General features: G+C 53.3%; 49 protein-coding genes and 3 non-coding genes across 52 annotated transcripts; 33 read left to right on the top strand and 19 right to left on the bottom strand.

Annotated features, from left to right (window-relative positions):
* Positions 1-2,845: 2,845 nt before the first annotated feature.
* N0V96_005397 (uncharacterized protein) lies at positions 2,846-4,056 on the top strand (the record flags this gene model as incomplete). The annotated part of the gene is made up of 3 exons (XM_053197550.1): positions 2,846-2,888; positions 3,030-3,841; positions 3,919-4,056. The coding sequence occupies 3 exons, from the start codon at positions 2,846-2,848 to the stop codon at positions 4,054-4,056; spliced, it is 993 nt and encodes a 330-aa protein (XP_053045090.1).
* Positions 4,057-5,196: 1,140 nt separating this feature from the next.
* POT1 (3-ketoacyl-CoA thiolase with broad chain length specificity) lies at positions 5,197-6,647 on the top strand (the record flags this gene model as incomplete). The annotated part of the gene is made up of 4 exons (XM_053197551.1): positions 5,197-5,203; positions 5,272-5,351; positions 5,420-5,781; positions 5,849-6,647. 4 exons carry the CDS (start codon positions 5,197-5,199, stop codon positions 6,645-6,647), a joined length of 1,248 nt encoding a protein of 415 aa, XP_053045091.1.
* A 1,056-nt stretch (positions 6,648-7,703) lies between these two features.
* N0V96_005395 lies at positions 7,704-7,777 on the top strand. Its single transcript has one exon. It is a non-coding gene; the product is annotated as a tRNA-Val (tRNA).
* Positions 7,778-8,411: 634 nt separating this feature from the next.
* N0V96_005394 lies at positions 8,412-8,499 on the bottom strand. Its single transcript has one exon. It is a non-coding gene; the product is annotated as a tRNA-Tyr (tRNA).
* Positions 8,500-11,657: 3,158 nt separating this feature from the next.
* PAB1 (Protein phosphatase PP2A regulatory subunit B) lies at positions 11,658-14,023 on the bottom strand (the record flags this gene model as incomplete). Its single annotated transcript, XM_065757392.1, has 3 exons — positions 11,658-11,778; positions 11,830-12,032; positions 12,098-14,023. The coding sequence occupies 3 exons, from the start codon at positions 14,021-14,023 to the stop codon at positions 11,658-11,660; spliced, it is 2,250 nt and encodes a 749-aa protein (XP_065614161.1).
* A 2,508-nt stretch (positions 14,024-16,531) lies between these two features.
* On the top strand, positions 16,532-18,169 carry HUL5_2 (ubiquitin-protein ligase (E3); the record flags this gene model as incomplete). Its single annotated transcript, XM_065757391.1, has 1 exon — positions 16,532-18,169. The coding sequence occupies one exon, from the start codon at positions 16,532-16,534 to the stop codon at positions 18,167-18,169; it is 1,638 nt and encodes a 545-aa protein (XP_065614160.1).
* A 56-nt stretch (positions 18,170-18,225) lies between these two features.
* HUL5_1 (ubiquitin-protein ligase (E3)) lies at positions 18,226-20,153 on the top strand (the record flags this gene model as incomplete). Its single annotated transcript, XM_065757390.1, has 2 exons — positions 18,226-18,230; positions 18,368-20,153. 2 exons carry the CDS (start codon positions 18,226-18,228, stop codon positions 20,151-20,153), a joined length of 1,791 nt encoding a protein of 596 aa, XP_065614159.1.
* Positions 20,154-20,515: 362 nt separating this feature from the next.
* On the bottom strand, positions 20,516-22,341 carry N0V96_005390 (uncharacterized protein; the record flags this gene model as incomplete). The annotated part of the gene is made up of 4 exons (XM_053189419.2): positions 20,516-20,603; positions 20,732-21,057; positions 21,142-21,664; positions 21,743-22,341. The coding sequence occupies 4 exons, from the start codon at positions 22,339-22,341 to the stop codon at positions 20,516-20,518; spliced, it is 1,536 nt and encodes a 511-aa protein (XP_053053407.2).
* Positions 22,342-25,406: 3,065 nt separating this feature from the next.
* Positions 25,407-27,762, top strand: N0V96_005389 (uncharacterized protein; the record flags this gene model as incomplete). Its single annotated transcript, XM_053189418.2, has 3 exons — positions 25,407-25,415; positions 25,540-26,656; positions 26,708-27,762. 3 exons carry the CDS (start codon positions 25,407-25,409, stop codon positions 27,760-27,762), a joined length of 2,181 nt encoding a protein of 726 aa, XP_053053406.2.
* A 972-nt stretch (positions 27,763-28,734) lies between these two features.
* On the top strand, positions 28,735-30,941 carry N0V96_005388 (uncharacterized protein; the record flags this gene model as incomplete). Its single annotated transcript, XM_065757389.1, has 4 exons — positions 28,735-28,907; positions 28,966-29,054; positions 29,142-30,717; positions 30,842-30,941. The coding sequence occupies 4 exons, from the start codon at positions 28,735-28,737 to the stop codon at positions 30,939-30,941; spliced, it is 1,938 nt and encodes a 645-aa protein (XP_065614158.1).
* Positions 30,942-36,618: 5,677 nt separating this feature from the next.
* Positions 36,619-37,553, top strand: tbp1 (TATA-binding protein (TBP); the record flags this gene model as incomplete). The annotated part of the gene is made up of 4 exons (XM_053189416.1): positions 36,619-36,869; positions 36,929-37,016; positions 37,072-37,486; positions 37,537-37,553. The coding sequence occupies 4 exons, from the start codon at positions 36,619-36,621 to the stop codon at positions 37,551-37,553; spliced, it is 771 nt and encodes a 256-aa protein (XP_053053404.1).
* Positions 37,554-38,500: 947 nt separating this feature from the next.
* Positions 38,501-39,977, bottom strand: N0V96_005386 (uncharacterized protein; the record flags this gene model as incomplete). The annotated part of the gene is made up of 2 exons (XM_065757388.1): positions 38,501-39,172; positions 39,231-39,977. 2 exons carry the CDS (start codon positions 39,975-39,977, stop codon positions 38,501-38,503), a joined length of 1,419 nt encoding a protein of 472 aa, XP_065614157.1.
* Positions 39,978-41,119: 1,142 nt separating this feature from the next.
* On the top strand, positions 41,120-41,218 carry N0V96_005385. The gene has a single exon. It is a non-coding gene; the product is annotated as a tRNA-Pro (tRNA).
* A 570-nt stretch (positions 41,219-41,788) lies between these two features.
* Positions 41,789-42,921, top strand: N0V96_005384 (uncharacterized protein; the record flags this gene model as incomplete). Its single annotated transcript, XM_053189414.2, has 6 exons — positions 41,789-41,791; positions 41,861-41,917; positions 42,086-42,101; positions 42,363-42,488; positions 42,566-42,778; positions 42,887-42,921. The coding sequence occupies 6 exons, from the start codon at positions 41,789-41,791 to the stop codon at positions 42,919-42,921; spliced, it is 450 nt and encodes a 149-aa protein (XP_053053402.2).
* A 4,117-nt stretch (positions 42,922-47,038) lies between these two features.
* N0V96_005383 (uncharacterized protein) lies at positions 47,039-49,561 on the top strand (the record flags this gene model as incomplete). The annotated part of the gene is made up of 1 exon (XM_065757387.1): positions 47,039-49,561. The coding sequence occupies one exon, from the start codon at positions 47,039-47,041 to the stop codon at positions 49,559-49,561; it is 2,523 nt and encodes an 840-aa protein (XP_065614156.1).
* Positions 49,562-53,381: 3,820 nt separating this feature from the next.
* On the top strand, positions 53,382-54,394 carry N0V96_005382 (uncharacterized protein; the record flags this gene model as incomplete). The annotated part of the gene is made up of 3 exons (XM_065757386.1): positions 53,382-53,413; positions 53,726-54,115; positions 54,166-54,394. 3 exons carry the CDS (start codon positions 53,382-53,384, stop codon positions 54,392-54,394), a joined length of 651 nt encoding a protein of 216 aa, XP_065614155.1.
* Positions 54,395-56,372: 1,978 nt separating this feature from the next.
* N0V96_005381 (uncharacterized protein) lies at positions 56,373-57,632 on the top strand (the record flags this gene model as incomplete). The annotated part of the gene is made up of 1 exon (XM_053189411.2): positions 56,373-57,632. One exon carries the CDS (start codon positions 56,373-56,375, stop codon positions 57,630-57,632), a length of 1,260 nt encoding a protein of 419 aa, XP_053053399.2.
* Positions 57,633-59,601: 1,969 nt separating this feature from the next.
* Positions 59,602-60,426, top strand: EFM7 (Protein N-terminal and lysine N-methyltransferase efm7; the record flags this gene model as incomplete). The annotated part of the gene is made up of 1 exon (XM_065757385.1): positions 59,602-60,426. The coding sequence occupies one exon, from the start codon at positions 59,602-59,604 to the stop codon at positions 60,424-60,426; it is 825 nt and encodes a 274-aa protein (XP_065614154.1).
* An 8,436-nt stretch (positions 60,427-68,862) lies between these two features.
* On the top strand, positions 68,863-72,102 carry N0V96_005379 (uncharacterized protein; the record flags this gene model as incomplete). The annotated part of the gene is made up of 5 exons (XM_053189408.2): positions 68,863-68,987; positions 69,126-69,221; positions 69,507-70,643; positions 70,698-71,644; positions 71,702-72,102. The coding sequence occupies 5 exons, from the start codon at positions 68,863-68,865 to the stop codon at positions 72,100-72,102; spliced, it is 2,706 nt and encodes a 901-aa protein (XP_053053396.2).
* Positions 72,103-74,652: 2,550 nt separating this feature from the next.
* N0V96_005378 (uncharacterized protein) lies at positions 74,653-75,166 on the bottom strand (the record flags this gene model as incomplete). Its single annotated transcript, XM_053189407.1, has 3 exons — positions 74,653-74,749; positions 74,884-74,956; positions 75,049-75,166. The coding sequence occupies 3 exons, from the start codon at positions 75,164-75,166 to the stop codon at positions 74,653-74,655; spliced, it is 288 nt and encodes a 95-aa protein (XP_053053395.1).
* A 2,076-nt stretch (positions 75,167-77,242) lies between these two features.
* Positions 77,243-78,991, bottom strand: N0V96_005377 (uncharacterized protein; the record flags this gene model as incomplete). The annotated part of the gene is made up of 4 exons (XM_053189406.2): positions 77,243-77,493; positions 77,553-77,896; positions 77,968-78,200; positions 78,947-78,991. 4 exons carry the CDS (start codon positions 78,989-78,991, stop codon positions 77,243-77,245), a joined length of 873 nt encoding a protein of 290 aa, XP_053053394.2.
* A 773-nt stretch (positions 78,992-79,764) lies between these two features.
* N0V96_005376 (uncharacterized protein) lies at positions 79,765-81,369 on the top strand (the record flags this gene model as incomplete). The annotated part of the gene is made up of 5 exons (XM_053189405.1): positions 79,765-80,284; positions 80,339-80,508; positions 80,587-80,886; positions 80,981-81,121; positions 81,184-81,369. The coding sequence occupies 5 exons, from the start codon at positions 79,765-79,767 to the stop codon at positions 81,367-81,369; spliced, it is 1,317 nt and encodes a 438-aa protein (XP_053053393.1).
* Positions 81,370-82,210: 841 nt separating this feature from the next.
* N0V96_005375 (uncharacterized protein) lies at positions 82,211-82,429 on the top strand (the record flags this gene model as incomplete). Its single annotated transcript, XM_065757384.1, has 2 exons — positions 82,211-82,296; positions 82,345-82,429. 2 exons carry the CDS (start codon positions 82,211-82,213, stop codon positions 82,427-82,429), a joined length of 171 nt encoding a protein of 56 aa, XP_065614153.1.
* A 1,666-nt stretch (positions 82,430-84,095) lies between these two features.
* Positions 84,096-85,492, top strand: N0V96_005374 (uncharacterized protein; the record flags this gene model as incomplete). The annotated part of the gene is made up of 5 exons (XM_065757383.1): positions 84,096-84,422; positions 84,469-84,939; positions 84,995-85,151; positions 85,207-85,307; positions 85,385-85,492. The coding sequence occupies 5 exons, from the start codon at positions 84,096-84,098 to the stop codon at positions 85,490-85,492; spliced, it is 1,164 nt and encodes a 387-aa protein (XP_065614152.1).
* A 1,102-nt stretch (positions 85,493-86,594) lies between these two features.
* Positions 86,595-88,065, top strand: N0V96_005373 (uncharacterized protein; the record flags this gene model as incomplete). The annotated part of the gene is made up of 3 exons (XM_053189402.1): positions 86,595-87,072; positions 87,128-87,471; positions 87,538-88,065. The coding sequence occupies 3 exons, from the start codon at positions 86,595-86,597 to the stop codon at positions 88,063-88,065; spliced, it is 1,350 nt and encodes a 449-aa protein (XP_053053390.1).
* Positions 88,066-98,932: 10,867 nt separating this feature from the next.
* N0V96_005372 (uncharacterized protein) lies at positions 98,933-100,595 on the bottom strand (the record flags this gene model as incomplete). The annotated part of the gene is made up of 6 exons (XM_053198243.2): positions 98,933-99,172; positions 99,224-99,409; positions 99,462-99,675; positions 99,724-99,890; positions 99,943-100,328; positions 100,382-100,595. The coding sequence occupies 6 exons, from the start codon at positions 100,593-100,595 to the stop codon at positions 98,933-98,935; spliced, it is 1,407 nt and encodes a 468-aa protein (XP_053044291.2).
* Positions 100,596-101,375: 780 nt separating this feature from the next.
* On the top strand, positions 101,376-101,948 carry ALTA12 (ribosomal protein P1; the record flags this gene model as incomplete). Its single annotated transcript, XM_053198242.1, has 4 exons — positions 101,376-101,444; positions 101,549-101,626; positions 101,699-101,834; positions 101,902-101,948. The coding sequence occupies 4 exons, from the start codon at positions 101,376-101,378 to the stop codon at positions 101,946-101,948; spliced, it is 330 nt and encodes a 109-aa protein (XP_053044290.1).
* Positions 101,949-102,927: 979 nt separating this feature from the next.
* N0V96_005370 (uncharacterized protein) lies at positions 102,928-104,069 on the bottom strand (the record flags this gene model as incomplete). The annotated part of the gene is made up of 3 exons (XM_053198241.2): positions 102,928-103,570; positions 103,681-103,903; positions 103,985-104,069. 3 exons carry the CDS (start codon positions 104,067-104,069, stop codon positions 102,928-102,930), a joined length of 951 nt encoding a protein of 316 aa, XP_053044289.1.
* A 1,284-nt stretch (positions 104,070-105,353) lies between these two features.
* On the top strand, positions 105,354-106,550 carry SCS2 (phosphatidylinositol-binding protein scs2; the record flags this gene model as incomplete). Its single annotated transcript, XM_053198240.1, has 7 exons — positions 105,354-105,393; positions 105,453-105,523; positions 105,586-105,608; positions 105,663-105,721; positions 105,774-105,889; positions 105,957-106,097; positions 106,152-106,550. The coding sequence occupies 7 exons, from the start codon at positions 105,354-105,356 to the stop codon at positions 106,548-106,550; spliced, it is 849 nt and encodes a 282-aa protein (XP_053044288.1).
* A 1,363-nt stretch (positions 106,551-107,913) lies between these two features.
* On the bottom strand, positions 107,914-109,272 carry DES1 (sphingolipid delta-4 desaturase; the record flags this gene model as incomplete). The annotated part of the gene is made up of 3 exons (XM_053198239.2): positions 107,914-108,588; positions 108,666-108,944; positions 109,078-109,272. 3 exons carry the CDS (start codon positions 109,270-109,272, stop codon positions 107,914-107,916), a joined length of 1,149 nt encoding a protein of 382 aa, XP_053044287.1.
* Positions 109,273-111,107: 1,835 nt separating this feature from the next.
* On the top strand, positions 111,108-111,452 carry N0V96_005367 (uncharacterized protein; the record flags this gene model as incomplete). Its single annotated transcript, XM_053198238.1, has 1 exon — positions 111,108-111,452. One exon carries the CDS (start codon positions 111,108-111,110, stop codon positions 111,450-111,452), a length of 345 nt encoding a protein of 114 aa, XP_053044286.1.
* Positions 111,453-113,858: 2,406 nt separating this feature from the next.
* On the top strand, positions 113,859-115,304 carry N0V96_005366 (uncharacterized protein; the record flags this gene model as incomplete). Its single annotated transcript, XM_053198237.2, has 2 exons — positions 113,859-114,380; positions 114,516-115,304. The coding sequence occupies 2 exons, from the start codon at positions 113,859-113,861 to the stop codon at positions 115,302-115,304; spliced, it is 1,311 nt and encodes a 436-aa protein (XP_053044285.1).
* Positions 115,305-116,016: 712 nt separating this feature from the next.
* N0V96_005365 (uncharacterized protein) lies at positions 116,017-117,280 on the top strand (the record flags this gene model as incomplete). Its single annotated transcript, XM_053198236.1, has 2 exons — positions 116,017-116,653; positions 116,781-117,280. The coding sequence occupies 2 exons, from the start codon at positions 116,017-116,019 to the stop codon at positions 117,278-117,280; spliced, it is 1,137 nt and encodes a 378-aa protein (XP_053044284.1).
* A 103-nt stretch (positions 117,281-117,383) lies between these two features.
* Positions 117,384-118,506, bottom strand: N0V96_005364 (uncharacterized protein; the record flags this gene model as incomplete). Its single annotated transcript, XM_053198235.1, has 2 exons — positions 117,384-117,759; positions 118,301-118,506. The coding sequence occupies 2 exons, from the start codon at positions 118,504-118,506 to the stop codon at positions 117,384-117,386; spliced, it is 582 nt and encodes a 193-aa protein (XP_053044283.1).
* A 325-nt stretch (positions 118,507-118,831) lies between these two features.
* On the bottom strand, positions 118,832-120,079 carry FOL3 (folylpolyglutamate synthase; the record flags this gene model as incomplete). Its single annotated transcript, XM_053198234.1, has 1 exon — positions 118,832-120,079. The coding sequence occupies one exon, from the start codon at positions 120,077-120,079 to the stop codon at positions 118,832-118,834; it is 1,248 nt and encodes a 415-aa protein (XP_053044282.1).
* Positions 120,080-121,298: 1,219 nt separating this feature from the next.
* N0V96_005362 (uncharacterized protein) lies at positions 121,299-123,171 on the top strand (the record flags this gene model as incomplete). Its single annotated transcript, XM_053198233.1, has 3 exons — positions 121,299-121,309; positions 121,651-122,212; positions 122,269-123,171. 3 exons carry the CDS (start codon positions 121,299-121,301, stop codon positions 123,169-123,171), a joined length of 1,476 nt encoding a protein of 491 aa, XP_053044281.1.
* A 3,204-nt stretch (positions 123,172-126,375) lies between these two features.
* CDC15 (Protein kinase of the Mitotic Exit Network) lies at positions 126,376-131,244 on the top strand (the record flags this gene model as incomplete). The annotated part of the gene is made up of 10 exons (XM_065757382.1): positions 126,376-126,549; positions 126,663-126,797; positions 126,864-126,893; positions 126,952-127,016; positions 127,073-127,514; positions 127,574-127,946; positions 128,009-129,006; positions 129,057-129,200; positions 129,255-129,744; positions 129,794-131,244. The coding sequence occupies 10 exons, from the start codon at positions 126,376-126,378 to the stop codon at positions 131,242-131,244; spliced, it is 4,302 nt and encodes a 1,433-aa protein (XP_065614151.1).
* A 656-nt stretch (positions 131,245-131,900) lies between these two features.
* Positions 131,901-132,696, bottom strand: N0V96_005360 (uncharacterized protein; the record flags this gene model as incomplete). Its single annotated transcript, XM_053198231.2, has 2 exons — positions 131,901-132,152; positions 132,559-132,696. 2 exons carry the CDS (start codon positions 132,694-132,696, stop codon positions 131,901-131,903), a joined length of 390 nt encoding a protein of 129 aa, XP_053044279.2.
* Positions 132,697-133,567: 871 nt separating this feature from the next.
* On the bottom strand, positions 133,568-136,494 carry N0V96_005359 (uncharacterized protein; the record flags this gene model as incomplete). The annotated part of the gene is made up of 3 exons (XM_065757381.1): positions 133,568-134,599; positions 134,652-134,921; positions 134,971-136,494. 3 exons carry the CDS (start codon positions 136,492-136,494, stop codon positions 133,568-133,570), a joined length of 2,826 nt encoding a protein of 941 aa, XP_065614150.1.
* A 1,008-nt stretch (positions 136,495-137,502) lies between these two features.
* N0V96_005358 (uncharacterized protein) lies at positions 137,503-139,715 on the bottom strand (the record flags this gene model as incomplete). Its single annotated transcript, XM_053198229.2, has 2 exons — positions 137,503-139,571; positions 139,628-139,715. The coding sequence occupies 2 exons, from the start codon at positions 139,713-139,715 to the stop codon at positions 137,503-137,505; spliced, it is 2,157 nt and encodes a 718-aa protein (XP_053044277.1).
* A 5,571-nt stretch (positions 139,716-145,286) lies between these two features.
* Positions 145,287-146,799, top strand: N0V96_005357 (uncharacterized protein; the record flags this gene model as incomplete). The annotated part of the gene is made up of 8 exons (XM_065757380.1): positions 145,287-145,338; positions 145,944-145,963; positions 146,022-146,056; positions 146,111-146,124; positions 146,183-146,197; positions 146,252-146,385; positions 146,442-146,592; positions 146,651-146,799. The coding sequence occupies 8 exons, from the start codon at positions 145,287-145,289 to the stop codon at positions 146,797-146,799; spliced, it is 570 nt and encodes a 189-aa protein (XP_065614149.1).
* Positions 146,800-148,545: 1,746 nt separating this feature from the next.
* N0V96_005356 (uncharacterized protein) lies at positions 148,546-150,367 on the bottom strand (the record flags this gene model as incomplete). Its single annotated transcript, XM_065757379.1, has 4 exons — positions 148,546-148,882; positions 148,950-149,058; positions 149,125-149,401; positions 149,549-150,367. 4 exons carry the CDS (start codon positions 150,365-150,367, stop codon positions 148,546-148,548), a joined length of 1,542 nt encoding a protein of 513 aa, XP_065614148.1.
* A 4,935-nt stretch (positions 150,368-155,302) lies between these two features.
* Positions 155,303-157,197, top strand: N0V96_005355 (uncharacterized protein; the record flags this gene model as incomplete). Its single annotated transcript, XM_053198226.2, has 3 exons — positions 155,303-155,455; positions 155,661-156,246; positions 156,299-157,197. The coding sequence occupies 3 exons, from the start codon at positions 155,303-155,305 to the stop codon at positions 157,195-157,197; spliced, it is 1,638 nt and encodes a 545-aa protein (XP_053044274.2).
* Positions 157,198-159,166: 1,969 nt separating this feature from the next.
* Positions 159,167-165,490, top strand: ATG2 (autophagy- protein 2; the record flags this gene model as incomplete). Its single annotated transcript, XM_065757378.1, has 3 exons — positions 159,167-159,340; positions 159,426-165,413; positions 165,473-165,490. 3 exons carry the CDS (start codon positions 159,167-159,169, stop codon positions 165,488-165,490), a joined length of 6,180 nt encoding a protein of 2,059 aa, XP_065614147.1.
* Positions 165,491-168,665: 3,175 nt separating this feature from the next.
* Positions 168,666-169,894, top strand: N0V96_005353 (uncharacterized protein; the record flags this gene model as incomplete). The annotated part of the gene is made up of 2 exons (XM_053198224.2): positions 168,666-168,702; positions 168,900-169,894. 2 exons carry the CDS (start codon positions 168,666-168,668, stop codon positions 169,892-169,894), a joined length of 1,032 nt encoding a protein of 343 aa, XP_053044272.2.
* Positions 169,895-170,420: 526 nt separating this feature from the next.
* N0V96_005352 (uncharacterized protein) lies at positions 170,421-173,555 on the bottom strand (the record flags this gene model as incomplete). The annotated part of the gene is made up of 1 exon (XM_053198223.1): positions 170,421-173,555. The coding sequence occupies one exon, from the start codon at positions 173,553-173,555 to the stop codon at positions 170,421-170,423; it is 3,135 nt and encodes a 1,044-aa protein (XP_053044271.1).
* A 930-nt stretch (positions 173,556-174,485) lies between these two features.
* On the bottom strand, positions 174,486-175,513 carry N0V96_005351 (uncharacterized protein; the record flags this gene model as incomplete). Its single annotated transcript, XM_065757377.1, has 2 exons — positions 174,486-175,134; positions 175,506-175,513. The coding sequence occupies 2 exons, from the start codon at positions 175,511-175,513 to the stop codon at positions 174,486-174,488; spliced, it is 657 nt and encodes a 218-aa protein (XP_065614146.1).
* Positions 175,514-176,676: 1,163 nt separating this feature from the next.
* On the bottom strand, positions 176,677-178,654 carry N0V96_005350 (uncharacterized protein; the record flags this gene model as incomplete). Its single annotated transcript, XM_053198221.1, has 2 exons — positions 176,677-178,502; positions 178,558-178,654. 2 exons carry the CDS (start codon positions 178,652-178,654, stop codon positions 176,677-176,679), a joined length of 1,923 nt encoding a protein of 640 aa, XP_053044269.1.
* Positions 178,655-181,008: 2,354 nt separating this feature from the next.
* N0V96_005349 (uncharacterized protein) lies at positions 181,009-181,585 on the top strand (the record flags this gene model as incomplete). Its single annotated transcript, XM_053198220.1, has 2 exons — positions 181,009-181,281; positions 181,358-181,585. 2 exons carry the CDS (start codon positions 181,009-181,011, stop codon positions 181,583-181,585), a joined length of 501 nt encoding a protein of 166 aa, XP_053044268.1.
* A 5,237-nt stretch (positions 181,586-186,822) lies between these two features.
* On the top strand, positions 186,823-188,131 carry N0V96_005348 (uncharacterized protein; the record flags this gene model as incomplete). Its single annotated transcript, XM_053198219.2, has 2 exons — positions 186,823-187,178; positions 187,234-188,131. 2 exons carry the CDS (start codon positions 186,823-186,825, stop codon positions 188,129-188,131), a joined length of 1,254 nt encoding a protein of 417 aa, XP_053044267.2.
* Positions 188,132-193,311: 5,180 nt separating this feature from the next.
* On the bottom strand, positions 193,312-194,821 carry N0V96_005347 (uncharacterized protein; the record flags this gene model as incomplete). Its single annotated transcript, XM_053198218.2, has 2 exons — positions 193,312-194,530; positions 194,604-194,821. The coding sequence occupies 2 exons, from the start codon at positions 194,819-194,821 to the stop codon at positions 193,312-193,314; spliced, it is 1,437 nt and encodes a 478-aa protein (XP_053044266.1).
* An 803-nt stretch (positions 194,822-195,624) lies between these two features.
* Positions 195,625-196,437, top strand: N0V96_005346 (uncharacterized protein; the record flags this gene model as incomplete). The annotated part of the gene is made up of 2 exons (XM_053198217.1): positions 195,625-195,760; positions 195,818-196,437. 2 exons carry the CDS (start codon positions 195,625-195,627, stop codon positions 196,435-196,437), a joined length of 756 nt encoding a protein of 251 aa, XP_053044265.1.
* Positions 196,438-204,819: the final 8,382 nt, after the last annotated feature.

The raw sequence follows: 204,819 nt of genomic DNA, 5'->3' as shown, positions 1-204,819 counted from the left end.
GTCAGCACTGCAGCAGCAATCCGCCAGCCCCATCCAACACTGGTTATAGACTACGTTTGGTCCCGCCAACCTGGGTGTTTGTGGCAACCCGCAAAGGAGCATGATGCCAGTATGCTCGCCGTATCTGGCAGAAGCTGTGGTACAGTGTACGGAGTATCCGTAAACGCCGCCGCTTCACAGGAGAAATTCTCGAAGACTTCTTCCACTCTTCTCCACTGATTCGATCACCCCCGGACGAACCGGGGTTACTGCGATATTTCTTTTTTTTTTTCTTCCAAACGGCTCTTCCTACCCGCCGCCCGCAGACGTTCACCACCTGCGTGCAGCATTGCGACCCAAGTAAACCTGTACTCGCATAGCATGGGGCTGGTCTTTCCAATGACACCGAGACGCGGAAATAGATGGCTCTGCGAGTCTCGGTGGAGTCCGCATACCCGAGCCTCCCCGACTTGTTTGCCAACTTCATCTCCAGTCCAGATACCGATTACCAACCGATGGCCGAGGCTGGTGGCATGTTGCTGCCAAACGAAATCCTCATAGATGGCGCAACGCGGTCGATGGCCCAAACTAGCTGCATCGGTCAATCTATCGGGGGCATACGGTTACGTCCTCATCCTTCGCCGCCGCCCTGCGAGGCGCCGCCAACGCAGCAACGGCAGCTAAACCGTTTTGTATGCAGGAAGCCGGCGTCAAATGTACATCTCCCGCCCATGTCTCACCAAAAGTTCGAATAGAGACATACGGAAGGATGCCACATTGTTTCACAGCAAAGTTGCTGCGCAAAAAGCAGGCTTCCTCTTGATCGAGCTACGTGTCGATGCCTTGAAGGACATTTTCCTTGGTCAAGTTTGCCACATCATCTATCGGGCGGTAGTCTGGCAGACGGCTGTCTCCATCGGACCTCATTTAAGTCCACGTGGATCGTCTCTTTGCTACTACATAGATGTCATCGCCCGCCAGGATGGCCGCATGAAAGCAAGGCCTCGTCAGTGATCGCCCTCGCATGGCTAGGGAGCACGGGAGCAAGAAAGGGGTCTTTCTCTGAGTCTCGAATCGTTCGAATCCGGTACCTGCACGTCAAAAGTTTGAATACGGCATAGTCATCTAGCGTATTGGATCTGGCGACTCGGATCAACGGTATTGTTCAGGGGATAAATTAAGCTTGGGCCATTGGTGAACACAAAAGGCCATGGCTATCTCGAACTATTGGTCCTCAAGATGCATGAAGAAGGCGTCGAACAGTCAGGCCACGAACGGAATCCGAGCCCAGACGTAGCAATGCTCATCGAGGTCTATATTGACATTCTTAGGCACACATCAGGCGGACGAGAACGAGCGTTGATGGCGACTCCGGTAGCGTGATAATACATACTACACCGGCCCTGCGAATAGAGAAGACGACATGCAGCGGGAAAGGGCAAATGAGCAGTCCTGGCAACGGAGGTGATAAGGTATCACACACGAACAATCTTGTGCTGCTAGATAACACCGGCAGCATGGCTCGCCGCCATCTGCTTGGTGGATCACAAGCGAGACGTCTCTATGTAGGTTTCTACGTAGTCATGAGGCCATGTGGGATCAAGCTCAGTAGCCCTTGGCAGTGTTTGTCATCCAGAAAGTTTGAGGTGGGCTTAATAGTTTCGCCGACAAACGGATGGCAACCCGAGACTGTCGTGTCGAAAATCTCCGGTTCCGCTGTAGGAGACCTTCCGTGTGTAAAGGACATGCCGGAGTCCGTATGGTCTATCTCGAGGGTTGCACTTGAGCTTTTACTCAGGGCAAGCTGTGTTGTCAAACCCATCATCAGCCATCGACGTCCTATTCTGCATCATGCACTCCACGTCAGACACTGTTCCTGTGATTGAATCAAGTTGCGGACGGCGACTATCATATGCCTAATGACGTCCCTCGAGGTTGGTTTCGCATCACGTAGTCTGGACGCTGTGACACCAACGCCTCAAAGAGCCGCCAGATGAGAGAGAAATGGGGCGCTGTCGATATCGGGCACGAACATCCAATCGTCTTTGGATGGTGTGCTTGCTGACCAACGGGCAGTCAGGTATCGAGATACCCCGGAGTCCAGTATGCGGCCCTCGGAAGCCCTGATTATCGACCGATGAGATCCAATATGATTGGAAGCGCAGCGTCACAGATGATACGCCATGGGGGGTTCACGGAAGGCTGAATCCAGAGAAACTGAGAGGTGGATGCGCCGTGCTGCGCGTCTGTTTACTGGGCTGGCCTGCGAAGAGTTGCTGTGCGACCCTCCTTGATGATTCAGTATGTCAAGGACGGAAATACAGTGTGCTTGCTGCGTTCTTTGTCAGAATATGAAGAAAGTGAGTGAAGTCAGACTGGCCGGTGTCAGGGATGAAGCCTTCTGGTTACGGAAATAGTCCCGTGGACGGCGGAAAGACGGCGTCTGGCCATGTGAGAGAGGAACGGCACGAATGGGGTCGGCCGTGTTTCCCCATGTTCGCTCTAATCGAAAAAAGGCCTGGCACCTGGAAACGCGGGGGAGAAGATTGGTGGAGGCCGAGTTACCTCGGTACGTCCCCACTGTCCCAAGGTACCGATCGGGGGGCTGAGCAGCCGTCGTCCTTTGACCGGCCAGACCGAGTCAGCCAAACTGCCGTCAGAATCACCACTCTGTCCCTTTTTATTATCACGTCTGCATTCTACACCATCTAGACTAGAAGCTTTAGAAGTTTGTTGTCTCCTTTTTTCTGTTACCTCGTTCTTGTTGTCGCCCTCGTTACTCAACCTGTCTATTCACGTAACACAACAGTTTGGATCGAAATCGAATCGAATCGAATAGAGAAAGAAAACGTCCCGATTGCCCAACATGCCTTTCGACACTGAGCTGACCCGACGGTTGGGTATCAAAGGTACGTCAGAGCAGGGCTTGCGAGAAGACGCACGACATATCACATCCGCAGGCGTCACTATGGCGCGCATCCTAAACCCTTTGCCGGGTAAAGTACCAGAGAGGACAACTCATCGCTGACACGCTCTCGTCCGCCTCGCAGTACCCATCGTCCAAGGCGGCATGCAGCACGTCGGCACAGCCGACCTCGCCTCGGCCGTCTCCAACGCCGGCGCGCTGGGTATCATCACCGCCCTCATCTTCCCGACCCCCGAGGAGCTGCGCAAGGAGATCCAGCGCTGCAAGACGCTGACAAAGTACCCCTTTGCCGTCAACATCACCCTTCTACCGGCCCTAGTACCCCCAGACTACGCCGCCTACGCTCAGGTCGTCATCGACGAGGGCATCAAGATCGTCGAGACGGCCGGCAACTCGCCGGGTCCCGTCATCAAGCAGCTCAAGGCCGCGGGCGTCACGATCCTGCACAAGTGCACCACGATCCGCCACGCGCAGAGCGCCGTCAAGCTCGGCGTCGATTTCCTCAGTATCGACGGCTTCGAGTGCGCGGGCCACGTCGGCGAGTCGGACATTACCAACTTTATCCTCCTCTCGCGGGCGCGGCAGTCGCTGAAAGTGCCGTTCATCGCGAGCGGCGGGTTCGCGGACGGGGAGGGGCTGGCGGCGGCGCTGTGCCTGGGCGCGGTGGGCGTCAACATGGGCACGCGGTTCATGTGCACGCTGGAGGCGCCGATCCACCACAAGATCAAGGAGGAGATTGTGAAAGCGCAGGAGACGGACACGGCGCTGCTGCTGCGGCGGTGGAGGAACACGACGCGGCTGTACAAGAACAAGGTCACGGAGGAGGCGATCAAGATTGAGGAGCAGAGCACGTCGGGCGAGTTTTCCGAGATTGCGCCGCTCGTGAGCGGCAAGAGGGGCAAGGAGGTTTTTGTCACGGGTGATCCGGACTATGGCGTGAGTATATTCCTTTACTTCTACTCTCACGACATTTCACAAGGTTTGAGTATCGAGCTGACGGTTTTCTGCTTCAGGTTTGGACGGCCGGACAAGTTATTGGGTTGATTCACGATATCCCGTCGGTCAAGGACTTGGTTCCTAGAATAGAGAAGGAGGCCGAGGCGGCGCTAAAGGCGAGGCTGGCGTTGATTAAGCCGGCGGCCAAGTTGTAGAAGGAGAGAGACTATACAGACGTTCAGTCGGAAGAGAGAGAGAGACATCTACAGATATGTAGAACAATGACCTTGTATTATGATGATCCTACAAAGCCACGATATATCTTTTCCCCAGCTGTTTGTCCCTTCACTGAACGAGTAGGCACATACGTAGGTTGAATCGAGGCTGGGATTCCCATGTGGATGAAACCATCATCCTATTGGTTTGAGCTTGAGATTTTTGGGATTGACTCGCGGTGCATCTTCACATGGGAAAAAAGAAGGTTGCTACTCGAGCCAAGCCAAGCCAGCACGTGTTCCACCTCGACGGACAAAGCACCAAAGGGTGGCTTTCAAGCTCACCAGCCTCGCATCTAGGTATCATAAGCCGCCATAGGTCCCGTGACGCCCTAAGAAAGCTAAGATGGAGAATGCGAGAGAAGAATGGAAGGAGGACGGGACGGTGATCACCTGGGCCGCCGCAAAGTGCTTGTGACGCAAGCTATTGGCGGCTGTCCCACCGCAGTCGTGCCAATCCCCCCGCAAAAGTTGGTCCTGGCAGCAGTATGTAGCACCAAGAAAAAAAAGTACGGGGGGAGGCGGGAGAACGTGGGGACCAAGGTTGCTGTCGCAGCGCACCAACAGCCAGAAACAGCACCTGCTACCGCTTCGGTGGGGAAGAAGCGAGCATGTGAAAATGGCTGCTAGGTGAGAAACGGATACCTTTCCGCGCCTTCTCCAGAGAAAAAGGGTGGGGTTCGGGCCCCGGAGTTTCGCAACCAATGCGGTGTGATCGCTGGAATTTGGATGCCTCGGCCGGTTTTTTTTGGTTGCTGGACCTACTGCTGCTGCTGCTACAGAAAGGTGCAGCGCTGAATGACCCCCAGCTGACATCAGCCAGCTCTTTCAAGGTGTACGGAGTACCAAGTACCCTGCTGCTCCTTTGTCAGAGACCCGTTTTTGAGAACATCCGAGGCTCATTGTCCCATCTGAGATCCGAACCAGACGTATAGCTTGTCCGTCACAGTTCCCCCTACACACTTCTGTATTGATATACTTGTTCCACCTACATTTCCTCTTTTCAATCTCATCTGTTCATCTGTCTGACCCATCTATATACCCTCCCATTTCTATTTTCGAAGCTTCATATCTATCACAATGGGTGGTAAGTAGCAAGCAACACTCCGCGCGTGACCACTTCGCCTCTTTTACTAACCACGCCGCTCAAAAAAGCCCTCGAGAGATTGACTCAGCTTGGCGGCCAGTTCTCCGCTGGCGGCAAGGACAAGATCCTCCAGAAGAACGCTGACGATGTAAGCTCCCGACCGCTCTCCGTCCAGACTATCACAGAACATGCTCGTCTAATCGTATTCCCCTGCAGGTCGTCGTCACCGCAGCCCTCCGAACTCCCTTCACCAAGGGTGGCAAGGGTGGCTTCAAGGACACCCAGGCCGCCGACCTGATGGCAGGCACCCTCAAGGCCCTCCTCGACCGCTCCAAGATCGACCCCGCCCTCGTCGAGGATATCGCCGTCGGCACCGTCCTGGCCCCCGGCGGCGGCGCCACCGAGATGCGTGCTGCTGCCCTCGTCGCCGGCTTCCCCCAGACCACTGCCGTGCGCACTCTCAACCGCCAGTGCTCCTCTGGTCTGCAGGCCTCCGTGGACATTATCAACGCGATCAAGACCGGCATGATTGAGGTCGGTATCGGCGCCGGCGTCGAGAGCATGTCAACGCAATACGGGTATGTCGCCCTCCTTCACCCCCACGTTTCCATACTATCAGTAAACTGACACCTTTATCTCACACAGCCCAGCCGCCGTCTCCGAGTTCTCTGAGCTCCTCGAAAACACCCCCGAGGCCGCAAATTGCAAGGTCCCCATGGGTGTTCTCTCCGAGAACATGGCCCAGGACCTCGGTATCCCCCGCACCAAGCAGGACGCCTTCGCCGCCTCCTCGTACGCCAAGGCCACCAAGGCCCAGGCCGAGGGTCTCTTTGACCAGGAAATCACCCCGCTCAAGGTCAAGTGGGAGGACCCCAAGTCGGGCGAGACCAAGGAGATCACCGTCGCAAAGGACGACGGCATCCGCGCCGGCGTCACCGCCGAGTCCCTGGGCAAGATCAAGCCCGCCTTTGCAAAGGACGGCGGCATCCACGCCGGTAACGCCTCCCAGGTCTCTGACGGCGCCGCCGCCGTGCTCTTTATGAAGCGCTCGACCGCCGAGCGCCTCGGCCAGCCCATCCTCGGCAAGTTCGTCTCCGCCGCCATCGTCGGCCTGCCGCCGCTGCTCATGGGTCAGGGCCCCGCCAAGGCTATCCCCGTCGCTAACGCCAAGGCCGGCATCGCGACCGAGGACGTCGACATTTACGAGATCAACGAGGCGTTCGCGTCGCAGTGCCTATGGAGCGCCGAGCAGCTCGGCATCCCGTTCGAGAAGGTCAACCCCAAGGGCGGCGCCATCGCTTTCGGTCACCCGCTGGGCTGCACTGGCGCTAGGCAGATCTCGACGCTGCTGTACGAGCTCAAGCGGACGGGTAAGAAGATTGGCAACACGTCCATGTGTATCGGTACCGGTATGGGCATGAGCGCCGTCTGGGTTGCCGAGTAAATGGGTGACGACGGACGGGTTCTTAAAGATTGATGATGAAACTTGTATTTTAGTTAGAGCATTTTTGGGCCTGGTTGTATATCAACAGAATGGTTCTGGATTTTAGGCGTATGAAATACGATTGATCTATGAATGTCCTCCCAATCTTCCACTCCTACCTTTCCTCCTTCCTTCCATACACACGTGAACATGTCTTCTTCACGACTAGAGCCATGCTCCCGCACGTAATGAAAACAAAAAGAGCCTGTCAGACGTCCATCGATGCCCACCCCTCCCGCGCGCCCAAGGGCAAGACCGCGAACAGGGGACGAGATCATCACCGTTCTCTATACAGACAAAAGCAAAAGCCTGTCCGCCCTCCTTTACGGAGGGTTCGAGAACAACCAAGAGTTATCACTCTAGGGTATCGAGGATATCAATCATCAACCAGGGTGGGATCTGTAGCTCCTTTAGGGAACCAAGAGTAGGTCGAATACTATAGAAATGATTCTCTGAAGTATTGTCGACATGAAGAAAAAAGAAGAAGAAAGACTATCAAAGTTGGGAAGGGAGGACGGTGTTTTATAGACTTGGGGATTGCTGGGATAGGTGGGGCTGTAGGGTGAAGAGTCTTTCTTGATGGGACGTGCCCGTGATGGATGAATTCGAATTTTTCTTTGGGTGGGGGACGGTATGTTTATTCAACGGAGGTTATGGATAATCGTATGAGAGGTGTCCATACCGAGAGATTGGGGTTTGTTCATATTTCCAGAATCCTGCCGGCCTGGGCAGATTTTGAGGATGTAAATGGTGAAGGGTCTTGGTTGCGGCTGGAGGCTGTACTGGACATGCTCCATTTCTGAGAGCTTGAATGGCCAAACGAAAGACGACCTTACTTGAACATTTCGGTTTCTTGCCTCTTACGTGCCAAGTAAAGGCAGACATGCTGCTTAGAACAACCACAACTGTCTCTACCTCTTGTACGTGGACGTCAACTCCAGAGACGGCTGGTCTCAAGCGCAGACCGCTGGAGAACACATCTTGACCTGCTTCACGCTTGCTTACAGTATCCAATCAGGTTTCGTGGTGTAGTTGGTTATCACGTCAGTCTAACACACTGAAGGTCTCCGGTTCAAGTCCGGGCGAAATCAATTCTTTTGCTTTTGGTTCAGATTCTGAATCATCATACCCTCCGCGAAGGTGTGGGCACTTTCTTGATGTCTTTTTTCTAATCAGCATGCGTCGTTCCATGGATGACGAAGCTTGCGCTCACTTGCTAGTGATAAGAAGTTTGCCGTAGCAGGGCTGCCGCTCATTGGTCATATCGAGACCTCCAACCCTGCTTGTCCATATGATTCAAGTTACCGTGGATTTGGATCACATCTTTTTTGTCCTTTTCGTCGGAGTAGACTTCCGGTACACTTGCGATGAAACCCAAACTTACAATCAACTGGGAAAGACCAAATTTCATCGTGTTGTATATAGGATCTGGGTGTCTACATGGTGTCTACAGTTGGTTCTTTCCTCTGGATCACTCAATATCGCTCTTATGTCCCACGACTTCTCGCATGCTTGCAGCTGACTGACTCTGAAGCTTACCTGCTTGGATGCCCAGTGAGGAGGATAGATAAAGGGGCGTGCCTATACACAACTCCAACTCACCATCTCCCCTCACCAGGAACATAAGATTTTCTTTCGCCAAAACTCTCCATCTCAACAGCAATGCAGATTCTATTCCACAATCACTAAAAGCGACAAAAAGCAGAAACAGCCAAAAGATATGGTTCTCCCCTTCCAGAATCGAACTAGAGACCTTTCGATGACAATGTAACCATTACAGTCGAACGTGATGAACCAACTACACCAAGGGGAGATAATCGAGGACTGGGTCCTCGCTCGGTGGGTTGGAGGAGCGGAGCGAGGAAGCTGGTCAAGTGGCTTAGGGCTGGGCCGGGCTGACTGGCTAGTTCCAGGCGTGAGGTGCAGATGCGGGCCCCGCACTTGACCTGCATCATCCGTCGTGTCGACCGCTTTCACAGGCTAAGCCATGATGACATATTGGATGGTTGCTGATGAATTTCGTTTCAATAGATGGCCAATTGAAAGCATTTAATTTTTAACCTGTCGTTTCTACGAGTCTGAGAGGCAATTGGTTGCTTGTCAATTTGTAGTGCGCTTTGTGTGACACTTGAACTTAAGTGCCATAAATGTAGCATGTATAGAGGTCTCACACTAAGCTTGTTCAAATGGGCAACACTTGATCAACTTCTTATTTTAGAATTTGGTCAACAAGAACAAGGAAGAATTCTCTTACCGAGGGGTTTTCTGCACATGCCGTAGATGTTTTCAGCCTCGCCACGATCCGCCGATCGTTCTGGACTCGTCTGGTAGTGCAAACCCGACCTAGGAAAGCTTTGCCCAAGTAAGACAATCAACTCAATGTAGGCGTGGGAAACGCAATGAAGCTTTCCATGAGCACGGTAGCTACGATCACTGTCCTTCGAAATCATAAGCTTGACGGGATCTCACGGTTGTTCCGGAGATGGAAGCTTGTGATGAAAAGTCATAGCAAATGTGATCTGCTTCAACTCATGTACAACTTTCTGGAAATCAACGAGTGATCGCTTTTAGTATCCAAGTAAGCCACCTCTAGTATCTGCGCACTGTTTGGTGATGCATAGCACATGCACACTCTTCTTGCCGTGTCTCTGCTTCAGGTTCTGCCACCGGCAAGTCGATCTACGAGGCTTAGAGAGCTGGAATGGCCAACACCATCCGGAGTAGTTGGATCGTAGCGTTATCGCTACAGATGGTCGCCTGGCCTTACGTTGCAGCTGCCGGTGGGCCTATATGTGACCGAGATATTTCATCTCGTCCATGACGTGAGTGAAGCTGGGACACGGCTCTGGTATCCCGAGTGATTCCTTCCGGTTCTCTTTCCTAAATTGAATTACGAATATCCCCCGTGTACCTTCTGATATGGCTCTGAGGACATTCTGGGGAGGTACAACAGCAAGAAGCGGATTATAACTGGAATGTATACGGACAATTTGTTATTCACCGCCGGGATATTTTCTCAACGTCAAGGAGGGTACCCAAGTCCGACAACATCGACATGCAAATCCAGATGGCCTTTGCCAATTTCATCAAACTAATCAGACGAAAACCCAACCATTGACTGCACCCCTTCTTCTTATAAAGGAGGTCCTGTCCCAGCAACACGTCAATGACAGTCAATTTTGACTCTCTGAAACAACACGGCTCCAAGATCGATGCGAGGCTGCTACCCTCTCAACAAGTTCTTCGTGTATTATCCATATCGCAAGATGCCCATGTCACATCTTCGTCAGGGGTACGACCGCTTCTCCAAAACCCCCATCGTAGCTTTGTTTTGACAGTGACTAAGCTCGCGTGTTGTTTGATCAAATACTTGGATCGAGGAGCTGTCTATTTACAAGGTGAAGGGGAGAAAACCTGGCTGCGTCCTCGGTATGGGTTTGAGAGCGCGTTTTACTCTAGCTAGCCGGCATGTTATGGCGGTGAGAACATCTTAGAGAGAGAGATAATTTGGTCCCGAAAATTAGGCCAAGTCGGTTGCGAGTTATAACTTGAGGCCGATTCATAGGGGGGGACGTTTGAAGTCTACAGCTGGACTACCTCGCCGTTTATATTTTGGTCTCGCAAGAGGGCACTGGGATATGTCACGGAGAGTTACAAGAGATTTACAGAGAGAACACTCAAACCCTGCCCACATAGCAGGAAACAACTCCCATGCTTGCTAATCACTCTCCGCATATCTTTGAGAATGAGCCACTCACTGGCTGCTGTCAACTTCAAGCTGGCATTAAAAACTGGCAACTATCACCATCAGCAGCTCCTTACGTGACACACTACACTGCAGGCCTGACCAGGCAAACCAATTCCAGTAACCAACCTTGACAGTATACCACAAGAGCCCTCGCACTGCAGCAGTACAAAAGTCTTGAAAGAAGGGCATGTCAACAGCCTATTCTTGAGCTCAACATTGACATGGAGGTTGAGCCCTGGGGTGTCTTACGTCTCGTCATGTCAAGGCGCAAAATCAAGCCCACTGACGGTCCACCTCGAGGTTCCCTGACATTTTTTATCGCAATCTTTGCACTGCACTTTACCATTCACCGTTATCAATATAGGATGGCTTGCGTCCACACTGACAACGCATGACCTTCTCATAGTTGATGGGAAATAGAGTCTGCATTTCTAAACCGTACTTTCCCAGACGAGACCTGGCATAATCAAGTTAGCACTGCCTCAAGTTTTGATACTCGTACTGAATCCGCCAGAGTGAAGTGAACGCCTTCTTATTACCAAAGATCGTCTTTATGGGCAACTGTACGTCATCCTGATCCAAATAGACGGAATTAGTAGAGCAACATCCAGTCATGCACACAATCACATGTTCACAGCAAAGGAACGCCAGGTATTTATGAACTTTCTATTAGGAGATACTTTCCTACCTCCTCAAAACCACCATCTGCCTGTTTGCCTGAAGAAACGAGTACCGTTCTGTGTGGGGTATTGGTGCCATCGCAAGCGAGCGAAGCCAGGCAGCTCGTGCGACTCAAACATACAACCGTAAAACGCCTTCCTGGAGAACCATACTGGGTGGCAAATGACGCATCCCACCAAGCCTTCCTGGCAGATCAAGAGAACAGGAGCCACCCAAAGGAGGGATGAGCCGCCAATCTCTCTGCCTACGAAGGCAGTAGAGAAATCTATCCATACATGCAGGCCCCGAGAGGATTTGACGACAGGTCTCAGAAAGAGCTGCCGTCATAGCAAAGCATGTCGTGGAGATCCCTCTGGCGTAAAAAAATGCAGTCGATTATGCCGCCTCATTCCAAATAACTTTTCCCAATCCGTGTTGAGCAATGACCTCATGAGCGTTGTCGTTGAATGCTCACTGGTCGTAGAAAGGATGCCCGATAACAAGGGGTATGATGACATAAGGAAATCATGCTCATGACGTTGCGTGAATGTGGAGGAGATGGCTTAGGCCTTAGTCTCCTCGGTCTTCTTCTCGCCCTCCTCGCCACCCTGGGCCTTGATGTACTCCTCGTAGACGCCGAGGGCCTCGTCGACCTTGGCTTTGAGAGCAGACTCCTCCTCGATGCTGTGGAATGTTAGTGAGAGACCATTGTACGTATGGGTTGTTTCAACTTACAGGTTAACAAGCTCAGCGTTGTCCATCTCGAGAAGCATACCGGTGATCTTTCCGGCAAGCTCAGGCTGGATAGCCTGGATCTTGGGGAAGATGACCTCACCGAGGATCTGCTTCTGCTGGCCGGGGTTACCGCCAGCGGCAGCGAGCTGCTGCTGGATGAGGCTGCCGCTGTTGAGCTCCTGGGTAGGGGCTCCACGACCACCCTGGGGGAAGGGAGCGTTGCGGGGGGCGTTGGGGTTGGCACCACGGCCGGCGCCGGGCTGGTTACCACCCTGGCGAGCGTTGGGGGGAAGCCGGGCATGCCGGGGCCGCCGGGGATGGGCATTCCCTGGGGAACGGGACCACGGCCGCCCTGGGGACCGCCGCGACCACCGCCCATGGTAGCCTGCTGCACCTGCTGGATGGCAGCCATGAATTGCGGGTTACCAGGCTGAGGGTAGGCACCTCCGGGAGGGAAGGAGCCAGGCATGCCGTAGACAGGGGGCATCTGCTGGGGAACGCCGCGTCCGCCCTGCTGGGGGTATCCTCCGGGGAACTGGCCCGGACGGCCACCCTGAACAGGAGGCATAGCCATGCCGCCCTGGGGGAAGGGCATGCCGCGACCACCCTGGGGGAAGACGGGCTGCTGGCCCGCGGCGTAGAAGACGGGGGGCTGCATGTACTGCTGGGGCATACCGGCAGCGGCGGCGGCTTGCTGCATGCGGAGTTGGTTGCGAGCCTGGATGCTAGCCTCAAGCTGACTCTTGCGAACATCCTTGCGCTGAGCAAGAGCGACGTACAAAGGCTTGCCGTTGACCATGCGCTGGTTCATCTCGGCAACTGCCTTGGTGGCGTCGTCGGGGTTGCTGAAGCAGACGAAGCCGAAGCCCTTGGACTTACCATGGGGCTTCTTGTCCGACTTCTTCTCGGTCTTCTTCTCGCCGTCCTCCTTCTCCTCGGTCTTCTCGGCCTCTTCCTTCTCCTCGGCCTTGACCTCCTCCTTCTTGTTCTCCTTGTCCGTCTCCTCGGAGGAACCCTCCTCCTCCTCGTTGCCAGAGTCGGTGGCGTTGTCGCGCATCACCTTGGCAGAAGTAATGGGGCCAAAGTCGGCGAACAGCTGGCGAAGCTTCTCGTCGTCAACCTCGTCGTCGAGGTTCTTGATGTACAGGTTGACACCCTGGTACTTGTTGGCCTTCTCCATGCGAGCAGCCTCGTAAGACTTGCGGAGCTCCTCCTCGCGCTCGTGCTTCTTCTGCGCTCTGCCGACGTACAGATCCTGTCCCTTGAAGTCCTTACCGTTAAGGTCATCGACAGCCTTGGAAGCAGCCTCATGAGTAGTGAAATTGACGAAGCCAAAGCCGCGGCTCTTGCCTTCCTGGTCGCGGGCAAGCGAGGAAGAGGTGACGTCGCCGAAAGCGGCAAAGAGGTCGCGGAACTCGTCGTCGGTGACCTCGGTGGCGATGTTCTTGACGTAGATGTTGGTGAAATTGGCCTTCATCTCCTCGAACTTGCTCTGCCGGTCTTTCTTGGGAATGTGGTGGCCGACGTAAACCTTCTTCTCGTTCAGAAGCATGCCGTTAACGTGCTTGATGGCCTGAGAAGCAGCCTCGTCGGTCTCGTAGTGAACGAAACCGTAGCCCTTGGAGTTGCCGTTCTCATCCTGGGCAACCTTGCAGCTCAAAATGTTACCGAAAGCAGCAAAGGTGTCGTGGAGAGCCTTGTTGTCGATGGCGACATCGAGGTTCTTGATGAAGACGTTGCCCTGGCCAGTCTTACGCAGAGCAGGGTCACGCTGGGACCACATGATGCGGCAGGGACGGCCCTTGATGAGGGTGTAGTTGAGCTCCTCGAGAGCCTTCTCGCCATCGGAGGTAGTGTTGTAGTTCACGTAGGCGTAGCCGAGAGAGCGGCGGGTAACCGCATCACGGCAGACACGAATGGAAGCGACAGAACCAATCTGAGAGAAGAGCTCGAAAAGCATGGCCTCGGTAACAGAGGGATCGAGCTCGCCAACGTAGAGGGAGGCGGAGGCCTGGGGGTGAGGCGCAGCGGAGCTGGGGGTAGGACCCGCGGTGTCGGCATTGTCGCCCTGAGCGGCAGACTCAACGTTGGTGTTGATGGCGGGGGCAGCCTTGGAGTCAGAGCCGTTGAGGGAAGCGTTGCCCAGGTCGTTGGCGAGCTGGTCGACAGCGCCGTTGTTGGTAGCGGAGGCCATTGTATCGGTAGTAGAATTGACTAGGGGAAAAGATACTACAACACCAAGTGGACGTTAGAGGCAGGTTGAGATGACGGAGGAATGAGCCGCGACTTGGAAGGCGGGGTAGGAATTTGCGAGCCGCACACTTTGGTGGAAGTCGACGATGAGGTGGGAGAAGAGGGGATATGAGGGGAGAAAGCACATACCAAGTCAAGAAATCTGACGATCGGTCGTTGGACGAGACCGAGACGATGTGGTCGGAGGGGATAAGAGTAGAAGAGGAGAAGGCGAGCCTTGTATCGTCGAATGAGGTTATGGCGATGTGTGACGTTTGACCGACACACACGAGGGGCACTTGTTGCGAGATTGACAGGCAGGTGCGGAGGTAAAAGCAAGAAATAAGAGGCTCGGTGAACGATTCCTCTAGAATTTTCTTGCGATTGAGGAGGGGAATTCCGTTATGGAAGTTGGGAGTTTTTGATGGGGGATTTTCAAGTTTTTTTTTGAAGTTTTTTCTGATGGAAAAAGTGAGCGAGACAGAGAACAAGTACGAAGACGTACTCCTTGCCAGACCCTCTTTAGATGTGAAGGGGGTTGTTGATAGGGTTTGGTGTGGTTGGTAACGGAGAAAAGAAGAAGAGAGGAGAGAGATTTTTTTAATGAATGTGGCTTTCGCGGGATGATTTTTTTTTTACTGGATCTGCCTACCTGCAGTGGAGGGTGGTGCCTTCCCACCACTCGATTTTGGCACTCCTGCTCCTCATGCTGTGTCCCTCCTCGCCTTCCAGATTTTGTCGAGGGGAGGGGCAGCCCGCGCCAGGAGCAGGGCATGTGCCAGCAAAGTGGGGTACAAGTGGCTCAAGTCCTCGTCATGCGGTCACTATCGCAAATGGCAGCAACTCAACACTGATATCAGATAGGGACATCAGGCCAGCTTCGACACAAGTACGAGCGTTGAGGTAGCTGGTTTAGTGGAGAATCGTCAGAAATTTATGCGACCATTTCCGATTCAACGGCGAACCCTGTGACGAAAATACAAACAAAAAAAGAAGATTGCCGATTTGGAGGTGTCTGGAGCACCTTTTTGGTAGAAACAAATAGGTTCAGGCATACTAAGGAGTAATGCGACATGCTGCCTTGACTGACAGCCAGTCACGGCAGACGAAACCGATGAGAATGCCATACCTGGCTGGCTCTCTCTCTTTCTGCGGTGTGCGACAAGACAATGACAGGGACATTGCTCATTTCCAAAAAAGTAAGGGCGATTTCACACCAAGAGCCTTGGCTAGAAACGCGGTACCTAAATGCGCTTGTCTGTGCCACAAATGCCCACGAAGAAAGCCGGCACTTCCATCAAATCCTTAGCTGCCGCTTTAGACACGAATCTGAGGGCCCGAAACTGAAGCACCATAATAACGTAGAAGCTCAAGACATGCGAGACTGCTTGAGGCACTCAGCCCCTCGCCTTCAGCCTGGAATGGAACTCCCAACATGCGGGCGCCGGGTTTCTTCTGCATATCTGTACCCGTATAACCCAGAGTCTGTTAACCGCGGCCCATCTCCTCCCGGCTAATGTTTGGTGTCCTATCAAGAGAACAGATGATTATCAGAGCCCAGATGATTGCTCGTGCAACGAGTTTGTTGTTTGATATCGAGGTATTCATGTGTGTAAAGTCCGTTGTATTCATGTTGATTTGACAAAAATCTACTACCATATTGCGCAGTTTTCCCTAAGAAAGGAACACCTTGGATGCTTTTCAAACGACTCTTCAGCCTTTCTACATCAGGGTACCTTCCTCATACGGGATCACCTGGGCTGGCATCCTCACCGACATTTGCGCGAGTAAAGAGACGGCAATCCGAGTCAGCCGTGTCTTGAAAGCACAGCACAATCAATATAGACTTCCAGCTTCTGCGACGGCCGTATGTTGATGTTACTGAGTTTAACACCTGTCTTGTCTTTTGTTGTGACCATCCATCGTCGGGTCCATCCATCTTTAAAGATGTCATCAGAAATGTCCACCATCATTATGGTCAACTAGCAGCAATTAGGTCAACGTCGGTTTGTGTGTTCCTCCCCGGATGGCAGGGTGCAAGGGGGCGGCGCTTGGACTCAATCGCCCCCATTCTCTTATCCAAGGTAAGGTACGTACCTGACCTTGCTGTCCCCGGGCTCCAGAGCCCACCAGGCCAGAAAGCTCGTGCCTGCTCGCGTCACATCGGAACCTTCCACAACTTGACGCTGGGACCAGCTCCAGCTTACCTCACCAGGCCAGGCACCACCTCGAGAGACTAGACCCCACCACGGCCGGTGCCCAAGCCTGTGAATCCCCCTCCAGTGACAGTTCGATTACATACACCCCGTCCGAACGTGCTGAAGCTTCTGGAAGTCAACCGCGCTCGCGACTTGCTCACCGTCCACCCTCGCAGCTACTTGCACCTTGTTGGTTCTGCGAATCTCTTCCTGACATGGTACGACCTTACCATTTTCACTTCTTTCATTAGGCATCGTTTCTCCGAGGAAACATGTTTCCCACCTTCACGGGCAACTCCCGACGCCCCCGGAATGTGAACCTCAGTGGCCAGAACCTCAATCCCTTTGCCGCAACATCATGGACGCCTGCCGCAGGCTCAGGAGCCTCCAAGACTGTTTCCAACGCCCAAGCCGAACGCGCACAGAGACAGCAGGACCGAGACAGGTTGAAAGCCTCCGAAAAAATCCAGAAAACATGGAGGGGCCATAGGGTTAGGAGGCGGCTTCGAGACTCTCGCCGGGGCGCCTTTGATGCTCTGTACTCGAGTACCTCGGACCTTAGTGCACAGCAGAGACTAGAGACGGCGTTGCCACTGCTGTTGACAACCTTCCAGACCCGACCCGACGATGTTAAACGCTTGGTGCTCTTTGCGAGAGAACTCAACACGACCAACCTCGAGTGCCTTGCCCCTGGCCACCTTCCTGCACCTAGGCTGGCACGTCTTGTTCGGATACTTGTGGATGCTCTAGGCGAACAAACAAAGAAATCGTGGGTGTCTCTCTCTGGGAAACACTCGATATCAACTAACGCTCCCTCTAGCAGTCAAAGCGACGAGATCCGACTCTTTCTTAGCCTCCTAACACACGTCATAAGCGTTGCCCCCGATGCGCTTTCGAAATCATTTCAACAGTACTACACAGCCCTGGCAGAGATATGTGGAGTTTCAGAGATGGATGCGGCGGCTTTAGAGTCGAGCTCGAAAGCTCTCCTCGTGCCGCTCCAAGCTGCATCCGTTGACGAGTACCTGGTGGCCGCTTACGAGGCATTTGCGCTGTTCTTCTTGACTCGTCATGATCTATATCTTGTCGAGGAGCACTCGAGAGTCATTTCTGAAAACCTCGAATCCGATCGACTTGCCTCAGCCATCAAAAGAATCTATAGTGACGGACTGATACGCGGGGTTGAACGGGAAGCTCAACTTTGGCTTCTTGCACATTTCGTTGGCTTATACCAAAGGGCCGGACCCAAGAGCCAGGGGCTTAAGCACCTAGACGCATTACATATACAACTTTCGAGCTTGTCCACAGAAATCAGCTTGCGGCTATCTGTTCGAGCAGCCGATCCGGCCTCGATGAATGTGGATTCTAGCAACCCGGATGAGTCGTTGATTCGCCCTCTGCCTGCATACATCACCAATCAGCTCACATCTCTGGTCAACCGAGATGGAATTTCAGCGCTTTTGGCCGAGCTCACTACGTTAGTCAACCCCTTTCCTACCCTCGGAAAGTCGCTTACATTACCCAGTAATTTTGGCTCTCAATCCTCAAGTCACGAGTTCCGAAGCGCAAGCTTGCTATCCGGGTACATTCTCACTCTTCTCCGTTGTTTCCCAAGTCAGGGCGATGATATCCGTATGCGCCTATTCCTAGGAGATGTGAGCACGAGCTTGGGAAGTTTGCCGACAATCCAATTTCTTTGGCAGGCTATGAGCCAGACCACCATTTACAAGCAGATTTTGCAAAATTCGGCATCGGTACAAGTTCTGCTACGAGACTGCTTGTCAAAGTCGTCAAAGTCAAGTGACTCGCATGAGCAAGAATGGAGACTAGTCCTTCTCTTCCTCGAGCTTTACATTTTTATTCTACGATTGAGCGACGACGAAGATTTCTTCAGTGGTATCTTCCCCTGATATAATGCAAACCGAGGGACCAACGTCTCGTCTGCGAGCATGCGGACTTTCTCTCAATGAGGTGAAGAACTTAACCATTGTGCTCAAGCACCTAGCTTTCACGCTACATTACAACGCCGCGGACATTATACAAGGCATCCAACATTCCGAGCCGATCTCGATGACGCAGCTTGAGTCGTATTTTGGAAGCGGCAGTAGTACCGCTAAAACTTCGAAGGAGGTCCGAAGCCAAGACTCAAGAGCCAACGCGGCTGACACTAGACTTGACCTTGGTAGCCTGCGTAGTATTGTGACCACGGCATTGCGACTTCTATACGAACGAGATTCTCGACGGCCATTTTTGCCCCGAGACCACTGGCTCATGACATCGAAGTTTGATATGGAGGGTTTCGTCAGTGCTGTTGTCGCTGAACAAGAACGACAGAACGAAGTCTCCGACTCTAGTGACGACGAAGACGGCGAGGTTGACGAAGATGCGAACATGGGTGGGCTGCATAGCGGCATTATTCACACCGTGGCTGGACAGCGAGTATCACGACATGCACAAATTGAGAAGCTTCGGGCTCAACAACGCAAAGCACAGAGGGATCGTCTGCTCGCCGTGATCGGGCCAAAGCTGGAGATTCTGAGACATATGCCATTTGTGATTCCATTCGATACCCGTGTCCAGATTTTCCGCCAATTTGTCTACCTTGACAAGCACAAGCGAAGGGAGGGTATGGATGCTGATCAGTGGAGAATGACGATGCTTCACAATCCTCTGCGCTCCCCTGGACGCAGTCCAGCTGGGCGACATCATGGCAAGATCAGGAGAGGCCAAGTGTTCAAGGATGCCTTTGAGCAATTCTATGAGCTTGGCGAAGGCCTCAAAGAACCCATACAGATCCAATTTGTCGACCAATTCGATACGGTCGAAGCTGGCATCGATGGTGGGGGAGTTACGAAAGAATTCCTCACAAGCGTCACGACAGAAGCGTTCGGGCCAAGGGATGGCATTTCGCTTTTCGCGGCCAACAGCAAGGGGCTCTTATACCCCAATCCGACTGCGATGGACGAGCTCAAGCAGATATTGAAGCGAGGTGGAGTTCCAGAGCGCACGGCCGAATGGCAAGACCAAGTCCAGAGTCTACTCCGCCAGTTCGAGTTCCTTGGCCGGATCGTAGGCAAGTGCATGTACGAAGGGATTCTGGTCGACATTGCGTTTGCTGGCTTCTTTCTCTTGAAATGGATCTCGGGCCAGACTGGAGAGAATAGCTACAGGGGCAATGTGAACGACCTCAGGGACCTCGATGAGGAGCTGTACCAGGGCATGTTGCGCCTCAAGAACCACAACGGGAATGTTGCGGATTGGGCATTGGACTTCACGCTTAATGATCAGGTGTCTTTGCCAGGGGAACCTGTTCGCACTGTCACGCGGAATCTGATCCCAAATGGTGAGAATGTTACCGTTACCAACGATAACCGCCTCCTCTACATTTCCTACGTTGCCCGTCACCGCCTCGTCGCCCAACCTGCACAGCAGACGGCCGCGTTCCTTCGAGGTCTTCGTTCGATCATTGCGCCTGCATGGCTTTCGATGTTCAACCAAAACGAGTTGCAACGCCTGGTAGGCGGCGACAGCTCTGAAATCGACATTGAAGATCTGCGTCAGAACACGGTCTACTCAGGCTTGTACGAGATCGGAGACGACGGACTGGAGCACCCCACGGTGCAGCTGTTCTGGAAAGTCATGGCCAATTTCTCCGACCGGGAGCGGCGAGACGTGCTCAAATACGTTACGAGTACGCCACGAGCACCATTGTTAGGTTTCTCCCAGCTGAGCCCGCGGTTCAGTATCAGGGATGGAGGAGAGGATCAGGAAAGACTGCCCAGTACCAGCACGTGTGTCAACCTACTGAAGCTGCCGCGCTATAAGAATCAGGAGACTCTCAGACAGAAGCTGCTTTATGCGGTCTCTTCGGGAGCTGGCTTCGATCTCAGCTGAGCCAGCGGTAGTCCCAAGAGAGTGACTGGGCGGGCATTCATGACGTTATGACGTGAAGATAGAGCAGATCACTAGTGTTCAAATGCAAATGTATTATTTCCATACTCTGTGAAAAGATCTGTAGCTCTGTAACTAATGCGAATATACGCTTTCGTGGCGTAGAGTCTTAGTCTATGGATGACGGTGGATGTGATGTCAACCCTGAATGGGCACTTTCTTTGTATTTACTATACTAGCTAGAATATGTTTGTGTATCTGGTGGCCTTGTATGTAGGGGCAACTTGCCAACGGTCGTTCCCCCAAACGACATGTATGGTACACGATTGGTACCATATAACACTTGTAGCAGCATTTCGACCGCTTTACTGATAACTCCTCTCAAGCAGATGCGGCTTTCTCTCTCTCAGATCCAGCATCATCTGTCCAAAGAGACCATTGGCCCACGCGAACCTGCAAATACCCGTTAGCAAAAAGCCAGTTCAATATCGATATCAGGGAGCAGCGCAAACACAGCGTTCGCCACGGCTTTTGCAGGAAAAAAAGAAAAAGAAAAAAACCAAAAAGAACAAGCAACATACCAAGATCGAGTCCACTTGGAAGCGTCGTGACTATTCACAGACTCGTGAATGAGGCCGAGACGATCAGTGGAAGCGACGAGCTGGCGCAGACCGCCGGCAATCTCGTCGTCGTCGTCCGAGGTCATGAGCTGGGCGATGAGGGCCATGGGCCAGGCGTTGCCGGGGCCGATGTGCGGGCCGCCGGTGGCGTTGAGGACGGGACCGCGCATCTGGTAGGGGTTCGAGGTGGAGAGGACGAAGCGGCGGGTGTTTTGGTAGATTGGGTCCGAGGCGGAGAGGTAGCCGTAGTGCGGGGCGGAGAGGAGGGAGGGGATGTTGGCGTCGTCCTGGGTGTGTGTGTGTTAGGTGACTGCAAAGAAAGGAGGTTTTGGGAGTGTAAGTGAGGTTGTGAAGAAAGGAGAGGGACTAACCATTATGTTGTGGCTACCAAAGCCGTCGACTTCGTACGAGTAAATTTCGCCAAACTTCGGGTGCGTCGTCTTCCCGTGCGCCTCGATGCCCTCGCGGGCGACCTTTGCCGACTCCCTCATGCGCTCGGCGAGGCCGGCGTCGATGCCGTCCATGATCTCGGCGCACGAGTTGAGGTACCGCGCGAACATCATGTTGGCCGGGACGAAGAGCTGGTAGATGCAGCTGTCGTCGCTGGGACGGAAGAAGCTGCGGACCATCCCCGTGCCGGCCTGGGTCGGGGCGCCGTTGCCGCTGTTGGAGAGGGTCTCGGAGGCGGAGACGGCGCGGCGCTCAAAGAGGGCCGGGGAGGGGTTCAGGGTGCCGTCTGCGGCGTAGGTTCCCGTGCGGAGGGCGTCTGTGGTGTTGAGGAGGACGGCGACGGCTTTTGACCAGTTGAAGCGGGCGAAGAAGTCCTTGTCGGCCGTGGCGGCGTGGTAGTCGTGGGAGAGCTGGAGGAAGGCGGCGAGGGAGTCTAGCTCGTATCTTGATGTGCCGTGTTAGTTGGACAGGGTTTCGAGGGTCTGGGGGGACGGGACGGGACTGAGGGGGCTATTCACGTACTTGCACTCGAAGAAGGAGTAGGTCGGGTACTGTGGGTAGATGTGGTCTGACGCGCCGCCGGCTTCGTTGTCTGCGGGGGCTATTTGGGATTCCGCTGGCGGTTGGAAGGCGTTGCAGTGAGGTGCGAAGCGGACGTAGCGAGCTTGGAGGTTGATTGCGCCGCGGTATAGAGCCGCGAGGGAACCCGCCGAGGAGTTGCGTGTAAGTAGAGAGCGGTAGCTCTGCAGCTGGTTACTGCTGTCCCGGAGCCATTCCGCGTTGATGTCACCGGTGATGATGAAGCTGAGTTCCTCGTCTGCGTTGTCTTCGGCAACACCGGCCCAAGCGACGGTAGTGTCAAGAGTGTTCGGGAACGTGTTCTCGAAGAGACGATAGAGGTCGGGATCTTTCACGAGAGTCTTCATCTCGGTGATGGTCTTCTCGACCTCGGGATAACTGGCCGTGCGGCATTCTGGCGGGGGGCGCTGGTAGGCGAGCTTATGGACGCCTTCTGAGAAGGGTTCGTGAAGCGTTGCCGCGTAGTCGGTGAAGTGAGGACAGTTGGGTTTGAGATTAGCTGCTGCCAGGCCGGCGAAGGCGAGGCCGTATAAGAGGGCCATGATGACTATGGAAAGGTGTTTTCCCAACAAGGTTGCGGTCACGACCGCCGGACGTCGCGATGCCAGGCCCTCGGCGGACAGGGCATCATTATAAAAAGAGCCGGAGAGGGGTTGGTCAAGTGCCTGTCCGGGTCCTCATGTTCCTCTGATCCAAGGATGAACTACAGTTCGCGTGACCTTGGATGATGAGCGGGGGAAGTGATCAAGATGCGGGGGAGGAAACGTTGTATATGGAGACTAATAAGAGAACGTTGTCGTATTGCAGGAGGGAATGATGTCGTTTTGCTTGTTAGTGTGCCCACCGCAAGTCCGCCAGTACTTCAAAGTGGGGGATGAGAATGGGAAAAAGACCAGGGCGAAGAAGATATTCCGGGTGAGGTGGGTAGGTTGAAGAAAAACAACGCTCAAGTCTGTGGAAAAGAGTCCACGGGCTCCCGCGACGTTTTAGCATCGGGAAGCCCAGACTGTCGACGAAGCTCAGGCCATGAGTTGTGTTTTGAATGTGCCGACGAGCTTCAAAAAGGAAGCGGGAATAGATAGGTATGGTCCGTATATGCTGGCTCTCAAACGCTGATGGGACCCTGACGCTTCTTGACAGACAAGGGTTGTCCCCGACTCAAGCTTCCAGAATAGCCGGTGGGAGAAGGCAAGAATGAATCGAGGCAGTTGGAGCCAGGATGGCAAGATGGAGGAGCAGGGTTCTCCGCCTTCATGCAGCTGTTGGATCTCCAGCTAAGAGACGGTAACGTTAGCCCAGCGGCAGCCACTCGGCGCTGTGCATGGTGGTGGTGGTGGTGAGCAGGCGGGTATCCTCCGATGAAGGAAGACGCAGTATGCATTGAATGAGATGGATGGGTGGAGGAGGGCGATCCACTGCGCTGTCGCGACCGGATTGCTCGAACAAAAGTTGCTGCGAGAACATGTTCCAGAAGCTTTCTGTGGATGTTTCTTGGGTTGCAGTGTTGAGCTACAATCAGAATGTGCTTCTGGAGGAACACTGCGCGCGGAGAGAGTCCGCTTGGACTTTCCATTGGAAACCAGAGCCAAGTCGGGATGATCTATGCTCGGCTTCTGAGGTAGTCGCAGGATATGTGACGAGGCCAGCAAACGAGAGACTTTGCGCGATAACGGACCTGACCGCTACAAAAAATCGGACTACGTCTTGGACCACGGAGCGTCAGTGTGAGAATGGAGAGAGAGTAGAAGAAGATGATAATCAAAAGAAACGGTGCGTTGTGGAAGGGGCCAACTCAGAGCACGTGGCTCTTTGTCTTGGAGACGAGAGACTTGACGGAAGTATTTCTGGCGGTGCTTCTGTGAGAAATGGCTTGTGAACGGCTGACTCGGAGACTCGGCACAAACTGCACTAACATTTAACCTTATTTGTGACGACCGGGTTGGTAATTCAAGCAGCTCAAAGCATGGTTACTGCAATGCGGCTACCATCACTGATCAGGCTCTGCAGCTGTGCTACCTTGGCCCATAAGCCCGTCAGACCTACTTGATTTGGCGTCGCTTCATCCTGCAGACACGACATGGTACGCTATTCAGGCCAGATCTCGACACCTCCGTGGCCTGTGATTCCCCCCTCAGCCCTAGCCAAATTGGGAGTTTGGAGCAGAGATTCCGCCGTTCAAATGGGTGCCAAGCTTGTTTCCCCAGGCAATAGGTATCGCTATCTCGGAAAAGGGCCGGCCAGCTGCAGATGATCCATTATGTCAATTGGTGGCCCTGCTATTCTACTGCGTATGGCGTCGACATGGTTACCGTTTCGGGCTGGTGGCTACAGAGCGAGACACTTCAGGAGGCGCAGAGACATGGAGTAATACGGTATTCGTAGGGGAAGGGAAAAATAGAACCCTTGTTTGTCCCCATCCAGCCCATCCCGTCGGGGCGAATTGCCATACTGTGGTAGACTAAGGTACAGTACAACTTGGAGGGCTTCTTAAACAAGGACTGCCTGCCCACATCTCTCTCAACATGTCTCCTGTTACCCCTTCCGCGGCATGTGCCTTGAAGCTTCGAACTTAACCGTTCGAATCTCATCATTATCGTTCGCACTTGCTGCATGAATCCGCTTTGAACCAAAGGGACGGAGCGAGAGCACGAGCTGCCGAGACTTGCCTGACTTCTGACTTCAGCTGAAGTTGAAGTTGTTGTTCATTTCATCGGTCGTCACTTTCCGAACCGAAGTTGCACGCACACCAAGGAATGCCATCCATCCCTACCAAGCTCCAGCAAGCTATCCGGACCTACGTCAGGCCAGACACACTCAACTACCCCCTTAGTCTACCTCGGGGAATCGTCTCCACTTAGTATACAGCTCTGACTTCTCCATCGTCAACAATCATCTTCCACCACTTTCATCAACAAATTACAACTCTTTCGGTACGGAATGATCCGGGCAGTCCTCAAAGACATCCACTAACATATCGCCAGGCTTTTGTCAGGATCGCATCCGTATGACCGCGCAAGCAGATCAATCACTTCGGCGAGCTAGTCTTCGTCCAGCCCTGGAGGCATTCTAATGGGCAGAAGTTCTGTTGAACCATTTTAACTCTTGATTTGAGGGTATCTGGTGTCTGCTGGTCATACCCGAACGGCGACCTTTGACCACAGTCCAGGATGACCCTCCTCGTCCCAGCCATCGGTCTATCCCGACCAGTTCGGCTGGCGGTATTCGCTGCTGTCGTCATCTGTCTGGTCTTCTGGTGGCCTCTCTCAGGGACTCGCGGCTTCATCAACCTAATCAATACCAAGTCGGATTTCAGAGCACAACGAGCCATACTGAGATATGTCAATCCATTAATCGGAACCACCAACGGAGGTCAGTCAGGTTACCTAATGTACTTTTGTATACATCTGACGAAACCTCACAGGCCATGTGTTTCCTGGCGCATCATTACCATACGGTAAGTGATACAGTATCTTTAGTAACGACGCATGCCTTTCTCTGACATTTTCATTAGGGATGGCCAAAGCCTGTGCAGACACGGACTCCAGAGCCGAGAATGCGGCTGGCTGGGTATCTGACAACTCCAAAATTACTGGCTTCTCTCATTTACATGATTCTGGTAAGTCATCACAACTTCTGTTCATCTGATCATAATGCTGATGAATACGAACAGGAACCGGTGGTGTAAGAATCCCTCCTCTCATCGGTCCAAGTCTATGCTGTGTTACTTACGTTTCAAATAGTCACCTTCTCTGGGCAATTTCCCTCTGTTTCCTCATCCGGGATGCCCCAATGATGATTATATGGCCTGCAACTTCACAACGGAATCACGAAGCCTCTGGCGCGTAAATGACTCTGTTGTGGCCCGTCCAGGCTACTTTTCTGTCAATATTTCCAACACTATTGGCGCCGAGATGACAGCTGGGGAGCGGACAACTCTCTTCCGCTTCAACTTCTCACCAAATGATACCGTATCTTACGAAAACGTAGCGGACCTCAATACAGTTGAAGTTGTGAGCAGTCCATTGATTCTCATTGACCTCACGGACATTGCCCAGAGCAGATCGAGCGGAGGCATTCAAGTGTACGAGTCTGGCCGCGTCGTTGGCGACGGCACCTTCAGACCCTCTTTCGGTCAGGGAAGCTACAGGGCATTCTTCTGCGCCGATTTCCAGGGCGCTCCTATTCGGAAATCCGGCGTTTTCGAGGGGGACAACCCGCGCGTGACAGAGAAATATCTAGCCGAGTTCACGCGTGGCATACATAACCCTACTGGTGCCGCTGGCGCATGGCTGCAATTTGAGCGTCCCACGACCAACCAGATCCTTGCTAGAGTCGGCCTGTCCTTCATCTCTGTCAACAAAGCTTGCGAGAATGCCGAGAGAGATATCCCCAAATTCGACTTTGACGGTACTGTGCGTGCTGCGGAATCGACTTGGGCCGACAAGCTCTCAACGGTGGATGTCAGCACGGAAGGCGTCAGTGAAGACATGAAGACCGTATTCTGGTCGGGTCTGTATCGGAGCCTGCTGTCACCGCAGAACTACACTGGCGAAAACCCGTTATGGGAGTCGTCCGAACCGTACTTTGACTCGTTCTACTGCATCTGGGACTCATTCCGAGCGCAGCATCCACTCTTGACCATCATCGACCCAGAAGCTCAAACGCAGATGGTACGAACATTGCTAGATATCTTCAGATTTGTTGGAAAGCTTCCAGACTGCAGAATGTCTTTCTGCAAGGGGTTTAGCCAAGGAGGTTCGAATGCGGATATCGTGATCGCAGATGCATACTTGAAGAACATGACCAACGGGGTCGACTGGAAGACCGCATACGAGGCCGTGGTCTCTGATGCCGAAGGTATGTGATTGGGATTCATATGGCGAAAAGTTTCTAACATGAGTTCTGTAGTGGCACCGCAGCACTATGGCGTCGAAGGCCGCGGCAATCTGCAAAGCTGGTTTGGCTTGGGATACATCGCACAGGATCATATGGACAAAGTATCGACCGGTCCACACAGCAGGTCTATTTCTCGGACCGTCGAGTACGCCTACGACGACTTTTGCATCGCAGAGATGGCCCAGGGACTCGGCCACCAGGAAGATTTTGAGAAGTACATGCAACGCAGTGCAAACTGGCAGAACCTCTGGAATCCGACCCAAGAGGACATTATCCAAGACAGGGACAAAAAGGAGGTCGAGAGAACGAAGTACGCAGGATTCCTGATGCCAAAGTTGATGAACGGCTCGTTTACGTACCAGAACACGCGTGTTTGTTCGCCCAACACAGAACAGCATCTCTGCTACTTCGACACTGCCCAGGCGACATACGAGGGCTCACCCTGGCTGTACTCGTTCTTCGCACCGCAGGATATGGCAACTTTGATCAAACTGATGGGAGGTCGGGATGCGTTTGTCGACAGGCTCGAATACTACCACAGCGGCAACATTGTCTACATGGGCAACGAACAGGCGTTCCTTACCGTGTTCCAGTTCCATTATGCGGGTAGACCCGGCCTCAGCTCCCGCACCACACGGAGCTACATTCCTTCGCAGTTTAATGCCACGATCAACGGCATCCCTGGCAATGACGACTGTGCAATGGGTGCTTTCAGCGCGCTTGCCATGATGGGGTTCTTCCCCGTCGCGGGGCAGGACGTATACCTCGTCATCCCGCCATTCTTCCCCGAGGTGCGGCTTAAGAGCCGGGGTCCTAAGCCCGTTGTTATCCGAAAGGTCGCAAAGGATGACAAAGAACTTGCCGAGGGTATCTACATTCAGAGAGCCACTCTAAACGGGAAACCGTACACGAAGAATTGGATAAACCACGAGTTCTTCTACCACGGCGGTGTGTTGGAGCTGACCGTCGGTACGAAGGAGAGTGACTGGGGCACCAGAGAGGAAGATGTGCCTCCCAGCTATACAGCGACACCAAAGACAATAGCGCCAACTCGAACCCAAGGTTGAAAAGGTAGCGCCTGAAGGTGTATAAACAGAACAACAGCGTCAATAGCGTCATGTAAAGCATGACATGACAATCCCAAGTAATTATATAGATTTATACAGGAATTGAATGCACCCACAAATGTCTTGTCTTCAACTTCTCAGTTGTTAGTGTAAAACATTATCTGTTCGGCCAAAATGAAGGCTACGCCGACGGCATCAGCTCCCCCCTGCAGCCGAAACGACATCGGAGGGACCCAGTTCACATTTGAAATTTGGAGGCGGTGATTGGATAGCTGTAGCTCGGCGCCCCAGACGTTAAACTCTTTGCAGCGTCCGACGGTTACTTGACTTGCCTGAGAGTCACTCGGCTTCTCCCGGCCATTGATACGCAGGTACCTTTCAGCTGTAAAAAGAGCATCCAAGGATACCGAGGGTCTACCTGATGATTGAGCGACAGATGGCTGTGTCGTACAGGTACTGACCGAGTCCAAACACCACCGACGGGTTTCTCTCGGCTATCACCACCCACAGGAAACCACAGGGCCCGAGCTGGTGGGCGGCAAGTTACAAGCATTTTGACCACCCCTCGCATTACGTATTAGAGACGGGGGGGAAGGAAACGAAGCTCGTCAAGACTTCCCCAGTGTGCCGTCTACTGTAATTGAAAAGGATCCGCCGCCGTTTTTTTTTCTTGTTTCTCCAGGCTCCGCTGCTAGACTTTAAACCGCACGACTGCCCAATTGACGAACCACAAGGTGACTTGATCTAGTGAGAGAAATACCAATTGCGCCCGCGTCACTAGCTTTCCCTCGGCTTCCCTCTCTCTCAAAGCGCACCAGGGAACGAACGGAGCGAAACCTACGCCCTAGCCGACTCGGACGTTCCTTGCGGTAGTCTGGTTCACTGGAAAGGGGGACGAACTCCCTATCCCATCTTACGACACGACCAAGTACAGCATACAAATACGCTCACGCACATATTCCCGTAGCCAAGATGAATACCTCGGCATCACCTCTCGCGAGAAGTCTTCAGCGCAGCACGCGGAACCTCTCAAAGGTGTCGCCTCCGGGCTACACGTCTCGCTCAAGCAGGACTCGCCACCACCTCGACCAGCAGCTCAACAACCACTTCAAGAAGCACGACTGGCAGGATACCTTCGAGACGGGGTTCTGCCGGCGTCACGATCTTCAGGCCTCTTGGCGCGCGCACTTTCACGACGAGTAGGACACGACGAAGCAACGAGGACGACGAATTCGACCCGGCAACGATTGAGCGTGAATCAGATGAGGTCGATGTTGTCATTGTAGGCGGTGGTAAGGAATCAGTCTACCCCCACGCCCTCGTGCTATGTATCTTGTGTCTAGATCCTCATTGAGCTGACAATGCCCTCAATGCTCCAGGCCCCGCCGGTCTGAGCGCCGCGATCCGACTCAAGCAGCTCGCCAACGAAGCCGGCAACGAAGACTTCCGCGTCCTCCTCCTCGAAAAAGCCGGCGAGATGGGCGCCCACATCCTCTCGGGCGCCGTCATCCAGCCCACGGCCATTGACGAGCTCATCCCGGACTGGCTGTCCGAGGACAACCCGGACCGCTTCGAGTACGCCACCCCCGCCGGCGGCGACCGCATGCGTTTCCTCACAAAGTCGGCCGCGATCCCCTTACCTACCCCGCCGCAGATGCACAACGACGGGAACTACATTGTTTCGCTGAATCAGTTCACAAAGTGGCTGGGCGACCGCGCTGAGGAGCTTGGCGTCGAGGTGTACCCTGGGTTCGCCGCCTCCGAGGTGCTCTACAACGAGGTCGACGGCAGCGTTAAGGGCGTCGCGACGAATGACCTCGGCATCGGCCGCGATGGGAAGCCAAAGGACGCGTTTGAGCGCGGCATGGAGTTCCACGCGCGTTGCACGCTCTTCGCCGAGGGGTGCCACGGCAGTCTGAGCAAGCAGGTCATTAAGAAATTCGACCTGCGCCGCGACAGCCAGCACCAGACGTACGCGCTAGGTATCAAGGAGGTTTGGGAAGTGCAGCCGGAAAAGTTCCAAAAGGGGTCCATCACACACTCGATGGGCTACCCGCTGTCCAAGGACTTGTACGGCGGCGGCTGGATGTACCACTTTGGGGACAACCTGGTCAGCATCGGCCTCGTCGTCGCGCTCGACTACGAGAACCCCTGGGTCTCGCCCTACGGCGAGTTCCAGAAGATGAAGCACCACCCCATGTACAAGGAGGTCCTCGAGGGCGGCAAGTGCCTTACGTACGGTGCACGCGCGTTGATTGAGGGCGGGTTCCAGTCGATTCCCAAGTGTGCGTTCCCCGGTGGCGCGCTAATTGGCGACTCGGCTGGCTTTGTGAACCTGCCCAAGATCAAGGGCACGCACAATGCCATGAAGTCGGGCATGCTCGCTGCTGAGGCCGCCTTTAACGCGCTCTCTTCGTCTTCAAGCAGCAGCGCGGCAGCGCAGGAGGGAGAGGGAGAGGAGGCCGAGGAGAAACCGCGCGATACCGTCTTCTTATACGACTACGAAGACAAGCTCCGCGAATCCTCCATCTGGAAAGAACTCAAAGAAGTCCGCAACTTCCGCCCCTCATTCCACACCCCGCTCGGTCTGTACGGCGGCATCGCCTACTCCGGCCTCGAGGCGTACGTCCTGAAAGGTCGCGTCCCCTGGACGCTGAAGCACAAGACGCCGGACCACGCGGCGACGGGCAGCGCGGACAAGTTCCCCAAGATTGAATACGCGAAGCCGGACGGCAAGATCTCGTTTGACATCCTCACGAGCGTCAGCCGCACGGGCACGAACCACGAGGAGGACCAGCCGGTACACCTGCAGGTGAAGGACTGGGAGAAGCACACGCGGGAGACGTGGCCCAAGTTCAAGGGCGTCGAGAACCGATTCTGTCCGGCGGGCGTGTATGAGTATGTTGAGGACGAGACCAAGGAGCTTGGGGTGCGGTTCCAGATTAACGCGCAAAAGTGAGTTTCTCCCCCTTTTCCCTGCCCTACTTACATTCAACCCATCTTTGCCGGCTTTCGCGGTATAGCGAAGCTGGGGTTTGGACAGTGAGAGGACATTTTTTACTGACTTTGATACCTACAGCTGCATCCACTGCAAGACATGCGACATCAAGGCGCCGAACCAGGATATCAACTGGCAGGTCCCGCAGGGCGGCGAGGGTCCCAAGTACTACATGTCATGAGATGACTTTTATGTATCCATCAGCATCATGGCTAGGAGTATCTACCACCGGATAGAAAAGGCATTTTCTTTCTCTCATCTAACCTAGATAAAAGCCGTCGTATCTTTTTTTTATTTTATTAATCAGATCGACCAAGAACCATAGCAGGGATATATCTTATACGGTAGTACCCGAGACGGAGGGAGGCACGAGAGTTGGAAGCAACATATGCAAGGGGTGCTGAGAGTACAGGCTTTGAACGCATAGAGGACCCCCCCTGATTCCCCGAATACAATGCTGGTATCAATGGAAGTTTTGTGTTACCGGGATAGGGAGTAGGTTGTATCTGTAGTCGGAATATCCGGTCAAAAATGAGTAAAACGCAGACCATCATGACGAAGAAAATCTCGAGGTTTGCCATGTGATTGCGCAAAGATCATCTAACAGTGCAAACCAGCAGCAGCAGCAGCAGCAGCAATTGACTACGCAGTACAGATACCTTATCGGTCCGCATCGGCAAAGAAGCATGCAACGATACCCTTACTTTAGTAAGGTCAGTTTGTATGAATGACGACACGCGATTGTTCCCGTCTAGGCTGGCAAGCTGGCCCCGACTTGGAGGGTGTGTGTGTGTGTGTGTGTGTGTGTCCAGTCTGTGCCCAGTGTGTGGCATATCAGACGAATGCCCAACACGTCCTTGCCTGCATTGACGGAGAGAAGTTCTGGAAAGACCAGGGGCGCGAAAGGCAAGGGGTCCCGACTGTCGCGACGTCGTTGGCGTTCGGGTCGTGATTGACGGTGGAGGGTATGGATGGATAAGATACAATCATTCATACAGTGTACGTGAGAAGCGGAAAGGTGGAGGGAGGGGCCTCTGCTGAATCAAGTCGACACACTCACTCATACCGCGAGAAAGAGTCCCTGCAGGAAAAAATAGCATTCTCCCTCGTGCCAAAAGTTGCGACTGCGCGGAGTGGCACCCGATCGGAGGTAGACCCCGACTCGGGCGGAATGCGGAAATGGGGGAGGGTGGAGGGGGGGAAGGGAACGACATCGGAGACAACCAAGGGTGCGATGCGAACTTGCGAGACACTTGTGGTTCATGAACTCCATGCGTTGGGCGAGGCTGGAACGGGGGGAGCCCACGACTTTTCTAGTGTACGGGACACATTGCAACAATGTAAAGAATGCGGGCTCAGTGCCCGTCTCAGTGGCTGGAGTGCAGCCTTTCAAGTTGGACAAGCGTGATTTTGCATTTTTATTTTGATCTTGGTCTGATGGCGTGCTTTGCGTGCCAGTTGATTGAGTCGTGTAGCTCTTTGGGTTTTGTTTGGTTTCTTACGTTTAGTTGGGAACTCTAGGTCAGTTGCTGTCGCTGCCGCTGCCCAAAGCGAGGAGAATTGGTAGTGCGACGGGCAGCCAAACCTTGAGCGTCGCGATGGAGGCAGAAATGGGATACGAAGTAGGTGCGGATAGTGATACAGCGTGACAGAGTCTCAGGGAGTGGTGGTGCCAAGTCGAGGGTGAGGGTGAGCCACCTTCAGGTTCCCACGAGGCTGTCGGACTTATGAGTTTGATGTTTGAAGTTGCATGAGTCGCAGCGCAGATGGAGCTTTGGCAGGGCCCGCAAGGCCGAGATGCGGCCTTAAAACCGTATAGAAAAGCAAGCACCTGGCAAGCAGCGCCAGCAAGCAGCAGCAGCAGCTGTAAGCACGAGGTCGGGGTCGGGGTATGAAAGAGAAAAAGGAAAAAACTTGGCCTGAGGTTTGGGGCAATGGGGCTCACACATGCATGAGTCGCGAGGGCAAAGCCGAAGATGTGGACAAAGTACCTCGACTTGGGAATGGATCCAGAGGTACTTCTGCGTGCACGGGCCATTGCCCCAGTCCCACGAAAGACCTGGTACCCGATACCTTGTTGTAAGATTGCAATGAAATTTGCATCTGTAATATTGCTGCAAGCGCCATTTCTCTGCATCCATGGCGAAGCAACGCCCAGCCATGCTTGGGCTAGAGCGACATCAAGCGGACAGAAAAGGTCGACTTGAGCTCAAGAGGTGCGAGCTGTTGGTGAGCGCACTTACACAATGTTCAAGTCCTTTTGAGAAGGGGGAGGGGGGGGGGCAAGCCGCAAAAGGGGCTTTCGTTCTTCTCTGGTGGATGTCGACAGAGTTTTTCATCGGGCGAAAGTTCGGGTTCCAAAGAGATAGAGTCCCCCAGTGATGGGCCGCGGCGTGGCAAGGCTCCCGTACCCAGTACCTTTACGCGCCAGTCTTGTTGCGGGGGCCTGGGGGCCTGGCCTGGTGGGAGTGGGAGGCGAGCGAGCGACAAACACGCGCCATTGATCAGACTGGCAAACCCAGCCCTTTTTCTCAATGCTTTTCCCCCTTCTCCCGTCTCCCTCCTTGCCAATGGCTGGCCACTGGCCGATTGGAGCCGATCTGAAGTCAATGACTCACACGTCGCAAGCCGTCTGTTTGCTGCCACGGCCCATAAATTCCTGCCAACAGACCGCGAATGCCCGAAAGCAGTGCAGGCGCCATGAAAAATAGCTGCCGTTTTCGCGTTCCTGCCTGGTGCTCATGACGGCCCCTTTTGTTCCTTGTTGTTCGGTCCCCGCGTTTGTGTCGTGTCCTCGCGTCCGGGCGACATGCCGACAACGTGGTCTGGTGACCCTTCTGACAGGTTTGACGGCGAGGCCGTTCGCTCCTGTTGCTGTTCTTGCCGCTGCCGCCGCTTTGCACTGACAGAGCTCGTGTCGGAGGTGATCGTCAGTGAGGCCATCAAAGTAGGGGGCAGGCTCAGCGTTTCAGAGCGCTAGCGTGTGGTTGGAGACTGAGAGAAAAGGGTTGGAAGAGGGAAGAAAAAACCCCTTGGGTTGCTGGGACGAGAAGACTGGAAAAAAATCATAAAAAGGGGAGGGAGGGGGCAGGTCAGAAAGGAGTGAGGTTGGAAGGGGGGGCCCAGTCGGTGTCAATCCAGACCAACACCCCCCAGTGGTTGGACTCTGGATTCCTGGAGTCGTGGTGGGTGTGCTGCAGCTGCCAAAGAGACTGACTGACGCGGCGCTGAGGAGCCTGTTGGAGCCTGCCTGGCTTATGTTGCTGGGCTTGCCTGGGACAGATCGGTATCCATACGGAGTACTCTGACCATGGCTAGGCGCGAGACAGACGGGCCTGGCACTGGCAGACTGGGACGAAGGAGGAAGAAGCGAGCGGAATGGCGGAATGGGTCGGCAGGTCGTGGGTTATGGGTAGCGTTTGTGGTAGCGGCACCCGTACGAGGTAGCGCCGCCAGTGGGATTTTGCATTTGGTTGGCGTCCAGATGGTCTTGACACGGCCCACGGCCTATTACCCGGCTGGATTTTTGGAGGGTTTTGGGCTGAGCTGTCGCGGGATGCAGTGCGGTATCCGTAGTCCATACTGCGCGGTATAGGCCAACGAAGACGCGCCATTCGTTCCGATTCCTCTGTTTGAGTGCATGGCTTGAGCGAATGAGATCGTCGTCATGCTCCTGTCAGATGTGGTTGGTTTCGCCGTCAAGTCAGTATTGTAGTTGTTGTTGCTGCTGAGTGCTGACCCGTCGCGTTGCGAGGCCGTGGCTAGTAGTGATGAAAAGAGTGTCGCATTCTGACAAGTGTGTGAAGGCCGTGTTCGTGGTAGGGGAAGCGGAAGGTCAAGGTCGCAATTTGTCCACAGGTCCGAAATGAAAGCGAGCAAGAAAAAAGAGCTTGCGATCGTAGTGGATGATCACGCCGGGTTGCGTTGACGGAAGAACGAGGGAGGACCGACTGGAAAAAAGTGTGGCCATCAGGGATGGGCCAGGAAGGTAAGCGAGTCGAGTTACAGCTGGCAGGGGGGGCATCGACGGAAAAAAAAAAAGAAAGGGAGAAATAAAAAATAGAAGCGCAAGAAAGCAGGCTCCGTCCGGGCAACAAAGTACAGAAAAAAAGAGGAGGGCAGATGATGATGACATAGGATCCATCAAGGAGGACATCCCAGCCTCTATGGTGAAGAGAAGTCCAAAAACTGGCCAGTGGCAGGTTGGCAGCTGTGAGAAGGGGCAAGTGAGAGGCAAAGCAACGCAAGGAGAGGCAAGATTCAATCCAAGAAAAAAGACTGGAAGGCGTGAAAGGGTAAGTAAGCACTGGCCAGAATGCATTGTCGCAGAAAATAAGAAGAGCGACTTTGGGTGAAAATCAATGGATTTCACAATGCAAAGTAGAGAGACCTGGGACGCGGTGTTGCGATACTTCAGGGGCTGGGGTGGTCACAGCAGGGGTACATGGGGACAGGAAGGAGATAAAATGAAGATTTTCCAAGGTGCTGATTGGGTGCATGCCCTTAGCGTGGCCGCTAAGCACAAGCAATGTCAAGCAGGACCAACCGCCACGGCGCACTGGCTGCCTGGGGCCCCTGGGTTGTGTGGCAGGGGGGTGTCGTTGGGGCGACTGCTCAGGTAGGCCATGGCCAAAATTATAAAGAGGCAGGCCTCCCTCCAACCCGCTTGTTTCGAAATTCTTGCGCGGAAGCTCCGATCGACGGCCTTGCGTAGTCACCCACTCACCTCGGCCTTTCTAATTTTCCTTCTCCACCCCCACTCAATCCATCCCCAATCCTCCAATCACGACTCAGAGATACGATTTTCCATCGTCCTTGTCGTCATCGTCATCGCAACATCACAAGTCCGATATCCACGATAGACACATCTGCTGTCATCAACCTACATACTCTACTTCCTCGCGATCCTTCTGGACAACAAAGCTCGCTGCCGCGACTCCTGTTTCCACATCACGGAAGTCGACTTTTACTCTCTCTTCCTCTCCCTATTAACCAACCGACGAATCCGTCAACCCTCAGAAACCCCCAGGCGGAATACCTTCTTAATTGAAAGTGTCCCCCGGATCTCGTACTCTGAGACGAGAAAAGAACTGGAATACGTTCCTTTCGAGACACATCTTCGTCAAACTTCCCGCGCGAACCCCTTCCGACGACACATTAGGTCGAGAACGAGTCCGTTGCACTCTGTAGACATCGCACGCACCGTCGCCGAATAGAGACACCGTGCTTTGAACCGTGACGAGGTATCCAGAGACGTCGAGTTGATTGCTGGTATCTGGGTCATTCGCGACATCACCGAAGCGACGCCTACGAAACCCACGACCCTCTCGTCGACCTACCTCATTTGATCCATTTGCATCCCGTCCCCGCCGCTGTCAAAAGCTCGGCACTGATCGCAAAAAAGTCGCATCGCAAGATACTCGCGCATACCTACCTACTGTCCAGCAGACACTGTAGGGGAGACATTCATTTGTTCATCTCCAACAACTGGTATGCCCTCCTTCCTCTTCTTTCCTGTTCTGTCATGGTCGGCGTACCTTCCTCCATTTGCCTACGCATCTCTGTAGTGCTTTCCCATCAGAGCGGTGGGGCTGGCCGGTGCTTGTGATTGGCCCCCAACCTCTGAACATAAATAATCCTGCATCCTCTACGTTTCCAACACATCCCATCAACACAATATCGCCACGTCTAACACATCTTCACATTAATACAATATCACTTCACGATCGCAATTACTTGAAGCAGCGCTTCGTACTCTTTCATCACTACTACCATCGCTTTGAGACACGAGACTAATTCGCAAGACCTCAGATCTGCTCATATCCTCGGTTTCAGGCCATCATCCATAAATCGCAATCATGGAGGCGATTCAAACTCATCCCACGAGTGCGGCGCAGGCCAAGGCTTTCACCGCGCCTGGCTCCCTCTCGTTCCCCGGCGGCGCCCACGAGCTTCCTCCTCAGGCGAACGGCGATAAGGCGGCCGTCAATGGACAAATCCCTGTGCCCAACGGCCAGCAGCCTGCAAATGGTACCGGGGTGACACCCGCGACACCTGCTGCGACGCCGGCCGCGGCACAGGGTGGCAGTGGCTTGACTCCTACGTTGCAGTATGTATATCATGAGTGATCTCTTTTCTGCTCAATGAGGCTTATCTCGCCTACTCAAGGAACATCGTTGCCACGGTAAACTTGGATTGCCGCCTGGACCTCAAGACGATTGCCCTGCATGCGAGAAACGCAGAGTACAACCCCAAGGTGAGATAATATCTTTTTGACTCAATGTACATATCTGCTAACTCTGAAATCTTAGCGTTTCGCTGCCGTCATCATGCGTATTCGTGAGCCCAAGACCACTGCCCTGATCTTCGCTTCTGGCAAGATGGTCGTCACCGGTGCCAAGTCTGAGGATGATTCGAAGCTTGCGTCCCGCAAGTACGCCCGTATCATCCAGAAGCTTGGCTTCAATGCCAAGTTCACGGACTTCAAGATCCAGAACATTGTCGGCTCTTGCGATATCAAGTTCCCCATTCGCTTGGAGGGTCTCGCTTCGCGCCATCACAACTTCAGCTCTTACGAGCCTGAACTGTTCCCCGGTCTCATCTACCGCATGATTAAGCCCAAGATTGTGCTTCTTATCTTCGTCAGCGGCAAGATCGTCCTCACCGGTGCCAAGGTGCGAGAGGAGATCTACCAGGCATTCGAGATGATCTATCCCGTGCTTCAGGGTGAGTTCCTCCCCGCTCCCTCCGGTTTTCATCCACTAACCCTTCTCCAGATTTCCGCAAGGTCTAAACAGACCCTTGAACACAAGGATAGGTCATCGACCCAGTCGATGTACTACCACCACCATACACAAAACCACCGACTTTGTACGACTAGACAACTTTTTTTTCACGATACCACGAACTCTTTTCCGCACACAACCCCAAAAAAAAAATCGAGCGTCCGTCACCTGGCAATATGGCCGTGACACAAGTCACTGACGCCCGTTCTGCTCACTTCACATTTTTCCGCTGCATTGCATTGGCGTTGGTACAGGAGGTAACCTGGGCCGGAAATTTCCGGTCAGGTGGTTGATTCAAATGAAAAGAATAAGATTTCTCATTCCGCGGCACTACATAGACTGCTCGTGGCACCGTCGACGGCAGATGCGCAGGTCGACCTTGCCGTTCTTTAATGGACTCGACTTAGATGCATTGGGGTCTCAGACCGGATGGGGGATGAATAACGGGGATGGGACGTCTTGAAGTTGCCTCCTGGACAGTAGGTCGGGAGGGACTGCTGGTGGAAGGGGGAAACCGGTTTTGCAATGAACGTTGCCTAGTCTTAGGTGACTTCACCGATCACTCACGTCTTACTCTACGTTCAGTCTGCGAGTTTGATTGAGTTGATAAGTCGGCATTATCTTTGAGTACAATGCCAATACCCGGTTTCTATTATTCTTGACGCCCAAATCATATCAGCGAACAGTGACCTACGTAGGTATTGGCTGCGTATCTAGCATATTTATCAACATGATATATGTGATAGCAGACCAAGGACATTTGCCCATTTTTGGTTGCACTGATTTCACAACTACTCCCACGCATATCTCATCCTCTGTGATTCTCGATACTATTCCATGACTATACATTTTCAACAGCTCTATCTCTACGGTTGCTACATGGTATCTACCTACATTCAGCATGTACCTACATCGATATGAATGAACCCGGTTCGATGTGATGTTTCGCGCGTCACTACAACTTGGCTTGCTCCTGCTTCAGCAAAAGACCAGGGATACCCCCTCGGCTCCCGTCCTCCGTCATGATGTGCTCGTACAGGTCCGTCACGTCCGCCTTGCTCTTGACCTCCCTCCACCGCCACTTTTCGGTAAACACCTCGTCGCCGCGGCCCTCGAGGACGTTTACGATTTCGCGACCGAGCACAGGTAAAAACTTGAAGCCGTGGCCGCTGCCGCCGGTGGCGACGAAGAGGTTGCGGGCGGTGGGGTGGTGGCAGACGAGAAAGTCGCCCGTCTGGGTGTCGGTGTACCAGCACAGGCGGGTGTGGACAAAGGGGCGGTCGTGGATGGCGGGGATGGGGACGATGGTGCGGACTGCTTTGCGGAGGGCGGCGACGCCTTCGGCAGGGAACCTGAGGTTCGGGTCTGTGAGGTGGGTTGCGGGGAGGGAGACTGTTGACTTTGTCGAGGACGGTGTTAAGGGCGACGGGTGGGGGATGGCGGTCGGGTTGAGGTAGCCGAAGGCGTGGCGGGCCACTTTGAGTTGCAGTCCCGAGGGGGGAATCATGAAGAGGCCGGTGCTGAAGTTGAGGGTGACGGGCATCTTGCGGAGGACCTCGAGCTCGGATGGGGTGATGTCGATGTAGCCTACGGCCTGGCCCGTGGCGATGGCCCTGGCCGGAGAGGTCTACGAGGGCGCCGGTCCAGGCGCCGGCTGCGACGACGACGAGGTCGGCGGAGAGGACGGAGCCGTCCTGGAGGGTTGTGCCTGTGACGGTCGACTTATCGGGTGTGTAGTTGAGGCGGGTCGCGACGCCCGAGACGAAGGTGACGCGGTTGAGGGCCACGACTTTGCGCGCGAGGTAGGACATTGCGGCGCCGGCGTCGGCCCAGCCCGCGAGCGGGTTGATGTAGCCCCATGTACCTGGGGCCTCGGGGGTGCCGAGGTAGTCCTTGATGGCTGTAGGGGTGGGCAACTCCTTAATGATCTTGTCGCCGTCCTTGCCCGCCAGGGAGACGACGTTGTTGTAGCTTTCGCGGACGTATTCGAGCGAGGTCTTCTTGGCCTTTTGCTTGGCGTCGGCGTTGGTCTTTGCTGCTGACGCGGAGGAGGAGGTGGAAAAGTAAGAGGTCGAGGCGGTGGCGACGGGGTCAGCGACGAGGCAGAGGCCGGACTGGCTGTAGCGGCCCTCCGCGCCGAGGTCAGAAGGGTGGGAGGTCTTGCGCCATTCGGTCTGGGCCTCGGCGGCGAGGGTCGCGTAGGCCGGGTCGGCGTAGTCTGCGCGGATGATGCGGGAGGAGTCGACGGAGGCGGCGTCCTCGCTGGGGCCGGGGATCGGAGAGCGATCGAGGACTGTGATCTTTGTGGAGGCGTAGCGTGGGCGCTGGGCGAGCTCGTAGGCTGTGGTCAGGCCAAAGACACCGGAGCCGATGATGAGGATCGAGGAGGGTGCTGGCTCTGTCGCCGCTGCCGCCGCCGAGTCGGAGGGCATCTTTGGGGTCTCGTCTGGTGTTGATGTCTGTGGAGGGGCTATGTCGTGGAGGGAGTTTCGTATGCTATCGGGGCGGGTACCCGGCGCGGGAGCGGGAGGCAGGGAGATCACACGGAGTAGAGGTACTTTTGGAAACTTTCGAAGCCAAAGGGGCAGGAGAGAAACATTACCTTAAGAAATGCGACGGACAGGATAGGACGAAGAAATAATAGTGCGGGTCGATCTCTGGGAGTGGGAATTGGCGGTGCGGAAAGCTCACCGCACGCGGCCACACGTACGAGGAAAGGGCGTTATCGGAGGTCAAATTTTTTTTTTTTCCCTTTCCTCTGCTGGGGAGTCTGGGCTAGGATATCGAATGGGTGGGAGGTCGGTAGCGTCTCCCGACTCCCGGGGGTAAGGTAGGTCTCGCGTCGACTTGCTCGCTGGAAATGGCGTTGGCGGGGTCATTTCATCGGTGTATCGTAAGTTTTTCCTCACCCCCGGACGAGGGACAGACCTGGTAGTTTGTTGGAGTGCGGGCTTGCTTGGCGGGGGCGCCGACCGGTGTCTTTTTCTCCCATTTTCTGCCTTCCCCTGCGACCAAGAGTGGGATGGGGGAAGTCTGGAGGGGTCATCATGTAAGGTCAATGCCGTTGGTGGGGGGTTCCGCCAGTTGGGAATAGTCGGGATCGGTAAGGTTGGTTTGCAGGTCGGCCGACACTTGCATGAAGGGAAGGGTTTGGCGGTGGGTTAGGTGTTGCGGCAGTACGAGACGGACGTGGTCGCGTTGTTTTTCAACCTGGCTAAGGCTTGGCTTTTCCGATGTAGGCGACAGGTGTGTGGATGTGTTGGTTTTCTTTCTTCTCAAGAGGAGAACGATAATTGACGATAGCTGTGCTGCAGACCGTTGGTTGTCTTGGGCTTCACTCGGCGATGAGCGATGGTTGATGAAAGATAATCGACGTCATCCTTGCTGGCAATGTAATGGCGGGAAATGAAATCAGTGTGCTGGGCTTGTCGGGTTGAGCTCAAATAGCCGCCACTGTCCCCCGACTAAGATTGGAAAACTGCTTCGTTTCTCGTCTGTTGCACTCCCGATTCCAGGCTGGCGCGCCCGCGGTGTTAGGCTCGCTCGGGCAGGAAATTTTCATCTACCAATATCAGGCCCAATGGTCTAGAGGTATGATTCGCCCTTCGGGTTTTAAAACCCTTCAGCATAGCTTGAATGGGCGAGGCCCCGCGTTCGAATCGCGGTTGGGCCCCTGATAATATTTTTTGCCTTTTTTGCTATCCACACGATAATGATTTGATCTATGACGGACGTTCTGACGTAAAAGGCGTCGATACATTGCGAGGCTGAAGGAGAGGGAAGTAACAAACCAAGGAGATAGGAAAGCAAGTAGCAGAAACCAGGCACTCGAAGCCTGGAGCTGGACCGTGTCAAACAGAGGTACCATGTTCCACTATTGGTTGCCATGCATCGCCTGAGCACGCACAGCAAACACGACAGCAGGTCCAGTCAGATATCACATCACCACAAGGCTGACTTAATCATGACCGTTGGGCTTCTAAACAAGGAAACGTCGATGCAACCTGGACCATGGCCAGCCCAGCCCACCTCACTTGCTGCATAGTACGGCTCTTTGTACAAGACCGTATGAATCCTGTTGCTCTTCCCACCGCCCACACCGTGCGGGGTTCGTGGTCGCATCCCCGCTTTCAGCTGTCCCGCGCCGTCTTCCCTGTCTCAAACCACCTCTCATTCACCCAAATCTTTCTTCACAAACAAAATCCCGTCACCCAAAAAAAGACAACCACATATTAAAAAAAAGATGGTGAGATTCGGATCGCCAGTCTTGTATGAGAGACTATCAAAAGAGCTGCAGCTAACATATATTTGATAGGCTGCACAGTTGACTCAAGAGCAAAGGGCGCAATACAAGGAGGTGTTTGACCTCTTCGTAAGTTCACATTCACCCCTCCGAGCTCTCTCCGTCACTTGGGCGGCCTCAATGCCCCTCACTCCCCCTTTCCATCAGGCTGGCAGCGCATTGTGTAGAGCTTGCGCAATAAACTCCCTAAAACCTCAAATCAATCATCTTTACTGACGACTTGTTCGCGCGGAATAGGACAAGGATGGGACAGGTTAGTTTTATAGTCTCCCATGGACCCTTTATTTTTTTTGGTTTGCTTCGCCTCTTTCTATCGGCAAACTGGGGGGGGTCATTGAAACTCGACTTGAACCCTCTTTGGCAGGATGAGCGCGGGAAGAGGGGAGCTGGCTTAGACCCCTTTTATTTCCATCTCATCTTGCTCTTTTCATTTTACACCCTTCTTGTTTTATATGCGATACCTCTATTAATTTTGTTCCCATCCCATCAACGGAAATTGACATTGGCCCTGCAGGTGACATCACCGCCCAGGAGCTTGGCGAGGTGATGAGGTCCCTGGGCCTCAACCCCAGCGACACCGAGTTGAACGACATGGTCAACGAGGTCGACGCCGACAACAACGGCACCATTGACTTCAACGGTGAGTTCGAATCACTTCCGCCCTCCACAAAACCCCCCTTTCCCTCTGGGACATATGCTGACGGACTTTCTCTCCAGAGTTCCTTAACTTGATGGCGCAAAAGGTGCAGGTCGGCGATGCCGAGGAGGAGCTCAAGAATGCTTTCAAGGTGTTTGACCGCGACGGCAGCGGCACCATCTCGGCCGAGGAGCTGCGCCACGTGCTCACCTCGCTCGGTGAGAACATGACTGCGGCCGAGATTGATGAGATGATTCAAATGGCCGACAAGGATGGCGATGGATCAATTGACTGTGAGATAACCCTCATTTCATTTCCTCCTCTATCCCTCAGCTCCAACCTAGCTAGCATAGCTGTATTGAGGGAAGTGGTTGATGTATACTGACTTTCCATTTCCATAGACGACGAGTTTGCCTCGATCATGATGAGAGAGTAAAAGAAAAGGAAAGAAAAAGGGGGGGTTGTGGATTTCTTGGCGATGATATCCATCGTTCAGTATTTTGTTTCTTTGGGTTTCTGGTCCGCTTATGTGGGTAGAGCGAAATCTGCCTAGTTTCTCTTTGGGCCTATGGGTTGGTCTCAACATCTCGATACTCTCATGATGTGGGATCTTGGAATGATCGACAACAAAAACAGCTCGTGTCCCCTTTTTTTGGTTTTCGTGATCGATCTCCCTTCAGGTGTGGCACGTCAATGTTCTTGACGCTGAGCGCAGAAAGGCTATTTCATATGATTAAGGTGAGGAAGTACTAATGTCGCATCGTAATGTTACATGTATTCGAGGTTGTTGAATACCGACATCGCTCGACTGGCTTGTACTTCTCAGGCTACCACGGCGCATCATGGCATACCCCCGTCCTAGGCTCACTTGTCGAAGTTCAATAGGGGTTGCTTAGCAGCTAGATCTCACAGCGGTACGAAAACAATCTGCGGTGATTATGATTTATGAATTCATTTGTTTATCCGACTTGCAGGACGGATAACAGTACGCATCTCGATCAAGGATTCCTCGACTCTCCAGCAGTGATGCACCGACACCCTATCACTTCATTTCAAACCAGCTCGGTTCCAAGAAGCGTTTTCTTCGTAAACCAACAGCTGGGCCCCTTAAGCCACATCTTAGTACAAAAGCCCCCAAGTTACAAGGGCATCTTGCTTTTACCCAGCATATTCCGAACTGACCCTGGCCTCGGTATCGCATCCTATTGATCAGCACCTTTCCTCCGATTGTTCCACAGAACCTTGAGAATGGGATTGTTCTATAACCATGTGTTTATTCTCAGTGAGTGACAGAAGACCAAAGTGCGGGTGTGCTGGATATCCTGAGGATAGGTAGGCGTATTGATCACCGAATTCGGTCCCCAATGTCAAGGAGGAATGATTGCCGGTCAAGTCCCCCGAGTAAGACGGAGATTGCTTCCCTTGATGATGAAGGCTTCGTATGAGCAGATAAGATGTAATTCTCTCAACAAGGTTGACCATGAGCGCAAGAAGCTATGCGTTCTCATTGCGTTCTTCGTGTTTCAATGCGTTTTTCGACACCTGTGACAGGGGACAAGCCGGGTGTCCTCGAGCTCAATACATCAATTCTGATGGACTCTGAATACATGCACCGTGTCAGTTCTTGGACTTTCATACCACAATGTCCGGCCAAATCGTAGGAGAGCTGAAGCGAAGCACCGGCACGTCGTTTCCGCGTGTGTTGAGTGACCTAGCACGCCACAGGTACTGTCAGAGAATAATAATTGGCATTTCTGTCTGATACTGCCGCCGCAGAAGCAGAAATGAAAGTCGTATGGGGTGGCGGTAGTCGAATAGGAGGCTGGAGCAGAGGTTGTCCGAGGGAGATGGTCAACTTGAACGCCAATCTTGAGTCCAAGAAGACTGCTGATGTAGTAGAAGCTGAGTCTTATCTTGAAGACGGATGTCGATGTCGGCACCGAGACTGAACATGAGGAGCCACAGATGAAGCCGGTCTCAGTATCTGATGTAGAAACAGCTGTTGGAGGTGTCAGTGGAGGGTTTCTGCGGGTAGTTGAAGCCAAAGCCAGAACTAGAACTTACCACAGCAACCAGGATTGAAAGTTCCCGCCAATATTCTTCTCTTCTTTTTCCGAGGCTTCCACAGGCTTTGGAGCAGCCAGGCATGTCCGCAGTTTGGCAGTCAGGCCAGCCCGCAGGGAGTATAAAGGCCGGTCTTCTGTCCTCGTTTGAACTTTAGAGAGGCAGTATTGCCGGAGGATAAAGTTTGGCGGTCTGCTCGGTATTGCCAGAGGATAGCCATCAGTCTGTCGATATGGTTTCGTCTACCCAGCCGGCCAGGCTTGCAACTAGAGTATGGCTCAGTCGCTCATCGCTCTCTCTCTCTCTCTCTCTATCGCTCCAGCTTATTCATTCTGTATCCTCGGGAAATACAAGAGGGTTATGACGCTCATGAGAGCGTTATTGCCGGAGGATAAAGAGGTATTATAAGAGTACTGTTAAATATAAGAGGGGGGGTTAAGAATTAACGAAAGTAAGGGAAAAGGACCCTCTCAACCTGCTGGCGCAGGAAAATAAAACATGATAAAAACCACACCCAAAGGGCAAAAAAAGAAAACACCAGGGAGGGCGGCTGGTCCAGGAGTTGTCGGTATACGACGAGGGATACGAAGGGGGGGAGGAAGGCGAGGACAGGCCGAAGCCACTGGCGGAGGGTGTCGCGGAGGGAACGGGGGCGATGGACGTGGATGATGAGGACGGGAGCCCCAACCCTGGTACTGGAAGAGGGAGGCTGGGCGGGAGAGAAGACGGAGGGATGGTCTGTTGAAGGGGTGGAGGTTGGCCGGTTGTGGGCAGAGCCCACAGACGTATCGATTGTGAGTCTTGGTCGTGTCATCTATACAGTGTTAGCATAAATTCATTGTGCTGTAGAAGAAGAAATAGACAAAGTTGTTATTGAAGCTGTCTGCAATCATTGCCTTACCTTGGTTGTTCTGACGTGGTTGGGGAGAGAGAAGAGTTCATGAAATCACAACAAGCAGAAAACTCCGAATACACCAAGGCCTCATGTCCGAGGCGTGAGCCTTCCTTCTATGAAGTTTTGAGCGTAATTTCCTCTGTAGGGCTTCTTTCAAAAAGAATACAGGAACGATGTTATCGACTGGACTATCATTTATTGTTTGTAGACTGCTACCTGCCTCCCGAACGTTCATCTATGACCGAAACCATTCAAGAACGAGGGAGTATGGCCCTATAGAGCTAGCACTTATGCCGGCAACTACCCATGTTACGCTCAGGCTACCATTGTGGCTCGGCTTTGATTGGAATCACCACATCTTGATGTTTTGGTTGATCCCAAAAGGAAGCCGCGTGTGGTGGTTCGGTTCTCCATGACCAGACGGCTTGATCTTGATGAATCAAGAACCCCATATCCATCCCGTTTATATCTTTCACTTCCACGACAAGTTTAGCCCTCCATTTAGGGTCAGGGGAATCGTCTTGGAATCCAATCTGGCCCTCCCAATTTCCCCAAGGATTCTTGTTGCGCTCTTTTTCCCATCTTGAGTATTCACTCCAATGAGTGACCAAGATGCGATATTGGAGGCGCCAGAAGTCGAAGATGCTGTAAATGAATTGAAGAAACCAATTGTCGAAGAAGATGGTTCGTTGAACAAAGCTTTCCCGCCACTGCATGAATTCATCAATGGTGTCTACCCGCGGTTGGAGATATTCCCTGCTTGGAGGTGTCGGTCCGCGTTGAGAAGCTGTGTGGTACATTAATCTCATCCAGTCGGTGCGTGCTATGAGCTCGAATGGACGGGTGGGACCTCCATGTCCTTCTTCCTGGACGTGCTGGGAAAGAACGTCGTTCGAGTTGGCTGCGTTCATGTTGTTGAGATGTATGGCAGGGTCCATCTTGGAATTGCAAGGGTGTGATGTATTGACTCTTGATCGGATGCGGTGCTGCCGCAGATATAGAGAAAGATGTGACAGGGGAGGGCTAGTCGTATCGGTTAGTATCTCTGTCGTCGAAAGGGGTTCGGGGCAGGCATTATTACGAGAGTACTGGGATGGAGAAGGTGATGTGGTGACATGTCAAAAGTCAGGTTCTGTCGCAGGTGCATCCTTCTTTATATTCAAGAGAACACCGCAACTCCATAAGCTACTGCCTAGATTACATGGCGCCCCATGGTGTGTCATCCGCAGGGGTTCTTCGTGGCTTGAAGCATCCGCTGAAGATGCGAACTTAATATCACATCGCATCGTATCAGCAAGTAGACCGCAGGGTGAAGTACACAAAAGGTGCGAAGTCAGGAAAGTGTGGCTCAATATGGGTCAAGCCACAGCAGAAAGTGGCAGTGAACAGGGCAGTGCGAGGATTCCATGTGCCTCCTTCCAACACGGTGCACACCGCGACAGGTCCACGGACACACTTACAGAGCGCTCCGCCGAACTTCTACAACTTCACGAATACCGCCAAGTGCGATCTTCGACTACGCGCCTCCCGAACCCGGAAGATTCCCAACGACGCTGACTATGCGACAAGAAGCTTCACAGCTATACCGGTAGCGATGTCATCGGCAAAAGACCTCGTCGAATTTCCCGACGTGGAGGCGAAGCTCCAGAAACCACCCAAGCAATCCGCATTCGAGAAACAGAGAGCCGAAGCCGAAGCTAAAAAGGCCCGCGAGGCTGCCGAGACCGCCGCGGTATACCAGGACTTTGTCAAGAGTTTTGACCACGATGATGACGACGACCCGAGAACCGGCCGGTTTGGCTCGATGCCTTCACAAAGACCCCAGCCCAAGGTCCCTGGATTTGGCGGCGCTCCGTTGGGCGCATCTGCACCATCTAGGCGACACTTTGGCGCATCCAATCCCAAGAGCGGCCCAGGTAGTCTAGGTCCTACACCGAGCTTCAAGAGCGGTCCGGGAAGCTTGGGACCTCCGCCTGGCTCGCTTGGAAGGAAGAGGGGTTTCGACGCATACCGGCAGGAGAGGGACAGAGGTGGCAGGCTCGAGTTCGAAGAAAGGGAGGAACCGAGTTCGGTTGCCAAGGTCTTCCACAACAGTGACGATGAGGACGAAGCCAAGTCAGACTCGAGAGCCGAGGAAGTCGTTGTGGCTAGACCCACGTTACGTCTTTCTCAGCTGCCGCCTGGAACATCGCCTGCCTTCATCAAGTCACTGATCCCGACAAGCCTTAATGTCGAACACGTGAAGATTTTACCGCCTATGGGACCTTCGGGCACGGAGAAGAAATGCGCCGTGGCCATTGTCACACTATCGCCAGATACGCCGGCAACAGAACTGGATGCAGTCGTGAGCTCGCTACAAAATCGCTACCTGGGTTACGGCTGTTACTTGTCGTTGCACCGGCATCTGTCCTCAACAGTAGCAACCGCGGCAACATCGACTCTGGGTGGCACATCTGCCGGATCCCAGCCTTTTGGTGCCAAGCCTGTATCACAGCCGACGGCACCCGGTAATGCGACAACACAGCATGCCTTCCATCGAGGCTTTGCGCCGCCAACCTCGTATGGCCCAAATATCGGTGGATCAATTAATCGGAGCAGTATTCTTCACGTGCCTGTCAAGCCTCCAAATGATGTAAAGATGGTACACCTCATCAATAGGACCATCGAGTCGGTTCTAGAGCACGGCGTGGAGTTTGAGGCTTTGCTCATGAGCCGCCCCGAGGTTCAACGGGAGGAGAAATGGGCTTGGATTTGGGACGCTCGCAGCGAAGGAGGTATCTGGTACCGATGGCGATTATGGGAGATCGTCACAGGAGCGTCTGCTCGGAGCAACAAGGGAAGGTATCTACCGCTTTTCGACGGCAGCCATGCCTGGAAAGCCCCAGAGAAAGGTCTGCCGTTCGAATTCGTCACAGAACTAGATGAGTTCGTATCCGACTCGGAGTATAACTCCTCAGACGACGAGGACTTTGACGGGGAGAACCGCGAGAACCAGGCTCAGGGGCCTGAGGCAGAGGCTACCTTCCTGAACCCCCTCGACAAAGCAAAGCTTACCCATCTCTTATCACGTTTGCCTACAACTTTATCCAAGATTCGGAAAGGAGATGTCGCCCGAGTGACAGCGTTCGCACTTACGCACGCAAGCCGGGGTGCCAAAGAGGTCGTCGACATGATCGTCTCGAACGTCGAGAAGCCCTTTGCACTAACGGCGGCCAACCCAGAGTTTCAGTCGAATGGCAAAGAGAAGGGAAGACAAAGGGACGATTCAGAACCGCCTGAAGCTGAGCCAGAAGAGAAAGCCGAGAAGGAAGGCCCTGACACCAGCGGCGCAAGCCTCGTGGGCCTATACGTTGTCAGCGACGTGCTATCCGCCTCCTCTAGTAGCGGTATCCAGCGTGCTTGGCGGTATCGACAAATCTTCGAAGGAGCACTCAAAGAGCGCAACATCTTTGAAGGTCTGGGGCTGATGGCCGAGAAGCTAAACTGGGGCCGACTGCGGGCTGAGAAGTGGAAACGAAGCGTTGGTCTAGTACTGAGCCTCTGGGAAGGCTGGTGTGTCTTTCCGACGGAGAGTCAGGAGCTGTTTGCCAAAACGTTTGAAAACCCGCCTTCTTCAAAGACACAAGAGCAGATGGAAGATGACGCAGCCAAGAAGGGTAGATGGAAGGTGGTTGAGAAGACCTCGATGCCGGTCGCTGATGTTGCCACAACGGGTAACCTTGATCAGAGAGCGCCACAGCCAACAGCTGACAAGGAGGAGGAGGAGGATGTCGAAGGCGAACCAATGGACGAGGAAGATGTTGCCGGTGAACCCATGGAAGAGGACGATGTCATGGGCGAACCAATGAGCGAGGAGGATGTGGAGGGTGAGCCCATGGTGGATGATGATGTCGAGGGGGAGCCGATGGAAGAGGACGCAACCGAAACGGCAAAGGATCAGTCACCGTCAGACGAGGCCAGCAGCAAGGTAGAAGGAGCGGCAGAGACCGCGAAGACTGACGGCGCCCCCACTGTCGGACGTTTGCAATTATCAACCCAGCCGAAGGGACAGCCCCGGAAAAGGATGAGAGCAGTGGACATGTTTGCTGACTCTGGAGATTCGGATGAGGGAAACTAAGCGCGCGTGGCGGACGCAGGCGCTGGTCCTTGAAAGAAGCCAAGACGACACCAGGGGCGAGACGGCGGGCTTGGACGATTGATAAAAACTGCTCACCCTATGAAGATCCAGGGTTTATCTGAAGAATAGTATTGTAAACGCATGTGTCTTGACTGGGCCGTGAGCGGGACGGGGTATATGTGGGAGGGGGATATGGCAGCCGTCCTGCAGAAGGACGACGGGGCGGCCGTCCAAGTTTGGGCTGCCCGATGCCGCTTAGAGAGAGCGCGGCATGGCAATGCATAAAGGGTGATGGGCAGACAAGTCCATACGGATGGATATATGAAAGGGACGAGATATGACGGCATAAGTGAAGCGTCGGTTGGCGGGTTCACCTTGGCGTGGAGGAGACGGCAGTGATCATTGACACTACAGAAGATATCTATGAGAGCCGGCTATGTATTATAGGTATGTATCTTTTTCTTGCCCTGAGCAAAGATATCTAGCCCTGCGCAGAGGTTGCGGCGGCGGAGAATGAAGAGAGAAGCCGTCTTAGTGCCAACAACACAAGCACAACATGTTACATCACAAGTGTCCACCTTGGGGTACCTTTTTTCGGAGCGCTACTTCTGCACAGCCATGGATACGCATTCTTCGTGTGAAGCGGTTTCTTGTTGGGTAGGCTCGTAGAAAAAGAGAGAGAGAGGGGTGGTGCTCGTTCGACGACCGTCTCGTTGTGAATTTTTGGTGGTGCTGCCCGGACCCGGCCAATCAAAACTTGCTCACTTCCCTTGCCTCTCGAGCCTCTGACGGTGGAGTATGTAGTCGGTGTTTTTTTCTTACTTGCTCGCTCCCACCCTCCTTACGGTGACTACGGTCTCTCTCGCGTTTTCGTTCACAAGTTTTTTTTTTTTTGGTCCCCGCGCTCGAATTTCCTGATCTAGAGCGCCTGGCCGTGGGGATACGCATTCTTTTATGGGTGCCTTCGGAATGCTCTGAGCTTTTGGGAAATCCGTGGCGCGATATCCGTGCGGGTTTGTCTTTGGGGTGTGTGTGTGTGTGTGTGTGGACGACTAACACGGGAGGATAGCGGACTACCTCAATGAACCGTGAAACCCCGTGACAGGACATTGAATCGGATCAAGTCGTACAAAGTATCGATGTCCAAAGTACTTTACATAGTAGGCAATAGAAGTTCCGACATTTGATAGGTGACCTGATTCCCGGCCTGGAGGGGAGCCCGAGTCTGGGCAGACCGCGGACTCGGCACCGACTCGCGGGAGTGTGAGGAGGAGCCCAGTCAGACGGTCAGCCGTAATGTGTGAGTAAGGGTGAATGTGAGCGTGAGCGCGCGTGTGGTCGCACAGGATCTCAGAGTCTGGACCCTTGATTGTTGTACCTTATAGTTCCCATGATGATGGAGCTTTCGGTCGATATGAGGATACGACGACATGTCAAGATGCAAGAATGGCATGAAGAAGAAATGTGGCCGAGAATGCCTGGACTGCGTACCGTCACACTTCTCATGTACTGTGTAGAAGAGAGAGACTAGGTACGGAGAGTAAAGGGAAACGGGGAACTCGGTACTAAACGGCGATCCAGAGTTAGCTTCTTATCGAGTTGGGCAGCGTATCCCGGTAGAAGAAGAGAGAGAGAGAGAGCACGCGGCTTTATTCTCATAGCCGGGAGCTTTTGTCTTGCTAGTCAGCCACATCTCTCTCACGTCTTTCTTTCTTCTCCCTTTTTCCGATGCGATGCGACATGTCTTATGCTGGTAGGCATTATATCTAGCAGCTTTACTGTGAGGGAGATGGACGCTCGGGGCGCTTCTGCGGCGAACGCCATGTCAACGTGGGAAGCGCGCCGCCTCCAGCCGGTAGATTACGGGCTTGAGGTAAAGTCCCAACCGCGCGCCCCGGCTTACCATTCTAAGCAGACGCAGAAATCACTGGGTTGGCCCTGCTATTGTATTGAATAACGTGCCTTAGAGTTGGTTAGAAAGTTTGCCGTTAAAAAAAAAAAAAAAAAACAAACTTGCTCCGAACAGAGTGAGGAAGAGAGATGGATAGTCAGGACCATCGACCTACAGTCATCTCATGTTCAATTCTGAGGAGGTATTGAAGTAGGCAGTGAAATACCATGGGCATGACTGGGCTCCGGTTGTAAGACGAGGTTGAGGTGGCATAGCCGGAAAGGGTATCTGTGTATGTACCTGTCCAGCGGTTCTAGTGTACGGACAGACATGGCATGCCGTCTGTGATAAGAGCTGCAGACAGGACTACTCTTCCCGCCTGGGCTTTCATTACATGTACTGATGTAAGCATGCTCTTCACGACCTACGCGTAGGCACTGAGCATTCAGTTCTAGGTATCTGTGCCCTCAATGAATGGTCTTTGTAATCCATGTGTCGAGTATCCGAGCAAGGCAGAATGTGAACCAGGCGGCGGCGGAAGGCGAGCGAGGCATGTAATAAACCCCCGCACGTGGGGCTGTTTCGATGCGCTACCGGGATGCCGTCCCTCACCTGGCTCGCTCACCCCCCTCCCGCCCGCCGCGTCCCCATCCACTGCCCACGCCCACCGCCGCCGTCCACTGCTCGTGCTTCTCTTGGGCGTCCCCTCTTGCCGCTGCGGGCTGCTGGCTGGGGGCTCGGAACTGGAACTCACCTTCACAGGTAGGACATCGAGCATAGGGGCCGCTAGTGCTGGTCAGGGACCCAAGGCTACCCGAGAGGAGGCAAGTGCCTACCTACCTGTATGAGGTGGTTCAATGGTTGTGACTCTTGCTGAATTCGGATCGGGGGAAGGAGTGAGTAAGTAAGAGAGAGAGAGAGAGGAAAGAAGGGACCTGCCTTGACTGCTCTTCAAGTACCTGCCTAAAGGTACCTTAACTCGACTCAAGCAGGTGCTGCTGGTGTTGTTCCTTCCTCAGTCAACAGGGGACTATCCGTACAGGCCAGACCCCGTCTCCCCCCGACGCCGACGTCCTTTCTCACCTCAAACGGTCCACTGGGCTGTTTCCTGTTCCCATGGACCGTCGCTGTTTCTGCCCTCGCTGCTAACCCGCCTTTGTGACTTTGTCTTCCCTGACCACCACCTCATCCCTCCACCTCGCACTACACTACGGATACCTAACCTTGGGTGCCAGGACAGCTAAGGTAAAAGGTAGCAACGATTCCACTGCTTTGCCGACCCGGTGCTTCTCTCAGAGTCCAGTCTGCTTTTTGCTTTCCATTTCATTCAATACCCAGAAACCTGCCCTTCCTTACCAACCCCCCCGGGCCCCCTTTGCGCGCAGCTTTAAACCTCTTCACGCTCGAAACGCCGCTCGTTTCTCTCGCCAATCCCCAGCCCTTTCAATCCCGCATTCCTCACTTCGACATCGTTACCGAATTGCTTTGCGCTGGAAGCCCCGACGACTCATCTTACCGCCGGCGCCCCCTCAACCATCACATGGCCTTTCTGGCCCGCTGAGCCGATTTCACCCAACGTTGCCGAATACACAGCTTGCTTGCCTGAGTCGCAAACAAGCCCACCAGAGAGACCGACCAGCAGCGACCGCGAACCATACGAACGACCAGAACCCAAACTCGACGAACGCCGCCGCCGCACCTTGAGAGCTGGCTCCCGCCTTCATGTTCCACGCCGCCGCTCACTCCCACCGTCCGAGGTCTATTGGAGCCGAAGCCTGAGCGAGCGACATTCATCGCAGCTTTTACTTTTTGCAATTACCCTTTTTCGACAAGCCTGTAGACTCTACCGCAACTTGAAAGATTGCCAAAACTTCTTCCCGCTCTCACGTATCACAGCAACCTTGAGAGCCCACCCCACCACAGCCCACCATGCCGCTCATCAACGGCCAGAAGATGGCTTGGTAAGTCGCAACGTCCTATTCCTTCCGGCCTTGTCCTCCCTCATTTCGCTTTTTCCTCGTCGTGTTTACCTTCGCTGTACCACGACCACGACTTGCGATTTCTCTGTGCATCGATGGAATCCCGCATCCCGCTTTCCGCTTGACCCTGAGCTGACCATTTCACCCTCCACCCTCCAGCGAGCCATGCATCCGTGGTCATCGCTCCACCAAATGCACCCATGCGAATGAACGCTTGATGGTCCCCGTTCGAAAGCCCGGCAGACCTTTGAGCACATGTCCTCACCCGCCCTCCCGCGGATGCGGCTGTGGTAGTGTGACGGCCGCCATCCCGAGAAAGCAGAAATGTGGCTGCGGCTCCAGCAACGCCGGAACCCCCGCAGAATCACCCAGTGTCGTCAAGGCGGAATCGCCGGCGAGCGATGTCCCACCAATGTCCCCGACAAAGGCATCCGCCGCCTCCTTTCGCATACAAAAATCAGCCCCCAAGGCGGCTAGTCGCAAGCAGTCGTTCGACCCCGTGAATCTCGAGAGGATGGATGCCACCAATATCAACATATTGCCGCCATACGACATGGCCCAAGCGAATCACATGCCACACGCCAATGGTGGCATGCCAAGCATGCCCACACCGAGAAATGGGATGGAGTACGGCGGTATGACTATGATGGGCGGTGTTAACGGCGGTTTCCACCAACCCATCATGTATCCAATGTTCCCACAACAGATGCCTGCGCCCATGTTTCCTCCGGGAGCCGCTATGTCGATATCTCAGCCAAATACCGTATCATCAACCGTCAACACCTCACAGACTACGACAACGCCCACTCCGATGACGGCGTCGAATGGGGGATCTTGCTGCTCAGGAAAGACAAATGGGACGCCGAAGCCTGCCCCTCCGCCATCGCTGACGAGCACCAGCACGGGTGGCTCATGTTGCTCAGGGCCGAGCAAAGCCGAGGGGAGCTCTACACAGCCTTCTAGTGTCAGCTCGAGCCCCAAGACGCAACCAAAGCCTAAGAAGGGCGGTTGTTGCTCTAGCAAAGCGCCTGCGATAGACACAAACGTACATCATATGTCGAATGGTCATATGTCGCCATCGAGCGCCATAGCCATGTCGCCTTTCCAGACACCTACCGCCATGCCCCAGGGAATGTTCAACTCATACTTCCAACCAACAATTTTCACATACCCGCCTCAATACGGATCTTGGATGTCACCGCTACAGCCTGCACAGTGGAAGCAGCAGATGGAGGCGCAGCAGTATGGTCAACCAATCCCGCAGCCGGCCGCGTACGGCATGCCGAACTCGCTTTTTACCCCAGATGGTACAACCCCGATGATGCCCGAATCAACATCACACATGTGTAGCTGTGGCGACGGCTGCCAGTGTGTGGGCTGCGCGGCTCACCCTTACAACGATGCGACGCAAGACTACGTGCGATCTGCATACACCAGTATGCTGGACGACTCTTATGGAATGACGAATGGTACGAACGGCACAAACGGCACGAATGGGCACTCGGAGACGGCAACGACCAACGGGACTGGCGCCCGCGGAATGGATGTACACACGAATGGCGAAAACGGCGGTTCTCCTGCTGGGCCGCAAACACCTTCCGATGGAGCCTCAGTGTTGAGTGAAGAGCAGGCTCTATCCGCGAATGACTTCTTCTTCGTGACATACCCGTTTAACGGTGACGGGTGCGCTGGCGAGACGTCGTCATGTCCATGCGGCGACGATTGTCAGTGCCTCGGCTGCTCGATACACAATAATTCACCCATCCCCGAGTCAGGATGAGGGGTGTTCGGGTGTGTCGAGCTGGGGTCCGCAAAGGATTAGGTTTTGCGGGATGTTTTACCCTCGACAATGGATACGAAGGAGTCATTTGGAAGGTCGGCATTGTCCAGCCGTTTTCGACTTGCATATGCGGTGTTTGGAGCGATACCCTTTACTGGCCGCATCATAGTACTGATAGAATAAGTACTCGTTCATAGAACGTTTGACGATCCGGTGATTAAAATCGAAACAGAAACTATTCAACCCTTCCCTTGAGTACCTTGCACAGTACAGCCAAGGATGAGCTGGGAAATATCTACCTTAGGCTGAGACAGCTGGAAATCAACGGCTACGGTTGATAAAGCCCGGACTCAATGCCGTAATTCTAACATTATTTTCGGAGTTGTCGTAGGCAGGAGAGGGGAAAGTCGGCACGGCGTGTGCAGCCTTCCGGCGCCGAAGTTGGGGTTCCCACTGCTCCGGTCCCCAGGGCAGCCACGCCGCGGGACCAGGGGAGTCTCCAACTTTTTTTTCTGACCGTCAGGAGGCACGGACGTTTGGCTTCTCGTACAACAACATCGCCGCAAACGACCAACCTTTCACCTACCTTACCCTACATTGATATCCAGCGCAATCACAACCTCTCATCTCTCGTGTGGTTCGAACCACACGCGTGCAATACCTGCCATTGCAAAATTCCCCTTGGACAACCAGCCTCACTCGGCATCCTCCGAATATTGCCACCCCCCTTCCTTTGGGTGCGCAGGCCAATTCGGCTGATCGGCTTCACCGTCGCGGCAGATTCTCGACGCCTGAAACTGTGGTCAAACAAAGAGACGGCCACGATTCGACGTTGAACCAGAGATCCTTACCCCACACACCCATCACTTTCTCAACTTCTGCTCTTGGAGAGGAGTCGCCATCCTTGTCGAAAGATATCTGACGTGCGACTTTGCTTGACACATTTTTGGGAACCAACCCCAAGAGAGTGAGAAGAAAAGCTTGTTTTCCGAGGGTTTTCCCGAGAAGGACGTGTCGCAATCAGGCAAGGAGGGGTCTTTTGTGTGTTTTAACGAGGGTGCCTTATCGTGGATCTTTTCATCCTAATCTCATCCCAACTTGGCGCATCCTTGCTCGGAAGCGTAGACTCACTCGTTTGAACGTCCATTCGTTTTCTGAACTATGGTCGGAGACGAGGATCGCTCGGGCGAGCGCAGGGGTGAGGAGCGAAGATACGGACGAACCCGCTCCCGGTCGAGGTCGAGGTCGCCGAGGCGGCACCGGGATGAAGTGAGGCGGAGGTCGCCCGTCGGCGAGGGCGGTTCGCGTCGGGAGCGGAGGGCGAGATCTACCCGCGGAGACGGTGGGGGCGGCCGCGACCGCGACGACCCGGAAGATCGGGATTCGAGACACAGACATCGACGTCATCACCATCATCGTCGGCACCGTGATGGTCCTCGTAACGCCGCCGCCGGCAGCACTGCTTCGAAAGAGAAGAAGGCTGCGGTGCTGTCGTTACCGTACGAGGCGCGTCAGCTGGGCAAGTCGGAGATTGAGGTTTTTCGGCCGCTGTTGGCGTATTACCTCGACCTGCAGAAGCAAAAGGACATTCGAGAGATGGACGAGAGGGAGGTGAGGGGCCGGTGGAAGAGTTTCGTGGGGAAATGGAACCGCGGGGAGCTGTCGCAGGGGTGGTATGATCCCGAGATGTTCGTCTCTGCCAAGGAGAGGGCTCTTGAGGTTGGGATTGATGGGCTTCCTTCGCGGGGTCCTGATGGTAGGGGGCATGAGGAGGTGGTTGAGAGGAGTGAGGAGAGAGAGTACGACAGGGAGAGGACTGATGATGAGGATGATGAAGATCGCAAAGACGAGGATGACAACGACGACGACGACGACGACGACGATGATCTCGGACCGAGGTTACCGCCCACCTCGCGAGGCACTGGCCAGCGTTCTGGGCCCGGGATCCCCAACATGGCGGACCTCTCCCTGCAGCGCGAGACCCTCGCCGAGGAAGCGGCGCGCGACCGCTCGGCGCTGGCGTCGGACCTCCGGCTGGCGCGCAAGGAGGACAGGAAGCTTCAACGGGAGAGGCTGGACGACGTGGCGCCCCGCGCGGAGGCCGGCACGCGGGAGAGGCAGCTCGAGAAGAGGGCGGCCGTCAACGAGAAGATGAAGGAGTTTCGCGAAAAGGGGTTAGGTGGGGATGCTGGGGTGGCGGAGGTGGGCGAGCAGGAGCTCATGGGGGGCGGGGATAGTTTTGCCGAGTTGAAGGCGATGAAGGCGAGGGAGGAGAGGAAGAAGACGGAGAGGGAGGTTAGGAGGGAGGAGATTGCGCGGGCGAGGGCTGCTGAGCGGGAGGAGAGGGTTCGGGAGTATCGGGAGCGGGAGGAGGGGGTAATGAAGGGGTTGAGGGAGCTGGCGAAGCAGAGGTTTGGGTGAGGTGCCTGGGAAATGTGAGTGTAAAGGGGGAGGATGTTATCATTCCCTGGATCTCAGTCCTGGGTAGATCATTGAGGTAGTATATGAAACCGTTCGTGTGTAGTTATCAGGACGAACGCGCCCAATCGTTGTTCTTCGTGATAGTTTTTGGGAGGTGGCTCCGCGGTCATGGTCGGGTTGGGCTTCAGGTGAGAGGCGATGATTTACCAGAGGGGATAGTAGGTGAAGACGAGCCGGTATGCATAAGGTCGCTGGCCAGTCATGCTCGTCTCGCTCGTTTGAACAATGTGTAACGAACACGTGCGGGTCACTAGGCTACAATAAATAGAGAGAGAGAGAGAGACGATGTCTCCAGGGCTATATCTGTTAGCTTGCTACGTTCGCCTCGCTTGTTTAAGTGGTACATGATTAATACGTGCGAGTTGCTGGGTCGTGGACGGGAGTTGTTTTAGTATAGTAAATGTGAATCCCTTGAGAGTATGTGATGTTCGTGATAGGGAATCAAGTCTTTAGTATGCCCGTGCTCGACTTCCTTGACGTAAATATAGAAGTTTTTAGGCCCGAAAATCTTGGACAAATGTATGTCCTTTACATTAATACGAGTCTTTTGGACGGATGTAGTGTTTTTCAAAGGAAGGCGGACCTGCTTAGTGTCGTGGTCCGTCCGAAATCCAAGGCATGTGTACATGCTGGATCGCACACACCTAAAACAGGTGCAATTGACTGAGACATAGCCAGTGAATAATAGATTGCTGAAATTGTAAAGAGTATAAATTACAAGTAAAAAGTCTTGCTTATAGCGTTTATGCGCCTCCGCCTATTTCTCTAACAGGAAGACCGTTTATATTAGGATATCTATATTGGAAAGATCAGACTCCTCTGATTAAGACATGGCCTGTGATTTGTTAGGATTATCTAGGCTCCTTTTATCAAACTAGTAGGTATAAAGGCCAAGCCTCAAAGGCCTTTGGTGCCAAGAGAGCCAGCAGAGATGCTTCATCGGAGAGCTCATGCCCCGGCCCATTGCCTCTGCCCGAGAGTCTCTAGATACCGCTGGAGTGAACCATTTTATAAGACAGCAAGACGGGCTCATGTTAGAGGAAGGAGCAGGAGCTCTTCGTCTGAACCCCCCGCCCTCCAGACCGAACCTTCTTAAGTCCACGCATCTGACAAGACTGCCCGATTCCATGAACGCCAGAAGAGTGTGCCAAAGCGTTTGAGCGGCTTGTGTCCTTTCGTGGCTGATAGGTTCGTTGCTTACTAGGTTGGAGAGTGGTATAGTTCATAGAGGATTTTTCTCGGACAAACTGATATCAGTGAAAAGGGTGGTGGCGTATCAAAATCTGAAGGCGCAATTCAAAAGATTCGACCATGTCCTCGTGAGACTCATCTGTCGATATCAGAGAAGCAAAGATCTGACAGCCTATACTCTCGGAATGCTCTACCTACCGAGTGTCCTCCGACTCTGCAATTCAGACGATCTCCTACCTCACTCAGAGTACTCCAGGTAGACTTGGGAGATAAAGTGCCAGCGCCTACTTCACACTGTGTTTGTGTCCACCAATATTGTATCCCTTTGGTGAGAAACCGATGACAGTCTCACACTGTACCCACTTCTACTTCGTCGCAAGAAAAGAAGGAAAAAAAAAAATAGACGTCAAAAATTGCGACTCGTTTGCGATTGACCCCTCTACACCCCGCATTCATCCAAGTAAGTTGATCTCACCTACACTTTTGCCCGACCCTAACTGACGCTCTAGCTAGACTCAGCAAGTGAAAGTATTCTCAAACAGAGAGGCTCATCACATTTCACAGCGAGATAACTTAGCCAACTCATCTCAGGGCATCTCACTCAGATTTGCCCCTCTTCACCCAGGGTATCATAATCCAACCCCTCAGTCGCTGCTCTGGGTATACACCCACCACCAACAACACACTTCGCAAACAACAATACAACACACTCATCACAATGAGCCCAGTAAGCGACGTCGCCGACGGCGACACGGGCGACCTCTTCGCCGACCCGGAGGACTACTACCCGCCCACCCCGCCACCCACCTCCCAAACCCACACCCTCGCCTCGGGCCGCGTCCTGACCCTCCACCTCGTCGGCTACTCGCCCACCGAAGCGCACCACCTCTGGAACGGAAGCCGCGTCGTCTCGGACTACTTTGAGGCGGACCCGTCGCGCGTAAAGGGCAAGACGGTGCTGGAGCTCGGCGCGGGAGCTGGGTTGCCGAGTTTGACGGCCGGTATCTTGGGCGCGAAGCGCGTCGTCGTTTCGGATTTCCCGGACGCGGATATCGTCATGACGATGCAGAAGAACGTGGACGAGGCGGGGGATCTGGAGGGGGTTGTGGTGCCCAAGGGGTATGTTTGGGGCGCGGACGTGAAGCCTTTGTTGGCGGAGATTGCTTCTTCTTCTTCTTCTTCTTCAGCCGAGGGGGAAGAGAAGAAGGAAGAAAAGAAGTTTGACGTGCTGGTGTTGGCGGATCTGCTGTTCCGGCACTCTGAGCACGGGAAGCTTGCCGACACGATCTGGGAGGCGCTGGCGAGGAAAGAAGGCAGCGTGGCGTATGTGTTCTTCACGTCGTACCGGCCGTGGCTGAGGCACAAGGATCTGGCCTTTTTCGATGTCGTGAGGGAGAGGGGATTGCTTGTCGAGCAGGTGTTTGAGAAGAAGATGGAGAAGCCGCTGTTTGATGGGGACCCGGGCGATTTGGAGATTCAGAAGACGGTGAGCGGGTTTGAGGTGCGGTGGCCAAAGGAGCTGCTGGAGGAGAGTAAGGCGTGAGGGGTGTTGGAGATGTTGAAGGCGTTGGATGAGGGACGGGGACTGTTTGACGGATTGCGACACGGGGTCTCTGAGCCATGGGCAAGTGGTTTCCTACGAGGAATGAGCATGAAGGAAGAAATGGGTAGGCATATCTGGACTGGGATAAACAAAAAAGAATGGGATACAATCGAAAAGGACACCAAAGAGATTCTCTACTGGGGATGAGATCATAAAGAAGACATCCAAATGAACCTTTGAAAGAAAGAGAAAAAAAAAAGAAAGGAATGGGAGGGGGAATACTGACCCTATAATCCACGCCCCTGCCCAGATTCGAACAGCGCGCCCCTCAGGCCAGCACGGCTTCATTGGAGTATTTGTTTTATCTTCTCTGCGTCAGAGTGTAAACCACCTGGCCAATCCGGATGAGTGCTGGTGACGGGAATGAAGTTGATGGGATATGAGTAGCCTCTTAAGGAAGGCGGGAAGGAGGCAGGTGGTAGGTGGGAAGGTACGGGTAGGGCTGCAAGTCTTTACAGGGAAAGCATCTTCCACCTGCCTCCTTCCTACTTTCCTCGTAGACTGCAGCTGGGAGGAGACCTTGATAAGCATGGCTTCATGAGCCACTTTAAGGTACCTTAGTAAGGTGTTGCGGAGACCTGCTGTCATTGTGGGTGAAATCGATGCTATCAAAGGCTTGGATCTGGAAAAAGGGGTTCTCCCTCGTCCAGTGTCTCTGAGCTGGCCATCTCGAGCTTTGAGACTATGAGGCAACCAAATAACTTCGCGGAGCGTTGAATCTCATATGATTTAACTTGGTTCAAGCTGATCCATTTATGGATATTGTTCTTGCTAGCTTCGGTGGCCTGGATATGGCCTCGAGAGGTTTACACATGCCGCTAGCTTGTCAGGGGCATAACACCAATACTCGATTTTTCCAGCACCTATTTCCTTTCATCTCGGCAGGATGCGTCGCAAAAAATCACCAGGCACATGTCTATGACAGATCAGTTCCACATATAATCTACATGGCCTGATTCAACAAGGCAGCTATTCTTGTATTAGTACCAAGATCGACACAAGTTGCGGCTCAAGTCACACACACACCTTCATGCCACTTTCTACCGACTAGGTTCAGCCATTGTAGAACTCTGGCCCCTTGATGACCGGTAATTGAGGTGCTAGTAGCGAGCCGGGGACTAAGACTGCCAGCCAGTCATGAAGAGGCTACGAAAGACTACTTGACGAGCCAGAACTTGCAAAGGTACGTTGGCATATATTTAGACGACGTCGGCCATGCTTTCGGTCGACTCGCGCATACTGTTTTTCGAGTTCGAGATAGTCTTTGTGGACACTTGATGGATAAATAAACGCCCTATAGACTTCCAGCTCCGTGTTGATACTCATCTGAGTTATAAGGTCCTCTTGGATTCTATCGCCACAGAGGACCACTACCCCAATAGAACCGTGAAGGTGTTTCTCAGATGATAAGGAATACCGCTGACCGCAACTGATCCGGAGCTGGTGCTGACTGGGGTATATCTACTGCTCCCTGGGGCTCAACGATGCCTACTGCGCCTGGCTACTGTGAATTACATCAGAGTACTCCCCATCGCCGACGATAAGCTGCAAGGCTATTTGGCTAAAGGGAAACACGCAAGGCCTAGGTAGGTTTCCAATACGAGACACGATTCTGATATATAATATAAATCATGAGGAATGTTCTCTGTTGCCTCTAACCTTCTCTTCAAAACTGCAAAGAAAACGCATGAGAGGCCCTTGGCCTTTGGCATACGATGACGATCTGGGCTTGAAGTCTATACCGAGAGAGGCCTATGGGCCACTAAGTCTTATATCCGCTGTTGGAACCAATGAAGGGTGCCTGATAATCTCTCGCGGTTTATCTTCACGGGGTAAAATGATAGGGTCGAAAGGTCACTACGGCGCTGATACTTCGACGAAGAGTGACAGGATTCACGTCAGACTTCACATTGATCCAACCAAGTAGCAAGATAGCTCATGGACCCCCTAACTTCATGAACCATGAAGACTGCAGAGCCTACACTCGCTACCCGCTATCACTACTATGGTCGTCGTCGCGGGTATCTCTCCAGAGAATCAGCACGAACTTGGGCTATGCCGTGAGCATTGATAACGTGCCACACATCGTTGAACCACCACTGCAGACTAATCTAAGCACCAGCCTTGGCGTTGGAGAAGGCCATGTCACGACGGAACGCCCGCCGATTATCGGGATCTCGAACAGTCATCATGGAGGGGTCCATCCAGCACGCAAAGCTTCGCTGATGGGACCAGTTGTGAGGGTTGCGTCTTCCGGCACTTGCGGGCAGGTCGGGTGTGTTTAAACATTTCGGGAGTCCAAGCGAACGGGTCAGCCAAGACGAACCATGGTCTCAGGGAGCCCCGAGCTTGAACCTTTGATCACTGCGCTCTGCCATTTGGACAGCTCGATGTTCATATCCGTAATTGTTGCGAGAGATTCAGATACATGATGTGACCTCTGGAGTTTTGCCTGCCCTAAGCTTCTTTCGAGCGAGCCTATTCAGACGTCGGCTTTTGTTCCGTGTCCGCGAGTCTGTGGTCCGCTGTCCCGCGCGTCGAATCCCAATATCGATTTGGTTAGCCATGTAGCTTCCCGGATTAGAACGGGAAGACCTTGAGATAGGCTGTAGGTGGCAGGGGAGTGCTCATGCAAGACCCTAGCAGAGTTCTTGCTGGAAAACCTTGATCCTCCGGCAAGTTGGATAGCAGCTTCAGGCGCGATAGAGTCCCAAGGAGGCCAAAGGGGGTGCTCCCGGCCGGAGTGGACACGAATTCGGAATGGGGGGGACGCAAGAAGGAGATGGAGCTTAGCTGATTTTGACACATTGGCGCCGAGGTTCCTCCTCCCCCGCCGGACGTTGAGGAACCTTTGGTTGGGGGTCGTGGATGCCGGGGGATTGCAGAGCGATGTGGGGTGGGCGAGGAGAAGCAGGGCAGGGGACGTCGAGGAGGAGAGTTTCGAGTACGGATACGGGATTACTATGCGTTATACTCGGTACAGATCATGGATATAATAGCCTTGGTAGGTACGTATTTGCATGAAGCACGAAGGTTGAAGACAAAATCTTTGTCCAGTCCAGTCCGCCGATCTGGAGATGGAGGGTCGTTCTCGTCGAAGCTGTGGTCGCTGAGGGTAAACGGGGGAGCGATGGGAAACATTGAACTGGGGAAGGACAATCCGGCTACTGTGGTGTGGGGCGGTTGACGAGAACATGGAGGCAGGAGCATGGGGCATACGCAGTAGAGAGCACAGACCTTGTCACCAGCGCTTACCCCACACTTTGCACCTTCCAGGGCAGGTTTGACGGGGAAGGCAGGCACCTCAGACTCAGATCACAGCAGGTGCGTTCGCTGCACTTGCCCGCTGCAACAGCTTCCATGAATTGGTACCAAATGTATCCTTAACCTACTAAGGCAAGAAACCTGGAAGTCAAGAGACTCTCAAGTGTACTCCGTACCTTACGGTATCAAGGTGCCTGAGGTGACTCCTACCTGTCGTGCCTGCCTCTCCTCCGCATTGAGGTGGATGCGCCCCCCATTTGGAATTGGAGCTTGGTTCTCATCCTGAGCGAGCACTCGCCCAGTCCCACCTCCTCCCACACCACCCTCTCCCCTCTCCCGCCATTTCACCACACTACAAAACTGGAACCCTCCACCGACCTCCCTTTGCCTACTGCAAGCTGCAGCCGTCGGGAAATTTCTCTACTGCAAGGTAGCTTGGAGATGGGATGTCACGTTCATGAAAGGGTCTCCAATACGAATGGGTCCCCGAAAATTCGACGCAATTTCCCGCCAGCCAGAAGGCCGCCTTCGAAATCGAGAGAAAGAGACCCGGTCGAAGAAAAGAGAGGAGGGGGTGGCTCAAGCCTGGTCAAGTGAGCCAGCGGAGTATCGGCCGGATGCTTGCCGGGCGTACCTCAAAAAAGAGAAACAATATTTCACGAGAACGACGAGAAGCACGAGGAAACTGACGGATATACCCTTCCACTGCCCAAGGGCCAGAATGGTCTGACAGGGTTCAGCATGATGGATCGACTGAGCACACACTCACTGATGGGCGGAAGCACAGCCAGACATGCCTGCCACAGGTATGTCTTGTCGTTCTTGGGGTATTCATCAGAGGCAATGTATCTTTTCCCTGTCCCGTTCTTGTCTCCCCTTTCTAACCTTTGGTGCTATTGCGTTGCAGTTGCACCGAGACACCCGACTGCGACTCTTGTGCCCGCTTCTCTCGTCGCTACCTACCTAGTCTCAACGGGCAGATGAGCCTACGTGGTACGGTATTAGACCACCAAGTCACACACCATGTAACAGTCCTGTGGCTGATTTGTTATTATATGAACCTATTTTTGCCTCTACAGTTTATGGAGGTTGTTCGGGAGATTTTGCGTTTTTACTAATCCCCCCTCTCCTCCGGCAAGCTCCCGTCCTTTCCAGTGCGCGTCTCGGACTCCACATTTGGAGATATGGAGCTGGGTGGCTTTTGCTGGGAGGTGAGGGTATGTAGCTGCCCAAACCCCAAGGTCTATCGTGCAGGGATGGTGGCCGTCGCCCTGGAGTCCCAGCTTCAGATTCAGATTCCTTTCAAGCTCATGACACACAGCAACCGGGGTTGGGGGTTGGGTTGAGCTAGGCCACAGGAACGCACCGGCCCAGAAGCAGCAAACCGAGTTTTGCCCCGTCTCGCCTCGCCCGATTCTACAACAGCGGGAATGTAAAGCTGATCAGGGCCGAGAGCGCGGGGGGGTTTCGAAATGGACAAGATCGATCATCTCTTCTCACTACCCTGGCACTCCTGGCACGCAGCACGCCTGACTTCTGCACGTATACTGCGAATACTTGGCCTTGGATAGACGGCGTCGTGTGGTTCCCTCAAAAAGAGGACGAATGAGTGGTTCATTGGCAATGTGGCCGTCTCGTCTAGGGCTCCCTGTCACGATTGGCCGCTATTGCGGAGCTACCATTGGCGCATCTTGAGACCAGCAGTCTCCCCGGTGTGTGTTCCGACGCCTAATGGAGAAGTACCCATGATCCCCTCCCGGCGTCAGTGCAGCAAAAGGCAGGGCAGTTTGCACAGACACGTTGACACAGAGAAAGGCACGGCTGAATTGTGTGCTAATTAGCTTACATAGTAGGCTAGATACTCAGATGCAGAGGTATACCGATGAGGGGGCGCAGAGAAGACAAGAGCCAATCAGTTGGTGAAGGTCTGGAATGAAGAGAAACAGCCGTAGTGGCCCAACATCAACAACGATAACAGGCAGATTAGAGTAGAAGCTTGTTGAGATGAGACGAGATTCCGACATTTGTTTTTTGCTTTGGTTTGCGTCTTGGGATCTCGCCCTCGCCAATGGATGGATCCGCGGTGCAGATGCAGATATAACACACACGACAGCAGATGACGGAAGTGCCTTAAAGTTATCCGTAACTGCTTGACTGGATTGCTTGACTGGATCATCGGCCTCCAAAGGCCCTTGCCGACGAGGGATGATTTCATGGCCGAGCTCCCATTGGCACTGGCTGTGAAGCTCCCCGCCCTGCTTCCCCCACCACATGCAACCATCTTTTAGGGTGGTTGAACAGGGCAGTCCTTGGTTGAAGCTTGGCCCAGCCGCTACTTGCCTGGGTCATCCGAGGAAGGTCTCTAGTTGGGTGAGTTCTGCGCAAAAAGATACTTCACACATGCCAACCTCAAAGTCCCTTTTCGCAATCGAGCCTACGGATACCTGACTGCGGATGCTCAAGGCCACCCAGAGTGAGGTGAATCTCAGAGTCTCAATGCTGCTGCTGCTGCTCCAAATCATCCCGTCGCCCAAGAATCCCGCGACTCCTCCCAATTCTCGATCTAACCAGGCAGAACATCATACTCGAAGACAGGTACCTTGCCAATCTTGTTTCTTCCTTCTATTCCTTTCCCCATCTACTTGCTACTGATGCAAGGCCTCTTTGCCGGCTCCGGGATTCAGAGCTAGGGATATCCGAACGGAGGTACCTTTGGAGATTGGAGAGATTGGGAAGGGCAGGCGGGGTTTGGCTGAGGTAAGCTACGTTGTCATTGGCCGGGGAGGGTGGAATACCTGGGAACTAAGGTAAGGTAAGGTAGTCGCAGGTACGTAGATAGATACTTGGGTACGTAATAGCCTAGGTACTGTAAGAGCAACGGGAAAGAGCGAGTGACAGACGCTACGAGTGCGGCAGCGGTAGTGGCAGTGGCAGTAAGGAACCTAGCAGCAGCAGCAGCAGCAGCACGAAGCAGGAGCAAGTCACCTACGTACCTACCTTACCTTGGTGCTTCTCCAATGCGGAGAGAGAGGAGACAACCCCAGACCCCAGATTCTTGCCTGGATTTCCCCCATTCAACGGAAGCCAATTCTTTCTCTCCTCATCGCTCTCTCCACCTTTTCCCACCCATTACCACCACCCGGCCACCACCTCACCACCACCACCTCACCTCACCTTACCTTACCTCACTCACGGGTAACCTCACATCACACCTCTCACACAATACACTTCACTTCCATCACTCGCCAGGCACCTCACTCACACTCGCACACGCATACGCATACGGACACACACGCGCGCACACTCTCAGACTCAGACTCATACTCAGCTTCACACTTTGGACACGCGGGCGCACTACACTCCCTCCCTGCTTCTACACATTACCACCGCGGCTTTCTGCCTCCTCATCGCATCACGTTTCTCAATTGCTCCTCCTCCGCTTTCTTCACAGCCTACCACCTACCTACCTTACCCGCCTCCTCCTCACGCAAAGGGCCGCCATCATCAAACTACGTTACCAGCTCCATCTCCAAATCGTCTCCCCCATTGGCACGCGCCGGTCCTATACACACACACGACATATCAAGCATTAATGTTGCATGCGAAAGCATCCCTTCTCCGTCAATCCTCCGCGGCACTCCGTTAGATCAGACCTTTCTCGCTACCACCTCAAGCTGAACAGCCGACATACCAGCTCTCCTACCGACCGGCTCTCACGCGACATCTTTCGACCGCCAAAATTTCCCCTCTCGATACACGTAGTATCTCCATCTATACATCAGACTCGCCGCCTCGAGTACCGGTACCACAAAGCTTTGTAGTAACGCCGATCGTATCCTTTTTACCTACCTTATCCAAACACCCAGCATTATCTGCTTGTCGCACACGCGCCGCAGACAGCCGACATCTCCGTGTTTCCCCTCTTCAGCATCCCAGCCTAAGCTTCTCAACTTCCAAGCTACCTTGCCTAGCTTACCGAGACAGCTCTAGCCTCTCTTTTCCGCGCTCTTCTCTCTGCCCACGTTAACGTCAACGTCTGCTTCCTCTCTGTCTCATCGGCTACTGAGAAAGGTACGCCGCGGCTCCCCAGCGTTTCCCTTTGTTTCGCTGCTGCTGCTGCTGCTGCTGGCCTCCGCTCCGCCTGTTTGACTTCTGCCGGGCTTCGCTAAGACTCCCGTCTGGTTCGCCCTACTCTACTACTCGCGGCTCTCCTCATCCTCCTCCTCCTCTTTCTCTCTGCTGCTCCTCTTCTCTCCTCTCCCGAGAGTCTCCTCATCTCCATCAATTCCCCGCCTTTTGCTCTCCCACCCCCTCCCTGCCAATTCACTTGGACCTCGCTGCCATTTTATCCAAGGTTGTTATTGTTTGAGCCGAGTAACTACACCTTGGTTGTTCGCGTTCAATCTTCGCATGCATGCTTGTTTGTGTCCTCGCCCCAACGCACAAACATCCATACACATTGCCGCAACCTCCCACCACACACACACATTTCCTTCATACTCGAACTTGCTCTGCCTGTATCCTTTGTATCACTCGTGGTGCCGTGACACCAGTACTTCCCTTCTTCCCCAAATCTTCTCCTCCTCGCGCCCAATTTTCCTCGCAACTTGCCCACCCTACCTACTACCACTGCGGCCGGGACATCCCACTCCGAATCCCAACTCCTCACTTCCTTCACGCGTCTCCTGCATGCTTTGCGGTACCGGTTGATTCGAGTTGCAAACGCCGGCCGCCACCGCCCGTAGACGCTTACGCCTACCAGGAGGCATCGGAGACTCGCTCACGCCAGGCTTGCATGGAAAGAGACGAAAACGGGGGGTTAGCAGAGGACCGTTACCAAAACAATTCTCTGGTGCTGCTCTTCGCGAGAGTCTGAAAGCTGTCCCTACAACAATCATCTTCATATCGATACGATACACACAGCGCACCCCGCAAAGTATCTCTTCCAAGCCCAACTCTGCTTGCTCCGCCTACCTTCCCTCCTCCATTTCCCCCACTTTCTTGTGCTGTGTGACCTCGGTGGTCCTCGAGCTATCCTATTATCTAGCCGAGCACACAGTACCCTCTATTTCCCCCTTTGCCTGCTGCTTCTTTGGGTAGCGTTTGCACAAAATGATGCCACTCCAGTCCATAGAGGGGCAGCCTCACGGAGGCTCTGGCGTAGCTGGGGAAAATGGTGAGGCCCGGCAGCAAAAACCCAAGACATTGCCGTGCAAGTATTGCAGCAAGCGCTTCAGGTAAGTCGGCTCCCCCTCCTCCTTGCTCCTCGGTGCAAGGCCCCCAAACTCCCCTCTCGACGATTGATTGCCCTACCTTACCTTGGTTTTGGCTTTCTCGCTGTACCTTCCGCTAGCTTACATTGCTTTGCATTCTAGGCGTGTGGAGCATGTCCAAAGACACGAAAGGACACACACCAAAGAGAAGCCCTTTGCCTGCGGCTGGGCTCGCTGTGGGAAAACGTTCGGACGACGGTGAGTTCTATCAACCTTGCCCCTGGCCATTCGTCATTTCACCCATCCTGCGGCCTGCCCGAGTACACTTACCTCACCACATCGACACCATATGCTGTCACCTTCCGCACACACCACACCACCCAGCTTTACTTGACTTTGCTTTGATTTATCCCCAAGACCTTCCCCCCCGTCCCAAGGCCCCGACTTTCGACTCCACCTCTTCCCTGTTCTTGATGCTCAACCGCAACACGGCCTACTTCCCCTCCCAACTCTGACGAAGAAATATGCTTATATGGACATCAGTGACCTCCTTGTCCGCCATGAGAAGCTCGTTCACCTCAACGAGGGCAGCAAGGAGAATAATCGGCCAAGAAAGACTTCATCCAGCACACATAATCCGCCATCTTCCTCCGACAGCCATGTCGAACACGAAATGTTGGGCGTCCAGCGCCCACCTCAGCCCCAGTATCACCAGGAGTCAATAACGGCCGTGGCATCCACCATGGCCCCAGATCCTCGCATGCCAGGCCCGGCACGTACCGCTGCCTGCAACCTCGATCTACTTTCTGATGCGGCACTGGCCAGCGAAGTGAACCCCATGCAGCAACCTATGATGGCCGAGATGGGACGTCCGCCTTCTGATCATACGAGGATCAAGTCCTATGATGAGTCGATGGGGTATCCCGAACGGCCACGAGAGGACCAGAACATGCTGGCGCCGGGATACGTTCCCCAGCCCCAAGCAGCACCTTACGATGACTATCATATTTTCCTCGACGACTTTGCGCCTTCTTCGCACTACTTGCCACCTCCGTTCGAGTCTGATCAGCAAATGGGGGGACTATGGCCCCGTGGCGACATGCATCACCGTGGCCCGTCCAAGCCTTCATCGCAGTTTCCGTCACGGTTCCCTTCGGTCCAGCCGGATGGTCGGGAGGGTATGGAAGGTGGTCCCAGGAGCCACGAAGAGTCAATGAGAGCACCCCTTCGTATCTCCGCCGTCGACCACACGGTCATCAAGAACCGACTGGAGGAGTTCTCGTCGGTCATTCCAAACGACTTTGTATTTCCGTCTAGACATACACTCACTCGATTCCTCGAGGGGTATATCAGCGGTTTCCACGAGTATCTCCCGTTCCTGCATATTCCCACATTAACACCCGCCGAGATGGCACCGGAACTTCTTCTGGCTATCTTGGCTGTTGGTGCACAGTACCGATTCGAGAGCCACCGGGGTCACGCGCTGTGGTATGCTGCCAAGGCTGTTGCGCTCGAGCAGATTCGAAGACGGCATAGCCATGAGGTTCATGCCCTTCTACCGACACCTGCTGCGTACAGTCCACACTCGACTCGGCCTTCTCCCAGCTCTGGCTTTAGGCACACCTTTGCCTCGGCACAGCAGGATCGCCCGATGACACAAGACACTCATCGCGAGCCTTTGTAAGTGTACCTCTCATTTTACTCTGCTTGTCGGCTCTGACGTTTTACCCACAGCTCGCCAAATACACCGCAAGCTCGACTTGAGACCACACAGGCTGTCCTGCTGCTCTTCGCAGTCGGGCTTTGGGGAGCGAAGGCAATCTTGCATGAAGCTCTGTCCCTTCAGAGCCACCTTGCTATGCTCGTTCGCGAAGAGGGGTTGATAGCCGAGTCCAGCCCGGCCGTTGCACCGGATTGGGAGACTTGGATTCGACTTGAGGGAGCTACGCGCACGAAGCTAATAGCTTATTGCTTCTTCAACCTGTGCAGTATTGCATACAACATGCCACCCCTTATCCTCACTTCGGAGCTTGGGCTATTCTTGCCCTACCCGTCCAGGCTGTGGAGGGCTGAATCGGCATGGCAGTGGCAGGAAGACAGACAAAACTATCCTTCTGTCGAAATCACCGTCCACGACGCCTTCTCCAGAGTTCTGACGACTTCGCCCCAGGGCTTGCCTCCGCACATGTCGTCCCTCGGAAACTATGTCCTCATCCACGCATTGCTCCAGCACATTTACCTGCTAAAGCAAACTTCGTTTGCACTCAGCTCGCCGTTTGGACCACAGAGGGGATTGAAGCCGGAGGATGTGGAAGAGGTCACTGCTGCACTGAGGATATGGCAGGTGAGCTTCGAACACCGACACCAATTGAGGGCGGCCGATGCGGGGCATGTGGGCAACAGCGACTCGTTCCCGGGTGGCCCGGTAGCGTTCAACTCTACCGCCCTCCTACGCTTGGCATATATCCGTCTATATACCGAGATTCCGCCCAGCCGATCCCTCGAGACCAGGGATCACATGCTGGTTGCTTCGTCGCTGAGCAATATGCCCCTCCTTGTCCGTACGTTGAGGCTGCATAGAGCCGTGTTCCAGGCCATCCACGCTTTGTCCATGTTGGTCAAGGCCGGCGTCAACTACGTTGCGAGGACTAAGAGCCTCGAATGGAGCATCCAACATTCCTGTAAGTACCTGTGTTCCTTAAACACCGCTTGTTCTAGCTAACCCCATTTCTTTGTAGTATGCAACTTCGAATGTGCCATTCTCTTATCCAAATGGCTCCTTACCCTCGCATCGATCGGACCGAATGATCCCCCTGCGACCCCCGAAGAAAAGAATCTCCTACAATCGGTGAGGAGAATGCTGGACGAGACGGAATTCGCTGTGCCCATTGATCCATCTCTGGGCGGGCCTACCGCCGGTCAACCTGCCAACAACGAAGTTTCTGCGAACGACAGCACAAGGTTGAGACAGCTAGCTGCAGCGGTTATCAGGCTCTGGGCAGAGACATTCAAGGGCTCGCACATTTTCGACATGGTCAGGGTGATGGGATCAAGCCTGGATGGGTATGCTGATTTGGTCGAGAAGCCCCGCGACAGAACACCCCTGGGTCGCATTGCCCATGACCCAAATCTCGGCTGAAGTGGACAGAGCCCAGATAGCAGAGGGCTTGATTCTTTGTTGAGGTCGTTGCACTGCATGACTTGTACGGTGGTCGACGAGCTAGCGGCATCATTGAGGATTGATGTCGGTCGACCTTTTAACGCCAAGACATGATTTCTCCCGATGCGGTTGTTTGCAGGGCATGGAGTTCCCTGTTGCGTGCGTGTTTCTCCGCGTTCGAAGACCGCAACAAGGCGGCGTAGTCGCTAGTCCAGATCTTTTTGGGGTGAGGAGAAATTCCAAAAGGCCAAATGCGCTGAATTGAGCTGCAGAAGTGGACGAATCGAGCAGTGGGCAGCGTGGCATTAGTCTGCCCTCACACGTTGGAGAGGGGAGAGCGTGCGCGACGACCCCTGGTCGTGATTTCGGGCCGTCGAACCGACGGCGGAGTACTGACAGACAGGGACCGGCCAGATTACGCAGGACAGAGAGGACGGGGGGCGAGAGAAAAAAAACTTTAGCTTGGCGTTCTAATGTTACGTGCCTTGACGCAGTAAGGAAGGTGCCGGAGAATTGGTTGCACTGCGTTTTTTCTTCTTTTTTTACGTTTTGCCTGTACATTGTTTGGTGAGCTAGTCGGCTCGTCGGATGGTTGGCGCGGCTCGGCCGATTTGATGGAGCTATTTCCATGTTGCTTTGTCGTAATTCAGTCTGGCTTGATCTTAAGGGTTATGAAGTAAGGACGAGAGATGTGGTTCCTGTCGGGATTGTGAGGCGTTGATAGGTTTGCTGGATGAATAATGAAATGTTCATATCTGACATTGCGTTTGATTGCTTGGTGATTGATCCCTTGTGATGGCTATACTTGGCTACCTTGTAAGCCGGTTGTCTACATGGACGATTCCGGGTTTGCATCACAAATGTTCTTTCTACCTTTGGGAGCATGTGTAGAGTGTATTGTCGCTACCGATATGAAGCTTTTACAACCTTTTTTTCTTTTCGTATGCCATTGACTTCTTCTGCCATCGACTTCTTCTGCCACGGGAGCTTTACGCGATGGGGTATTGCTTAGCCATATCAAAGCTTCTATGAACTCAATACAATTAGTAAAACACCCGAGAGCGAGCCGAGCCTTTTAACACCGCTATATCGTTTCTTTTGGATTTAATAATTTTTTTCTTGAACTTGAAGAATTGCCGTCTTTTTGAGATTTATAACAACCTTTGTTTTTATTTTTGTTCTAATCTTGTTAAAGGGAATTTGCCATTAAGGTCCCCTATGAGAACTTTTCTTTCACGCCGGATTCAAAGATGGAATGAGGGGCTTGTATGAGTCTTGATTTGGATTGTATACCTATACGTAAGGTATGGAGAGAGAGACGGAAGGAGAAAAGAGTTAAGATGGAATCGATGTAGTCTCTCATTGTCCGAGTCCGTCCTCGGTAGACTTTTGGCTGACTTGTGATAGTATAAAATCGAGGTCGTTTGCCAGTCCATTATATTAGTCTGACTACTCGTTAAAAGAAATTATTAATAAAGAGAATTTTTATAAAGTTCACTAAGTAAACCAAAGGTCCATTACGAGAGAAGAATAAAAAATAAGATATATACGCAGTAGTCCGTTAGCTATAAATCTAATGTAACTATAAGCCTATAGCCTTGGAGTCTTTGTACGTGAAGAGTCACTCCACTTTCTCAATGACTTTGTTCGTGTCCTCGTAAAAAGACGTTACTATTTTAGTAACTACAGACTAACCTTAAACTCCTTGGACTCTTCTACTTAGTTCCAAACTAATAGTATATCGTATAGGTTTCCTTGAAGATATTCTAGTCGCTTCTTAGCATAACCGCTTGTTTATGAATGTACCTTTGACTGCAAATTAATAACTTTATTTGATATTATAGACGATTAGATAGCACCCGGTTGTTCAAGCCATATGTAAATAAAGTATATAAACATAGTTATAAACTCACCCCTGTTTATAACCTCAAATTCTCTAAAAACAAATCACTCTTTTTTCAAGCTCTGCTTACTCTTACTGATTTAAATGAAGAAGAAAGAGATTGCTGTGATTGCTACGCCTAGAGGTAAATGTCACTCGTACAAGTCTCTCCTTCCTCCTTCTCTTGAAGTAGAGAAGAGGGGGCGTTGCTCCTCTCGAAGGAAAAAGTATGCTAACTTTCGCATCTCGTGGGATAGTCACCAGAGAGGGCTCCGTTAAACTTGCTAACGGCGTGGTGGCGTGTAGCACGTATGGGCCAACAGATTCTGAATGTTATAGGAAACTCAAGGAGCCATTAGAAAAGGCGAAGGGACAGTGGGGACTCAAAGAGTCTATTTTCTAAATAAAGGCATAATAGGTGCTAAGGTAATAAATCTCAAGCTGATTCGACATCGAGTTCTGCCCGCTTCTTTCCGGAAACCAAGAAAGCCTCAAACCTCTAAGCCAAGATCACTTGGAAGCCCCTATTTCCCTCGCGTCACTGTTGGCCATCACAGAGAGCACCGAAAGCAATACAATGTCACCATCATGTTTCGTGGAGTGCTCCGTAGAAAGTACCCAACTTCCAAGCATGAAGGTCGATTTCTCTAGCAGCGGACGGAGCTGAGGTTGTCGTTGAAGTTGGAGGGGACGGTGTTCTGGAGGCCTCTGGTGGTCCAGGAGGCGCCACCGCAGCTGCCGTCACTAGCAGGTTGAACAAGATGTGTCAGAGGAGATATTCTCGATGATGTTGATTGATGTAGAGAGAGAGAGAAGAAAGGCTGTTCCATTTCTTCCGTTTTTGGAAGAATAGAATGAATGGGATAGTAGTAACTCACGTGTAGAAGGTGCAGGTGGCGCTGCCAGTGTCAACGGAGCTGACGACATCGTTCATGCTTCCGGGGAAGTTGGCTAGGATGGATTATTAGCTTTTGAAGACTGGAAAAGAAAAAGAAGCCTGGAGGTTGAGGAGGCCTGAGGATTTGCGAGTATGAGAAACGTACTGCAGCTGCCGACGTCCATGGTGACGCAGTTGCCGAGGGTCTGGTCCTTGCAGATGCGGATGGTAGCGGCGTTGGTGAGGCCGAGGAGGGCGATGGCCATGACGGTGAAGGACTTCATTTTGAGATTGGGGGGTTGGGACTGGTAAGTCGGGAAGATTGTGAAGAATGTTTAGGGTTGAGGATTGTTGTGTTGATGTGAGAAGTTGATGCTGATGGAAGGGAAGTGGAGGAATATGTGGGAGGAGATGGAGGGTTTTATAGTTGAATCTGTGTTGTTCTTCCTCTCCTGATGTCCAGACTGTGATGCATTGCAGGACTGGGATCTCGACCAAAGCACTCAACTTCGTTGCCTCGGATGTCATCAAGACCTGAATACGTCGCAGGACCAAGGCCTCGAACCAAAGTGCTCAATTTCTTTGTGTCTCTCTGTGTCATCCTTTCACTCCTCCTCTCCTGAAGTCAAGACATGAATACATCGTGGTACAAGGATCTCGACCGAAGTACCCAAATTCGTTGTCTCTGGATGTCAAGACACGAGTACATCGTGGGAATTAGGATCTACGTCAAAAGTACCCAGCTTTGTATCTCTGTTCATCAATATCCTCCTATTTCGGCTCGCCACCTTGATTTTTTGTTACCTGAACAGCCCATATCCTCGTAATTCTAAACACCAAAGGTCTTTTTCGATCCCTCTTAGCAGGCGATTGAGGATCATCAGACAGTAAGCATGGTAGCCTTGACTAATGAACTTCTATACAGCCAATTACGATACCCAGAGCCTTGGATGTTGCCTTCCGGGTGATCCTATTGCAACATCGGAAAGGACTCAGTGTGCCACGGCTAGGGCAGTCCTATATCGCCAAGGATGATACCTAGAGGCTAGGATGTTGGGATGGTTCTCTTGCATCAAAAAGGACTTAGGAAAGCCTTGGATATTGCCTTCCGGATGATCCTATTGCAAAATCGGAAAGGACTCGAGGCAGCCGCGGTTGGAATACTCCTATAGCATTAATTATGGCACCTAGGGCCGTGGGTATAGAGATTATCGTCTTGCAAGATAAAAAGGAACTTAGGGGAGCCTTGGCGGGGACACTCCTATACCACCAATGAGGAAGCCCAAAGACCTGAAGTCTCGCCTCCTAGACGATTCTCTTACCAACTTGGGAGAGACTATCGTGAGACCCGGTTCACAGCCCTGAGCCAAATGTCAGCGTGGGTCCGTCGGCTGCATTCTGAGTAGCAATATGGCACTGTCTAGATACATGAAATATCATCGTGAGATGTACGGGACTTTGGTTGAAGGACCCATTAATCCACTGACTTCATCTTGCTGGAAGCGTCGGAACCGCTGAGATCGATGCTCTTTTAGGAAGACAACTCTATAAACCATGTCGATTCGACCCATTGGGAAGGTTGAGAACACGGGACTCGGCTGCTCCTCTATGGGGCGGTGTGAGACTTCTGTCAGCAGAGTACTGCGGCTCCTTCACTTCTCTATACTCTTTAAGATTAAGCTCTACTGCGGCTAGAGTCCTTCGCTTTCCAATGATGAGCGGAGACTTTCCGGCGACTTTGAGCGGCTAGGATGATGAAGAGGCTAGGATATTCAAACGGCATGGCCCTGCGGGTGCGGCTGGCGGCCGCTCCCTGCGATATCCACAAAGCCGCATCTGGCGGGGCAGTCGGACTTTTTTGGTGGATTTTGGGACTTTGGAATCGGATCGACATTTAACTCTACTTCAGTCTGCAGCTGGGCGGCCCGGGCCCTATGCCGGTCTAGACTAGTCGGCTTACTTGTCTCATTTACTATTTCCTCGAGTTTTGTGTGAGAGGTCCAGTCTGTAGGGATCGGCAGACTAAGCTTCCGGGCTCCCGTCGGGTTAGGCAGCGGCTTAGGGCAGCGTGTCTGGCTGTGATTGAGCAACGTAGTTTCACTTCTTGAATTGGATCTTTTCGTCACAATGAATGCAGTCACCATCAATTAAGAGTCAACTCTCGCACAGGAGGACCAGTAGCGGCAGAGATGTTGAGAATTACGGGGGCTGAGATCAAGACATGTGTCTTCATCTTAGAGAGGCTATGCTAAACAAGAAGATCACATCGTGTAGAGGGGATTGGACGACAGAGACGAAGCGCTAGCGACGCTGACAGAAAAGCATTCAACCTAAGCACTAATCCTGAGACGAAACAAATCCTATCTCCCAGTCCAGGCCTGGGCAAGAAGCTCTTCGATGCCCACGGGGTGGATATCTGGGTACTTTGCGTTCAGACGATTACCTTCGGGCACAAGGATTCGGCCCTCGACGCTCATCAATCCGAAAAGAGCGATCATCGCCTCCGTCTCTTCCATTGACGCCGGTCCTGCGCCGTAGCCTGCCGACCAGACGGTTGCCTGGCCGCTCCTCAATTTCTCTTCTCCGTCATAGACGACGTCAAACTTGTCTCCTGGCAAGAAAATAGACATTGTTAGTGTTACGGCCTCAAAGTTGCAAAACCGTACGTACCCGTGAGTTTCTCCGCGATTCCCAGAATCTCATTGAACGTAGTGTCTGAGCCGCTGATGATGCTGACTTCGGGCCAGTCGGCGTCGTCGAGCATGCGGACGACGAAGCGGGCCACGTCCACCGAGTAGGTCAGGGTCATGGGCTCGTTGCCTGTTCCGGGGATCGCGGCGCGGCGGTTCGCAACGTCGACGACCCAGGTGTGAGGGGTGAGGTTGCTCGGGGTGTGCGGCATGCCAAAGTAGTCCATGAACCACCCGTTGATGACACAGGTGTACATCAGGTCAGTCTTTTTCAGAGCAGCGACTGCGTCCAGCCAGGCACCGAACATCGCCGCGTTCGTGTCGCTGGTTAGGTGTCAGTAATTCCACAGCACCTAAGAGGGGAAGGCGTCTCGGGGTGAAAGGAACCTGCATACTCTGGAGACAACCAAACTCCGAACTCGCTGGGTACGAATCGATGGGTCGACTTGGCCTTGTCGGCCGCGGCGATGAGGTTGAGCTGCGACTGAGCGGCCTCTGGGCCCCCGAAACCAATCGTGGAGATGACCGTTTCGACCTTGTGCTCCTCGAGCAGCAGAGACAGCGCCTCGATGTTGCCGTAGTTAGCAAGCACAATCTTTGCGCCACCTGAGGCGGATGTGGCAGGAGCCTAGATGGCTTGGTTAGAAGGGGTTCAAGCGTGTGTGCATGTGGCTGCGGCTGTGGGTGGCATTTACCTTGCGACTAAGCAGGATCACCTCGTGCTTCTTGCTGAGCTGTAATTGTTCAACGATAGTCTTACCGACACCGCCCGTGCCTCCGGCGACTGCGACTACAACCGTGGAGGTGATTGAAGAGTTGTGGAAATTGGGTTGTGTGTTGCTGCTGTTGAATGATGGATAACAGCTGGGTTCCTCAGTACGAGGCCAGATCCAACACGTTTGTACTTATAGTCGATCGTGAAGCGGCTTCTTGTCTCAAAACATAAAGCAATCTTGGAGTTTTGGAGGCCTTCTGAGAAACCCGCCCCTTGTGGATTTTCCAAGAATGCATTGACTTGAAGTTGAGGGGTAGCGGATCTCAAATCAGGACACGTGTAGCAAGTATTCGGCGAGTTGAAGACGTTTGTCTCTATCAAAAGATTGAGCCCCGGAAGAAGCCGTCGTGTAGTGCAGAGAGTGCCATTTTCAAAATCGCGGCAGACTTCAATGTTGCGGACTTCTGGCGCAGTGACCTGTTCAGCTGGCGGAGTTTTGCCCCGAGAGTGACTCGTGCGTATGATGTTTATAATGTTGTCGGAATTCGGGCCCCGCGGCCTCCCCATCGATAGACTTCCTATCTTTCAATAACTCGCCATGGTCTAGTACCGTGTGCTGCCAAGCCTTGTTTGGGACATCATCCTCCGCGCAGTGTCACGAACATGCTCTGCTGAATTTTGTTGTGCGAGCCGCTTAGCATCATTTTACTTCGCTCGAGCAAGCAGAATCGGTGATTATTGTTCCCATTGAAAAACCGGACGACTGCGTAGACGACGGCGGTTTTAATGCATTCCTGCCACAAGCTCGATATACCAGAGGGTATCAATCAGGGTATGCAGAAATGATGAGCCAAGTCACTTCTAATGGGGGCGATATTTCGTTTTACATCACGACATCTCACTCGTAAGGTTTGAGAATGAGATGGAGATATACTTTTGTCATGCGAACTTCATGCGAGTCCGTTGTGAGACAAGCCTGAAAGTGTCGTGGTTTCGTTAGTGTGACGTTTGGAGTTTGCGCTTAAACTCCGTTTAGTAAGTCAGCGAAAGATTTCACGGTCAAGAGGAGTGCTCTCAATGGGTACAGGTGTCAGCGGACATTGAAATTTGGTGTGGGCGCTACCGGACCTTTCGAAGAACAGGAAGTCGGTCGGTCCTTTGATTCTATCCGGACGGCAGACGTCGACGTCCGGTCCCGCCTCCGCGGGATGCGCGCGGCGCTGATAGATGATGAGCACACGTGAAAGGTCATGTGATGGCGCGTTTGGCCTGCGTCTCAATCCCGGCGCGTCCGTCGCCATCCCCCCGCGGTCGCCCACTCGATGACGCACGACACCTTTCTGGCTTTTGATACCAAATTCTTGAATTAGCACCCAATCATTTTACATGCACACCGCGACTAGCTGCAGACCGACCCGACCTTGAAAGACATCGATTGACTCTTTGGGATACAACCGAGGCAAAGTAATTCGAAATCATGCCCGCCCGTAAGCGCGCTGCGTCGCCGGCCGCTGAGGATGAGCCCCGCCGGCGGTCTCGGCGAGTGTCAAGCACTCCGAAGAAGAGCATGTATTTTGAGGGTGACGACGACGATGATGACTTTGATGGAGATGCGAAGGTTGAGAGTGAGAGTGATGAGGTGCAGAGCGAAGGTGATGGTGAAGAGGAGGAGCAACCAAAGAAACGTGGACGTGGACGGCCAAAGGGTTCAGTCGCTAAACCTAAAGCTAAGCCACAGCCCGCGCCAAGCAAGTCAAAGGCAGTGAAGAGGCAAAAGATTGAGAGGGTTGAGGATGAGTATCAGGATGACCAACCTGAAGATGATGAAGACGAAGAAGAGGAAGATGAGGAAGACTACGAGAGTAGGGTCACTGTCATTCCGCATGAGAAACTTCGGGGTCTCGATGGGCAGGACTACTCCGACGACACTGTTCATAAGAATACTATGCTGTTCTTGAAGGACCTCAGAGCTCACAACCAGAGATCTTGGCTGAAGAGTAGGCTTCACGAGGAAACCCTCTTGGTATTCTACGGATACTGATCTATCCCAGGCCACGACGGCGAGTATAGGCGCTCCCTAAAGGACTGGAACACCTTTGTCGAAACCATCACGCCAAAGATCACCGAAGTGGACTTCACCATCCCAGAATTACCGGCCAAGGATCTCGTCTTTCGCATCCACCGCGACATTCGCTTCAGCAAGGATCCAACTCCTTACAAGGTACCTGCCATTCTTCATCGCTTTCAGGCTGCTGGAACCTCTGTGGGATAGCTATACTAACGACCTCAAAACGCACAGGCTCACTTCTCTGCGGCATGGTCTAGAACGGGTAAGAAGGGTCCTTACGCCTGTTACTACATCCACCTTCAGCCAGGCTCTTGCTTCGTGGGCGGTGGGCTGTGGTGTCCCGAGGCATCGCACTTGCAGAAGCTGAGAGAGAGCATCGATGAGCGGCCGCGTCGGTGGCGCAGGGTCTTGAATGATGAAAGGTTCAAGAAGACTTTCTTGCCAAAGTCGTCGCAGAAGGGGGGTGAGGAAGCGGCGTTGAAGGGGTTTGCCGAGACGAATAAGGGCAATGCGCTGAAGACTAAGCCCAAGGTACGTCTCCGTCGAATCTTTGGTCCTGCAATTCGTGAGGGGCGAGGGGAAGATCACGGTCATTGTGGAACGGTACTAAAACACGCTTTCGTAGGGTTACTTGGTCGATCACCGTGATATCGAGTTGTTGAAGTTGCGCAACTTCACAATTAGCAAGAAGGTCGATGACAAGGTATTTACCGAGGACGATGCCCAAGAGCAGATTTGTGAGATCATTGCCGCGATGCACCCATTCGTAAGTTGTTTTCTACCGGCTACCTGGCGTTTTGATGATGAGCAGGCTGACACACGATGTAGATTACCTTCTTGAACAGCATTGTCATGCCGGACTTCAATGCAGACGACGACGATGATGACAGTGACGAAGATGAAGAGGGCGAGAACGGCGACGCGAATGACAATGCTGAAGAAAATGGGGACGCAGAGGAGATAGGGGATGAAGATGAGCAGGGAGGCAAAGACTGGAGCACACACAAATTTTGAGACTTGGTTGAGACGGAACGCTCTCTTTTCCGTCTCAATTCATTGACCTGGAAAATATGGCCCCTGTTCAAGCTGGCGCGGAGCTACTGATTGGAATCTACGACAGCTCAACGGAAGCGAGTCCCAGTTGGTTGATAAGCGATGATGACATTTCTTGTTGATAGTTTAGCATGTGCGAACGTGCTTGTAGGATATGCAACTGGCCCAATGCACTCTGGTGTGGTCTGCGCTGGCGCAGACTACCACAACAAGGGTTGCACTGATTGTGACCTCCCTTGTTCGCCCTAGAGTTCTCTCCTTCAGCCTTTGATCGTGAGATCTACTCGAATACCCAGCCCGAGTCGGCAGCTTCGTCCCTCCTTCGCAAACAAAAGGAGACGACATTCCTTTATTGCTTGAGATGCAATCATTCATTGAAACACCTGATGAAAGGATATATTCTCGGGATCTGTCGCTGGTATGTATTGAGGAGCCGATTATGGTTGTTTGACACACAGCTCTCGAGGTTTCAAGTCCTCAGCGTTCCAATTTAACAGCATCTCTGAGCATATATTGAGTCTTTCAGACCATGTAGGGAGCATGATAAGCCATCGTCTTGGATCTAGAAAGTTGTAAAGACTTGATCAAGCTTCTGGTTCCTGAACACATTGCTTCAGAGAGTCCTCGTCCCATACCACTTAACCCGAGGGATCGAAGCCACCAGACAGAACCTACTCGTTCTCATCGATAACATCGATAGCTTCATCGCACATCGTTAACTTCATCGAGCCATTTTCTGACCCGCCACTCCAGAGCTCTGATTCAACCCCATTCACCAACTTTCCTCAAACCTTTCATCATCATGACTATCCGTGTTATCAACGCTTTTGTCGAATTTTGCAAGTGGGCTACTGCAAAGCGGCCAGACGGCTCCGACCGCCGGTACAAGTATGGCGATTGCCACAACACAAGATGCCACTGGTCCATGGACTACAGCAAGGATAAATGCCACTGCTTCGACCCTGTTGAGAAGGCCCCGAAGAAGGTCGCTGAGGATGCTGTTAAGAATGCAGAGAAGTAGACAGTAAGTTTGAAAGACGGGTACTACTGAATCAAATGATTGTTTTCCCTATATGTGGCTATCAAAATTGCGTTGATACGGTCTAGAACTCAAGAATCTGAGACTGTGAAGTCATGCACGAACGATAATAGATGCCGAATCTCGATAGCTGATTCCAGGTATGCCATGAGATGAATGAGACTGAACGAACTCAGGAATACCGTCTAACTAAATGCCATTTAGCTCGGGCAGGGATGCCTCTGAAGTGCATTTGCAAGCTGCCCTTGTTGGTAAGTTGAGTTATGCCTGGAGTCGGGGCTTAAACCCATTGAACAATGATCAAAGTCACAGTCAAGTTCTGGAACAGCTTTGAGAAGCCGGAGGGAACAGTTGAGAGCTCTCACAAAGAACGGAAATCGCGTGAACTGCATCTTTTTTCCAATCATTTGACGTCCACGAGATTCATAGCATATTTGGGGAACACGGGATCACATGACATGTTGTTTCGGCCAGTCAATGCGATTGGCCAAGCCGGATCGCGGCGCCGAGCAGTGCCGGTGGTCTTCAGGGGAGTGATGACTCCACAGGGTTGAAGCTGGTTGGCCGAGGACAAGTGGCTCGTGCTTCCAGCGTTTGTGCGAGCTTTGTTTCGTCAGATGTCCTGACGGGACATCACAAAGCTCACTGTCCAGAGAGGTCCAGCCAGCAGTAGGCAAGGTACCTTGAACTCGGGTCATCTTCTCCAACCATGTGCCTTGCCGGACCCGAAACTCTGATGGGCAAGACTCCAGAAGTCGAGTGAAAACTTTTTCAATTGTCTGAGTGATTTTGTTTTCCCTCCTTTATTTACCAGCATGCTGCAGAGTACCTGTGTTCAAGTCCAGTTTTCAGGGTCGGTTCCACGGGCTCTTGAGTGAAACTACGTCAGCGGGGCCCAGCGCACCTGGGCAGGCTCACGCGCACCCGAAGAGTACGTACCGGAGACACCCCGCGGAGCTAAGCTTGGAGGGCGCCCTCCCTGCCCCACCAAGACTGCCTCGTCCGTCCCTCATTCACCTCAGGTCACTTCATGCACATTCCATCCCGAACCCGACCCGGAGCCCGATCTTGACGACGGACTACATATCTCTATCATTCGCATCGTTTCCGGGAATCTGAATAGCCTCACCAGCGACGACCAACTAGCTCCGTGCTCCCGCACCTGACACCCTTATCTTTGAATCCTCAGGCGGACCACCCTCCGTTAGCTAGCGGCGACCTCAGCTCTGACCCCTCCTCCTCCGGCCAGTCACCTGGGTTGAGCCGCACCACCACAGCTACATACCAGTCCTTGCTTGCTTAAGGACTGCCGCACTTTGAATTAAAGACACCTCACTGCATTGCACGCCGGGCATCATGTTCTCTCAGGTACGCGCCCCCCCTCATCTTTTAACTGTCTGCAACATCGGGTGGTTATGGCCGCGCGGGGGCTTTCGGTGAGGCTAGATGGATCGATAGTGGATGCTCAAGAGCTACGTCTTCTTGTGATGATGCCTACTCAACACCCTCCGAAAGCTTCATGTAGCCTCAAAAGAGCTAGGTTACCTGTAGAGTACACGGGGACTGATACCGAGGACAGAAGAAACCATATTCCGCCGTCACAGTGAGCGTTGAGACGCTGACCGCCGAGACATATGATGAAGATGACATGAGTGGCATCCCAGACCTTGTAGAAGTCATCAAGCTGCAAGCTTCGGGCCCCGCAGAGGCTGCCCGCGCCATTCGCAAGAAGCTCAAGTACGGCAACGTCCATCGCCAGCTCCGAGCTTTGACCATCCTGGACGGCTTGATCCAAAATGCCGGCCCACGTTTCCAACGAGCTTTCGCCGACGAGCCTCTGTTGGAACGACTGAGGGTCTGCGGAACCTCCGATCTCTCTGATCCCGACGTCAGAAAGAAGTGTACCGAGTTGTTCCGCAGCTGGGCTCAGTACAAGAGCACGCCAGGCTTGGAGCGTATTGCGAAACTGCACCAGGTACGGCCGACGTTCTTACTCGTCGATGCCAACTAATTGCTTTTAGGAACTACCCAAGCGCAAGGTTGCTGTGACCCAGGAGCGATCCAAAGCTGTGCGGGAGACTGAGAATCCCTTCGGGGAGGAGGAAGAGGACAAGCCTCCTTCGCCCACCACCCGTGCCGGCGAGTCATCCAGGCCTCAACAAACGCCGTATCTGCCTTACGGTAACACGTCCAATGTCACCAACTCTTTCAGTCATTCCAAATCCTCTTCCCATTCCGGCGGCTCCTTCTTCGGATCGTCCAAGGATAAGAAGAAGAAGGACAAGGACAAGAAGAGCAAGCGCAAGCCCTTCAACCTGGAACTGGAAAAGGACGCAATGAAGAGCGCGATTGCTGAGAGCTCCATCGCCACAACCAACCTGACCAACCACCTGCAGAGCATCAACCGCGAGAGAGAACGGATCTCTGATAACGCACAAGCTGTCCAGCAATTCGAAAGCTGCAAACAGCTTAGACGAAAGATCCTTCGTTATGTAAGTCACGTTCGCACCTCACCGTCTGATGCTTTTCTCTGACTAGTTGCCACAGATCCACCACATTGAATCCGAAGAGTGGCTCGGCAGTCTCCTTCGCGCCAACGACGAGCTTGTTACGGCGCTCATGACTTTTGAGCAGCTCGACCGCTCGATCGACGCCGACAGTGACTCCGACGATGAACTTGCCGAGCAAGCTCACATGTATCGAAGTAAGCATCCTTGTAACCCAATCACTCCTTAGAAGCTTTGCTAATACATTGACAGTGGTGACGGAAAAGGCCAAGCAATCCATGTCCCCACCTCCCCCCGATGTTTCTGGTCTGAGCATCGGCAACACGCCGTCCCCCGTCCGCCTGCTCCACCCCGTCCGGTCCCGATGGCGAGGCGTTCCCCGCCCGCACCGGCTCCTGCTCCGGCGAAGCCCCCGAGACCTCCTGTCCAGAAGGTTGTTGAGCCTGACTCGGAGGAGGAGGAAGACGACGACGACCCGTTTGCCGACAAGAACGCCCTGGAGACGCCCGCGACCGAAAGAGCGGAGCCGAGATGGTGATACCTAACCGCCATAACTATTACCCATCATACTTTTCCATCTTCTTTGTACTTTCCCCCATCTCATTCAAGGATATCCTGTCATGTTGAGGGATTGAATAAGTGGTCGAGAGATCGCTTCAGGTGCAAGTTGAAAACCTCAAGCCATCTAGCAAAGCCCCGTGTCTAGACATTTTCATGGATGAATGATTCAAGAGCATACATGATATCTACTATTTCGGTGCTATTAATATTGCTCGCCACTATAGAGTACAGAATGTCCCCCTTTCCGAACTTCCGAAATCGGTCACCGACTTCCCCCCGTTGGTCCCGTCTCGGCCTCACCTCCCCTTTGGGAACAGCGCCCGGGCCCCCAACGTCCCCGCCGAGCGCCATTCCGGGAGCTATCGCCCGACGTGCCCCCGCCGGAGATGCTACGATCCCGCCATCCCCTCGGCGGCATGTGTTCAATATTTGAATCCTGTCAAAGCTCCCTCTCGTGGAGGAACTCTCTTCAATGTCCAATGGGATCCTTCCTCGCGGGGCACGGGTTTCCTCTCACAAGCTCCGCCGAAGCTCTTGCTACTACATCCCGTGGATAAGACGCAAAACAAAGTTGTGACCCCGCGGTTCGATGTGACCTAAAATCAGGGCCCCGACGTTGCACCGCGGTGGGATTTATTGAGTCCGTTTCGATTATCGATAAGCTCGAGCTACATTTTGTTAACGTCTTCCGTGACTCGCGCAACGGCATGTGGAGCGGAGGGCCCGATGGTAACGCGTGCGGATGGTGCATCGAAAGTGAGATGTGACATGGAATAAGATGAGAAGGTTCCCTTTTCGGTAGGCACTGTGAGAAGAATTCCCGTGAGGCCATCGCGACTCGCGAGGGATGGTCCTGCATGTCATTTACAAGGATGGCGGAGAGAATACTGACAGTGATTCTAATCCCGCACGCTCAACCCGCCATCGCCGAGCCGGGGGCAGCAAGAATGACCGTCAGACCTCCTCCGTCTAAGATGCCTATATGAGCGAGTTTTCCTCCCCCGGTGACATGATCTTGTCTCTCAGCCTCCAGCAAGCGTAGGTCACTCATTCACTCCTTCCCCCAAAAGTCCGCTAAGATGCTCGCCCTCCTCGCCCTCACCGTGGCCATGGTCACCGGCGCCCACGCCGCCGCCAACACAACCACCACGCTCACACCCGTCCTGCGGCCCGAGTGCAATAAGACAGACCCGGCCAACCTCGTCCCGTCCAACGACATCACCCTCAACTACGGCGCCGCCGACGATGTGAGCCTCGTCAGCGTCGTCCTGGCCATGAAGTATCCCTCGGTCGTCCTCGAGGAGGTCGCGGCCATTGCGGGCGTCGAGTGCGCCGAGGACGCGAGCATCACCGTCACCTTCAACGCGACGGCCGCCTTTGAACAGACGTCTCAGCAGTGGCAGGCGCTCGACGACTTTGTCATGGTCACGAATCACCTGGGTAACTGCGATGCCGAGAACGAGCGCGGCTTCTTCTTGGTTGATACCGTTACCTGGGACGCCGAGACTCTTCAGGTTGTTGCGAATGCTCACAAGAGCGACGTTGCCAACACGGCTAGTAAGTCTATGCCTCGTAACCTTACAGAAAGATAGGTTCTAACCATCTTGACCAGCCTCAACGGAGATCTCCTTCTCCAACGTCCCCGTCCAGAACCCCGCCAGCAAGCGTGATATCAAGTGGGACGACGGCGGCGTGCACATCACGAACACGCTCGCCCTCCCCGCCGACACGAACCTCTTCACCTACGACCCGTACCTCTCCGTCACCGCTGACGAGGCCTCCCTGACGTCCAACATGACCTTCTCCGGCACGCTAAAGTACAGCATCATCCCCCTCAAGGTCGAGCAGCTTGCCCTCGACATCGACACCACCTTTGACGCGGTCCTCGGCCTCACCGTCGACGTGAAGGCGCCGTACTCTGGTAACTTTACCTACGACCCCGAAGACCTGGGCTACGTAAGTCATCACTTCTAAAACTTTCCGCGTTACGCCTTTTGTTTCCAACTAACATCCGAATCCAAGAACTTCGTCGACATCCCTGGCATCATCAAACTCGGCCCCGCAATCGGCTTCGCCATCGGCGTCGAACTCGAAGCCGACGCGAAAGCATCCATCACCACGGACCTAGGCCTCTCCTTCCCCGACGCAAAACTCCACCTCGACCTCGTCGACGCCGCCGCCTCCTCCGCCACGGGCTGGGACCCCGTCTGGACCGCCCGCGCCAACATTTCCGAAAAGGCCGCCGTCGGCGTGACCCCGTACGTCGACCTGGGCGTCGAGCTCGTGTTTGAGATCCTCGGCGGCGCCATCGATCTCAGCTCGGGGGTGACGTCGCGCTCCAAGCTGGTGAATGACTTTGTGCTGTCTGCGAGCCAGGGGGTGAATGGAACTGGTATTAGTGTTGGTCAGGATAATACCGGGTGCAAGGAGGGGCTTTCGGTGAAGAGTGATTTCTTTTTTAGTGTTGTTGGGTTTGCGACGCAGTGGTGGTCGCAGGAGCTTTATAGTGTTGAGGTGCCTGTTGCGGATGAGTGTTATACTTGGTTGTGAGCTGCGGTTCAATGAAGTTTGATGGTGCCGCTGCCAAGGTTGTCGGGATCTGAATGATCAATATAGTGATGTGATGAATATTCTGAAAATCCCCATGGCGTCGTTATATGACAAACGAAATCGACAAGTCTTCAAGTGTCAAGCTAGAACGGCCCCCTCGTGCTCCTGGAAAGGTCAAGTTGGCTTGTCTAGGGTGCCACGGCCGAGTACTGATGATGGTAGATCTGAAGTAGTGTTTGGACCTTGTCTGCTGCCGGTTGTTTCATCTGAAGAAGAAAGGAACCATCTTTCTGACGGGTGTTCTTTGTTCGAGTTAAGTTCAACCCTGTCGATTACCTCGAAAAGAGAGGAGATATGCCTAGCAACACTAGAGGCGAGTTCCAATTCCTGTAGCTCTATATCCAAGCAGATTGAGAAACTTCCCTTGGCTATGCCTTGAAAGAAACAGGTCACTTGTGCTAATATCTACAGCCCACGACTAGACATAGTCTATCAATTCGGCCATATGGCGCTTAGTAGGAAACTCAAATCAGTCGTCCTTTCGACGTAGCCAATTGAGCTTGTGATAAAAAGGCTTACGAACGGTCAGGTAGGAACTGGTATTCTTCATGTTCCAGCACCCAGGCGTCCCTGTTGGGATAAGGCTTTAAGAGGAGGCCCTTAGAAACAAAGACATATACCTCCTTCTAGAGATATGTAGTACTTTTCTCGGTTTCGCTTTGCTCAAACACAATTAAAGGGCTCTAATATATCAATGGCGTGATGAAAAGCCGTATTCAGACATCCCCGGAACATGTACAAAGCTACGATACCAATAGTTTCTTCCTCAAGGGGGTGAATCATACGCAAGTCTGTCAGCGATGTATTTGAGGAATGATCGCTTGCAAGACAGCCTGGTGGACGAACAGGTCCGTGAGGAGATCCCCCTAGTCATTCTGTGAACTTTCCATACCGGGGCTCTCTCTATCGGACCAAAAGCTTACATTAGCACTCACCTGCCATGGTGAAGAAGTCAAGCCTTCATTGGGATTATTATACATTTTATCATTTTCACATATAATATGAAGCCGTGACTTGTTCCCGCTCAGTCACTAATCTACCTCTCATCACAATGGAGTTGCTCGCCATAACACATTCCGGATGGCCTCCTGAGCCACCTCGGCCCGCCATTCCCCTTGGCTTTCGGGAGGTAGCCGAGGCATCAAGAAAGGATGAGAATGCAGGTTGGGTGAGGGGTATGAGTATGGCAGCGGCACATTATGGCCCAAACTATCGTCCCTCTTCAGCCAATACTCAATATGACGAAGGCCAAAGTTGTGAATAATTCTTTTTCCTGGGATCGAGATCAGAGTACATGGGACTCGATTCTGAGGTAGCTTCCGCTTCTTAGGATCTACCACCCAGTCAAAGTCTCTCACTCGGTGTAGCAAAGGCAGCGGAGGATTTCAGCTTGCGACAAGATCACATACCACGGGACCACTTTCGAAACTGTGCCTAGTGAGGCATCATCAAGATGGAACCTCTCCAAGTCCGTTTTTTTGAAAATCTGACAGACCTATGTCTCGATATTCGTCCCGACAACCCGCTCCAAGTAGAGCACGGCACCGCTCGATATCCATGCGAGCTACTTTGCCTCTTCTTAGCAACACCATAGCCCTTGTCTCCGGATAGGTGGTGCGGCATATCGTCATGAGATCACAAAAAGCACTCTCAAGATACGTACCGTGTATTATATAGCCCAACGGAGCAATTCTTCCACACTTCGTGGCCTTTTTAAGCGGACTCAGTGGCGTGTATAACGTTTCATGGGTGCATACGTACATCTCCTGCATGCACTGTTGATCCATGCACCTTGTTTTGAGTGTGAATACATGTAGCTTTCGCGAAAGCTGCTCATCGCTGGCGTTCTTACCGCTATTCATGGCGGAAGGCATAGAATATTGGTGACTTACACGGTGAATGCGACCATCTTGCCTTACGCTCTGCTACCTAGACACCACGACAAGCTGGGCCCCAGCATGGAGAAAGCTACCTCGACGAGACTACATAACCTAGTCAACTCCGGATACAAGGCCTGAAGTGATTCCCCCATTCTGCTTCAGCAACGCGGCGGTGAGGAAGGCCGCGTTTATCCGCCGCGTTTAGCCTAAAACACGCGAGCTCCCGTTCTGGCATCTACCGGCGAAGAAATGCTGCACGCGACCCCCTTGCCAATGTGGTCTTTCTGATCTACTGGGGGTTGATTCGAGACAACATCTACTTCAGAGCTATTCCCCATGTTAAGGAACCGAATCCCTGGGAAACATGGGGTTAGCCGAAATACCATCACTTCAGCCATGATGGATGGCACCGCCACTCGGAGTTGCTACGCCATAGTTGCGGTACTATTCCTCTAACACGATATGATGTTCTCTGGGGTAGAAGAAAGGTTTCCGGATACTCCGTACAATGGCAATGGCCATGCCAGCGCAACGCGCTTAAGGAATCTGGGGTGCATGACCCCTTGCCACATAGTATCAGCTCTACCAACAAACTCAGGTGGCTTCAGTGATTACTTGGTGTGTTTGACACGATTCAAATTGAGGACGTCGTCTCTCCGGATTCCATAACTGTGTTCTTGCTTAGAACCTAAGTCGCGAATACCCCGTTCTAGTGCAAATTCAGGTATTAACCAGTCAAAGATAGCAATGGGGAAGTTTTCTCTTTCCCTCAAAGAACCGTAGAGGCACTTGGCCCGAAGCCCCGGGCCCGAAATTGCTGAGAGAAAGTCACCTGGCACACAAATTCTCACCGATTTACAACACCCCTGGCACTTCGGTCAGCCATAAGCGATGCTCAACGGAAGGATTTCCCAACAGAGTCACATCCCGCTCTCTTCAACCTTGGCTAAGCAGTCTGACCTGCCAAAATACCGGGCCGAATAACGGCTGAACAGAGTCGCGCATCCTCCATCCTCAAACAAGCCGTTACGCGTGGCTGTCTTGATCCGTGAAGGAGCGCCTTGTGACTGCTGATCAAAAGCCAGAATCCGCAGTTCGTAATAAACGGAAACTAGGAAGGACTTGAACGGCCTGTTGAACAGTGCCCGAGACCCCACGTCGGCCGTACGGCCCCTCTCTCGCTGAAATATCATCCCGGTTTCCTCTCTGTCATTCACGGACAATCCAGCTCGTGCCCGGCAGCACAAGGCCGGGGGCGGGGGAGAACCAACTGACCTCTCGCGTCACAAACATCCCGTGCGACGGTACCCAGGAATAGACAAGATCTGACCCAATCGTGTTACGCCTTGCATTCATCCTCAATTCCTTTTCCTCAATCCTTTCCCTCGTTCGTCTCACCTCTCTCCCCACGGTACGTGCCTGAGCCCGCCCCCCGCGCAGTGCGAAGGTGAGCCGAGGATCGTGTCACCCTCCGTCCCGTACCTCAGCCCAAGGTCTGCATACAATATTGAAGCACGATTACCACACATGAAAACACCATGGGTCCTGCTGAACGACCCCGTCCGAGGCTGTCCTTCGTGACACCGCGCCTCCTAGCTTCGGCTCGGGTTGCGGCCTCCGCTGGCTGCGAGATTTGTCGGGCCGCGCGATCGCTAAGCCCAGCTCGTGGCATTGGTCTACAACCTGCTGTACTCTGATGCAAGGAGGCACCAGTCTCGTATATGGTTGACTCTTCGATGACATGCCTCGAATCCCTTATGGCTTGATCCGACGACCCCGTGATCCCGGGGATGGGCTATCTGACAGCACACCACGAGCCTTTCTTTTGGAACGCGCATGTCTTCTGAAACCCTTTTTACTATTCTGTGATGGAAAGAAGACGCGAAGTATGACGTAGGAGGCCGGTTTCTGGAACCAGCCGGCAAGACAACGAACTCGACTTCATCGCACAAACTTTTGCACATGACCTTCACAACACATTCTTGCGCACCCTCAACATGCCTTTCGATGTTCTTTTAAAACTCTGAGAATAGGTACAGGATACTGTCTAATGCTTATGCCGGTCAAGATGCCTCACCGTGATACGCATTCCGAGTTCGTGTCCGTCGTAAATGTGCTCCTTGTGCTTCTAAATGGTCGTTCGAGGCTGAAGAGATCGTCTTTGTAAACTCGTGTTGGAAATTTGTTCCCCTGATGGATCGGAAACGGAACAATAGTATTCATGCCATGTTTCCCGGAGCTACACAAAGACAGCGGGCTCATTTGAAGCCGAACGGCTGCCTGCATCTACCGCTCAGGTGCAAGGTCCAGGCTCATGTTGGTTTGAATCATCTTGGCATATCATTCAGCAGCAGATGCACAACGGGGACACGCCCAAGATTGAGGAGTTCGTCGTTGATTCAGATGAGTATCGCCATAGGTTCTTTACCATCCGATCTTGAATCTGCGCCAGCTTATGCTTCATTGAAGGCAAGTAAGCAAAACCTGAGAATATCGGATTATGCTAATACTTAGTACCTTGCGGGCACTTTCGATCGAAGTCCCCTTGTGGGATGTTGGAATAGTTCCACGAGGATTGAGTAATGAATTGGGGCCAACTTATATCGAAATTTGTATTAAGATCATTAAATCACCTAGGGATCGAGTACGATGACCATCGTTGGAGGGCTGCCCTGCGATTTGATGTAGCAGTATAAACCAAGCTTCCACCTAAGCGGAAGCCAGAAAGCTAGACTGAACAGAGAGTCCCAAGCTACATCAGCCTGGTAAGCTGTGAACTTCTTCAACTATCTCTATCTGCTTAGCAAAGGAACACACCTATGTGATACTATTCTGGTTCTTTGTTAGTAGGCGGAGAGTTTAACGGCAGCCTGTTTCCTGCCTCCTTGTCGCTCCGTATTTCGTCGAATACCTGCCTTGACGAGCATCTGCTGGTCTAGAGGACTTACGTCCATCAGCAGGATGGTCTGCATGTAGTTTGTAATGCCTGTTCGACGTGTCCTTCATACCACCTTATCCATGGAGCGTAGGGCTCGGTGTAGAGAGGTAGTATCCGTAAGCTACCCGACATTGCAGTTCTTCAAGGAGGACGCTGGTGAGGGCGAACGTGGGAACGATCTCTTTGCATCTTCAGGTATTGGATGCTTCCCGCAATGCACACGCGGACACCACGGCTCCCTCCGGATCCTTCTGTCAAGAAAATTAACTACGCCGCCAGCTTACTTTATTCTCATCCTCACCGATGTTGCAGACAGATTTCCCCACAAACTCACCGAGAGTGATGTCGTCAGCCCACGTCTGACCACCAGTCTCTCTCTTTCAAAACTTAGTTGTCAGCATCTTTCAAGTTTCCCCAGCCAGACTCCCCGGATAAGGACGCAGAATATGTAATATCACGCCACATAAATGTCGCTTGAGTATCTCGGCCCGCAATCTATCGGCGTCAGCAAGATCCACGCCACTCCCGCTCGCCACGGAAGATCCTACCGCAAGATACGCAAAAGATAGAAAAGCTAAAGGCCCGAACCTGCCGCGTGGGGGATAGAGTTGAGGTCATGAAAGACATCTCCAACGGCCGTAGGTATTACACCCTGGGCACGACACCAATCATCTCGTGTGCTCGCACTTGCGTCGACGAAGCAAAGCCGGAAGCCTCATAAAAGAAGTGTTGATAGTCGCTTAGTCTGTCCGAAATAGGACCCCATTCAGTAATTGCGCTGCACATTTGCGCACCTGACAATCAGAACCGAGGTCCCGTTGCTCAGCCGCGGCGTCAAACGGCAACACATCAATCATACCCAATCTGACAAGAAGTCATCGTTTTTTGGAGGGAAGACTTCAATGTCACGCTATGCTGACGGTCATTTCCCCCATCACCCACGGCCGCGGCCCGTCCCCAGCCCTACTAACCCCCCCAAATCTCTCCGTAAGCCCGCGATTTCCGCCGACAACGGGGGTAGCATGAGTCCAACATGAAGGCTCCTGGAGATTGACTGAGACCACCGAGGGGGGCTTGGTGACTCAGCTGAGGCCTTCCCTCCCGTTGCCGCCGAGGATGCGTGGGGGCTGACTTCAATGTTGCTGCTGTCTCGGCCTGGCTGGCGCGCCGCCGCAGACCTGCAGCGAACATCCCGAGGCACATGAAGCTGTTCAGAATGACAATGGTGAGCTTCTTCGCATAGAGTACTGACACGTAAGGCGAAGCAGGGAGTGACTTGCTGATCTAAAGTGCGACTCGTGATGATACCCTCATGGTCAAGCCCCAAGCGAAGATGGCGGTAAGTCGCTAAGTCATACTTCCATCCGATGCAGTTCCTGCAGTAGGCGGCGACCCGGCGGTCTAAGATTCTTCACCGCATCTCCGGTCCCTGACTCTCTCCCGCAATGAGAGAGCGCGGCGCGGGGCATATGGCCGGAGAGATACACATGACTGCCCTCCGCCTCAGCGCTTGTCTCTCTCTGTCTCTATTTCTCACTCTACGACAAGTGAAGGGTCCAGGCACTATACCCGCGTCAGCAGAGTCAAAAGCACGGAGAGAAGAAAAAGTCATTAGCTTAGGTAGCTAGAGACGACGGTAGTGCCACACGCGATCCGTTTCCCCCGCCTTTCGAGGGGAATCGACCCTTTGCCGGCAACCGTTGGAAGAGGAAAGAAGGGGCGCTAAACGCCGAAAGCAGGCACATCTGATCTGATGGTGTGAGAATAAAGATTTGGCATATACGTTTTTGCCTTCTTGCAATAATTTGGCCGACCTTCCCAATAAGGTCTTCGTTTCCTTGGCCACTCCACGATGGCGCAGGTCAGCAGCACCTGGACGGACAATGTGGATGGCCAGAGGCGGCAAAGAAGTATCGTTGTTGTGTAAACATCATTTTCACCGAGGTTTCATTCTCTGACTGCGCCGTTTGCAATCAGTACATGCAATTTGCTTTTAATCTTGTACCGCGTGATTCGACGTTCCAGTCATTCTCGACCGAACAGAGTCGCAAAGAAGAAATGGGCAGGAATAACAAACGATGCACCTAAAGCACCCAAAACAGAAAGTACGTGTAGACGGAAATAGTTTCTAAAAGTTGTCCCTGGAGTCTTTCCGTTACCAAACGTGAATTGTAACCTCGCGCTGTCAAACAAGCACACGTGAGGGAGACAGGGGACGCGGGGGTGTATGTGTGTCCTCGCGGCAGCGCTTCAGACCAAGGGGACAAGCGCCGGCCCCCCGAGGACGGGAACTCAGCAGAGATATTTCGGGCTATGCGCAAGGGGACACAACCATTGAACCATACTCGGGGTGAGCAAGAGACCATTGAGTCGCAGCAATGCGATGCTGAAGCCTAGAGCTGCAGCACAATGACGGCGATCGAGAGGCTCAGCAGGGCAATGTCCAGTGACAGTAAGCAGATACATGCGTGCTGACTCTGCCTTATCGATGCCACCCACCCTCTCTCATGCATCCATCCATCCAGCCCTTTTCATTGTATTTGGGTGGAGACAGCATCACCAGAGGGTGAATAAACCTTGGGGACGTAACCTGTTCTGTTGGAACGAAAAGGAAGACAGCAAAATCTGGGGTTGCAACCGTCGACCCCAGGTTACAGGGAATCTTTTCCGAACGCAAACGGATTTGTTCCCGCAACTCTTGGAGTCATGGGAACAAACAACGGATGAATTGTTGCAACTAGCCTCCGAGACAAGGAAAATCAGAATAAACTGGATTATTCACCAAATCTGGGACCAAGAAAAAATAATCACAAGAATATTGAATAAAATATTCAAGGTTAGTAAGTAGGTATCTTTTCTTCGTATTTCCTAGGTGACGGTCTCATCTCCAACTTCTGGACCACGATCCGTTTTGATACCCACCTTGATGTTTCTCGGATTCAAGGATCACGGTTCTTGGTTCACCGTATCTTACCAGTTGTCAATGCCTTGTAGTAGAAGTATCAAAAATCCACACTCCTGGCCTTGATGGTCACATTTCCACTCTTGTCGCTACTGGAACCTGGCCGGATGACCAAATGAGGAAGCCGACGAAGCTGCGAGAAAGATTGGACTGCCGGGCATAAGCCGAACCGACGACGACGCCACCATCTCCATTCAATGTTCCGCATGAGGCGATATTCCGGGGAAACTTCGTGGAGGTCGCACGTACGGTATTTGCAAGCCTCGCAGAATGCGGAGAGAGAAGGAGGGGGCTTGGCAAAAGCTCCAAAGCATCTACGACTGTTGTGGACCTAACTCGGTATTCTGTCCGCCGAGCGTGTGCCAGCTAGGTAGCTAGTTCGGGAATCGGCTTCAGATTCGCCATCTCTGACCAGAAGCAGAGTCAAAAAGGAGTTTGGCCGCGTGAGAAGTGTGAGAAACAAGAAATGTGAAAATGTTCATCCGGGGGGGTCACTGAAGGGTGGGACGTATGGTAAACGTGAGCGTAAAAGCTAACGAGATCAGATGAGAAGAAGAACCGGAGCGCGGTGGACTAGGACAGACCCTGAATCGTGCTCAGGTTGTGGTGTGCACCACTGCACCCTGATTTTTTCAAAAATCTCCTCTTACGGCAAGGTGATTGTAATAGTACGTAAGAACTAGGTGGCCAAAAAGTTGGTTCTTCCTGGGATGGTGATGGTAACCAAAATCAGGGTCTTCACATTTGCGTTTCAATGGTGAAAGTTGGCAAAACCGTCTCATGCGACGGTTCCAGTTCCTTGGTTCGGAAGTGGGATGATGTGCAAGAAGGTGTTGAGTCGTATCAGAAACGGAACGCAAGAGAATTCGCTAAAGAAGACGTCAATTGGAGAATTGGCGAATCGAGGATTTCCTTGGTCTGTGAATGGTTACAACGCGAATGCGACCTCGTCCGTTACAACTTTACGGAGGGTGTTCCGAAGCGCTTCTCATGATATGCCCGCCATCCACCAACCCCTCCCTCCGCGACTCCAAGAAACGGGGTCTGATACTCCGCCCTCCGTGTCACGATGCAGCCTGGCGGACGCCATCTGGCATCTTGTCTTTTTGCTGGGCCAGGTGGGCTTTACACTAGTAGCCTAACCCCTCTCGTCGGATTTCTTGGATGCAGAGTTCTTGCAGAGCATCGTGACTTTGCCGGGAGAATCACCACCCCCCTCAACTCCTCTGTGGCGGGCAAATGTTCCAGTCGTGGGCCAAGGTGTATGCGACAGAGAGTCCCAACGATGTGGATAGGCTACACTATACAAAATGGAACTCGGTGCGACTGCGGTGTTGATGGCTAACGGAGCGGGCCCCGAAAGAGAAAAAGGAAGAAGGGAAAAGTCCCAGGTTCTCCTCCTCCTTCTCCTGGCGTCAGAGACAAATCCACTATTGTGAAGAAAACCGCCAAAGATGTTGCCCATCTCCCCCTCATTCTCAAATCCGGATTCGTCCCGTTTGATATTCACCCCATGTCGCTCGTCTCGTGTCTCCAGGCGCAACAAAGAGGAGAAGATACTTTGGTACGGGAGCGTGACAGTCCCAGGTGTTTGCGTAATAAACGCCCTCTCAAAGGCTGGAATCACTTCGGTCTGCAGGGACCTGCTATCCCCGCTGCCAGGGAGCGGTTCCTCTCGTGATGACCAGGTCCCACCTTGGTCGGGTTTGCTCGGGGCAGGCGACGAAAAAAGCCGCTCTATTCCCCCCATCTCAGGCGTCAAGGCATCGTGGAGTCCATTGCTCGTTGGGCTGCCACGAGGGGGACAAAGAACTGAAGGAGATACTCCGCGGTAATCTCCGCTGTCTGCGGTACAAAGTTGGAGTTCACTTGAATGTCAACGGAGAGCCCTCAGACTTTTCGAAAATGAGATGGAGGGCTAACTGGGCTCGTGCTGATGCCTCCCCCTCACTTCCCGTCTCCGTAGCTGAACAACCGTCGCAAACCTTCGTGAGATTTCGCGTAGGATGAGCCGGGGGGCCACAGGAGGATGTGATGTGATGTGATCAGATTACTGGTGGGGTCGGGGCGTGAGCTCTGCATTTCGTGTTAGACATAGTCTCATAGAAGGACCAGCCAGAAGAGCCTGTGGACTCTTCCAAAGACTAGCCTAGCAAGCCAGGTTGGAGGGACGATGAAAACTTCAAGAGACAGCCTAGCAGTCTAGGTATCCAGGACAGTTCATCGTCCACACCAGTCCGGCAACCCGGTGTGTGCGGGATATCATGAAAAAGGGTCCAGTCCTAACAAGCAGAAGTGTCGGTCAGGGCAACAAATCGACAATCATCAGCCGACTCTGACTGGTTGTAGTGTAGTGTACCGCCTGAGCCACCATCCCGGGACCAAGTCAGGACCCTTCTTGCATCGAACGTCTCTTCTAAAAGGTTGGGTAGCGCAGAATATAGCGTGGTGACAATCAACAGGCGGCTGGATCTCTCTTGGAGAGAAACGGGCGAGGCCATGTGGCCAGACAAATTTACCCGAGCAATTTAGCCACGGGTGCCGACTGGTGGAGGATTCTATTTCTGCCGCATGATTTGAGCAACAGGGCTGCAGAAAATGTCACGCTGCTGACCCCTCCGGGTCCGCCGCGCCCCCGGCCGCCGCCAAATGGACCATCGGCGCAGGTGAAAGCTCCGGAGGGTGATTTCCTGAGGAGGGTTGGTGGTTGTTCAAGGCCATGGCTTTCGGTCAAACATCCAGACGACTCGCCGGCGCCATCGCTTTCTCGAGACTAGAACTTAGACGCGAATGCTCAATGTCTCGCTTCACCTCCAAGATCTGACTTTCTCCCGAGGAGGACCCTGAATGATCCTCCCCAGACGATCTCCCCACGCTCATCGCTGTCCCATCTAAGGACCACCGCTGATCATGCGCCTTGCGCGATATTGTCCCTGGACAATGGACATGCGATCTAGAAGACCGCGCGCACATCACCTATTGCCCATCAAAACACGTGAAGATGATTACCGGATTTGATGAATTCTCTCATATGGAGTGGACGAGGTGATCTACCGTAGCGTTTTTGAGTACCTGGGGGGCCGGCGAGAGACCCTCCTTCTGTTGAATCTGTCCACCAGTCCCAGTAAAGACGAGCCTCGGCGACTCTGAGCTCATAGTTGAGCCTCGAACATTCAGCAAGAGCTCGGTGACACTGCCCTGCCCTTCTGGGATATCGTCGTTGATCATGAATTTGCCATCTTGACGCATGTTGTCGATCGAGTGCAGCTGCAAGCAGTTTGTTAGTCTGGCTCAACTCGTTGATGAAGCACAGCATACCTTCATGCTGTAAGGGTACAGCTCCCTCACAGACTGAACACCACCGCTATTCTTGACCTCGATGAGACATCGCTTGAGCGTTTGGAGCTGGTTGTAGATCGGCAGCAAGGCTTCCGAAACAGGCTCTGACGAGATCATCAACGAGTAGATGTAGGCGTAGCTTCTTCTGATGAGATAGAGCATTGTCTGTCATTGGTGTCAGTGGAGCTCTGTCAAAACATGGGTTCATCTGACTTACACGCTGAACGTAGAGCTCTGCAGGCTTGCCTTCGTCATCCACCCAGTTGCCTTCGACTCTGCTCTCGTCGATCTTGTCCAGCTGTCTCTGGAAATCAAAGAGATCCGCTTCACGAAGGGACCATGCTTGCGTGATCGAGAGTTTCTCCAGTTCGTTGCGAATGCGGAACAAGATGTCATACGTTGGCTTGAAAGAGTCGGGAATCACTCCTTTCCTGAGTAAAAGTTAGCGACGTTTTCATGGGCGATGGCGTATCCTGTACCTCTGAAGAACGAAGTCAGACCACAGCAGGCATTTTTCCAGCAAAGCGGTCACCTCATCAAATCCGCCCGGTGTCTTCCCGTCCGCAGTCAACAGCTTGCCCTCCTGTCTCTTCTCCTCGATCTCCCGCAATTGAGCTTGCAGCTTCTGGACTTCTGATGGCGAGAACTGTAACACTGTCAGCTATGTCGCGGCGCATTCCTCTCGACGCTGACCATACCTTTGTTCGGGTGTTTGCCAGAGACATGGATCTCAGGATAGAGATCAGCTTCTCATAAGTCTTTGGCAGGGGGTCCTCAAATCGCTCCAATCGCTTTCGAAGGTTTGCCAGAGACTTATCACAGAGCTCCAGTCGGTTGGAAAGCAGGGTGATGAGGTATGGAGGATACTCGGTCTCGGTGGTCTTGACATTCTGCTCGAGCTTTGTCAGGGTGTGTGAGATGCTTTCCAAGTCCTTGACGGAGTACAAGTCGACTTCGGTGAGGTGGTCCAACAATCTTCGGACGGTCGAGGTCAGGGCATAGGCAGCTGGAGCTTCGTTGTTTCGCCCGATGGTCATGAAAAAGAGCGAAAGTAGTTGGAAGCAGCTCTCCAAGACTCTGTCCACTGCAGCGCGGGTTAGCCGTTGACCCCGCACAGTCGGGACGATAGCGCATTACCTCTGTTCTCCTCCCTTCGGTCAGACGTCCGGGCTTCATTGAGCAGGCGAACCTGCTCGATCGTCTCTTCGTAGAGCGGGAGAACGTCCTGGCTTCGAATATAGGTAGTACGATCCTGCTTCAAGAGCAGAAGTCTGTCGCGGATCGCAACCAGCTTGTCGAGAATCTCCTTCTCGCGGTCGTCCCGCGGCGGGGGGCATGTAGGGGTATCCATCTCGCGTGACGTAACTCAAGACGGACGTTGGTTGCTGGGAGGGTTGTAGAGCTGAAATATGGGCGACTGCCGAGTGTTCGAGATCATGGACGGCCAAGGCATGCACCTCTTGCGCTGAAAGTCGATACCGTTACAGGTCTGCCAATGATCCAACATTCAACGAAGCACGATAGCGGGGCCAAAGGTGATTCACAGGTCGGGACGGGAAGCTAAAGTCCGATCGTCGGTAGTGTAAGGTAAGCAATTCCCCGTTGCACTGGGGGTTGTTGGTGTTGGTGAACAGAGTTGTATTGGTAAGAAGCCTGTGACAAAGAATGGGCTGCCGTGGCATCCGTAGAAGATGCGCAGACGGGATTGCGTATGTAAGTAAAATGCGGATGATGCGCTCGTTGGCTTGGCCGGAAACCAATGGAAAGGTGCACCTCAACCAGCGACGCTTCTGATAGAGAAGGTGGGGGTGACTGACCTGCTTGGAAAGTCAAATCGAGGTATCGATGTGGGGCATGACCCAAGTGTCACCGACGGCAGCGGGGCAGGCATGCCCAGGTCGTCGATCCGGGATCCTATTGGCTCGCACCTGTGTCCAATCACAGATCTTGAAGATAGGCCCACCACTGGCGGGCTTTAACCGAAACCGCCGAATGTTCATTAGGTCTTGAAAGCCCTGCCAAATTTTGACTCGGTGGATGACCTCGCGATACCATATTGACTGCTCCTTTGCAAATCACACTCACCATCCGCGAAGACAACCTCCAGTCGCAAACGCCCAAACCAGTCACAATGTCGAACGCCGAGCTCGCCTCTTCCTACGCGGCCCTCATCCTCGCCGATGATGGTGTCGAGATCACTGTGCGTCCGCCCCCGAGTCACCCCGCCACGAAAAAAATAAATCACATCAAATAATACCAAAATATCACGACAAGGAACGAGACTAACAGTGTTGGAATTTTTAGGCCGACAAGCTCCAGACCCTGATCAAGGCTGCCAAGATCGAGGACGTTGAGCCCATCTGGACCTCCCTGTTCGCCAAGGTACGACGCGACGACAATATTTTCCACCGATACGAGGAAGGACAACGAAGGCTGATTTGAGATTTCACATAGGCTCTTGAGGGCAAGGACGTCAAGGACCTGCTCTCCAACGTTGGCTCCGGTGGTGGCGCTGCTGCCCCCGCTGCCGGCGGCGCTGCCGCTGGCGGTGCCACCGAGGCTGCCGCTGAGGAGGCACCCAAGGAGGAGGGTACGTTCAAAATCCCACAGTCATGGACTCAAATTGTGCATGAAGTAAATACTAACACCCGCTACAGAGAAGGAGGAGTCCGACGAGGACATGGGCTTCGGTCTCTTCGACTAAGCGATTTTTCCTGCGACGATTTCCTTCCCTTTGTAACTTCAACTGCATGGATCCGGGGGTTCTACGATTCGCGCGATCATAAAGGATTGGGTGGAGGCACGATATCCTGCTGCCTGGACAGAGTAGCTCTCATACGATAATGTGAAGACGCTCTCTACGCGGAGTTCACTGGACATCCTCAAAAAATGAAAGTGGAATTTGGCATGCTTTGAAACTACCGGGACCCGCGCGGTGAATGGAGTGAGCCGTGGACGTCGACATGATACACCAGCTTAGCTCGAGTTGGAATGGCTTATGACTCTACCTTGCTTCTCGAAACTGGTGACTGTGATTCCTACTCGGCCCGTCAAGCAACACCTATACGGGGTAGTCGGCACATGTATGTCACCATTCCCCACGTCATCGGCATGCCTCAATCGGGATATGCTGGTGGGGGAGAGTGAGGCAGACTAAAATACATGCCGACCCTTCATGGACTTAACATGTCTATCAAATCCAGGATTCCTATGGTCGCTAGTACTCATGAGTAAGGCTAGGTAATCAAGACCTTGTCAATTGACAGCTACAGACTCGATACTTTGCCTTCGTCACAGCCACCGAGCATCCGCATATTATCGAATTTCGATACCCATTCGTAACGGCCCCACCATCCATGATACTCTCCGGTTTACGCTGTCTCACCCTTATGTCGTTCATGATTTCACTGCCGACCTTGCCAGATTCAAGCTCACGCTCCTTTCAGGTTCGGCTGGAATGCGCTGACGGCATCATATCAGAAAAGCAGAGGAGCGGAAGGACGGTAGGAATATATCGTTGACTGTTCTCAATTCTTTTTACACTCGATGAGTGTCATTTAACTAACCCCCTGACATCCGCAACGCCATCATCTAATGCAATCTTCCGTCGTCCTCAGTGTATTGGCACTGGTTTCCTTACAACGCCCTGAGGAATCAGGTACCTCCCCTCATCCCGAGAATGCTTATTTGACAATAAGAACAGCGCTGGGAGTGAGCCCTGCCTCCTTCAAGGTCTTGCTGAGATCCATGTGGCCCTCAAACGTCTTGCGAGGGAACGTGGTCGAGAAGCTCGTAACTGCCGTCCCGGTCTCGGACCGGAGCATCTCCGCCACCTCGAACAGCGTCGTCTCGGCAGGCAGGGTTTTGACAACGTTGCCGCCGGCGGTCTGTAGGCGCAAGCGAGCCTCGTTGTGGTTGGCGACCGTCTTCGGGACGGCAGGTGCGGCGGCGGCCGGGGCAGCCTCGGGGGCTCTTCCCTCTCTCGCGGCCTTGGCCTCCTCGGCCTTGCGGCGACGCTCCTCCTTGTCGGCCTCAATCTTGGCCTTGATGCGGCGCTTCGCCTCGATGTCGTCCTGCTTCTCCTGACGCTTCTTGGCGGCCTCCTTGATCTGCTCCTTGCGCGCCAATTCTTCCTTGGCCTCCTGGGTCTCCTTTGTGGCCTTCATGCGGATCTTCTCATTGCGCTTGGCATCTTCCTTGTCGAGGAGGGCCTGCTTCGCCTTCTTCTCCTTGAGCTGCTCTCGGAGCTGGATGAGTTTCTCCTTCTTCTGGTCGTCTGTGAGGGGAGCAATCTCCTCGGTCGACTCTGAGAAGTCGGTGTGATCCCTAGTATTCGAGATTAGTACTTAGTATATCCAGTCTGTCCTGTAAAAAAGGCGACTTGTGTATAGCGAATAGAATTTAATGGTGGTTGTGATTGGATCAAAGCAACTTACGTCTTTGTTGCGTGGTATGAGGCAGTATCCTGAGACCTGAAGCGCTTGCCGCATTCGTTGCAGACAAGAGACTTTGCCGTACCGCCGTTCTCAAGGGCCTCGATGTTGGCTTGGACTTCAGCGGCATCATCGTCGTCGTCATCCTTCTTGGCTTCAGCAGCGGCAGCAAGCTCCTCAAGGGGCTTGTCTTGGTTAGTCTCGAGCCACTCGAGAGCTCCGTTCACTGTGATCAGTCAGCAACACTATCTCACACTTCATTGTCACAATGTTTGATGAAATCTTGTTGGGTAGTGTAGGAACTCACGGTTTCCAGTCTTCTTCACGGCAAGCTCAGCCCGGGCCTTCTCAAAGCCCATGTCGAGCAGTTGGTCGAGATCTGACTGTGTCATTTTGGTGGATAGTGGTGGTGGATGGCGGGGTTGTTTTTTCTTGGGTGGTGAGCTGAATCTGTCTGCTTGAATGAAGGCAAAAAAGTCTTGATTAAAGAATGTGTGAGTGACGTGTGAATCGCCGTTTGTATCCTCCTCAGCTTACCTATCGGAGATGGGTTGAGTTGTGAATAAGATTTGAGATATTCCCGTTGCTGTATGAACAAAGCTGGCACGGCAGGCACTGTTGAGTGGTTGTTTCCTGAGACGTCATCTGCAGGTGCCTTCTCCGGTGAGCTATGGATAGAGGGGCGACCTGGCAGTGGCTGGAGCGCGGGAGGGACCGACAACACGGACTCTGGAGCTCTTTAATCCTCATGCTTTGTCAGGTAACGTAGGTACCTAGGTATTTGATGGTCCTTTTCCTCTCTCCATCCCTTCTCTGGATTCTACCTTGAGTTTGTAAATTAGGTCCATTTTGTCCACAGCTGTCAAGGCTGCAATAAATTTCTTGCTCTCGAGACTGCAGACCAAGTAGGTTCGTCGACAGAGCCAAGTACCGTCGTGGCACCTGGTATAATTAGAAGCGCCACATGAAGGGGTCCCTTCCACTTTTAGTGGATGAACATGATCAATCAAACCCCCGGGCCCGGATTAACCACCCCTGCCCCAAGTTCCCAAGGGAAGCTGCGAGTGGAGGCCCGAGGCCCCAGAGCGCGACTCCGATTGACCGTCCGCTAAACTTGTAAGGGGGCCACTGGGGGGCTAGAGAGTCTAGAGTGTACCTTAATGAAACCTGGCCTGGACTGCCCGACACTGAGAGTGAGAGAGGAATTGGTTTGCCCAGAAGCCGGACTTTGTGCGCATCCTCCCTATCCCAATCGAGTCCAGCCCAGTTTGTCGTTGGCTACCTTAGCTGCTTAGGTACCTTACGGTGGTGTGTATTACGTCGTGGGCTCTTGCGTGCGAAACACCTGCTTTTCTGCCCGTACTTCGTACCCGTCCCGAACCGTGGTCAATTACCCTGCTTGCCTTTCTTACCTCACCATACCTTACCTACCTTACCACAGGTTCCCTCCTTACGTTCGTACTCTTTCGAGAAACCTTGACCTTACCTTACAACCCATCGATTTTTCTAATATCGCCCCGCGCGCAACACTCCTTCGACATCGTCTCGCCCCCTCACATTTATCTCGCAAATTCTCTTCCTCCTGTTAGCCCAGGCCGAGGCCTGTTTCGATTGCGCCGGATTCTCCTAATCTACTCTACATCACCACTAGCTTTTGCACCCACTTCAAATCCACCATGTCGGTCGAAATCGAGCCCACCGAGTTGAGCTTCAAGCGTACGTCCCTCCTACGCGCATCCTATGCGGCATCGTGCTGACGTTTCTCTCCTTTCCAGGTCCCTTCACTGTCGAAGTCGCTCGGATTCTGCGGATCAAGAACCCGAACCAGTCCCCCATCGCCTTCAAGGTATGCGGCCACTCAATTCCTCGGCTGTCACGTCACCCTTTGCTCACAGATTATGCGACCAGGTCAAAACCACCGCCCCGAAGCAGTACGATCACTTGCATGCCGTGCAGCCTTCGTAAGCGACTGACGACATATCCAGGTACTGCGTTCGCCCCAACTCGGGCCGTGTTGAACCTGGACAAGATGTCGAGGTTACAGGTTGGTGCTTCGCGCAAACGCCAGGTGGTCACATGTCACTAACAGTGTTCAGTCCTTCTCCAGGCCATGAAGACAGAGCCAGCTCTCGACACCAAGTGCCGCGACAAGTTCCTGGTCCAATCCGTCTCCATCACTGCTGACAAGGAGTTCGCGAGCATCGCCAATATTGTACGAAAACCCCCACATTGATTCCGAAGGTCTGGCGCACAAGCTAATCAAACGACGGATACCACAGCTCGACCAGACTGACAAGTCTTCTCTCATTGAGCGCAAGATCCGCGTCAACTGGCTCGCCGCCGAGGACTCGGTATCCCTCAATGGTGGCAGCGCTTCTGCTGTCGCATCCACACCCAATCGCCAGTCCGTGGTCAACGGCGTATGTTCTCCGACAACTCGTCAACTCTGGAAACGAAACACTAACAAATCGCAGGACTATACCCCCGATGTCTCCAACGTCTACTCGTCTCCTCAGCAGGATGCCGATTCCGGCAGCCCTGCGCCTGCTGCCCGACCATCGACTTCCGATGTGAAGGAGGATACCGTTTCCGAGAAGGCGCAGTCTACAGTCAGCGCTGCGAGTCACGTTGTCGCCAATACCGCCCAGGTTACTTACGAGGAGTTGAAGCAAAAGCTTTCCCAGGCCGAGGCCAAGATTGCAAGTCTGCAGGACACCAGCGGCCTCCGGCAACGCGTCAAGACCGAGACTGAGAAGCTCCCCACTGCCCAAGAGGCTGCCGCGGCGGTGCGGCAGGGAGCTGAAGGTGTCTCGGTACAAATTGTTGCCATTTTGTGCTTGTTCAGTTTCCTTCTTGCTTACTTCTTCTTCTAAACCAATTTCTTGGTATTCCCTGACAATTCCCCCTTATACGACCTTTCTACTGGAGGACTTATGAAGCGCTAAGTAGCATCGGGTCGAGGCAGTATTGCTGGTGACGCCCTTGTAGTTACTTGCCAAAAGACAATGGCACGGTGAGCGGAAGTTGGCGATGCGGTGAGGTGGATGGAGAGGAGGACCATCGACAGACATGGAACGGAGTCAAATCACATGTAACCATAAGGATTCTTTTTGTCGTAACGGCGTGGCGTCCCGGACGCGAAGTAGTTGATTTCAGAGACTGACCTCGTGACGATGTTCATCTTTTGGTGTTTTGTGACTTTGTCGATTCAACGTTATGAATAGAGCCGCTTTCTACAGCCTGAAAGGTGTATCTCACAGCACAGAACTGAACAACGCGGGAGGCTGCCCAGTACGAAACTCCTCGTAACTTTGCCTAGATGCAGGGTACACGACATTATGAATATTTTCTGTGGAATACTGGCCAATCTAACAGTCGCCATGTCTTACCAAAAGTTGACAACCACGAGCTTGGAAGCAGTAGAGAGTCTACTGTACGAACTAGCTCTACGAAAGGAACAATACTAGAGTGGCTCACCTGGACGCTGGCGACCCAGCAACTCAAAGACTCGGTCAACATGTCATGATGTTTTTGGTCGAGCACCACCCATATCGGTCGTTTCTTGGAGAAGATAGTGTTTATGATATTTGGAACCTTGGTTGGTGGCTAAGAGGGGGGGTTTGTAAGTGCATTGAGCATCTCTATGCTTTGGTAACTTTCACTTAGGACGAAGGATACTTGTCTAATTGCGATGGCTTTTTTCTTCTTCTTTTTTCTTCTTTTCCTCTTCTCGTTTATATCAGCCGGACAGGCCATATCCTCTTGTCCAGCATATAGTAAACGGAAAGATTTAACCTCTCAACTTTTTGTTGTCTCGCATTCTTGCATGCTTGAGTCGTTTGAGGTCGTCCAAGGTAATGTCTTCTTCATGTGCCCATCTAGAGGGCCATTTCTGAATAGGAGCTATCAGAGCGAGATAAAACATGGCTCATGTGGATGAAATGTGATCTTTCCTGAAGCCTTTTCGGTCATAACTTGTAGTAAGGCAAGTTCATCGCTTTCTTTTCTTTCAAGGAGACACAGATAGAATAGGAGTTTCCCATTGTTGTTTCCACTTCATGCTTCATTAAACTTTCTTCAGATCTAAAAAGGGGGTTCTGTCATCCACACCCTGTTCGTGAGCTAAATATATAATATGCCACTTGTTCATCAGATAACTTTTTATTCTTTATACACAGATTTTGTCTTCCAAATTGAAAACAACATTCATTCCTTCTCTCTCTGTACTCTGTTTTCTCATGCCTCAATCTCCTCACGTGTCCAGTTAGCCACGGCACCGCCGCCAACCTTGCGGCCGCCCTGCTTCCTCTTGACGCGGGAGGTGATGCCGACGTTGGGGTCGAGGATGAAGCGCCAAATGACATAGGTCCAGCTCTCGTGGCGGGGCAGCTCGTCGTAGAACTCGCTGGCGATGGCGCGAAGCTTGGGCAGGCGGGTCCAGGGGACGGCGGGGAAGTCGTGGTGCTCGTTGTGCAGGCCGACGTTGTAGGTCAAAAAGTTGAGGGGACCGTAGTAGGAAAAGGTCTCGGGGACGGGGATGTTGTTGGCGGCGTCGCGCTGGGCGGGGGTGACGGTCTCGTAGACGTAGTGCTCGGCGATGAAGTGGCCGGCGAGCGGGTGGAGGGAGCCGGCGAGGAAGGAGGAGAGGAGGAAGTAGAGGATGGTGTTGAAGCCGAAGGCGGAGTAGAGGGCGTAGTCGAAGGCGAGCTGGACGGCGATGTTGAGGTAGTGGACCCAGGTGAAGGGGACGCTGTAGACGAGGGTCGGGCGGACGGCGTAGAAGAAGATTTGGAAGGTGCAGAAGAAGGCCTTGCCGAGGATAGAGTCGAAGAAGACGACTTCGAGGGCGGTGGGGAGGTCGGTGTCGAGGCCGTCGACGCCGAGGGACTTGTGGTGCGTCAGGTGGTAGGGCTGGAGGGTATAAATGTCAGTGTTTGTTCCTCTATGTTCTCCTTTTTCTTAAATATTGAAGGCTTTCCAAGACTTACACGGAAGGAAGCGCTATAGGGTACGCCAATGGGCAGGTTGGCAAAGATGGCGAACAGGCGGTTGGCGAGCGGGGAGCGGAAGGCGAGGTTGTGAGAGATTTCGTGGATGGCGAGGAAGAGGTTCTGGTTGGCGGTGGCGCCGAAGACGTAGCCGACGAGCCAGAACTTCCAGGAGAAGAAGGAGGTGTCGCGGAGGTACCAGGCCCAGAAGATTTGCATAGCAACGACGCCGGCGACGACGTACTTTGTCAGGGGCTCCGGCCCGCAGAGCTTAGTGACCTATTGACGCGGTTGTTACTCATTGGGAATTCTACCAGCGAGACATTGGCCACTGCTGTAGAGCATTGCGGTTTGTAGAGTAGGAGGAAAGGGGTGTATGGAAGCTTGTGTCGTGTGGTGTGGAGTGACATACCTCCGGGTGAGCCTTGATGATGGCCAGTCGGCGAGTTCGGTGCGGTTCCTCGGTGTAGGTCCAGAAAAAGTCCTTCTCTTTGGGAGTTTCGGTCGGCGCATCGGTCGTCAGCTTACCGGCGGCAACGCCATCGGGCGCGGCAGCGGACTTGCGCTTGGACGGCTGCGTCACGGTTGAGGCAGCGGACGAAGCCATTGTGCTGCGGTGTCTGAGGGTGGTGGTGGTGGTGCTTGTTCGTGGATGTCGTGTTGAGGTGTGGCGCGCGCGAACAGTTGTATCGAAGAGAAAAAAAAGCCGATATCAATCTGTCCTGACCGATAGAGAGAGGAGGGGCGAAAAGAGAACGAGTGTCGGATCACCTGCTCCGGGACATTTAATTTATAAAAATGTCAAGGTCTGGAGAAGAAAGAGTGTGTCCGTGAGGAAACGAGAGTTTTCCACCGAGCGCACTTGTCAATGAGAAAAAAAGAGACGAAAACAAAAAGTCTTGTGTGTTTCCCCTTTTGCGCAACAGGAAATGGAGTGTTGGTGGGAGAGAGATCATGCCTCGAAAATGGCAAATCTCCTGATGGCGGGCTGTTAGAAGTTAGGGGTATGGAGAGGTACCTGGGCCCTGGGGGCGTGTTCCGAAGCGGTCAAGCGGTGTAACAAGGTCGCCTCTCCAGGTACGGATACCGCATTTCTGATTTCTGCTCTCTGCTCTCTTAGGTTTCTGCAACTTGAGGTGTGGCGCAGTGGATATCAGCGGGGGTGGGTGCTGGAATGAAAATGGAAGGGCTCAAGGGGTCCCCTTCCCTTGCCCCGCTGTGGCCAATCGTTCGGAACATGTGTTTTACGGTTTCTGGCTGCATCTCCCACCTATCCGTACTCACTCACCTCTCTGGATTAATTCTCTACTCAGTAAAGATAGGCTGTGGCAGAACTCCCTCCAGCTGGCCGAGAGGAGAAAGGGTTTGCTGAAATTAGTTTCTCTGGTTTTCTTGGGACGTTGTTGGGGGCCATTGGGGGAGATTTGGGGGAAATCCAAATCCTCTATTGAATCCCCACACACAACACTTCTTCCCCTCCACGAGTCCACTCAAGCCTCAAGGTAAGATGCCCCCTGTCCAGCTTGGGCTTGGTTGCGCATCTCGACCTTTTCCATGCCGTGCAACCATCCAAGCTTGGTTGATCCGCAGATCAAAGATGATGGCCATGCTCCATCTTGCAAGTTTCGAGGTACCACGAAGTTGTGACTTTCGTTTTCGTCGCCTACGAGAAGCCAATGGCGACGATATCGCAGTGCATCACTTGAGCAGATTCTCCGTGTATTTTGTACGCCCCTTCTGTCGAGTCAAGTCCTCCGTAGCTTTGATGCCGTGATAATATGGGATAAACCATGCTCTGCCAGACCGGTACCGCGAATCTCTTACTTTGTATCTGTACTTTGCGTGGTCTTATCCTGTCAGGTACGAATATCTCACGTCGCATACCCGATGCCTGCACGCAATGCGTGTTTCCGCACGCTCTTTGGTCGCAGAGCATGACTGAAAAACATCGCCTCCCGTCTAGGAGTAAAAAGTCAAGACACAAGACAGAGGTCCGTGGTGTAGGACATGGGACGGAGGCTTTATGCCGAAGCGAACCCCACGTTTTCTTCTTCTTTTTTTTTTCTCCGTGCCAACTTAATCGGAGAGGATTGCCGCGGGCCGTCAGAGACATAGTGCTCTTATATGGCGGCATCGTTACATTGGTGTGCTGGATTGGCTCGTTCAACGTGCCGTCCTTGCTCCTTTTCATTTACCCGTCATATACAAACTGCCGTATAGCCATAGACTTTCTGCCCACCGAGCAGGTCTTCGGAGGAAGATGGACCGCAAGAGGGGTTGGCATGGTTGACATAGAAGATGTACTTAACAGAAGGGAATTGGCATCATGATGGCTTTGGGCCTCGAAATCTTGACGTCTTGGTGATCAGCCTGCGCAAAATCGCAAGTCCTCTCCAAGTATCGTCTATAACCAAAAGAGCAACGTTTCAAAAGGCAAAAACCATGCGTCTCGTCCTACTCGCCACGTCCCTGGCGTCCCTTGCCGGCATCGTTTCCGCCAAGCCAGAGAAGATCAGGGGCGTGTCCGATCCCGTCTACCACCTTTACCTCCAAGCCTATCCCAAGGACAAGTCGATCCCCGTTCTGGGTCCCGAGGCGTCGGCAGAGTTCTTCAACATTGCTGGAACCATCCAGAGCGCCAACTCGAGCTCGTATCTCAATATTGGCGGCGATGCTACGTCGTACAAGACTCTTTCGTTGAGCAACGCCTCCGGCACTAGTGCGTGGGGCCTCGAGGGTGATACTATTATCACTACCCAGAGTAGTAGTTGGGGACGTCGTATGTAGTTCTCTCGTCCATCACGAAATATTCAAGCCCGTTTTGGCGTGCGGTTCTCCCGAGCTGATACTTACTAACACCTGGCAGAGTTGAATTTCTTGGTGTGTCAGCTGGATACAAGCTACTGGCAACTCTATCTACAAACCGGGAGTGATGTGCCAACTGGCAGGAACTGCAGCAATTATCAGACGATCCATCTGCCTTGCCTCTGCTAGATGGTATCGATCTGAGATCGGTTCTGGTTGCATAGAAAGAGAGGACCTAAGCGGACAATGTATCATGTCTGACTACGTTGCATGTAGACAAGAGATGGTCGTCAAAACTAAAATAAAACCACAAAAGCTGCTTTTGGCATGGATCATCATACGCAGAGCTGGCCACTGAAGAAACAATGCTTCTAAGGCACGCGTCTTTGTGCGACTAACAAGGCATGGTTTCAGTGTTTGGCACAAACGCAAGAGGAAATATTTGGAGTCGCTCCATGACTGGCATAGCTTGACAAAGGGCCGTGAGGAATGATGTAACTGGACTCTTTGTCAGGTTGATGTACATCGGCCACGGTTACTGTTGCACTAGAATCGAACATTGAGAGCTGTGCTCCATTTGAAGTTTAGAATGAAGCTGACAACGAAAATGTTGAGGATGATATGAGGGCTCGTAGTGGCGAGGGTGAGTTAAGGTGCATCGACAGCCAGAAGATATCTGTCCGACATTTTGGTGAAATTTGAATACAGAGTGTCTCAGAATGAATATGAATAGTAGATTCGAAAGAAAGACAGGGGTGAAAGTTTGGTTAGTTGTAATAGGGAGAACTGCGCATCAAGTTCAACCATAGTCTCGTCGACTTAGCTGAAAGTGCCATAGCTGCATCGAGAACCCCGCCTTGGTCCTAGGCACATCAAGATAAGACGAACCAAGGCCAAAGGGCCTGGCAAGCTTCATCTAGACATGTTGAGTTGGTGCTGAAGGATGAAGATCGGTTTCAAAACGTTCATGTGACTTGCATTAGCTTCTGCATATTGTGGTGACCAGTTGGGCAAGGTTCAAGAAGAGAAATATCATACACTAGTATCGAAGGAGGGGTTCCCGTGATTGGCTGTCACATGCAGATAAGTCAAGCTCACAAGTTCAGATTTGGCAGATGGAGACAGAAGCAAAAGGGACCAGGGCAGGGATGGCACCAGAGGGGGCTAGAATGGCACCAGCACCTCTCCAAGTGGAGGCCGGCCGTTTAGCTGCAGAGCGCCTCTGCAACGCTGCAATAACCGCTGCAATAATACGGTTAATACCAACTTTACCAAGGGCTTGTCAGCTTGTCAGGCTTATGGCAGGCCCTGGGCGCTCTCGCCGGATGCTGCTGGGATTCCAAGGCTAGGAAAAAGATGGGATGGGATGGACTGGACTAGACCTGCGTAGCTATTTGCCTTATTGTGTAATCTACCTTGAGTGGGATCGAACCAGCGAGGCTCGGGAGAACGATAGGAGCACGCGACCTGGGAGACATCCACTGATTGATTTACTTGTGATTTTTAGTGTGTTCCATACCTTATGGTGGCCGTTAGTTCCTCTGCTCGACTCTTCGTGCATGTGAGGTGTTGCATGCAGTCTGTGGCCTTATGTCTTGCAGATCATGATGTCTCATTTCTGCCTGCCACAGCAAATGGAAATGGAATGCCGTCACCGTTGTTCTTCTCTTTATTGCATCCAAGGTCGGAGTGAAACAGAATCAAACAGGATTACATAGAGAATTGAAGATGGAAAGGAAAAGCTTGGACCTTATCACATCATCCTACGAGCTGCAGCTTCACCGCTCAGAGGCTTAAGGTGCTTAAGCCTTAAGGTACCTAAGTAGAGATGGCAGTGGAGGCATTTTAGCAGGCAATGCCACGTGAAGATAAGAAGGTAGGCGAGCAGAACCGCCTTTAACGATAAGCCCAAGCTCCCACTTGCGGTCCGCTTCCTGCCACCTCGCCCAAAAATCTACCGGTAGGTTGGCACAATCTGCTTTCTATCACCCAGCTTTCTTTCCCGACCGCCGGACTTGGACCGACTTCGCACCTTCTCTGCTTCGAGTTGCCTATATGCCATATTTCGCAACTGCAGAATCCGTCAATAGCCTCTGAATACCTTACCTCTGCCGAGTTCCTGCCATCGACCAGCGAGACGAGACGATCCACCTTCGCCCCGATACCCTACAAACACACCATCCACGGTCCCCTCACCGTCTCGCGTGCTCTCCACAGTCAAACTAAGCTCGGCCCTGTCCAAGTCTGCGACGACACTTACGAGCGCTTCTATTTGTCGCTTCCCTCGACCGGTCGTGACCACGCCGACTCGCCGTCCAAAGTGGCCGGCCATCGTCAGAAACAAACCCCTCTGTCGGCGCGGCTCCAGCAAGCCAGCTCGTCGCGCCGATGTGGTGGTTCCTCCGAATCGTCGCCAGTGCCATCTTCCTGCTGAGCATAGTCCTCTCCATACCCGTCGCCTTTGATGTCGGCGGTAGGGATAGTGGACTGGCCTACAGTCTCGCCCTCTCCGCCTTCTACTTTATCTACTCGACCATCGCCGTCGTCACCCCCGCAAAGTCGCGCGTTCGCTGGGCTATATCCGTCATTCTTCGCCTCTCGCAGTGGGTTGTCATTCCCGGACTCTTGATCTGGGCCCTCAGCCGCTTCGCCGTCGACGCTGGAGCTACCAACTGGGTGGAGCGGACTTTGCAAGGCATTACTACTTCCAAGTCTACGTCATGGGGCGAGTGGGTGTTTGGTGAGGGTGGTGTTATTGAGACTATAACCTTGGGCGGTTGGGATAAGACGTTGAGGTACTCAAGTCCCGTCTTCCAGCTTCTCGAGGGATTCTGCACTCTGCTTGTCATTCAAGCTGCCGGACAGATCACCAAATGGCTCGTCAACAGAGGACGAAGCGATACTTGGATTGTACGTGGAACCCCTCTCCTGTGCTCCCGACTCTGTGAGACCCAAGCTCGCACGAACAGCCTGGCCTTGCTGTAGTCCCATAGATTCGGATCACATACTCTGACTCTTTGCGAGACTTACTGACGGCTTTGACAGATTATCCTGCTCGTTATCTCTGGCAGCGTGCTTGCGAGTGCCGTGTACTTCCTCTGGCGTGTCGCCCACTTCCCTTGGATTGACAACTCTGATGCCATCTTGATCGGCGTCACGATGACTTCAGCCTTTTTCCTCTGCGCGTATGGAATTGGCAGCGGGCGCGGCAACCCTGTCGAGTCGTCCTTGCTTTTCGCATACGTCGTCCTCTGCGTCTACCAGATCTTCACCGACTACCTTCCCTCAGAGTCCACAGATGCGGATCAACACCAGTCCTCACAGCCCGATTTCCCACCTTTGCCTCCGATTATCATGGCATCTTACTCGACTCTACTCCACGTGCTCGGCTCTCTTCCCCATGCCGTCCACTCGTCTCTCAGTCTTCTCTACGCGGCGTTCCAGACCATTACGCCCTCTGTCATCATTTCGCTCGCCTTCCGACTTCTTGTCTTTTACTGCGCTACCCGCATTATTCCTGCCGTCCGCGAGTCGGGAGCGAGGGCTCTTATGGAGGAACCAACTCTGGAAGAATCAGACGCTGCCAACTGGCTTCTTGGGATCATCACCTACTTCTCGCCTTCGATTCTCATTGCCATGTACACAAGCTTGCTTCTACAACACTTCTCAACCAATGATGGACCAGATGGGTGGACGCTGAGAGGAGGCGACCCCGGAGGCAACGTCTGGTGCTGGACAAACGTAGCAGCAACAATGACCCTGTACGCAATCGAGTTGTACTTGGGCAACGAGGATCACGATGGTGGTCTGACAAACCACTGGAAGATGGATTAAGAGCGAGTTTATCAACACTTGCGAAATAATTCGACAACATCTGCTTCTCGAAGACATGGGGGCTTACTCCATGTTCTCAGGATTTAATGAGTGCAGTCTGCCCAGGCAGGTTAACAAAAAACTGATCGATCAGCGTACATAGGTCGTAATGACACACGGGCTAAGGGCACGGAAAGGGGATAGGACAGGCACAGAAATACGGCGTTTATGGGGTGGAAGTCTGCATGCTCGAACGGCGATTCTTTTACTCGCGGACTCGGCTGAATAGCCAAAGGGAATTTTGACGATTGTTGCTTGAGAGCACTGCCAGTAGTGCCTGGGTTTTTCCAAATACCTACATTAGGAAACTCATTTTTAAAATCGACGGTCTTGGAAATATGTCTATTGTTGATGACCTGCGCCTGATGGTTCATGATGCAAATTTGGTCTCTACATGATCGGCGTTGAGGTTCGGACGGGCTGTAAGCTGCTAGACCACAACCACCGGGCGCATCCACTTTGACATTGCGCTCGCTCCGTCGCAACTCCGTCTTTTCTGGGGCCTCGGCAACTCCAACCTCACCTCCCCTCTCACTTACACCTCTCCATCCCACACAAACTCCGCTTCTCTCAGTAGTCTCTCAACATCATTTCTTCCTTTCCTGAAGGAATCATCCCCATCTACCCATACCTAAAGTCCTCGGCGTACTACCTCGGTACAGCAACGTCAGCCATGGCAGCAACGCACAACCCGATGCGTGCGTCCACCCCGCCGCCCGCCGTCTCCAGGACGACGATCCACATGTCGGGCCTCTTGTGCGATGTCTACGGGCTCGAGGAGCTCATCGCGCGCGAGAAGCGGCCGTCGGCGGTGTCGTGCCTGTGGCTTCATCACCCGCGCCTGCGCGCCAAGGAGGATATGGAAGATATCGCGAGCCGGGTGATTTCCCGATGGGAGGAGAAGTCTTCGTCGTCGTCATCATCATCTTCTGCATCTGGCAGTGGCAGCAACAGCGGCAGCGGTGGAAGGGCCCTCATCGCCGTGGCGTTTGACCAGCAGAACCACGGCACCAGGACGGCGTCGGCGACGGCGAGGGATAGCTGGCGCGAGGGGAACAAGACGCACGCGCTGGACATGTGGGGGATGGTTTCGGGCATGGTGGCGGATACGAAGGGGCTTTTGGACGTTGTGGAGGGGTACGTGAAGATGGAGCTGGGGCTGAGGGATGGGAAGGCGGCGGAGGGGTGGGAGATTGATAAGCATCTCGTGCTGGGTGTGAGTTTGGGCGGGCATAGTGCGTGGCAGACTATGTTTAGGGAGGAGAGGGTTGAGGCTGGGGTTGTGATTATTGGGTGTCCTGATTATATGGGTGAGTCTCTTCTTCTTCTTCTTCTTCTTCTTTCCCCCCTTGCGGACAGGAGGCATGTTGTCTTTTGAGGTTTGAGGAGTGAGAAAGGAAGAAACCAGGCTGATTCGATGTGATGGAAAACAAACAGCTCTCTTGTCGGACCGCGCGAGGTTATCCAAGCTGGCAACCTTTTCCGTGCAGGACAACGGCGCCTCCTTCCTGGGTAGCAGGGACTTCCCGCCCGACCTTGTGGCCTCTTGTCTGCGTCACGATCCGAAGGGCATCCTCTTTGGTGCCGGTGCCGTCCCCGCCCCGGACAGTCTCGCCACCGAAGACAACGAAGAGCAGAAGCGTCTACGCGGCGTCCTGGACGGTCTGCGCCTGCACGGTAAGAAATTCCTCGTCTGCTCCGGCGGCGAGGATAAGCTTGTCCCGTACGCCATGTCTGCGCCCTTTGTGGAGTTTCTGACGGCCGCGACGGGGACGTGGTATCGTGACGCTGGGGTCGAGGTCGAGAATAAGGTGTATGAAGGGGTCGGGCACGCGTTTAGCGAGGGGATGGTGGAGGATTCGGTTAGGTTTTTGGTTGATGCTGTTGCTGGGAGGGATGCCGGCGGCGCAGGGGCTGGAGAGAGGCCGAAGATTTGAGAGACGTACAAAGCAAAGTAATGTGTGTCAAGGAGTTAAGGGGATTAAAGATGAGGGGTTGAATATGTATGTACGTATATATATGTGTGTGTATACATATCTTCTAAGCCCACGGCCTCTTTGTATCTTCCACAAGCGCCTCATGCCCGTCTACAAACCTCGTAGCGAGTTCACTCTGTATCCTCTCCTTCTCGCTCGCAAAAAGGGTATCTTGCAGACCCCACGGATTCCTCGCCCTCCTCTTGCCCGATAAACTCGGCCCAACGCCATGCGGGTCGACCGTCCACTCGTCCGCGGCGTGCTTTACGCCCGCAATGGCTCCCACTTTGGAATCATTACCACCACCGTCGTTTGTTTTACCATCCTCTCTCTCCTCCTCCTCCTCCTCCTCCTCCTCCTCCTCAGGGGCAGCGTTCGTGGTGACCGAGGCAGCAGCAGCACCAGCGCCCTTCATCCCCGGCGGATCAATCCCAACATACCTGATCCTCCCCAAAGGAAACCCTATAGCAACGCAGTGGCCGTCGACGATGCGCGGCTTTTTGAAGGCGTGGCTTACGATTGTTAGGGTTTGGGGGTAAGTTGCGTAGAGGCGGCGGAAGAGGAGGAGGGAGTGGAGGATATTGTGGTAGGAGTCTAGGGCGAGGGTGTCTGTGTGGATGAGGGATGTTATGGGAGGGGATGATGATGAGGTGAAGGAATTAGTAGGGGGGGAAGAAGAGGGAGGAGGAGGATGCCAAAGTAGTTGTTAGCGGCGGCGAGGTTGGCGTAGGATTCTGCTTCCGAGAGGCGTGTTTCTTTGCGTGTTGGACCTCTTTGGGAATTGAACGATTCGTTAGTTTTATGCTTGGTACAAATTTTGGGGGTTAAGATGTTGTTTCGACAAAAAAGAAACCAAAGATCTTTAGGTCGGAAAATGTAAACGGACGAGAATGACGAAAATCAGTTGATGAGCAACAAATACTCCAAACACTCGAACGAAAGAAATCATAGGTGGGTTGGACTACGGCTGCAGCTACGTACCCCGAAAACACGAGCGCGGAAGCCGGGTACTCGTCTCGCAGCGCCGTCAGCCCGGCCTTGATGTGCTCGACAAACGTCGGGGTCTCGCTGGCCTGGAAGTCGGCGATGAGCCATTCGGACTCGGCACGGCCGTTGGTGGGGCCGCCAGTCCAGATGCCGTGGCAGCAGACGACGATGAGGTTGGTTGGTGCGGGTGCTGTTGTCATGGCTTCGATACTTTTGATATGCTCCCCCTTTTATTCAAGGCTTGTTTTTCAATACGTGCGAGGAAATAGTGCTGGTGTATTTTAGGGATTGGGATTTGATGTGCATTAGATTGTGGATCATGTGATGTTGTAGCGGTGAAAGTTCTCCATTACACGTCAAGGCTTGCAAAGTGCTAAATACTACTTACGTTGCTATGAAGCTGTCACCATTGTTGGCGCCGCGCACTGTTACTACATGGCACTCCAAAGGCATTGGGAATCTATGATAGACAATACACTAGCGAAATTTCCAATTCATAATTACTTTTGATTATCCAGTGACTGTTCACGACAAGATTCTATATGCGTCACCAACTAGATAGAGACTCCCCGTCAAGACAACTGAGCCACCTTTGGCGGTCTCGACAGCCCATCTTGTAGCTTCTTCGAGACCGTCTCTGCTTTCAAATACCTCTTTGGCGCCCGCGCTCGAGGCCATCTCCCTCAAGGTCTCAATCGGCAAAGGCTCAACCCAGGGCATCGTCTCTCGGCGAGAAAAGCCCACGGAGGCGACGTTGTCTCCGGGTCTGAGCAGCGTGCGCAGCATGCCGCCGGCATCCTTTCCGTCCTGCTTTGATACCGACACGATCCACGTCACAGGCTTATCGGCTTCTCGCAGACGTCGCTCGACGTACGTGGACAGCGTCTCGGCTGACTGTGGGTTATGAGCACCGTCGATGAGGATGGGGGTTCCTTTGCGCGACGGATGCTTCGCCTCGATATTCAGCCACGATAGCCTCCCCAGGTGACTGACGTCCTTCAGAATCGGCAGTGCCTTTTCCACAGAAAGATTGAGGTGCGGATAAGCGAGCTGGAAAGCCGCAATGGCGCACGCCATGTTCTGCGCCTGATGCGGCATCAGCTCCGAGTCGTACAGAGTCTCGAGCAGACCGGGCTGACTCGTGGTGAGGTGCAGCGGCGCCGAGACGCTCGCGGCATGCTTCCGGAAGACCTCGAGGACCTCGGGTGGGTTGCTGCCGTCGACGACGCACGGCACGCCGGCCATCATGATGCCGGCCTTTTCCTTGGCGATCTCGGGCAAGGTGTTGCCGAGGAAGGCCTGGTGGTCAAGGCCGATCTTTGTGATGACGGTGACGCTTTTACGGCGGAGGGCGTTTGTGGAGTCGAGGCGGCCGCCAAGACCGACCTCGACTATGCCCATTTGCACGTCGGCGCGGCTGAAGACGCCAAAGGCGATGAGGGTGGTCACCTCGAAGAGGCTGAGGGCCTCCTGGGTGGCATCCTGGGATAGGCGGGCCTGGTCGTCGGCAAGGATCTTGCGGTTGACGTCGACGTAGACGTCTTGGGCCACGGGCGTGCCATTGATCTTAATGGCGTCGCGTGGCTCGATTAGATAGGGCGAGGTGAAGAGGCCGTTTGAGATGCCGAAAGACTTGCACAGGGCTGATAGGTATGTGCAAGTGGTGCCTTTCCCATTTGTGCCGGCGACATGAATAGCATCCCACTTCTGAGGGACACCCTCGAGGGCTCGCGAGATGCGATGCAGGCCTAGGCTGATGCCTTTCATTGCCATGCTGTCTGTCCTTCGCCTCGGCGATGTCTTTGGTTTGTTAGAAAGGTGACGAAGTGATGGCAGCGTCCGGGTGTCAAAGCCCGGAGGATCACCAACGGCCTATTCGTATCTCGGTTTCGGCTCTGGATCCGACGGACACTTTTCGCATAGGGCTGTTCGGACTTCGTAGCCCGGCAACAGCTGGTTGTTGCTTTTCTAACCTCTCAGAAGTGAGTCACTGCAAGTCTGTGGGAATGATGGGTCTTGGATCATGAGAGTCGTGACAGGCGCCAAACGATGTCAGCGAATGAATATGACTGAGCATTCCAATCTTCCATTTACATCTGATCCTGAACGTGAACGGAGCGGCTGCCGTTGGGTGCAAGCAGGCACGCGGCAGTAACGAAGCTCAACCTGAGCAGGTTCTGGGCAAGGTTCCTGCTGGAGCAATAATGCCAGGAGTACGTACCTGAGCAGGAGCCAAGGCAGGTATGTACTCGATTTCAAAATGCACCCAAGTGAGCAAGTGCCGCTCCAGCCACACTTCCATTGGAGGCAGGCATGCAGACAATAGAGGAGGGCAGGAGTGGCAGGCTCACCACGGACCACTAACCGTGAAATGGGAAGCCCCCGTGATTGGCCAAAGATGACTTGCTTGATGAAGCCGCGCCACAGGGGGGGAAAAGAGAGAGGCAGAGAGGCAGAACTCCGTGACTGCGACCGGGGAGAGATGGCGTGGCCAGCCACTCACAAAAAAGAAGTAAAGCGGCTATTCCCCCAAAGACCCGCGCTTTTCCCATTTTCCTTCCTGTTCCTTTTTTTCGTTTTTTAATTGTCCCGGAGCCTTTCTGCCTTTTACCCCCCTCCCGACTCCCGTCCTCACTCCATTTCGTTCTTGACCGTCAATCCACGTCCATCCCCAGTGGCCCCGTCCCCATCCGTCACTGACCTGACCTAATACCCCAACCTAAGTCCCAAAGTCCCCGGGCAATCCTCGCTCCCGCCTTCCCGTCTGTCCGCCCCACGAAGAAAAGCCATTTCCGCTTCACGCAACTCGCCAATTCCATCGCGAATCCATCGCGAAACACGGTATCGCGGCCCCATCGTCCAGCACTCTCATCACGACCACAATCACATCAATCTTGCCATCTTGCGATCAAGTCGAAACTTTGCGCCACCGATCTATCATCCCCGCTGCCTTTGAATTCATTCGTCGGGCGCGCGCTATTAGTCGGTCAAAATGGGACTCCCGTAAGTTTCTCACCTACCCCTGCGGCTTTCCTGGTCGCGCTGCATTACCTTTGCCTTTGCGCCTGGCCTGTGGGACGCTGGCTCAATCTCGGCCTGCCCAGTCGCATCGCGTAATCGCAATCGCTTCCACTCCAATGCCTCCATCCATATCCATCTCGTTCATCATAAATCCTCCGCATACGCTCGCTTGCGATTCGTCGACTGCTTCCAAAGACTGCCTTGGCCACGTCGTCGTCGTCGTCGTCGTCGCCGTCGAGTTGCAACCCAGTCGCGGTGAATGCAGACTGCTTCATACCCTGGCCTCGCATCCCATCACTAACATCGCATCTTCCCATCCGCAGGCTCTTCATCGCTCCTGTCGAGTCAGATGTTCCCGCTCAAATCGGTGACAAGTCCGCAGCCACTCGACATCCTCGCTCTACCATTCGCCGCAGCCGCCGCACCGACGACGCGCGCCCCTTCCGCCGTCGCGCCGCTCTACTCCGCGACAACTACCCCACTCCCGGCCCCGAGCCTATTCCGCGCGCCCGGTATCCATGGATCGAGTCTGGCCACCCTCCGCCCCCGGAGGCATATGTTGCGCCCGCCTCGCGATCGACCCCTCCGGTGCCCGAGCGCCGTAATCCGGCTGCTGAAATCATCGAACGTGTAAACGAAGCACGCAACCGTCAAGCCGATAGCAATGAACCCAGCGAAGCTCGTCTGATCTCCATGTACGGCGATGAATGGGTATTGAACCGTATGCCCAGGCTCTCCAGCGGGGTTACCGTCACACCCCCGACCGGGGAAGAGGACGCCAATTGGCAGGAACCAGACCGGGCTCAGCTTGAGGGCTCAACATCACACGCCAACTCAAGAGAACGACGGAGATTCCGTCGGGCGCAGCTCGATCGCATGTCAATGGTAGGCTTTGTCGGACTGTGACTTCGGAGTACGCCGTTGACTAACATACTAAGTAGCCCGCCCCGCCAGTTGCAGCACGTTTTGACCGTAGTCCCGAGCATGCAACTTCTGCCAGGTTCGCAGGACGTATGCGTAGACCGGACTTGGAATCGCAACCTGACCGCGCATCGTTATCGCGGCGGGTACGCCGGATTCGTCCATTTGGACACTTGATCGAAGCTTCTCTTGCAGACGGCCTTGGCGACCGTAACAGAAGCATCAGCCCTGATGAGGATGGCGTCTGGGACACACTGTTGACTACACTTACGCCGGACCCGCAGCCTCCCAGCGCTGGCTCGTCCTTCGCCTCTGCTTCGGCGTCTGCGTCCGCTTCTGCATCGCAATCACAGAGCGCCGGCGCATCATCTCGAACGTCTGTAGATAGACCCGAAAGGGCTGAGGAGTCTACTGAACAACCTTGCGAATCCGGACTTGAAAACTCGGATAGTGAGGGCCATGAAGACTTGCACATGGGGAGGGGCTGGCCCGATCACTGGACGATGAACTATCCGTCCAGACACCGGCGGTTTGTCGCCGACTTGGATGCGAATGATCCGAGCAGAATATCCTTTGTTCGTGGTGATGGGGCTATGAGGGCTATGAGTAGCCGCGACATTGAAGAGATGCGAAGTCGCCGGCGACTGGAGCTTGCTCGGCACTACAGAATCGCAACTCGTGATCCCACCCCGCTACCGGAGTTGCTCGACCACATTGTCAGAGATTCAAGCGAGGAGTCTCGCGATGCAGGCGGCCAAGGGGATGGCGACGAGGCAGGGCCCCCGAGCCGCACCGAATCATCCAACGACAACGCGCTGGAGGGCATGCAGGAGATTGTACGGCATCTTGCGCGGCGGCAAGACATTCCCGACGAGTGGTGGGCAGGTGCCGGGCTATCCCGGACTCTGCCAGAGGAATCTTGAAGAAGGCGGGATTATGCATGATATTTTTTTTTTCCACGTTTGACAGGATAAAAGCGAAAAAGCCTGGGAACTAGAAGAGGCTTCCCAAGGCATGATGTTTGGAGTATAAGGGGCTTATAGGACCTGCCATGGGCGGCGGTCAGGGTCACTCACTGTTGGGTTTTTAACGGGCGCCATGCAGGTATCTGGGCGGGCCATCTGTATAATACATGTATCGTGATGGAAGCGTGACAGGACAGATCAAAGATGCAGAGGATCTATGCTATTCGAGGCGAGAACTATCAAGACGAAATGGAGTGGCCGTTGGTCATACTCTCTTCCCGAAGAGCTCGTATTTTTGTTGGTTGACGTGCCCTGGTATGCTTTGTGACATTGAACGTGACCAACTTTGGAGTGGGTTCAATCAGTGATCTCCCCATGTCTCAGTCGAGAAGGTGAGACCGCGAGGGGCATGTTCATGTCTCTGCTGTTTTCTCTTTTGGGTCATCCGGCTGGTGGATCTACGGATCTACGGAGTATGGGAGTTTATATCTTTCTTCACTCTAGAGCGGGGGAGGCTCAGGAATGTGTTTTGCGACTCAATATGGAAGGCTCGTGTTGTGTTGTTTTGGGTTCCTTTTAATATTGGCAGCATGCTTGAGAAGTGAGATGGGATGTTGGAGCATTGGAGGGAGTTATTTCTTATTGACAATTCAGTCATTGATGATTACGCAAATCAAATACTGTACGGATAGGATCGTGAAAGAAAAAGAGGTGTGGTTCTTGGGATTTGGTGAAGACGTTCGCGGCTCGGCGCAGGTCGCTGGGACTGGCCACTCACATGTCACGACGAAGGCGGCGGCGTGCCTTAGTGTGCTTTGTTCCCGCGCTGATCACCTCACCTTAAGGTAGAACTTGTGTGTGTGGACGTGGGTGTGAGCGAGCGCGGCTAGTGTCATCCTCCTGTCCTTGTCTGGCAGGTGAATTCTCATAAGCGCTTGGATGGGGCAGTATTTGTATGGATACTGAACAAGAACAAGAAGAGAGTGAGATAATTACGGAGTAAATTCCACGAGAGATTGAATAAGAACAAAAACGACGTCAGGTAAGGCAAGGTAAGGTAATGAGAGGGGGAGTTTGTGGCCCTGTCGCTGACATGGGTGAAGGTAGGGGTAGGTATCCGTATTACCGTAACGGGATATGTTGATCTGTCTAGACGAGACACTGTCACGCCGTTACCACGGCGAAGAGCGGTGCTCACAAAACAATTGGTGGATTCGTGTATTTGTAGATTGTCATCATGAGAAAGAATGTAAGGTATCTATTTCGTAGGCGCGTGCCATATCTGGGGAAGATCATGCAGGATGAAATGTGTCTGTGTAAGGCGTGGGCAAGGTTTCTAGACATGGAGCGCATTGACCATGGAGAACCAAGAAAAGATGGAAGTTCAGAGTCGACAGCCGATCAATTGAGTTAGGCTCGTTCATGTTCGATATGCCGTTCATAAGTAGCCAAGGTGAACCTAAGTGATGATGAGAGAGGAAGAAGGTTGAAGCTCAGGTCGGAACGATCCTTTGGTTGTTTCCAGTTCAGGTCGGGTGCGTATTAGCGCGCTGGCGGAGCCCTGGGGCGGCGTGCGAGAGCTTCTAGCGTTGCTAGCGCGAGAAGTTGGAATGGAAGCGTGCCGGACTGCCCTGGGCAAGCCTTGAGGTGTCCCACCTTCCAAGGGCCCCCGCCTGCTCCTCAGCACCGATGGCACCCGGCTCAAATTGATGGACAAGGGCCAGTTGGGAAATAATCCCAGAGGCAGCCAAGACATGCCATCACACTGCATCGATCTGCTTTTCCCGGGGGTAGGTGATTGTGATAGTACCGTCAATAATGGCGAGGTGGTGTTTGTGATAGTGACGGGACCTGGTGCCATCAAGTTCCATAACATTGTGCCTGAATAGATAGTGGTGAGGTACCTGGGTGCATCGCTGCCCTGCGACTACCTGACCAGTGATGGCACTCGCCCAATGCCACTTCTACTGGACCTGACCCGACCTGACGTTTCCACCGTCCCTTCCCACTTGTACAGCGAAGTGCCTTGGAGAGAGAGAGCCAAATGCGGTTGAGTGCGTCAGCACCAGCAAGTTGAATCTCTCTCTATCCGTACCTTCCTTAGCTCTCGTCTCTCTCCCGTCCCGTACCATTTGTTCTGGCCCGCGCCTGTACCTGATGTGTTTGGTGTGCGTATGCGTGTGTAAAACTAGCTAATCCCAGACTCACACATCATCTCTCACAAAAAACATCATTTTCCCCAAAAGCTCCAGCCTCAGCTCAGAGAGTGCGGTGCTGATACTTCGTCTCGTGTAGTTTTTTTTTTTCTTTCCGTTCCATTTGTCTGTTGATGCCCACATCCCTTCCACACCCCGGGAACCCCTCCGACATCATATCTGCCAAACCAACCCACCACCTCCCCGACGACTTCGCCGCCCGCCCGCCGCCCAATTCCCCGTTCGCTCATTTACTCGACCTTTGCACCCCAAACCCCTCCACCGCTCCCGACCGGCAGACCGACCGCCTCTGACCCGATCGACCGGCTGTCGTTGACGACTGCAGCGACGACGACGTGAAACCCGACAGCGGACGGCAATCCGAATTTCCTTTGCCCCTCTGCCTGCCTACGAATCGCGGAGCGCAGGCACTAGCTGGCTGGCCTTTGCAACCTCCAAGGGTAGCCTACGACACACCCACGATTGTTTTCTTTGTGTGTTTTCGCTGCCGTCATTTCGCACCAGTCTGGGCCTCCCGCGTTTGGGGAAATCGCTCCCACCAGTTGCGCGCCCGCCCTCACGTCACCACCACCCTCGTTCGACCGGCATTCTCTCTCTCCTCACACGCCGCATGCCCACCGACATTTTCGTGGTCTAAACGACTACTCTACCGCAGACACCAAGGAAGAACGAAGCCCCGACGAATCGAGAATAACGTCCCCGAACTGCATCCGACTGGCATGCCGTCCTGCTGCCGGGCAATGTGCAGCGCGCCCTCACCTTTGCCGTAACCGCCGCTCGCTTGACCTCACGATCCTCTTGCACGGCTTTCCTTATTTCGAGAAGGCCAGGTCCTTCCTCTACGGAATCGCTTCTGCTTTGCGACGGTTCATGCCGACACCCTCGAACCCCCGACTACGAGATATCAGCCTGGTGATTGCTCCAGGCCTTCCGTCTGCCAACCACCATGCCCAATCCCTCGCCGCCGTCGTCGGCCTCGTCCTCTGTCGAGCGTCAGTACCATGTAAACGGCAGGGCCGCCGTGGTCGCCTCCCGCGAGAGGAGTTCAGGAACACCGCGAAAGGAGAAACAGGGCCCCAGAGAGAGCTCCGCGCTGCAAGACCCGGGTTTGAAGGATTATGTGCGTATACCCGGCTCTGAGGACTCGTCCGAGAGGGAAAGAAGAAGAGATGTATTTGGGGGAGGAGAAACCACGCTTGAGGGCCGCAAAAGCTGACCAGTTTCCCGATACAGCGTTTGGGAGAATGCCTCGGCAAGGGAGCCTTTGGTTCCGTCTACAAGGCCTTCAACTGGGGAACGGGCGAGGCTGTTGCCGTCAAGCAGATTAAGCTTGCTGATCTGCCCAAGAGCGAGTTGCGCATGATTGAGGTATACTTTGCCCCTCACTCGCTTGTCTTGTCGGTGGGATGCCGAGACTGACCTTGTCCTACCTAGTCTGAAATCGATCTTTTGAAGAACTTGCATGTAGGTGCTCCCGACTTAAGAAATTATACAGGGGCGCTTGAGCTAATAGTGCTTGTAGCATGACAACATTGTCAAGTACATTGGCTTCGTCAAATCGGCAGACTGTCTCAACATCATTCTCGAGTAGGTCGAGCTTTGATTTCTGACTTCATCCGATCATAGCTGACATGTTGGTCCAGGTACTGTGAGAATGGCTCTCTGCACTCAATATGCAAGTCATATGGCAAGTTCCCCGAGAACTTGGTCGGTGTCTACACGACACAGGTTCTGCAAGGATTGCAGTATCTTCACGATCAGGGCGTTATCCACCGAGACATCAAGGGCGCCAACATCCTCACCACCAAGGACGGCAAAGTCAAGCTCGCAGACTTTGGAGTTTCGACGAGCACACTCGCAGGCGGGCAAGACAAGGAAGCACAGGTCGTTGGTACTCCCTACTGGATGGCACCAGAAATCATTCAACTTTCCGGCGCCAGTCCTGCGTCTGATATTTGGAGTGTTGGCTGCACAGTCATTGAGTTGCTGCAGGGCAGGCCGCCGTATCATAATCTTGCAGCTATGCCCGCGCTTTTTGCCATTGTTAATGATGACCATCCGCCATTGCCTGAGGGCATTTCACCGGTTTGCGCCCCGTGCCCCCCTTTTCTCCGCCTGGGACACGTATGACTAACACGACATAGGCGTCTCGCGACTTTTTGATGCAGTGCTTCCAAAAAGATCCAAACCTAAGAGTCACGGCGAGAAAACTTTTACGACACGCGTGGATCATCGGATGCCGAAGAAGCGATGCCCCCGTTTCCAAGGCGCCAGCTAATTTCAGTCAAGCTGTGGAGGAAGTAAAACAGTGGAATAAGGCTCTCAAGTCGTCCGAGAGCTCACTTAGGGCGTCCACCGGTTCCGACAGCGGGGTTCCCGGGATGCAAGGTCATCCCGGGTCGAGATACAGCGCCAACGAACCGCTCCGACCGAGCCTGATCACTCAGCCCAAAGGACCTCTGGCTCTCGCGAAACCGAGACGAACACCCGAAGCCTTTAGGTCTCCAGAGCTTGCTGGTAAGCAATCATTATGTTGTGGTTCTAGTCCGATTAAAGACGGCATATTGACTTGCGAGTAGATGACGACAATTGGGACAACGACTTTGCAACGGCCATTTCTCCGAGCGCACTGCACTTGCCTCATTTGAAGCCACAAGACAACTTTGGCGGGTTGCTCTCTGCAGATAAGCTCAAAGCATTTGCTTCGCTCACGGATGCTCGCAACGATTCTGAAAGTTACGATGACGACTTTGAAGGGGAACTCTTGACTATCAAGGGGCCGGGGCAGTTTACAGATTTCGAGTTCCAGGAACAGACAATTCGTCCGACACCTCGCAAGAAGAGTGACAAGTACCCAGAGCCGATGAAGCAGCAGTCGCCGCCCAAGCCAAGTCCGCGAAAGGCTGGCCATGCGAGAAACCCGTCTCGTCCCAAATCTCCCGTCAAGCCGCAGTTAGGACCCAGCAAGTTTGAGATACCAGCTCCTCCAGATTTGGCCTTCAGGGAACAGAACACAGAAGACTACTCGGATTTGTTCATGGAAAACGATTTCAACGATGGTGGACTGAACCCTTTCATCAAAAAAGTCGACTCTCCTCAGCTATTTCACCCTTCAGATCTCACAAGCTTGCCTCGTTCGACACAATCGCCTGTCCCGGGAAGCTCAAGACGGCCGCCTAGCGCGAAGCTGCGGCCTTCGGTTTTGCCTGATCGGCCCATGCGAAGGACGAGATCATCGATTGAAATTCAAAAATTTGCCGAGGATGAAGGTGACGAAGATTTCTCCGACATTTTCGGTCCCGAAGATGCGGTCACAGAGAGGGAGGAGAGTGACAGAGGCTCAGAAGATGGCGGCCTCATGGTGTTGTCCAAGTATTCCAACAACTCGTGGCTCGGAGACGACGAGGATGAGGACGATCCTTTTGCGTCCATGGACCCAGGGTGGGACGAAATGGACCTGGAAGCAAATATCGCCAGGGACAGACACGCCAGGCTGGCAGGAAAGGTAGAAGAGCTCGTGCGGTCTTTGAAAACGTCAGAAGGAGAGGAAAAGCTGTGCGAGCTATCTGAAGACCTGGTGAGTTCCAAGCCTTTGTGCCCTGCGAGGCGTCTTACTGATGTGTTCAGCTCGCCCTGTTATGGGAAAACACTGAGATCAAAGATCTCATCCTCAGTGCTCATGGCTTGCTGCCGATTTTGGAGCTTCTCGAGCCGTGTACAGTTAAGAGCAGGCAGCAGATGATCCTGTCTCTCCTGAAGGTCGTCAACACTGTACGTTACATTTTCCTTGTGGCATTCGTTGGTACCATGCTAAATCTTTGATAGATTATTTTGGACGATGTCGAGATCCAGGAAAATCTCTGCTTCGTCGGTGGCATTCCGATCATCACTAAATTCTCGGCCCGCCAGTATTCCAACGAAATTAGACTCGAAGCAGCAGCTTTCGTTCGGCAAATGTACCAGACGTCAACGTTGACCTTGCAGATGTTCGTCAGCGCTGGTGGTTTGAATGTCCTAGTCGAGTTCCTCGACGAAGACTTTGACGATGCTCGGGATCTAGTCTTGATTGGCGTCAACGGCATCTGGAACGTCTTTGAGCTTCAGGGCCCAACGCCGAAGAACGACTTTTGCAGAATCTTTTCGAGAAGCAAGATTCTCTATCCCCTTGCTCTGGTGCTCCACAGGGTCCTCGATGAGGAGGGAGAAGATGAGCTCTCCGAACTGATAGAGGGCCGGATTGTCAACATCTTTTACCTATTTTCTCAGGCTGAGAATTACGTCAAGGAAGTTGTCGCTGATCGGCAAGTGTTGAAGAGTAAGTCTCCTATCAGATTCAGCCATGTCATTTACTAATAACTTCACAGGCGTTCTGAAGGATTTGCGACGAATGACACCAAATCACCAAATCACGATGTTGAAATTCATCAAGAACCTTTCCATGCTGTCTACGACGATAGAAACGCTGCACACAGCTGACGCCATTGAGTTTTTGATTGATGTTCTCGGCTACAGCATGAAGAGGGGACACCAGCACTTCCGAGAGATCTCCAACCAGGTCCTCAATACCCTATTCAACCTCTGCCGTCTGAGCAAGGAGCGACAGGAGGACGCTGCTGTTGGTGGTATCATTCCCTTGCTCATGAAAATCATGAACACAGATCGGCCGCCAAAGGAGTTCGCATTGCCCATACTATGCGACATGGCCCACTCGGGAAGCAAGGGTCGCAGATACCTCTGGCAGAACAAGGGACTGGACTTTTACGTCTCACTGTTGGCCGACCAATACTGGCAGGTTACGGCGCTGGATGCAATTTTTATTTGGCTTCAGGAAGAAACGGCCAAAGTCGAGAGTCACTTGCTCGACGGCAAGTTTACAGACGCCATCGTTGCCTGTTTCCACACAAACAAGCTCAACTCTTTCGATGCCAACCTATTGGAGCCCTTGCTGAAGCTTTTGCGCTTGAGCCCTTCGATATCAGGCTCACTGGCCAAGCCGGAGATGTTTGCCGGCATTGGTCAAAGATTAGGCCACAAAAAGGCCGTTGTACGGCTAAATTTACTCCGTCTAGTCCGCAACATTATGGACGCATGCGAGCCGGAGATGCTGGGCATGGGTAACGGAAGCAGCTCCTTGAATGTTAAGCAAGTCAGGTCTCTGTTTGATACGATCCAAATGCTGGCCGACAAGGACACTGCTGTGCTGGTTCGAAATCTCGCATCTGAACTTGTCAAGTCGCACAACGATAGCGAGCTTTATGATATGCCCTCGGAGAGAAAGGGCTCTTCTGGCTCGGTAGCATCCCGACGCTCGGGGTCCGGACCCAGACGGAAATCGTCCTATACGCCGCCTGGACTTCACCATGCCATGTCGATGCCTGCCACACCGACGCAATCTCAGCCCCGCCATCATCGGCTTTCACAAATACCGCCAGGGTCAGGAGGCGCGTATATTGAAGTGGCCGCGAGCCCGAGAAGGACTGCTGTTCAGGAGCGTGAGGCCATCTTATACCGACCTCGGAGCAGGGAAGGTGCAACGAGCATTCCCAGGCGGGTCAGCGGCGAGATGTCCTCAAGTATGCCTACAGGGCCATCCTCGGGCAAAAGCAGGTTGCCTCGCCACTCGTTTGCGAGACCCAGCAGCGCATCTGGGCAGCCTCCTTTGATTAGATCCGAGAGTTCTCTGTCGAATAAAGAGAACTTCAGCAGAAACACATCGGCCGTATCAGCTCCGGCTGCATCACCTGTTCTACCAACGAGCATGGCCAACAAGCGGCGAAGCAGAGCTCCAAGTTCGGACGTCAAATGGTCATCATAGTAAGGGCCGTAACATCTCGGCCATCGCCGGGCTGTACATTCATTTTAGGCTTATTCTCTTTTTCTTTACTGTCTTGCATGTGCGGGATGTCGGCTCGGAGGGCTTTGGCAAAGGATACCTCGTGGGTATACACACGGCTGGCTGGGATGGGGAGAAGGAGGCATGATTTATAACGTTGCACACGTTTTTCCTTTTCTTTTTTTGATATGAGATTAAGGCTGCTATGAGTCTTTTCATGTTGGACGGAGCAAAGATGAGAAGTCAAAAGGGACCGCGCTGAGATTTCTTATGCAAACGTTGGCTCTTCGACGGCGGTAGTAAAAATTCCTCTGGGAGGGGAAAAGAATCTTTTGTCCTTCTTGTTTGCAACTCGGATCATGTGAGGGAGCCTTTTTTTTGGGGCTCCCTGCGATAGCGGATGGCATTAGAAACAAATCCATGGCAAGCAATTGCACCCCCATCTAATGGTCGAGACCGTCCAAAGTTCCCGTGTCTACTCCGTCCTGCGTCCCCAATTTCCCTCTCTACTTTCATGCTGAAATCCTCTCGGAGAAACATCCCCTTTCCACAATCATAGGGAGACATAACTAAGCATCCTCCCGAAAGGAAACTTCTCTTCTCTCCTTCTTGGCCACTCACCTCCTCCGTACGTCCCCTCAAACAAGCCACGCATCACCACCCAGAACCTCACTCCACACCTGTCCCTCGGCCCTCTCGAACCCCTTTGCGTCCTCGACGTCGGCGGCGCCAAAGTTGCGTCCGTACAGGTGCGGGAAGGCGGAGGGGAACTTGCCTGAAGGCGGGAACTCCCATTTCATCGAGCCCGAGGCGGCGAGGGGCGCGTAAGGGAGTTTGAGGAGGTACAGGGTTGTGGCGGTTGAGAAGAAGAGGTTTGCTGTGTTGAGGACCTTTTGTTTTCATTGTAAGTTTGATTTCAGGTAGTTTGGTTCAGGGGGAAGGAAAGAGGGGGTTATTGAGAGTATTGTTATTATGTGTGAGGATGATTGAGGGGGTTCAGACGGCGAGGTCTTCTGGGTTGGAGGTTGTTAAGGGAGTATAAGATGGGGTGAGAGTGTTTTTTGCGGGGAGTTGTATAGAGTCATGTTGTATAATGATGTGGTGGTGGTGGTTGTGAGTATGAGAGTTGAAGGCGAATGTGAAGGGTAAAACTCGAGAGCGGAAGGTTAGGAGGTCATAGACTCGAGAGGGAAGTGCGCGGAGAGAGGGACAGAGATAGAGGGTGGAGGGGACATGAACCAAGACAAACTGAGGATAAGAAGAAGGAGAAAAGCGAGAGAGAGAGATCATTCATACCTGCTCCGCCGTACTCAGATGAATAAAGCCATCGTTACGATCAAGGTCCGAGAGGGGGAACTCGGTCGGCAGCGGCGACGGCGGCGCCTCGGGCACGATTTTGTAAATGTATTGCGGGGTTTGAGCGGGTTCGGCCATGGTTTACACTCTTTACAAGAGGTCTGGATATGGAAAAATTTAAAGGTGTGCGCTGGATGTATATGTCTACTGAACTGGCGATGCTGTGCGTGAGAGACAGAGAGAGGAACAACGACTTCTGAGTGGTTTGTGTGCAAACTGCTTATTTCATCATCCATCCCACCTCCTCCCGCAACCAAAGGTAAAAGGTAGAGTCGAACCACCCCCCCCACTTTCCTCTTATGGAAAACTTCAGCTCCGGCGGCTTACACCGGAGAAGATGGGAACAACACACACTCATCTCACACACATATCACCAAGCGATTGAAACACCACCAAGATCGTCATCAATGGTGTTTTATTGTTACAGAGACCTCCCAGTCCGTGTTTCCTTATCTCATTGATCCCTTTCCACAGCTTTCCCCATACTCCGGGACGAACCACGCCCCAAAGACAAAAAAAACCGCCCCCCACCCTTCCCCACGCCGCGTCCCCAAGTTCCAGCCCAACCACCGTCTCACACCTCCTAGCTTGGATCACTAACTACCGTAAAAAAAGACATCTACAAATTTTTTGCAGATGACTAGTAAACTTTTGCTTTTTTCCTTCTCTCTCCCCCTCCAATCCTACCAGAGATGCTGAAATACCGCTTCGAGTGTGTAGTCAAATTAGATTTGAGACAACCACAGCACACCCCAGCTGCATCCTCTCTATCTCTCTCTCTCCCCTCTTCACCTTTTTCTACTTTGTAGACTTCAAACTCTTGCTTGATATGGCTCAATCTGCGCCCTTTGAAGCAGGCCCACCACCTGAACGTTCTCATCCCCACGCGCGACTGTCGACGCGACGGTTGCTGTTGAATGTTGGGATCCCAGACTACCCTTTCGTCGGCTCAGACTCGCTGGTAGAATAGCAGGTAGGCAACCTTGTTGTCCTTGATGTTGTCCTTGGCCGGCTTGCCCTTGGACGCGGTGCCATTGCCGTTGGCGACGGCGCTCCACTTCTTCTCTCCGCCCTTATCACCGCCCTTGGCAGAAGTGGTGACCTCCTTCCAATCATCACCCTCGTCGTCGTCTGCCATGGCACCGAACCGGTTGGTCGACGCGTCACGCGACGCAGAGCCCGATCGACCGGCATCCTTGGCATCCTCCTCCGCACCGGCTTCGGCCACGTCCTCGCTGCGGACACGCCGGATGATCGTATCATCCAGACGGATCCACTCGTTTTCGTCTTGCCGTCGCACATCCACGGTGTAATGACCGCCGTTGGCTTGCTTGCCGTGGTGGTAGACAACACCGATGAGCCTGTACTTGGGCATGCCAGCACCCTCGGAGACAAGAGCGTTGCGTCGTCGCTTTGACAAAACTTCCGCGGGGAGCTGCAAGTCGAGAGGGTAACCGACCTTCTTGCCGATCTTGGTCGTTCCTTCGGTGTCGAACTTGAAGCGCTTCAAGTGAAGGATGAGAATCGGGGGCAGAGTCTCAATCAGAGTCTGCTTCGTCATGGGGGCAGCATCGCCTTGTAGCCTCTCGGGCACCGTCAGACCCTTGATCGCGTCGACAACGTTCTGAATGTACGGTGCACCAATATCCAGCTGGAGGGATTGGAAAGGTTCGGTAGTCACCGAGTCCTTCACACCAGGACGGCGAAGCTCTGATCGATACTGTCCACTAAATAGACGAGTGATGGGCGTCGTCGAGCTGGCTCCGGATGAGCGAGTCTCGACTGCTCTCTGTCTCGATCCAACTTCGAACCAGCCATCCGCGCCGTCGTTCGACTCAATAACGCTGGCGGCGGAGGATGTAGGCCGGGTTTCAGCGGCCCCGTTGGTAGAGCCACTCGATGACATCACTTGCGCGCATTCTTCGTCGATGGCGTTGAGAATCAAGCCCAGGAACTCCTGGGCATCTTGCTGGTGTCCACGCTGTAGAAAAAAGTTAGCGACATGTAAGAGAATGGGCCACGGCGTAACGTACCCTCATGCTAGCAAACGCCGGGAGAGGCTGGATGGCCTTGTACACAAACTCGGGAATGAACGAATCACCGTATTGCTCCAGCTGCTCGCTCTTCAGCTTCCGGCGCAGTTTCTCGACCGTTTCAGTCGAGTCGATGACCCGGAACTCCCTCATAAACATAATCATGGCATCTATGACGGGCGTGTCGCTCTTGAACTTATGTACAGCCTTCTTGCTGACCTGATCCAGGAAGTTGTAGAATGGCGCACAAAAGAGAAGAACTTGCAAAACCTAAACTGGCATTAGTAAATTTCTCGGCTCGTAGATACAGGATACTGACTGAATTCATGTAGCACATATTGCCGGTGTTGATCAGGCCTCTCGGCTCGATGAACTGAACTTTGGCAGCATTGCTAACGCGGAAGTCTTGGATGGCAGATGCTAGGGAGTTTGTGTTTCCTGCAGAGAAGGTGGGTGCGCTACCGTTGACAGCACCATCGCCATTTGTGGTGGCACCGTTGGCCGCCGCCGGAGCAACAGGGCCGTTGGCAGTGGGCTGCGCCTTGGGAGCAGCGGCGGCGGCGGCTGCGGAGAACAGTCCGCTCCATGACTTCGGGGCCGCCTTGGCGGGAGCTGCCGGAGGAGCCTCGAGCTTCTCTTGCTCCGCACTAGAAACTTCCGTGCCCTCTGTTGCTTCAGCAGGCTTCGCCTCTTGAGATGCAGCTTGCTTGGGCTCTTCTACGGCCTGGCTGACGCTTGTTGCCTTAGCCTCTTTGGGACTGCTCTTTGGGAGAGCTGGGATGACTGGGACGACAGGAACGGCAGGGCGGGACGTCGAAGCGTTCGAGTTGCTTGTCGTGGGTCTGGCCTCAGATCCCGGCACATTCACCTTCGGGCTACCAATGTTTGAGACGCTAGTCGCTGACCTGTCACTCTCCTTAGGAGTTTCAGACGTCAGGGAGTCTGCTCTCAGGGTAGCGCTCTCAGAGTCGGTGTCCTTGGAGCTCCAGGGCGCGGCTTTCTTCGAATCGGCCTTCGCTCGGAGGCTGTCCTCCACGCCGCTTTTGGTGGCCGACTCGAGAGCGCCCTCGTGCTGCTCCACAGGCAGTGTCAGATTCTGAGCATTCGCGCTCATCAATCTTCTGCGTCGCCGTGACTTGGGAGCCCTTCTAGGGAACGGTGCTTGGTCGGGAGGTGTCCAAGGGAGCTTTCTTTGTTTAGCTACGAAGCCAACATGAATAGGATTTGTTGGACTTACTGGTGCGCGGAATTCCTTTACATCTTTGGGAAGCTCTGGGCTCTCGGGAGCAGTGGCAGAGGCAGGGGCTGGGGGCGCCGCGGCCGGGTGGAATGGCTCAGCGAAAGGCGTGACGACTGATGAAGATACGACCGAGGACACCACCGAAGGTGTGACGACTGAAGGCTCGGGCGTAGGTTCAACGTGTGGAAGCGGAGGAGGCGGAGGCGTCTGAACAGGGTTGGCAGCAGGGACGGGAGGCGGGTGATACGGCGTTGACAGAGCAGGCGACGGTTGCGAATACGGCTGGGGAACGCTCACGCCGGCCATGGGGACATATTGAGGTTGAGGCATTGCCTGTGGTGACCGTACATAGGGCTGCTGTTGCTGATAGTGCATGTAGCCAGACGGCATGCCTCCGTTCTGGTACTGATGCGGCAGCTGGTGGTAGTACGGCGTCGGCTGAGCGTAGGGGTTCATGTAGTTTGGATACATGGGCTGCTGTTGATACTGTTGATACTGCTGGTATTGCGCATACGTCGGTTGTTGCTGCATCCTCCGTCTGTTACCTCCTCCGGGACCACCACCCATGTCGACACCTCCTCCTGGCCCTCCGCCCCCCGGCATGGCTTGCCCAGCCGGCAGATGACGATTGTTCATCCTGCCGGCTTGGGAGTCGTGTATTTGCAGTGATCGTCCACGGCTGGAACTATCACTGCCTTGAATCTGCGGCTTCCTTCAACACGGTTGTCGGCGCGTTCGCAATGGAGCGTCGACAGATTGGTCGGAGGTCGGTTCGTTTATCGAGTATTAGGTTGTTTTAATCGTGTGAGATGCACGAGAAGGTAATATTTCCAATCGCCTTCAGTCGTGCGTCGCTCTCGTGAAGGTTGCGGGGAACCGTTGGGAAGAAAATGGGCCCGACTTAAGTATTCCGAACGAGCAAAGAGGGGAGAAATAAAATGAACAAGTTGCTCGACACAGGTGATTAATCGCGCAGACACGGAGGGGCGAGCTGCGATGAAGCCAGCAACGGTGAAGGGTCGAGGACTGGGATGGGACGACGGCTGCGAAGTTAGCTGTGCGGTTGCTTCCAATGGAGATGACAAAAAATTAAGCCGCGCGCGGGAGAGGTAGAACCGTAAACCTGGAGCTAGCGGGCAGCGGGCTCCGGGCTTTGTTGGCGCAATGCGATTGCCTGAGCCGAAGCCTCGTGCACAGATCACTATTCGATCATCGCAGGCTGGAATTGGGCCTCTTCTTCCGCAATTTGCCCGAAATCGGCCCCACTATAGCTGGCTTGACCGGTGAACACACCCCACAGGCTTAGAGGTGAGCTCGGTGAGGCTGGACAACATTCACTCTTCCGTGTCCGGACGGGACTCAAGGATTCACGCGTTGTGGGTGATCCATAGCTCGAGTCTGCGCAGCTACCTTTTAACTTCTTGTTGTTATTGGAGTCTTGGAAATTCCAGTCGCTCATCCCTCCGAAATAGACAATGCATGCTAGCATGGCCTCGACGCTATTGGAAGTCTTGTTACGACGACTCAGTTTGCGCCTAGAACATGTACATCTGCTGTTTCAAACACAATGCTCCTGTGCACCTCGCTGAGAACCCATCCTCGACAGCGACCTCACTCATCCTTGAAGATCCAGCGCCCCCCTCCTCTTATCGCTTCCCGATATCGTTCTTGAATCATTTGCTTCTCCCTTTTCTCGCCTTCTGCCCTCTCCGCCTCGTCTTCCTGCGTAGTAGGGAAATCCGCGTTCCAAAAGCCCGGAGGAGATGCCCTTCGAGAGTAACGATGACGGTGTTTGCCCAACTCATTCGCAAGTTGCCATGTTTTAGCCTCTATCCACAAGTCTTCCTTCTCTGCCTTGGACATCCCCAAGATGATGGTGATTCTGTCACCGAGATAATCCTCAAACAATTTGGTGTCTGATACCGGGGTGCGCTCGACATTGTTCTTTTGAGCCAAAGCCATGGCGCGAAACTGAGGGCCACAGCAATTCATGTCTGTACAACCGGGCAGACAGGCTCTGTCATCTCTGTTTCTGACCACCTCCGAGAATGCATAGTCGGAACCGCCATTGAACTTTGGATTGACCTTGAAGTCCTCGAGCCGTAGGGAAGTGGCAGGTTTATACCTTAATGACCCCTTCTGGGGCGACGGCTGTGCCCCGACAGTCGCACGATTTCGGGACTGCCCGCGAGCTGTGGCAGGCTCCGTGTTCTCTTCGTGCTCCCTTCGACCGATGGGAGCTTCCTTCGACCTGTCCCGGCGCTCCTTGTTGAATGGCAATTCCCGACGCTCGGGAAACTGGGGTCCATCCTCCACCGTTCGGCCTGTATCCCGAAGACGAGGTGCTGACCGTACTATGGCAGGAGCTTTTTCCGGAGATGGTGCATTCAACAGCGTACTCAAGCGACCAGGAGGTTGCGGAGTGCGGAAAAGCCCGGCCGGCTCTCCACAACCTGTCTCATCATAAACAACTCCGTCCTCGGCTAGGTTCCTTATGCCTTGAGCGAGCCCTTTCCTTATTGGCTTCTCCACGGTGTTCAACCCATACGGGCGCACCGGACGAGCGTTAGGGTTGACTGGTGTCAGAACCGCTGGTGAGTTGGGTATCCTGGTGGTCGGAGTGTTGGTGTTGTCGGGCCTGACAAAGACGGGAGCGGCTGCCTGAGCTCGCTCCATGTCATTTTGACCAGGCGTAGCCAGGGCATCGGCCAATAATCTATTCTTCCGTGGCGTGCTTAGTCTCTGACCGACCTCATCCAGGTCCATACTCTCTTGTTGAAGCTGGCTGGTGAAAGGGCCGGTAGTAAGATTCGAGCTCTCAATCTTCACCCTGCGTCGTCCTTGTTGTTCTGAGGAGGAATCGACGTGCTTTCTCTTGCCTACATGGCGCTCAGAGACGATAACAGGCCCGTCGGATGAGGGCTCCGGTTTGATACGAATATCTGAATCCGTTTTGGCGGTCTGTCTCAGCGGTGGAAGAGTAACAACATCAGCGTCCTTACTGCCCTCTGTCGTCTCTCCCTCCGTAGAATCTGTGGCAGGCAAATCCTGCGTCTCAACGTCATCTGGCTGCACAGGAGCTCTCTCGGCAGAATATTGTCGCAAATCCCGCGGGTTGCTGGGTGTCGTCAAGATCCCGGATTCAGGATCGATTGTGAACCTCGAAGCTAAGTGAGCGCGCGGCCTACTTTGTTCCGGAAGGGCTTCTGCTGTGTACGCCGCAGCATCAGCATCACCATCACGTTGCTCCAGAACTTTAATCTTCGTCTCCAATTCTGTCGCATAGTCTTCCCATTTCTTGACCTCCTCCTTCCTCTCGTCCCTTCTCTTATTGAACTCTGCTTTCAGGATCCTAAAGTTCTGGTCCAGGGCAGCATATTTCCGCCGTAGCTTGTGGCTTTCCCGCAGCACGTTCTCTAGGTCGCCTCCATTTCCAGATGCATCTGCAGACGCGGGGTCTGTGTTGGTGGCTTGGTCACTGGTGACATACGTCGGCCGAGGGCTTCCTCGAGATGACTCCACGGAACGATTCTGCTGATGGATTTGGAGGAGTTTCGTCCTCAGCTTCCGATTTTCCTCTTCCAGGCGATCAACCTCGTCGGACCGAGACCTCAATATTTCGAGCTCATCTGTGAGGAATGCGCGTGATCGATCGTCCTCCTTAAGCCTCTGCTCGACCTCTGTTGAGAAGCTAGTATCACATTATCAATACGTCAGGGCATCTACGTGTACATACCGTTGTCAAATTGCTTGCTCACTGTTTCACGCAATGCTTCGAAGGCATCTTGGATAGCCGCCCGGCCTTCCGGCGACCAGTTCTCCATGGTTTACGACGGCAGCTATACCAGGACACTTTGAAGCCTGCTTGGGGTTGTGTGGATGTCAGTTAGGTTGAAGCTGGGTTTCACGTGGATGCGTGGGACGCCAAACTAAGACGCGCCTTCCCTGAAGCGCGTCGTGCCAAGACATTTTCAGATCGATCTACCCGCCACTCAATGATCCGTGCAGCTGTGGCTGAATTCCCCGCCAGCCACTTCTCAACTTGCAGAGCTCTTGCTTCAGCCACCTTACAGCATGCTCTCCTCGAATATCCACTGATGCAAACTTCCTCGACGAGGGTTTCTAGATGTCAATTTCGAACTGTACCTTATCATGCAATGTTTTCGAATTGCAAAAGCCCTATTTCCTACTCCTTATTGATTCGCAGCTCTCGGTACTACTGCAACTTCGGGGTGACCCAAGCACAATGGCCGGCGGTCTGATTCCTTGCACAAACCCTGCAATGGAGACTGACTGCATCGGAGCCACTTCTGCAGTGAGAAGACCTTCGGCGGGGCGCAGGATGGAAACGCAGAGCAACATGCCTTCGAGGCTTCGATCAATTGGTACGGCTGGAATGGCTCGTGATACGGATACTGGTGGGCCTGCACGGCTACTCCGATATATCTACTTACAAACGTTTCAAGGCTAATAAGATTGAAGACACGCTCTGGTCAGTGGGCCCCCCGAAGTTCCCCACGGACTACGGTCGTCCGGCCCGGCAGCTCTTCAACGGTCACCGACCCTAGCGAATGATCGTCATGGTAGACTGCGACATGGGTTGATTCGTCGACCACAAAGCTGTCTTGTCTCTGACTCTGCAAGAGCTCGGTTGAGGCTCGAATTGGCAATGCCGGGCTTCATATATATCTCGCCCCTCGACCTTGCATACCCGCGGAAACACCGGACCACTGATCAATCTGATGACCACAAAGCGCCACGTTTGCAATACCAGACTTGAGGGAAACCGACTTATCACAGACGGGGCTAGGAGTACCACCATCTGTTGTTGAAAGCATATGTGGGAGCTTGGGGATATCCGGTGCTCAACCTGGCTGTCGCGTTGTACTTGCTTAGGATGGCCCAGAATTGCTCTCGACAACACACGCAGCAACGCAAAGCCAAGCTTTCAAAAGCATGTCGCACGTGGTCAGCGACTCTCTCTGCACGGCCTGGTGAAGGTGCTCGGTGTTCCGCTGTTGGTAGAAGCTGCAAATTCGTCCCAGCAGCCCACAAGATCTTTCGCACCCGATGCCTGTTAGGCGTTGCGAGCCCTGTTGATTGCTGTAGCCAGTCGATGCCACGTCTCCGCTCGAGAGATATGTGGCAGACAATCTAGCGGACAAATGCCGGTATCCATGAGCAGGCCCCATTGCTGGTCTCCGCGCCGCCCCTATGACTTACGGGCTCTCCTGCATATTACTGCGGTGGTTTGTGGTTACATGCCGTTCTAGCGTCTTGGGTCGCAGGTGCGGCCTCGAAGAGGCCAGTGGTCCGGTAGAGACTCCACACAAGTCGCATTCGAGAATGCTTCACATTTGCAGAGATGCAATGGCGCCGTCATGTTTTCCCGGCGTCCGCCCATGGAGCTGTTTCGGGCAGGTCGCGACCATCGCCGCTTCATTTCTCGGGTGACAGGCCTGCGGACTATGCGCCTGGAGCCCACGAGGTCCGCGAGGAAGCCCGTTTGCTGCGTTGCAGTGGTTGGACACAAACCACAGTTAACGATACCTAGCTTGCAGCTGCAGCAGACATGGATTTAGTTGCACAGTGCACCCAATTTGTTGCGCGTTTGTTGCGTAATGGCTGGCTAAGCGAGAGAACATTCGATGGAATATCGTTGCCAACCAACAATTGCGGCGACAACGGGCACAAGCGAAGACCATCGAATTGAACGACGTGCGGAAGGCCAGTAGGCCAGGGCAAATTTCTTGGCAGTTGTGCAAGCGTCGCGGATAAGGGAAGGGCTGCCGGCGTAGCAAAGTACGAAGCGAAGTGGCCGTCGGTTGAAATGGGTGACCGGGTTCATCCGGTCTACATGATTTCACAGGCCCGGGCGAAAAGCTTACCACCAACCTGAAAGGGAAGACTGGCCGAGATTGAACGCGGCAGATCTGACCGGACCGGAAGTGCATCTCGATGGAACGAACCAATCCTCTGCTCTGGTTCGCCTGGATGGCATGGCTAAATGCGTTTCCGAAACTTGAAAGTGGAATGAAACTCGTGGGATTTGTGCGTTTATTCCTCCAGTGAGATATCACGAAAAGGAGCTTGGGGTGAAGAGGAGGTTGAAAAGGACGGAGCCGATGATCAAGGCTTTTTCGTCACTTTGGTCTTCTCTCTTCCGTGAATGGGGTTTACCTTTTGATGAGGGGGATGCTGTCGATCTGGAGGGGCCGTCCAAGCCTCGGTTCGGTTTAAACCTACTTTGATGACATCTCCGACAGGGCTGTTTATCAGCCTGTGTGCCTGTGCCCTGGGGCAGCAGACGGGCAGGACGTTCAAGGCAGATGGTTCTTGAATCGAATGAGAGGGTGACGACGAGACACCATGACACGGCAAGCTTTCTGAGAGCCATCCTCGAATGTCGGTGTTCCGCCAATGATCTGCAGCAAGTTCACGAGCTTTTTGAAGCTAAAGCCGGAGCTGGAGCTAGAACCAAGCACACACCACCGACACCAGCAGTGCGAAGGGACCACAGTAAGGCATGTGTCATCCCACGGACGCACGACCATCAACAGCAACAAGTGGCCACTGGCCATGCCAGGATCGCGGGGTACGAAACTGAGGCATATGTAGCCGAGACTTCCCAACACAGGGTTAACAATACGCGGATTATGGGCATGCAAAGAGCGCTCGTACGGTGTAACCTCAGGTAAATTATTCAGACATTACATGGACAGACAGAGCCCGCTGCCCAGGACGCTGCCCAGGACGCCCGACAGCTGCTAGAGACAAAACTTACCAGCGACCACCTCTCACTCAAGCGCAAGCAGGGCTCACCTTACCTGATTGACGACACAGTGTGAGCCAGTATATCCGCGATTCCGCTGTGTACGAGATTCACCCCTCTTTCATTATCAGGCTCTGCAGAGTATCCGTACAGGCTGCATGAGGAGGGGCAGCAGCTGTGGCAGTCTGGCAGAGACTTGTGAGACGGGAGACTTATCAAAGCCCACTCATCGGGTGAGGTGGGAGCGTAATAAGTGAGAGACCACTGAGAGGAGCAGCATGAGTATGAGAGGAGCGTGTGATGAGGGGCTGCTCAGGACAGGACAGGGAGAGATGCAAGGGACGGGAGCACAGTGGCACGAAATCAAGGATTTCCGACCCCTCGTAGGGATGGAAGGGGTTTAGCGAGGTTTGGGGCATCCCATTTCACGAGTGCCTTGGGGCCTTGGGTAACTTTGGGGCCGGGCCTGGCCTGCCATTTTGGCCTGCCAATGCTGCCATTTGACATACCTCTCGGCGATTTTTAGAATCTTACACAGGGGTACCCCACCTGCCTGCCTTCGACATGCTGAATTTTCTGATTGGTATTTTTGTTTTCCCCATGGCAGAAAAAAAAAAGTGTCGAAAAAAATGGAGGGGCAAAAGTGAAATACGGACTGCGCGAGGACAGCGACGGATGGTGGGGAGGAGGGGGTCTCATGAGCAACTCTAGTCTCTACCTAGCAATTCACTTCATTCGATCGATTCAAGTGAAAGAAAAGGCACTTTACTTTTACCGTAACCAACCCGGTCTAGAGCATCGACGATGTGAAATTGAATTTGTAGAGTCACCTGCCTTTGAGTTCACCGTCCCTGGAGTTTACGAAGAGAAGGGCTTGAATGAAGCGCTTCCATTGCCCCCAACGGCTTCTTCTCCGTTCCTCTTTCCCCCCCATCAGCAATGTTAGAGTTTGGTGTCCCGTCCTGTCCGGCCTTTTTGGAAGGTTCTTTAGGCTATCAGAAACCTGAGCTTCGAGTGTCTTCATCTCAACTTTTTGAACCTTCATCGTCATGGGGGGCCACCCAAGTCTCCAGGGAATTCCGAATACCTACGTAATGCGGTATGAACATGACCATGACCGTAGTAGCCCTTAATGGTAAGCCCAGTCCGGGTCACTTCCCGACGCTGCATTTTGTGAGGCAAACTAGCTGCCGCCCCTTTTGGCTGGCCTGATTCTGCCCAAGGTGTCCCAACTTTGTCATTGTGCCCTACCAGTACCTATCTGAAGCTGACAGACAGCACAATCTCATCTTTGGCTATGGGGAAAAGGCGCCGGCGCATTTCGGGCATTGATGGCTACCTTAGGTTATGAGAGCTGTGGGCTGTAGCTAGGCACAGGCACAGGCACAGGCACAGGCACAGGCACAGGCATATGAGGCAAGGCAGGCCAGCCATGTTCATAGATAGTTGTGAGGGGAACGGGAGATGAACAGGCACCTTATTGGAGTACTCGACAAACGTGAGACCGGTATCTCATATCCATGTTGAACTGGCCATGGTACAGATGTGTCTATTGTAAGACTGAGAAGGAAGCCCGTCAGATTCATAACGATGATTATGACAACATCAAGAGCATTCATTTGCTGAATAGTATGACGGCAAGTGAGTGTGCTGAGAGAGTTGAAGTAAGGTGAAGTGAGGTTAGCCAACCGTGTCAATCTCCGTCTCACACACACACACACACACACACACACACACGCTCATCTTTCATGGGCACTCCCGTCACCAAGTTGCAATCAAACACAAGTGCCGCCTGCTCGGTCCAAGCCAGAAAAGCCCAAGGAAAGGCCAGAAGGGGGCATCCAGAGTCTAGAGACGGGTTCTTCCCCTTATTAGAAGGGACTTGCCTATCTGATTGGTGCTCCGGCGCCTACCCATCTACCAGATTTTCTTGGGCTCCACAAGGCGGTCTGACAATCCAAATTCGCTGCCTTTTCTTTTTTAACCTTGGCCACTCCCTGGCCGCAACGACCATTTCCCTCCCCTTCTCTCCCACAACACAAAACCACCACCACTCATCGTAAACCTTGCAAAACCACTGCGAAAAAACACCCCTCCTTTTTTCTTCGAGCAGAGATTTTTGATCACGGCTCGATTATCCGCCCTTCATACGTGAGTATAGCCTTTTCTTCCTGATCGTCGTCCACGGGGAGGAGAGAGATAGCCCCTCCTTTCACCAATATGGGATATTATTCAACTCGACTGGGATCCCGTCATCGATATCACCAAAACCCCTCCAGAGCTTGCCAGCTGCCAACCGCAAATTCACCTCTTGTATCTGACGAGGGCGGCGCACACACGCACCTCCATCTCCAACTTCCCCACATCGCGCACCGCACACACACAACACACAAGCGCGCACACAAGCACACACATGCCACTTGCCCCTCCCCACGTCAACCACATTGCGACAAGGCCGTCTTTCGCCTCCCAGATCTTTTTCCCTTCTCACACGAAAAGCTTGGCTCAATTCCTCCCCTCGACAATCTCAAATCACCTCATCAACTTTGCCGTTATTCTAACGCCTTTCTTCCAGTTCTGAACACTACCGTTACTACTCCTAACCAACCCAATATCAATCGCAATGGATTTCCAGGGATCTGCCGGCGCCCCCCAGGCTCGCACCTGCTTCACCTGTGAGTAGCCTTCCCAGCTTCGGCGCTTCCCCCGTCTCACCTCTTTTCCAACCTACGCGCTGCTTTTCATGCTTTTCAATTTTTCCACTTTCCTTTCTGTGGGTGGCTTTGTGGCTTTCGGTATCAACTGGCACTTTATTCCGAGATCTGGTTGCCATTGGTTCACCGAGTCCTCACCGCTTCCACTCGGAGCTTTTCCAGCCTGTTATTGGTGGCTGTTTCATTTGTGCAGCTTACTTCTGGGCCCCTTATTTTCCGAGTTCAAATTATCATGTGTCCACCGGATCTAGAGGTTGCTGGCAAAAAGCGGGCGCTGAGAGCTCTATCAAGCATCTATATGATTTTCAAGTTGGTGTTTGGTGGGGCCTTCTCAGCACGAAGCTGGAATCATCACTTGGAAAGAGGCCTGGCAAAGCATTCGCGTTGGTGAAATCGCGTTGCCAGCTTCACATACCTGGACCAGATCTGTCAAAGAAGCCGCTTGTATGCCCTTACTGCGTCATCTCACTGACTCTGAGCTGGAATGCCAGTGACACCTTGATCCTGTCTTTCCCCCAAACGTCGTTACAATTCATGAGCGTAAGAGTCTGACCAGAGATATTTAGGCGGTGCTGCTGGTCACCAGGTACGACTTGCTGGAGGATATTACAATGCCTAGCTCTCGACTTACTGACTCTTTCTAGGCCCGCGAGTGCCCTAACCGTGGCGCCGCCAAGTGGTACGTTGATTTGATCTTATTTGCCTGATTTGCTCCACACTGACTTGGATAAAGCTACAACTGCGGCAGTGAGTTTTGATGTATCTGTATGTTGCCGACGAGATGACTGATTGACGTTCGCTTTAGACGAGGGTCACATGAGTAAGTCCTTTTGAAGATGTCCACGATATTGATTGTTGACTAACATGCTTGAAGGCCGTGACTGCCCCGAGGGCCCCAAGGACACCAAGTCCTGCTACCGCTGCGGCCAGGCTGGCCACATCAGCCGCGACTGCCCCCAGGGAGGCAACGTCGGTGGTGGTGGCCCCTCCAGCTCCGAATGCTACAAGGTCCGCTTTGCCTTATCTTGAACGCGATATCTACCAGTACTAACACAATGTAACAGTGCGGTGAGGTCGGTCACATTGCCCGCAACTGCCCCAAGGCCGGCGGCGGCTATGGTGGCGGCTACGGTGGTGGCTACTCCGGCGGTGGTGGCTACGGCGGTGCCAGCCAGAAGACCTGCTACTCTTGCGGTGGCTACGGCCACATGTCTCGTAAGTGCCCGAGATGGTCTCCAGATCGTCAATTCGACCTTGCTAACATACCACGAAGGCGACTGCACCAATGGCTCCAAGTGCTACAACTGCGGCGAGAACGGCCACTTCTCCCGCGATTGCCCTAAGGAGTCTTCCGGCGGCGAGAAGATCTGCTACAAGTGCCAGCAGCCCGGACACGTCCAGTCCCAGTGCCCCAACAACTAAGTCTGCGATGACTATCGGCGATGAGTTGTCTGCCTTCCCGGCAGACTCGGTTTCGAGACAGTTCGACGGCTCCGAGGCCACCGTGGCTCACTTTTGCGATATCAACTAGGCATTGCGGATGCTTTGTACATTTCCTTTTTTCACCCTCGTCTTTTTTTTCGTCTTTTCTTCCTTGCTCTCATGTTCTCACGGCAAACAACTCTGGGACTCGGCCCGCGGAAAAGTTTTACACGGACAACGGCATATGAATCACGGCTTTTTCTTAACGCACCAAGATACACCTTTCGCATTGGGTCCGCCACAACCTCGGCAAAATGCGGGGTTTGGTTCGGATCGTTTGGATGACGATGGCACAGCAACGCAAAAGGGAGACACAAGCTTTTGCGCTGATCTCTTCTCCGGGTTTTCTTTTTATGGAAAAGGAACTGAGAGGAGGGGAGTAAAGCAGGCAGAGTGGGAGGGCCTCTTTTTTGTGGGCCGGAATAGCTTTCGACCTCTGATAGACTTGGTCTTCGTTGCATCTGAGCAGTCTGGGAAAAAAATGGACTCTCAATGGTAACGACGACCTGGGCAGTGTGGGCCGTTCTAAGCGGTCATGGCTGTCGTTCAGGGCAGGGAATGGAAAGTTTGCGTCGTAACCTCTTTCTTGTGCTCTGGTCCAGTATCCGTTACAGTGCCCGTGATGTATGTCCTTCCTGCTAGAACGGTTATGAGGCAGAAGTACTTCTTCTGCCCGGCGTGTTAATGAGACGTGAACGTTGACGACCACGGCCCAAAGTCCGTCCCAAACAAGAAAAGACAAATATTTCTGAAACTTGGGGGGTGAGCGCGTCGTCCCAACGCTGGAAAGTCTCCCCGTTGTCAGACTCGCCCGCTGCAAACTTTCGTTTCCATCCGTGCTAAGGTATTATTAGTAGGCGATGACTCTCAAGAATGTGCCTTTGCTTCCTTTTTGGTACTCGATCGGCCCCCTCCGAAGAGTTGGCTACGAACCCCTGGATGGAGGGAGACTTGAGGAGTTTTCAATTCCATCACAGATGAGATCTTAAGATTGTGCTTACCAAACAAGTTAGAAAGATGCTACTAGAGTGTTATAACTTAGATATGCAATATGGGAGTGTGTTCAATTCTTTGAGAGGGGGATTCAAGTATCTTAATCTCAGACATACTTGTCTTGGGCAACTGCCCCCCTCGCGCGCCCCGGAAAAGTGCAACGCAGCTAGCCCCGTTCGAAACGAAACCCTATTGCCCGCCTACGTGTCTACCTACTTTTTGTGTCTTTTACCTTTGAGCAGAGCACACTGATCATCGTCTCGTCTTGTTCCCAGTGTATATCCGAACTCTATTCAAACTCACGAGAGAGAAGGGAGAGGGATGGGGATTGGGGTTGAGAGAGAGAGAGAGAGAGAGACAAGGTTCGGGTAAAGGTTGGCCGGGAAAGGATTGGGGAGGGAGGCTTGTTGATTGAGGATGGGCTAGAGGTAGGCGATCGTCCAATGTTTACTTTTCCCTTTCTTCGAGTTTTCGTCCAAGAAAAAGGGTTTGCGTGAGGTATTCCAGAATGATTCCTTTTACAGTACAGATATATAGCTGACAAACAAGCCAGCCCCCTTTCTTCGTCCCGTCTCGATCACGAGAGCGCAACCTCTACGTGGCGCAGTGTATGTAGCCTCCTCATCCACAACGGCGGACAAATCCGGCACAGTGACAACATCCATGTTATCCCATAACCCAAGATATATTCCCTTATAACCTCGACTTGGGCATAAACTTCATAGCCTGCCTAACGCCCAAATCACCCAACACCTCCTCCGCGCCGCCGAGGATGGCATCAAACTTGTACGTGCGGTTGAACATCTCAATCACACGGCCCATGCCCGTCCGCGTGAGCCCGCGGCCGCCCCAGATCTGGACCGACTCGTCGGCAATCTCGTGCGCGGCACGGGTGGCGCTCATCTTGAGGAGGCCAATGGGCCCGCCAAGGTGTTTTGCTTGTTCCTTGTAGGGCATCGAGTTCATCTGGTAGGTGATTGTTTCGAGCCAGGATTGGTGGGATTCTGTGAGTGCAATCATCTTTGCGAGTCTGTTGGGGTGTATGTGTAAGTGGAAGTTCAGGGCTCAGGGTAGAGCGTTGGTGGGGGGGTGCTTACTTGAGGCGGATGACGGGTTGGTCAATGAGACGCTTGCCGAAGACGAGACGCTGGTTTGCCCAGAGGAGACACTCTTCGACGACGGCTCTGCATTGACGGATTGTGGCACCTAGTTGAATCACGGTCAGCACTAATCCGAATCTTGGGGGCGAAATGCCTGGTGATGAAGACTTACAAGCCATGGTCCACCGCTCGTGGTTGAAGTTGCTAAGGATGACGTGAATGCCCTTGTTCTCCTGGCCCAGCAAGTTCTCTGCTGGAACCTTGACATTGTCAAAGGTGACGAAACCCGTTCCTGCGGCTGGAGAGTAGGATGTCTTGATAGGCCTGGTCTCAACCCCTTCGCCTCTCTCTATAAGGAGGACGCTGAGGCCCTTGTCTGTCTTCACACCAACAACAAAAAGAGAACAGTACGTGGCGTTCGTTATCCATTTTTTGGTTCCATTGACGATCTGTTTCATGATTTAATTAATTAATGATCAACTTGTGTTGTGGTGTTGTGGTTGTGGTTGTGGTTGTGGTTGTGGTGGTGATGATCTCTGGGGGTTGTGGTTGTGCTGGTTGCAGTAGTTGACGGGAATAGAAAATTGCGGACTCACATAATGTTTTCCGTCAGGTGTCTTTTCCGCAGTGGTTCTAATACCTGCAACATCACTTCCAGCAAATGCTTCGGTAATGGCCAAGCAAATCTTGTCTTTGCCGCTGAAAACCGAATCCGCGACGCGTTTGCGCAGCGACTCGGAGTTGGCAAAGTTGAGCACGACGGGCAGTCCAATAGTCATACCCGCAAGCATGCCGTCCTGAAAACCACGGCAGTTGGTCCGGGCCATCTCCTGGCTAAGAATCATGTCGTGGAAGTAATCAAACTCCTCGCCCTTGACGGCGCCGCCTAAGAGCTCTACACCATGAAGGTGTTTGCCAGGCCCGAGACGCATGTGTAGCACTCCCGCCTTGGACATCTTATCAATGAGCTCCTGGGGGATGACTTCTCCCTTCTCCTCGCATTCAAGGGCCACGGGGGTGATGTGCTCGTCGGTGAACTTGCGAATGGCCTTTTGCAGAGAGCGATGCGAGTCGTTGAAGTAGGGGGACTTGAATTGCGGCGTGAGCCAGGTAGGCTCGGCGTACGGCACGGGGGATAGCTCGCCAGGGCCAGTGACGACAACCTGGGGCTTCTCGCCCTCGACGGTGCCGATGACGAGGGTCTTATCGTACTTTGTGAGGACATCCTGACGGTGGAGGTTGTAGAACTGGGTTGTGGCATCCTGGCCCGCGACCTGACGAAGGACAGCCTCGCCACCGGGGTGACCCATGGCGAAGTCGGTCAGGTCGTAGACTTTGGAGTCGATGATGCACCAGAGGGAGTCCTCCGTGTTATTCTTTGCGACCTCATCGCGAGAGAACGTCTTCGCGGCCATAATGGGCAATTTGAAGTTCGTGGTTGGACACCTTTGTTGCTCGGGCTAATGAGAAGGAATCGAAGGGACAAGCTGACGGCGGGGTCTAGCAGTCGAATTGGGGGTTCGATTCGTCTACGGGAGATGGGATGTCCGTCGATGTGGGAGGAGGAAGAGAGGTTGAAGTCGGCTCTTCAGAGTGTGGGTTCACGAGGATTAAGAGAGAGTCTGAGCAGATCGCACCGGCGGTCAGGTCATTCTAGTTGAGGAGGCAGTGCGTCTCTCGGCTGACATCGGTCTGGGGTTCTACCGTTCTAGGGGGAATAGGCGGCGTCCAGCCATGTCTGGAAATCGTGCCGCGAGCCTCGGCTCTTGTGGAGCGTGGGCGACCTTCCGGGTTCGTGCTGATATTCGGCGGAGCTGTGATTGGATGGCGGGAGGCTGGGGAATGAGATGGCGTCTGGGGGATGCCATTTTAGTCTGGCCGGGGGGCAGCGGGGGCATATCGAGAACTAAAAGCTTTGTGTTTGCACTTCGGAGTCTACCGCGGCCTTTGTTGATTAATCACTCCAGAGACCAATAGAACCAGAAGACCCCTAATCGAAATTGACTTTTGCTACTTGATGGGAATTCGAGGGACATCCTGCTGCGAAACTTTGCTCCAAAGTAGACATGATCGCTGGTTGAGATGTCTGAAGGACTGCGCGACGCGACAGAGCCCCCTGTTGATGCTCCCCACAATGGCGGGAAGCTTTTACCCCGCAGAGGGGCCGTCTCCCCCGTGCAGTTGCATCCCTCAAGTCAATAATGAGATTCCGAGGTTCGATGTTCCCTTTCAGTAAACAGAAATTCGGCCAAGTCTGCTCACACAGAGCGGCTCGACCACAAGCAATGAGTCTTCAGTCGCCTCATGGATATAAGTTGTCAATAATGCAACATTCCAGAACAAACAATCAAGGACGTGTACGTTGCAACTCGTAGCTTGGGGAGGTCGGCCCCCAAGCTCTCAGTGTCTTCGATAGCACCTTGGGCCTGATCAGACGGCGAACATTACGCTGACCTTGACATCAGACCATGCTAATAACTTTGATGAACATCGGATCGTCGTAAACAGGCGAATATATCCTTTGTGAACATCTTCTGTCCTGCTCGTGTACTGTAGACACGAGTAAGTCGGCTTTTGCCTACTTGACTGGTCCCTGGCTCTTCATGGCGTGATCTCATCCCAGCACATCGGTCCAAGCCGGTTTGTAAGTACGACTCGAATCATACGCAAAGTTAAACATGGCCAGTGCAACCACAACATGCGCAGCCGCCCAGAGTGGAAGAATGACGTCCACAGGCTTTGGGACCCCGTATCGATTGCTAGTTGTGAGGTGCATTCGGGCCCATCGGGATATCTCCAGAGTCCACAGGACCATTCCGATTTTCCAGGCCCATTGGCTGCCAGAGCCTTTGGCGTTGAAGTCTATGGTACCGTTTGCTTGTATCACTGCTAGCTCCTGACATTTTTCTCCAATGGCAAGCACAAGACCAGTTGGCCATATGACGTTGCCAACGCCATACAAGACGTCCAAAAAGACTTGCGGCATCTTTTGATGCTTCTTGTAGGAACGCAAGCCGCAAAAGATACCTGACACGATGCTGCTAAGAAAAGCCGTTCCGAGCATACTAAATATAACGGCATGAAAGTGCGTCATGTATGCTCCGGTAATAGTTTCGACCAAAAACCATCCTAGCAGCAAGTGGGAGGCGATAATGGCCAGAGCTTGTCTCAAAGTTGTGCGGCTGTCTCGAAGTTGGTCGTCCTCGTCCATAGCCGCATCGCTCTCAAGTCTAAGGAGCGGGAAGTGGACCGGAGGGCGGAGTCGACTCCCCGCCACGGCTTCGACCAGCCCGATGACCCTGTTCCGGCCCTCCGCGGGTCCGACTATCCATATGAGGCCGAGCAACAACTCATCGCAGAGAAAACTGGCGAGATAGATGGATGCTAGAAATTGAACCCAAAAGGTGCCCTTGCAAGCGTACAACTTGGTTGCTTGCAACAGAGGGCCCAAGATGAAGGCGACAATACGGATCAAAGTGTTGCGCTGCAAGTTGGCCACGTCACTGTATGAGCTATCTATTTCTGTATCGTATTTGTGCGGTGCGATAACCAGAGTCCATTTGGAGCCGTGGCGGTGGAGGCGAAGGCAGCTGAGGGCTTCGAGTGAGTTTATGACGCAGACAACGGGCGACCATCTGAGGCAAAAGCCCCATTCTGAGGGGAACCCGCAGATCTTCCCGCACGGTTGGGTTGCGGTGTTGAGGACAAGGGCGAGGAGGGCCCAAAAGGCAGATTGCCATGACAGGTGATTCTCTGAGGTGTCTGTGGATGGTGGTGGCTGGGTTGGCTGGCTGTCATCCTGCGACTGGCCGGCACCGATGTGCACTAGTAGGAGGAAAAGGAGGACGAGTGATGATGGCGGAGGCATCGTGACCTTGGGGATGAGGCTCTGTCTGGTCAGGTCCGGCAAATGGGAAGGGAGATTGGTACTCCGTAGCCCGCACTCCGAAGAACTAGAGGGTAATAGAAGGGACTCTAGAAAGATGGCATGATCGGCGGCATTGTGTCCTAGTCGCGGTCAGCAAGGCCCGATTGGGCGTGTAAAAGGGCCTATCAGCATCAGGTGTGGCTCCTTTGAGGAAAAGATGCAGCAAGTTGGATGTTGGCACTTGGCATTTTGTTTGCTGTCAAGGTAGGCCAGAAAGCTTGAGGGTATCGTCGGCTCCTCTTATTTGCAGTTTCAGTGCGTTTCCTGGCAGAGCATCGAGTCAGTTGGTCGGCATCGTGACAGGGTGGGCATAACGGGACGTGTGTCAGTCGAGGAGAGGTTCAGCTAGGCGGCGGAGAGGGATGCGGTGGTGACAAGGTGGAAGGGGAGAGAGCATGGAAGGGTGGAAGGGTACTTCTCTCGCAGTAAAGAAAAAAAAAAGAGCGGAGAGAGTTGGATGGAGATTAAGGTGGAGGAATGACGCTGTCGGTGGAGAAGGAGCAGTGAAGTGTCACCGGTCCCAAAGAGAAAGTGCCCCTCGTTCCTTTTCGTCCACACTTTCCTTCATTCTCGGCCATTCCTGCCATTCTCTGTTGAGTTTCTCTGAGGAAGGTATGGAGTACGCAGTATCCATATGGAGAGTAAGGTAAGGTAAGGTAAAGTATCATCTTAGGCAAGGTACCTTCGTCTTTCCCTGCCCAGGTGTAGGTACCTTACGGAGCGACACGTAGGTACCTTAGCCAAGTAGCATTTCATTTCTCACGACGGAACACTTTTGCGCCGTCTACTGGTTTCCCACGAGGTTCCACCATTTCCAGTTCCACCGCACACCAATACAACTTTCATTATCCGATCCCGCCCTTTCCTGGCAACTGGGATCTGACCCAAGACCCAAGACCCGAGACCCAGCAAGAAAGACCCTGAACGCCCAGGTTCACTGCCAGAAATTTCATGACGGGAGCTGCAGCTCACCGAAAATCCAAACTGGAACCGAACCAGCAACCTCAACCTTCTCCCATTTTCTCATCCGGGCCTCTTTTCTCTCTCCCGTCCTCCCAGGGCGTTTCTCGTCTACGTCTGAGTCTGAGTCTGCATCTGCGTCTTCTTTTACGCCTACGCCCACGCCCTCGTCCCTCGTTCTTCTCTGCCTCTTTCCTTCGTTATCCCGGATGATATCGAGGCTTGGCGCGCGTGCAGTCTCCCCCGCCCGATCGCGTATTGCATTGTAAGTTCTACGTTCTCACCGTCAATGCCGCGCTCTCCTTATTTTCCTTATTCTCACTGCCCTCTGTCTCTCAATTTCCTCAACTCAGTTCTTAGTTCTCTCTTTGCCGCCCCCCATCTCCCCGTTACACAAACACGAAAATGCCCTACGTCGTCTCCCAATAGTGTACCTCGCACAGCCAACCGTCAACTCTTCCCCGCGGAAAGCCTCAAGAGCCAGTCGTGGTCCAACGTCATTACGTTCCACGTGCTGGTGGCTTCATTATAAGTTGAGCCAAAATGCACAAAGGCGTCCTGTCGGAGCACAACGGCGTCTACCCCCAGCTACTTGTATGGACCATCATTTACGCCGCTTCTACGCGAGCCTAGTCGGCGACAGTCCCGAGCACTTACTTGTTGTTGCCATTGCCTCAAGAGGGGGAAGATGAGCTGGAGGTGTTGTTGGGACTTGCCGTATGTTGAACAGCATCTGCATGACAACCTTTGTCGGAAGAAAGAAGATTAAAGTGGTTTTGGCAAGCTGCAGACTCTGGAATGGCAAATATGCCCCCAGTCTCTTCCTTCCTCCACCTTCTCCGTCCGATGCGCCTTTCATGTCTCTCATGAACCTGTTCGGCCACGCAAGGTATCACTCTCACCTCCAATCGGTACTACTACATGGCGCACACTTCGGCTCAATCAAAGGCACTTTCGTCATTAACCTACAACCTATATGGGGAGCCCGTCACCTTCACCATACCTTATCTGGACTCTCCTCGCGCTTAACCTTCCCGGTCGCTGCAGCCAGATCCACGGGTCCTATTATATATCAACTTTACCACCCCAGATCCTGACCAGAGCGTATTAGCTGCTGCGAGCTAGACATTTCACCACGTTCCTCCCCTCCCCTTCTCATCCCCACAATCCTTCTGCTGCCTCTTCCGCCTGACCTCTTCTCCCAATCCTCAAAATCGAAATAGCTCCCTTTTGTCCGTCTCACTCCGTCTGGGGTTCTCACAAAACCAGATGCAGGCCCGTATCCTGTGACTTCACTTGTTTCTGCTGTGGATCAGCACTCAACCGGCAGCGTTGCGGCATAGTTCGCCCGCGCTCTCCCCCATTAAACAACTTTCGTGACCAGATCGTCAAATACTACCTTACCGCAATACCCTCACACTCTTTTTTGTTTGTTTTTGCATTTCCTCAAGTACTTGCCGCCATGGACGCTTACTCAGTCTCTTACACCAGCCCTGCCAACCGGAGCACATCCCGCATTTACCAGGATTTGGAGTCCTGCCGAGCCCAGAGCCTTCTTGGGTCCGGACAAGACAAGCTGTTGCTTAGATCGCTGACCATGGACTCACTTCTGCGGGTAAGTCTGCTGCTTCCTGTCAACCACGTGCCCAATACCATTAGTGGGACGCTTCGGGCCGGGGCCACCAATCTGTCTCTTCTGATGGGCGAACCCGTCCGATTCTTACCACGACCGTACCTTTAATAGTATATACATCTCGGTGTACAAGACGAAAGCTACATGTCAATGTTCGTCAATGCAGTATCCTCCTGACACGTCACAGCGCAAACAATCAGAGTCGGGTCCAAGACCCCATATTGCTGTCATCGGTGCTGGCCTCGCCGGTTTGCGCTGCGCTGATATCTTAATTCAACATGGCCTGCTGGTAACCATCATTGAAGGCCGAGAGCGACTTGGTGGGCGTATGTTCCAGGAAACACTACCGAACGGCCACACTGTAGACCTCGGTCCGAATTGGATTCATGGCACAGACGACAATCCCATCAATGACTTGGCCAAAGAGACTGGAACTGCCGTGGGAAGCTGGGATCACCGGTCATATGTATTTGATGATTCGGGAAACCTGTTTAAGCTGGACGAGAGCGAAATTTACTCGAGTTTGATGTGGGACATTGTCCAGGACGCCTTCCAACACTCCAACAAGAACACGGCCACTATACACCCCGACGAGAGTCTCTGGGACTTCTTCCAGGAAAGAGTGGTCGAGAAAATTCCCGATACCGAGGAGAACTTTGCTGAAAAGCGAAAAACCGTTCTCCAGATTGCAGAGCTCTGGGGCGCTTTTTCCGGCAGTCCAATCACGACCCAAAGTCTCAAGTTCTTTTGGCTTGAGGAATGCATAGACGGAGGTGGGTGTTCTCTGATTTGAAGTGATGTAATCTTCGGGCTGACTTGTGGAAGAAAACTTGTTCTGCGCTGGTACATACGAAAAGATCTTTGAGCGAGTTGCAGAGCCTGTCAGGCACAATGCCGATGTCAAGTACGATACTATCGTTACCAAGGTGGAACTCAAAACCTCGGAACGTCCTAAACCGAGAATTCACACCAACACGGGCGAGATTTTGGAGTTTGACGACGTCGTCATGACGACACCGCTGGGTTGGCTGAAGAAGAATCTTCAAGCATTCGAACCACCTCTACCTGAGAGAGTCGAGCGTGGAATCCAAGCCATCGGGTATGGATGCCTGGAGAAGGTATACATCAGCTTTCCCAAAGCGTTCTGGCTTGAGCCCGATGCAGAGGGCCGCGTGGTGCAGGGCTTCTGCCAATGGCTTGCGCCAACATATGCTCAAGAGACGAACCCAAAGAGATGGAACCAGGAGATTGTTGATCTTGCCTCGATGGGCGAGCACTCGCACCCAACACTCTTGTTCTACATTTTCGGAGAAGAGTCCAAGTACATTACCGAAGGCGTGTCGAGGCTCAAGACGATACCCGAGAGAAACTATTTCTTGTACGACTTCTTCAAGCCATACTACTCCCGCCTGCCACATTATGACGAGAATTCGCCCGATTGCAAGCCAACGGGAAGTCTGTCGACGGACTGGCTGCGAGACGATCTGGCAGGCAACGGCAGCTACAGCAACTTCCCAACCGGACTGTTGGAGGGCGACAAGGACATTGAAGCAATGCGGGAAGGTGTACCGGAAGGCGGTCTGTGGCTGGCGGGCGAACACACGGCGCCGTTCGTGGCGCTAGGGACGGCGACGGGAGCCTACTGGAGCGGTGAGAGTGTCGGCCGAAGGGTTGCCGAGGCCCACGGGCGGGCGAGCAGCAAGACTCTGGAAGAGGACCAGTAGACGGGATGCTGACCGGAGCCGTTCCTCGCTCAGCCTTGATGTGGTGGCATGGCTCGGAATTGGGCGATTCGTACGGCGCATCCTGCATGGCCTGGTGGTTGATGGAGTCATTGGTGGTATCTTTGCATTCTGGCCAAGGCCTGCTTCTATGTACCGAAGGCCTTTGTGCTGCATTCTCTTTTGTTGTAGATGAGATGACCCACGACGATGACGGCCGTCATTTGATTCTTCAAAAGACTATTTACAATGAGTATTTTTTTTTCAGGGGAAGAATCTTGGACAGACATTATACGTCTGGATTTGCATATGGGCACTGATGGTCTGAAACAATGTCGCCCTGATGAAATAGGCTGGGGTAACACTAGGCAGAACGACCTTTCTCTGCCTTTGTGTTCTGCTCTTTATCGATTCCGAGTCTTGTAATGGAGATTGTGTTGACATTTGGCTAAGACATAAGGAGTAGGTATTAGACATCGATGGCTGTGAAATGTGGGTCTGCACGTCTCCCATGACAGCTTCACATGCAGAAGGGAAAGACAGAGTAAGGTAGATGCTTATGTATGTTTTTGTTAATCTAACCGCAAGACTGGCTGGAGCATGTTCATGACCAGACGTCTAAGCGAGATATTGAAGGGACAGTAGAATAAGACCATCATAGAAGGGACCTGTTCGAGGAACATTTCTGGTGATGGAGTCTCTGTGTTCATGTTTGGTGTTTGGAGACAACCTGTACCCTAGGCATAGAGGCAAGGTACGTACTAAGATGGGAATAAGGCATGGCGGGTTCTGCATCAATCAGGTGGAACGGACGCACGGCTCAGTGCACCACCATGGAGGGGACATTCCTCACAGTCACAAGTGATGGAGCCCCTCCTCTCCCCTCCTCTCCCCAGTGGCCCCAGTGATGCTTGAGTGGTCCCCCAAACATCAAACCATCCTATCAGCTTCAGCCACGGTCATTCCTCCCCCCCTTGCCCACCTTAACCCACTGCCACCTTATCGATAAAGGCCATTTTGGAGCAAGTCAACTGATAAGGTAGAGGACCCCTGCACACCCTGTCGGTGACGGTGACGTGAACCCGGCCAGAGTCACGCGCTGTTAGAGGCAGTGGGGGGAACCAATCTCTAGTGCATTTGCTTGGCTGGGAGTGGACGGGAGTGACCTGGATGCCTGTGTCCCGCCTTTCCTCCTCTTCATTGCGGCATGCTTCGTTGCTCTGCTCTGCTCACGCTCATGCTGTTGTCTAGACCTCCTTTTGCCTCCCATTTGTACATCTGTACGGAGTACGGCCCAGTCAACAAGTACCCTTTGCCTCACCTTACCTTAGTCACGGCTTGCCTCATCACAGCGTCCGGGCATCAGTGACCTATTTGCCTTAGGTTTACCTTTCTGTCACCACCGCCCGTTGCCGCTGTCCAAGAGCACACCAAGGTCTCTCTGCATTTGCCTCTGCCCAACTAAGGCGCTTGGGTCCAAACTTGAACTACCTTACACCTTCTTGTCCTTCTTGTTTCTTTTCCCCTTGTACATCTCCGACCTCTTTGATTCCACCTCTCCAGCCCTTGTCGGCCTTTACCTCCTCACTTGTACCCCATCTACGATCTATCTCGACATCTGAACCTCCGTAGTAGCGAAACCTTTCTCTGGATGACCAGCACATCATGAACAACGTCCCCGCCTTGGGCAGGGTGTCTTCTGATAACACGGCGATCGTAGCCTGCATTACCCATGCCCGGTGAACCGCAGCCTAGTGACCTCCGAATTCGCTCCAAAGACCAGCGCAGCTTCCTACTTCCTGCAGCCTAAGGACCACATTCCGGCCAACCTGTTGTAACTTGGAGAGGCCATCCTCCTACTTCCTACCTTACTCCTTCGAGACCTCTAAGCCGATTGATCGATAAATCAACACCGTCGCTCTTCTTCCCCCAAGCGAGCAACCCACCGAGGGTTGCGAATACCAAGCTCAATATGGCGACGATATTCCAGAGCTTCAGAAGCTCGACCTTGTCGAAGCGCCTCCTCATCTACGCTCTGCGGCGTCTGGAGCTGCTTGATGAGGAGACGCTGGACATGGAAAACCTGCAATTTGCGCTGGGCAGGACAACAACGGCAGAATTCAAGGATGTTGGAGTGCGCCTCAAGGTATGTCCCGTACTGCAGTCAGCCACTTGATAGAGGGGCCATGACCAAAACCGGAGGGCTAACAAGATCCTGCGTACGCCTCTAGAAACTCGAACGACTTCTCCAGCTCCCTGCTTCGTTCCAAGTCCAGAAAGCCAAAGTGCTGAAACTCAACGTTACAATCCCGGTTGACTTTTACACGAGCCCTATCGTTATCGAAATCGATGGCGTTGACGTCCGGTTAAAGGTGTCAACTCTCGGCGACGACAAAAAGACAAAGGCCGCAGCAAGGAGTGACGATGCTCAGGGCCTACCGAATACGGTCAACCTTGCGCAGTCGTTCCTGAACGAAGATGCGGCGCTAAAAGATGCGAAACTTGCCGAAGAGAAGAGGAGGTTGGAGGATGCTCTTGCAGCCGAGACACAGGATCTAGGCGGTTCCACGATGAGCGAGAGCTCGATGAGCGATGATGGAAGCCAGTTCGGTACAGGGCAGCCGTTGTCCCTGCCGGGATTCCTGGCCGGGTTCCTCCAGGGCATCGTCGACCGCATCCAAGTGCGCATCCGAGGGGTCACGTTTCAAATGGACGTCGAAGTTCCCCTCGAGCCGACCTCGACGACGCCGGAGCTCGTTACTTTCCAGCTCGCGCTGGATCGCATAGATGTCGAAGGTGTTACCGCGGAGACACACAACGACGAAGGTGCGCCGACGATTGTGCCGAAAGATGGGAAGCGGCACATTGCCTTATCAAAGATACGAGCCTATCTGATTTCAGAGGCCACAGTCTTCTCGCAGTTTGCACGCTCTCCGTCCGTCTCATCGCCATCTATCTCTCAATCACCATCTTTCAGCGAGCGCACCTCAGCATCAAGGCACAGTACCTTCCGACCAACCATGCAGGAGAGCTTCTTGTCCGATTCCGCAGACTTGTCCGAAGTTGATGATGCGCTACTACAGGACAGTGAGGAAGCTTTCAATATCCCATACGATTTCTCGAGTCAACCAGAGGAACAAGCAGAAGAGGAGGAACCGACGACGCCCAGGGCATCGATATATCAAGACTTTTCTCCTCAAAGACACATTCCACTATCCCAGTCCACTATCCAAGGAGACGAAGATGAGCCTCTACCGTGGGCTAGTTTTCAAAGAGAAGCGAGGTCGGAACCGTCGCTACAATCAGCAGACAATGACATGCTGAATGAAGTGGGTGGTTTTGCACCTACCGAGGCGTTGCAACAGTCTGTCGCAGCGTCTCAGAGCTCGAGCTCTGGTGAGGTTGATGATCTGGCGCAATCTCACGTGTTCACCCACGAAGAAGCCGAGAGCATGTACATGAGTGCCTTTTCGCAGGCCGAGCCAACTGGATCGCGGATGCCAGGAGGGTGGGATGCGGATTCGAGCCCGGAGGCTTCACCCAAGCTCAAGAAGTCAAGCCCCATGCCGAGACAACAAACTCCACCAGCATTCGAAGCAGCTCCGAGCATTCCGGAGTCAAAGCCTCTTGACAATATGGAGGCGCCGGCATCACAGAGGTCTCAGTCGCCGCATCCGACAGATCAGGCTGAAGCTAGATGTGAGGACGCAACGGAGCCACCACCGGCGAGTTTCACACGGGATGAGTTCGCAGATGCGCCAGCACCGGCAGACGACGTGGCAACCCCAAGAGGACCGACGAGACTGGTCAAGGAGCTCGTTTCCCTGCAAAACATTTCCCTCTACGTTCCATCGCTGCATCAGCATGTGCATGTGCCAGCCGATGCTCAAGCCTCCGTTCTGAGCCAAGCACCAGGATCACCTGGCTTGGCAAGATCGGTCGCGCCTCAACTTCCCGGAGCTTTCTCCGTGTATTCCCCTCCATCAGCATCGAGGTCGGGCTTCGCGCCAATGCCAACCGACCTTCCCTTCGTTGAGCCAGATAATGATGGGGCGATAGAGGTTCTTTTGTCGCCTTTGGAGATTCGATTCGACGCTTCACTGGCATATCTGCTTGCGGTCGTAGCTGGAAAGTTGCTGGATGCATTGAAGAGTAAAGACAGCCCTGCTCTCGCTACAAAGACGGCTGCAAAGCCGCAGCAAGAATCGGCGATGCCCGATATGAATATTGTGTTTGAAAAGATTTCACTACATTTCCTTCACCAACTGGGCGGTGTTGCTGATACAGCGGAGAGAATACTGGGCTCTCCTGGTTTGCAGATGCAACCCGAGATTCTCCTCCGAACGGATCTCGATAAACTTAACATATCACTCAAGTCATCGCAGAAGGGCCTCGAAACGACCGTTGATCTCGAAAAGTTCCGCTTCGGCTACGCAAGGGACGATATCATATCATTCGACCAGAGCCTCCAGATGAGGGCCTCTGTTATGGACAAATTCCCTTCAGCTGGCTCTGATGTGACTGTGAAGGTAGTCAAGTCGGCTGGCTCAATTCGGACTGAAGTAACTACTTTACCACTATTGATACAGCTCGATTTGCAAAGACTGGACGAGACATTCAGTTGGTTTGGTGGCTTGAGCAGTTTCCTTAACATGAGCTCCTCAATGTCATCGAATGCTTCGCCGTCCGTCAGAGCGCCGGTTCAACCACCCCCCAAACCCCGAGGAGTTCGATTTGATGCTCCAATCAACCCGGACGACAAGTCGGCCTCGGCAGAAAACAAGATTGATATGCGAATAGGGGGCTTCAATCTGGAACTGAAGGGCAGAGAGTGCAGTGTTGGTTTGGAGACGAGTGCAGTCAAGATGGTAAGCCGAGATTTGGGGATCGGTTTTGCAATCAGCAAAGTTCGCTTGGCAGGGCCGTATATCAGGAATTCCCGAGCAGAGCCGCCCATTTCCGCCGAAATTGGAGGTGTACGCTTTGAGTATCTCGCGACGCCAAAGGACAAGGATCTCGAAAGGCTTCTCGAACTCATCATCCCGTCCAAGGTCAAGTTCGACCAGGGCGATGATGAAATCATGGTCGACACGCTCCTCCGACAAAGGCGGAAGGGTGGGGTTCTGCGGGTGACTTTCGACCAATTGAATGTAAGGGTCGATCGCATACATCAACTGAATTGCCTCCCTGCGCTGGGCGAAGAGGTTGCCCGACTGGCAACCGTCGCAAAATATCTCCCAGAAGACGACAGGCCTGGCATCCTACTTCTGGCCGAGGTCAAGGAGCTTGGTGCGGTCGTCGACTTGGGCGGCAAGCTCGGCATGATCAATGCGAACCTGAAGAACTTCGAAGTCGCTCAGATTACAGTACCATCGTTGGTGGCATTCGGCGTTCACGCCATCTCCGTGAATCGCAATCACCGAGAAGAACTCGTGAGCTCTTCAACGACACTACCACCGGGAACGCTCACCCAGGGCCCCGTCCTCATGGTACGCATGATTGGAGACGAGATGGAGCCGGTGATTAAAATCAAGATGCGCGATATTACGGTTGATTACCGAGTACCGACAATCATGGATGTCCTTGGACTCGGGGAGGATGCTACACCACAGGATTTCGAAGCCAGCCTTGCCGCCTCTGTTGCCAATCTCGGCGAACAAGCACACTCTGCCTTGACCGGCAAGAAGCCTCAACCTACGGCCCGTATGACTGACCCTGCCCGACCGAATAGTAAGCCTATGACGGTCGACTTGGTCTTCCGCGATTGTCTGATCGGTCTCAACCCACTGGGGCTGCCCTCGAAACTCCTCATCGCCCTGACCGATGCTCGGCTTCAAGTGGTTCTTCCAAAAGACGTGGATACTACGGCCAACTTGGACCTCAACAAGGCCTCGATCTTGCTTATTGACGATACCACTAATATAGGAGCGAGCTCTACCGTAAATCGTCGGCAGTCCGCGGATATGTCTTCCCAACAGGTCTCACGACTCGTTTCTCAAGGCTACGTGAGCATCTGCTACATTTCATCTGCAAAGGCAGTCGTCAAGGTGTCGGAAAGCCGTGACGATGGTGAAAAACATGTCGATGTCGAACTCCGTGATGATCTACTTGTGCTGGAGACATGTGCCGATTCGACCCAGACCCTCATCACTCTGGCTAACGCGCTCACGCCACCTACTCCGCCGAGCAAGGAGAACAAGTACCGCACCTCAGTCGTCCCTGTCCAGGATCTCTTGGCTTCGATTTCTGCCGAGGCCTTTGGGCGAGCAGAAGGAGATTATGATTTCGACAAAGACTTTGAGCTCGCTCAGGAGCTGGGCGGTAGTGACGAAGACGATATGTCAGGCGATGGCAGCCCATTACAAATTGACTCACGTTACTATGAGGACGCTGGCCCTTCAGAGCCCCTCTTCGACGCAGAGGGCTCCATCACATCGAATGCTACAACGACTCAAGATACACATGACGGGGTCTTGCTTACGAGTTTCAACGCAAGTGCCTCACACCATTCCGATGACGGCAGTGACCTAGTGATACACGAGAATTTCTTCGACAAGGGACCCGAGACCGACGGTAGAGCCCAGGTCTGGAACTCTTCGAAGAACAGCTATGACCAAGCGCCGAAGGAGCTTGTTAAGAGAAGCCCACTTCGAGTTTCGGTCCGCGATGTGCACGTCATTTGGAATTTGTTCGACGGATATGACTGGGAACGCACGCGCGATATCATCTCCAAGGCGGTACGAGATGTCGAGGACAAGGCCTACGAACGTCGCCGCAGGTCAGAGCGTGCTGTCTTTGAGGATGATGCGGAGGAAGATGAGACAGTAATTGGGGATTTCCTCTTCAATTCCATCTACATCGGCATCTCCACAAAGCAAGACCCTCGAGAGCTCGCACAAATGGTCAACCAGGAGTTGAATGATAACGCCACAGAGACTGAGTCTCTCGCGACAACAGCTTTCACAACGACGACCGGCCGAACGGGAGCAGCTAGGCCTAAGAAGAGATTGAGGTTGAACCGAAGCAAGCACCACAAGATCACGTTCGAGCTGCAGGGAGTCAATGTTGATCTGATTGCCTTCCCGCCTGACTCTGGCGAGACTCAGAGCTCCATCGACGTACGGATCCAGACTTTGGATGTGTTTGACCACGTCCCAACCTCTACCTGGAAGAAGTTTGCAACCTATGACCAAGACGCCGGCGAGCGGGAGATGGGCACCAGCATGGCCCACCTCGAACTGCTCACCGTTAAGCCGCAGCCGGATCTTGCAGCTTCAGAGATGGTTTTGAGAGTCACTCTCTTGCCACTTCGACTTCATGTTGACCAAGATGCGCTCGACTTCATTACGAGATTCTTTGAGTTTAAGGATGACAGCACTCCCGTCCACAGCTCAACGAGCGATGTGCCGTTCCTTCAGAGAGTCGAGGTCCATGACATACCCGTCAAGCTGGATTTCAAGCCCAAGCGAGTCGATTACGCAGGTCTCAAGTCAGGCCGCACCACGGAGTTTATGAATTTCATCATCTTGGACGAAGCACGTCTAACACTGAGACACACCATTATTTATGGTGTTTCTGGTTTTGACAGAATGGGCAAGATCCTCAATGACATCTGGATGCCGGACGTCAAGGGTACCCAGTTGGCTGGCGTTCTCGCAGGTCTCGCGCCAGTGAGAGGCATTGTCAATATCGGTAGTGGATTCAAGGAGCTTATCGAGGTCCCCATCAAGGAGTACAAAAAAGACGGACGCATCGTTCGGAGCATTGGAAAGGGCGCGGCGGCGTTTGCTCGCACCACCGGCACTGAAATGGTCAAGTTTGGAGCCAAACTGGCCATCGGAACGCAATATGCGCTGCAGGGTGCCGAAGGCCTCCTCAACAAGCCCCAGACTGACAACACATGGGAAGAGGCTGATCTCGATCCAGAAGAGAAGAAGCAGATCTCTCTGTACGCGGACCAGCCTACCGGTGTCATACAGGGGCTGCGTGGGGGCTACTCGAGCCTGACGAGAGACTTGAACTTGGCCCGCGATGCCATCATTGCGGTTCCAGGCGAGGTGATGGATAGCTCAAGCGCGCAAGGCCTCGCCAAGGCCGTGTTGAAGCGGGCGCCTACCATTATTTTCCGGCCGGCCATCGGAGCTACCAAAGCTATCGGACAGACGCTCATGGGCGCGACGAATAGTCTCGACCCGCAGAACAGGCGCAGAGCCGAGGAGGTGAGTTACTTGAAGACGGTTGTAAGTTGTGAAGGTGTCCTTACTAACTTTTTCACTAGAAATACAAGAGGCATTAAAGATTCCTATGGAGATCTTTTCTTTACAAGAAATGCACACGCATTACATGTACCAGATACCAGGAACAAGGCATTCGGAATTTGTTTTCTCAATTGTTTATTGAATTTGATTGCGGCGTTGTCGTCAAACCGACAATTCCGATACGACCGCATGAGACCGCATCATAGACTGGCGAAGGAGGACTTTCCATCTTTTCTCCGTCTTGTCTTACAGAGTTTCAAACAGGTTGGCATTTCGCGAATTGGTCAATCATCATCAGTTTGGGCCTCTCTCTTTCTTTTTGTCATTGCTTCAGCCTGGGGATATGGGGAATTGGGAATGGGAAAGGTTTTCTGATTTTGTTTTCGTGGGGGCGGGGGCTGGGGAAGACAGGCAGTTGCAGCGAAAAAGAGGGTTGTAGACCGTCTTTTGCATCATCGTAGTCCCCATAGGATGTTGACAATCATGTGTTTATTGAACAAGTGAGATGTCCTTTCCGAGGTGATGACGAGAGCTTGTACTTGGGCTTCGGTTGAGCGCTGTACTTTGTCAGTACGAGATAGTCTAAGGATGGAGTGCCTTTGCTGTTGCTGTGAGTCAGTGTCCATGAGGTGACAATATGTAATGATGATGTCGCAGAATCAATTATAAGAGATTAAGTACGGTCAATTTGGCTGTATAGTCTGGTTGTGTCAAGTATGAGCCATTGCTAGCCAGGAGACGACAGGCTCTTTTAATACGCAGAGATGATAACAGACGATTATTAAATCCACAAGGTTCGCAGAGATCTCACGTTCGTCAAATTATCGATACCGTACTACGATCTTCCTTTCAAGGCATGATCAGGCTTCCCTGAGCTGAGGATGATCCTTGTTTTTCTTCTTTTTTTTTTTTCTCTTCTTCATTTGCATGATCAAGAGTCCTTTTGGCGGTATTGCACGGGATTGTGTAATGGCAATGGCTAGATTGCTAGCTGGTTGGCGCAGCTGGCCGTGGCATATAGTCCTATATACCGTCACGAGGAATGTGTCTTCTTCTTTTAGGGGAAGGTCACGCTCAGGTAAGGTAAGGCGAGCTGGCGTGTGTGCGAAGCGCGCGAGCTTTTTTGACGAGGGCAGAGATAATCACCGCGACGATAATCGGCGTTTTTGTGATGCCGGAATCTCGGAAACCGATGGTTCTCCACAAGTGAGGAGAGGAAGGGGAGGGGTACGAAGTACCTACTCCGTAAGGTAAGGTAAGGTAGCGTCGCCCGTGGTAGCTTATGCAAATACCAGCAGATGCGCCTCGCTCTCTTGCGCGCGCGCGCGCGCGCACATGCTGGATGCAGCGCACCGGGATTGCAAAAGCACGTCAACGGGCGTCGAGCTCTGTTATTGGTTGCGCCGTCCGATCTAAGCTGCGCGTTGACGAAGCTCGTTGCAAGGGTTTGGGGGGGGTTTTCCCGAAGCTCTTTGCGACAACATTTGCGACGCGGGAAGAAGAAGCTCTGCCTATGAGTAGCGATGAAAGGTTGTGACTTGCGCGGCGTCATGAGGTGATGGGAATAAGTAAGGGATGTCGGGAATCGGGGAACAGCTTAACAACCACAAATGTGACGGATACACATTGCTGAAAATAGGGCTGACAATGTCGCAATCTTTTTGTTGAGAGTTGCCCAGCAGTGATGCCCAGCCTTTGTTTGCCCAGGTCCGGTCCGGGAAACAACGCAGTTGCTTTAGGTTAGAGGTGTCAGATGCAGGGATGAACTCTATGATAAGTTGCCGTGTTGTGCGTTTTGCTGTATTATTTCTGGGCAAATACCTTAGTATCCGTACCTAAGGTAAGGTAGCTGAGAAAGGACGAATGATATCCTGACGGATACCACAAAGTCTATGACTCTCACACATTGGCAAAGCCGGAAGTCATGGGAAAGCGACCCCCTCTTTTATGAACATGGGCAATTTCTTATTGTGCCATGTTAATCCATGCGAGAAAACAGAATAGAAGATGCTAAGAACGGATACGGATAGTTGTCATTCATTCGCTCCACGCCCTTTCGTCTCAACCCGCAACCACACCAACCACCATTGACGACTCACCTCTCTCTGACCACCACCCAGACAGAGTTCAGGTTGAGTGGAGGACCCAAAGAGGAGTAAGTCCGAATCTCTCCGGCCCGCTCTCTGTTAACGGATAGCTTTTTTTTTTTTTTTGCTATCTTTTGTCTTGGGGGATCCATTTTGTTTTGTAAGCAATCTCAGCTGTAATAGTCTTTTTCCCCAAGCTGTCAGGTACCTGCTCTCGGGCATCAGCGATGTTCCAAATAACGATGGCGTCATCGATATGACGGCCGATCGGAATCAGTCGCTGTTTATCAGCGATTTCTCTCTTCCAACCCCCGGTTCAGCCTAGGACCGTGAGCCACGACCAGGAAGCAGGCCCGGCGAAGACTCCGTAAGGTGGAGGGGATCTATTTTGGCAAAAAGTTCCCTTTGGGTCCTTTTGGGCGTGTCCAATACCACATCGTGGGGATGACTCGTGGTCTGTTCGGGGCTTTTATTTTGTTCCTTTGCTTGCGCTTTGTTACTTTTTGTATCCGTAATCCCGTGACGAGGATAGCTAGCCCATGGAGGAGGAGGAAGAAAGAAAGGGAAGGGAAGCTGAGGTGAGGTACCTTTAGCTAAACACTAAATTAGCAGTTGCCATTGAGTACTTTGCATTCCCGTGAAAATGCTAATCTCGTGAATCGACTTTTTCCCTTTCCCGTTCCCTTCCCTCCATCTTCCTCTCTTCCTTTCCTTCTCCTTCTTCTCCTTCCTCCCTCCCTCCCATGTTCCTGCTTTACATTACTAAGGAAGCTTGACGATAACAGACGCCGAACGCCAACGAACGCAAAGAACAAACGCGATCCCGCAGAAACAAGTAAACCATCCTGGTGATTCCGACAGACACAATAACCCTAGGTTTGAAATAGCTAAAGCTGTTGGGCATTCGAGAGAGAGAGACAGAGAGCGTGTTATCTCAAGATCTACCCCGCCTCCACCATCGGAATCTGCCCCGCCAGATTCGCAAGCACACGCACATACGCACGCGCGGCGCGCATACATACAAAGCAAGCAGTCGCAAAAGATAAGGTCTCTCTGCAAAAGTGAGGCAAAAGTCGCAATCGTGGCGATCATCACCGACACCACCACTCCCACCACTACCGCCAATATGTCGGACGGGAAACGCGCCGTAGAGTCGGACAAGGGTTTGTAATCCCTTTTCTTTTTGCGCCTTTACACCTTTCTTGTCGCAACGCAAGAAAATATGAGATTGAAACATTGTTTCCCTCTTGTTTCCTCCGCAACTGCTTTGCTTCTCACATGCCAATGCTCTCAATGCTGTCGCATTGTCGCAAACGATGAGTCCCCCCCAAGGAACACCAAAGCTAACCGCAATCCACAGTCTGGACGACCCTCATCACCAACCTCGACTACCTCTCAGGCCTCCTCACCCTCAACCACTCCCTCATCAAGTCCGGCTCAGCCTACCCCCTTGTTGCCCTCTACACAGACACCTTCCCCGCCGAGGGCCTCGCCGCTCTCGAGCGCCGCGGCATCCCCGCCCAGCGCATCGAGTACCTCCTCCCGACAAAGGGCCGCGACTACTCCAACGACCCGCGCTTCTACGACTGCTGGAGCAAGCTCTCCCCCTTTTCCCTGACGCAGTACTCCCGCGTCGTCCAGCTCGACTCGGACATGCTCGTCCTCCGTAACATGGACGAGCTCATGGAGCTCGAGCTCGACGACGGCGACTTCGCCGCCAAGCAGACCCCCGGTGCCGCCATCGGCGGCGGCAGCCCCCCAAAGAGCCCGACGCTCGACGACCTGGCCGTCAAGAACCCGAGCACCCGCGTGTTCGCCGCCGGCCACGCCTGCGTGTGCAACCCGCTCAGGAAGCCCCACTACCCATCCGACTGGACGCCCGAGAACTGCGCGTTCAGCACGCAGCACAACGACCCGGACACGGCGCAGCACACGGGCCCGGATCCCGTTACGGCTTCCCCCCTGGGCTTCATGAACGGCGGCTTGCAGGTCGTGAACCCGTCCGAGGCGCTGTTCCGGCAGATTGTGAAGCACATGGAGCAAGGCGCCATGGACATGGATTTCGCGGACCAGAGCCTGTTGTCGGACCTGTACCGGGGCCGGTGGGTGGCGCTGCCGTACGTGTACAATGCGCTCAAGACGCTGCGGTGGGACGGGGTGCACGGGGAGATTTGGCGGGACGAGGAGGTGAAGAATGTGCATTACATTTTGGCGCCCAAGCCGTGGGACGAGATTGATGCCGTCACAGGGGAGTGGACGGGGACGGAAGAGAGTCATCGGTGGTGGGTTGATTACAACCGGGAGAGGAAGGCGATTGAGATCGCCCAGGGGTTGATGATAAGTTTTGATCGGTGAGCAGAGTGATGGAGGGGGAGTTAATGAGGGAGACGTCTGCTGCCTTGATGGCTTTCTATTGGTCTTGATATTTATTTTTGCTGTTCAGATTTCTGAGATTTTGTTTGGGATAACCGGCCATGAGTAATGGGGCTCATTAGATACATGTCTTCGTCGACGACAGGTTTTGCAAAAAAAGAAAATATAATACCCGGGGTATTGATCGCATACTAAAACGGGCAGGGAAACCTCACGTTTCCCCCAATCAAATCAACCACATGGCTCAATGAGATATCCGCCTACTTACTCTCACGACTTTCCAAATGCGTTGGTTATGAAATGCGACTGCTTCTTCAAAACCTACTGGTTCCTCAGAATGTCCCCACTACGTGTGAGCAGAGCCCATACACAAATCCACGGAACATCCTCACTACCAACTAGCACTCTCGATATCGAGGCTGTGAAGCTCATCTATATTACTCTCAGTAGGGTTTTCTAAAGATCCCAAACGCCGGGGGGGTATCTCATAGCCTTTGCCCAAACGCCATCAAAGTTCATCATCATCATCATCATCACTGTCGTAGATGAAAATCGGCGTCCGCTTGGGGCCACCGCCGTTCTCGACCTTGACCGTCGGCTTCCTTTCCGCGTCGTCTTCCTTTTTTACGTCCTCGTCCTCGTCCTCCGTCTCTGTGCTGCTGTCATCTATCGTCAGGTTCTCCTTCTTGACCCCAATCTTGACCTTAGTTCTAGGCTCATCCTTCACCTCAGCCTTGACTTCGTCCCTCACAGCCGCCTCCTCCGCTTTGACAGTCTCTTCGGCCAACAACTTGCCCTCGCGAATCTTGTAAAACGCTTCCAGACAATTCCGCCTCTGGGCCTGCGTCCAGCTGCCGACGACCAGCGCAAACTCCGTAGCCGTCGCGAACCCGAACTCGCGCGCCATGGAGCAGAACTGCCGTCGCATGGCATCCTCTGGCGGGTTATAGACATACGAGAAGCCCTTGAGATTCTGCGCCTGCGCGTCAAACACCTGGCTATCCGCAAACAGCGCGCTGTCGCCATCCCCCTCGATATCGGAGCTGGCGGCCATCTCCGCTTTGCGCGAAAGCTGCTCCTCAATCTTGGACGTCCCAATCACCTCCGAGTTTTCGTGCGTGTACTCGACGCCCGCCGCAGACAAGATGGCCTGAACGGCATCGCTCTTGGCCTGTTGATTCTTTGCTTCCTCGCCACCCGTCTTTGTGGCCAGGAAGGCTGCGAGTTGGCCCATGTCGCCGTCTTCCGATGCATCCGCCGCACCCTCTAGCTTCACCTTGCCCAGCTCCTCGCCTTCCTCCTTAGCGAGCTTCTCCATGTCCACGGTGGTCATTGCGATACCGGTCCCGGCTTTCGCTTCGGCGATGTTGGTCTTGTTGACAATGTCACGGATCACGAGCTGGTTCTCGCGGTATGTGAAGAGGTTCTCCAATCCAAAGATTTCTCCTTTGCGTTCAGAGTCCTGCTGGACACCTTTGAAGTAGCGGCGTTCGGAAGAAGCTGTGTAGCCGATGTTTGCCTGCTGCTGCTTATAGATCTGTCTCGCGTAGACAATCTCCTCAATGGTTCCGGTAGAGACGAGCCGAAAGACATCAACGTCCCGGACTTGGCCGATGCGGTATGCTCGATCTTGGGCCTGGAGATCGTACGATGGATTCCAATGAGGATCGACAATGACTACCTTGTTCGCAGAAGTGATGTTCAGACCAACACCACCAGCTTTTGTCGAGATCAAGAACACAAATTGAGTTGGGTCAGAGTTGAAGTCATCCACGGCTTTTTGTCTGTCCTCGTAGCTAATCGACCCGTCCAGATATGTGACACTGTAGCTGGTGTTATGGAAGAGATGCTGAAGAATCCGAAGCAAGCGAACACTGTGCGAGAAGACCAACACTTTGTCGCCGCTGTCATGCCAGAACTTAAGGAGCTTCTTCAAGACCTTCCACTTGCCGCAAAACTCTGGGTTGGCCAGGTTCATGATAGCGTCCCGGTTCTTGTAGAGGTATTTCCACGTGTCTGGACAGCAGGTCTGAAGCGTGCGCATTTCTCTCTTGTGCTTATCATCTTGCTCGTTTCCAGTAGCTGGAATCAGGAGAGTGAGGTGATTTGACAATTTCTGTAAAGTCGTCACGCAGGGGAAGATGATAGATTGCCACCCCGTGCCATCGTCAAGCGTTTTGCGACAACACCAGCCTTGCTTGTTGCCGGAGCCACATTCACACGGGTCGGATAAGGTGCGCAGAAGTTCGACATCAGGCCTACTGATGAAGTTCTTGTATGCTTCCTGCTGCTGGTCCGTGAGAGGGCAAAAGACGACTCGGTCGCTCTTCTTGGGCAGCTGGTGAGCGATCAGCGTCTTCATTCTGCGCAAGAAGAATCCCGGGAGCAAATTCGTGACAAGCTTCCTCGCGGTAGTTCGAGCGTCCCGCAGTTGATTCAAGGTCGCATCGTGGGATTGGCCCCGTGTCAGTGGTCTGGTGATGGTGGTGTTCCATTCCGATAGAGTGCCAAAGTGGCCAGGGTTGGTCCAATTCAATAGAGTCCATAGTTCTTCGTACTTGTTCTGGATCGCCGTACCCGTCAACCCGATGCGACACAGCGCGTTCACGTCGTTCATTGCTTTGGTGACTTCGGAGCTCCTTTCCTTCATTTGGTGACATTCGTCAGCGACAACTGCATCCCACTTGACGGTGTTTACCAGGCTCTTGTGATTCTTGTACGTCGAATAGGTTGTGATCATGATCTCTATCCGCCCCGCTCTGGCAGCGGACAGCACATCTTCTTTCCCCGCGCCGTGGAAAACATCGACCTTCCACCATCCCCAGCGATTCAGCTCATTCTTCCAATTCTCGATGATGGATCCTGGGCAGATGATCAGAACCGTCGGATACCAGCGACCAGACACGTCACGGATCTTCTTGAGCCGCTTCTTGTCCCGCTCGTCAGCAGTTTTGCCAAAAGCTGCCGTAAGGAACGTCGCAACCTGGACAGTCTTGCCGAGACCCATGTCATCTCCAAGAATCCCTCCCCTTTGGTAGACGAATAGACGGTGCAGGAACCTGACGCCGACGATTTGGTACTCGCGTAAGTACTGGGCGATAGACGCCGGTATTATACCTGCCGAATACTCGAGCTCGACGTCTTCGTACGGCCTGCAGGGCTTGATCTTTGTGCTCTCGTCGAAATGGGGACGCCGCTCGAGGTTTTCCGGTCGGTCATCTTCGGAGAATACGACTTCAGAGTAGTCCGGTGGTAACAAGAGCCCTGCCTCCTGCAGTCTTTCCCGGTTCTGGTCGAATTGTTTCCTTCGTTCTTTCAAGTAGTCTGGCGCTTCCGCAACATCTAGATCGTCCTCTTCCTCGGTGACATTGATCTTCACTACGTCGCCCTTCTTGGATGGCCGACCTTTCCCCTGCGCCTTGTCTTTCTTCTCCTTGCCAGTTACGGCGCGCCGCCCCTTCTGTTTCTTGGGTTTGGGGAGCTCCAAGTCGGAATCGGCATCCCAAACTTCCTTCTCCCCAAAATCGATATCAACCTTTCGTTTCCCAAGGGCTTTATTGCTGGGATGCTGAAGCTCGTCGATTTCCGATACTGTCTCGCCATCTGATATTACTATCGCGTTTTCCTCGACCGGTTGGGTCATTGTGGTTGTGGTCGCATAAATCGCATGGCGTCATAGCTGTGAGGGCAAGATGCGAGAATGGTGGGGGTTTAAGAGTGACGCGACGGGACGCGACAGACAACCAGGAAGGTATTAGCACCTTGGAGGGAAATTTCTAGGTGACACAAGCCTAGGCAGCGCTGAAGGATGCGGGGGATGCAACCAGAAAGGTATACCTCCTTTAAACGATAACACCGTATTAACAAGTAATCGGAAAATCATATCCTTCAAAGCACTATGAGCCATCGATTTACTCCACAACTCCGTGGGGGCCCGGGATTATGGGGCTTCCGGAGCCCATCCCGCCGGCCAAGATGCCGGCGGGGTCTTCGGCGAATTTTTCATACTCCTCGCATCACACGCTTTACTCGTACGGGTTGGCAGACCATGGCTGGCGTTTCATCTGCACTGCGTATCTTGAAAGACGGTCTCACTCTGAGGTCAAGCTTGAAACTGAGTGTTTGCTTGGCTTCACGCGCCTCTGAGACGGGTAATATCTGGCGAGCATGAGTTATGCAGAGACTTCTACTCAATTTTCATGTCCAAAAATGGCTCTACAGTCGTCAACGCCCGATTTTTGAGTTCTTTTCAGGATGAAAAAGTACGGAAAGGATATGTTTTCACTCTATCCGCATCTTGCGCACTCATAGGCACATCATAATGTATCCCATTCCAGGCACAGCTGATCGTTGGAAATCTCCCTGGCAGCCCCTAAAACTGTGACTTCGCCATGAGTAGTAACATCGTCAAATTAGCATAACTGCTTTTTTTGGTCTACACACTCTCCAGTCTTAACCCGTCCCGTTGCTCCATTTGGGTATCAGTGTATACAAAGTCATTCATGATGGGGTATACCTCAATGCTCCAATGCCAAATTACCAGTTAACCACCTTGTGCTCAGGATTGTGTCACTCATACCGTCTCAATGGTCTTCAAACTTTTCGTGCTTGTATCGCCGCTCTGCGTTTCCAGCTCGTAGGCTTCTCCACCATCTTTATTGTAGGAACCCGCACGCTCGGCATATTCCCTTCGGTACCCCGCCTCTTCCAACTGCTTCGCCGCGCTGGAGCTGCGTAAAACATCCCCTTCTTCCTCGTCAATGTACTTGAGAACCATCGTCCCCAGCCAATTGCCAAACCTAGCATTGTTAGGAGGCGTCCTTGGGCCGCGGAGCCGATCGTAGTAATCTCGAATGTACGGGCCGCGACGCCAAAACGCCCTCGTGAACAGCGGGCTCAGAACCGGTAGGGTGACGGTGATGAGTCCGACGGCGGTCTCGCGGAAACCCCAGCGGTTGATGTTGATGACGGACGGCGCACCGCCCAAGGTCGTGACCGCGCGAACGATGGCAGTCGAAATGACAAAGATGCCAGATGAAAGCAGGATGCCGACGCCGATTTTACGCCTCAAGGACACGCGGAGATGCCAGAGAATCGGAACGGGGATGGAGAGGAGGGCGGCGTCGGTAAGGACGTTGAGCCACAGTAGCATCCAGAAGTTCTGCGGTCGAAAGGTGCACTCTGGGCCTGGTAGAGGTCGGATTCGCCAGTTGTCGGAGTAGCTGTTCAAAAGTGTCAGGAAAGCGATCGCGGTTGTCATGGGGCCACCTACGGTTGACAGCTGAGTGTCACGGTGAGACATAGGACGATGTACGAAATTCCGCAAATCCAGAATAATGCGACCAGACTCCGTCTTCGTAGTATTCCGAGTGTTAAACGCTTGTAGAAGAATAGCACGGTGAACTTCAAGACCCCTAAGAGTTATGGGTCAGGCGGGTGCGTCAACTTGGGTGTAGGTGAGGCTCCTTACATATGCAACCTTTGATCAACGTTATTAATCTCAAATCATTCGAACATATGACAATGCGTTGTGTTACTTACCAGGGTATGTGTACCATGACATGAACTCCAATTTTGATCCCAGCTGGAGAACTGCAACATCGTGATCCGATAGCGACGGCACTGCGTCTGGAGTGATGTCGATATTTGCCCCTGTGTAATAGCAGATTTGGACTACGTAAACATTGATGCTGTATAACACGAGATACTGTAACGCATCAATACCAAGGCCAATTTTGGGGTTTGCTCGTCCAGTAACTCACGGGTAAAGCCAAGTAGTCGTCGCCGCGGAAGCCTCGAATCCCGACGGTGCGAATACGAACCGCAAATCGCAGGAGGATTATGAAGACGCCGATGGCGTACCAGGCCTGCCAAACAATACCCATTAGCTCCTCCAGATATCGATTTCGCGCCGGGAGAAACGAAAAGATGTCCTCACCCAGACTTCGGGCAGATAGCTGTCGTCTTTTTCCAAGTGCACATTTGGACTTGGCTCCAACATGATCTCGTGCTGATTATGGCGAGCATCCGCATCTCGGTCGGTGAATGGTGAGTTGGAATCGATGGGAAAGCTGTGGCGGGGAAAGCGGGCAGAGAGACGATCGAGACAAGCATCCAAGGGCATCCCCCCTCACAAATAAGGAAGAAAAAGAGCTCGTTGCAGTACCGGGTTAACCCCCTCTCCGGCGATCCCAAGCCGAACAAGACAATGAACATGGGGGAATCTTGCGGGCGGGACAAAGGATAGCTTCCTTGCGAAGAAATCCAAATCGAGCAACGCTAATCGGGGGGCGCCCGGACAGAAACTCTAATTAGTGAGGTTGCCATTGGCACGTTGCTGCCACCGGCAAACGATCAAAGATGCAAGGAGCTTAGACCTGGGACGCGGCACTCGGACCTATTCAATCGCAGATGGCAACGTGGGTGTAGGAGTCATGACATGCCAGGTATCAGGTACTCTCCTCATAGCTCCGCCAGATACAGGACAACAATAGGTAACACGCACGTTACCCGTCGTAGTCTGTACGAGATTTGCCCAAGCCCGTCGTCTGGAGATGTAACCCGCCGGCTGGCCGGCTTTGTCCTTCCCGCCGTTGATCGATAGGGATCGAGTTAGTGTAGATCGGGCGGATAGACCAGTCGCCCACATCACGGACCTTTCGGGACGCCACGTGCGATCTCCCGAGTTGGTTTGCGTCTTTCACATCAGCTTGAACGATGACAAGTTGAACTTTATTATTCTGCTTATGGGAAACTGCAGCCTCTTAGAGCTTTGAGAGAGGCGCTTTGCTTGAGTCTGATCTACCGTAGACGATGGTGAAGTTCCTTTCCAGTCTATCTTGCGTACCAAGCTGCGGCTCATCTGAAGTTCCTGGAGTCGGTTTTCCAAACGTCTGACCACCACAGCGAGCTTGGTGGCGGGAAAGAATATCGAACGCTGCTTGGCTCTCATCCTTTCGATAGTCCTCGTGGAGCAACACGCCAATGAGTGCTTCTGCCACAGCCCAGAGGATGTATCTTGCATCCCCGATGAGATCTTCTTGTGACTTTTCCACCAGGGAGGACTTGACTGCATTCCACGAGTCTATCGGTTTCCAACCATTGGGGTCTCCTGCCGCTTTGCTCTGGGTAAAGAAAGCATCAAGCGCGTTCATGGACTCCTGTCCTCCCTTTGGATGTTTCAACGCTCGCAAGAAGTCCGTTGCAAGGACATCCGTAGTTCCCTCCCAGATCGATAGCACACAGCAGTCGCGATACAGCCTGGCGATGTTCAAGTACTCGGTCTCTTCGTTCAGCATGTACCCGACACCTCCGAGAGCCTCCATACAGCTGTACAGCAGCGGAATCGACTTCTTGCAGACATAGGCCTTGCAGAGCGGTGTCAGAATACGCAAAAGGGGCGCAATGTGTTTCCGGTCTGGCGTAATCGCAGCAAGAACATCCGATAGGCCGGATCTGCCCACCTGAGGATTCTCGTCCAACCCCAAGATGTACGCCGTGAAAAATGTCAGCAGCATGAGACCGTGATACTCCCCAGTCATCTCCGCCAATGTCTGCATATGTAGCGGGCTTTCCGCCAAAAGCATTCGCTGACCCCTTCCTGCGCCGACTTGTCTAACTTTGGCGTATGCCCTCGCGACAGCCAAACCCCGACCCACGTATCCTACAGCACCCACGGCAGAGTGTATGCGCGTGAGCGTGAGAATGGTGCTGATCTCGTTGATGCCGCGGCCCTCTTGGCCTAGGAGCCAACCTCGCATGCCATCGAGCTCGAGCTCGGCCGTGGGAAGCGACTGCGTACCAGACTTGTTCTTTAGTCGTTGGATCCGGACACCGTTCAACTCCGTTCCAGCGGCGCCTTTGGGCCGTCCGGTCATTGTTACTGCCGTAGGGCTGTGCCGCCTCATGGGTGCGAAGAAGGCACTGATGCCGCTTTGCGTCCTCGCGAGGAGGACTGTCATGGCAGAGTCCGTGGCACTGGAAAACCACTTGAATCCGGAAATCGACCACGGGCCTAGGGGGATGTTCTCCGCCGCGTTTGCGAGCGCCGTTTCCGAGGATGGGATGTGCTGGGCAACTGTTTCAGTGAGAGACACATCGCTTCCACCGGTCCGTTCCGTCATCCACTGCCCGCTAGTCCATGCAGTTGCTGGATCCCGTGACAGGAGATGTTGAAGTGCATGCTCCAGTGTCTTTCGTTGCGTTGACTCCATGTCTCTGGATAGGTGAAGCTGCAGGAGCCGAGCGGCACCATCTTGCATAGCCGATGGGCAGGTGACGTTCGAAGCCGAACTCCCCCATAAGTGAATCCTCAGGAACTGGACCACGCGGGCGGAGGAGCCGAGTGAAGCATCGTACCCTGTAGCAACGATGCCCTTCCTAATGCCAAAGTCTTGCAAGCTACGCCAGCCTTCACCGACAACCAGCTCGGATGTAGGCCGCCCGAAGGAGTCACGGCCGTTGCCTTTTAGGTACGGCTTATTCTTCTCCGAGTCTGTGATCCAGGAGAAGACTTGGTCGGATAGCACATCCTCGCCTAGTTGCGCAATATCGACTTCGACACGCTCTATGATGTCCTTGGGTAGGAATACTAGATAGGTTCAGCAACATGGGACGAAAAGAGTTCACTGGGGTAAGGTACGTACGCCTCAAGGCCCTTTGGAAGCTGGCATCATCGAAGAATTGGTTCGGCAGAACCGGGAGTTCCTGGAAAAAGCCGGTATTCGAGCTAGATGATTTCATGGCGGCGTATCTCGGACACTATGATCTTTGGCAAGCTGTCAGAACGGTTGAGAGACTTGAAGACTGACTTGTAGCTTCTAAAACCGTCAGGTGAACTAGGAACAGGTGCATGGCTACAGAACTCCAGATCCAGACCAAGATGTACCCCAGATTCTGGGCGATACGAGACATCCGCGGGGCCGGTAATTTGTGGAGTTGCCGAGGGACCCCATAGAGAAGAAGCCGACAATGGACCCACAAAGTACCGAGAGAGATCCGCCGGGGCCGATTGCTGTCTCGGCCGAGTCTCCACCACGATCATGCGAAGCATTTCCATCCCATCTGATGAGCTGATAGAAGAGCCAAGCTTCGCGGTGGCCGGCTCAACAATGATCCCTTGGGCTGGTTTCCTCTGGCAAGCTCGGCACGAAAGCTCACATCTCTGGTCTTGGACAACATCATATCCCTAGTCGAACGCGTGGACGCGATCCACTCACCGCCAGATCGAGCCGAAAACCCTCAATCTTACAAACTAGGACCATCGCCGAAGATGCGCTTGGCCCTACGTAACAATGAAAGGGCCAGCTCTGCCTGCATGCCGGCATTCTAGTAAAGGTAGCGTCGCTTAGCGCTCCCAGAGGCCCGCATGAAGATTAGCAACGCCGGTACAACGAGACGATACTACCAGAAGCAAGCGCAATAGTCCTGAAATCAATCACCAATGTCCGACCGGGCATCCAGAGCTAAGGCAGGAGAGATTGGTCTCATTTGCGGGTTGGAGACGGCTCATGGGGCTTGCCGATGCAATGATGTGGCTGAAGCTGTGTGGTTGGGCGAGACGTTGGGGCGCCCTACAATGTTGGATGTGACTGTGACGTCATTCTCACCTTGTTCGGTGAGTCCTGGTTTTTGGTGCCATCTTGGACAACTGGAACGACACGATGTTCATCAATGATCAGCCACATCTGGCCAAACATGTCGCAAGGCGCTGGCCGCGTGATGGCCCCCCCTCAAAATGGCCCCCAAGCCTGCTTTTTCCCTTGCTGATCTGGGAGAGTCTGGAACCAGTTGAGCCACAGCGATCGCCACACACGTCGCAAGCCAATTCGAAGGGCGGCCTCTTGTAAGTCACATTCTGGACGATGCCGGAGTCCCGATGTTGAGCAAGTATTACTCATTCTTGTGTCTTTCAATCCGACGAAATTATGGTACAGAATGCCTCTCCATCAGTCGATGAAGTCACGCTGGTTTGATTCCATCCTTCCAAGAGCCCCCCAAGCCGCGGTGTGCTACAGCCTACACGAATATTATTGTTTTCACCCGTGGTATTTGGACCTAGTGGTCTCGGCCTTGTTAGCCTTGCAATTGACTTTCCTTTGCCCAGGAAGCCGTCGCATTGGCTGACGGCATTCGAAATTTCGCCAATCTTACACCATCAAGCCTAACCGCCAGCCAACACCCAGCGACTATCTAAAGAAAAAGCTCGACAAAGGGGCAATTACCGCGCTTCCTGCAGTGCAGGGCAAGGATCGTAAGTATCGCGGCCCCCGGGAAAGGCTTGTTTCAAACTTCATGACCAGGGTGGTAGTCAACCACATCCTATCAGAGTCATGCTAGCCTGACATTGTCTATTCCTCTGGCCATTCCAGCCCCCAGTATGATGACCTCACAAGGCTGGGCAGAGAGAGAAAGCAACGCCAACACGGACTCCCGACAGCGTGCCACGAAGCACAAACCCCGGTGACGTTTCTTTTCTAGCTCAGTCTCGCCCTTGTTCGCTCCCTCCCTTTCCTCGCGTGTGCTACGGTGCCGGCAGAGGAGGAGCCTAAGAAGTACCGTATCTTGGCAGGGACTCTGCGCGTGTACCGCCGCCGTCCTGCAGCAAAGGTCTCGGGACTTGTGTAGTTACACATTCTTCCTAGTTAGGCAAACCTTTTTTGTTGCCCTTTGCGAGATGCCGTTTGTCACAAGATGGGTAAGCCCAGAGGTTTAGTCAAAAAGTATCGGCACATCCAAGCCGTGATCCAGACGCGGCTGCTGTGCTCGGCGGTGACGAGAAAGTCTGCAGGCCAGACCCCCAGGACCATGGCCTACCTACCTACCCAAACCTGCTTTCCCACCAGATCGTCATCCTGATGTGACTCTCTCCCTACTGGTCCGTGTCGCACGACTCTTCTTCGGCCTATCCTGGAGGAGAGGTTGATAAATAGAGTAATATCATCTCATACTTTTCCCATCCTGTCCTCTAATTCTTCATCCATCCAACAAGATCAGCAGACATTTCCGTGCGAGAAACCCCCCATCATCCCAAGTCGCTCCAGACTTCTCTCATAACAGCTTCTAAGCTTGTAAAGTAACCACAATCACCAATCACAATGGCGATCGACCGTATTGTGCAGTTCGTCCTGCGGGGAGCTCAGCTAGTGTTCGCTGCCATTGTAGCCGGTATCACCGGCGCCTACCTCCACGCGACCCAAAACACCTCGTCGTGGGACAATGGCCGGTACATCTACACCATCGTGGTGGCCAGCTTGTCGCTTCTCTTCGCCTTGATATGGCTCCTCCCCTTCTCGGGAAGCTTCATCCACTGGCCCATGGACATCTTCCTCAGCATCCTCTGGTTCGTCGCCTTTGGTTTGCTCGTCAACGTAAGTTCATCATATACTGTCCTTGTACTACACAAGTCAAACCTCCCAAGATCACAACTAACAATGCTATCTCCAGCTTATCGGTGATGGTTGCGGTCCCATCTTTGACTGGAGCAACGTCAGCCCCCGCGGTGACGCCTGCGGTCGCAACAAGGCCAACATTGCTTTCTGCTTCTTGTCCGCCATCGTCTGGCTCGCCTCTGCCCTCGTCGGCCTTTTCTGGGTCCGTCGCCGCACCGCGGTTGCCGACAGCCGCCCCGCCCACACCGGCCGCCGTCGCTGGTACCGCTCTTCGCGCGTCTAAAGGCAGCGCGCGTGTGCGTACCTTTCGAACGCCCATACGACTCTTTGATACCCTTGGCGCACTTGTTTCTCCTAGTCTTGTATGAGACGAACGAGATCATGTTGCCCATCCTTATCGCTGCCTACTCATGATGTCCTATGTCCACGTCCTTGATGGATGATGGAAGGAGGAAGAAGTTCGAGGGTTCATCACTTTTTATCCTTTCCTGTTTTGCTTTGTTTACGAACGTATGAGAGAATGGCTTGACTCTTCACTGGAAAACCTGATACCCGATAATACCCTACCTACTGTATCAAATAACTACCTTAATATCATCGAGTTAAGTTACCGCTTACAAGCTGATTTGTTTGCGAATCCCGTATTGACACGACCTTATCCCATTTCGATGTGTGGAGTTGGCTAAGGACTCATCATGCGAGGTATTGGCACATGCTCCTTACCTGTCCCTGTCACTTCTGTCAAACCTGTCGACGATGAAATGCTACTGACATTTACGAACACCTATGCTGTATCTTATGATGCGTTTCTCTCTCACGCTTCACTGGTTCTACGAACGGATCTAAGCGGGATGATGGCCTATAATCGTAACCACACAATGGGCCAAACTTAGATATATATACCTACTCAAATAATAGATATATGAGTGCTTATGCGTCTATCTGCTGGTCGATAACAGCCACAAGTCAAGCCACAACCTACAGAAAGCATATGGACAACCCCTGATAACCTTATTCCCGAACCAGAGTTCCTTATCAGTCTAGCATCACCATCCGATCCGGCTGCCGACAGCCGGCGCGAGGAAAAAAAAAAGCTCCGCGGTCTTGGCAAATAGGCGATCCGGGGCAAGTGGGGTCTCCCGTCGGGGCCGCAGCCCTAGGAAGTCCGGATGAGTGCCGCGACGTTTTGGGGATGCTGACTGGCAACTGCAGTCCACTTGACGTGACGATGTTGATCAACAGTCTCTTGAATTTGAAGTGGACCCAACAATGAGCCCTTGGTGTTAGAATGGTAGTCGCACGAGAGAGGCAAGCGAGTGGCAGCTCAAGGACGGTTTTCTTCTATATTTTCTCTCTGCCGCTCGAAGCTTATACGTTGGCATTATTGACGCAATTTCGGTGTCTTCTGACACTACCTATTCAGGTCTTTCTGACGATCTCGCAGCTCATGTCTGAGATGATCTGTTTTTGTCTACGACGGCAAGCCTGCAGCGGTGCTATTAGGTTGGTAGATGCGTCTCAAGTAACCCCTCCGGCGAGAGACAAGCTCCGAAAACGTGTGTAACGGCAGAGAACCGTTTGATTTTCGATGAGACCGGTCTCACTTGGTAGTCAACGGGGTTCGACGCTTGTTTAGATAGACCACCGAGCCTACGGCGGCACACGCCATCTATCCTAGACATTGAGGACCTACACAGTAGTGTGCAAAGTTGACATCAAACCCTTAAGTAGTGAGATGTGCGGGATCGCCATCACTACTGCCAACCTTTCTGTCTCGAAAAGGCCTCATTTCAATCATGAAGGTGGGATCATCCGGCCCATGAATCTGGCACCAGTTGTCGACTTCAAACCAGCCTAAGCTCTTAGCCCATTGCCGCTCCAATGGCCGCACCACAGCGACAGCGGGCCAATCTCTAACACATGAGAGACAACACTGGTACTAGGAGAAGTATCGGGATGTGGTGAGATACAGCAAACAACAGGCGATCGCGGACGCTAGATGTTAGGAGACGGCTAACGCTCGTGAATGACGTAGCTTCTGAGTGAATTGGCAACGAAGGATCAGACAAACGTGGGAAGACTAGGCAAAGAAGTGCCGCAAGGCGGGCTGCATCCCATGCGAGGAATTCCGCAAAGTAGCTCCCAGAGAATAGAAACGAAGATGGCAGAGCCGTTAGAAGCGAGATGAAGGGATGCGGACAAACCAGACTTGCCAAGATCTCACCAACAGCGCGAAAGCCCAGCCTCGGTTACTGACCGCCTCCTGGGGAACCTGGGTCTCTTCTCACCTTACCTACGCTGCACGCCGCGGCCACCGCCTTTGGCCGTTCCGAAAACAGACGTGTGCTCCGCGAAGAAGCGTTTGAGAAGAGCCCCTCGTGATCCTTGATCACTGATGGCCCGTGGTGGTCCAACGGAATATGCAGTTCTGGACCGCTCCAGAACGAGACAGAACCACAGACCGTGGCCCGTGTCTCGAGGGCGGCGCGAGGCGTCAAGCAGGTTTCCCCATACTCTTACCTCGTTCGAAACCCCCAAGCCACTGCAGTTTGCTGCTCCCGTGAGCGGGGTTGGGATGGGGACACCGGGAACCATTGGATCGAGAGCATTGTACCATTTGCAATTGAAATTACGTAGGATCCCGCCTCCGAAGCTCTTCCCTGACAATAAGTGAGATCTCTCTAAAATTTCACGATCCGCGATCCCAGAGGACGGGACCCGCGACGTCTGGACTCTACTCTATCCTCCCCCCCCCGCCCCAGACCGCTTTCGAACTAGGTAATGTTGCCCGTATCACCTTTGGGCTTTAGCTCCAACTGGGACTAGACTGTCTCTCTCTCCTCGAGTTACCATGGCTAAAGAGCTCTCGAACTTTTGGCTCGTCTCGTAAAAACGTGTGGTTGAAGAGGAGGGGCGCCGCGCCAGACTTTGCGGGAAGACCAGCGTGTTTTTGCTTCTTTCTCACTAGCTTGGCGTCAAAAAAACAGGTCACGCATACCCCAAAAAGAAGATGACTTAATTAGTGCGGGGGTTTCTTTGCAGAAGGAGTTTTGTTTTTTGGCAGATCACTGTAAGGAACGGCGGCAAAGTTTACGAGGCTTGAAGTGTTGTGACTGTGTGGCAGGATGGGAATTGCGCAAATATGCCTTTGGTATGACCGAATTCCCCGGCGATCTTTCTCTTTGGAGGTACGTTATCAGGGTTATTTCTGGAGGTTATTTCGATGAGAGGGGCCGAAAATGTAAGGGCGGCACGGCGGCAAGGGGCGGTTGGGTTTTCTGCATCCAGGTTCCTTGTCAGGATCTCCCAACCAGGACGGGGATTGTCATGTTGTTCGGGTCTCTGTGTTGTCACCCTAGAAACAAACAGAGACACATGGAGGGGTAAAAGGCAGCAAGACTGACTAAAAGAATAGGTCGAACTACTTGGGCTCAGTAAGAGATGTGCTGGGAAGGACAAGTCTCTGTGTGTCTCACTCTGCCTACCTCCCACCACACCCTCCTTCACGCTTCCTCCGGCTTCCTCCTGGCTGTCCGATGAGAGCCGCATGGCGTAATGCCCCGCAAAGCCGCGTCGAGGCGGGGTCAAGGAAAAAGGTCAGAGCAGGTTACATGCAGGCATTCAGGCCCAGCTAGTGCTACGGGCTTTCAAATGGAGCTGAGCATCGATGACCGCATTTTATGGAGTAGGTGACGCCACACTACGGCACAATCTCACAACAGAAAACACGAAAGGACGAAAAGGATCAGAGGTTACTAGCCACATCACAATCTCCCATCATCTCCGGTCTCCAGTCCGGCTGTCCAATCATCGAGCTAACGCCACACGCAGGGCCGTCCAGCCGAGCTTTTTATGCTGCGTCATTGGAGGGGGTTTCCTTTCCGTTGCCTTGGTTCTGTGGATATCACATCCCATCCCTGGCCGAGGCTGGAGCCCATACATACGCTTTCGGGAACGTCAAACCTCGATCCATGTCACATCACTCCACAAGTCCACTACGGCTTCTGCACCTCCAGTCCTCTCAACCTCTCAGACCTCTCGCCCCCAAAGGAACACGACACGAACGAGAAAGCTCGGATCACGTCTTTTCCCCTCGTATGTACAACCGCCACCACGAATTGCGTTTGCCCGGTTCTGGCCCGTAGGTTGTAGGTACCTCACCTATTCGTACTCATCGAGAGGTCTCCAATGTCTCACGACTCCCACTCAATGGGCTCGTAGCAGTTGGAAAACTCGCGACTTTCTCGCCGAATAGGCTGTGAGACACGACGCGCGGCGGCGCAGTCCGTCTCTCGTTTTGTCTCCAACGCTGCGCTACCCCAGTCAGATGCCAGCTCAGCTTGGCAACTCTGTCACGCTTGGACGAAACGGAGAGACGAACAGGAGCGCCAGGCGGAACGACTAGATACCTAGTTTCTGATTTCTCTGAAGCTTCCCCTCCTCCACCACGTGTGGTAGCGTACCTGAACGAAAAGAGACATGCTTTTCCAGGTTACCTACCAAAAAGCTACTCCAGTCCGAGCCAAAATAACACACGGCCCCAATTCTTCTCCATTTCGCCTTCGCCACATTTGCTGTCCATCTCGCAGCCCTATAACGTCACCAGCCACAGATCTTCATCCCTCTCGTACCGTCGTGACCCCGCCGTCCCTTTGGCCTATGACGACGAATCCTTGACATGTTACGTGCTGTCGAGCTTTTGGGAGCCCTCTTTGGGTACCCTGTGTACCTCTGTACCTTCATTTTCATGCCAAACCGGAGATTCCTCTGAAGCAAAGCAAAAGGCTTGACGAAAACAAGCGCAGTGTCACGCCAGACAATGCTTCTGGGTCGTCATCCAGCCATGGCAAACTGGGTCTAGTTCACCGGTTCCCCATTGGCTTGGGGGTAGGGGAGGGACCCCGGTCTGCCCTCCGGAGCAGATGTACCGCACTACCGACGTATGCTAGTCCTGGGGCCCAACGCCTCACCCCGACTGGCTGACGGTTTTTGAAGCTTGTAGTCCCGATTGAGACACCTGCGTCCAAGACCTATGACGATGTATGAAGTAAGTGCCCAAGCTGTCCCTCACCTCTGCGGCCCTTTACTCCTCCAAACCAAACCCATGCCGGCATGTACTGTGTGTATGGGCATTGGCGCTGGACTGGCCTAGACAAGTAGGCAAGCAGGCACGGTGATGCAGGTTCCTTGATTGTTGTCAGTCACAGCGTAGGCGTTGCAAGGGTGGTCACAGAGGCGAGCGAGAGAAGGGCCAGCCACGGGGCTTGCTTGCTGGATCGGGATCGTAATTGTATGATCTACCATCGGAAAGGAGTTTCGAAGATGCAGCTTCTCGATGGACTTTAATTCTATATAACCTCCAGAACCTCTCCTCCTCAGTCTCAACATTCCTTTTCTTCTCTCCTCATCATAACACAAGATACCCCAAAACAACCAACACTCACAACAATTTACAAACAACCACCTCTTTCATAACTCATTTGATTTCATTTTGATACCCACATCACAAGAAAGCCCAATATGTCTTCCATTGTCAACAAGGTCAAGGACGCTCTGTCTTCAGACAAGAAGCACGAGCAGCCTGAGGGAACCCACGGTCACCACGACAGCCGCGCAGCAAACGCCGCCGATCCCCGCATCGACTCTGACCGCGACCACCGCGCCAACCCCGCTGGTACCACCGGCACTCACACCGGAACCCACACTGGCACCTCCGGCCTCACCGGTACCACTGGTACCACCGGTACCCACACTGGTACCCACGGCACACACACCGGAACCACCGGCGGCCTTACCGGCTCCAACGTGACGGGCACCCACGCCGGTCACACCGGCGTTGGCGGCTACGATGGTCCTGCCCCCACCACTGCTGGCCCGTAAGCTTCACCTTCTCTCCCTCATATCCAAGTTCTCTCATCTAACACCTCACAGTCACAAGTCAGACGCTCTGAACAAGGCTGACCCCCGCGTCGACTCTGACCACTCCAAGGACTACAACACTCCCACCACCGGCGGCCTCACCGGCAACCCCGCTGGCGCCGGCCACCACACCACCGGTGCTCACGCCGGCACCCACGGCACCCACACCGGTACCACCGGCGGCCTCACAGGCTCCAACGTCACCGGCTACGATGACCCCACCGGTACTCACGGCACCCACAACTCGAGAGTCGCCAACGCTGCCGACCCTCGCATCGACTCTGACCGTGACCACCGCGGCGCCCCCGGCCACACCGGCATCGGCGGCGCTGGCGTTGGTGGCGTCGGCTCTACTGGCACCCACACCGGTACTCACACCGGTACCTCCGGTCTGACCGGCACCCACGGTACCACTGGCACCCACGGCACTCACACCGGTACCTCCGGTCTGACCGGTACCCACGGTACTACTGGCACCCACGGCACCCACGGCACTCACACCGGTACCACCGGCGGCCTCACGGGCTCCAACGTCACCGGCTACGATGATCCTACCGGCACTCACGGTACCCACAACTCGAGAGTCGCCAACGCTGCCGACCCTCGCATCGACTCTGACCGCGACCACCGCGGCGCCCCCGGCCATGCTGGCGTCGGTACTGGTGTCGGTTCTACTGGCACCCACACCGGCACCCATACCGGCACTCACACCACTGGCACTCACACTGGTGCTCACACTGGTGCTCACACTGGCGTCGGCCACACCGGCGTCGGCACCAACACCCACAGCGGCACCACCGGTCCCGCCCCCGGCACTGCCGGCCCTCACAAGAGCGACTTCCTGAACAAGGCCGATCCCAGAGTCGACTCCGATCTCGATGGTAGCAAGACCATTGGTGGCAACAAGTAAGCGATTTTGCACAACGAGCGCAGAGAACGATTCGGGATGACGGGTGGCTGACGAACGCACCCAGCACCGGAACTTCTGGAACGACTGGCCACGCCAAGGACCCTACCGACGCCGCTCAAGTTCCTCCCTCCGTGCTGGCTAAGCACATTGGTGAGCCCGAAACTGCGCACGGCGGTGTCCACGGCGACCACGGAAGACGGAACTCGATTCCTTCTCACCAGGAGACTCATCGCGGATTGTAAAGGGTTTGTGGAACGTGGAAGATTGAGTAGAATGATACCTAGTACAGCTGTACCATAGCGATATGACTTAATGAAACTATCACTGCTGAAAACTTTTGAACACTGGTGAAGACTACTTGATCCAATGGCCATTTTACACACCTCCGTTTCTTTCTTTTAATCTCGTTTCTAAACTCCTAATGTCCCCTCGCTCTATGGCACTTGAAGTTTTGTTCAAGAGACATACACATAGGAAATCTTGACTTAGATAAACCTATAATGACACGCTTTGGTAAATCACGTATTCAATAAGTCACGACTCCTTTGTAGCCGGACATGTTTGGTCTCGTCCTGGTCACCAGTTCCAGCTTCACTAGGAACCAGCCACAACTTGTATACCTAGTCGCTGATATTCTACGGAGAAAGATTAGTATCTATTCCCATCAGTGACGTCCATTCCGCGTATTCAGCTTAGTGAAAGGTGGAAGTGTGAGCAGATGAAGGCCAAGAAAGTAGTTGATAGCAGTTTCTTTGTGTAAGCTCATGGCGATAGATGCCCGAGGTGTGACCGCGTTGCGGGCGATCCACAAGACATTGTAGGATGATGTCAGGTACTTAGGTTAGTAAGTACAGGGACGATTGATACAGAGCAGCTACAGTATCCGAGAGGTAAGACGACTAGAGTAACTAGGATGAATTCACATTCTTCCGTGTCAACCATAGGTTGTGGCATGGTGATATCCTTTCATACCCCACGTCCGGCTCAGTGTCACGATCAGCTGTCCCAGTCGAAACAACAGTCACGCGTCTGGTCTAGGCGCCTGTGCGGTGTTATCAACGGATCCTCTATGTATAATGAGCATGGAAAGAACGAAAGCACTCAAGCTCGGTCCCAAAACCTTTGTTGCAAACCAGTAGGTGGCATGAGAGAAATAGCCTGGTTTCTGCTTCCTTTCTGATTTCAATAGTCGGCGAGCGTTGGAATCTTCAAGATTACGCTCAAACTTGAATTACTAAACCTGAGTTGATCTGCTGTTGACAACGCCTCGTAACCACTTAGTCTTCATTGAACTGGAACTTGATAGGAGCTACAGAAGTGAGACCCAATAGTTCGTTGACCAGACGGGCGAGTCTGGCAGCGCCAAGAAGAATAAACTCAATGGCCCTGTCTTTAACAGCTTTTCCGGCGCCCTCGGACGTTCATATTGCCTCCAAGGCCGAGATGACTAGCTGGTTTCACGACATTGCCGAAGTCGTTGATCTTCCCTTCGACTTCTCCCCGTTGCCGTTAGACTATGCAGGCTGCCTTACTTAAATAAGTATATAAGTGGTAGACAGGCCCGGGCGATACTTGTCTTCCCAAGCACTCCACTCGAATCTGAGGCGAATGTAGTAGTCTCTTGACTCGTTGGCTGGTGGATCGGCTCTTGTGTCACCTGTAGAGATGATAAATGTCGTCTCTAACATTCAATCACGGGGCTGAACCACAGAGACGTACACTCGTCTATGTCTTCACGTCACTGTCGTCCACGTATTCTCTTCAGCATAATCTGCTTGAGGTGGGGAGAGTGTGTTGGTACGTGGAGCTCCGATAATTGTAGAATCTGGTTAAAAAGTCCATCTAGTGTCCTAGAAATTCGCGAGATCTAACAGTGGTTTAATCCTAACATCGTAGTTCTCTTCCATGGAGTGCAGTGCTTCTAAAAAGCCAAATTTGCACCTTATCTCTGATGGGAAGGGCTTATGTAGATGACCTGAAATAAAAGTCAAAGTTTCTGACCGTCAATCCTCAACTGGAATGCTCCGATATGAAGCGGTTGAGACGCAGCTCATGGCTCATACACAATAGGTAAGCTGATTCGGTTTATTGCACCGCTTGTCCGTATCTCATTTGTTCGAATCTCAAATTGCTTGACGAGTATTATTGATCGGGAAATCAACACCGATAACTTCACTCTGAGTAATAGAGAAATATTCGCATTGATCACGTTGCGAATTCCAATGAATAGTGTGAATAGGAGGTCAACAGTTATACCAGTGGCTTGTCATAGCTAAGCCCATACAACATGCGGCATGTATAAGTCACTCTTTCACGGGAGAACCCGGATCCATCTGAGCACCTCTACCAAGCTGTTATACTCGACAGCTTATCAATGTGTACTCCAAGAGTCCTTACGGGGTCATCAATAACTTGAGGTTATCAAAGGAACACGTCTTAGATGACAACTGACAACTGGCAGATATCGTCACAGCTTGAACAGACGTCAACCAAGCTCTCCTCCGGACCCCGTTCTCTCGGCAGCCCGGATCAGCCGCGCCCTCCGGACCCGGCCGCAACGTCGAACCTCCGGGATGTGTCAGGCCCCCAGCGACTGGCTTCACGTGCGGGGAGGCGGTCTCCCATCCGCCACTCACCTCAACTCCCGAAACTCAAATTGATAATCTTTCTCGTTTGATGACGTTTCTAACAGTTGGCAAGCAACCCCCTTTTCCCTATTCGCAACAATTTAACTACCTACCTTATGCGTATTACCTTCCCAGTACGCCATGATGGACAACTCACAACGTGCCATCAAAGCGGACAGTCCTCTTTCACACCGGAAATACCACCGAATAGAGAACTTGCCCCGCGCACCCTACGACGTCCGTCATGGCAAAAAAGAAGGATTACCTCTGGACTCTACTTGGAGGAAACGAGGGGAGCTAAACCATATATCGAGCATGTCGCGGGCGTCCGCGGGCGTCCGCGGGCGTCCAGATGATCTCCCCAACCCACCGTGCCCGAACATTTCTATTTCCTGGGTCGGAACACAAGTATCCCGCCGGCTTGAACTCCAATACCACCCTGGCACAGCTCCGAGAGGAGGGAAGGAAAGAAAGCGTGAGAAGGAGGGGGGAGGAAAGGGATATGACGTCCTTTCGGGATGTAGTACCCGAACCCTCTTGCACCATTCTGCGTCTCCTACTCAAATCACGATCTCGATATCGTGACAAGCGTAGACTCCTTTTCCCAATCCGCGAGCCGGTGCGCCCGCTTTCCCACGAGTCAAGAGCGCCCCAAGGCTTGCGTCGTAGGAGTATCGAATCTAGAACGCTTGAACACCCCCTGGAAGCGCGCCATCGAAGAAGGGAAGTGGGGGCCCCGAAAATGATGTTCTGGCGCCGTCTGTAGATCCTCTTGCTCGGGCGCACGCGGGAGAGGCAAGCATACCGCATTCATAGGCATATAGGCAAAAGGCCCCCTGCATTATCCGCCTCGTGCTAATTCAAGTCAGGGGAGGATAGTTTCGTGGGGCTGGCACGGAAAGGAATGTCTAGTGTATAGGCACAGGGTTTGATAGCCTAAGCCGTGCGTAGGACGGTTGGCTTGCAGGAGGGCGAGACCATGTGAGTTGCTTGGGACGATCGTCCATTAGGTCTTGGGGATAGGACGGACTGGGCGTGATAAAGCGAAGAGATGGTGCACAGTCGGTGAGGTTTGGACGTCGTAGCGCTATGCGAGCTAGCACCGTCATCTTTGCAGTAGAGCGGATTTCCGCAAACGCGTTCGAACCAAGGACGCCAGGTGGAAAGGTTCTTACAAAGTGACGACTAGCCCTCATGACCGGAGGACGGCAGACCCTGATTTCGTCAAATAGCCAGCCGCGCGCCCACAACATATTTGGTGCCGTTGAGCCGCTAAGCCGCAATGGCAAATTCGCCCAGTATAAACCACGCCGTTCAGCTTTGACGTCGAGGGAACCCCTGGCGGTTGTTGCGAATCATCGGTTTACTCATTTCGTGCATCTGATCTTCGACAACCCCGTCTGTCCCCCCCCCCCCAGGTTCCGATCCGACGATGGTGGTGTTCTGGATCGCTCATGTCCATTGACCACAAACCAATCCCTGGCGGTCCACCAACCCCTGCAGCATCCGAGGGGTTTGCTAATTTGCCCATCTCGATGCACTCTTAAGCCAGCCCCAAGAAGAAAAGAGCTTAATCGCACGGTCCGACAAATCTGGTTGCGTGAATGAGAGGCCTTCCCCCTCCACGGGGAGTAAGAGACGCGTTCTAAGAACCATGATGCTGGGACGGCGCGGGAGCTAATGCAGGAGGTCGAAAAAGGAGCGACGGGGAAGCCATCCGGTGTGGTCCGGGCCGACCGGGGGTAGGTTAGGTCGAGAGCCTCTAGTGCCGGGCGAATGACGGAGGAGAAGAGGGCGACAAAAGGGTGAAATGGACCTGTTCCAGCCCTGTACGGATAGTTGCAGTGTGAGGTAGCTGGAGCGATGTAACAGCACTACACAGAGTGTTCCTATGGTTCAATGTATTGATTGAGGGGTGCGTGGTGCTATTGATACATGGACATCTGGGCGGTGATGATCCGAGTGATCCCCACAGGGCGACTGTGTAGTAATAAGACGATGGTAGTCGTGACAGGCACGAAGTGCCGGTGATACTGCTGTCGGCAATTTGAGGGTGCAACTAGGCCCGCTACTTTCGATTATCGGATTGTCCACAGCACAAAGCCGCGACGAGTTTTGCGTCAAGCATGATTGCCAAGTAGTCTACCACGAAGCTGAACAGCAGGGCTAAAGAATGTAACATTCCCACTGCTGAGAGAGAGAGAGAGGTAAGTCCTTTGCGGAGGTCGCCTTTGGCTTTGACAAGTCGTCAGCGCACCCCCCTTTCTCGCATGTCAAAGTCCGAGTTGACACGCATGGGAGAGCTTGTGAGCTATGAATCGCGGCTACGTGATGACGAGTTTCAGCCACCCAGTAAGCCTCTCAGTAAAGAGCGGATGCCGATGCGGATGCGCCTGGAATGGTTCAGGAATACAAGCTACACATCCTTCAGTAGACGCCTAGACGTAAGTGCTATCGGGGATGTCGAATACGAGACTCCGGGGTTCCTTCTTTTGTCTAAAATTGGGATTGAATGGGGTGGATGAACCAATGAGGCGTCAAAGCCAGACGGCGTCAACTAAACGTAATCTGCTTGCCCATGAGACTCCTAAAGGCGTCATCTAGTGCCTTGCGCTTGCGGCTTCTTTCCTCCTCATTGGCGTCCTGAGGATCCGGGGTATCATCGTCGTCTTCAGGTCCAGGCAGCCGGGGCATCCAGGAACGTATCTGACCGTCCAAGTGAGCCGTGTAAACGGCACCAAAAGAGCTCCCGCCTCCCATTATAGGCCCCTTTTGCAAACCGGAACCACCACTGCCACGCCACACCATACTCATCGTGCGATTCTTGACATTTAAGCCATTGTTCTGATATACGGCCGCTGAGTGAGGTCCAGGAACTCGTAGACGCGTTACCAAGGTGCCCTCGTGTAGGTCCATGACCAGGATCTCTTGCTCGTTGGGGTAAAATAGAAGATCCCGACGTGATGGGGTCAATCGAGCGGGCGTCACAAACATGTTGACGGTCTTTGGCTGTTGATTCTGTATCAAGGAGCCAAAACTAGCTAGCGTGTTCGCGCCAGTGGCAGCATCCCACACACGAATTCGACAATCCAAGCCGGCTGAGACGATGTACTTGCCATCGTCGGTCCAGGTTAAGCCGTTAACACCCTCATTGTGGGCTCGAGCTGAGTTGCGGAAATGAGGCATACGTTTCCAATCAAGGCCAGAAGCCATGGCATGGTCGAAGCGGTGTAAAATACCAAGGCTATCCTCCTGATCGAGCTGACCGACTAATCCAGAGGCGCGCCGTATGTCCCAGACGCGGACTTTCCCGTCGACATGTCCGGTTGCAAGAGCATGCTCCTGACGAGGACTCCAAGCTGCCGATAAGACAGCGCCTCCGTGTGCTACCAACGAGCGAATCGACGTCCCTGACCTGAGGTCGATCAAGCGAACAGATGAGTGCTGGGTCGCGCAAGCGACCAAGAGATGATTGGCGATGGGGCTGGTGGCATGAGTGTAGATATTGGCATTCAGGTCGAAATTGGCGGATACAGTCATGCGTTGAGTAGACCATAGCTTGAGTGAGCGGTCAAAGGAACTGGAGAGAAAGGCCTCATTGTCGAAAGGGTAGAAGTCAAGATGAGTAATGCCGTGCTTGTGAGCGTTTGTCTCATCCCCAATAGACCGGGCAATATTGGCAATGGGCTGAAAGATGTGAGATTTGTGAGGGCTGCTCTCTTGGTGAAGGTCCCAGAGCTTCACAGATCCGTCTGCACCGCCAGAAAGAAGTCTGCCATCAAGTATCCGGTGTTAGATAACACAGAGCGGCAGAGAATAGAAGCGTAGAGAGTGGAGGTACGTACAAACGACCATCAAACTTATCCAAGGCCAGTGCGTTGACACCAATGCGGTGAGCCCAAAGATTCACATGTCGGCCCTCTTCTTCGGGCTCGGCACCTTCTCCGTCAAACCGGTGCTGTGGGGCGGCTGCAAAGGATCGGACGAGCCCCGAGGCGGTCGCTTGCGCAAAGCCGTCCGGGCTCAGCTCACCTGTTGAGCGGGCAAACAAACGGGACTGCATTCATCTGGGACTGGGCCTTGAAGTGACAAGGTGACCCGAAATGAGAAGTCGTTTTGATGAATTTCAGGCGAGCTTAACGTAAGGTGTGTGGTTGAAGTTCAAACGGGGATGTTGATGAGGCTGAGACTGAGACCGAGGCTAAGGCTGAGGTACCGAAGAAAGGTACCTGGTAAGACTGGTGGATGGGAAGATGAGGTTGCCAAAGGCAGTCGTGATGATGTCAGCAATGGGCTCTTTCTACCTCAGCGCAACTATCCCCTGTGGCTGCCCTGTGGCTGCCCTACAGACGGTTGCCTTTCCAGGTGTAGTTGCCCGTCAGGAAGAGAGGAAGGAACCAGATTCGGGCCCTTTCATTGGTCAGACTGTCATTACCTTAGGTACGTAGTTGGACCCACCTTTCAGAACCTTCCAATTTCTCGAACTCCGGGCAAGAACGGCAAGGTCGGTTGAGACATTCCTGCTCAACCTGAGAAAACTGAATTTGAAGGGCAAAGACTCACATCTGCCTCTCGTCTTTTAGGCAGCTCCCTTCCCAACGTCTTCACAATCTCCTCGAGATATGTGCCATTGACTGCTTAGACGACAACATAAGATTCGACCTCTTTTCGGCCTGCCGCAGAGAACCAGATTTGCTGTATTGAGAGCCAACGACTATAGGGTGCCATCAGCATACCTCCACCAAGACAGTACTCGACGCTTCCACTCACAGGTGTTTTTGCATATACAGCCAGCTTTCGTTAACCAACGGCGACGACAATCTTCCAGGACCTACTTATAGGCCAACAACCAGAGACCTTGCCATCATGGAAGAACGACTGGCAAACCAACGCTCAGACATCTACAACCAGCCTGATGCACATGACCCCGAGCTTGTTCAACGTCCAACAGAAGAAGCCAAGCGGCCGCAGAGACATGCCAGCGTCTACGATGCTGTTGCAGGTAAGCATGACCCTAACCCGGGCTTCTCTATCCGAATTAGTACCAACTCATGACCAGGAAGAATCATATTTGACACCGCATTGAATGCCGCTGTTCGGGATGAGAAGACGCCCCACGCCAACTCCAAACCGCCCAAGCTGACTAGACATTCCATCAACGCTTCCGCGTTAGCCCCGGAGGAGGTTCTGTTCCGCCGCAAATCAGCACCTGAGCGCTTTGCCGAGTTCGATGTTTACATGGCACATGACCGGAACCTCGCAGACAGTGGCCGTACATCCCTGCCAGACTCGGATCTTCTCAAATCCGTACACACCTATGCGAGCTACTTTTATTCTGCCCTTGGCGGCCCGAAGCGTAATCTCTCGTACCAAGTCGGCGCTCGCAATATTGACGAGAGAAGTATGGATGAGTCGGCCTTGATCGCCTTGGGCATTCTGCTTGAAGAGGCTGGCAGGGACGTCTTAGGAAGCAAAGGAGACATGGTCTTCACCGAGGGACTCCATCTACCCGAGGACAGCAACCCGACGTATCTAGAACCATGCGCCGCGACCGACACGCCGACTTACCCTGTGCTTAGACACGTGAGCCGGGAGACAGCCCCTGTCAGCTTTGCTGACGTTGGTTCTTGGAAAAGGGCCACCAAACGACAAAAACTGAGCGATCCCGATAATGCCTAGAGCCTCTCTGGATCTCTCACTTTCCGAGATGCTGGTTCCAACACTCCCCGCCAAACCCTTGTCACCGCTTGACTTGCTGGTACTTTTGCACTTGGCGACCGTTGCCAGCAACCCGGAAATAGCATGGATTCTCATTTAGCGATCGGGTGAGCAATCGAGACACGGCAACTCGGCATCTGGTACTTGCGTGCATTGGGACAGCTGTTGACTTACACAGCCTTGTCCATTGTTTGCTCTTGTAAGAAAAAAGTAGCAAACATATTGGTCACAAGATCCACGGCACTCTCGACATGAATACTCGGGCGTGATCAGCGACTGCATATCCTAACGATGACCGAGTTCAGAAGGCCTTTCCATAATGGATCACACATCGAATAAGCCGCCGCCAGACACCCAGTCGCTCTCGATCCCATAAATGAAGCGCTGGAAACAATCGGCTCATTGACAGACTGGTCCTGGCTTCGCAAGCGCTCTACGCCCGAGAACGCCGCATGTTTTTTCCTTTCGTTTGTTCAAGAGACATAGCAAGCTTTCCTTGCCCATCACGAGTGAGTGTCCCGCTGTATCTATGTACTTCTCGTGAATCCCGGTTTCTCTTTGCCGCGACTTTGTATAGAGGAACCACATCGTGGACACGTTCGATAAAGTTCGTTGGAACACATGTTTCGCTTAGCAAGATACCCACCAAGACTCGGGGCGGAAACTAAAAGCTGTTTGCGATAGACTCTCAGCGCCTGCCATACTCACCAGTTTGCGCGCCAGCCGTCTGCTGTCGACCGCTTCTGTACCACATCATATGTGCCCAAGCGAAAACCGACGAATCGAAGCGGCTCGCGGCTCCAGGCGCTATGTAGTCTATTTCTAGGACCAGACAAAAATGTTCTCTCAATGTTTCGAAGCGCAGCAGACACAAGCTGAGAAGCAGCCCGGAGTCATTCCCAATTTGCATTATGTCGGCACCGAAAGAGACGAGTGCGAGATCGGGATGAAAGTCCAATCTTAATCCTTGAAGTACACCTCGATACAAAGTCAGAGCAGGCAATGGAAATAATGACGTCGAATCGATATCCTCGTCCACCGTCGGCAACCTTCCACCGCAGACCGCAGACCGCAGAACTCATGCCCATAATCAATTGTCATTTAGATTGAAATCCACTATACGTCAAGCCTGAAGGAAAAGGAATCTGGTTTTCGCACAGTCCTGACGCTGACGATGACCTCTTAACTTTGCAGGTAGGGCATATTCGTCCGCCCAAAGATTCTACCCCTGGCAACTGTTGGTTCTCAAATGAAGAAATTATATCACAACAAATCGCAAATCGTATGTTCTCAATGTGAAGCGAAAGACTCCATATCGGTGACATGGCCGACTCCCCGAATCTACTGAGGTTGGCCTCCTGGATGGCTTTCAATGCATCGCCGGTCGTTGGTTCACTGAAAGACGACAACATACCGAAGTATGAGAACGGCGAAAGCCGTAAACTGCCGTCTAAATCAAGCTCAGTCATTGAGGAGGCGTATGTTCTGCCATGAACAGAACACCGCCTGAGTCTCACAAACGTAGCTTACTAAGCAATACTGTTTGGCCTCGCTGTGACTTTGGGTCACATCCGACGCACCGGACCGGAATGGAGGTGGGTACGGATCTGGGTGTCCGGTTGCCGGTGTGGGGGTCTCATCCGGCAGGTCTCCCGATCACCTCACCCGCTCCGGGAGAGCTTCAGTGAAGGGTTCAGACTCTATTTCCGCGGCTGATATCGAAATGTTGCAATGGGCCCAGCACACATGTTCCGCCAGTCATCAAGTTCGATTCTATTGCTGGATATACTCGTGTAAGGCCGCACAGTTTCACTCATTGTCATGTTCGCCAATTTCGAACCACCTAGCTCCAGAGTACAGTGCCCTGGGACACGTATCAAAAGCAATTTTGAGAGCCGATGAGGGCAAGCCCCAGGAACCCCCGACACACAACAAAAGGATATCTCAATCTACCTTGGCGTATCCCGACCAGGGCTTTGGTTGAAATCGGAAATCGGAGATCGGCTTGACTCCCTTGCAAGACAAGAAAAGTCAGTTCCGTGAGCTCTGAGCCTCTGGCAATCTGGACGATATACGGAGTAGAATCTTGCTCTTGCGGCCCACCCACCTCAGCTATTAGCACTGAGCATGACCTGCGCTGCAACGTAACTGAACCCCTTTTCGGCGCCCGCTGTGTGTCAACTGGAACACGAAAAATTTGCCTCTGGCGGCGACACTAGGCCAGCGGAGATATTTAGGGGTACACTATCAGAACAAGGCATTGTGCCGTCCGCAACAGAGATGGAAGTCGGAAACGCCGTTCATGGTTGTGGTTGGGCATCGAGATCAACATTCATCTACCTTGCGACGAAAGTCTGTTCAGCCATGTGCATCCCGCTTTGACCGCTTGACAGTCCTCGCACAGCAGAACCCCTTGGCTGCTGGATGACATTTCCTACCCAGATTTGCAACATTCAGGCATCAGGCTCAACTTGGAGTTTAATCCATCCCTGAGGGCCACGCGATTCGCAAGGGGGCGTATCACAGTTTCGGTGTCGCTCTCGTCATGTGACTGTTGATGCAACGGTACACCGATGTTGTAGTTAGCAGCACATCGCTTGTGCCAACATCTTCTCCGACCTGCATACGGATACCGCGTGCAATAGCTGTATTAGGCAAAAGTATTCCTCAGTTAAGGATTGCCAAAGGCCACGAAGGAACTTCAAGGCGGACCGCGCAAGCTCGAAAGATCTTCGGAGATGATAATCATGAACTGGAGGCGACGCGATCAGACATAGTCGTATTGTCTACTGTCATGGGTACCGCACTGCTGAGTATTATCTGTCGCTGGCAGCATTGGCGCCACTGTGCTTTGAAGGCTCGAAACACTGCCACAGGGGCCAAGATTTTGCTGAAGAGTACCACGGCGGATCGTTCGCAAAAAAAGGATGTGCCTTGCTACAGCAAGAAGAGTATCTATCCCGGTCTAGTGCCAGGATCTCTTTTCCAACCTGTCATTGACTGATTTCCTCGGCCGTTAGACTTGGTGGCCACCTAATATACGCACGGAGAATGGGGACGACGTCTGTCAAAACGGCATCTACCGACGAGCTGAAGAGAAAGGAAGCAAAGGAAGAAGCGGAGCACCCCAAAAATTAACAACTGTCTGGACCGGCGGCGATTGTATTGCAATATGTCCCTGCTCACCGACAGCCCACCGATGGATCCGACGTGCCAACCTCATGTCTAGGATCTCGCCGTGGCTAGATGGAGCAATCCCCTTCATTATGACGGTGGCTTAGTTTCAGCTTCTGGCTAAGCGACCACTTGATCTTAGTCTCGGGGGATGGAACGGCGGTTCAACCTTCTCGAGCTCTTGGCTCCGAATCTAAATTGGAAATCGTCTCCAGCAACGGAACGCCAGAAGCATTGTTCGACGTGGAACTCATTCGGCCCGGACGCTATGGAAACTGGACGTACCGATTACACGGCAGTAAGTACTCACACAAGTCATGGTCGTTTCCGACAACTGCCTAGAACGTCTTAAGTAACCTTGAAGGCGAAGGTCTAGCAGCAAAGTACCTGAGCCACGTGGCTTCCAGCTGCTACGACTTTCTTGACCGACATACGTGTCAGCCGCCTCGGTAGGAGGCACGTTTATTACAGGCGCTTGTCTGGAGCAAAGGAGACTGCTTCAGCAAGCAATGCGGCTGCTATTCCAAGACACAGCGCGCTCCGCTCCTGTTGCGGTGCTTACCTTCCAGCCTGTGGCGCTGCCTCCGAAAATTTGAATGCCATGCGAGGGCCCCCAACGCAGCTCGGGATGATCGACGCAATGCCGGCCGAAAAGCAATGCCACAGCCCAAGTCACAAAGCCTTTTCCAACGACCATGTCTCGAATCTCTTGACTGGCCAACTTGCACACACGGAACTCGTAAGGAAACTACCGGAGGCGCCTGCTAGTTTGACCGGTCAAGACGAACAATGTTGATCCTTGGTCTCGGTGTGACGGTACGAATAATGGCCTGATTAAAGTGCGTGATCGGAAAATGGACCAAGCTCGGACCATTGTCGAATATCTTACACTGCCAACCGAGGTTCCGAATTCTTCAAGAGTCAGGCAAGCGCATTACGATTTTCAGATTCGAGGGTGTCATTGCTTGTGGGCAGCCTGATTCATCAGCTCGTAAGAACACAAGAGTCCAAAGCCCCTCAGGGATTGCTGTTGAAATTCGAAGGCATCTTGACACAAGGTTCGGAGAACAGGTCCTGTGCGCTGCAGACCGAAAGATCCAGAGAAATGACAAAAGCGAGGGGCACCCAGCTGGTCTGCGCTGTTACTCTAACCCTACGGAACGGCTTTCGACCCTCACCTGTCTATCTGCACTAGAGGAGGCAGATCCTCGCCCCTCAGCCGCAGCTGTTTCTACGCATACTGTCGCTTCAGAGCAACTACGAATAAGCTATCGGATATTGCAGGGAACATGGTCGATTATATCCCTTATGAGCAAGCGCTCTGCGGCTCAGGCAATCTCTCGGGTAGTTTTTGGGCTGAAAGAAAACCTTCTGCGGCAACACATGCTGGCCTCAAAACGGGATTGCCAGAAACCAAACAGTCCATATGACTGGCGCTCCTATGATAACAGTGCAACATATCTAGGCCAGGTGTGCTTTGTACCTCTAAAGGCCATCCCACCCCGCCCATTGCGACCTAAGCCGTAATCGGCACGGCTGTTCTTCTCATCGCCAATGTTCAGATGTCATTTTCGATAGACCGACCGTCAGCACGACGGTAGTATTCTGTGGAACAGTGGAACAAGTTCATTCTGACGCACCAAGCCGACGCCTGCCGCCGCCCGAAGATTAAGAGAATGAGGAGTCAAGGACTAAAGACCAGGCTTGCCGCTTGCGTCTTATCTACAATACTTTGAATCTTGCGACATGGCCGCCTGGTTTTCTCAGATACATCATACCCTAGCAAACCCTGGTAAACCTTCGTCTCCAGTCGGCGGTGCACCAATCTCCGAACCTCCAACATCTCCTCGGGTTGCTCTTTTGGGCCCTTTGGGAAAGCGACCGCGCCAGTCAGAATCGGAGAAGGAGCTCACTCGCAATCACCGATACTGATCCAAGTCGTAGGCTTGCTGCCGAAGGTGATGCCGGCCGGGCATGCACGTCGCCTATGTGTGGCGGCTCCCGCTCAAGTCATCAGCCTTTACGAATATCAAATCCCCCCATGGTGATGAAGAACAATGGCTGTGTGGACTTCGAAGCAGTCACGGCAGGCTAGTTTCGGGTCAGTCAGGAACAGCGGCAGGCGTCGCAGAGGACAAACTTCGGTCGTCAATGCGACTATTGAAGGCGAACCCTGTCGATCCTCCAACTAGATTTGTTCCCCGCATTCCGCATTCCATGGAAGACAGCCACTTCCTTCGTGGACACGCCTTTGAGTTCCTTAACCGCCCAACGGGTGCTTCGCATTTGGTCGAGCCGCTCTACACTACACTACGGGCAGTTTTGAGACGAGACGAACAGAGGTCTAGCTTCCGTCTTCCCCGGCGCAACTCGCCGACCTGCTATCCCTACAAGGACACCTTCGCGGATTTGTCTGCCACATACTTCTGGCTGGTGGTTGTGTGCGCCTGGCCTGCTGTCTCTGACGACACTGTATCCTTTCTTGCACAATGTTGGATGGAAGACATCGACTTCCTGTCTCGAAACCTCACGGTGGGCTTGTGCTCGGACGCTGTGCCCAGGACCCTGCCTGTCCGGCGTGCTTGATACGCAGCTCATAATGCCGCCACGCCGCCGTTCTGCGCGGCTTCCTGCAGCTAAGCCCACGGACGTTGAGAGCAAGTCGGCAGGCTTATGCTACAGGGAACAGCCTAGCAATGCAACCTTCGAGTCAAAGTCACCCCATTCCCGATACTGCCATGTCCGCTACTTGGAGCAGAACGGGATAGCTACTTCGCCGGCTGTCATTATGCAGCGTCTGCCTATGGCGGCTACTTGTTAGGCAACAGGTTCAGCCCGAAGACCAGTCAGTCACTTTGGGACAAAAGAGCTGAAGCCATACAGAGCAAATGGTATTCTCATCGAGGGTAAGGATTCAACAGGATAACACCTGCGCCCCGGAACCTTACTTGGCGATCATGGCAGCCCGAAAGGAAAGTTGTGATACGGTTACAGATCTAGCCAGCACACTTCGCAACAGTTCACTCACCGTTTTCTGAACAAAACCCCAGGGGCGAGCTGCGGCCTATGCTGCGGCAGTTGCAATCAGTGCGGAATTGGGCGTGATTCTCTGACGAAATGAGGATTTATGACCTCAAGCTTGCTAACACGGCGGGGGTCGAGGGCTAACAGCGTTCTGCTGATTAGACTTAGAACCTAATAGGAACCAGCCAATTTGGACGTATGGCCATCGTCGTCAACCACACCGGCCCACTGATGGTCGTCAGAGCCTGCAGATCAAGAACTCTACTTACTACCGCAGGATACAAAAGGCGGTGACTGATTTGAAAGCAATATTACTAGGCGACTTTGTGCTTTTGATGGAGTCTCTCAGATACGAGACGAAGCTGGATGTCATCAAACAACGCTGGCGCCTCGTTGGGTGGGTCGTATCGGCTCATACCTTGTGTCATTTGCACGGTCGATTGAGATATCAAAACCGTCCAGTCATTGATGGCAGCAAACGGTGTTTCTTGGACTTCATGTGAGAAGCCTGGATGTCGGAAACCTTAATCATTGGCGAAGTGATCTCATCTCGAGGGGCCCGGCCTTGAGGTATTCTGCCCAGCGTTGAGCCTGGGGACTTTGGAGAAGACAAGTGACCAGGCACTTCCAACGGAGCGAACTCCGACATCATTTTACCAGCTCAACCGCCACTGCCCTTGTCCGCAATAGAGACGCTCGGCACTTTCAATCTTCTTGTCCTCGATGAGAGGTCGCAACAGCTGTGAGTATACATTAATCTAGGCATGGGACGCGTTCTGGTATATCTGATATCGGCAGCGGCACAGGAGAACATATATGTACTATATTTGGGTGTTACTGAAGACTTCCAGGGAAAGCCTTGTGAAGACCCTGCAACACAGCTCGCGGAGAACGAATACCTCCTGTTACAGCTCTTTGCCATGAACATCTCGAGGGCATACTTCAATGGCTACTCGGTGGTGCCCCTTTCGGACATGGCCCCAGACCATGTGGTCGCATTTCTCTTTCAGAAACCACGGTCGGGCATTTATTGAAGCGGTTCGAGTGCGACGGGTGCTTCCATGACTTCCGACAACGAAATGGAGATGCCGACATCCCGCTCAGGGAACAAGCTTGAATACGGTTCAGTTGGCGTAACGGCGTTGCAAATTGCCTTCCACTATCCGTAAGACGAGTGGCTAGGCATTGGCGGATTTTCATGAATATGATTAGGTACTAGCAGGTCAGGACTGGCAACACTTGGTATGGCTATGACGACGGCCTCAGTAATTCTTTGCCAGAGCGGCACACCGCTTGCATGCCACCACGTCCCGTGATACCACTGACGACCGCACGCCTCACTTGTCCAGCCTCGCACGCAGAGTTGTCACGACGAAAAGCGCGCTTGTGCTAGAGTCGGCAGCATTGCGCTGGTCACGTTGACCATACCCCAAATGTCAGTCGCTGGACGAGGTAGGGATCTTCCACAGGATTTTCCTCGGTACCTTGCGCTCGGGCTGGGCTCGGCGGCCTTTGACCCGTTTTCGAAGCTAAGGAGATTTGGAGGCGTGGCTCTCTTTCCTCTCTTCTCATCCCCTGCTGGGTGACGAGCTTCTTACTAACAAGCAAAATGCGGCAATGAACTTGGAGTAAGTCGGAGGGGGCCGCTCTCTTGCTTGAGGCGGGAGGGGGTGCCAGGGCATGTACTTGCGGACCAAATCCGCCGCATCTTATATCAGCACTCGCATCTGTCGCACGCAGCTATCTCACGTTGGCCGCCGCAGCCCCAAAAAGCCCCCGATGAGCTGTCAATTATCGATAATCTGAGGCTTGTCGATGGAATTTGCGGCCTCCGTTCCTGGGACAAGCATCCATGGACAAAGTGGCTGTACCTGCAACTTCATGTCCAAGCTCGAGCCTGAAGTGTTGGACATGACGCATTTGAGCACGGACAAGGACAGAACGTCGTCGTCGTACAGTGACGGATCCGCGCTGTGTAATGATGCGCGAAAGGTACTGCGTTGAGAGTACCTACGGGATTGTAGGAGAGACAATGCACGGTACCTGGAGAAGACGGCAACATGGCAGCGTGCCTAGCCCACGTTGCCCTACGAAACCTTGTTACAAACGACGCGACAAATAACCAATGTTTGGTTCTGTCGATAT

The sequence above is a fragment of the Colletotrichum fioriniae genome (genome assembly GCF_027942845.1).
Source record: "Colletotrichum fioriniae strain IMI 355084 chromosome Unknown scaffold_5, whole genome shotgun sequence".
Taxonomy (NCBI): domain Eukaryota; kingdom Fungi; phylum Ascomycota; class Sordariomycetes; order Glomerellales; family Glomerellaceae; genus Colletotrichum; species Colletotrichum fioriniae.
Note: the sequence above shows the minus strand (reverse complement) of the source record. Positions and strands in the feature narration are given on the sequence as shown.